At 43.4% G+C, this 257,505-nt stretch overlaps 9 protein-coding genes, 1 long non-coding RNA gene and 1 pseudogene across 31 annotated transcripts; 6 read left to right on the plus strand and 5 right to left on the minus strand.

The window, feature by feature from the left end:
- The first annotated feature begins 8,491 nt into the window (after positions 1–8,491).
- On the plus strand, positions 8,492–21,594 carry LOC110503139 (annotated as a pseudogene).
- Positions 21,595–33,086: 11,492 nt separating this feature from the next.
- On the minus strand, positions 33,087–46,149 carry rsph10b (radial spoke head 10 homolog B). 5 transcript variants are annotated; one of them, XM_021581264.2, is made up of 19 exons: positions 45,442–46,148; positions 45,200–45,275; positions 45,011–45,079; positions 44,741–44,914; positions 44,555–44,640; positions 44,311–44,431; positions 44,001–44,177; positions 43,765–43,909; positions 43,498–43,631; positions 43,117–43,306; positions 42,816–42,924; positions 42,614–42,693; positions 42,379–42,527; positions 42,119–42,226; positions 36,125–36,379; positions 35,919–36,018; positions 35,696–35,815; positions 34,358–34,571; positions 33,087–34,166 (listed from the first exon to the last, which is right to left on the minus strand). In XM_021581264.2, the coding sequence occupies exons 1-19, from the start codon at positions 45,684–45,686 to the stop codon at positions 33,971–33,973; spliced, it is 2,748 nt and encodes a 915-aa protein (XP_021436939.2). In that variant the 5' UTR covers positions 45,687–46,148; the 3' UTR covers positions 33,087–33,970. The 5 variants fall into 5 exon arrangements, with proteins under 5 accessions (XP_021436939.2, XP_021436938.2, XP_021436942.2 ...); XM_021581263.2 differs by having other exon boundaries at positions 42,816–42,927; XM_021581267.2 differs by lacking the exon at positions 44,741–44,914 and having other exon boundaries at positions 42,816–42,927; positions 45,442–46,149.
- Positions 46,150–48,354: 2,205 nt separating this feature from the next.
- Positions 48,355–52,288, minus strand: LOC110502922. Of its 4 annotated transcripts, none has more exons than XR_005039233.1 (4): positions 52,076–52,288; positions 50,734–51,039; positions 49,432–50,272; positions 48,355–49,051 (listed from the first exon to the last, which is right to left on the minus strand). It is a non-coding gene; the product is annotated as an uncharacterized LOC110502922 (long non-coding RNA). The 4 variants fall into 4 exon arrangements; XR_002470394.2 differs by having other exon boundaries at positions 49,432–50,113; positions 52,076–52,231; XR_002470395.2 differs by having other exon boundaries at positions 49,472–50,113; positions 52,076–52,230.
- On the plus strand, positions 51,413–75,576 carry LOC110502921 (eukaryotic translation initiation factor 2-alpha kinase 1). 4 transcript variants are annotated; one of them, XM_036960695.1, is made up of 15 exons: positions 51,417–51,955; positions 63,418–63,585; positions 63,787–63,923; positions 64,036–64,079; positions 64,315–64,414; positions 64,510–64,590; positions 64,749–64,875; positions 64,960–65,008; positions 65,102–65,474; positions 67,140–67,236; positions 67,368–67,474; positions 71,297–71,417; positions 71,834–71,913; positions 74,777–75,010; positions 75,297–75,576. In XM_036960695.1, exons 1-15 carry the CDS (start codon positions 51,808–51,810, stop codon positions 75,420–75,422), a joined length of 1,992 nt encoding a protein of 663 aa, XP_036816590.1. In that variant the 5' UTR covers positions 51,417–51,807; the 3' UTR covers positions 75,423–75,576. The 4 variants fall into 4 exon arrangements, with proteins under 4 accessions (XP_036816593.1, XP_036816590.1, XP_036816591.1 ...); XM_036960696.1 differs by having other exon boundaries at positions 51,419–51,955; positions 64,749–64,845; XM_036960697.1 differs by lacking the exon at positions 51,417–51,955 and adding an exon at positions 62,993–63,153.
- A 298-nt stretch (positions 75,577–75,874) lies between these two features.
- Positions 75,875–100,564, plus strand: LOC110502920 (ubiquitin carboxyl-terminal hydrolase 42). 4 transcript variants are annotated; one of them, XM_036960694.1, is made up of 18 exons: positions 75,875–76,084; positions 85,170–85,416; positions 86,953–87,162; positions 89,634–89,744; positions 90,006–90,105; positions 90,514–90,581; positions 92,225–92,295; positions 92,401–92,483; positions 92,931–93,042; positions 93,158–93,298; positions 95,951–96,051; positions 96,220–96,385; positions 96,491–97,075; positions 97,160–97,242; positions 97,333–98,082; positions 98,116–98,763; positions 98,867–99,216; positions 99,311–100,564. In XM_036960694.1, exons 2-18 carry the CDS (start codon positions 85,179–85,181, stop codon positions 99,385–99,387), a joined length of 3,894 nt encoding a protein of 1,297 aa, XP_036816589.1. In that variant the 5' UTR covers positions 75,875–76,084; positions 85,170–85,178; the 3' UTR covers positions 99,388–100,564. The 4 variants fall into 4 exon arrangements, with proteins under 4 accessions (XP_036816589.1, XP_036816588.1, XP_036816586.1 ...); XM_036960693.1 differs by having other exon boundaries at positions 75,903–76,084; positions 97,333–98,763; positions 99,311–99,420; positions 99,580–100,564; XM_036960691.1 differs by having other exon boundaries at positions 75,903–76,084; positions 97,333–98,763.
- LOC110503140 (cytohesin-3) lies at positions 100,299–150,638 on the minus strand. 4 transcript variants are annotated; one of them, XM_036960699.1, is made up of 13 exons: positions 150,286–150,638; positions 137,408–137,490; positions 137,136–137,200; positions 135,112–135,178; positions 134,676–134,794; positions 123,317–123,397; positions 123,035–123,147; positions 114,684–114,832; positions 114,490–114,601; positions 106,763–106,839; positions 106,151–106,222; positions 104,814–104,968; positions 100,299–102,247 (listed from the first exon to the last, which is right to left on the minus strand). In XM_036960699.1, the coding sequence occupies exons 1-13, from the start codon at positions 150,302–150,304 to the stop codon at positions 102,175–102,177; spliced, it is 1,185 nt and encodes a 394-aa protein (XP_036816594.1). In that variant the 5' UTR covers positions 150,305–150,638; the 3' UTR covers positions 100,299–102,174. The 4 variants fall into 4 exon arrangements, with proteins under 4 accessions (XP_036816594.1, XP_036816596.1, XP_036816595.1 ...); XM_036960701.1 differs by lacking the exon at positions 150,286–150,638 and adding an exon at positions 149,682–149,794; XM_036960700.1 differs by lacking the exon at positions 150,286–150,638 and adding an exon at positions 148,643–149,147.
- A 25,577-nt stretch (positions 150,639–176,215) lies between these two features.
- Positions 176,216–182,866, plus strand: LOC110502935 (ras-related C3 botulinum toxin substrate 1). 2 transcript variants are annotated; one of them, XR_005039234.1, is made up of 7 exons: positions 176,216–176,572; positions 179,754–179,825; positions 180,159–180,276; positions 181,087–181,149; positions 181,343–181,502; positions 182,138–182,320; positions 182,486–182,866. XR_005039234.1 is itself a non-coding variant. In XM_036960723.1 (6 exons), the coding sequence occupies exons 1-6, from the start codon at positions 176,538–176,540 to the stop codon at positions 182,266–182,268; spliced, it is 579 nt and encodes a 192-aa protein (XP_036816618.1). In that variant the 5' UTR covers positions 176,217–176,537; the 3' UTR covers positions 182,269–182,866. The 2 variants fall into 2 exon arrangements, 1 of the variants encoding a protein (XP_036816618.1); XM_036960723.1 differs by having other exon boundaries at positions 176,217–176,572; positions 182,138–182,866.
- Positions 182,867–186,592: 3,726 nt separating this feature from the next.
- On the minus strand, positions 186,593–197,139 carry LOC110502939 (NHP2-like protein 1). Its single transcript, XM_021581286.2, has 3 exons — positions 196,865–197,139; positions 196,589–196,709; positions 186,593–187,025 (listed from the first exon to the last, which is right to left on the minus strand). Exons 1-3 carry the CDS (start codon positions 196,865–196,867, stop codon positions 186,763–186,765), a joined length of 387 nt encoding a protein of 128 aa, XP_021436961.1. The 5' UTR covers positions 196,868–197,139; the 3' UTR covers positions 186,593–186,762.
- A 118-nt stretch (positions 197,140–197,257) lies between these two features.
- On the plus strand, positions 197,258–205,586 carry LOC110502927 (cytochrome b-c1 complex subunit 2, mitochondrial). 4 transcript variants are annotated; one of them, XR_002470396.2, is made up of 14 exons: positions 197,258–197,492; positions 198,474–198,575; positions 198,935–199,084; positions 199,196–199,260; positions 199,428–199,484; positions 201,232–201,356; positions 201,508–201,605; positions 201,780–201,837; positions 201,958–202,053; positions 202,198–202,397; positions 202,554–202,638; positions 202,887–202,960; positions 203,080–203,233; positions 205,190–205,586. XR_002470396.2 is itself a non-coding variant. In XM_021581277.2 (14 exons), the coding sequence occupies exons 1-14, from the start codon at positions 197,460–197,462 to the stop codon at positions 205,271–205,273; spliced, it is 1,356 nt and encodes a 451-aa protein (XP_021436952.1). In that variant the 5' UTR covers positions 197,258–197,459; the 3' UTR covers positions 205,274–205,586. The 4 variants fall into 4 exon arrangements, 3 of the variants coding, with proteins under 3 accessions (XP_021436952.1, XP_021436951.1, XP_036816613.1); XM_021581277.2 differs by lacking the exon at positions 198,474–198,575 and adding an exon at positions 198,357–198,437 and having other exon boundaries at positions 202,554–202,634; XM_021581276.2 differs by having other exon boundaries at positions 202,554–202,634.
- Positions 205,587–225,614: 20,028 nt separating this feature from the next.
- Positions 225,615–235,845, plus strand: LOC110502936 (uncharacterized protein C16orf52 homolog B). Of its 2 annotated transcripts, none has more exons than XM_021581284.2 (3): positions 225,615–226,458; positions 233,042–233,254; positions 234,223–235,845. In XM_021581284.2, exons 1-3 carry the CDS (start codon positions 226,344–226,346, stop codon positions 234,405–234,407), a joined length of 513 nt encoding a protein of 170 aa, XP_021436959.1. In that variant the 5' UTR covers positions 225,615–226,343; the 3' UTR covers positions 234,408–235,845. The 2 variants fall into 2 exon arrangements, with proteins under 2 accessions (XP_021436959.1, XP_021436960.1); XM_021581285.2 differs by having other exon boundaries at positions 225,615–226,449.
- Positions 235,846–243,317: 7,472 nt separating this feature from the next.
- On the minus strand, positions 243,318–257,161 carry LOC118943894 (transmembrane protein 235-like). Its single transcript, XM_036960727.1, has 4 exons — positions 256,394–257,161; positions 256,086–256,149; positions 255,787–255,924; positions 243,318–243,677 (listed from the first exon to the last, which is right to left on the minus strand). Exons 1-4 carry the CDS (start codon positions 256,451–256,453, stop codon positions 243,445–243,447), a joined length of 495 nt encoding a protein of 164 aa, XP_036816622.1. The 5' UTR covers positions 256,454–257,161; the 3' UTR covers positions 243,318–243,444.
- Between the last annotated feature and the right edge of the window lie 344 nt (positions 257,162–257,505).

Genomic DNA, 257,505 nt, shown 5'->3' on the forward strand with positions numbered 1-257,505 from the left:
GCCTCTCTATGTCTCAGTGGAAAAACTACCCCTCTTAGGTTTCTGTTGAATGAATTCAACTTAAACTGAAGAGACAGAAACATGTCCAGTTCCATAGAAATAGGAATTAGAATACTAGAATGTCCATGAACCTGGTCTAAAGGTCAGCCCTTTTTGTCAGGGAGTTAGTTGGTCAACCATGGTTTGCCAGCACTAGGATAAGATATTGTGTAAAATAATTAATTTGAAAAATATCTATACTGTATGTTTGTTAGCTAGCCAGCCCATTTTAGAGGAACGATTCCATACATTTTTCAAGTTAACTACCAATATGGCAACATTCCAACAATGCACTCAATCCAAAGCCATTCTGTACACAGGCCAAATCAGTTGATGATAGGACTTAGACACATTTTTAAAGTACTCATATTGTTTAATACAATAGCACTCACAGCTTTCCAAGAAAACAAAAATTGAGACATTTATGGTCTGTTTACATATAGAGGCAATATATACAGAAATTTGGTATAAAACCCATATAAACTGTATTTATATGACAATATTTTAGGTTGACAATAATTTGATTACACAATTTCTGATATCACATGCCTTACTTTTATTCTCTTACATAAGTAAAATCAGGATTATGCATCTATTGCCATTCATTTCAATTAGACTGGTTCGGATTTCTCCCTGACTAATATGGCTGCCATTTTCGTCCCCACTTGTAATTTAATAGGATCTCTATGGCAAGTTCGCATATTACATTATTACTGATAATTTATCCAAACTGTAGTATCAACATCATACAATAATGACATGATTGAATTTGAAAGTTGTCAATTGCCTGTCACTTGTTTAATTGTTCCATCAACCATTTTTAATAAACAAAGACCAATCCATGATCATCAAGACCAATTAATGTTCTTAATGTTCTCCTTCAACATTGTATGCACAGCCTGGAAAGGCAAGGGCATCACAGGAACTTTTGTTGTGGAACCAAGGTAAGTCGCTTCGTTGTGTTAAATTGTCAAATTCATCTGTGTTCCAGAATTAGTTTCCCCAGATCGCTGCGAAAACAACTACAGTGTAGCGGATTGTTGGCGCTGCTGCAGTGCAACCAGCATACAAATTGACCACCTAACTGCTTTCTAAATTTAACAATTTAGCTTTTTAAATGTATAAACTTAGCTAGTTCGATTGCTTTGTATCACGTGTCTTGTCAGATGGCAAAATATTCCCCGTTGTGCTCACCTGGCTAGGCCGATGTGGAATCCCTAGCCCTTGATCAAGGCTCTCCAGTTCCATTACACAAAAGAGTGATTGGATGAAGGCTTCTTCTGTACAGGGTGTTTTGTTAAGAACACCGACGCTCATTCTGAACATTAACACAGAAGCTAAGCATTTTAGAGACAGATTGACATTTACTGGGGGAGGGGCAGTGGTGTAAAGTACTTAAGTAGAAATACTTCAATATTACTGAAGTAGTTTTTTGGGGGTATCTGTACTTTAATCAATCAAATGTATTTATAAAGCCCTTTTTACATCAGCCAATGTCATTAAGAAACCCAGCCTAAAACCCCAAACAGCAAGCAATGCAGATGTAGAAGCATGGTGGCTAGGAAAAACTCCCTAGAAAGGCAGGAACCTAGGAAGAAACCAGGCTCTGAGGTGTGGCCAGTCCTCTTCTGGCTGTGTCGGGTTGAGGTTATAACAGTAAATGGCCAAGATGTTCAAACGTTCATAGATGACCAGCAGGGTCAAATAATAATCACAGTGGTTGTAGAGGGTGCAACAGGTCAGCACCTCATGAGTAAATGTCAGTTGGCTTTTCATAGCCAAGCATTCAGAGTTAGGGACAGCAGATGCGGTAGAGAGAGAGTCAAAAACAGCAGGTCTGGGACAAGGTAGCACTTCCAGTGAACAGGTTAGGGTTCCAAAGGTGCAGGCAGAACAGTTGAAACTAGAACAGTAGCACAACCAGGTGGACTGGGGACAGCAAGGAGTCATCAGGCCAGGTAGTCCTAAGGCATGGTCCCAGGGCTCAGGTCCTCTGGGAGGGAGAGAGAGAATTAGAGGGAGCATACTTCAATTCACCCAGGACACCGGATAAGACAGGAGAAATACTCCAGATATAACAGATTGACCCTAGCCCCCCAACACAAACTATTGCATCATAAATACTGGAGGCTGAGACAGGAGGGGTCGGGAGACACTGTGACCCTGTCCGATGATACCCCTGGACAGGGCCAAACAGGCAGGATATAACCCCACCCACTTTGCCAAAGCACAGCCCCCACACCACTAGAGGGATATCTTCAACCACCAACTTACTACCCTGAGACAAGGCAGAGTACAACCCACAAAGACCTCCCCCACGGCATGAACCCGAGGGCGCCAAACCCGACAGGAAGATCACGTCAGTGACTCAACCCACTCAAGTAATGCACCCCTCCTAGGGACGGGGTACTATTTATGGTTTTGACAACTTTTACTCCATACATTCCTGAAGAAAATGATGTACTTTTTTACTCCATACATTTTCCCTGACACCCAAAAGTACTCACTACATTTTGTTTTGAATGCTTAGCAGGACAGGAAAATCGTCCAATTCACACACTTATCAAGAGAACATCCCTGGTCATCCCTACTGCATCTGATCTGGCGGACTCACTAAACACGAATGCATAATTTGAAAATGATGTCTGACTTTTGTAGAGTGCCCCTGGCAAAAATAATTTTCACATGACCCTCCCATTGTACTGTAAAATAAATTGAACACCCTCCCCCCTCATAGAATGAACTCAAAATAATGTTTACAACCACAAAGAACAATAACTGTAGTGACCCTGTGTTCATAAACATGGATGTCGACTTTGCCACTTCAACATGCTTTTATGGCACAGTCGATGCCACGGACGAGCTAACTCTCCATGTTTGTTTCATTACGCTATGATCATAGTCGGCTGCAGACAATGATCAGCTTGGGGAAATCTGATTTTCAACATTTTGATGCCCTATTTATAATTATATAAAATATATGCAACAGATTTTCCAACAACAGGATTCTGTGCCAATGCACCACACAACCAATAAACAAAGCATACAGACTTCGGGCACTTCAATATCATGGTTTTCAACACCACAATAAATAGACTGTCTATCTCGACAAACAGAAAATGCATCCCTCCTGACCTTGTATCGAAATATTGGCAATCTCTGAATGCCGTTAAAACTTTTTGGCGTTTTGTAACCCATCTCTTTCCCTTCATCATTTGGTCGCGGCACAGTTTGGATTGATTGATTGACTGATTTTATTTGTCAGTTAAATAAACACAAGTATACACAAAAACAAGTGACCTGGGATTGCACATTAAAGTCAGAGACTTATTTCCATTGTGGTCCCCATTTTTTCCCTACATAAATACATATACAATTACATAGATAAAGACACATTGGGGCTACAAAGATGGAAAAATGCTCAACCTCCAGATCAGTATGAGGGGGGAGTTTAAGTCAAATTCTTACAAGCTTGTTTGGCTGGTAGCTTATACTTTAGATGATTGGGGTTGTTGGTAAACCATGTGGAGGCATAATCAAACTGACACCTATAGCTAGGTTTCCATCCAGTTTGCAACAAATTTTCATGTGAATATTCTAAAATCTTCGTAAAAACAACATGCCATTTCAGAGTTTAATTTAGGAAAATTTGGCACCAGACAAAATAACAGGGAAGATTATAATTTACCAAACATTTGAGACATTTTATGGACATCCATATGCATTCACATCCAACCTGTCGCAGGCATTGCCATCAAACGAGGGATGTTGGCCAAATTAGCCTAATTTACGTGTTCTTAAAAACAGCTTATAACAAATTTCAAAAACACAATTTCTTGTGTTTCGATGTGTAGCATATACAGTGCCTTGCAAAAGTATTCGGCCCCCTTGAACTTTGCGACCTTTTGCCACATTTCAGGCTTCAAACATAAAGATATAAAACTGTATTTTTTTGTGAAGAATCAACAACAAGTGGGACACAATCATGAAGTGGAACGACATTTATTGGATATTTCAAAAATTTTTAAAAATATTAAAAAACTGAAAAATTGGGCGTGCAAAATTATTCAGCTCCCTTAAGTTAATACTTTGTAGCGCCACCTTTTGCTGCGATTACAGCTGTAAGTCGCTTGGGGTATGTCTCTATCAGTTTTGCACATCGAGAGACTACAATTTTTTCCCATTCGTCCTTGCAAAACAGCTCGAGCTCAGTGAGGTTGGATGGAGAGCATTTGTGAACAGCAGTTTTCAGTTCTTTCCACAGATTCTCGATTGGATTCAGGTCTGGACTTTGACTTGGCCATTCTAACACCTGGATATGTTTATTTTTGAACCATTCCATTGTAGATTTTGCTTTATGTTTTGGATCATTGTCTTGTTGGAAGACAAATCTCCGTCCCAGTCTCAGGTCTTTTGCAGACTCCATCAGGTTTTCCTCCAGAATGGTCCTGTATTTGGCTCCATCCATCTTCCCATCAATTTTAACCATCTTCCCTGTCCCTGCTGAAGAAAAGCAGGCCCAAACCATGATGCTGCCACTACCATGTTTGACAGTGGAGATGGTGTGTTCAGGGTGATTAAACTTCTTCACAACAGTATCTCAGGCCTGCCTGGTGTGTTCCTTGTTCTTCATGATGCTCTCTGCGCTTTTAACGGACCTCTGAGACTATCACAGTGCAGGTGCATTTATACAGAGACTTGATTACACACAGGTGGATTGTATTTATCATCATTAGTCATTTAGGTCAACATTGGATCATTCAGAGATCCTCACTGAACTTCTGGAGAGAGTTTGCTGCACTGAAAGTAAAGGGGCTGAATAATTTTGCGCGCCCAATTTTTCAGTTTTTGATTTGTTAAAAAAGTTTGAAATATCCAATAAATGTCGTTCCACTTCATGATTGTGTCCCACTTGTTGTTGATTCTTCACAAAAAAATACAGTTTTATATCTTTATGTTTGAAGCCTGAAATGTGGCAAAAGGTCGCAAAGTTCAAGGGGGCCGAATACTTTCGCAAGGCACTGTACAAAACTTTATAGCCTGTTTTAAGCTACTATGTGGCTCAGTTGGTAGAGCATGGTGCTTACAACGCCAGGGTTGTGGGACCAGTATGAAAATGTATGCACTCACTAATTTAAGTCACTCTACATAAGATCATCTGCTAAATTACACAAATGTTAATGTAATTACTATCCTAAAACAATAATTGCCCACCTCATGGTTCAGCTGTCAGTCATTTGAGCACTAAATGTATCAGTGCATTGCATGCAAATGCCTATAGGCTTAGGTGTCCACTGTATAATATTCATGTATTAACAAAAGTATGCATGTATTGAAAGCACAGAATTGTCTAGAATGTCATTGTATGCTGTAGCGTTAAGATTTCCCTTCACTGAAACTAAGGGGCCTGGCCCCAGACCATTATTGCTCCTCCACCAAACTTTACAGTTGGAACTATGCATTGGGGCAGGTAGCGTTCTCCTGCCATCCACCAAACCCAGTTTCGTCCGTTGGAGTGCCAGATGGTGAAGTGTGAGAACGCGTCTCCAGAGAACACGTTTCCACTGCTCCAGAGTCCAATGGCGGCGAACTTTACACCACTCCAGCCGGCGCTTGGCATTGCACATGGTGATCTTAGACTTGTGTGCGGCTGCTCGGCCATGGAAACCCATTTCATGAATCTTTCATGAATCAGTTTTTGGGCTGACGTTGCTTCCAGAGGCAGTTTGAAACTCGGTAGTGAGTGTTACAACTGAGGATTTTTACGTGCTAGGCGCTTCAGCACTCGGCGGTCCTGTTTTGTGAGCTTGTGTGGTCTACCACTTTGCGGCTGAGCCGTTGTTGCTCCGATGTGTTTCCACTTCACAATAACAGCACTTACAGTTGACCGGGGGCAGCTCTAGCAGGGCAGAAATTTGACAAATTGACTTGTTGGAAAGGTGGCATCCTATGACAGAGCCACGTTCAAAGTCACTGAGCTCTTCAGTAAGGCCATTCTACTGCCAATGTTTGTCTATGAAGATTGCATGGCCGTGTGCTTGATTTTATACACTTGTCAGCAACGGGTGTGGTTGAAATAGACAAATCCACTACTTTGAAGGGGTGTCCATATACTTTTGTATATGTAGCCTATATAAAGGAATAGAAACTTAGGCCTAACCCCAGAGACACCGACATGCATTTCTTTATGTAAGAATACTACTGCGTCTGCTATACAGATGTACAGAAGGAGGGTAATTTGTAAAATCTGAATATTTTGTTAAAGATAAGCATTATATTGTTAGATTATAGGAGAACTCTGGTAGGCCTGAAACAGTCTTCCTCACCTCAAGTTCAACGGTCAGATTCAGTTGGAGTGCCTCCCTACCTTCATATCATAGGTCTGCTGTAGCTAAAGCTTAATAATAGCCACACCATATCAAACCTTTGCAAACGTTTCTAAACTTAATTAGGGTAATATCAAAAGTCCAGCCATTGTTTATTGGGAAAATACGAGCAGAAGAGCGAACGTAAATCAGGGGAAAAATGCACTACCTTCCCATGTGCCGTCCCCCCCAAAAAATAAAGTTTGACAACCCTCTCCTATTTTGGACCACCCCTCCCCCCAGTACATTTAGATCTGTCCCTTATCTTTCATATTAGCTAGAACTAATATTATTATTAATAATACAAAGGTTACATTGATACACACCTTGATAAAGTTGGAGTTACTTTTCCAACACGGCCATATCTCCACGTTACAGCACTTGTTTGCCGAAGACAGACTGAAGACAAGAGGCGAACACCTGTGTGTAAACTTAACTCGGGAAGTGTAGTTTCATCGGATGGAGACACCCACAGTTGTATGGATTTGTGCAAAACTGCTACAGTAAGTGTATATTTTTTTATATTGGAAGGATTCTTTCTTGTTAATGAAAGATATGGGCTGTATGTTTTGAAAGCTGTACAGCAAGCGATTATTGACATTTATAAACATTAAAATGCAACGTCTGGATTGTAGTTCACATGAGCCAGTCGTGGGCGAAGTTAATGACTGAGAACTGTAGGGAGAAGGCAGAATGTCGCCTAGAGGTTGAGCGCTAGGGACTCCCTAAAAACACGGCACCTAAATACGAGTGACTTTTGTAGCAGGTTAGGAGAGCATTTTCGCTAACCCTAGCCATAATTGTTTTCCGACCCTACGCTTGCTTACAGCTGCACTGGGGTCGAACAGTGTTCCTGTTTACATTAAGACACCATGGAACCGCCGTGAGATATGGCTCAGTAAACGTACCTCAATCCAGGAATGAGAAATGCGTTGTTCCCCGAATTGCTCCATTATCCCAACTGTTTGACCGAGAAGATTGAACTTCTGTTATAATCTCAACCCGGCACAGCCAGAAGAGGACTGGCCACCCCTCAGAGCCACTTAATTTGAGATTTCTAACCCAGTGCAAGGTGTGCAGATTGGAAATGCATAGCTATCTTTCAGCCCTGGGTCAAGAGATCGAGATTGAGATTTTGATGCAATTTACTGTCTAAAGTAAACTGACCAAATTAACTGACACACTCACTGATTCTCTGAATCTGAAATGATGTGTAGAGTTTAAAGCTGATATTATTTTTGTCTGCAGCCACAAGGCTCAATTCACTCTAGAACAGAGGAAGTCAAGACACAAACCAAACTAATGCTGATGATGAGGTAAAACCAGGGTCTCATTGTGATAACAAGTGATACATCTTTCAATCTGTTCAGTCACAGAGAGTTGATCAGCATCTTCCTCTGTTGCAGTCCAAGAATGACTTTGCGAATGCAAGAGAAACGGTACACTTCATCTCTACTCAGTTTTTTCATCTATAATCCTTCATTTTGGCCATGGGAGGGAGAGGTGAGCTCCACTTGGTGGTTTTGATTTCCTGTGTGTGTTTCACATGTTTTCACTATGAACTTCAAACACAGTTAGCTGCTATAAATGATACAATGTGAATATCTGCCAACTTTGTTGTCTCCATTTAAATACTGTGCCTCATGGAAACTGTCTCCTTGTATGCATTATAGGAGAAGAAGATTTTATTCTACCATCCCAGTGAGGTCGAGAAGAATGAGAAGATCCGTAATGTTGGCCATTGTACAGTTTACCAGGTACACAAGAACTACAAACAAATCGATAATCTGGAAATACAACATCTCACATCTATGTTAGTTGTGTGTATTGTCTTCCTGACCACCATCATTGCTATATTCCAGAACCTTCTGTCAAACAAAAGCTGCTTAATCCCTCCACTCACAGTTTCTGGATCGTCATGGTAAGCTGGTGTTCCAGCTCCTTTACACATATTATAAACTGAGCGTAGAAAACATTACCCCCCCCCCCCCCCCCTTTTGACCTCAGAACAACCTCAATTCGTCAAGGCATGAACTCTACAAGGTGTCGAAAGCGTTCCACAGGGATGCTGGCCCATGTTGACTCCAATGCTTCCCACAGTTGTCAACTTGCCTGGAAGTCCTTTGGGTGGTGGACCGTTCTTGGAGGAGGAAATACTTGTAGGTCTTATTTTGTTGTGTCTTTTATTCATGTTTATTGATCTTTGTCCATTTATGAGCAAATTCAACTCTTCTATGCAGAACTTTTATTTCTTATTCAGATGTTTATTCTCTTTTTCCTGTAGGACACAGTTTATGGCGCAGTACTACGGGAATGCTACAGTATGTACAAGGTGAGCACCTGGTTGGGACTCAAGTCATACTGGCTCACATTCTTTAGTAAAGATCCTTACATCTAGTAAGGATGTGGTTAGCTGATGGTTCTTTAAAATGCTCTTTTCTCCAGCTCTTCAATGGCACATTTGGCAGAGCAATGGAAGCAGGTGGGGTGGAGCTGCTCATGCAGAAGCTCGAAACGTTCTTCTACAGGGTAAACAATAAACACAACATAGTAAATGATTCTCTGCATCTACAGTACCAGTCAAAGGTTTGGACACATCTACTCATTGAAGGGTTTTTCTATATTTGTTATATTTTCTACATTGTAGAAAAGTGTGCAAAGCTTTCATCAAGGTGGCTACTTTGAAGAATCTCAAATATAAAATCTATTTTGATTTTGTTACACTTTTTTGGTTACTACATGATTCCATATGTGCTATTTCATAGTTTTGATGTCTTCACTGTTATTGTACAGTGTAGAAAATAGTCATATAATGTAAAACCCTTGAATGAGTAGGTGTGTCCAAACGTTTGACTGGTAACTGTATATGCATAGTAATGGAGGGCACTAGGTGGAGGTGATTTGTCATGTCTTATTGGATGCAGAACATTTGTTTTACAAGTGTGATTATATACTTTGAGAATTGTAGCTTGATTGCATGGTTCAACTGAAATAGTCCAAGCATGTGTTTTCTCAATTGTTTTGCTAGGAGCAGGGCACTGCTATTTCAATGCCGGATTCTTTATTATCTTTGTAATTATAACATATTTGACACACATTGACTCATACTTAGTAAGTCCTACCTTTTATGCTGCGTTTTAGACAAGGGACGTAAAACCGTCATACCAGTTAGCATAGCGGGACAAGAAAGCAAGAAAGAGGGTGACTGCAAAACCAAGCCAGCACGACGGAATGCGTTGCTGTGATGATTTCAGTAAACAAACAGTGCAAATCAACATCCGGTAGAAAACAACGTTACGGCAAAAGTCAAAATATTTTAACTCTTTACCAATGGACTATGTACAGCTGCAGCGATTGGTTAGCTGCTCAGATAGCAGATGTTTGAAGTTGGTGAGGGAGATAAAAGTCTCCAACTTCAGCGATTTTTGCAATTCGTTCCAGTCACAGGCAGCAGAGAACTGGAAGGAAAGGCCGCCAAATGAGGTGTTGGCTTTAGGGATGATCAGTGAGATACACCTGCAAGAGCGCGTGCTACGGGTGGGTGTTGACATCGTGACCAGTGAACTGAGATAAGGCGGAGCTTTACCTATCATGGACTTGTAGATGACCTGGAGCCAGTGGGTCTGGCGACGAACATGTAGCGAGGGCCAACCGACTAGAGCATACAGGTCGCAGTGGTGGGTGGTATAAGGTGCTTTAGTAACAAAACGGATGGCACTGTGATAAACTGCATCCAGTTTGACTGTGAAAACATTAGCATCCGGTGTTGTAAGCTACAATGCGTAAATACTATCCACTTTGCTAACAGTCTGATGGTGGTGTCCAGGCCAGGCTGCCTGCTTGACAGACAGGGTGCTTCTAGCCGTCACCAGAAGGGTTGATCTTGTATTGCGTTTCCAGTGACTAAATGCAGGATCAGATGACAGTCTTCAAATATGGCCTCCCCCACTAATTAGCCCTGCTCAGAAATAGTGCCTTCCTCAAGGAGAGCTGGTCAAAGCTTCTGCCATACTACAGGCCCAGCCCATTTATTTCCATGACCTGTCAACATTATTCATACCTAGCCAATCAGAGGAAACCCCCAACTCTCCCTAATTGTATGAAGGGCTTCCCCTTCCATTATGTAACCTAAAGACACAGAAGGCATGTGGTGTCTGTATTGTATCCCAGGTTGAATGTCACTGTTCTAGCCATTTGAGATGGCGTCCTCTTGTCTTTGGGAACAGCAATGTATGCACTATGCAGGTAAACTAATATCTCCAGCTTTGACCTAACAGGGACCCACCTTGGACAGAAAAATTGTTGCTGCTGAAGCTGGAAATGGGAGCATTGTATTGTCCAGCACACAGTTTGCAGGCCTTTTGTGTTTCTCAATGAGGTTTCTCAGATCTGAAATCTGAGCACAATGGGATGTGTGTATAATGTTGCTTTCTAAGCTAATACCTCACCTTCCCCAAGTATCCCTAAATTAAATTAACCAAAGTGATACATGTCTTTCTATTCACCTTCCATTGTCCACTCAGACTGCGTGTATAACTGTCCTCTATCCCTGGTCTCCTCCAGTACCTGCAGACGCTGCACCTGCAGTCCTGTGACCTGCTGGACGTCTTCGGGGAGAATCACCTTTTCCCACCTGGACAAGATGACCTACCTGAAGATCCAGTCATTTGTCAACAGAGTGGAGGAGTGCCTCAGGCTGATCAAATGCTCAGCTTTCCTCTACAACGACCAGCTCATATGGTACAGTTGGGGGAACCAGATCGTGTGTAGGATGTGTGGGGGTGGTCTGCTGTACTTTGGTCTTAAACACCTGCCCACATGTAGAAACCAAATTTAGCCTACAATTTGCAAATGCATGGGTAGGAATAAAGCTAACAGAGCTGGTTGGAAAAACATAAGCTCTGAATTGTATTCTCCCATGATCTTGAGACACAGGCTGCTCCACCATTCCAATGGCCAGGCTCTGTATCTAGTAGGCTCTTTTTCAGGCCTCCCCACCATGCCAAAGCCAGGGAGGGGAGGAGAGAGCTTATTGGGCTTCCCCTCCTGGTGTGCGTGCTAGAGCCCTGATCTAGCCCTTGGTGCCTCCAGGCAGCCCTTTACCACTGTAAGGTGTGGGGGAGCCTGGCAGCAGTGCCAGGCATCCCTCCAACTCTCCTCATCCCATTAGAGTTGGGGCTGGGAGGCACAGAGACTTTAAATACATACCTTAATCTGATTACAGTAACCCTGTAATCCCAACATGTCTCTCACTTTTAACTCAGTCTGACCTGATATCTAATCAGGTGATTATGTGAACGATAATATAATTATCGTAATGATTTGATTGATTGCTAATCAAAGAATTTGAGCAGTTTTATAGCATTGGGCCTGGAGATGATGGGCTTAGTTTATCAATACTCCTGAACAGACTGTGAACCGGAACAGGACATGTTTGATGCTAACTAAGGTGTGTCCCCTTTCTTTGTTGTCCCCATTCAGAAGTTGTCTGGAGCAGGATGACATGCGGATCCTGTACAAGTACTTGACGACGTCACTGTTCCCCAGACACTCCGAACCAGAGGTGTGTGTGTGTGTGTGTGAGAGAGAGGGTCTCTCAGAGCATACACAGTCAGCCCACTGACACCCCTATCAGATCACAGCAAAATCACATTCTACTTCAACAGAGCAATACTCAATCATGAGGCATCAGAGCCAAAGGAACTGCATAATATTAAGAAATGCTATTGATGGAAGGAAAGTAGTGTAGAAATCTACCAAAAACAATTAGGCAACAAGAAATTAAATCCCTTTTAGACAACTTCCGGGGCAATACATTTCACAGTAATAGTGAAGGTGTAAACTTGGCAGTTGAAAACCTAGACAGTATACAGTGGGGAAAAAAGTATTTAGTCAGCCACCAATTGTGCAAGTTCTCCCACTTAAAAAGATGAGAGAGGCCTGTAATTTTCATCATAGGTACACTTAATCTATGACAGACAAAATGAGAAGAAAAAAATCCAGAAAATCACATTGTAGGATTTTTTTATGAATTTCTTTGCATATTATGGTGGAAAATAAGTATTTGGTCACCTACAAACAAGCAAGATTTCTGGCTCTCACAGACCTGTAACTTCTTCTTTAAGAGGCTCCTCTGTCCTTCACTCGTTACCTGTATTAATGGCACCTGTTTGAACTTGTTATCAGTATAAAAGACACCTGTCCACAATCTCAAACAGTCACACTCCAAACTCCACTATGGCCAAGACCAAAGAGCTGTCAAAGGACACCAGGAACAAAATTGTAGACCTGCACCAGGCTGGGAAGACTGAATCTGCAATAGGTAAGCAGCTTGGTTTGAAGAAATCAATTGTGGGAGCAATTATTAGGAAATGGAAGACATACAAGACCACTGATAATCTCCCTCGATCTGGGGCTCCACGCAAGATCTCACCCCGTGGGGTCAAAATGATCACAAGAACGGTGAGAAAAAATCCCCGAACCACACGGGGGGACCTAGTGAATGACCTGCAGAGAGCTGGGACCAAAGTAACAAAGCCTACCATCAGTAACACACTACGCCGCCAGGGACTCAAATCCTGCAGTGCCAGACGTGTCCCCCTGCTTAAGCCAGTACATGTCCAGGCCCGTCTGAAGTTTGCTAGAGAGCATTTGGATGATCCAGAAGAAGATTGGGAGAATGTCATATGGTCAGATGAAACCAAAATATAACTTTTTGGTAAAAACTCAACTCGTTGTGTTTGGAGTACAAAGAATGCTGAGTTGCATCCAAAGAACACCATACCTACTGTGAAGCATGGGGGTGGAAACATCATGCTTTGGGGCTGTTTTTCTGCAAAGGGACCAGGACTACTGATCCGTGTAAAGGAAAGAATGAATGGGGCCATGTATCGTGAGATTTTGAGTGAAAACCTCCTTCCATCAGCAAGGGCATTGAAGAGAAAACGTGGCTGGGTCTTTCAGCATGACAATGATCCCAAACACACCGACCGGGCAACGAAGGAGTGGCTTCGTAAGAAGCATTTCAAGGTCCTGGAGTGGCCTAGCCAGTCTCCAGATCTCAGCCCCATAGAAAATCTTTGGAGGGAGTTGAAAGTCCATGTTGCCCAGCAACAGCCCCAAAACATCACTGCTCTAGAGGAGATCTGCATGGAGTAATGGGCCAAAATACCAGCAACAGTGTGTGAAAACCTTGTGAAGACTTACAGAAAACGTTTGACCTCTGTCATTGCCAACAAAGGGTATATAACAACGTATTGAGATAAACTTTTGTTATTGACCAAATACTTATTTTCCACCATAATTTGCAAATAAATTCATTGAAAGTCCTACAATGTGATTTTCTAGATTTTTTTTTCTCATTTTGTCTCTCATAGTTGAAGTATACCTATGATGAAAATTACATTCCTGTCTCATCTTTTTAAGTTGGAGAACTTGCACAATTGGTGGCTGACTAAATACTTCTTTGCCCCACTGTATTTGACCCGAAGAATGTATTATAACAGGCACAGTTAGTTGAACACCCATTGTTACCCCACAGGCTCCAGACAATGTTGATAATGATTTGTTAAGTTCTATTAAAGCAGGTTTTCGCTTTCTCTCCACCATCTCTCTTCTCCACCCACTCTCCCTCTCTTCCCCTCCCTCCCTTTCTCTCTCCAGCTGGCTGGTAGGGACTCTCCCCTAAGACCTGAGGTGGCAAGAAATCTGCTTCACTATGGGAGGTAAGTCCTTAAACACCCTCTCTGGTCCCCTGCCTCCCTCCCTCCCTTTATCGTGTTCATTCAGGATGGGTTTTAGTGGATATATTGTTAGGTCAACGTAGTGATGGAATAACTATATTGTTAGGTCAACGTAGTGATGGAAGAACTATATTGTTAGGTAAATGTAATGATGGAAGAACTATATTGTTATGTCAACGTAGTGATGGAAGAACTATATTGTTAGGTAAATGTAATGATGGAAGAACTATATTGTTATGTCAACGTAGTGATGGAAGAACTATATTGTTAGGTCAACTTAGTGATGGAAGAACTATATTGTTAGGTCAACGTAGTGATGGAAGAACTATATTGTTAGGTCAACGTAGTGATGGAAGAACTATATTGTTAGGTCAACTTAGTGATGGAAGAACTACAGTTGAAGTCGGGAGTTTACATACACTTATGTTGGAGTCATTAAAACTCGTTTTTTCAACCACTCCACAAATTTCTTGTTAACAAACTATAGTCTTGGCAAGTCGGTTAGGACATCTACTTTGTGCATTACACAAGTAATCTTTCCAACAATTGTTTACAGACAGATTGTTTCACTTATAATTCACTGTATCACAATTCCAGTAGGTCAGAAGTTTACATACACTAAGCTGACTGTGCCTTTAACCCTGCTTGGAAAATTCCAGAAAATGATGTCATGGCTTTAGAAGCTTCTGATAGGCTGATTGACATAATTTGAGTCAATTGGAGGTGTACCTGTGGATATATTTCAAGGCCTACCTTCAAACTTCAAAGTGCCTCTTTGCTTGACATCATTGGAAAGTCAAAAGAAATCAGCCAAGACCTCATTAAAAAATTGGAGACCTTCACAAGTCTGGTTCATCCTTGGGAGAAATGTCCAAATGCCTGAAAGTACCAGGTTCATCTGTACAAACAATAGTACGCAAGTATAAACACCATGGGACCACGCAGCCGTCATAATGCTCAGGAAGGAGATGCGTTCTGTCTCCTAAGAGATGAACATATTTGGTGTGAAAAGTGCAAATCAATCCCAGAACAACAACCTTGTGAAGATGCTGGAGGAATATATCGACATAATCTGACAGGCCGCTCAGCAAGGAAGAAGCCCATGCTCCAGAACCGCCATTAAAAAAGCCAGACTATGGTTTGCAACTGCACATGGGGACAACGTCGTACTTTTTGGAGAAATGTCCTCTGGTCTGATGAAACAAAAATAGAACTGTTTGGCCATAACGACCATCGTTATGTTTGGAGGAAAAAGTGGGAGGCTTGCAAGCCGAAGAACATCATCCCAACCGCGAAGCACGGGGTTGGCAGCATCATGTTGTGGGGATGCTTTGCTGCAGGAGGGACTGGTGCACTTCACAAAATAGATGGCATCATGAGGGAGGAAAATTATGTGTATATATTGAAGCAGCATCTCAAGACATCAGTCAGGAAGTTAAAGCTTGGTCGCAAATGGGTCTTCCAAATGGACAATGACCCCAAGCATACTTCCAAAGTTATGGCAAAATGGCTTAAGCACAACAAAGTCAAGGTATTGGAGTGGCCATCACAACGACCTCAAACCTATAGAAAATATGTGAGCAGAACTGAAAAAGCGTGTGCGGGCAAGGAGGCCTACAAACTTGACTCGGTTACACCAGCTCTGTCAGGAGGAATGGTCCAAAATTCACCCAACTTATTGTGGGAAGCTCGTGGAAGGCTACCCAAAACCTTTGACCCAAGTTAAACAATTTAAAGGCAATGCTACCAAATACTAATTGAGTGTATGTAAACTTCTGTATATGTGAAGTAAAGTATATGTGGACACCTGCTTGTTGAACATCTCATGCCAAAATCATGGGCATTAATATGGAGTTGGTCCCCCCCTTTGCTGCTATAAGAGCCTCCACTCTTCTGGGAAGGCTTTCCACTAGATGTGGGGACTTTCTTCCATTCAGCCACGAGCATTAGTGAGGTCGGCACTGACGTTGGGCGATTAGGCCTAGTTCGCAGTCGGTGTTCCAATTCATCCCAAAGGTGTTCATGTGTTCGATGGGGTTGAGGTCAGGACTCTGTGCAGGCCATTCAAGTTATTCCACAACAATCTCGACAAAACATTTCTGTATGGACCTCGCTTTGTGCACATTGTCATGCTGAAACAGGAAAGGGCCTTCCCCATAATGTTGCCACAAAGTTGGTAGTACAGAATCATTGTCTAGAATGTCATTGTATGCTGTAGCATTAAGATTCCCCTTCACTAGAACCAAGAGGCCTAGCCCGAACCATGAAAAACAGCTCCAGACCATTATTCCTCCTGCACCAAACTTTACAGTTGGCACTATGCATTCGGGCAGGTAGCGTCCTCCTGGCATCCGCCAAACCCAGATTGGTCTGTTGGACTGCCAGATGGTGAAGCGTGATTCATCACTACAAAGAACGCGTTTCCACTGCTCCAGAGTCCAATGGTCGTGAGTTTTACACCACTCCAGCCGACGTTTGGCATTGCACATGGTGATCAAAGGCTTGTGTGCAGCTGCTCGGCCATGGAAACCCATTTCATGAAGCTCCTGACAAACAGTTGTGCTGACGTTGCTCCCAGAGGCAGTTTGGAACTCGGTAGTGAGTGTTGCAACTGAGGACAGATGATTTTTATGCGCTACGTGCTTTAGCACTCGGCGGTCCTGTTCTGTGAGCTTGTGTGGCCTACCACTTCGAGGCTGAACCAGTTGACTGGGAGCAGCTCTAGCAGGGCAGAAATTTGATGAACTTGTGTTGGACAGGTGGCATCCTATGACAGTGCCACGTTGAAAGTCACTGAGCTCTTCAGTAAGGCCATTCTACTGCCAATGTTTGTCTATGGAGATTGCATGGCTGTGTGCTCAATTTTATACACTTGTCAGCAACGGTTATGACTGAAATAGCCTAATCCACTATTTTGACAGGGTGTCCACATACTTTTGTGTATATATAGTGTAATTTGCAGAGGCGCTCCTCAGTTTAGCCCAAGTCCCAGAGGTGGGCCTGTTGTACAGCTGTGTCTGAGAAAAGCCCTGGGCTCTGTATGAATACTGTAAAAGTGCACCCTTCCTGCGTCCCTTCCAATCACTGATTCAACACAGCTGTATAGATGAAAGAATGGGTTCCACTATACTGATTCAGCTTTAGCTGTATAGATGAAAGAATGGGTCCCACTATACTGATTCAACACAGCTGTATAGATGAAAGAATGGGTCCCACTATACTGATTCAACACAGTTGTATAGATGAAAGAATGGGTCCCACTATACTGATTCAACACAACTGTATAGATGAAAGAATGGGTCCCACTATACTGATTCAACACAGTTGTATAGATGAAAGAATGGGTTCCACAACATGGCTTTCACCTATCCTGTCTGGTCAGATCAGCGATTACCTCATAGAAGGGAAGAGAATGAATGATCTCAAAGAATAGGTAGAATTAAGAGGTTATCCCTTTAGGGCAAGTAGCTTGGCAGAAAGTAGTCAAACACACACAGACAACATTTTATGTAGATCTAAGTAGAGGCACAGAGAAGACAATACAAGCACTTCATATAAATGCATTTTCAAAGCATTGAAATAGAGCCGTTGTTAGAGGAGGAGGTGGGGGGAGGTGACCCCTAAGAGTGTACTGCTGTCGGTGTGACTCGTGACTGCGAGGGGAATTGGATACGCCAAGCTCAGGCTGACTCCTGGGATACAGAGAGAGAGAGAGAGAGAGGATCATTTAACAAGGAGATTATCCAGCAAAAGCCCCAAGGGCAGGGGAGAACTGTTAAAGTGTAAATGATGGAAGGGTCGCACGCACGTACAGTACGTACGTACGCACACACACAGTATGCAAACCCCACAGTCATACAGTATGCAAACCCCACAGTCATACAGTATGCAAACCCACACAGTCATACAGTATGCAAACCACACAGTCATACAGTATGCAAACCACAGTCATACAGTATGCAAACCCCACAGTCATACAGTATGCAAACCCACACAGTCATACAGTATGCAAACCCACAGTCATACAGTATGCAAACCCACACAGTCATACAGTATGCAAACCCCACAGTCATACAGTATGCAAACCCCACAGACATACAGTATGCAAACCCACACAGTCACACAGTATGCAAACCCACACAGTCACACAGTATGCAAACCCACACAGTCACACAGTATGCAAAACCACACAGTCATACAGTATGCAAACCCACACAGTCATACAGTATGCAAACCCTACAGTCATACAGTATGCAAACCCACACAGTCATACAGTATGCAAACCCACACAGTCATACAGTATGCAAACCCACACAGTCATACAGTATGCAAACCACAGTCATACAGTATGCAAACCCCACAGTCATACAGTATGCAAACCCACACAGTCATACAGTATGCAAACCCTACAGTCATACAGTATGCAAACCCACACAGTCATACAGTATGCAAACCCACACAGTCATACAGTATGCAAACCCACACAGTCATACAGTATGCAAACCCACACAGTCATACAGTATGCAAACCCACACAGTCATACAGTATGCAAAGGACCTGGTAACCTCAAAGACCCAGAGGCCAAATTCCGCTTCCCCAGAATATTCGTCAACACAGAGGACAATTATGAGGAGCTGCATCTGATTGTTTATAAGGTGAGGAGCTGCATCTGATTGTTTATAAGGTGAGGAGCTGCATCTGATTGTTTATAAGGTGAGGAGCTGCATCTGATTGTTTATAAGGTGAGGAGCTGCATCTGATTGTTTATAAGGTGAGGAGATGCATCTGATTGTTTATAAGGTGAGGAGCTGCATCTGATTGTTTATAAGGTGAGGAGATGTCTGCGTCCCAAATGGCAACATATTCCCTATATAATGCACTACTTTTAACCAGGGCCCATAGGGCTCTAGTCAAAAGTAGTGGAAGGCTCTGGTCAAAAGTAGGACACTATATAGGGAAAAGGGGGGGTTATTTGGGATGCAACTAAGGAGAAGGGAACTGTGGTCTTGAGTCCCGCTGGTTATTAGGAACTCGGTAGCATTAATTATGGAAATCACCCAAAGAGGCTTTTTTTTTATGTTTTAAAGAGAGCGAGATTGGTAGTACTCCCAACCCATTATTTGTTTGGCAGACAATTTGGTAATCTGGTATTATTTCATAACTGAAGGACAGAGGGAGGGTTTGACCCAAGTTGACCTCTTGTTGGGAATAGACAGATTTGTTCTCTGGTCTCTCAAATGGCTTCTAAATTCAATATATTTGGTAAGTTCTAAATGATAGTATTCCTTTCTCTAGACCCATTATATTCAAACGGCACATTGCTTTATTTCAGGCAATGAGTGCAGCGGTTTGTTTTATGATCAGTGGCGAGTATCTTCTCATATCATATGGTCAAACTCGCCCCTTCTAAACATCTGGGCTGATGCTTATTACATTTTCTTAGTCTGCTGTTCTTGCGAATATAGCAATGGCAAATTATTGGCAAAATATTATGTGGACTGTGAAAAGAAAAAAACCTAAAGTTCCTAAATCCATTCTACTAATTCTAACTGTATGGTCATATTCTCTCCCAGTGTCGGTGGAGCTGACGAGGGAGTTCTGTGAGCAGCTGGATGGCCTGGTGGGTCCTCAGCTCACCCTGCTGGCCTCAGACGTATGTGAACAGTACAACGTCAACCGCAGGATATCAAGGTCAGTACTGTCACTTTAATCCGCAAAGCCTCTAACCTCCACTCCAATTCCTCGGCCTGTGTTGCTTCAACATGCAATGATGGAGATTACGGTCCGAAATATTGGAAGAGGTATATAGTCGAACGACCCCTCATTAAACTTAGCATCCGGAACCAAATCTCACATGTGCGCTTGCCAACTTCGTCTGTCACAAGAGACTTACCCCTTATAAATACAACAGCTAGAGACTATTGTCACAGCATGCACTGAAGTGGAGCTTGCCCTTATCTGGAGCAAATGAATGTAATTGAATTTGGACTGGAAGATTGTTCAGCAGCCAAACAGTTTTATTTTAGCTGTTTTAACACAAGCCATTTCTCTGTTGTCAGGATGGGTACCACCAGCCTATTTCCGCAACATTTAAGAGCGTTGAAGCACGAGATTAACCTTCTCTACCGTTGTTGTCTTGTAGCTACCCAGTGTAGCAATGTGAAGCGCACCTGCGCAGATACTCTGTGTGACTCTGAGAGCAAAGTCTTGCATCGTGCTCATCTCAATATCTGCGGTGCTGCGTCTACCCTTAACATAACATGTTGTGCTGGCAAGGATATTTTATTTTCATATTGGCCTTTCCAGTACGGTTCCAGCAACTCCGTTGAATGAGCAAGCAGGCTAGCACAGTACAGTTCTGCTTGGCTCTGCTCATCTTGACTCAGTAGTGTGAAAAGGTCATTTGACTCTCCTCTCATCCTTGTAATTATCGTCATCCTCTCCCTCTGTGTTGCTGCAGACCGGACAAGGAGCCCCAGTTCAAGTTCATCTACTTCAACCACATGAACCTGGCAGAGAAGAGCACCATCCACATGAGGAAGACTCCCAGCGTGTTTCTGACCTCTGTCCACGCAGACATTAAGATTCTGGGAGACATCAACTGTGACTTTGCCCGGTAAGCACTAAGTACAACAACAATGTATCACAACAAAACTACAACCCTATTAGGGTTAGCTCTCTGAGGCTTAGTTTTGACAGCTCTCTGTGAGTAGAGTATATTATAGTGTCCTTTTGTTCATGTTCTTTTTGTATGTTGCCTCAGGGTTGATGAAGATCAAGAGATCATTGTGAAGGCAATGACAGACTACTGGGTGGTCGGCCAGAAGTCGGACCAGAGAGAGCTGTACGTCATCTTGAACCAGAAGAATGTCCATTTGTTTGAAGTTAATGGTAGGTCCAACATAGATAGATGGAAGAATTAAGGATTTTTTGGAGCTCATCTCACGTTTTCTTGGTATGCTATGCTTCTTGGTATGCTTATCCCAACAGAAGAAGTGAAAAGGCTCTGTGCGACACAGTTCAACAACATTTTCTTCTTGGACTGAAGGAAGGAAGGAAAGAAAGAACTGCTCAAAGAAGAACAAGAACGAGAGACCGAGAGAGAAATGGACTGTTTCACCACATTGCAGGGTAGTATGACAGTATCAGTGTAATGCAATAATTGCGTAGATTATGTAAGGGTTCGACCAAACCATGAAAATGCCACGCACACGTCCCTCCGTGGGGTTAGGTCCAGAATCTATTTAGTAACCACATTATAGGCCTGTTAGAACACACACTTCTTGCACAGTCTTCACATTTTGCTGCCTTAAAATGAAATATAAAAAGGGAGTAAGTAGTTTGGTTTCTTACAGATCTACGCAACTCTACATTTTCAAAGAGAAAAAGTTATTGACAATTTTCAAATTAATACAAATATGAAGGTGTCTTTATTGTGTATATCTTCACATCCCAGAGTTAATACTTGGTGGAAACACTGTTGGCAGCCATTACAGCTGTGAATAATTTGGAATAAGATTCTACCAACTTTGCACAACTCTTAGGGCAACATATGTCCATTGTTTTTGTCAAAATGTCTCAAGCTCAGTAAATTTGGACAGCTCAGTAATAATGGACAGCAATATTCAAACCTTGTGTCTGATTTTCAAGCACATTTAAGTCAGGACTGAGACTAGACCACTCAGGTGCACTCAACACCTATTGTAAAGCCACTGTGGTGTGTTTTCTGGGGCGGGTTTTCCTTTATATTTTTCCCTGGCTTTGCCCCCTTCATATTTATTTTGCTCCTGACAAACTCCCCAGTCCCTGCCGGTGACAAGCAGACCCATAACATGATGCTGCCACCCCAATGCATCACAGCTATAGAGTTTTCTTTTTCTGCAGGACAATTACACAAATTATAATGCCAAATACACCAGAATGGCTTCCCAAAGGTGTTGAGTGTTCCAGATTGGTCCAGTTAAATCTGCTTTAAAAAAATCTGAGACAAGATTTGAATATTGCTGTCAATCAATGATTCCCAACAAAATTTGCTGAGCTTGAGAAATTTTTACAAAAACAATGGATATATGTATTTTGAACATTTTATTAGGATCCCCATTAGCTGTTGCAAAAGCAGCAGCTACTCTTCCTGTGGCCCACACAAAGCATGAAACATGACAGAATATTTAATAGACAAGAACAGCTCAAGGACAGAACTACATCAATTTAATATGTTGCCCTAAGTGTTGTGCAAGGTTGGTAGAATCTTATTCAAAATTATTCACAGCTGTGATGGCGGCCAAAAGGTGCTTCCACCAAGTATAAATTCTGGAGTGCGAAGACCTATTCAAATGCATCCTCATTTTTTTTCTATTTCTTAGTCATTAGGAAAATGTTCTAGAATTTTTCTTTAACTTTGAAAACATGGAGTAGGTTGTGTAGATCGAAAAAATTTTTTTTTTATGTTATCCCTTTTTAGATGTAATCTTAAGGCAGCAAAATGTGAAGACCGTCCAAAGGGGTGTGTAGACTTTCACTAGCAACTGTACATTATGAAGGATTTGACAAATACTCACTTTTTTGTATCAGCTTTTCTGAATGGGTGCCTATGGTTGCATGGCCATCGGTGTTCCATTGATCTCTTACTGTATGTATAGTAAAAAATTAAATAAAGAAGCTTTTCACATCATGTCATTTTCATTCTTGTAATTAAGAGTAAAATGATCAGAATTGTTTAGAAGCTTGCCCTAATGTGGATTGTAAAATACAACCCAAACATTATATAAATTAAGAAATTATAATTTTTCTCCCACGTAGCCCATTTCAATTACAGCCTAAAAATATATGTTCTGTTTGACAAGGGAATGCTCTCCTTACTGTAACGTCAAAACATGCTAAAAAGGTTTTTTGCTAACATAGATAGTGTTCCCCCAACTAATGGAAAACTGGACACTCATAAATTAGGGGAACATTACAGATAACATTACAAAAATGTTCTCTCTCTCCCTAGAATTGTTATCTAGGTAACCATAACAACAAACATTGATCAGCTGCTTCTGAACGTTTTGTACTTTCCTAAATTGACCCTGTAGGGACTGATAAAGCCACATTATAACCAATGGTTCAGACTGCTCTGGGGGGAAGTTTCCCCCAGGTGCAGATCTATACTGAACAAAAATATAAACGCAACATGTAAAGTGTTGGTCCCATGTTTCATGAGATGAAATAAAAGATTCCAGAAATGTTCCATATGCATAAAAAGCTTATTTCTTTCAAATGTTGTGCACAAATTTGTTTACATCAATGTTAGTAACAATTTCTCCTTTGCCAAGATATGCCACACCTGTCAGGTGGATGAATTATCAAGAAGTTGATTAAACAGCATGATCATTATACAGATGCACCTTGTGCTGGGGACAATAAAAGGCAACTCTAAAATGTGCAGTTTTGTCACACAACACAATGCCACAGATGTATTGTGTTTTAAGGGAGCGTGCAATTGGCACGCTGACTGCAGGAATGTCCACCAGAGCTGAATGTTCATTGAATGTTAATTTCTCTACCATAAGCCGCCTCCAATGTCATTTTAGAGAATTTGGCAGTGCTTCCAACAGGCCTCGCAACCGCAGACCAAGTGTAACCTCCACATCCAGCTTTTTCACCTACGGGATCATCTGAGATCAGCCACAGCTGATGAAACTGTGGATTTGCACAACCAAATAATTTCTGCACAAACTGTCAGAAACGTCTCAGGGAAGCTTATCTGCGTTCTCGTTGTCCTCACCAGAGTCATGACCTGACTGCAGTTTGGCGTCGTAGTCGACTTCAGTGAGCAAATACTCACCTTCGCTGGTCACTGGCACGCTGGAGAAATGTGCTGAATCCCGGTTTCAACTGTACCGGGCAGATGGCAGACAGTGTGTATAGTGTCTGGTGGGCAAGCGGATTGCGGATGTCGACATTGTGAACAGTGCCCCATGGTGGCGGTGGGGTTATGGTATGGGCAGGCATAAGCTACGGACCACGGAAAACAATTGCATTTTATCAATGGCAATTTGAATGTACAGAGATATCATGACGAGATCCTGAGTCCCATTGTCGTACCATTAATCTGCCGAAATCACCTCATGTTTCAGCATAATAATGCACGGCCCCATGTCGCAAGGATCTGTACACAATTCCTGGAAGCTGAAAATGTCCCAGTTCTTCCATGGCTTGCATACTCAACAGACATGTCAACCATTGAGCATGTTTGGAATGCTCTGGATCGACATGTACGACAGCATGTTCCAGTGGGATAACCTTCCACAGGCCAAAATTAACAGTCTGATCAACTCTATGCAAAGATACTGACTGGTTTTCTGACACATTCCCTTACCTTTATTAAGGTATCTGTGACCAACAGATGCATATCTGTATTCCTAGTCATGTGAAAGCCATATATTAGAGCCTCATTTATTTTAATTGACTGATCTCCTTATATGAACTGTAACTCAGTAAAATCTGTTAAATTGTTGCATGTTGCGTTTATATTAACCTCCACCATTGGTGAAGAAAATGATACATTGACCCAAGATCAGCATCTGTGGGCAACTTCACTCTACTCTGTCCGGCCAAGATCTTACCACAAGTAGGTCCCTAACTGATACAGGGTCAAATATTTTTTCAACGCCCCACTGGTTGAGGTTATGATTGCGAGTAAGATGATCTGGCCCTGGTGCAACTTCTACTGTTAAAGCCACCTGGCTCAGATACATGAAGTAATTTCCACCTGGGAGTTACTGTCTGTCTGTCTGCCTCATGGTTGTGCTGCTGACAACACTGTGACCGCCCTTTTGTGGTGTGTTGAAAGTACACACAAGGTGAAATTTGAAACGATAAAATTGGAGAGATGATGAGAGTGGGAAACGGTTACATTCCATAGGACAGGACATAGAATAATCTTTATGTTTAATAGGTCTACATTAAATGAGAATAATGCCAGGGACACAGGCGCACACACACACACACAAATGGGTGCCAGACTTTGAAAGTTAGGGTGCTAAAACATACCTTTACACTGATATTTCGAAAGTGGGGGTGCAGCTACCATGTTTTGCTAGATTGCTCAAGCGCCGATGCACCCACACAGAGATAAAAAAAAATAGAGGGGAGTTTACATCCTTGTTAGTGTGCATTTTTCCTTGCCACAATAATCCGTCCACCTGACAGGTGTGGCATATCAAGAAGCTGATTAAACAGCATTGTCATTACCCCTATGTGAAAAAGTTGCGCCACATTTAGCGACAATGACTCCAACCAAACACTTGCTGTAGTTGTTGATCAGTCTCTCACGTCTCTTCTCTGATACAGAGCAGAATTAATGGCCGTCATTGTAAATAAGAATTTGTTCTTAACTGACTTGCCTAGTTAATTAAAGGTTAAATAACGTTTATTAAATTTTTATTACACAGGTGCACCTTGTGCTGAGGGATAATAAAAGGTCACCAAAATGTGCAGTTTTGTCACAAAACAATGCTACAGATGTCTCAAGTTTTGAGGTAACGTGCAATTGTCATGCTGACTGCATGAATGTCCACCAGAGCTGTTGCCAGATAATTTAATGTTAATTTCTCTACAATAAGCTGCCTAAACTGATGTTTTAGAGAATTTGGCAGTACGTCCAACAACCGCAAACCACGTATACCAAGCCAAGACCTCTAAATCCGGCTTCTTCACCTGCTGAATCGATACTAGCCACCCGTACTGCTGATGTGCAAACCCACAGTTTCAATCTAAGACTTTCTGCTCAAACTGTCAAAAATCGTCTCAGGGAAGCTCATCTCCGTACTCGTCACCAAGGTCTTGACCTGACTGCAGTTTGGCGTCATAATCAACTTCAATGGGCAAATGCGCACCTTCGATGGCCGCTGGCACGCAGGAGAAGTGTGCTCTTCACTGATGAAGCCCGGTTTCAACTTTACCGGGCAGGTAATGGGAGCCATCGGCATGTTTGGTTTTCACCAGGCATAATGGGGAACTATCTCATCCAAAAAGTTGACTTAAGTTTGCCAAGAAGCACCTGGATGATTAAGACTCTTGGAAGAATGTTCTATGGACAGATGAGTCAAAAGTATAACATTTTGAATGACATGGGTCCCATTATGTCTGGCGAAAACCAAACACTGCATTCCACAGTAAGAACCTCAGACCAACCGTCAAGCATGATGGTGATAGGGGATGGTTTGCTGCCTCAGGACCTGGACGACTTGCGTTAATAGAAGGAACCATTAAATCTGCTCTGTATCAGAGAAGAGACGTGAGAGACTGATCAACAACTACAGGAAGTGTTTGGTTGGAGTCACAACCAGTTATTGAGTGTAAGGGGGGAAATTACTTTTTCACACGGGCAGAATTATGTTATTGTTATTTGTTCACTCAGGATCCCTTTAACTGATATTAGGTTTTGGTTGAAGATCTGATAATATTCAAAAGTAGAGTAAATTAGAAGGGTGCAAATGCTTTTTAACTGCACTATACATATATTTATTTATTATTTTGTGGGGACCCCCGCACCCCCCCCCCCCCCCCCCCCTCCCGCCTACTGACCCAAGGGGTGTGCTCCCCAAAGTTTGGGAACCACTGCTCTAAGTAATGTTACTGGCTACAATATTTTATTCTCTGAAACTGTGGAGTATGTCTAAAAAATGAGCCTGAGCCAACTTCACCCTCATGCCTCTTCATCCTCCACTCCCACTAACATTATGTAATCCCACACTGATCTATTTTCTCTCCAACTCCCTCCTTCTTTTTTCTCAGACGCTGCAGGAGCGAATGAAAAAGCTTGCCTGCTACAAAGAGAAGAAGGAGCTTGTGAAGGAGAAAGAAAAGAGGGCAAGGGAGAAGAAGGGGGTGTTCAAGGTTGGGCTGTACCGGCCAGAGGCTCAGCCCCTGGTCCCTCTGCCGCAGGCCCCAGCTGCCACAATCAAAGCCAGGGTGAGAGGGCACAGCTTAAGACTGACTCAGTATACTGCTGACATGTCTATAGATGTTATATCCATCGTTCTTGGGAGTCACTGTTCAATCATTGATTTGATGAAAATGTAATTGACTCATCACCGGAGGATCAACTTCGATGTGCCCAAAATTCATTAGCATATAAGAACAGAAGAACTGGTGTTCTTAGTGGTTGTTACATGGCCATAACTAGGCTTTTCCCCCCAACCAGGCAACAACGCCAGTGGTCCAGCCCCAATCCACCAGAGTGACTCGCTCCACCATGAGGCAGCGGGCCCCCAAGGTGACTTTTTCCCTGCCAAGTCTACATTTGTTCTGCACATGTCTTTATGTAAGATTTTCTGTTACATCAAGAACTACGATAGCTGCTTTTTTGAATAACCATATAAGTTACAATATGCAGTTTTTTTCTCTGTTCCATTGACCTTGGCAACACATCCTATTGACACTCTCCCTGTTTCAAGAAAAGGTTGGTGTTTCTTTACCCCCACTTTACCTCTAAAACAATTAGTCCAGCCTATATCATCTTTAAATTGTTTGCATGATTCAACACTTGCTGACCCTTGACCTCTACCTGGTTTTGGCTTAGTTGAACCAGCTGTGGTCAAGTCAGCCAGAAGGACCAGGATTGCTATTGGTAACACTCCAAACCATGACAACAATCTGTCAACTGTACTACACACAGCTATTCTTTACGTTACTCTCCACGCCTTTTGTTTTGCCAATTATTTGACCCTGATAAACATATCCTTGACTCGTAACTCATGACTGTCATTTTTCCAATTTCCTGCAGTTGAACCAGTAGTTAGAGCCCCATCCACAAGTTCAGCTAATAGGCCTCGGGTCTCTGTGGCCCCTGTGGCAAAGGACAAACCTGCTCCAGCTTCCAAGACCAGATCAATTGCCAAGCAGTCTGCAGCACCACCTGTTGGCAGAGGGAGGAACACCAGGGGTGAGCATTGGCAGCTCACGTCCCAACCTTGTTATGCACCATTCTTTAACAACATTTTGTGTGCTTTTCGACATGTTATTTCTATATTCAAAAATTATGATTTGGCCTTCTCTTTAGGAAATGCTATGAGCAATAAGCAGGCTGCTGTGAAAGTGGACAAGCCATTAGAGGAGCCTAGGGCTGCCAGCCCCACACCCCCTAGTGCAGAGGAGCAGAAGGATGTGAAGATGGTTAGAAGACCTTGTTCATCCAGGTCCAGAACCTGTCTCAGCCCAGGCCGACTGCATCCCCCCTTCAGCCCGCACCTTGTCCTCATTTGCCCCCCAGGGCTTTGTGTTCCAGGCCCCAGCAGCCCTGTCCTCCTTCAACCCCAAACCTCTCACTCCCGCTCTGCAGACTCCTTTTTCAAACCCAGGTTGATGGTTGGAACCCCCAAGCTGACTAGGTGTAAAATCTGTCCATGTGCCCTAATTGCTTCTGTAAGTTGCGCTGCGTAAGAGCATCTGCTAAATTACTCAAATGTAAATATTTCTTCACTCTTTTCTGATCCGTCTATATCCCTCTAACATATTAACGCTCTCTATTCCCTTTCAATAAATGAATATTTACTAGGTTTAGTCAGATTCATTTCTTCAGAGAATGAAAACCTGGTTGATATACCATTACTACTTATTAAAATATGACCGGCTGTCATTTTTTAGCTTTGTGTATGTATTCAACTTTTTTCATCCTCTCCAGTGTCTCAGTTCTACACCTTGTTCCACTCTGGCCCTCTGATATCCTGGTGCCCAAAATGGAGCTCAGTGTTCTCTCTCCTGCCAAGTCCCCTGCTCACTCCCCACCTCGCCCTTCTCTTACTCTGGCCCCTCGGTGTCTTCCGAGTCCCAAGGAACCAGAGCATGATGTGCCCTACTTCAGGTGAGGGTTAATATGTGAAACCAAGTCAACAGCTGTGTTCCTAACTCAGACTAGTATTGGTGTGTCATGTGAATGTCTGTCCGTGTGTCTGTCAGGTCAGTGGTAGTCAGTGAGACAGAGAGGCTGACAGAATTTTGTCAGCAGTGGGAGCCCAGGGTGGATGATGCCTCTGTCCCTGAAGAGAGTGAGTGACTCATGTGTTTTAACCATTATATGCTGTGGATTCTGATTTCTATAACCAAAAATCCATCACACCACATTTCCTCAATGTATCCTTCTCTGTCAATACCTTTTCTATCTGTGTTGACCTCCATCCCTGTGAAGTGCGGGACCGTATGCGTACGGCGGTGGGCCAGGCCAGGCTGCTGATGAAGGAGAGGTTTGATCAGTTCTCTGGCCTGGTGGATGACTGAGCTGGGCAGAGGAAAGAAGATCACCACCTGCACCGACCTGCAAGGCTTCTGGGACATGGTGTACTACCAAGTGGGTTAGTGACTAGGAGGACATGATCTCCTACGATGTGGGTTAATGAGGACATGGTCTACTGTGTGTGTGTAGAATTAGATGAACAAACAGTCAGACACTGGTGGTTAAACTCTGTTTGTGCCTGTCTGTTAACACTACAGCTAAACTACACTAGCTACCTCTAGGAAGAATTACCACCTAGATTGGTAGAGCATCCTGAAAGGTTGAAAATGTGGATGCAAGCTTTCTAAAAAGGACAACCACTCTTCTCTCTCTCTCTCTCCACTTGTTTGGCTCTTCCACTTTCAGGTAGAGGACGTGAACAAGATGTTTGGTGCTCTGAAGGAGGTAGAGTCTAAAGGTTGGCAGGAGGAAAGCAAACCCCCACCACGACAGAGGAAGGTAGTCAAGAAGCTGCCCTCTGCTCTGGTGGCTAAGCCTACCAGTGGTGCTGTCACCAAGTCTTGTCTGGCTGCAATAAAGGCCAACAGCAGGCTGCAAAGGCAGCGCAGGCCGCAGTGCCAGGCAGTGCTGTGGACGACCCTGCTCCAGCTCCTGAGGACCCCCAGGCGGAGACCCAGGCCCCAGAACCACTGGTGGTGGTGTTCCAGGTGGAGAGTCCTGCCAAACTCACAGGTGAGACTCGTACCTCCACCGTTCTTCCCCCAAGCTTCCCCTCAACTGCTGTGATGCTCAGAGATATGGAGGCAGATGAAGATGCGTAGAATGGCAGGCAGAAAGGATGGCGGGTTTGCTCGAACCTGGAAGACCCCTGACCTCTCCCTCTGTCAGTGTTTGAGGTACCTGGTAAAGCTGTATAGAGCTCGTTAGTTGGGCATGGACTGATTGCTGTATGGGCTGTCTCTTTCCAGGCTCTGTGAGGAGATCCACCCATGTATCTGCCATGCCTCAGGCCTGTTCAGTCACCAAATTCTCCACCCCCGGCAGAACTCGCCACTCCATCACTGCTGCAGCTGCACACACCTCCCCTCTCCCCCACTTCACCCATACCACTACCTGCTCCACCCTCACCCTTGCTCACCCCACCCTCACCACTGCCTGCTACACCCTCACCTGTTCCACCCTCACCCCTGCCTGCTCCACCCTCACCACTGCCTACTCCACCCTCACCCCTGCCTCCTCACCCCTGCCTACCTGTTTAATGCCACCCCACTCCGTACCCCTCACCCTGATCCTCAGTTCTACACCCCGGCCCCCACCCAAAGTAGCCCCACCAGAGTCTCTCTCTGCATCTCAACAGTCAAAGAAGCTCTGGACACCCAGTCAGAGGTAGTCCCCAGCAACCAACCAGAGCTAGCCTCCATGCAAAATGTCACTCCTGACCAACCAGAGCCCGAGAGCATGCAGGAAGATGTAGCTTGTGACCAATCTGAGGTTGTTTCAGAGCCTGTTTGCCCTGAGGAGCACTCTGAGAGCTGTGAATCACCATCCATCCAACACACAACAGCTGACCAATGACGAACAGCATCGAGAAGCCTTCAGCCAATCGGTGTTGGCCACAGAAGAGCCCAACCAATTAGAGCTCCAGGACAGAAAAGAGGCTTTAGAGGCCTACGATACCAGCCTACCCATCTCATCATGGCTCACAGTCTCCTCAAGGCTTCCTCTCTCACCCTCACTGCTCCACTACCATGGAGCAGAGTCCTATCCAGTCAGGAGCCCTGATTTCAGCTTCACCCTCTCCCCCACCCCAGCCAGGCCAAGATTTACTGAGGCCAGCCAATCTCCCCACCCCCTCCCCCTGCTTGGTGCCCCCCTCCTCTCCTCCTGCTGTCCAGGTCTCCCTCAGCTCAGTGACTCCAGACACTTCCATCACAGAGGTCAGTGTTTTGTTAAAGAAGATGTCTCATCTTAATGTATTACTAAATTACTGGCAAGAGTTCATCTGGGTTTACTTCTCAAAATACACAAGGGTCTTCCGGGGTTGGACTTTGAGCGCAACCTCCAACCTGCAGTGAGGTGTAGCCTGTCACCACGGGAGCCAGCTGTTGCAGAGATGCTGTCGCCCATGGTGATAGACGTAGAAATGGAGAAGTCCGTTGGCTCCGTCTGAAGAGACCCCTCAGAGGAAGTGTCGACTCCCACAGGTACTGTGTGTGTGCTTGGATATGGTTAGTCTTAGATATTTGTATTCCTTATGGTTTTAATTTTCCCGACTTCTCACTCCCATCGCAGCATCTCCCAGTTTCACACAAATGTTCATCCCACGGCTCACACAGGTTAACTTCCTTGTTTTACCCTCATCTTTCTCTCATGTGTGTGTGTGTGTGTGTGTGTGTGTGTGTGTGTGTGTGTGTGTGTAATATATATATTTATATTAGAACCAGTCAAAAGTTTGGACACACCTACTCATTCAAGGTTTTTTCTTTATTTTTACTATTTTCTACATTGTAGACTAATAGTGAAGACATCAAAAAAAACAAAAAAGTGTTAAACAAATCAAAATATGTTTGAGATTCTTCAAAGTAGCCACCTTTGCCTTGATGATAGCTTTACACACTCTTGGCATTCTCTTAACCATGAGGAATGCTTTTCCAAGTCTTGAAGGAGTTCCCACATATGCTGAGCACTTGTTGGCTGCTTTTCCTTCACCCTGCGGTCCAACTCATCCCAAACTATCTCAATTGAGTTGTGGTCGGGTGATTGTGGAGGCCAGGTCATCTGATGCAGCACTCCATCACTCTCCTTCTTGGTAAAATAGCCCTTACATGGCGTGATGGGTCATTGTTAAAGGACAAATGATAGTCCCACTAAGCGTAAACCAGATGGGATGGCGTATTGCTGCAGAATGCTGTGGTAGCCATGCTGGTTAAGTGTGTCTTGAATTCTAAATAAATCATTGAGTGTCACCAGCAAATCACCATCATACCTCCTCCATGCTTCACGGTGGGAACCACATGAGATCATCCGTTCACCTACTCTGCATTTCACAAAGACATGGTGGTTGGAACCAAAAATCTAAAATTTGGACTCCTCAGACCAAAGGACAGATTTCCACCAGTCTAATGTCCATTGCTCGTGTTTCTTGGCCCAATCAAGTCTCTTCTTATTATTGATGTCCTTTAGTAGTGGTTTCTTTGCAGCAATTCAACCATGAAGTCCTGATTCACTCAGTCTCCTCTGAACAGTTGATGTTGAGATGTGTCTGTTACTTGAAATCTGTGACGCATTTATTTGGGATGCAATCTGAGGTGCAGTTAACTAATGAACTTATCCTCTGCAGCAGACTCTGGGTCTTCCTTTCCTGTGGTGGTCCTCATCAGAGCCAGTTTCATCATATTGCTTGATGGTTTTTGTGACTGCAATTAAAGAAACGTTCAAAGCTCTTGAAATTTTCCGGATTGACTGACGTTCATGTCTTAAAGTAATGATTGGCTATCTTCTGTATACCACCCCTACCTTGTCACAACACAACTGATTTGGTTACCTCATGATTCCATATGTGTTAATTCATAGTTTTGAGGTCTTCACTATTCTACAATGTAGAAAATAGTAAAAATAAAGAAAAACCCTCGAATGAGTGTGTCCAAACTTGACTGGTACTGTACATATACTGAATATACAAAACATTTTGACACTGACCAGGTGAAAGCTATGATCCCTTATTGATGTCACTTGTTAAATCCACTGTAATCAGTTTAGATGAAGGGGAGAAGACTGGTTAAAGAAGGGTTTTTAAACCTAGTGTCAATTGAGACATGGATTGACACAACTCAATATTCGGAAGGTGTTCTTAATGTTTTGCACACCCATTGTATGTGTGTATGATTTCATTTGGTGTTGAATGACTTTCTCACTTTGGTGCTCTGAAATACGTTTTTTTTTTGTTTATTTCTTATTTTACAATTAGGTATGCATTCCTCAACTGACCCATGCTGTCCCCATTTCCTCTCCAGCCAGTTGAGTCAGACCCGTTGCTGTTCACCCTTGATCAGATGGACAGAGTGACAGTCAATGTGCACCAGTGACCTCATGTTGTTCACACCTCCCTCTGACAGAACGAGCAACTGATGAGACTGATTTGCATAACTGCTGTTGTATATTTTGCTACACTAGTTTCAAAAATATCTATTTTTTTATATGCATTGTTTTATTTTAAACTTATAATTGTCAGAATAGTTTTTTGTAACTTTCCTTACACTGTTTTGTGCTATCTGTACTATTGTATTATTTAATACCAAAAAGGCACCAGGTAGTGTTAACTATTAACCACATTCTATATGGAGCCCAGGTGTTCTATACAAAATCAACTTTGTTGCTATATTGAATATACTTGAGTAAATAAAATGTAGATTCTTCAAATTTGCTACCAACAGATAAAACATGTTTTGCCTCTTCTTCTACAACGACCAAACAATGACTGAATCACAAAACACTTGTCCCACTCCTGGAACTAAGTGTGAAATGCATGTTATTGACATCATAGAGGGCTGTTATGACTGCTCTGAGGAATAGGTTTAATCTGCCCATACAGTTGGTGGTCTAAGAGTCTATTTCCTCTTCTTCTTGACTGCGGTGGCAGGCGACTGTTTGGTGATGACCACAGAGGTGGTGGAGGCCACAGGCGTCTGAGCCGCTGGAGACGGGTTAAGATCATCCTCTGGCCCTTCTACTCGCTCTGCCTCCTCATCCTCTTCTTCTTCCCTCCGTCTCTCCTCCTCCTCTGCCTCCCACTGTTCCCTCAACCTGGAACATTTTTCATAATTGCTTTATTTGTTGTGGAGTTAACATGTAGAGCTTGTGTGGTGCTCACATCAAGGGCAGATTTCTTGGACTAAAAATATCACTTCCAATGGAGATTCTCTGGGGCATCATCTGGATACATTTTGAATACAAACTGGATCAAGGGGCCTCATGTTGTCTCAGTAGCTGCCTACCTTGCGTCTTCCTTGGCCTTAGCCAGAGCAATGCGGGCTAGTGCCGCCTGCCTCAGCCTCTCTTCCTGCACCTCCCTCCTCAGCTCCAGGCTGTACTCGTATGCTGGGAAGAACCTCTGGGTAAAGAACTGGTGGGTCCTCTGGACCCAGCTGTCCAGTTCAGTCTCAGCAGGGCAGGAAGTCATACCTGCTCCACTCCTGTCTTCAACAGGCTCTGGTTAGGAGACACGGCAGGTGTAAGATTGGCATGGCAATTAAACATGTCAATGATAAGATATGTACGTAATATCGTTACTGATTTTCTGAGGTCAAATTCTTCCAAATTAGTGTAGTATACACTGAACAAATATAAGTGCAACAGGGGAGAAGCTCCAGGTGGTATCTGATTTTATCTGACAGGTGTGGCATATCAAGAAGCTTATTAAACAGCATGATCATTACACAGGTGCACCTTATGCTTGGGACAATAAAAGGCCACTAAATTTTAGAATATTTGGCAGTACATCCAACAGGCATCGCAACCGCAGACCACATGTAACCACGCCAGCCCAGGACCTCCACATCCGGCTTCATCATCTGCGGGGTCATCTAAGACCAGCCACCCAGACAGCTGATAAAACTGGGTTTGCACAACCAAAGAATTTCTGCACAAACTGTCAGAAACCGTCTCAGGGAAGGTCATACGCGTGCTCATCCTCACCAGGGTCTTGACCTGACTGCAGTTCAGCGTTGTAACCAACTTCAGTGGGCAAATGCTCACCTTCGATGGCCATTGCCATGCTAGAGAAGTTGTATTCTTCATGGCTTAATTCCGGTTTGAACTGTACCGGGTAGAGCGCAGACGGCGTCGTGTGGCGAGCGGTTTGCTGATGTCAATGTTGTGAACAGAGTGCCCCATGTCACAAGGATCTGTACACAATTTATAGGAGCTGAAAATGTCCCAATTCTTACATGGCCTGCATACTCACCAGACATGTCACCCATTGAGCCCGTTTGGGATGCTCTGGATCAACGTGTACTACAGCGTGTTCCAGTTCCCGCCAATATCCAGCAACTTCCCACAACCATTGAAGAGGACAAAATTCCACAGGCCACAATCAACAGCCTGATCAACTCTATGTGAAGGAGATGCGTCATGCTGCATGAGGCAAATGGTCACACTAGATACTGACTGTTTTTCTGATCCACGCCCCTAACTTAAAAAAAATATATATATATGTAATCAACTTATGCATATTTCCCAGTCGTGAAATCCATAGATTAGGGTCTAATGAATTTATTTCAATTGACTGATTTCCTTATATGAAATCTGTTCAGTGTACTTATTGTGTAATCTACCTGTGCTGGGGGGATGATCATGGAGAGGGTGGTTTGACACTTTGGCCTCCACTGCTGATCTAGCGCCACCTGAGCCCTCTCTCCTCTCAGTGTCTGACGAGTGGGTTGCTGACCCACCACCTGACTCAAACACACGCATACACCTTCAACAATGCCGCAAAGATGTGACCAGTCAGACTATACGGATATGTGAGTAGAGGAAAGATATGTGAGGAGAACACACCCCCAGTCTGTGATGTGAGGTTGCCTGCTGTGTTGGGACTCTGTCTGGGCTCCATCTCTTCAGGTGTAGACAGCTGGAGAATCTCCTTGGATTTTCCCATCTGGGTAGAAAAATATTGAATGAACTAATTTAGACAAGGAATGGTCTCAATTTCCAGACCGCCATGTTAGATTATGTATAGATTTGACAGAGCTGATCAAACCAACCTCCAGTGATTTGACACTACCCACATCAGGAGAGATGTTGGGGTTTGATGACTTTGCAGTAGGTCCAGTCAGAGGGGAATGCTGCTGTGAGGACCTCTGTAGAGGGCTGTCTCTGGCCCTCTCCCCAGGGGAAACCCTCCTGGTGTCAGCCAGAGGGCAGCTTTCCATCTGGCTGTCTGAGGATGTTTGACCATCCCTCTGATCGCTAACCTCTGCACAGCCCAGCAACGCCTCAAAGAACTCCAGGAACGTCATCTAGAATCAGGTTCACCATCAAACTTCCAATTATTTGTATTTTTTTAAAGCATCTGAGATTCTTAATGTAATGAAAATGGCTATATAATCGTATTATTATTAATCCTAAACAGCTTCTATCCCCTGGCCTGTTAAACTACTGCTCAAAAACTACTGCTTTCCCTCATACCTATGATGCAGCTAAAATCATTATTGATTAGATTTATAACTGCCACTACACTGCTGTTCATTTATTATTGATTGCCATTAGTATCTATTTATCCTGCTACTGGTCACTATTACTCCTGTTTACAGCCAAATACAGTTTTTCACAATTCCTGACATTTAATCCTAGTAAAAATCATCTGTTTAGGTCAGTGAGGATCGCCACTTTATTTTCAGAATGTGAAATGTCAGAATAATAGTGGAGAGAATTATTTATTTCATCTTTTATTTCTTTCATCACATTCCCAGTGGTTCAGAAGTTTACATACTCAATTAGTATTTGGTAGCATTGCCTTTAAATTGTTTAACTTGGGTCAAATGTTTTGGGTAGCCTTCCACAAGCTTCCCACAATAAGTTGGGTGAATTTTGTCCCATTCCTCCTAACAGAGCTGGTGTAACTGAGTCAGGTTTGTAGGCCTCCTTGCTTACACATGCTTTTTTCAGTTCTGCCCACAAATGTTATATCGGATTAAGGTCAGGGTTTTGTGATGGCCACTCCAATACCTTGACTTTGTTGTATGCTTGGGATCATTCTCCATTTGGAAGACCCATTTGCGACCAAGCTGTAACTTCCTGAATGTTGTCTTGAGATGTTGCTTCAATATAACCACATGGTATCATGAGGCAGGACAACTATCTATTTTGTGAAGTGCACCAGTCCCTCCTGCAGCAAAGCACCCCCACAACATGATGCTGCCACCCCCGTGCTTTACGGTTGGGATGGTGTTCTTCGGCTTGCAAGCCTCCCCGTTTCCTCCAAAACATAACGATGGTCATTATGGCCAAACAGTTATATTTTTGTTTCATCATACCAGAGGACATTTCTCCAAAAAGTATAATCTTTGTCCACATGTGCAGTTGCAAACCGTAGTCTGGCTTTTTTATGGCGGTTTTGGAGCAGTGGCTTCTTCCTTGCTGAGCGGCCTGTCAGGTTATGTCGATATAGGACTTGTTTCATTGTGGATATAGATACTTTCATACCTGTCTCCTCCAGCATCTTCACAAGGTCTTTTGCTGTTGTTCTGGAATTTGATTTCCTTCCTGAGCGGTATGATGGCTGCGTGGTCCCATGGTGTTTATACTTGCGTACTATTGTTTGCACAGATGAACATGGTACCTTCAGGCATTTGGTAATTGCTCCCAAGAATGAACCAGACTTGTGGAGGTCTACCATTTTTTTCTGAGGTCTTGGCTGATTTTCCTATGATGTCAAGCAAAGAGGCACTGACCTTGAAGGTAGGCTTTGAAATACATCCACAGGTATACCTCCAATTGACTCAAATTATGTCAATTAGCCAATCAGAAGCTTCTAAAGCCATGACATCCTTTTCTGGAATTGTCCAAGCTGCTTAAAGGCACAGTCAACTTAGTGTATGTAAAATTCTGTCCCACTGGAATTGTGATATAGTGAATTAAAAGTGAAATACTCAAGTCTGTAAACAATTGTTGGAAAAATTACTTGTGTCATGCACAAAGTAGATGTCCTAACCGACTTTCCAAAACGATAGTTTATTAACAAGAAATTTGTGGAGTGGTTGAAAAACAAGTTTTAATGACTCCAACATACAGTGCCTTGCGAAAGTATTCGGCCCCCTTGAACTTTGCGACCTTTTGCCACATTTCAGGCTTCAAACATAAAGATATAAAACTGTATTTTTTTGTGAAGAATCAACAACAAGTGGGACACAATCATGAAGTGGAACGACATTTATTGGATATTTCAAACTTTTTTAACAAATCAACAACTGAAAAATTGGGCGTGCAAAATTATTCAGCCCATTTACTTTCAGTGCAGCAAACTCTCTCCAGAAGTTCAGTGAGGATCTCTGAATGATCCAATGTTGACCTAAATGACTAATGATGATAAATACAATCCACCTGTGTATAATCAAGTCTCTGTATAAATGCACCTGCACTGTGATAGTCTCAGAGGTCCGTTAAAAGCGCAGAGAGCATCATGAAGAACAAGGAACACACCAGGCAGGTCCGAGATACTGTTGTGAAGAAGTTTAAAGCCGGATTTGGATACAAAAAGATTTCCCAAGCTTTAAACATCCCAAGGAGCACTGTGCAAGCGATAATATTGACATGGAAGGAGTATCAGACCACTGCAAATCTACCAAGACCTGGCCGTCCCTCTAAACTTTCAGCTCATACAAGGAGAAGACTGATCAGAGATGCAGCCAAGAGGCCCATGATCACTCTGGATGAACTGCAGAGATCTACAGCTGAGGTGGGAGACTCTGTCCATAGGACAACAACCAGTCGTATATTGCACAAATCTGGCCTTTATGGAAGAGTGGCAAGAAGAAAGCCATTTCTTAAAGATATCCATAAAAAGTGTTGTTTAAAGTTTGCCACAAGCCACCTGGGAGACACACCAAACATGTGGAAGAAGGTGCTCTGGTCAGATGAAACCAAAATTGAACTTTTTGGCAACAATGCAAAACGTTATGTTTGGCGTAAAAGCAACACAGCTGAACACACCATCCCCACTGTCAAACATGGTGGTGGCAGCATCATGGTTTGGGCCTGCTTTTCTTCAGCAGGGACAGGGAAGATGGTTAAAATGGATGGGAAGATGGATGGAGCCAAATACAGGACCATTCTGGAAGAAAACCTGATGGAGTCTGCAAAAGACCTGAGACTGGGACGGAGATTTGTCTTCCAACAAGACAATGATCCAAAACATAAAGCAAAATCTACAATGGAATGGTTCAAAAATAAACATATCCAGGTGTTAGAATGGCCAAGTCAAAGTCCAGACCTGAATCCAATCGAGAATCTGTGGAAAGAACTGAAAACTGCTGTTCACAAATGCTCTCCATCCAACCTCACTGAGCTTGAGCTGTTTTGCAAGGAGGAATGGGAAAAAATTTCAGTCTCTCGATGTGCAAAACTGATAGAGACATACCCCAAGCGACTTACAGCTGTAATTGCAGCAAAAGGTGGCGCTACAAAGTATTAACTTAAGGGGGCTGAATAATTTTGCACGGCCAATTTTTCAGTTTTTGATTTGTTAAAAAAGTTTGAAATATCCAATAAATGTCGTTCCACTTCATGATTGTGTCCCACTTGTTGTTGATTCTTCACAAAAAAATACAGTTTTATATCTTTATGTTTGTAGCCTGAAATGTGGCAAAAGGTCGCAAAGTTCAAGGGGGCCGAATACTTTCGCAAGGCACTGTAAGTGTATGTAAACTTCCGACTTTAACTGTATATATTACCATTAGTACGCTGAGTATATCAAACATTAAGAACACCTTCCTAATATTGAGTTGCAACCCCTTTTGCCTTCAAGAACAGCCTCAATTCGTCAGGGCATGGACTCTACAAGGTGTTGAAAGTGTTCCACAGGGATGCTGGCCCATGTTGACATCAATGCCTCCCACAGTTGTGTCAAGTTGGCTGGATGTCCTTTGGGTGGTGGGCCATTCTTGATACACACAGGAAACTGTTGAGTATGAAAAACCCAGCAGTGTAGGAGTTCTTGACACAAACCGGTGTGCCTGGCACCTACTACCATACCCTGTTCAAAGGCACAATTTCTGTTGTGCCCATTCACCCTCTGAATGGCACACATGCACAATCCATGTCTCAAGGCCTAAAAATCCTTCTTTAATCTGTCTCCTTCCCTTCATTTAAAATGATTGAAGTGGATTTAACAAGTGACATCAATAAGGGATCATAGCTTTAACTTGGATTACACCTGTTCAGTCTGTCATGGGAAGAGCAGGTGTTCTTAATGTTTTGTACACTCAGTGTATATTACCATTAGTATTGATATATTCCTAACACCAGTCACTTTCCAGTTCTGTTTACATATCCCATCCATCGACCACTTATGCTGCTGCCATACTGTTTATTATTATAATTATTATTTATCCTGCTACTTGTTACTGTCTCCTAATCCCTGTCTACATATGCATATCTCCCTAAATACTCCAGTATCCCTACACATCATCAATATGGTACTGGCACTGACACTGTATATAGCTTCCTCTCTTATTTGTGTTTCCTTTATTATATATGGTATTAGTCAACAGTTTGGACACACCTACTCATTCACGGGTTTTTCTTTATTTGTACTATTTTCTACATTGTAGAATAATAGTGAGGACATCAAAACTATGAAATAACACATATGGAATCATGTAGTAACCAAAAAAGTGTTAAACAAATAAAAACATATTTTATATTTGAGATTCTTCAAAGTAGCCACCCTTTGCCTTGATGACAGCTTTGCACACTCTTGGCATTCTCTCAACCAGCTTCATGAGGTAGTCACCTGGAATTCATTTCAATTAACAGGTGTGCCTTGTTAAAAGTTAATTTGTGGAATTTCTTTCCTTCTTAATGTGTTTGAGACAATCAGTTGTGTTTTGACAAGGTAGGGGTGGTATATAGAAGATAGCCCTATTTGGTAAAAGACCAAGTCCATATTATGGCAAGAACAGCTCAAATAAGCAAAGAGAAATGACAGTCCATAATTACTTTAAGACATGAAGAATCAGTCAATACAGAAAATGTGAAGAACTTTGAAATTTACTTCAAGTGCAGTCGCAAAAACCATCAAGCGCTATGATGAAACTGGCTCTCATGAGGACTGCCACAGGAAAGGAAGACCCAGTTACCTCTGCTGCAGAGGACAAGTTCATTAGAGTTAACTGCACCTCAGATTGCAGCCCAAATAAATGCTTCACAGAGTTCAAGTAACAGAACATTTTAACAACTGTTTAGAGACTGTGTGAATCAAGCCTTCATGGTCAAATTGCTGCAAAGAAACCCCTACTAAAGGACACCAATAAGAAGGCGAGAATTGATTGGGCAAAGAAACACGAGCAATGGACATTAGACCGTTGGAAATCTGTCCTTTGGTCTGATTAGTCCAAATTTGAGGTTTTTGGTTCCAACCGCCATGTCTTTATGAGAAGCAGAGTATGTGAACAGATGATCTCTGCATGTGTGGTTCCCACCGCGAAGCTTGGAGGTGGTGGTGTGATAGCACTTTGCTGGTGACAGTCAGTGATTTATTTAGAATTCAAGGCACACTTAACCAGCATGGCTAACACAGCATTCTGCAGTGATACGCCATCCCATCTGGTTTGCGCTTAGTGGGACTGTCATTTGTTGTTCAACAGGACAATGACCCAACATACCTCCAGGTTACTATATTATTTCATAGTTTTGATGTCTTCACTATTATTCTACAATGTAGAAAATAGTAAACATAAAGAAAAACCCTTAAATGGTACCCTTGACTGGTACTGTATATATATTTATTTATTTTATTAGTGTTACTATTTTGATATTGTTTACTGCACTTTAGGGTAGAGCTTGTTCAGCATTTCAATGTACTTGTGCATGTGACAATACAACGTGAATAAAACAAACTATTATTAGAAAGTTAGAGTCCCTTAATGCTGGTGAACCTGTTCCACCACCTATTTAGCACATTTGGGGAGTTGCAGCGACAAGATTGAAAATTGGGGAGAAAAAAATAAAATGATCAATTATTGAAGCGTTTAGCTGACCTCTAGGTCTAGGTTGCAGTAGTAGCGGTCGCAAGCAGCTGGGTTCTCTACAGAGAGGATCTCTAGGAGTTTCCCTGTGGTCAGCTCAGCATCAAACAGGCTAAGGTCCTGTTGGTGGGACAGAACCAAGTTTCATCAATGAACTTACATCATGTAATGTTAGGGTTGTGATGGTCAGGAAAAACTCAGGGCTCTAAATATGAGCACCCATCACCACACATCATCGGTGTGTGGTCACATTAGTTGAACGTCACAAGTACCTTAAACATCCATATGAAGTGCCTGACAGTCATGGTTTGGTCAGCTAGGGGGGTTGGGTTGGCTCTGCAGAAGGCCTTGTAGATCTCCCAGCACCTCCCAATGTAGTTGACAGCAATCACAGCATGCATGGGGTTGGGGAACAACAGCCCTGCATTCAGTTCACAACAAGGAGAGCATGAATGTGGGTTACACTTGATAAAGAGTAAACAATGGTGTATGCATGCATACCTGTACCTTTTACATTCTTGGCATTAGGGATGATGTTCTCCCTCATCAGCTTGGACAAACATGCAACCAGTATGGTATCAGAGGCCCTGGGAAGGAGAGGAGAGGCTCAGGAGTAGAGTACATGGTGTTGATACAAGGTTGTTACTACGGTAATTACAGTGTTACTGCACAGGAGTAGGAGAGTAAGGGATAGCAATGTTGTCCTTACTCTATGTCCTTATGGTAGGTGTTGTAGGCCAGAACCACAACACAGCTGAGGAACCTTCTGAGCAGCATGGTGCTGAAGGGAGAGTGGATCTCCTCGGAAGGGACATCCTCTGCTTTGAAATTAGTTCACAAAACAAGAAAATGTAACATTGTAGACTCAAGTTCTGCTCAGGCTACCCCTGAGTCTCTATAATGTTAAGTTATGTTGTGATGAGACTGAAACAAATTAACAAAGCAGGATGAATTGGCCAAACATGAAGGGAGAAACGGGAAATTAGGTGGTTATTTCTCCCTGGCCTTACCACAGATGTAGCGGTCGACCTGGGCCAGGGTGATGCCTTGCTGGTGGATGCTGCAGTCCTTGAGGAGTCTCCAAAGCTGCAGGCGGGACAGCAAGAAGGTATTGTCTGGGGACTGATCATGGCCCAGACTGCTGTAGAAGCTATAGATGGCCCTCAGCTCCGCTATGTGTCTCAGCACCACAAATTCCACCTGGCACACAGCGAGAGGGACAAATGGAGGCGCAAAAAACACCACCTGTGTGTCAACTCAGCGCAGGGTTGGGTTTGAAGCTATCATAACTTAGTTCAAGGATTGTTATAATATATGGAATCTAATTTGACAACTGAATTGACACAAATTGAAATTGATTTTCATATGCTGTTGTGGTCAGTCCCACTGACCTGTTTGAGCTGCAGGTCTCTCTGGTTCTCTGGGAGGTTCTCCAGCAGAGCAGTGATGTCCAGAGCCATGTCAGGCCCAAGCAGGGCTGGACCACTGCCCGAGTCTCCTCCTGGTGCTCTTCTGGGGGATTCACCTGAAACACAGGACTTACTTTTACTATACTGGATAACCACATGAAAAATACAGGACCATTCCAGGGGGTTGATGTCAGATGAGTAATTTTATCAGACAGACATACATTTTTCAGAGGGGCTTGGTGTACTTACCGTCCTCAGGATGGGGAGTGTGTGTTCTAATCCCACTCAGATCAGGGGTGTTTGAACCATCCAGGCAGAACGCTGGGAACTCTGCCATGTGGTCATCCACAAACTCCCCTTCAAATATGCGTCCATTTTTAAAAATGAACTTTCCCTAGAATGTTTAACAAGATCTTATTATTTACACTCCATATTGACATCTATTCAATTAGAATGATTACTCTATGGACATGTTCCCCCTTCACCTGTCCATGTTTTTTGTTGTCCTTCCACTCTCCTTTGTAAAGAGCCCCGCTTGCGTAGTAGAAGCTGCCCTGGCCATGCCTCAGCCCCTGGACAAAGTCCCCAGTGTACTCATTCCTTAGGGGATACTGAGAGCCTGTCACTCTCCTCAGGAACCATGTGTGGGTCCCTTGTCCATGCTGAAAGACAGAGGATGATTGATCAGTTATTTATGTGAAGTTACTCTAACCACGTTTTCTTTATCAAAAGCCAAATAATGGGTTTATTAATATATTATGTCATGGGGGATGAGGGAGATATGGTTTGACCTACCTGGACCCCATTCTCCCATATCCCGCTATACTGCTGACCCAGCTGCAGCCACCTCATCCTGCCCTCTCCATGCCTCACGTTGTTCCTCCACTGGCCCTCATACAGGTTTCCAGAGGGGTAACTTTGGCACAGCAGAGAGAACACATGCAAGGTGTATGACACTGATATAATTTAAGCATAAGAACACATTTGATGGGAGAACATTCACATGTGTAACACACTGTTTAAACACAAGTTCACCTACCATCGGACTCCCCATCCCTCTCTGTTATTGTTTACCAATTCTCCTTCATACCAGGACGTCGCTTCCTGGTTATAGTATATTGTACCCTAATAAAACAAACAAACAACAACCCCACATTAAATAAACCTGCGGGCAAGATGCAGGATTATCTGACTTAAATTGCTCACAACTGCAACAGGATCATACCTTTCCATGCCTTTTGCTGTGATGCCACTGCCCTCTGTATATCACAGAGGAATTGGCACACCTATATGTCCCCACACCATGACGGATTCCACTGCACACCTCTCCCTCATAACAGCTACCATCCAACCAGGTGTATGTCCCATGGCCCATGGGCACATTGAATGCAAACTCACCCTGTCATTATGGGAATCAAATGGTTCACAGATCGCATCTGCAGTATAAGATGAACTAAGAAATAATACATCTTGTAAAGGTGGTGGACCAAAATACCTCATATTTCACGCCATCTGCCCATGTGTACAGACCATGTCCATGCATGACTCCTACTGAAAACATACCCTTGAAGAAAAACAAAGCTTATTGATTTGATGTCATGTTTGCTGGTTCATTTTAGTCATCATGTAATGCATGCTATACAATGTGATATACACACCATATGGCAATGGCATAATGCAATACCTTGTAGACATGTCCTCCCTGAAAATATGCCACACCTTCTCCATGGAACTGCTCTAGATGCTTTTCACCCTCGTACCTGAGTGAGCACAGATTGCTTTTCATTGTTAATGTAACAGTAGCTAGCTAACGTTAGCAGGCTTAGCTGTGTATGCCTAAGTTATTATGGAAAATAAACCCAACAACATGATATGAGGCATTATTTCATGTTCATAGAAAGAGGCGAGTGATAAGCACTGGTTTACCTCTGGACAATAATATTAGGAAGAACAGGGACCTCATGAAATGCATCATCACTTCTCTCAAGTTGTTTGTCGGCGAGTGGTGGTTGTGAAGAAAAGGAGGCAGTCATTACATCATGTCCCGACTCTTCATCTAACACATGTGGTTCTGATACAACACCAGCGTGGGAGTCATTTGACAAAAATGTACTTAATGATTGTTCGGGAGTCGTTTTCTCTGTTTTTTTCTTTTTATCCCCTTTCGCCATTTCACCTGTTCATCCAGACGATGCAATTCCATAAACATACCATGCATCGCAACCGAGGCACCTGTTGCTAAGGAGCTCGGTACGGAATCCTCCGTACGGAATCCTCAGTATGTCAAAAAGCCAAGTCTTTACAAACTCACAAAGATGAATTGTTCTAATTAAAGTAGGTTTATGTACTGAACTGATCATGTGAGAGCATTTGTGTTTTGATTAGTTTACCTAAAATAGACAATCGAAAATAAATGTTTAGAAATACAAAAACTTTTTTTGAGTCAACATTTGAAAAAATATATATACTGTATGTAACAGTGATTGATTTTACATAATGAGAGTTATACTTTTTTTGTTGTTGCTGAAATGCAACCTTAGTGTCTTTTCAGAGATATAGGAGCAGGCCAAAACTGTTGAGAGGTATTCAGTTGAACCGGTCCAACTGGGTTGATCAGTCTTATGAGATGAAGTTCAAGTTAGCAAGGTGTCTCATAGTGGGTCTGCCATGTGGGCAGTTCCATGGCTGCTCTATCTCCCCCATATGACCACCAGCTTCTTCATCTCACTGGTGCTCAAAGCTGTACCAATCATCACCTTACGTGGGAGGAAGAGTACATAAACATCATGGGGACCAGAGCTAAAATGAAAATTCTAAAGGAAACATATAATTTTTGTATAGCTGGAAAACTTGTGCAAAAGCACCAAACAAACATGTACACTTCAATCATTGCCTAACACACATTATAACTGGTGCATTTCTACTAGCACTTCTTATTATCCAATTGATATTAGATATATTTAATGTGCAACCTAGCTAGATAAAGGGCTCTCTAGTTAATAGCCCATATGTGACATGAGATGGACTTTTACAGAATGTTCATTAGGACTATAACTTTTCCCAAAGTTGGTTTAAAATCCCTTTTTAATGATGCAATGTTACCAAATGAAAAGAAAGTTTGGGTGCCTTCTGCTCTGATGAAGGTTGGCTGGTCTTCTCCGGGTACCCTTGTTGTTCAAGACAGTTACAGTCACTCACACTCATTCAATTCTTATTGGAATCACTTACACTCTTAGCGAAAAGGGTTCCAAAAGTGTCCTTCTGCATTCCCCATAGGATAACCCTTTTTGGTTTCAGGTCTGGACCCCTTTGGGGAAAAGGTTATACATGGAACCGAATAAGGTTCTACTTGGAACCAAAAGGGTACTAACTAGAACCAAAAAGGGCTTTTTTTCTCCTATGGGGACAGCCGGAGAACCCTTTTAGGTTCTAGATAACACCTTTTTTTCTAAGAGTAGAGTTGGCCTGGGCTACAGTTTATTGATATAGTCATAGACTGAATTGTACTGTTTCAAGGCATTGTTAATGATGGTTGATGAGTATTACAATATAATTAGTAGAGCATAATAAACTGTCATGAGGTGCCTGTCCCCAAGGAGGAAGACTGGAGGGCCATTGCTGCCGAGTTCCTAGAGAGGTGGAATTTCCCCAACTGTCTTGGCTCCATTGACGGGAAACATGTAGTAATCCAGGTTCCACCGTGCTCGGGTTCGCAATTCTACAACTACAATGGTACATATTCAGTTGTACACTTGGCTGTTGAAGATGTCTTCTACTGTTTCCGTGTCATTGATGCTGGTGCTTACGGCAAGGGAAGAGATGGCGGGACAGTCCCAAATGGCTTATGCCACAGAGGGGACAATGCCTGCCACCGTGGACCATCCAACTAGGAAGCTGAATCCAATGGTCCTGTAGGAGTCCCCTGTCGCCAAGAATCCTTCGGCCAGGCACTTCAGAATGGCACATTGGAGATTCCACCACCTGCATCAATCCCTGGGGTTGAAGACCTGGGACCCGTTCTTCACGTCTTCGTCAGCGACGAGGCCTTCCTTTGAGACCCAACCTCATGAGGCCCTACGCTGGACGCCAGCTGCCATTGCCAAAGCCTGTAAGGCTCTTTAGCAAATGACTATCCAGGGCAAAGTTGGTTGTTGAATGCGCCTTTGGGATTCTGGCAGCTGGTAGAGAATGTATCAGAGTGTGCTTGGAATCAGCCCTCAAATGTCAATGCCTGCATGAAGGCCAAATATGTTCTCCACAACTACCTGCAGGGCAGGTGCCAACAACGCCCCCAGACAGGCACTCCAGGTGAGGGAGAAGCTGACCATCTACTTCTCACCGCCAGAAGGTGAAGTCCCATGGCAGTATGCCGTGGAGTGAAACGTCTCTTTTAAAGCCCCCCCACCAAGGTTATTTTAAGAACCATCTACATTTGTCCATAAAATATAATTTCCCCCCCAGATTTTATGTCTCCTTGTCTCTCTTCAATTGGAAGTTATATTTAAGTGAAATTTGGGAGTAAAGACCCCACCTTAACCCCTAACCCTCTCCCATTAACATCAGTATTATACACACCTGGCATGGTACATCAGGTGAGCAGGACCTCTTAGGTTATACGACATACAGTTAGTATGATAACAATGGGAAAAGGTAACCTAGGGTCCATACAAATAGTATAGTTTTCCACCATCTTCACTGGTCTGACAAAATGCAGGTGGAAAAAAAAATATTAGGAAGAGAATGTGTTTTTACTTTCAGATTGTCTTAGATCTGCAAAGGTGTTGGGAAGAAATAAGCAGATTAAGTCTAAATGAGATATTAATAAACAAATGAAACAACTGACGATGAAAACATAATTTAATAAGTATTCAAGTACAGGAAAGAACATGACAGGTATGTGTTGTAAAAACATTACAAAAAATTAAAACTATTGAGAGGTGTGTGTGTACTGTATGTGCCTGTAAAAATATAAAAATGAATGTGTAATCTGTAAGAGAACAACAAGAGCATGTATTTTTGGCATAACTGCAGACAGATACAGGGACTACTAATAAAGCCTAGACATAGTAGGGGAACTTCAGACATGGCCATAAAGAGAGATTGCAGGGCACTGGAGATCTGAGGTACATAGAGGAGTGGAGGATGTGTGTGTGTCTGAAAACTAAAAGTGAATGTGGAGCCACAATACAGGTAAACACATTTCACCTTTAGTCTTGTAAAAGAACAACAAGAGCATCTGAATTCTCTGGTGTGTCAGTTTCAAGTCAGTCAATTTTCATGCAATCTATGTACAACTAATAATGAATGCTATCCTAAGTATTGAGAAACTACTTACAAGGACATAGTAAGCACAATAAGAACAGTTACAACATCTCAGTTGAGGACAGTGGGAAAATCTCAGTTGCAGTTCCTTGATTCCTTGTGTCCTTTCCTTACCTCCCGCTCAAAACCCATGGAGGAGAAGGTCAAAACAACAACCAGACAATCTCCTCTTCTTGTCCTTCCTATGAGCTGGTCTGCTAAATTGACTCCATCTCTGGAAGGGATGAGGAAAACAACACTTACAAGCATTACATAATATAACACCATAAAAGGTGAGATATATGTTAATTAAATACTGCTTGTATAGTGTAGTTAGTGGCATAAATATTTGAACAGTGTTGTAAAGTTGGTAATACTTGCTGTTTACTCATGGAATTTCTATTTCAGATCAAAAGATGAATATGACAGGCAAATATTTAGACAGCAAACTATTTTAGGATATTTTCTAACGTAGAAACAACAGCTATACATTTGCCTCATATTAATCTGAAATACCAATTAGCCTACATGAGTATACTGTAAAAATGACCAACTTCACTGTCACAATACTTATGACACCACCTGTGTTGTGGAGAAGAAGAAAAAAAAACACACCATTGAACTTGGCATAGAAAAGCAACTGATGAATTTTAACCTTGAATGCTGCTTTTCTTTGCTGAGGCAGCCTCTTCAGGGTTAACACCAGGCTCATGGCAAAGAAGGTTTCTTCATCCTCCTTCCTGTGAGCATCAGGTTGGGCTGCATCCCTCTCGATGGCTTGGAGGAGCCTCTGCTGAAATTAGTTGAGTGGATCTGGGGGCTGGTACCGCCGATGGCGCCTGGTGTGACGTTGGTCCTCTTGGTTTCTCTCCACGGCCACATCCTGTTCAACAAGGTCCTCAGTGGTCACTTCCCGTGAGGGTCTTAATAATCTCAGGTGGTCCTAGATCCAGAGGTGCTTCCTCCATTTCATCATCTTCCATGGCTGCACCGGTGGTGGTCATATTTGTGGATGACATAGAGGGTCTCGCTTCACCGGTGGAGACTGGTCTCACTTGTTAATGACGTAGAGAGTCTTGATGCACCGGTGGAGACTGGTCTCACTTGTTAATGACGTAGAGAGTCTTGATGCACCGGTGGAGACTGGTCTCACTTGTTAATGACGTAGAGAGTCTTGATGCACCGGTGGAGACTGGTCTCACTTGTTAATGACGTAGAGAGTCTTGATGCACCGGTGGCGCCCACACTTGTGGATGACGTAGTAGAGGGTCTGGCTGTAAAATTGCCACTTGTTGCCCTAGGTACAATAAATGGATCCAGAAAAGAAAGAATGTGGAAGAAGTGCCAAGGCTGCTGGCCTGAAGCTGCTGACCCAGACCTCTTCTCTTTCTCTGCCCTTCTCTCTCTCTCTGATACCTGTCCCTGAGTCCTCTCCACTTCCTCCTACAGTCTTCTTCTACATAGACATGAACATGATAAGCCAAACCATCACCTAGCATAACTATAGTTATTAGATAACTATCATTGACATGTCACCTACTATACACACACGGTTATCTGACCAAATTATTAGGGGTACAGTAGTATCTACCATTTCTATTTATCTGACATACACACTCACACTCTTTCAAGCATGATTATTTTGGCAAGTTATCAGGGGTAGTAACCAGCATATTTTATTACTATTTCTTTGTCACACACACACACACACACACACACACACACACACACACACACACACACACACACACACACACACACACACACACACACACACACACACACACACACACACACACACACACACACACACACACACACACACACACACACACACACACACACACACACAAAATTGGCTAGGGTCGCTAGCTAGCTAACTAGCCACATATAGCACAAGCTCACTACTAAACTGACCGGGCAATGGTACTATCGTGGACTCCAAGCAGCATGTTTTGTGGTTATGTCCCTGTAGCTGTCAGCAGTTGTGTCAAAAAGACACGGTTTTGAGGATACTGAACAGGATTCTCTCCTCCATGTGTCCAACCGCATGCGACCGTCTGCAAAAGATACCTGCATCAGTATAGTTGCATAGCCGCTGTGTTCGAAGCGTTAAAGTAGTCCCTCCTCCTCATTTTGACGCATGCGTCTCTCCGGCCTCGCGCGTTTGTTGAGATTGGTCGCGAGTGATTCTGTGTAGAGAGCGCAAGTCTGCCACTCACCCTTGAAAAGGAAAGCCCGTGTCAGTCAGTGATGGGCTACGATGACGATATATTATCAAAATGGTGTATATTCAAGACAATAACATTTACACATTTATTTTTGACACCACACATCAGAAAGAATACGCATTTTAGAGATGGGCTCAAACGAAAAAGTACTGACTTTTTCAATGATTCACCCCAAAGTCATATATTTAGTCTATATTGTATTGCTTCTGGTTCACCCTATTTAAAAATATATACATATCTCAAGTTTGTAATTGTATGTCACCAATAAACATTTGTAGCGTTTTATCGTCATCATTTGCAAGGATCACATGATAAGGAACGAAGTGAGATGAAATGCTACATACAGGGACTATCTGACGTGTCCCACAAAATAATAAAACGAACAAGATCGAGTTAAATGTATTGCATAAATGGATAGAGTTACTAAATGTGATACAATCTCATCAATATATGATGATACAAAAGAAATCAGACTTAATTCGTAAGCTTCTCACAGTGGACATGAAATGATTCAACTGAATTTATGTTCAGCTCGTGGTGTTTTAAGACAAGACTTCACTCCCTTCATGGGTGTATTGTTCGGCAATGCTGAAACTAGGCGGTATGGGACTCTTCTGGCGAGCTTTTGACGTGATTCTTTTAGAATAACGTCTACCTTAACTAGTTATGATTCATGCGGAATTGAAAATATTAACGCCTAAGTATTCTAAAAGTTAGGTCATATTTAATAGGTTAACAAGCTGAATCTTCATAAATCGCCATGTTTAGCTCTCTGAACGGGCAACGAGGGGTAAGTTCAAATAGCAGCAGCGTGATCAACCGAAATCTAACCACCACCACAACCGGACATGAGTGCAGTGTGTTTAATTTGACCAACAGTGAAGATGACGACGAGGTTATATTTGACAGTAAGTTGACAGACACCAGACACTGTACAAATATGTTCATGCTAACTAGCTAGGCAGAATTGAGAAATCATGTGTGGGGCTGTGGGCACAGTCTTCCTGTCAGCAATCCTCTCAACCTACCTGGACAGTTTTGGGGGCTGCTTTTGATCCACACCACCATCACATCACCACGGGGCAGATAGATAGCTAGTACATCACAGCTGTGGCTACATCCCTCCTCACATTTTTGACAAATAACTAATTTAGCTATGACCAATCAGCTAAGTGAGAGATTTTTATATAATGTTGTTTATAGCCATGTCTTTCCTTCGCTCCTATTGGATGGTTGGCTTCATGACCAATTCTGCAGCCCTAAAAATATAACCTTCTGAGTCATAACCCTCTAGTGATGCAACCAGGTGCTAAAGGAGCATCTTAAACTTGACCCTAAAAAAACATCTGAGTCAGACGGTTTACACCCTTTCTTCTTTATAATTGCCAAGCCTATCTCTGACCTTTTTAACCTCTCTCTCCTCTCTGGGGAGGTTCCCATTGCTTGAAAGGCACGACCGGTTCATCCTTTATTTAAAGGGGGAGATCAAGCTGATCCTAACTGTTATAGGTCTATTTCTATTTTGCCCTATTTATCAAAAGTGTTGGAAAAACTTGTCAATAATCAACTGGCTGGCTTTCTTGGTGTTTATAGTGTTCTCTCTGGTATGCAATCTGGTTTCCACTCAGGTTATGGATGTGTCACTGCGACCTTAAAGGTCCTCAATGATGTCACCATTGCCCTTGATTCTAAGCAATATTGTGCTGCTATTGTTATTGACTTGGCCAAAGCTTTTGATACGGTAGACTATTCCATTCTTGTGGGCCGGCTAAGGAGCATTGGTGTCTCTGATGGGTCTTTGGCCTGGTTTGCTAACTACCTCTCTTAGAGTGCAGTGTATAAAGTCAGAATATCTGCTGCCACTGCCTGTCACCAAGGGACTAGCCCAAGGCTCGATCCTAGGCCGAACGCCCTTCTCAATTTACATCAACAACATAGCTCAGGCAGTAGGAAGCTCTCATCCATTTATACACAGATGATCGTTTTATACTCAGCTGGCCCTTCTCTAGATGTTGTGTTAAACGCTCTACAACGAAGCTTTCTTAGTGTCCAACAAGCTTCCTCTGCCCTTAACCTTGTTCTGAACACCTCCAAAGCAAAGGTCATGTGGTTTGGTAAGAAGAATGCCCCTCTCCCCACAGGTGTGATTACTACCTCAGAGGGTTTAGAGATTGAGGTAGTCACCTCATACATGTACTTGGGAGTATGTCTAGACGGTACACTGTTTTTCTCTCAGCACATATCAAAGCTGCAGGCTAAAGTTAAATCGAGACTTGGTTTCCTCAATCGTAATCACTCCTCTTTCACCCCAGCTACCAAACTAACCCTGATTCAGATGATCATCCTACCCATGCGGATACCCAATTATGGAGACGTAATTTATAGATCGGCAGGAAAGGGTGCTCTCGAGCGGCTAGATTTTCTTTACCATTCGACCATCAGATTTGCCACTAATGCTCCTTATAGGACACATAACTGCACTCTACACTCTTCTGTAAACTGGTCGTCTCTGTATGCCTTCGCAAGACCCACCGGTTGATTGCTTATTTATAAAAGCTTCTTAGGCCTCATTCCCCCCCTCCCCCTATCTGAGATACCTGCTGCAGCCCTCATCCTCCACATACAGTGGGGAGAACAAGTATTTGATACACTGCCGATTTTGCAGGTTTTCCTACTTACAAAGCATGTAGAGGTCTGTAATTTTTATCACAGGTACACTTCAACTGTGAGACAGAATCTAAAACAATCCAGAAAATCACATTGAATGATTTTTAAGTAATTAATTTGCATTTTATTGCATGACATAAGTATTTGATCACCTACCAACCAGTAAGAATTCCAGCTCTCACAGACCTGTTAGTTTTTCTTTAAGAAGCCTCCTGTTCTCCACTCATTACCTGTATTAACTGCACCTGTTTGAACTCGTTACCTGTATAAAAGACACCTGTCCACACACTCAATCAAACAGACTCCAACCTCTCCACAATGGCCAAGACCAGAGAGCTGCGTAAGGACATCAGGGATAAAATTGTAGACCTGCACAAAGCTGGGATGGGCTACAAGACAATATGCAAGCAGCTTGGTGAGAAGGCAACAACTGTTGGCGCAATTATTAGAAAATGGAAGAAGTTCAAGATGACGGTCAATCACCCTCGGTCTGGGGCTCCATGTAAGATCTCGTGGGGCATCAATGATCATGAGGATGGTGAGGGGTCAGCCCAGAACTACAACTTTCTGTACCAAATATTAGGTTGTGCTTTTCTGATGTATCATATTTATGTCATGCAATAAAATGCAAATGAATTACTTAAAAATCATACAATGTGATTTTCTGGATTTTTGTTTTAGATTCCGTCTCTCACAGTTGAATGATAAAAATTACAGACCTCTACATGCTTTGTAAGTAGGAAACACTGCCGATTTTGCAGGTTATCAAATACTTGTTCTCCCTACTGTACAACACCCGTTCTGCCAGTCACATTCTGTTAAAGGTCCCCAAAGCGCACACATCCCTGGGTTGCTCGTCTTTTCAGTTCGCTGCAGCTAGCGACTGGAACGAGCTGCAACAAACACTCAAACTGGACAGTTTTATCTCAATCTCTTCATTCAAAGAACCAATCATGCACACTCTTACTGACAGTTGTGGCTGCTTTGCATGATGTATTGTTATCTCTACCTTCTTGCCCTTTGTGCTGTTGTCTGTGCCCAATAATGTGATATCAGATTTTATTTGTCACATACACATGGTTAGCAGATGTTAATGCGAGTGTAGCGAAATGCTTCTGGTTCTGACATATCATATATATGAGTAAGGTATGTAAACACTCTTAAAGTGGCATTGTTTAAAGTGACTAGTGATCCATTTGTTAAAGTGGCCAGTGATTGGGTCTCCATGTAGGGACCAGCCTCTCTGACACAACACCCCGAGTAGCCTACAGGGAGGAGGTGAGGATGTCTATCGTTGTTGGTAATCAAGCCCATTACTGTTGTGTCGTCTGCAAACTTGTTGATTGAGCTGAAGGCGTGCATGGCCACACAGTCGCAGGTGAACAGGTTGTACAGTAGGGGGCTGAGCACGCACCCTTGTGGGGTGTTAAGGGTCAGCGAGGTGGAGATGTTGTTTCCTACCTTCTCCACCTGGTGGCGGCCCGTCAAAGTTCAGGACCCAATTGCACAGGGCGAGGTACTATGGTGTTGAATGCTGAGCTGTAGTCAGGTATTCCTTTTGTCCAGATGTGATTGTGCAGTGTCATGCCTATTGCATCATCTGTGGACCTGTTAGGGTGGTATGCAAACTGAAGTGGGTCTAGGGTGGCTGGTAAGGTGGAGGTAATATGATCCTTGACTAGTCTGTCAAAGCACTTCATGATGACAGAAGTGAGTGCTACGGGGTGGTAGTCATTTTAGTTAATCTCTTTGCCTTCTTGGGTACAAGAACAATGGTGGCCATCTTGAAGCATGTGGTGACAGCAGACTGGGATAAGGAGAGATTGAATATGTCCGTAAACACACCAGCCAGCTGGTCTGCACATGCTCTGAGGACACGGCTAGGGATGCTCTCTGGGCCAACAGCCTTGCGAGGGTTAACTCGTTTAAAGGTTTTACTCACATCGGCCTCGGAGAAGGGGGGGCGCAGTTCTTGTTAGCGGGCCGCGATGGTGGCACTGTATTATCCTCAAAGCAATCAAAGAAGGTGTTTAGTTTGTCTGGAAGTGTGATGTCTGTGACGTGGCTGGTTTTCTTTTTGTAGTCCGTGATTTCTTGTAGACCCTACCACATACGTCTCGTGTCTGAGCCTTTGAATTGCGACTCCACTTTGTCCCTGTACTGACATTTCACTTGTTTGATTGCCTTGCGGAGGGAATAACTACACTGTTTATATTCAGCCATATTCCCAGACCTGTTTCCATGGTTAAATGCGGTGGTTCACGCTTTCAGTTTTGAGCGAATGCCACCATCCATCAACAGGTTTTGGTTAGGGTAGGTTTTAATAGTCACAGTGGGTACAACATCTCCAATGCACTTCCATATAAATTCACTCAGTCAGCGTATAGGTCAATGTTATTCTGTGAGGCTGACCGGAACATATCCCAGTCCGCGTGATCAAAACAATCTTGAAGCGTGGATTCCGATTGGTCAGACCAGCGTTGAATGGTTCTACTCACTTTTATTTAATTAATGTATTTATTTAACCTTTATTTAACTAGGAAGGGCTCATTGAGATTAAAATCTCTTTTTCAAGAGCGCCCTGGCCAAGATAGGCAGCACCAAGTCATTACAAAATAATTACAGACAGACATGAAAAACTACAAATAATCTAGTAAAAACCATTGAATTCACAAGAGTATAAAACAGCAAATTAAAAACATTGACAGGTCAGGGAATCAACCTCAAAATCCTTCATCAGTGATTTAAAAACACCAATCCGGACAAGTTCTTCCAGTTTAAAAGTATTTTGTAAGGTGTTCCAAGACGATGGCGCAGAGTACATAATAGCCTTTACCAAATTCAGTTTGGGCATTAGCAGGTTAAAGTCCAGCGAATGAAGAGAGTACCCACCACATTTCTGAACAATAAAAATGCACAAATAAAAAGGTAGTAAACCCAAAATGGCTTTGTAAATAAAAGTATACCAGTGACTGAGCCTACGAGTGACTAGAGAAGGCCAGCCAACCCTGGTATACAAAGTGCAGTGGTGCATAAGAGTTTTGCAGTTTAAAATAAATCTCAAAGTGCCATGGTAAAGAGTGTCAATTGATCTCAAACACTGAGCGGAAGCATTCATATATAAAATATCCCCATAGTCTGGTAAAGGCATAAATGTAGCTGATACTAGCCTCCTGGCTTCAAAAGAAAAACAGGCCTTATTCCTAAAATAAAATCCCAATTTCAGCTTCAAATTTTTTTGTAAGTTGTTGAATATGTAATTTAAAAGTGAGGCCGTCATCAATTAAAATTCCACAATATTTATATGAGGTTATTACCTCAATCTCCTTGCCCTGACAGGTAGTAATAGGTGAAAGGTTCAGAGGGTGTTTTCTAATGCAAGAAATACACATTAGTTTAGTTTTGTCAGTATTGAGGATAAGCTTCAATTGACACAAGGTATGTTGAACAGTATAAAAAGCAGTTTGCATGTTCTGGAAAGCTTTTGTAAGAGACGAGGCACAACAGTAAATAACAGTATGATCAGCATAAAAATGAAGTTGTGCATTTTGGACATTTTTGTCTAAATCATTTATATAAATAGTGAATAAGAGAGGACCAAGTACAGAGCCTTGGGGCACACCATTCAAGACAGACAATTTAACAGACATAAGCCCATCAAATTGAGTGCACTGAGTTCTATCAGACCGATAGTTAGCAAACCATGCAACTGCATGCTCCGAAAGACCTACACTCGACAATCTCTGCCTTAGTATAGCATGATCAACTGTATCAAAAGCCTTAGAGAGATCAATAAAAAGTGAGACACAGTGCTGCTTTTTGTCAATGGCTTCAGTGATATAATTTAAAACCTTCATGGCTGCTGTAATTGTGCTATGCTTCTTCCTGAAGCCCGATTGGTACATTGATCAAATAGAGTTCGTAAATAACTCTTAGCTGTTCACTTACAAGGGTTTCAAGTATTTTCACCAGGGGTGACATCTTTGAGATTGGCCTATAATTATTTAAAAGAGTTGGATCTCCCCCTTTTAAAGTGGTAGGACAAATGCTGATTTTCAGATCTTTGGAATTTCATTACATTCCAGGGTTAGAATGAACAGAGATGTAAGTGGTTCAGCTATGAAATCAGCTGCCAGATTTAAAAAGCAGGGATCCAAAAGATCAGGACCTGCAGGCTTTCTCTGATCTAAGGATTTCAGGGCTTTATGTACCACCTGCACTGAGAATGGCAAAAAGCTAAAAGTTTGGCCAGCTCTCACTGGTTCATCCACACAGGGTTGTACAGAGACGGAGGACATTGAGTCAAACAGCCTACCAGATGATAAAGTGCTCATTGAAACAATTCAGCATTTCAGTTTTGTCATATATAGCAAAACTGAAATGCAGAATTGTTTCAATGAGTCACTGGCCATCCTGTTTGAGTTTCTGCCTATCGTGGCAGACCAAGGGGTTTGGTCAAGACGTTTACACAGATCAGACATGGACAGAGTAGGATTAGCTCGGTTTCAAGGGTGTTTATTTAAATAATAAATCAAAAGAAAAGGATAGGTCTCCCCCATGAGACCCTCTCCGGGATACCGTCTTCTGGGCTCTGGGTCTTGCTGTAATCATGTCGGGCACAAAAACTGAACTCCCTCCTTTTAGCTCGGGAACCGTCTCCAACTATACGGAAGTCACCTTTCTTCCCTCAGTCCCTCTCCTTGTGTGCTGCCCTTCTGTCAGCTTTATGGGACTCATACAGCTGGTGAGCAATCAGCCCTTGATTACCCACCAACCACAATCAGCCTCAATTAGTCCTGACCGGAGAGCACGTTGAGACCTGGCACATCCAGCAGAGGGAGCCATCGCCTCGTGATGTCGGCTCCGTCTGCCACCAGGCCTCGGCGAGTCTCCCCCTGGTGGCTGACCTGCTGTACGCCACACAATACATTAAGATGGTAGGAGCAAGATGGCATCGTTGTCGGATTTTCTCAAGGGTTGGCGGGGGAGGGCTTTGTATGCTAAAAAAAGTTAGAGTAGCAGTGGTCGAGTGTATTACCCCTACGCGTAGGGTAATGTATCAAAATACATTTTATATTTGAGATTCTTCAAAGTAGCCACCCTTTGCCTTGATGACAGCGTTGCACACTCTTGGCATTCTCTCAACCAGCTTCACCTGGAATGCTTTTCCAACAGTCTTGAAGGAGTTCCCACAAATGCGGAGCACTTGTTGGCTGCTTTTCTTTCTCTTTGCGGTCCAACTAATCCCAAACCATCTCAATTGGGTTGAGGTCTTGTGATTGTGGAGGCCAGGTCATCTGATACATCACTCCATCACTCTCCTTGGTCAAATAGCCCATACACATCCTGGAGGTGTGTTGGGTCATTGTCTTGTTGAAAAACAAATGATAGTCCCACTAAGCGCAATTCAGATGGGATGGCGTATCGCTGCAGAATGCTGTAGTAGTTATGCTGGTTAAGTGTGCCTTGAATTTTAAATAAATCACAGACAGTGTCACCAGTAAAGCACCATTACACCACCTCGTCCATGCTTCATGGTGGGAGCCACACATGCGGAGATCATCCGTTCACCTACTCTGCATTTCACAAGACACGGAGGTTGAAACCAAACATCTCAAATTTGGACTCATCAGACCAAAGGACAGATTTCCACCGGTCTAATGTCCATTGCTTGTGTTTCTTGGCCCAAGCAAGTCTCTTCTTCTTATTGGTGTCCTTTAGTAGGGGTTTCTTTGCAGCAATTTGACCATGAAGGCTTGATTCACACAGTCTCCTCTAAACAGTTGATGTTGTCTGTGACTTGAACTCTGTGAAGCATTTATTTGGGCTGCAATCTGAGGTGCAGTCAACTTATCCTCTGCAGAGGTAACTCTGGGTCTTGTTTTCCTGTGGTGGTCTTCATGAGAGCCAGTTTCATCATAGCGCTTGTTGGTTTTAGCGACTGGACTTGAAAGCTCTTGAATTTTCCGGATTGACTGACCTTCATGTCTTAAAGCACATATGTCAGAGTCAAGGCCCGCGGGCCACATCCGGCCCGCAAGAAGGTTTTTTACGGCCCCTGGGATGATCTTGATTTATTATTAGAACCGGCCCGCAGCAAGCCGGCAGCCCGCAGATCTTTTACACGCACCAATACTACATTTCCCACAATGCAAAGGTGACGCACCGAGCAGTAGGCTGCTTCATTTCAATATTTATTGGCACAGCAGTCGTCAGCATCACAGTAAAATTAACTTTCAGATACCCATCAAAAATGGCAAAACGGAAGGTGGATACTGAGAACCGGGGGTTTCAAACAAGGTGGGAGTCGGAGTATATGTTCACGAAGGTAGCTGGAAAACCTGTGTGTCTTCTGTGTGGAGAAAGTGTGGCGGTACTGAAAGAGTATAATCTGAGACGACATTATGAAACGAAACACGCGGACAAAAACAAGAATATGGACATGGAACAAAGGCTACAAAAGGCAGAGGAATTAAAACGAGGCCTCAAATCTCGACAGGCTCTGTTCAAAAAAGCCAAATCACAAGGCCAGGCTGCTGTCAAGGCCAGTTTTATTTTGGCAGAAGAGATCGCTAAATCAGCCCGGCCATTTACGGAGGGGGATTTCATCAAAAACTGCATGATTAAAGTTTGTGACGAAGTTTGCCCAGAAAAAAGGCAACTCTTTTTAAATGTGAGTCTGAGCAGAAACACCATTGCCGAGAGAGTAGACCAGTTGTCCATCAATCTAAAAGAGCAGCTTGTGAAAAAGGGAAAAGATTTTATTGCATATTCCTTGGCTGTGGATGAGAGCACCGACATTTCTGACATTGCCCAGTTGTCAATTTTCATCCGCGGAGTGGACTCCAACCTAAGCGTGACAGAGGAGTTTTTGGCTTTACGTCCTATGCATGGCACAACTACGGGGCATGATTTGTATGAAGAGGTGTCAAGATGTGTAAATGAGATGGAGCTGCCTTGGGAAAAACTTGTGGGTTTGACAACCGACGGAGCACCTGCGATGTGTGGACACAGGAGCGGACTGGTGGCGAAGATACGGGAAAAGATGCAAGAGGAAAACGCGACAGGTGAGCTGACAGCTTATCATTGTATCATACACCAGGAAGCGTTGTGCGGTAAAGCCTTGAAAATGGAGCATGTAATGAGCATCATCACGCGCACAGTTAACTTTATCAGAGCCAAAGGTTTGAATCACCGCCAGTTCAAGGCATTTCTGACGGAGTTAGAAACGGAGCATGGTGATTTGCCTTATCACACAGAGGTGCGATGGCTAAGCCAGGGAAAGGTGCTTCAAAGATGTTTCGAGCTTCGTGAGGAGATTTGTCTGTTCTTGGACAGCAAAGGGAAAGACACAACACAACTCCGAGACGAAATGTTTCTGTGTGAAATGGCTTTTCTGTGTGACATTACGAGTCATCTGAATGCAATAAACTTGCAGCTGCAGGGTCGGGATCGTGTCATCTCTGATATGTACAGTACAGTGAAGGCATTTAAAACCAAACTGACTCTGTGGGAGACGCAGATGCGGAAAGAAAATTTGAGCCACTTTCCCAGCTGCCAGACCATGAAAGAGAAGCTCTCTACCAGTGCGTTCCCGAGCACACAGTTGGCTGATAAAATAGGTATGCTTGCCGCTGACTTTCGACGCCGATTTGCTGACTTTGAAGCACAAAAAAGCAGGTTGGAACTGCTCGGTAACCCATTTGCTGTTGACGTGGAAAGCTCACCACCAAACCTCCAAATGGAGTTGATTGACCTCCAATGCAATGATGCACTGAGGGCAAAATATGCGGCAGTGGGTGCTGCGGAGTTCGCCCGTTTCCTCCCCGGCACAATGCCCCAGCTGCGCATCCAGGCTGCTCAAACGTTGTCTATGTTTGGCAGCACATACCTGTGTGAACAACTGTTTTCTTTGATGAACCTGAACAAAACATCACACAGAAGTCGACTTACTGCTGAACACCTCCACTCAATTCTGAGGATTTCTTCAGCTCAGAGCCTTACCCCGAACATTGATGAACTTGTGGAAAAGATGGGACACCACCAAGTATCACCCTCAACCTCAAACAAGTGAACATTACTGTGCAATCACATATTTAGAGTTTTTACTCAGTTCAAGTTTAAAAGTTAAAATTTAATATTTGTTTTCACTGCATGTTACTTCTCCTTAAACAAAGTGTTGTTTTTGATTAATAGATTTTTGCACTTTATTTTTTTGTATTTCAATCCAATTATATTTTAAAAATATTTCAGTTGAGTGGATGATAGAAAATTGCTATTATTGTTTTTTCTTTGAAGTAAATTTAGCCCACTTTTGCTAAAATAGAAAATATAGTCTACTGATGGTGCCTTGAATACCGGTTTCTTTCATTTAATGTTCATGTTATGGGGATATTTATATAAAGGAAATTTGTCTTTTGTGTCTGTTGAAAATTAAAGATTACTGACAGAGCCATAAGAAAATATTGCTTTATTTATCTGATCATATTGTAATATATTTGTTAGGTTTTCAGTAGGTTCAATTAGGTTCACTAGACTATATGCGTCATTTAAAATTTTTTCAATGAACATTCGAACAGTCCGGCCCTCGTCTTGTAGCTGATTTTTTTATTTGGCCCTCCGTCCATTTGACTTTGACACCCCTGTCTTAAAGTAATGATGGACTATCTTGGTCTTTTAACAAATAGAGCTGTCTTCTGTATACCACCCCTACCTTGTCACAACACAACTGATTGGCTCACATGCATTAAGAAGGAAAGAAATTCCACAAATTCACTTTTAACAAGGCACACCTGTTAATTGAAATGCATTCCAGGTGACTACCTCATGAAGTTGTTTTAGAGAATGTCAAGAGTGTGCAGAGCTGTCATCAAGGCAAAGGGTGGCTACTTTGAAGAATCTCAAATCTAAAATATATTTTGATTTGTTTAACACTTTTCTGGTTACTACATGATTCCATATGTGTTATTTTATAGTTTTAATGTCTTCACTATTATTCTACAATGTAGAAAACAGTAAAATAAAGAAAAACCCTTGATTGTGTAGGTGTGTCCAAACTTTTGACTGGTACTGTACATAAATTGTTGCCAAATCCAATGAGTACAGTATAAACCAAAAGTCAGCATACACAAATATGAGAGTACATTACATACCGTTTTTGGCATGTTTCTCACACCTCTTCTTCCCTTATATTTTCCTCCGCGTTAGCGACCTTGGGTGGAGGGTCCTGTGTGTACTGTTGTAGACAGATAAGCCCTACTACTGAGCACACCCCAGTATGCATAAACATGATGGGCTGGCTGACTTTGAAGTGGTTAGGTTAATCTTGCATTAGTGTTGGAAGTGTTTCATATTGAGCTAATATCACACATACCGTTAGACAAAATGGACCTAGGGGAGAAAGAAATTGCAGCGCTAATTGCCAAAGTTATTGCCGAAGGTAAGATACATTTGCTCTTTCAACTGTTAACTATAAATCTTATTTTCTTCATAAAAGCGGTTCTAAAGTAATCACACACATGTTGGTGATTTATTTGTTATGCAATGTTGGCCATCTGGCTACAGGAAGTTTTGGAGGGGGCTGTTCGCCATTGAGACACACAACTTAGCTTTTTCCCATTTATTACATAATCAATAATCTTGTTACAAACACTTACCACTCACTTCTCTGTCCTGTTTCTCATTCTCCTCTATGTAAACACAGCGTCCGACTTGGATAACAACTGTGAGGTTCTGATAGCTGGCAAGCAGTACCTGTCCACACAGGAGTTTGCCTCCGCCATCCCCAACCACCTTCTGCTTGGGTCCCTGCTAGAACACCTGTGCTTTGTCTACGAGAGCGACCCGACCCGCTCACGTATGCTGTTCAAAGGTAAAGATGATCTACTAAACTATATCTCGGTCAATAGAATATTAACATTCTCTGGTTGTTGTGTAGAGGGAGGTTAGGATATGATTTTTTTTAAACATCACTGAATTCTGTAAAAAAAATATTTTGTTGTGTGAAAAATCATGAGAATAAAAAATGAACTTGTGAACAACAAACACTACAGTGAATAACTGCCCTCTTCAGTCATTGGTCAGCGTTTAGCAGCGATGAACCTCCTCTCCCCATTGGCCATCAGTGAGGAGTTCAGTTCAGTCAGACTCCAGCACAACAGAGCCTTCATTGAACTACTGGATGCTGCCAGCACCTCCCTGTTCCCACAGGTAACACTTGATGTGGCCATTTAGTGATAATGTAATGTGGGACATGCATAGTCAAGTTTCTTGTTTATCATTGATATTCACTCACTGACAGTTTCTTTTCCTGCCATTTCAGGGTCAAAGATTATGTAATACAGACAGCCAGAGCCTTACGCTAAGGTAAGATTAGTACAGAAAAAAATGTCACTTGTCTTTTTCTACTAGTGTTGACTTGTCTCACCTAGCTAGGTGAGACAACACTAGTAGCTATCTTAAGATAAATGCACTAATTGTAAGTTTCTCTGGATAAGAGCGTCTGCTAATGTCAAAATAAATGAAATGTACTGCTGTGTACGTTGCGTTGTGAGAGGATCTTGAGGATCTGTCTCTTTGCTTATTATCCTCCTCACCGTAGACCAACCGAAGGTCTGTTCCAGGCACAGGCGTCGCGCTACCTCAGCGAGTTTGAAGAGCTCTCTAGACTTGGAAAAGGATCCTATGGCAAAGTCTTTAAGGTACCGTCTAGTCAAAATAAAAATGATACCAGTGCATTAATATAACCTACAGTGGAATAATTTCCCCCTCTTCGTTTTGGTCATGTGCTTTCCAGGTAACAAACAAGCTGGATGGCCAGAAGTATGCTGTGAAGAAAATTCTCATCAAGAATGTTTCACGAGAAGACTGCATGAAGGTATGTTTTTTATATATATATATATATATATATACACACACAATTCATTTAAAATGTATTGTGTTTTAATGATCCAAAAATGCAGTATACTTCAGTGCACTATTCGATAACGGACACAAGTGAGTTTGTCATTGAGTATTTTCCTGTCTTTGTTTCAGGTTCTCAGAGAAGTTAAAGTGTTATCCAGTCTTCAGCACATCAACGTAGTGGGCTACCACACTGCCTGGATGGAGCATGTCTCACCTGCTTTTATCAGTGACTTCCGTTACTTCTCTCCTCTGACGTGTTCGAAATTCAAGTGATTTCATTTATTCATAGCTAACCTCTCTTCATTATTGTTGTTTTTTCATTTACATTTCTCTATTTCAGACCCTGCATCAATACTCCCAGCACTGGAAACACCTGCGCTGCCAGAACGGTACCATTATTATCTCATATAACTGAATTACAAGACCAGTTATGATTGAATATCATATTAGATTCTGAAACATGTATTTTCCCACTCTCACAGCACTGAGGAGAGTACCGGCAGTAGCAACAGCTCCTCAATAGTCTTTGAGAGCTCAGGTCACTCGAAGGAGCCAGTGGCCATTGCAAAAGTACCAGAGATCCTCCGGGTGAAAGCCCTGGCCCCTAAAGAGGAGAAGAGCACACAGGCGGTGTGTCCTAAAACCATGCGCCACACCCGTGTCTCAGAGAACTTTGTCCCCTGTGTGTTCCTGGGACGGCGTGGCCTGACACCGGATGGTTGCCCTGTGGTCAGCTGGGATGGCTCGGCCCTGTCAGAGGAGGCCTCAGGAACCAGGAACAAGATGGAGCTGAACAACAACTCCTACATCGACGTGGGGAGCGAGGAATGGGACACGAAATGCCCCACCAAGGAGGTATTGATACTGTGTAACCTGTATAATGTAGCTCAGTAGGGCCTCTTATCCTGTTGTTTTAACACAATCATCTAACCTTCTAACACTGACATCTACAAATGTCCCCTGTATATACACTACCAGTCAAAAGTTTTAGAACACCTACTCATTCAAGGGTTTTTCTTTATTTTTACTATTTTCTACATTGTAGAATAATAGTGAAGACATCAAAGCTATGAAATAACACATAGGGAATCATGTAGTAACCAGAAAAGTATTAAACAAATCAAAATATATTTTATATTTGAGATTCTTCAAAGTAGCCACCCTTTGCCTTGATGACAGCTTTGCACACTCTTGGCATTCTCTCAACCAGCTTCAACTGGAATGCTTTTCCAACAGTCTTGAAGGACTTCCCACATATGCAGAGCATAACATATCACACTGCGGTCCGACTCATCCCAAACCATCTCAATTGGGTTGAGGTCTGATCATCTGATGCAGCACTCCATCACTCTCCTTCTTGGTAAAATATCCCTTATACACCCTGGAGGTGTTTTGGGTCATTGTCCTGTTGAAAAACAAATGATAGTCCCACTAAGCCGAAACCAGATGGGATGGCGTATCGCTGCAGAATTCTGTGGTAGCCATGCTGGTTAAGTGTGCCTTGAGTTCTAAATAAATCACAGACAGTGTCACCAGCAAAGCACCCCCACACCACCACCCCTCCTACATGCTTTATGGTGGAAAATACACATGCAGAGATCATCCGTTCACCCACACCGTGTCTCACAAAGATCCAAAAATCTCAAATTTGGACTCATCAGACCAAAGGACAAATTTCTAACGGTCTAATGTCCATTGCTCGTGTTTCTTGGCCCAAGCAAGTCTTCTTCTCATTGGTGTCCTTTTAGTAGTTTTTTTTGCAGCAATTCGACCATGAAGGCCTGATTCACACAGTCTCCTCTGAACAGTTGATGTTGAGATGTGCCTGTTACTTGAACTCTGAAGCATTTATTTGCGTTGCAATTTCTGAGGCTGGCAACTCTAATGAACTTATCCTCTGCAGCAGAGGTAACTGGGTCTTCCATTCTTGGGAGAGACAGTTTCATTATAGCGCTTGAGGGTTTTTGCGACTGCACTTTCTTGAAATGTTCCATATTGACAGACCTTCATGTCTTAAAGTATGATGTACTGCTGTTTCTCTTTGCTAATTTGAGCTGTTCTTGCCATAATATGGGCTTGGTGTTTTACCAAATAGGGCTTTCTTCTGTATACTAACCATACCTTGTCACAACACAACTGATTGGCTCAAACACATTAAGAAGGAAAGAAATTCCACAAATGAACTTTTAACAAGGCACACCTGTTAATTGAAATGGATTCCAGGTGACTATCTCATGAAGCTGGTTGAGAGAATGCCAAGAGTGTGCAAAGCTGTCATTAAGGCTAAGGGCTATTTGAAGAATCTCAAATGTATAATTTTTTGGGGGGGTTACTACGTGATTCCAATGTGTTATTTCCTAGTTTTGTTGTCTTCACTATTATTCTACAATGTAGGAAATAATACAAAATAAAGAAAAACCCTTGAATGAGTAGGTGTTCTAAAACTTTTGCTTAGTAGTTTATAGATTCTCTTTTTGTCAAACTCTGATTTTACTGGACACTATTCTATGGCTACCTCAGGTGCAGTTCCACCTCATGCTGTATATTCAGATGCAGTTGTGTGAACGTTCACTCAAAGACTGGATCTCAGAGAGAACCACCGAACACATCTCACAAAGTGAGCATATATAACTTGCACAATAAGATGCACCCCTTTGTTGCTTTCACTCTTCATTCAACATTATCAATGTTTTGATTCCGTTTCTATTATGCAGAATTTGTTAGTATGTTTTGGCTTTTGTTTTACAGATCCTTATGGGTCTGTGGACATCAAACAAACCCTTAGCATTCTACATAAAATACTTGAAGGAGTGGAATACATTCACTCTAGAAGTATCATGCACAGAGACCTGAAGGTATGTTCTTTACAAGTGTAAATTATTTAATTTCACAAGAATAGAAGTGCACAATCAAAGGAGGTTTTGCCTCAGGTAGATCACATGAGGTAGTGTGTGTTAAAATGTAAAAGTAACATGCTTTCACCTTAATGGACAGGGGGAGTTAGACTCTTTGAGGCATTGTGAAGTCCTCCATATTGGGAAAGCGGGGGAACCGAGGTGGGACTTCATTACCCTCCTTAACAAACGTGACATAGCTGGTCCTTCTGGTCGAAGTAGAATTTGCTGTAGAGCACCTTGAGGCACTTTACAAACCATAATATAACTGCCTCAATGGGCACTTTGGAAATCAAGTTAACTAAGTAACGTGGCTATTATGCATCAGTTACAGTGGCTTGCGAAAGTATTCACCCCCTTGGCATTTTTACTATTTTGTTGCCTTATAACCTGGAATTAAAATGGATCTTTGGGGGGGTTGTATCATTTGATTTACACAACATGCTTACCACTTTGAAGATGCAAAATATTTTTTATTGTGAAACAAACCACAATAACACAAAAAACTAAACTTGAGCATGCATAACTATTCCCCCCCCCCCCCAAAAAAAAAAGTCAATAGTTTGTAGAGTCACCTTTTGCAGCAATTACAGCTGCAAGTCTCTTGGGGTATGTCTCTAAGCTTGGCACATCTAGCAACTGGGATTTTTGCCCATTCTTCAAGGCAAAACTGCTCCAGCTCCTTCAAGATGGATGGGTTCTGCTGGTGTACAGCAATCTTTAAGTCATAGCACAGATTCTCAATTGGATTGAGGCCTGGGCTTTGACTAGGCCATTCCAAGACATTTAAATGTTTCCCCTAAAACCACACATGTTTTGCTTTAGCAGTATGCTTAGGGACATTGTCCTGCTGGAAGGTGAACCTCTGTCCCAGTCTCAAATCTCTGGAAGACTGAAACAGGTTTCCCTCAAGAATTTCCCTGCATTTAGTGCCATCCATCATTCCTTCCATTCTGACCAGTTTCTCAGTCCCTGACGATGGAATAACATCCCCACAGCATGATACTGCCACCACCACTGTAGGGATGGGGTGATGAGAGGTGTTGGGTTTGGACCGGACATAGCGTTTTCCTTGATGGCCAAAAAGCTCAATTTTAGTCTCATCTGACCAGAGTACCTTCTTCCATATGTTTGGGGGAGTCTCCCACATGCCTTTTGACGAACACCAAATGTGTTTGCTTATTTTTTTTCTTTAAGCAATGGCTTTTTTCTGGCCAATCTTCCGTAAAGCCCAGCTCTGTGGAACGTACGGCTTAAAGTGGTCCTATGGACAGATACTCTAATCTCTGGTGTGGTGCTTTGTAGTTCCTTCAGGGTCATCTTTGGTCTCTTTGTTGCCTCTCTGATTAATGCCCTCCTTGACTGGTCCGTGAGTTTTGGTGGGCGGCCCTCTTTTGGCAGGTTTGTTGTGATGCCATATTCTTGAAATTTTGAAAATAATGGATTTAATGGTGCTCTGTGGGATGTTCAAAGATTCTGATATTTTTTTGTAACCCAACCCTGATCTGTACTTCTCCACAACTCTGTCCCTGACCTATTTGGAGAGCTTCTTGGTCTTCATAGTGCCGCTTGCTTGGTGGTACCCCTTACTTAGTTGTGTTAATGATTCTGTGGCCTTTCAGAACAGGTGTATATATACTGAGATCATGTGACACTTAGATTGCATAGAGGTGGACTTTATTTAACTAATTATGTGACTTCTAAAGGTAATTGGTTGCACCAGATCTTATTTAGGGGCTGCATAGCAAAGGGGGTGAATACAAACCATTTTTTTTTTTCTCAATTCACTTCACCAATTTGGACTATTTTGTGTATGAAATCCAAATAAAAATTTATTTAAATTACAGGTTGAATGCAATGGCAAAATGGCAAGCCTCACGCAATGGCAAAATGTCGGATTCTGCAGTTTAATCTTTGCTATGCTGTAATAAAGGCTTTACTATTTTTTTTGTCGTTAGAACAGGCTGGTATTACTTAATTACAGTTGTTTACAACTGTTCCAAACAGGCAGATAAATAATATTGTAATCTAACAGCACCTGTTTGTCACACATAATATGCACGCATCTCTCGTTCCTATACACTCCTTTTTCATGATCTCCTTCTGATTACAATTATTATTATAATCATCACTATAACAATAAGTCATGTTTTCATTAGTAGGCTTAATATAGCAGCCTTGTATAACCACCATCAAGCTGTAGGCCAAAGAGTACATCCTGTTTAGTCTTAATACCGTAACTTACTTAGGCCTGTATTTCAATACTTTATATAGGCTACTGTATCATTTATTCATTCATGTCATCACACAGCATACGAAACATTCATGCTTTGAAATGCAATCAAGCATTTTAGTTTTAAAATTAAATAAGAAAAAGTGAGCTTTGAATAATTAGCCGAAACAATAAATAAACCACAATTCATGAATGCATGCAACTGTTTTTAGTCTGCTGTAATAAAGGCTTTATATTATATTTTCTCCTCGTTAGAACAGACTCTCTGGTACACTCATTTCCAAATCATAATATTGTAATCTAACCGCAACTGTTTGGCACACACAATACTTATGTAACACTTACTCCTTTACCCTCCTTTTTCTTGATTTCCAATAGTTTCCACAACTAAGTGAAATTTCTTCCAAAGATCTAACTTCCCCTATCCCTCCTGAACAACCTGTAAACATTGTCCCGTTTCGAGTTTCTTTTTCATATCCTCTGCATCCATTTTGCCATTGACATTACTTCTTTCGGAGTTTGTTATAACCAATTTATTGATGTAATTACGATAATCTATAGGTCAGGCCCTATTGGTCATATGCATGTGTCACGTAAAGAGAGAAAGGGTTGAGGGAAGAAGGAATCTTTTTCCTAAACAAATGAGGGATATCGATAACAAAAATGTTCAGTCAGAAACAAGTAAGAAACTAAATGGCTGAAATGTTGCTGCTTCAGCACGGACAGCGCAATAAACACTTGCTGTGCTGTGGTGCCTTTTCGCTGCAGTAGGTAGGAGAGTGAGACAACGTGCGCCAGTCACACAGGCACTCACTGTCTTTTTTTTTAACACAATGTGACCATTGTGCTCTTTCTTGAGTCATTTGTGTGTCTTAATTATTTAATCAAAGGTGTGCTTAAAGCATCAAACAAGCTCAGTTTATATGTAGTTGGTTTTATTCAAACACACAGGTTGTGTCTGTCCTATATATGGAAAAATAAGTTTAAACATTTCGAACAATCGATCGGTTGACCAATATTTTTTGTTGTCAGGGACAGCCCTAATAAATTCAGCATCTGAAACATTTACGTTCGTTTCGAAGAAGTTCCCACTAAAGCATTTGTCGCTTTGCTTTACAAATCAGTGTTTTACAAACTAGGGGACGATTTTAAAATGGGGTCCCGAGAGGAGAAAATCCTAAAAATAATAATAAAAAAATTGCGCTTGGTTCATAGTTCCCAGGGTTATGTCAGTAACCTCCGGTAACCGCTAGATGCGGTTGTAATAAACAGAACGTTTTGTTTTGTACACTCCGTGTACAACGCATGCATTAGGGGTTAAGACATGGTTTGTTACTAATATTACCCATTTAAAATTACATTAAAACAAAAAATTAAAAGTTGAACAATATACTAAAGCATTAATGTGGCCTAGTGGTAATGACAAAATAGAATTGTGCATTTTAGAGTAGAATCCTTCTTTTAGAATCTCCTATAGCATTATGACCTCACACTCACCATACAAATATGATATATAAATGTTTTACATTTTGTATGCTTTTGTTTTATAGCCCAGGAATATTTTCCTGCATGGACTTGACTGCCATGTGAGGATTGGAGACTTTGGACTGGCTTGCAGGGATATAATAATGGATGATGAGGCAAAGCCAACCTCCACCTCACAGAACACCTGTGAGAAACAGATTTAATCAATTTTTCTAATGTGTCTATCACCACAAGCTCAGTTGTTGTAACAGTTGTTACAATATATATATATATATATATATATATGTATGTATGTATGTATGTATGTATGTATGTATGTATGTATGTATGTATGTATGTATGTATGTATGTATGTATGTATGTATGTATGTATGTATGTATGTATGTATGTGTGTGTGTGTGTGTGTGTGTAAACATTCAACATCTCAAAGATGTATACAGTGTATCAAATCAAAGTGGACACTTGTATGTATAGGTGTAATTCCTGAAATCGCCAGTAGATGGGGCTATGGCTCTGCATCCAAATCCCTTTCTATGACAACATTTTCCCTGGTTGGTTCTGGTACTGTATATTTTTGACACTGCTTGAAATCTTTCTGCAGGTTCCTCACACACCACTGGAGTTGGGACATTTGTTTATGCTGCACCTGAACAACTGGAGGGCTCCCACTATGATTCAAAGGTAAATCATCTCCATCATTTCAGAAATATTTGACATACCAAAATTACTTGGCACAATTATTTATTTAACCAGGTAGGCAAGTTGAGAACAAGTTCTCATTTACAATTGCGACCTGGCCAAGATAAAGCAAAGCAGTTCGACACATACAACGACACAGAGTTACACATGGAGTAAAACAAACATACAGTCAATAATACAGTAGAAAAATACATCTATATGCAATATGAGCAAATGGGGTGAGAAGGGGGGTAAAGGCAAGAAGGGAAAAAAGGCCATGGTGGCGAAGTAAATACAAATGGGGTGAGAAGGGGGGTAAAGGCAAGAAGGGAAAAAAGGCCATGGTGGCGAAGTAAATACAAATGGGGTGAGAAGGGGGGTAAAGGCAAGAAGGGAAAAAAGGCCATGGTGGCGAAGTAAATACAAATGGGGTGAGAAGGGGGGTAAAGGCAAGAAGGGAAAAAAGGCCATGGTGGCGAAGTAAATACAAATGGGGTGAGAAGGGGGGTAAAGGCAAGAAGGGGAAAAAAGGCCATGGTGGCGAAGTAAATACAAATGGGGTGAGAAGGGGGGTAAAGGCAAGAAGGAAAAAAAGGCCATGGTGGCGAAGTAAATACAATATAGCAAGTAAAACACTGGAATGGTAGATTTGCAGTGGAAGAATGTGCAAAGTAGAGATAGAAATAATGGGGTGCAAAGGAGCAAAATAAATAAATACAGTAGGGGGAGAAGTAGTTGTTTGGGCTAAATTATAGATGAGCTATGTACAGGTGCAGTAATCTGTGAGCTGCTCTGACAGCTGGTGCTTAAAGCTAGTGAGGGAGATAAGTGTTTCCAGTTTCAGAGATTTTTGTAGTTTGTTCCAGTCATTGGCAGCAGAGAACAGGAAGGAGAGGCGGCCAAAGGAAGAATTGGTTTTGACCAGAGAGATATACCTGCTGGAGCGCTGCTATGGTGACCAGCGAGCTGAGATAAGGGGGGACTTTACCTGCCAGGTTCTTGTAGATGACATGTAGCCAGTGGGTTTGGCGACAAGTATGAAGCGAGGGCCAGCCAACGAGAGCGTACAGGTCTCAGTGGTGGGTAGTATATGGGGCTTTGGTGACAAAATGGATGGCACTGTGATAGACTGCATTAAATTTATTGAGTAGGGTATTGGAGGCTATTTTGTAAATGACATCGCCGAGGACGAGGATCGGTAGGATGGTCAGTTTTACAAAGGTATGTTTGGCAGCATGAGTGAAGGATGCTTTGTTGCGAACTAGGAAGCCAATTCTAGATTTAACTTTGGATTGGAGATGTTTGATGTGGGTCTGGAAGGAGAGTTTACAGTCTAACCAGACACCTAGGTATTTGTAGTTGTCCACATATTCTAAGTCAGAGCCGTCCAGAGTAGTGATGGCGTGCAGGTGCAGGCAGCGATCGGTTGAAGAACATGCATTTAGTTTTACTTGTATTTAAGAGCAATTGGAGGCCACGGAAGGAGAGTTGTATGGCATTGAAGCTCGCCTGGAGGGTTGTTAACAGTGTCGAAAGAAGGGCCAGATGTATACAGAATGGTGTCGTCTGTGTAGAGGTGGATCAGAGACTCACCAGCAGCAAGAGCGACATCATTGATGTATACAGAGAAGAGAGTCGGTCCAAGAATTTAACCCTGTGGCGCCCCATAGAGACTGCCAGAGGCCTGGACAACAGGCCCTCCGATTTAACACACTGAACTCTATCAGATAAGTAGTTTGTGAACCAGGCGAGGCAATCATTTGAGAAACCAAGGCTATCGAGTCTGCCGATGAGGATGTGGTGATTGACAGAGTCAAAAGCCTTGGCCAGGTCAATGAATACGGCTGCACAGTATTGTTTCTTATCGATGGCAATTAAGATATCGTTTAGGACCTTGAGCGTGACTGAGGTGCACCCATGACCAGCTCTGAAACCAGATTGCATAGCGGAGAAGGTATGGTGGGATTCGAAATGGTCGGTAATCTGTTTGTTTACTTGGCTTTCGAAGACCTTAGAAAGGCAGGGTAGGATAGATATAGGTCTGTAGCAGTTTGGGTCAAGAATGTCCCCCCTTTGAAAAGGGGGATGACCGCAGCTGCTTTACAATCTTTGGGAATCTCAGACGACACGAGAGGTTGAACAGGCTAGTAATAGGGGTTGCAACAATTTCGGCAGATAATTTTAGAAAGAAAGGGTCCAAATTTTGTAGGGGTCCAGATTTTTCAGCTCTTTCAGAACATCAGCTGAATTAGTGTGAGTTGTCTACTTAAAACAAATGTATATAGAATTATAATAAGGATAATATAACATTTGTATTTATAAACCAATTGATACACAGTATATCAATACATAAAACATATTTACACATCAAGGACAACAACCACCCGAGCCACTGCCTGTTCACCCCACTATCATCCAGAAGGCGAGGTCAGTACAGGTGCCACAAATCTGGAACAGAAGCTGTTTTTCAGTCTCTCGATCTCAAGGCCATCAGACTGTTAAATAGCCATCACTAGCACATAGAGGCTGCTGCCTATATACATAGACTTGAAGTCACTGGCCACTAATAAATGGAACACTAGTCACTTTAATAATGTCTACATATCTTGCATTACTCATCTCATATGTATATACTGTATCCTATACTATTCTACTGTATCTTATTCTATGCCGCGCTGACATTTCTCGTCCATATATGTTTATATTCTTAATTCCATTAATTTACTTAGATTTGTGTGTATTGGGTATATGTTGTGTAATTGTTAGATATTACTGCACATTACTACACATTTTGCAATAACATCTGCTAAACACATGTATGTGCTGATTTGATTTGGATCACTATGCCTTTTCTTCTGGCCTGCAGTCAGACATGTACAGTGTAGGAGTGGTGGCCCTGGAGCTGTTCCAGCCCTTTGGGACAGAGATGGAGCGCGTGCGTACACTAGGAGACCTCCGTGAGGGGAAGGTCCCAGACGCCTTCTCCCAGTGCTGGCCTGTCCTGGCCAAGTACATTACACTGCTGACCAGCAGAGACCCCTCTCTACGACCCAGCGCCACACAGCTGCTGCAGAGCGAGCTGTTCAGCAGCAAAGACATGGTATGGATGAACAGGCTGGCTGGGAACGAGACTACCAATTTGATAGATATGTGCTTGATGTACTTGTTGAATTTCAGCTTGCCATATTTACGCTGCTATTGATCAAGTTCAAACAGACATGAGCCAAATGCTAGTAGCATTGCTTGGCTATAAATATTTGCCCTAGGTCACTTTGACACTGCAACCAGGTTCAATCTGGTGCCAAACTACTAAAAGTAAATATCAGGAGAAGAGTTAAACATTTATCACAGATCAAACATCTCCAATGGCCCTCTTCTCTTTCCAGGTTATCCATGGCTTGCAGAGAAGGGTTGAAGAGCAGGAAGAGGAGATAGTTCGACTCAGGAGACAGATCAGTCAGCTACAGACTCAGAGCACGCAACAGGCATCCCATCCAACCGACAAGACGTGACATCAACCACCTCTGCCCATCTTCAAACCCAATATATTCAAACTCTTTACCTTACCACATGAATAATTTGGTGCACATGGTTGAATGTGTGTGTGGATCTAACACTGACATTTTAACGTTTTAAAACGGTACAATAAATCTTATTTAATTTACACCTCTGTCTCATTTTAGACAATGTTTTATTTGGTCAAGATTAATTTACATAATTTGTGATTGCGACTAATATACTCATATGATGAAGGTAATCAAGCCAACAAGGCTTGTATTTGTTTGACCACTTGAATTCCAGGAAATGAATTAGACACACTCACTCCCGTTAATTGTTGTTATGCATGCCTCAAACAGTCACGAATCGTCTGGGAGTACAGTTGTTGTATAAGCTTTGCTTAAGAACGATCCAAATCCAATATAATGCATAAAAACGATCCTTTAACGGTTTACCCGTTGCATCTCATCATAAAGGTCAAGGCGTGTAAGTGCTTTCTACGACTCCTGTGAACACGTTTCACACTGAGCCTCAGCGAATCAAGAGTTCCTTTCATCCGTAGTACCCGGATTTACCCGTAGGGAAATTAGCTACGTCATTGTTCACGGATTGACTACAGCTGGAAATAATACATGGACATGCACGTATAATAATATATTTATTAAAAAAAATACAGGTAAGAGCATTTATGTTGTATTAAATACTGAGCATTGTATTAGTCTAGTTGGAGAAGTCCAACTGATTTAACCCATTGGGTTTTTCTGTAGTTAGCCTATACCGGGCGGCTCACTGAGTGTCATGTCGGTGGCGAGCGCTCAACCACCGGTGAATTTTAAATCTTGAGCCCCTCTTTAGAACGTAGTTAGCCTAGCAGCTAGCTAGCCATCTTTCCCATAGATAAACCTGTGAATGCTAAAATGGTTCGGCGTTAAAGTCTCAGGTTTATCAAGGAACCATACATAAACACCACATGTATTGTTTTTACCACCGAAAAGGCCAGCTACCTTGCATTGTACCAATGATTGCTAACCAACGTAGTTCGTTATTGTTGCACAATGACAATGCTCAGCCCATTTGGGCAGTATTGTTAGCTACGTTTTGCCGTTACCATGGCGTTTGTGGTTACCATACATACACACCTCAGAATAAGACATTCTGGACGTGTTCATAAGAAATACGACATTATTTACTTTCCTAACATTTATTTCAAAAACAGGGTAAGAAAGTTTGAAATTATATTTTCTGATCTTTTGAATTACGTGTTAGAGGCCTATCGCGTTCGCTAAAGCCTCAGCCAGCCAGACTGCCAGGCAGTGGGACTTGGGAGGAACAGTTGTCGTAAACGTGCGTGTAAAAAGTCAATCTTAATGGTTAACATTATTTGTTTGAAACGATTGTCGCTTGAAAGTCCTAGGAATACTACCTTGATTTATTGAGAACTTAAAATCCATGTAGCTAATTTTGTTTTTGATTTGTAATCATTAGCTAGTTTGCTACCGCAATTTGGGAATTTGCGTCTCTGCTAGGTAAAAATAGGGAAATAGCGTCCCTGCTAGGTACTGTACTAACGTTAGAACGCTTTCAACTAACGTTAGCTAGCATTTTTTAGCACATAGCTACTAACTAAGCCAGCTTCTTGCACAGACAGCAGAGCGGTACAGTATATTAGAAAGCAGGATCAGTTACATTTGCTAAACAACAGATTATTTTCTGTTTCATTAAGAAAGCAAAACATATGTTTGGTTGTTGAGTCAATTAGACCATGCCCATTTCATGTTTTTTTTTTTCTTTCAAAAAACTAAAATGCCTCATGAGCTTAGTTTAACTGTCATGCTCCATCAGAACCCAAACTATAAGCATGTTTTACTCCAATGTTTGTAAACAAACACTATATAGCCTCAATTGTTGAAACTATAATTGTGATATCATGGATGGTCTGGTCTTGCATTCATAGCGCTGTCCATACATTTCTTCAGCCCCATCCCTCAGCTTTTTACCGAAACAGGGTCGGGGTTTTTGTTATTGTTTCGAATGCTGATTGCCCCTTTAAGATCAAAGCTTCCCTATTCTGATTTCGGAGAAAGATGGTTTCTTTCCCTGGAAATCTTTCACCAAAGATGGTGCATAAATTAAGATGTCTTACTCAGGTCTTTTACCATTGAAATAATTCTCTGTTTTGGTCTGCTTAGTTATATGACTATATGAACCAGAAAAAATGAGGGAGTGAGATGTCTCGCTTCCTCATCCGTCTCTGGTTTCACTTTAGTGTTTGTTCCTGTATGTCACGTGTCATTACTGCTAGCTACAATGTTGTCCATACCCTGCTCTATCCCTATTTGTAACTGATCAAACCAGCAAGGATATCAACAAAACTTTCCTAGACTTTATATGGAAAAATAAACGACACGCATGTAAGAAGTCTGTAATATCAAACCAAAGAGCTGATGGTGGGCTTGAAGTACTAGATTTCTTTGATATAAACAATACCTTTTAAAGTGAACTTGATAAAAAGATTTATGAAGTACCATATTCCGATTAGCTCGGAATCTATATGGTACTTCATTCCCTGTCATATTTTATTGTGGGGTCTTCAGTTTTTGTGGAAGTGCAATTATTCTCCAGCAGAATTACCCATCAAACTGTCCAAATTTCATGAACATGCCCTTTTAGCCTGGAAACTGTCATGTCCTCCCCACACCAGGCACTTCTGTAGAACAACAAAGATATTGTTGTTAAAAACAAGTCTTTGTTCTTTCCTAAGTGGGTTGAAATAAATATTATATTTGTGCTTGATTTATTTGATAAAGAAGAAAATATACTCTCTTATAGAAAGTTCTTAGAAACATAACTTCCCAATACATTATAAATAATTGTATTCTATATGCAAAGCAATACCTGCAGGATTGATTCAATTAATGAAATCTCATTTGTGTTTTGGTAAACATGTCATGATAGATGCACAATTTAGGTTAGGTTTCCCCCTGCTGGATAAGAAATGTAATACATTCATAAATAACTTTTTCACTCCAAGAACAAGATCTCTCCTAGAGGGATATTCTTCTGGAACGCACATAGTACTGAAATTGAATGGAAGAAAGCTTGGTTGCTTCCTCACAAATGTTGTATATCAAATAAAGTAAAATAAATTAACTTTAAAATCTTGCACAAACTATATCCTTGCAATAACCTGTCTAAATTAATTGTTTTAGAGGACATATGTCTTTTTATTTGATAAAGAAGGAGAAACTATAATACACATTTTGACTCTGTGAAGTAATTTTGGAGCGAGTTAAGTATTTACATTTTTAATTTCATCAATAAGACCCATGTATTTACAATGAAAGATGTAATATGTTATTATTCAAATGAAAACAAAACCACTGAATTAGTAGTTAATTACTTCGGTAAATTTTATATACACAAACTAATATTTGAAATCTGTCTCTAAATCCAATATCTAATAAAATCCCTAGAATTAGTCAATAACAACAAAAACAAACTTTTTACAGCTCTATCATATATACAACTGAAACCCCTGGTTTTGTTATCCTTTTTTTTAGGAACTTAAACTTTTGAAAGTCAATCCTTGTGATTTTTGTTTATTCAAAAAAAATATACATGTAGAGATGTCGTATGTTTGTATTGTAATTTGAAATGTTATATAAAAAATAAAATGTTGTCCATGTGACTTCAGTAGTAGATAACTACACTGAACAAAACTAAACGCTACATGCAACAATTTCAAAAATTCTACTAAGTTTATATAAGGAAATCAGTCAATTGAAATAAATTCATTAGGCCATAATCTATGAATTTTTCATGACTGGGAATACAGATATGCATCGGTTGGTCACAGATACCTTAAAAAAATGTAGGGGCGTGGATCAGAAAACCAGTTAGTATCTGGTGTTACCACAATTTACATCATGCAGCGTGACATCTCCTTCGCATACAGTTGATCAGGATGTTGATTGTGACCTGTGGAATGTTGTCCCACTCCTCCAATGATTGTGTGAAGCTGCGGGAATTGGTGGAAACTGGAACACGCTGTTGTACACGTCGATCCAGAGCATCCCAAACATGCTCAATGGATGACGTCTGGTGGCTATGCAGGCCATGGAAGAACTGGGACATTTTCACCTTCCGGTATCTCTGTGTATTAAAATGTAATTGATCTAAAATGAAATTGTGTTCATTGCCCGCCTGGTGGACATACCTGCTAATTGCACACGCCCTCAAAACTTGAGACATCTGTGGCATTGTGTGACAAAACTGCACATTTTAGCGTGTCCTTTTATTGTCCCCAGCACAAGGTGTACCTGTGTAATGATCATGCTGTTTAATCAGCTTCTTGATATGCCACACCTGTCAGGTGGTACGGATATCTTGGCAAAGGAGAAATGCTCACTAACAGGGATATAAACAAATTTGTGCACAACATTTTAGAAATATGTTTTTTGAGATGTTATTTCAGATCAGGAAAAATGGGACTAACACTTGTTGCATTTATATTTTTGTTCAGTATAATAACATTATACAGTGCTAGCTGTGCCACCAGAGACTCTGGGCTCGAGCGGCGCACAACTGGCCTAGCGTCGTCCGGGTTAGGGAGGGTTTGGCCGGCAGGGATATCCTTGTCTCATCATGCACTAGCGACTCCTGTGGCGGGCCGGGCGTAGTGCACCCTGACCAGGTCGCTAGTTGTACGGTGTTTCCTCCGAAACATTGATGCGGCTGGCTTCCGGGTTGGATGCGTGTTGTGTTAAGAAGCAGTGCGTCTTGGTTGGGTTGTGTTTCGGAGGACGCAATAGATCTCGACCTTCGCCTCTCCCGAGTCTGTGCGGGAGTTGTAGCGATGAGACAAGACACTAACTACTAACAATTGGATACCACAAAATTGGGGGGAAAAAGGGGGTTAAAAAAATAATAATAATTTAGACTACTGACCTGTAGTGATAATGTGATCTAATTTGGCGGCGTTTTAGTAAAGTTGTGTGTGTGTGTGTGTGTGTGTCTCAGAAACGCATTTACTATATATGCAACCCAGATGCCAGGTGTCGAAGATGCAACTCAAACGCTGAACCAAAGACCCCTAGACTCACTCGGGTAGGAAGCTAGATTCAGCCGCGGGCCGATTTTAGTTGGAGTGGATGGTCGAAGCATATTAATTTACACTGCAAATTGACCACAACTAAGCCAAAAAATAGATGTTTTTTTTTTAAATACAATAATTTCATACCTAGATTACCTTGAAACATGATCACATACTTTTGTATATATAGTGTATGTTGACACCCCTTCAAATTAGTGTATTCGGCTATTTCAGCCACATCCGTTGCTGACAGGTGTATAACATCGAGCACACAGCTATGCAATTTCCATAGACAAACATTGGCAGTAGAATGGCCTTACTAAAGAACTCAGTGACTTTCAATGTGGCACCATCATAGGATGCCACCTTTCCAACAAGTCTGTCACATTCCTGCCCTGCTAAAGCTGCCCTGGTCATCTGTAAGTGCTGTTATTGCTTAAAAATCGTCTGTCCTCAGTTGCAACACTCACTACCGAATTCCAAACTGCCTCTGGAAGCAACGTCAGCACAAGAACTCTTCGTCAGGAGCTTCATGAAATGGGTTTCCATGACCGAGTAGCCGCACCCAAGCCTAAGATCACCATGTTCAATGCCAAACGTCGGCTGGAGTGGTGTAAAGCTCGCCGCCATTGGACATTGACGGATTAATCAGGGTTTGGCTGATGCCCGAATGCATATTACCAACTGTGAAGTTCTTTGGAGGAGAAATAATGGTCTGGGGCTGTTTTTCATGGTTTGAGCTAGGCCCCTCAGTTCCAGTGAAGGGAAATCTTAACGCTATAGCATAAAATGACATTCTAGATGAATCTGTGCTTCCAACTTTGTGGCCACTGTTTAGGGAATGCTCTTTCCTGTTTCTGCATGACAATGCCCCTGTGCACAAAGTAAGGTCCATACAGAACTGGTTTGTCGATCAGTGTCGAAGAACTTGACTGTTCTGCACAGAGCCCTGACCTCAATCCCACCGAACACCTTTGGGGTGAATTAGAACGGCGACTGCTATCCAGGCCTAATTGCCCAACATCAGTACCTGACCTCACTAATGCTCGTGGCTAAATGGAATAAGGTCCCCCCTGCAATGTTACATTGCCTTCCCAGAAGAGTGTAGGCTGTAATTACAGCCCATGATTTTGGAATGAGATGTTCGACGAGCATGTGTCCACATACTTTTGCTCATCTACTGTATGTCATTTTTATTTTTGCGAACACTTAAACATATTTCCTAAATCATGTTTTTTTGTTTGTTGCTGAATTCATGGATTTTAGTCTTGACTAAGGCAAAAATCATACATTTCCTGTCAAATTCTTTCAGATATCCACTGGGGCATAGGATCCATTTAGGATTGCTGTTCACTTTGTTGTAATGTTCTTCTATAACTTGCAGTCACTAAACGTATCACTAAACTAAACTTCAAAGCTTTGTCTCTATGTTGCATGTAAATTCAATGCAAAACCTAAGCAGAGCATGCCTTTGGGGCTTCTACTCTGTCTGCAGAACTCGTTTTCTCACTCTGAGAAATACTTTTGCTTTTAAATCCATGGGATTGTCTGCATGACTTTTATATGACCCATTTACACCACCAGACAGACCACCTGCTGGTAATTGAGCAGGTCAATCCTGGTTGATGCTCTGTGTGATTGAGGCTACTTACATACTGAAATCCTACCCAGGATAACAATCACTGAAAATGTTAGTCACATTGTGACACTCAGAACATACATGTTTATGACAATCATAATCTTAACTGTTGCTGTGTAAGATAGGTTCTAGGAATACATTTAATTTTTGTACAGTGCACTGAATTTGCCACAATCTGCATCTTCAAAGTGGATGGTAGCACTTAGAGGTCGACCGATTAATCGGAATGGCCGATTAATTAGGGCCAATTTCAAGTTTATTTTTTATTTTGATTAATTTCACCTTTATCTAACCAGGTAGGCAAGTTCTCATTTACAATTGCGATCTGGCCAAGATAAAGCAAAGCAGTTCGACACATACAACGACACAGAGTTACACATGGAGTAAAACAAACATACAGTCAATAATACAGTATAAACAAGTCTATATACGATGTGAGCAAATGAGGTGAGATAAGGGAGGTAAAGGCAAAAAAAGGCCATGGTGGCAAAGTAAATAGAATATAGCAAGTAAAACACTGGAATGGTAGATTTGCAGTGGAAGAATGTGCAAAGTAGAAATAAAAATAATGGGGTGCAAAATAAATAAATAAATACAATAAATACAGTAGGGAAAGAGGTAGTTGTTTGGGCTAAATTATAGGTGGGCTATGTACAGGTGCAGTAATCTGTGAGCTGCTCTGACAGTTGGTGCTTAAAGCTAGTGAGGGAGATAAGTGTTTCCAGTTTCAGAGATTTTTGTAGTTCGTTCCAGTCATTGGCAGCAGAGAACTGGAAGGAGAGGCAGCCAAAGAAAGAATTGGTTTTGGGGGTGACCAGCGAGATATACCTGCTGGAGCGCGTGCTACAGGTGGGTGATGCTATGGTGACCAGCGAGCTGAGATAAGGGGGGACTTTACCTAGCAGGGTCTTGTAGATGACATGTAGCCAGTGGGTTTGGCGACGAGTATGAAGCGAGGGCCAGCCAACGAGAGCGTACAGGTCGCAATGGTGGGTAGTATATGGGGCTTTGGTGACAAAACGGATGGCACTGTGATAGACTGCATCCAATTTGTTGAGTAGGGTATTGGAGGCTATTTTGTAAATGACATCGCCGAAGTCGAGGATTGGTAGAATGGTCAGTTTTACAAGGGTATGTTTGGCAGCATGAGTGAAGGATGCTTTGTTGCGAAATAGGAACCCAATTCTAGATTTAACTTTGGATTGAAGATGTTTGATGTGGGTCTGGAAGGAGAGTTTACAGTCTAACCAGACACCTAGGTATTTGTAGTTGTCCACATATTCTAAGTCAGAGCCGTCCAGAGTAGTGATGGCGTGCAGGTGCAGGCAGCGATCGGTTGAAGAGCATGCATTTAGTTTTACTTGTATTTAAGAGCAATTGGAGGCCACGGAAGGAGAGTTGTATGGCATTGAAGCTTGCCAGGAGGGTTGTTAACACAGTGTCCAAAGAAGGGCCAGAAGTATACAGAGTATACAGTATTCATAACAATCGGAAATTGGTATTTTTGGGCGCCGATTTGCCGATTTAAAAAAAATATATATAAAAAAAAAAATAGGCAAGTCAGTTAAGAACACATTCCTATTTTCAATGACGGCCTAGGAACGGTGGGTTAACTGCCTCGTTCAGGGGCAGAACGACAGATTTTCACCTTGTCAGCTCGGGGGGATCCAATCTTGCAACCTTACAGTTAACTAGTCCAACGCAATAACGACCTGCCTCTCTCTGGTTGCACTCCACAAGGAGACTGTTACGCGAATGCAGTAAGCCAAGGTAAGTTGCTAGCTGGCATGAAACTTTTCTTAGAAAAAACAATCAATCATAATCACTAGTTAACTACACATGATTGATGATATTACTAGATATTATCTAGCGTGTCCTGCGTTGCATATAATCTGACTGAGCGTACAAGTATCTAAGTATCTGACTGAGCGATGGGAGGCAGAAGCAGGCGCGTAAACTTTCATTCAAACAGCACTTTCGTGCGTTTTGCCAGCAGCTCTTCATTGTGAGTCAAGCATTGCGCTGTTTATGACTTCAAGCCTATCAACTCCCAAGATGAGGCTGGTGTAACCGAAGTGAAATAGCTAGCTAGTTAGCGCGCGCTAATAGTGTTTCAAACGTCACTCGCTCTGAGCCTTCTAGTAGTTGTTCCCCTTGCTCTGCATGGGTAACGCTGTTTTGATGGTGGCTGTTGTCGTTGTGTTGCTGGTTCGAGCCCAGGGAGGAGCGAGGAGAGGGACGGAAGCTATACTGTTACACTGGCAATACTAAAGTGCCTATAAGAACATCCAATAGTCAAAGGTTAATGAAATACAAATGGTATAGAGAGAAATAGTCCCATAATTCCTATAATAACTACAACCTAAAACTTCTTACCTGGGAATATTGAAGATTTATGTTAAAAGGAACCACCAGCTTTCATATGTTCTCATGTTCTGAGCAAGGAACTGAAACGTTAGCTTTCTTTCATTAGCACATAATGCACTTTTACTTTCTTCTCCAACACTTTGTTTTTGCATTATTTAAACCAAATTGAACATGTTTCATTATTTACTTGAGGCTAAATTGATTTTATTGATGTATTATATTCAGTTAAAATAAGTATTCATTCAGTATTGTTGTAATTGTCATTATTACAAATAAATAAATAAAAATCGGCCGATTAATCGGCATCGGCTTTTTTGGTCCTCCAATAATCGGTATCGGCGTTGAAAAATCATAATCGGTCAACCTCCAGTAGCACTGACCCATTCGAGTTCCAGGAAATAATGTGAGTTTGAAATGGAAAGTAGGATGCTTTTGGGTGGTTTATGGGCGGTTACAGATTCTGTAAAGCTCTTTCATCCTCTTCTAGAGCTACAGAGCTAGTCTTGTTCAAAATGTTTACTTTTATATTCCTAGGTGTTACTTCATGTGTTCTACCTCCAGGATGATTTTAGACAGGTCAGTACTCCCAACTAGGCCTAGGGTAGTATCTAAAGAAACATTGCCTAACATCACCCTCTCTATTTGTGTTTTTTTGTCCAACAGCAATGAACAATGACCATAGTTGACAGATCTTCAGAGAAATCTGACCTAGAGTCAGTCGGGTGCAAGCGCTCAGGATCGCTGAACTTTCCCGGCGGTGACGGGAACGGGATGGACAGTGGCTGCTCCAGCTGGGGGGCGGGGGGCCCCTCGTCCTCCGACACCCCCAGGGTGAAGACAGGGGGCTGCATGGGTCCCACCCCTGGAGCCACAGTCAACAGCAGCAGTGCAGACAGGCCCAAGGAGCAAGGTGAGGAGGGTTGGTGTGCTCAACTCAAATCTCATAACAGATATAGTAGGTACAGACAAGGTATCTTTGGTTGCCTCCTCCCTGTAGGCCGTCTCGTCGTTGTTGGTAATCAAGCCTACCACTGTTGTGTCGTCTGCAAACTTGATGATTGAGTTGGAGGCGTGCGTGGCCACACAGTCATGGGTGAACAGGGTGTACAGGAGAGGGCTGAGAAAGCACCCTTGTGGGACCCCAGTGTTGAGGATCAGCGGGGTGGAGATGTTGTTTCCTACTCTCACCACCTGGGGGCGGCTCGCCAGAAAGCCCAGGACTCAGTTGCACGGGGCGGGGTCGAGATCTATGGTCTCGAGCTTAATGACAAGTTTGGAGGGTACTATGGTGTTAAATCCTGAGCTGTAGTCGATGAACAGCATTCTTACATAGGTATTCCTCTTCAGATGGGTTAGGGTAGTGTGCAGTGTGATTGCGATTGCATCGTCTGTGGACCTATTGGGGCGGTAAGCAAATTGGAGTGGGTCTAGGGTGTCGGGTAGGGTGGAGGTGATATGATCCTTGACTAGACTCTCAAAGCACTTCCAGAAGGACAACCATCTCTGCAGCACTCCACCAATCAGGCCTTTATGGTAGCTTGGCCAGACGGAACCACTCCTCAGTAAAAGGCACATGACAGCCTGCTTGGAGTTTGCCAAAGGGTACCTAAAGGACTCTGACCATGAGAATCAAGATTCTCTGTTCTGATGAAACCAGGATTGAACTATTTAGCCTGAATGCCAAGCGTCACGTCTGTAGGAAACCTGTCACCATTCCTACGGTGAAGCATGTGGGTGGCAGCATCGTGTTGTGGGGGTGTTTTTCAGCAGCAGGGAATGGGAGACTAGTCAGGATTGAGGCAAAGATGAATGGCACAAAGTACAGGGAGATCCTTGATGAAAACCTGCTCAGGACCTCAGACTGGGCCAACGGTTCACCTTCTAACAGGACAACGGCCTTAAACACACAACCAAGACAACGCAGTAGTGGCTTCAGGACAAGTCTCTGAATATCTTTGAGTGGCCCAGCCAGAGCCCGGGCTTGAACCGGATCGAACATCTCTGGTGCGACCTGAAAATAGCTGTGCAGCGACGCTCCCCATCCAACCTGACAGAGCTTGAGAGGATCTGCAGAGAAGAATGGGAGCAACTCTCCGAATACAGGTGTGCCAAGCTTGTAGCATAATATCCAAGAAGACTCGAGGCTGTAATCGCTGCCAAATGTACCCTGAACCATAGATCCTGTGGCACCACATGTTATGTCAGTAAACAAGAAACACAGGATTTTCCTGCCTTCCCCCACCCATCAAATATGCCCTAGCTTTGAATTGAAGTCTTTTCAGACTCTCTCAAAAATTGTCAATTTCATCGTGCCTTGAAGTTGGACGCAGTCAAAAACAAACTTTTCCTTAGATGACCTTCAGAGATTTATTCCCACTGGGTTATCTACCAGGCAACACTCCTTTTGTCATGTATTTTACCATTTATTTCCCCTTCCCCTTTGCAGTGGTGCTGACCAGTGGGGACGGCATCGCCCTGCCCCAGAAGGTGCTGTTCCCAGCCGAGCGGCTCAGCCTGAAGTGGAACCAGGTCCACCGCATCGGATCAGGTCTCCAGAACCTGGGAAACACCTGCTTCCTCAACTCGACTCTGCAGTGTCTCACCTATACCGCTCCCCTCACTAACTACATGCTGTCCCGGGAGCACTCTAAAACATGTATGTGGGTAATAGAACCAGGGGCTCTGTTACATTTTCATAGCAGGAGAAGGTTAGAAAGAGAAAGAAAATAAGTTATATTCATCAAACTGAGACTTCAGAAAGTATTCATACCACTTGATTTATTCCACGTTGTGTTACAGCCTGAATTCAAAATGGATTCATACATAAGGTACCACAGTTAACATGCATGTCAGAGCAGAAACTATACCATTAAGTCCAAGGAACTGTCTGCGCTTGATGGCTTTTGCGACTGCATTTTGACTGACCTTAAAGTAATGTAATGATGGACTGTCATTTCTCTTTGCTTATTTGAGCTGTTCTTGCCATAATATGGGCTTGGTCTTTTACCAAATATGGCTTTCTTCTGTATACTAACCCTACCTTGTCACACCACAACTGACTCAAATGTATTAAGAAGGAAAGAAATTCCACAAATTAACTTTTAACAAGGCACACCTGTTAATTGAAATGCATTCCAGGTGACTACCTCGTGAAGCTGGTTGAGAGAATGCCAAGAGTGTGCAAAGCTGTCATTAAGGCTAAGGGTGGCTATTTGAATAATCTCAAATGTATCATATTTTATTTGATTTGTTTAACACTTTTTTGGTTACGACATGATTCCATATGTGTTATTTCATAGTTGAGGTCTTCACTATTATTCTACAATGTAAAGAAAGAAAAACCCTTGAATGAGCAGGTGTGTCCAAACTTTTGACGGGTACTATATATCTGGGGAAGGGTATAAAACAATTTCTTGAGTGTTGAATGTTTGGAACTATACAGACTCTGCCTAGAGCTGGCCGTCCGGCCGAACTGAGCAACCGGGCAAGAAGGACCTTGTTCAGGGAGGTGACCAAGAACCCAATGACCACTCTGACAGAACTACACAGTTCCTTGGCTGAGATGGGAGAACCTGCCAGAAGGACAACAGTCTCTACATGACAACACACCTAGAGTGTGAAACCGAGATCATAAGGCAAAAGATTCTGTGGTCTGATGAGACAAAAATTGAACTATTTGGCCTGAATACAAAGCGCTATGTCTGGAGAAAACCAGGCACAGCTCATCACCCGTCTAACACCATCCCTACTGTGAAGCATGGTGGTGGCAGCATCATGCTATGGTGATGCTATTCAGTGACTGGGAGACTGGTAAGGATAGCGGGAACAATGAATGGCGCCAAATACAGGCAAATCCTTTACCGAGAACCTGCTTCAGAGTGCAAACGACCTCAGACTGGGGGCGAAGATTTCCATTCCAACAGGACAGCCAAAGCAATGCTGGAATGGTTTCAGAACAAGAGTTTGAAAATCATTGATTGGCCCAGCCAAAGCCTAGACTTGAATCCTATTAAAAATCTGTGGAAAGACTTGAGGGTTGCCGTTCCCCATCTAATTTAACATAGCTTGAGAACATTTGCGAGAAAATCCCAAAAGTTGATCGACATATTCAAGATGACTCAAAGCTGTAATCGCCGCCAAAGGTGCTTCTCCAAAGTATTGACTCAGGGGTGCGAAGATTTATGTGAATTAAAAAATATATATATTTCATTTTCAATACATTTGCTACAAATTCAAAAACCATGTTAACTTTTTATTATGGGGTATTGTGTGTAGATAAGTGAGAGAAATCAAATTAATACATTTTGAATTCGGGCTGTAACATAATGTGGAATAAGTCAAGGGGTGTGAATACTTTCTGTGCACTGTATGTTGGTTGTTTGCTTAAAGGGATACTTGGGGTTTTGGCAATTTGTGATGGGGTAAAAAAAAATATATATATTACATATCGGGATATTATTTTGACGATATATTTTACATTATTTTTTCGCTAGTTGGATGTACCTGCACCAAGACTCTTTGGTATAAACTTTAATTGCGCTAATGATAGTTAGCATCGGCTCACAAAACTACTTCTAACTTCCTTCATGCCGTTCATCTGACTCCGGGGAAATAGATAAAAGGGCTTCATTGCCAAAATCCCAAAGTATCCCTTTAAAGGCCAAGTGCAGTCAACTAGATTTTCATGTGTTTTATATACATTTCCACCCTAAAATTTGGAATAATACTGTGAAAATTATGATATTTCCCTTTAAGTGTAAGAGCTGTTTGAAAAGACTGCCTGAAATTTCAGCCTGTTTTGGTGGGATGGAGTTTTGGCCTGCCTGGTGACAACACCAGGTGGTAAATTAGTTAATCGACCAATAAGAAAGAGTTCCAAACCTCTTTGCCAGTAATAGCTAGTTTTTCCCTCCCCACTCAGATCAATCCTAGCAAAATTCTTGCTTGAGAAATCGATTTTTGTTAAGCTATTTTGATTGTTTTCAATTAAACTGGTAAAAAAAAAATCACATTAAGGTACTTAATTGTTACCCAGAAATGATAAAGGATTTAATATTGAGACCTTTAAATGCATTGTACCTTTTAATACCTATTACCTGATTGACCGTCATCTGTGTTGATGTTCAGGTCATGAGCCTGGGTTCTGTATGATGTGCACAATGCAGAATCACATCACCCAGGTCTTCGCCAACTCTGGGAATGTCATCAAGCCCATCGGAGTCCTCAACGAGCTCAAACGTAAGTAGTGTTTACTTGGAATCAGAGGGGGAAACCCTTTAGCACAAAGTTGATAGGAAAGTCTTTGTTCAGGCGTGTTGAAAGCCATTACAACTAAATAACATGTCCAAAAATGGAAGGAGAGTTGGGGCTGTATCACAGGTGCAAAATTCTGGGAAACCTAGTCGGCAAAATAGTTTTCCCTCCAAAAAAAATAGTTGATGCTGGGTTAAAGTCTATTTATTGAGTCTTCCTCCCCACCTCTGTATAACACCTGTGCAGGGATTGCAAAGCATTTCCGTTTTGGCAGCCAAGAGGACGCCCATGAGTTCCTGCGGTACACAGTGGACGCTATGCAAAAGTCCTGCCTGCCTCTAAACAAGTAGGTGTTACACTGAAATCAGTGTTCAGCCACTAGGAAGCACTGTTCTGGACTTGCATCTCATCTGACCCACATTCACATATAGCACAGAGCGAGACATGATTAATATATCATGTTTTAGTGACCATCTCCTATACACCAGGGGCCCTTAACTGACTTTAGGATCCCCCTCCCGTGTAGTGGAAGGCTATTCTGCCCCCCAACAGGTTGCCTCTACTCTCATTAATTACCTTTGCTCTATTTCCTCAGCTGTCTGTTGCTCCTCAAAGGGCTGTCCCAATGACAAATTAAATGAAGGCTATCTTGAGTTATATGATCCTGTGTATACACATAAAGGCAATTTCCCTTAAGGCTATTGGGAGTCACTGATAAGCGTCTTTAACGATTTGATGTTTACTTTTACAACAGATTGGACAGGCAAACGCAAGCAACCAGTTTCATCCATCAAGTCTTTGGAGGGTATCTACGGTCCAGAGGTAGGCTTATTAGTGTAATCTTTAAATGTCTCACTTACTGAAGCCGATATGAGAGTTGCTTGCCCTTTGGGGTATTAGACTAGGTTCAGTTGAAGTCAGAGGTTTACATACACCTTAGCCAAATACATTTAAACTCACATTTTCACAATTCCTGACATTTAATCCTTGTAAAAGATTCCCTGTCTTAGGATCACCACTTTATTTTAAGAATGTGAAATGTCAGAATAATAGTAGTGATTTATTTGAGCTTTTATTTATTTCATCACATTCCCAGTGGGTCAGAAGTTTACATACTCAATTAGTATTTGGTAGCATTGCCTTTAAATTGTTGAACTTGGGTCAAATGTTTTGGGTAGCCTTCCACAAGCTTCCCACAATAAGTTGGGTGAATTTTGACTCATTCCTCCTGACAGAGCTGGTGTAACTGAGTCAGGTTTGTAAGGCCTCCTTGCTCACACACGCAGTTCTGCCCACATATCTTCTATAGGCTTGAGGTCAGGGCTTTGTTATGGCCACTCCAATACCTTGACTTTGTTGTCCTTAAGCCATCTTTCCACTACTTTAAAAGTTTTCTTGGGGTCATTTTCCATTTGTAAGACCCATTTGCGACCAAGCTTTAACTTCCTGACTGATGTCTTGAGATGTTGCTTCAATATATTCACATAATTTTCCTTCCTCATGATGGCATTTATTTTGTGAAGTGCACCAGTCCCTCCTGCAGCAAAGCACCCCCACAACATGATACTGCCACCCCCGTGCTTCACGGTTGGGATGGTGTTCTTCAGCTTGCAACTGTCCCCCTTTTCCCTTGTTTTACTGTGGATATAGATACTTTTGTACCCGTTTCCTCCAGAATCTTCACAAGGTCCTTTGCTGTTGTTCTGGGATTGATTTGCACTTTTCGCACCAAAGTACGTTCATCTCTAGGAGACCGAACACATCTCCTTCCTGAGCGGTATGACGGCTGCGGTGTCCCATGGTGTTTATACTTGCGTACTATTGTTTGTACAGATGAACGTGGTACCTTCAGGCATTTGGAAATTGCTCCCAAGGATGAACCAGACTTGTGGAGGTCTACAATTTTCTTTCTGAGGTCTTGGCTGATTTATTTCGATTTTCCCATGATGTCAAGCAAAAAGGTGCTGCGTTTGAAGGTAGGCCTTGAAATACATCCACAGGTACACCTCCAATTGACTCAATTGATGTCAATTAGCCTATCAGAAGCCTCTATATCCATGATATAATTTTATGGAATTTTCCAAGCTGTTTAAAGGCACAGTCAACTTAGTGTATGTAAACTTCTGACCCACTAGAATTGTGATACAGTGAATTATAAGTGAAATAATCTGTCTGTACACAATTGTTGGAAAAATGACTTGTGTCATGCACAAAGTAGATGTCCAACCAACTTGCCAAACTATAGTTTGTTATGAAGAAATTTGTGGAGTGGTTGAAAAACGAGTTTTAATGACTCCAACCTAAGTGTATGTAAACTTCAACTGTATCTGTAAAGCACTGTGACAACTGCTGAATAAGTTTGATTGATTTCTATACTTTCTCGCTGTGTCTTGTACACCATTAGAACATTAGATGACTCATTTGTTAATAGGTAAGATGATCTAATTGTGTCTGTCTTTTTACAGTAAAATGTTTCAACTGCAAAGCGGTCTCTGACACGTTTGACCCTTATTTGGATGTTGCTTTGGAAATAAAGGTAACGGTGAACTGCCTTTCATGCTGCACAAAGGGGGAACCTGTCAAACCATTGTGTCTTGCTAAGAATGCATCATTGACACGTGTCACCCGTGTTACCTTTCAGACTGCTCCCAGTATCACAAAGGCTCTGGAACAGTTTGTTAAGCCTGAGCAGCTAGATGGAGAGAATGCCTACAGATGCGCTAAGTGAGTAGATCTGGATTAATTTATTGTTCTTCTCAGCAAAACGTTGCCTAAACCAGTATTATTATTGTTCATCTCAGCAAAATGCTGCCTAAACCAGTGTTATTGTTGTTCATCTCAGTATAGAGCTGCCTAAACCAGTGTTATTGTTGTTCATCTCAGTATAGAGCTGCCTAAACCAGTGTTATTGTTGTTCATCTCAGTATAGAGCTGCCTAAACCAGTATTATTATTGTTCATCTCAGCAAAATTCTGCCTAAACCAGTGTTATTGTTGTTCATCTCAGTATAGAGCTGCCTAAACCAGTGTTAATGTTGTTCATCTCAGTATAGAGCTGCCTAAACCAGTGTTATTGTTGTTCATCTCAGTATAGAGCTGCCTAAACCAGTGTTATTGCGACCCAATTCTGCATGTTTTGTTTTTGGTATTTCTAACTGATCTGTCTGTGCAGGTGTAAGAAGATGGTTCCAGCCTCTAAGAGATTCACCATCCACCGCAGCGCTAATGTGCTCACCATCTCACTGAAGCGATTTGCCAACTACAACGGGGGCAAGATCGCTAAGGTAAGACATCAGGAAACATGGTCAGTGACAGCAAAATGTACATGGAAATCAGTTTGTTTTTTTAAACAGATCTTTATCTAGATTTCCACTGCCATTGCCTGTTTCTCTCCTTTAGGATGTAAGGTATGCTGAGTGCCTAGACCTGCGTCCCTTCATGTCTCAATCCCACGGCGAGCCCCAGGTCTACGTGCTCTATGCTGTCCTGGTGCACTCTGGCTTCAGCTGCCACGCTGGACACTACTACTGCTACGTCAAAGTAAGCACTAATATACGGTGCATTCAGAAAGTATTCAGACCCCTGGACTTTTTCCACATTTTATTACGTTACAGCCCTTTTCCAAAATAGATTTTTATTCCATCTACATACAATAATGACAAAGCGAAAAATATGTTTTTATCTACATAATTATTCAGACCCTTTGCTATGAGACTCGAAGTTGAGCTCTGGTGCATCCTGTTTCCATTGATCAAAAAAACTGAAACCATATCATGACCAATACTTGGCATCTATAAGGTCTTATTTATGCATACATGTAAGCAATGACAGTTCGCGTTCGACTTCTTCTTTTCTCCCTTCCTCTCGGCACGTATCGACGCGTGACAGGACGAGAAAGGAGAGAGATGGTGTGACGGGACGAGAAAGGAGAGAGATGTTGTGACGGGGTGAAAAATACAAAGAGGAATAGATGGATAGAAGGATTTCAATTCAGTACAACTTTATTTTTGTCCTGGAATGTTTTAATGTGTACAATAGTATTCCCCTGATATCGGGGAATTTGTGCCATTCTGAAAAAATCAAACAAAAACCTTCAACAAAGTAACTTGGTCTCTCCCCACATTTTTGTTTTGTAACGCTTTGGCAGAATTTACAATTACCTGTCTTTTCCATTTGAATCTGTCTCAATCTGTTTATCGTTCTCTCTCTTAAGTAGAAGTAGTAATTTTTTTAAAGTCTTGTTACAACTTTTACTTCCTCTAGATAGTCAAGTTTGATCGTCTTCTCGGCATCTGGCAAATGTTTAACAACCATACCTGGTGCGAAAAGACTCCTTTATTATTAAGACACTATTCACAGTAGTCTTAATTCACATTCTTTTCAAACCAATCTTACAAATACAATCTTCGGCAAAATCATTCGCAAGGAGATTCCTGCAAAAATATTATTTGAAGATGAAGCAATACAAGACCATCGCTTAATGAGAGGTCGACACGTCTGGTTAGCAGATATCACTGAATTTGTTCAGGAAATGTGTCATTCTAATGTTTACATCTAGGGAGTTTTTCTTAGCCACCGTGCTTCTACACCTGCATTGCTTGCTGTTTGGGGTTTTAGGCTGGGTTTCTGTACAGCACTTTGAGATATCAGCTGATGTACGAAGGGCTATATCAATACATTTGATTTGATTTGATCATTTTATTTTATCTTTATTTAACTAGGCAAGTCATTAAGAACACATTCTTATTTAAAATGACGGCCTACAACGGCCAAAGACGCTGGGCCAATTGTGCGCTGCCCTATAGGACCCCCAATCACGGCTGGTTGTGATACAACCTGGATTTGAACCAGTGTAGTTACACCTCTAGCCTTTAGACCACTGCGCCACTCGGAGCCCCATCATCCTTGATGTTTCTACAACTTCGTTGGAGCCCACCTGGGGTAAGTTCAATTGATTGGACATGATTTGGAAAGGCACACACCTGTCTATATAAGGTCCCACATTTGACAGTGCACGTCAGAGCAAAAACCAAGGCATGAGGTCGAAGGATTTGTCCGTATAGATCTGAGACAGGATTGTGTCGAGGCACAGATCTGGGAAAGGTTACCAAAAACTTTCTGCAGCATTGAAGGTCACCAAGAACACAGAGGCCTCATCATTCTTAGATGGAAAAGGTTTGTAACCACCAAGACTCTTTCTAGAGCTGGCCGCCCGGCCAAACTGCGCAATCGGGGGAGAAGGGACTTGGTCAGGGGAGGTGACCAAGAACCCGATGGTCACTCTGTGAAGATAGGGGAACCTTCCCGATGGACAACCATCTCTGCAGCACTCCACCAATCAGGCCTTTATGGTAGAGTGGCCAGATGGAAGCCACTCCTCATTAAAGGGCACATGACAGCCTGTTTGGAGTTTGCCAAAAGGCACCTAAAAGACTCTCAGACAATGAGAAACAAGATTCTCTGGTCTGATGAAACCAAGATTGAACTCTTTGGCCTAAATGCCAAGCGTCACATCTGGAGGAAACCTGGCACCATCCCTATGGTGAAGCATGGTGGTGGCAGCATCATGCTGTGGGGATGTTTTTCAGCAGCAGGGACTGGGAGACTAGTCAGGATCAAGGGAAAGATGAACAGAGCAAAGTACAGAACGATCCTTGATGAAAACCTGCTATAGAGCGCTCAGGACCTCAGACTGGGGCGATGGTTCACCTTCGAACAAGACAACGACCCTAAGCACACAGACAAGACGATGCAGGAATGACGAAGTCTCTGAATGTCCTTGAGTGGCCCAGCCAGAACCCGGATCGGACATCTCTGGAGAGGCCTGAAAATAGAATAAGGCTGTAACGTAACAAAGTGGAAAAAGGGAATCGGTTTGAATACTTTCCCGAATGCACTGTATTTTAGGGCTTCCTAAAATACACCATGTTGGGGTAAGCCCTAACATCTAACCTAATATATTACTACTGCTACTTCAAGGTAAGCTCCAATATTGACAGAAGTCATTAGTAGGAATGGTTCTCAAACAATCAATGAAAGAGAAAGCTTAACGACGACAACCCAAACCCCCATGTGAATAATCCTCTCACCCTTTCTATGTAAGCCAAATGTTTGATTAGTCTTCTATAAAGGATTATGTTCATACTTACGTATGTCAGTGTGATGCATGTTTTATAAATCTCTCTCTTTCAGGCTAGCAATGGCCAGTGGTACCAGTTGAATGACTCCTCTGTGTTGGTCAGTGACATCAGGTCAGTCCTCAACCAGCAGGCGTACGTCCTCTTCTACATCAGGTGAGTAGCTCCCATTCATGTCAACCAAGGGGAGCCTTGTTTGAATGGTGTAAAATATTGGCATGTTAAAGCATTGTGTTGGACCACGCAACAGTTCTGTGCAGGTTGTTTTCCCTTTGTGGTTGAGGTTTTTGATCTGTGATGGGTGCTGCCTGTTCTGGCCACCAGGTCACCTGATCTGAAGAATGGAGGGGACTACAATCACACGTGCCGGACCCCGGGGCCCCTCAGCCAGTTGTCCCCCCGCCCCATCCTCACACCCCGGGTCAACATTGGGCCACGACACACCAGCACTGGCTTCATAGGGCCACAGCTGCCCCCACACATGGCCAAGGTACAGCCTAAACACACCAGCTTTTGCACAATCATCTGTTCAGAGGCAAGATGTTTAGTAAGAGCCTGTAACCAATGCGTGCCCCCTCTCCCTCCCCCCTCCCAGAACATCTTTCACGTCAATGGGAACGGCTTGCTAAGGGACTACCCCTCTGGCTCTAAGCCCAGCACCAGCAGTGACGACAGCATGGGCAAGACTAGCTACAGCCCGCTCGCCACCTCTTCCTCCCATCCTCTCAACCGTCCCACAGGCATCCCTGACCCTGCCAAGCGCCAGAAGCTCTCCTTCTTCATTGGTCAGGGCAAACAGATCCGCCCCTCATCATCCTCTTATGCCCAGCTGTCCTCTTCGTCACAGTCTACATCAGACATGTCTACGCCCCAGGATCCTCGCATTAACGGCACTGCCTCCGTTAACAGAAACGGTCACGGGGCGTCGTTCCTGGTGCCGTACGGCCAGGAGTCGTCTGAGGAGTCGGACCAGGAGGGAGGCAGTGGTCTGGGGAACGGCACGGCTAAGCCTCACGTTAACGGGAGGAAGGGAGAGACCGTCTACGGCCCCGTCCCCAGAGTGCTGACCCTCAAGACCAACGGCATCGGTAATGGCAAGGCTACCATGCACCGTAACGGGACCAACAGCTTCTCCAAACTCAGTCAGAACGGACACCACAACATCAAACACCCTGAGAAGGTCGACACACATTTTAAATACTTTACTGAACTCCACAAATCACATCAACACGTGTACTCATTATGTGTGTCTGTTGTTGTGCAGATCCATGGTAGCGGTCATGCGATGTCGCCCGGTTTGGGTTCCAGCATGCCTAATGGGGCGGAGGCTCACCCCAGTGGCCCAAGGTGAGCGTGATCAAATTCTCTTCTTTTGATCCACGTTGCTTGATGATTTGAAGATCCAGTAATTCATGAAAATGTTGTATTTTTCTACAGCAAAGAGGTGTATTGCACCACCCCCAGCCAGGCCAGCACCTCTCAAGGCCTGCACAGTGCCGACATCGACAGCCGCCTCTCCCTCACCCCAGAGAAAAGGGCTAAAACTCACTCTGGCCCCCTCCCTCACCACGCACCATCAACCGCTGCTAAACCTCCATCCTCATTGGCTGATGTTGGAGCTAAACCACTTACCGACACCTTGAGGGAATCCAGCTCCAACCCTGGGGTCTTATTCCTCCAGCCCACCCCCCGCTCCCTCAGTACCCCAGTCGCCCCAGTCCTCTCCGGGCCAGGCCTGGGAGCCACGAAAGATCTTGGAGCCCCACACAGGGGATCTGGGGAGGACATCAGGGAGACCCAGAACAGCCCAGCTGTAGGGCTGGATGGAAAGCCCAGCTCCAGAGATGGAAGAGACCAGATGTACTCTTCCGATCGGGAGGAGAAAGGCGGGTTGAACTCTTCCGTTCGGGAGGAGAAAAGCGGGTTGAACTGTTCCGTTCGGGAGGAGAAAAGCGGGTTGAACTCTTCCGATCGGGAGGAGAAAGGCGGGTTGAACTCTTCCGATCGGGAGCAGAAAAGCGGGTTGAACTCTTCCGATCGGGAGGAGAAAGGCGGGTTGAACTCTTCCGATCGGGAGGAGAAAGGCGGGTTGAACTCTTCCGATCGGGAGCAGAAAAGCGGGTTGAACTCTTCCGATCGGGAGGAGAAAGGCGGGTTGAACTCTTCCGATCGGGAGGAGAAAAGCGTGTTGAACTCTTCCGATCGGGGGCAGAAAAGCGGGTTGAACTCTTCCGATCGGGATAAGGAGAAAGGCCGACTACATTCTTCGGACTGCGATAGGGATCGAGACCGGCTGTACTCTTCTGACCGGGATAAAGACAGAGAAGGGGATAGGTACCACCGGGACAGGAGCCGTGAACGCAACTGGGACCATGACTCAGACCACTACCGGCACCGGCGAGACCACCGAGACAGAGACCACCACCGGTCGTACCGGGACCGCTCGCTCAGCCGGGACAGACACCGGAACTGGGAGTCTGAGGCATTCCTCTCACAGCGACGCTATCACCCCAGAGAGAGGGACAGGGACCGCTGTCACCACCATTACCACCACAGAACGAGTAAGGACAGGAATAGGGACAGGAGGGAGCACAGCCACCACAACCTCCCACACAGAGAGGAGCCTCATGGACGCTCAAGGTGGAGGGATGAAGGTAAAGAGAGGTGTTACTACCCTTCACAGGAGACCCCTCTGCCCACCCCACTGAGCTCCAGCACCAAGCCCAGTCAGTCCCTCCCAGCCCTGGTGAAACGACCCGAGCCTCACAGAGAGGAGAGAAAGGACAGCTCTGAGGAGTGTCGGGCCAAGAAACCCAAGAAGAGCAAGAAGAAGAAGTCCAAGGACAGAGAGAGGCACCGAGAGAATAGGTAAGGCAGTCTTTCTTCTTTCTTAAGCCTCCACAATGAGACACTGTCAGATAAAGTAACAACTGATCTATATTAGCTCTGACCTGGGTGTTCTATCTTCCAGGACCTTTGACGTGAATTCCTCTGACAGGGCAGCCGACGGCAGCAGTTCCTCCAAACACAACAAAAGTAGGAGGTACGACACTGACACGGAGGATAAGTCAGGGGGTGAGATCCACTCTACCCAGAGTCCCGAGGTGCACCGTGACCCCAATGCCCCCCGGGAGGGTCGCAGGGCAAGCAGCAGCGACGATGAGAGGGCGAGCAAGAAGCAACGTTACCAGGACGATGGCTATGACAACAGCTACCCTAAGAAACGCCATCGCGCCGATGACAACGACCGCTCCTTCTCCTCTCGTGATGGATCACCAACAGCAGCTCCTCAAAACGCATCGCACTTCAACGAACACACAGGTAATAAAACAAGCAGATGTGGTTTCTATAGGTGGTTGTTTCTCAGTTTGTCACTGTGTTAATCTATCATTTTGACCATAATGTTTTGTTGTAGGTAATGGCTTAGGTCAACCCAATGGAAACTCCCACGAATGTTCTACCAATGGACTGTACAATGACCTTAGACAGTAGATTTTCTCTGTTTGACCAGACACACAGAACAATGTAAGTATCTTTCCTTTGCCTCTGTCTTACTCTCAGAATCTCTATGCTGGACTGTGCATGGTTATGAGTGGAAAACCAGGAGCCGGTTTCAACTCATCTTGATTGTGTAAAGACTGATGGGACTGTCTGCAAACCTGACATCTTTCCCTCTCAATGCAGACTTGGAATACTTTACTTTAAATATCAACCTTTATATAAAAGTGAAATTCAACAGCAACAGGAATGTCATCCCTAATATTTGAACGTGGTGCTGTATTATTGGGAATATACTGTATTTTTACCACATGAGAAATTAACATTCTACTAGATTCTTTTTTTAAATAGATTTTTTTAAACTTCACTCGTCACTCAATATACATTTATGATAAATAATTAACAAATGAATAAGCTGCACAGTGGAAGACTCAGGACTTTGTTCCTCCTCGGAGAACTGATCAACTGGGAAAATAATCCAAAAAGAAGACGAATAGTTTTCTTGCCTAGGAGATGACCTGTTTGGTATGACATCAGTTGGCTGCAAGTTTGTCACCATTATCCACATATCTGTATAGGTGGAGGTATAAAACCTCTCTCTGATGGAGGGAAATGTTATTGAGTGAGTAGTGTCTGAAGGAGCTGGCCTGGTGTGACTATGTGTGTACGTAACACAACTCCACCTACCCTGGAGAGACTTCAGGACAGCTCTTTGTTACTTTCGAAAGCCTAAGATCGTCTCCCTCCCTCTGCATCTTGCTCTCACTGAGATGTCCAATTCTTTTAACTTGTTATTCAAGCATTAAAAAAAAAGCTGAACAATAATCATGTTATCTCTTATGGCTTTGGACCTGTGTTTCTGCTTTTTAAAAATGTTTTCTAGCGTCCATAAGAAATACTGTGAATTAAATTTCGAACTGTACTATCAGTTTATTCATAAGTCCTGTATCAGGAATAGTTTTGTTTTAGAGAATTACCACGATGTAATTTAGACCTTGTTCTAAATTGACACAAGTCAGTGAAATAGGTAGAATGGTTTGCTTGTTTTTTTTTTCTACCTAAAAAGACATGGTCATGTTAACACATTTTTTGTTCTACAATAGCATGTCAAATGTATACATTGTACAAGGTATATAAAAAGGCGTAAATACATTTGCTAATGTCAAAGTAACTCATCTTTGTTTACACACATTGTTTGTTGGAGTGAAAGCTGTTGATTAACTGGGCATGTACACACCGATGGGAATAGTGTCTGCCTTTGTATTGGACGGATGAAGTCCGTTCTCTGAATTTTGGTAAAAGATTTTGCATATCAGCGATTGTTTAATTGATTGCTTTTAAGATCGTCAGATAAGACTGTTGAAACACTCTGGATTCAAGGCTAACAGTCGTAAGGTCATTTTTCATATTGTTTCCAGGTTACACAATGACAGTGAGGGAGTTCAAACCAGGACCTGGGTACTCAGTTCATAGTCACATGTCAGTGACACAGGAGAATATCTGAACATTCTATTTTATTCAAAATCCTCAACAGTTCAAAGGCTCCTGCAACGCTGAGAATCATGTGAACCTTTACACTTGGACCTGTAGAAAGTTCACTGATCTGTCAGTCTCACCCTGGGGCGTTGTAGATCCAAACCTTGAGGCGCTCTTCAGTCTGGATCCCCGAAGTGTTACAGATTGCAGGAACGTTGCCTTTTAATTCAGCGTCATGATTTAAATTTGAGTCAGAGCCCCTAGTGAGGAGTTGTTTCACCTTGTCACCTTCCCATGTGAAACCCAGCTGGCTTGGCTGTTACGTCATTATCTGTTTACCTTAGAAATATGAAGACTATTTTTTTCCCCTCCATTTGCTCTGAGAAGTTGGAGTTCAGGGTTTCTTCCACTGCAGTATGTACTCTTAATGCTCAACTTTAAGTGGGTATATAGGCTAGCCATACATAACTTTTACATGCTACAGAAACACAAATTATAAACATGTAAAGTGTATACACAGATATACACACACACAATGTAAACATGAAAAAATCATTTTTGTAATTAGAGAAAATATGAAGAAAAAAAAGATTTATAGCGGTGGACTTTGAATCAATACATAAACTAGCTTTAGATAACTGTCCCACAAACATGACAATGTATTATAGCTCTAAGACAAAATGGCATCCTTCTCCAAGTCACATCTCCTTCACCATAGAGATCTCTCTCTGGCATGGGCATCTCATTGTTACACAGAAATTGAAAAAAATAAAACCCCATCCCTATTGTATTAGTGTCAATCATTTCAGGGGTGGAAAATCAGACCAGCTGATTCATAAATGTAGGGTCTTCTGACATTGAAATCATACTCAACTCACCCACTAGAGGGCAACAATATCCATGTTTCTTTGAGCAGGCTTATATCGCTGACGAAAGCTCAGTCTGTGTGGGACATTGGGTAAGCACAGACCATACAGTTTCTCATTGTGTCCTCAATACTGTACATTCACACTTCATAGAATTTACAGTTGTGTGAATTGTATTCACACATACATCTGAAAAGAAACTGATGACAACTATCAAATGCCCTTCCCCATCTTGTCCTTTATCCATGCTGATGAAGTGGAGCATCCAAAGTCAATTCCCCACGACATCTGGATCCCCTTACCCTGGTCTCTGCTGTGGCCACGCAGCCATGTATCCTGACCCTGGGCTGAGTGAAAGAGACCCCCCTGGTCTCCTGGACAGACCGGGATCTATGCTGGTGTCACTGATGATGGGGAGGGTGTGGCCAGGCGCTCCTCCTCACTTCTTATTGGCTATTCTCCGCTTCCTGGTTGCCAGCATGTCATAGAAAGGATCCCTGCTGATGCTTGCTCTGTAGAAAGAAGAGATTGGTTATGAAAAATAGACAATGGTTGTGTATTACAGTAGCCTATGTACGTCTTCATGAGCAGGCGGGGGAATAGTTTCCCCAGCTTTACCCTTCATGAGCAGGCGGGGGAATAGTTTCCCCAGCTTTACTACATTCAGTATCAGCACAGTACACATTTTAACCTACATTATAGCATTCTGCTCTGACAGAGGACCTCAAAAGAGCTGTAACACAATCAAGTGGTTTCTTATTTGTATTTATTATGGATCCCCATTAGTTCCTGCCAAGACAGCAGCTACTATTCTTGGAGTCCATCAAAATGAAAGCAGTTATACATTCACAACACACTAAGTGTGTGCCCTCATGCCCCTACTTTACTACCACATATCTACAAAATCCATGGGTACGTGTATAGTGCGTATGTTATCGTGTGATGGTATGCATGCGTCTATGTTTGTGTTGCTTCACAGTTCCCGCTGTTCCAAAAGGTGTATTTTTATCTGTTATTTTTTTAAATCTAATTTTACTGCTTGCATGAGTTACTTGACGTGGAATAGAGTTCCATGTAGTCATGGCTCTATGTAGTACTCTGCACCTCCCAAATTCGGTTCTGGACTTGGGGACTGTGAAGGGACCTCTGGTGGCATGTCTTGTGGGGTATGCATGGGTGTCCGAGCTGTGTGCCAGTAGTTCAAACAGACACCTCGGTGCATTCAACATGACAATACCTCCCCTAAATACAAGTTAATTCAATCTCTCTTCCACTTTGAGCCAAGAGAGATTGACATGCATATTATTAATGTTAGCTCTCTGCCAGCCGTGCTGCCCCGTTCTGAGCCAATTGACATTTTCCCAAGTCTCTCTTTGTGGCACCTGACCACAAGACTGAACAGTTGTCACAAAACCACGGCCTGAAGGACCTGCCTTGTTGATAGTACTGTTAAGAAGGTAGAGTAGTGCTTTATTATGGACAGACTGCTCCCTATCTTAGCTACTGTTGTAGCAATATGTTTTGACTATGACAGTTTACCATCCAGGGTTACTCCAAGCAGTTTAGTCATCTCAACTTGCTCAATCACCACATTATTCATTACAAGATTTAGGGTTAGTGAATGATTTGTCACAAATATAAAGCTTTTAGTTTTTGAAATGAGTAGGAGTAACTTATTCTTTGTCACCCATTCTGAAACTAACTGCAGCTCTTTGTTAAGTGTGGCAGTGATTTCAGTCGCTGTAGTAGCTGACGTATAGTGTTGAGTCATCCGCATACATAGACACACTCAAAGCCAGTGGCATGTCATTAGTACAAATTGAAAAAAGTTGACAGGGCAACAGGTGTGTTCTTTGGTACATTAGTGCAGACTGTCTAGACTATAATACACTCATATTTTCCCTTGGAGGCTGCAGAGGGGAAAACCCATAAAGGTCCAAGCCTTGCATCCAATGGGACTGTAATAGGGCTAAGTAATTCACTGCTTTCCTGGCAGTAGGAACACAGGACATGCTGGGATGGTCGTTCGGTGTGTGTATCATGCTGACCACAGGGGAGACTGAAGCGGACTCAGAGTACAGAAAGGGTGTATGTATGTGAGGTAAAGCAACCCAGATCTGGCCTCTTCTGCACAGTCTGACAGCTACAACACAATGAAGAGGCCTATAAAGTTGACCTACGGCTGAGATTTCATACAGGGCTGGTATGGACTAGGATTGGCACTGGTTTCCCAATTCTCCCACTGTAAACTCATTTTCCAACACCCCATCTAAAGTTATGATAATTGCACAACTAAAGTTGACATACTCATCATGTTCCCCTGTGTATTGCATCCACTTCATCCAAACAAGCTTGCCAGTAAGGTTGTGGCACGAGCAGAAAAATCTATTCTGTTGGTTCTAATGGAAACCCAGCGTTCAATCCTAATGGTGTTTCTATATCTTCATGCCTGATGAGAGCATCATATAATATGATTTCACAGCAGATATTGATCATTGGAAAGCACAGCTGAGAGGAGCAATGATCAATCACCCTCTGGGTCCAATTTAACAGAGCACTTTCATCATTCCTTCTCTCCTTAACTAAACAGCAGTGGTGCCTGATAAATAGTGTGGATTTTGCGAAAACACGAAGAGGAACAAATTGAGACTGAATGCTAGAAAGAGAGAGTGTAGCATGTGTGTTCTAGCGCTCCTGCCTACAGGACACTCTACAGAGCTTTATCAAACAGAAACCCATTTAACCTCCAGAGAGCTCAGATCAACTCTGAGCCCAGTCTTGTCTACCGCAAACTGAGAAAGTGAGCCTCTCAGCCATATGGGTTAGTCTGTCACACAGTTACATCAAAGAGTTCACACATGGTCATGGTGCTTTGTGTGAAGACCAACCCATCTTCAAAGAAGTGTCAGTGGATACATACATACTGGTTTAATCCTAGCTTTGCCATTGAATCGTTGAGATTCATTGGTGTCTCCTAGCAGATGACTATGGGCTTTGGACCCTGGTGAGTAATATATGTTGTGTTTACATGGGGGTAAAACTCCCAAAACCTTAGGTGGGTTATAGACAAAAACATACTTGATGGATTTGATCCACTCCTCCTTCTCCTCTGTGGTGGGCGCTGATATCCTGTACACTGTGTGGTTGCCCTCGACGACCCGGCCGTCCGCCTCAGTCTTACACGCCTTGATCAACGAACCCTTGTGGTTGGGGTTGTAGAGCTCGAAACAGTTCTGATTGGACGACAGTGAGAGTGAGATGCGAGTACAGAACTAGTTACAGTGAAGACAAATAATTAGTTATGTTGAAGAGGGACAGTTAGTCATGTTGACGAGTGTTACAGTGAAGAGGGACAGTTAGTCCTGTTGAAGAGTGTTACAGTGAAGAGGGACAGTTAGTCCCGGTGAAGAGGGACAGTTAGTCCCGGTGAAGAGTGTTACAGTGAAGAGGGACAGTTAGTCCCGGTGAAGAGGGACAGTTAGTCCTGTTGAAGAGTGTTACAGTGAAGAGGGACAGTTAGTCCCGTTGAAGAGTGTTACAGTGAAGAGGGACAGTTAGTCCTGTTGAAGAGTGTTACAGTGAAGAGGGACAGTTAGTCCTGTTGAAGAGTGTTACAGTGAAGAGGGACAGTTAGTCCCGGTGAAGAGGGACAGTTAGTCCCGGTGAAGAGTGTTACAGTGAAGAGGGACAGTTAGTCCCGGTGAAGAGGGACAGTTAGTCCTGTTGAAGAGTGTTACAGTGAAGAGGGACAGTTAGTCCCGGTGAAGAGTGTTACAGTGAAGAGGGACAGTTAGTCCTGTTGAAGAGTGTTACAGTGAAGAGGGACAGTTAGTCCCGTTGAAGAGTGTTACAGTGAAGAGGGACAGTTAGTCCCGTTGAAGAGTGTTACAGTGAAGAGGGACAGTTAGTCCTGTTGAAGAGTGTTACAGTGAAGAGGGACAGTTAGTCCCGGTGAAGAGGGACAGTTAGTCCTGTTGAAGAGTGTTACAGTGAAGAGGGACAGTTAATCCCGTTGAAGAGTGTTACAGTGAAGAGGGACAGTTAGTCCTGTTGAAGAGTGTTACAGTGAAGAGGGACAGTTAGTCCTGTTGAAGAGTGTTACAGTGAAGAGGGACAGTTAGTCCCGGTGAAGAGGGACAGTTAGTCCCGGTGAAGAGTGTTACAGTGAAGAGGGACAGTTAGTCCCGGTGAAGAGGGACAGTTAGTCCTGTTGAAGGGTGTTACAGTGAAGAGGGACAGTTAGTCCCGTTGAAGAGTGTTACAGTGAAGAGGGACAGTTAGTCCCGTTGAAGAGTGTTACAGTGAAGAGGGACAGTTAGTCCCGTTGAAGAGTGTTACAGTGAAGAGGGACTAGAAGTGTTCAGTGCTTTTAGTCCTTTCTTAGAAAGTGTTTCAGTATATTTTGAGGAACTTACAGGTTTCCTGGGCTCATCCACTTCTCTTATACTGAGGTTCTCCAAAGGAATGATCCCACGAGGTTCCTTGTCCTGCAGACGTGAAGAACACATTCATTTATTTAATATGTAGCCACACAGCATATACTTACAGGCCAATTGTTTTGTGCTGCTGGTTCAATAACAAAAAATTATTAATGTGTGTTTTATTCACATAAGTGTGTATAAATCAGCAATTTTCGGACAATATTCTATTGTACGAGGAAGTTACTTAAGGGAGTAACCCAATCCTACAGTGGGTTTCTATTGTGTCTGGGGGCAGAGGAGACCTTGAGGAACAGAACAGCCCGGTCTTTCTCTTAATGAGAGAACACAGCAGGGAGGGGACGTCCAGGGACTGGACTCAATCCTGGTAGTGGGCTCTAAGCTGTGGTGTGTTGGGGCTGTACTGTCATCAGTGTGTATAGGATAATGGGGGGGGGGGGGGGGGGGTCTGGCTAGGCCAGATGTGCAGCAGACCTCCCAGATGGTTCCATACATCGTGTTAATTGCTGGACCTTGGTGCATTTAGATCAAAGGGCCGGGCTGCATCTGCTACAGAGGTCTCTCATTGATAAAACCACACTAACTTACCGTTGTGTATTCAAAGTAGTACAGGCAGTTGTCAGTCAGAATGAACCACCGTCTCTTCCAGGTCTTCACTCTTCCACCTGTAGAGTAACAAGAGTTACATCCTCAAAGAGAGACATGTTGTGTAACAAACCACAGACAGAGAAGAGCCAATGGCCATGCAGAGATGCAGTGCTGTCGGCTACACAGCCAATGAGGTGATGAATTTCTATCTGCAATTCTAACCGTAATGTATAGAGTTGACCTGATTCTCTATATTCTACATGCCATTGATATCTGTTCTAGGCAATCTATTTCTCCCTCCTGAATAGACCCTAGCATGGCATGTGGATGCTAAAGTCTTGGGCCTATACAATATTATGGGAAAGGGTTTTAGATGGAGGCTGCTTATTGTCAACCTTTCAGCAACCAGCAGTCTTTCTCATAGACTCATTTCAGTGCAAACTGCAACAGCAATTATGAACATTTCCTTTGAGACTCAATGTTGAGACAGACAGACTAGCCTATAGTCCAGCCCTCAGACCTTAGGGTACTCTTCCTATCTGATTGGCAGTCTGTCCATTAGGCTGATTTAATCAGGGGCCCAATATCCCCCCTCCCGCCCCTCAGCCTCCCTAGAGGTCCCAAAGCAGTGCAGGTATTGCTTGTGAAAACAGTCAAAATGTGGGTTCAATTTGGGGAGAAATCCCAGAAATGAGGCCGGAGCTGGGGAGCGTGGTTCATTGGTCAGGAGTGGCAATGCATTCAGACTGACATCACTGTATACCCAGCCCACTGCATAATAAAGACATTTGCCTCTTAAAAGTGATACATCTTAATTTTATTTCATTATTTTGCAGATATAAAGTGAAAAGAGAGGGACAATTACTCATTCTGCATTTCTGTAACAATACACTAAGCGAGTTTACTGCAATGAGTTTACTTGTTTAAATTCCTGTTCAAGTACAAACAATCAATACAAAATGGGGATGTGGACCCACTTCATGGAAGCATTCATCATAGTCTTAACTCAGTTCTTTTCACTTGGCCAAATCCCTCTCTGTACCGGGAAGCCAGTCTGTCCGACCAACCAGGGAGTGTGAGGAACAAAATGAGTAACAAGATACAATTCTCAGACGCTGCATTTTTTTCAGGAAGAATATCTCCTCACGATATGGAGTTAGCATTAACTCTTCTCTCCTTGAGTCAAGCCTTTGTCAGCAGATAAATGCAGATAATTCTCTACAGTTGTCCAGATTAAGGATTATGAGTTTGTTAAACCAAAATGATGCAAGCAGTCAATAATCCATGTAATTGTAAGTAATATTATTATGATTACTATTGTATTACTATACTTTAGGGAGTAGATCAGGGCCAAGAAACACGAGCAATGGAAATTAGACCGGTGGGAACCTGTCCTTTGGTCTGATGAGTCCAAATTTGAGATTTTTTTGGACCGCCGTGTCTTTGAAATGCAGAGTAGGTGAACAGATGATCTCCACATGTATGGCTCCAACTGTGAAGTATGGAGGTGGTGGTGTGATAGTGCTTTGCTGGTGACACGGTCTGTGATTTATTTAGAATTCAAGGCACACTTAACCAGCATGACTACCACAGCATTCTGCAGAGATACACCATCCCTTCTGGTTTGCGCTTAGTGGGACCATCATTTATTTTTCAACAGGCCAATGACCCCAAAAACACCTCCAGGCTGTGTAAGGGCTATTTGACCAAGAGGGAGAGTGATGGAGTGCTGTATCAGATGACCTGGCCTCCACAATCACCCGACATCATCCTAAACCATCTCAAATTGGGTTGAATTGGACTGCAGACTGAAGGAAAAGCAACCAACAACTGCTCAGCATGTGGGAACTCCTTCAAAACTGTTGGAAAAGCATTCCTCATGAAGCTGGTTGATAGAATGCCATGAGTGTGCAAAGATGTCAAGGCAAAGGGTGGCTACTTCGAAAAACAAATCTAAATATATTTTAGATTGAACAATTCTTTAGTTACATGATTCCATGTGTTATTTCATTGTTTTGACATCTTCACTATTATTCTACAATGTAGAAAATAGTAAAAATAAAGAAAAACCCTTGAATGAGTAGGTGTCCAAACTTTTGACTGGTACTGTATATACAGTGCCTTTGGTAAGTATTCAGACCCCTTGACTTTTTCCACATTTTATGTTACAGCCTTATCCTAATTAGATTAAGTTTAAAAAAATCCTCAGCAATCTACACATAATACCTCATAATGACAAAGCGAAAACAGGTTAAGAAAATTTGCTAATTTATTTACATAAGTATTTCAGACCCTTCGTTATGAGACTCGAAATTGAGCTCAGGTGCATCCTGTTTCCATTGATCATCCTTGAGATGTTTCTACAACTTCATTGGAGTCCACCTGTGGTACATTCAATTGATTGGACATGATTTGGAAAGGAAAACACCTGTCTATATAAGGTGCCACAGTTGCCAGTGCATGTCAGAGCAAAAACCAAGTCATGAGGTCGAAGGAATTGTCTGTGGAGTTCTGAGACGGGATTGTGTCGAGGCACAGATCTGGGGAAGGATACCAAAACATTTCTGCAGCATTAAAGGTCCCCAAGAACACAGTGGCCTCGTCATTCTTAAATGCAAGAAGTTTGGAACCATCAACTCTTCCTAGAGCTGGCCGCCCGGCAAAACTGAGCAATCGGGGTAGAAGGGCCTTGGTCAGGGAGGTGAAGAACCCGATGGTCACTCTGACAGAGCTCCAAAGTTCCTCTGTGGAGATGGGAGAACCTTCCAGAAGGACAACCATCTCTGCAACACTCCGCCAATCAGGCCTTTATGGTAGAGTGGCCAGACGGAAGACACTCCTCAGGAAAAAGCACATGACAGCCAGCTTGGAGTTTGCCAAAAGGCACCTAAAGACTCAGGCCATGAGAAACAAGAATCTCTGGTCTGATGAAACCAAGATTGAACTCTTTGGCCTGAATGCCAAGCGTCACGTATGTAGGAAACCTGGCACCATCCCTACGGTGAAGCATGGTGGTGGCAGCATCATGCTGTGGGGATGTTTTTCAGCAGCAGGGACTGGGAGACTAGTCAGGATTGTGGGAAAAATGAACAGAGCAAAAGCACAGAAAGATCCTTGATGAAAACCTGAGCGCTCAGGGCCTCAGACTGGGGTGAAGGTTCAGCTTCCACCAACAGGACAACAACCCTAAGCACACAGCCAAGACAATGCAGGAGTGCCTTCAGGACAAGTCTCAATGTCCTTGAATGGCCCAGCCAGAGCCCGGACTTAAACCTGATCGAACATCTCTGGATAGACCTGAAAATAGCTGTGCAGCGACGCTCCCCATCCAACCTGACAGAACTGCAGAGAAGAATGGGAGAAATTCCCCAAATACAGGTGTGTCAAGCTTGTAGCGTCATACCCAAGAAGACTTGAGGCTGTAATTGCTGCCAGAGGTACTTCAACAAAGTACTGAGTAAAGGGTCTGAATAATTATGTAAATGTGATATCAGTTTACACATTTATGAATTAGCACAAATTTCTAAAACAACCTGGTTTTGCTTTGTCATTATTAAATGAGCAAAAAAAAACAATCAATTTTAGAATAATAATAATAACTTAACAATGTGAAAAAATTCAAGGGGTCTGAACACTTTCCGAAGGCACTGTAACTACCTGACAGGCTGCAGTAATGACCCATGTAACTACCTGACAGGCTGCAGTAATGACCCATGTAACTACCTGACAGGCTGCAGTAATGACCCATGTAACTACCTGACAGGCTGCAGTAATGACCCATTTAACTACCTGACAGGCTGCAGTAATGACCCATGTAACTACCTGACAGGCTGCAGTAATGACCCATTTAACTACCTGACAGGCTGCAGTAATGACCCATGTAACTACCTGACAGGCTGCAGTAATGACCCATTTAACTACCTGACAGGCTGCAGTAATGACCCATGTAACTACCTGACAGGCTGCAGTAATGACCCATGTAACTACCTGACAGGCTGCAGTAATGACCCATTTAACTACCTGACAGGCTGCAGTAATGACCCATTTAACTACCTGACAGGCTGCAGTAATGACCCATGTAACTACCTGACAGGCTGCAGTAATGACCCATTTAACTACCTGACAGGCTGCAGTAATGACCCATGTAACTACCTGACAGGCTGCAGTAATGACCCATTTAACTACCTGACAGGCTGCAGTAATGACCCATGTAACTACCTGACAGGCTGCAGTAATGACCCATGTAACTACCTGACAGGCTGCAGTAATGACCCATTTAACTACCTGACAGGCTGCAGTAATGACCCATTTAACTACCTGACAGGCTGCAGTAATGACCCATGTAACTACCTGACAGGCTGCAGTAATGACCCATTTAACTACCTGACAGGCTGCAGTAATGACCCATTTAACTACCTGACAGGCTGCAGTAATGACCCATGTAACTACCTGACAGGCTGCAGTAATGACCCATTTAACTACCTGACAGGCTGCAGTAATGACCCATTTAACTACCTGACAGGCTGCAGTAATGACCCATGTAACTACCTGACAGGCTGCAGTAATGACCCATTTAACTACCTGACAGGCTGCAGTAATGACCCATTTAACTACCTGACAGGCTGCAGTAATGACCCATGTAACTACCTGACAGGCTGCAGTAATGACCCATTTAACTACCTGACAGGCTGCAGTAATGACCCATTTAACTACCTGACAGGCTGCAGTAATGACCCATGTAACTACCTGACAGGCTGCAGTAATGACCCATGTAACTACCTGACAGGCTGCAGTAATGACCCATTTAACTACCTGACAGGCTGCAGTAATGATCCATTTAACTACCTGACAGGCTGCAGTAATGACCCATGTAACTACCTGACAGGCTGCAGTAATGACCCATTTAACTACCTGACAGGCTGCAGTAATGACCCATTTAACTACCTGACAGGCTGCAGTAATGACCCATGTAACTACCTGACAGGCTGCAGTAATGACCCATTTAACTACCTGACAGGCTGCAGTAATGACCCATTTAACTACCTGACAGGCTGCAGTAATGACCCATTTAACTACCTGACAGGCTGCAGTAATGACCCATTTAACTACCTGACAGGCTGCAGTAATGACCCATGTAACTACCTGACAGGCTGCAGTAATGACCCATTTAACTACCTGACAGGCTGCAGTAATGACCCATTTAACTACCTGACAGGCTGCAGTAATGATCCATTTAACTACCTGACAGGCTGCAGTAATGACCCATGTAACTACCTGACAGGCTGCAGTAATGATCCATTTAACTACCTGACAGGCTGCAGTAATGACCCATGTAACTACCTGACAGGCTGCAGTAATGACCCATTTAACTACCTGACAGGCTGCAGTAATGACCCATGTAACTACCTGACAGGCTGCAGTAATGACCCATGTAACTACCTGACAGGCTGCAGTAATGACCCATTTAACTACCTGACAGGCTGCAGCAATGACCCATTTAACTACCTGACAGGCTGCAGTAATGACCCATGTAACTACCTGACAGGCTGCAGTAATGACCCATTTAACTACCTGACAGGCTGCAGTAATGACCCATGTAACTACCTGACAGGCTGCAGTAATGACCCATTTAACTACCTGACAGGCTGCAGCAATGACCCATTTAACTACCTGACAGGCTGCAGTAATGACCCATGTAACTACCTGACAGGCTACAGCTCCTTCTAAAAGGATGCTAAAATGAGCATACAGATGTAATGCATGCAACTCTGAGTGGAAAACAAACTCAAATTATCTGGCAAGCGCAGCCGGTGGGATGGAAAGAGGGGGATCCCAATGGATAGATAGAGGTTTCATCCCAAATGGCACTCTGTTCTCTACAATATAGTGCACTATTTTCACCAGTAGTGCACTATATAGGAGGCCATTTGAGACGCACCCAGATAGGAGGAAGTAGGAAGCAGCAGGATGCGTTTCAGGCCTGGAGGGCAGCAGCAGTATGTGTTTGAGACCTGGAGGGCAGCAGCAGCAGCAGTATGTGTTTGAGGCCTGGAGGGCAGCAGTAGCAGTACGTGTTTGAGGCCTGGAGGGCAGCAGCAGCAGCAGTATGTGTTTGAGACCTGGAGGGCAGCAGCAGCAGCAGTATGTGTTTGAGGCCTGGAGGGCAGCAGTAGCAGTACGTGTTTGAGGCCTGGAGGGCAGCAGCAGCAGCATATGTGTTTCAGGCCTGGAGGGCAGCAGCAGCAGCAGTATGTGTTTGAGACCTGGAGGGCAGCAGTAGCAGTACGTGTTTGAGGCCTGGAGGGCAGCAGCAGCAGCATATGTGTTTCAGGCCTGGAGGGCAGCAGCAGCATATGTGTTTCAGGCCTGGAGGGCAGCAGCAGCAGCATATGTGTTTCAGGCCTGGAGGGCAGCAGCAGCAGCATATGTGTTTCAGTCCTGGAAGGCAGCAGCAGTAGTATGTGTTTGAGGCCTGGAGGGCAGCAGCAGCATATGTGTTTCAGTCCTGGAAGGCAGCAGCAGCAGTATTTGTTTGAGACCTGGAGGGCAGCAGTAGTATGTGTTTGAGGCCTGGAGGGCAGCAGTAGCAGTATGTGTTTGAGGCCTGGAGGGCAGCAGTAGCAGTATGTGTTTGAGGCCTGGAGGGCAGCAGCAGCAGCATATGTGTTTCAGGCCTGGAGGGCAGCAGTAGCAGTACGTGTTTGAGGCCTGGAGGGCAGCAGCAGCAGCATATGTGTTTCAGGCCTGGGGGGCAGCAGCAGCAGCATATGCGTTTCAGGCCTGGGGGGCAGCAGCAGCAGTAGCAGTATGTGTTTGAGGCCTGTAGGGCAGCAGCAGCAGCAGGATATGTTTCAGGCCTGGAGGGCAGCAGCAGCAGTATGTGTTAGAGGCCTGGAGGGCAGCAGCAGCATAAGTGTTTCAGGCCTGGAGGGCAGCAGCAGCATAAGTGTTTCAGGCCTGGAGGGCAGCAGCAGGAGGAACTCAGAACACCACAAGATCAGCACATACTGTAGCATACAGAACTTTCTCCAAGTGCAAACCCATGACCAAAATTAAATAAATGCACCCCTTCCTTGGGCCTTATTTAATCAGATGCTATAATAACTAGGGCCCTGAGTTTTTCCTGGTCAGGTCACATGGGCTGGAAAAACAAACAAACAGACTAACAAGCTAGCAGCTAATACATCTGTTGACTAAGAAGATTAACCGCTTGGTCTACATGTTAGCATGGGTTCTCAGGATGAGAAGGTTGGGAGAAGATGTTGTCCCTAACCACAGATCTAGGATCAGTTTACGTCCACCCTCAATCCTAACCATAACCAATATATTTGACCTTGGATCAGTAGTTAGGGGCAACTTCTACTGGGATCGAGGAGGGGTACCTACCTCCTAGTGCAGAGTAAGAAGAAACAGCCAGTCACAGAACAGAAAGGTGACAAGTTAAAGGGTGTGAGTGAAAACAAGAGGGCACATTTAACAGTAAGGGCATAAACCAAGGACTGAGAGAGAAACAGCTGAATCACACAGACCATGTTTGGAGTGAGAGGGAAAAGACAGGTTGAGACAGTAGTGCAGAAATAATACGAGTTGTTTTTCACATTGCTAACATTAGATCATATCCTGAGATCATAGCCATCTGCACAAAAATGTAGTGAAAAAGGATAGGATATAGAATACTTGGAGTTATGTTGGTGAACCAAGATGTGGATTCTTTGGTCGTCACTCGCCTAATTTCAGTAGCCATCCCTCTCTGTCAGGGTTGAAGAATGTATGTGTCAGATCGTTGCCATCGTCCTCTGGGATTTTGAAGGGCTCATTTTTTATGCTGTCAAATAAATTCTGTCAAATAGAATACAAAAATGTTGAGTAATGGAAAAAACATTTGCTCTATACACGCACGCAAACACACGCACACTCTCACCCTGAGTAGTTCCTCTGGCAGGTCTCCTCCCTCATTGATACCTCTGTTCATGGAGATGAATCTCTCTACAGGGGGCTTGTCTCTGACATTGGGGTTGTGCAGGCTGGTGTTCAACATAATGATGGCAAATGACAGCACATAACAGGTGTCTACAAGAGGGAGAGAAGTAATGAATATTTAGTACTGATACACACCTCAGTGAAAGGCAGAGAGATGTCTGAGGTTAACCAAGGACGCCATACACCAGTCAATTCATGAGTTTTGGGAAGAATTTTGTGGTTAATATCAATTATATATGAATATTGATCTAATCACAATAAACAACTTTTCTTCTCCTCTGCCCCCCTGCATGCATGACACTACTACAAGTAGTCTACTGTTACTACTAGTAGAGACTCAATACAGTAGATCAACCTGGTGGCCCAGCAGGGAGTAGTCTACTGTTATTACTAGTAGAGACTCAATACAGTAGATCAACCTGGTGGCCCAGCAGGGAGTAGTCTACTGTTATTACTAGTAGAGACTCAATACAGGAGATCAACCTGGTGACCCAGCAGGGAGTAGTCTACTGTTATTACTAGTAGAGACTCAATACAGTAGATCAACCTGGTGGCCCAGCAGGGAGTAGTCTACTGTTACTACTAGTAGAGACTCAATACAGTAGGTCAACCTGGTGGCCCAGCAGGGAGTAGTCTACTGTTACTAGTAGAGACTCAATACAGTAGGTCAACCTGGTGGCCCAGCAGGGAGTAGTCTACTGTTATTACTAGTAGAGACTCAATACAGTAGGTCAACCTGGTGGCCCAGCAGGGAGTAGTCTACTGTTATTACTAGTAGAGACTCAATACAGTAGGTCAACCTGGTGGCCCAGCAGGGAGTAGTCTACTGTTATTACTAGTAGAGACTCAATACAGTAGGTCAACCTGGTGGCCCAGCAGGGAGTAGTCTACTGTTATTACTAGTAGAGACTCAATACAGTAGGTCAACCTGGTGGCCCAGCAGGGAATAGTCTACTGTTACTACTAGTAGAGACTCGATATCTTTAAGTAATATATCCCCATAGAGTCAATTGACACACCGTAAAAAAAAAAAAAAAAGAAATCCCCATGAAAATCTGTCAATTTTAGCTCAAGATTTTTTCTCTAAGACCCCCACAAGTGTCACGGCGCCTCGTCTGAAGGTAACTGGTACTGGTTTAAAAAAAGTATGAAGGTAGTTTTTACCCCATAAAAGGGTTAAATATGTATAAAAATAAAGATATATTTCATGAGCTTTCTTGTCTCCTAGATTTAGGACGAACACTTGAAAAACGTTTTTCTTTTTTGACTGTGTTTTGCTACTTGAATGTGTTATTCAATGTGTTTCTATGGGCTATAGTAGTAAAGGCCAAAATCGGTGTACTATGAGTTCTGGTACTGTTGTTCTGCTCTGTACATGACAGACTGCCTGTTCAACTCAGAGCAGAGATGTGTCCATTGTGAACAGAGCACAGATAAACGGCACAGTCCAGCCCCTCTGAATGAGCCCATGACTAGCATAGAAAATTAACTATTTACTACCTATTGTGGAAATAACATCCTTTCTCTGGCTCTTTATCGTAAATAATTCCAGATTGGTTGGGGAAAAGAAGTTGTGTCGAAATCCTGCACGGCGCCTTCACCGTACGCTGCCACTAAGAGCGCACCAGCTGTCAGGAAGCAGGATGTAGATATGACTCTTCTGTCCCTCTTTGTGAGAGAGGTCGGGCAGCAGTTCATGTGTGTGCCATTCATTACAGAAGCCTTGGTCATTTTCTATGTGCTTAGATTATAAAAGTTATAAATTAGCCTGTTTTTTCGTTCTACTCCCAATGTGTTTGGAACAGGTTGGGGCCGTTCAAACTTAGGCTCTTATGATTTACTAGAAACATTGTGGAGGACCGAGCACACCCCATTCTTATTGACGGGGCTGTAGTGGAGCAAGTTGAGAGCTTCAAGTTCCTTGGTGTCCACATCAACAACAAACTAGAATGGTCCAAACACACCAAGACAGTCGTGAAGAGGGCACGACAAAGCCTCTTCCCCCTCAGGAAACTATAACGATTTGGCATGGGTCCTGAGATCATCAAAAGTTTCTACAGCTGCAACATCGAGAGCATCTTGACTGGTTGCATCACTGCCTGGTACAGCAATTGTTCAGCCTCAGACCGCAAGGCACTACAGAGGGTAGTGCGTACGGCCCAGTACGTACATCACTGGGGCTAAGCTGCCTGCCATCCAGGACCTCTACACCAGGCGGTGTCAGAGGAAGGCCCTAAAAATTGTCAAAGACCCCAGCCACCCCAGTCATAGACTGTTCTCTCTACTTCCGCATGGCAAGCGGTACCGGAGTGCCAAGTCTAGGACAAAAAGGCTTCTCAACAGCTTTTACCCCCAAGCCATAAGACTCCTGAACAGGTAATCAAATGGCTACCCGGACTATTTGTATTCTGATACTACCTCAGGCTGAGGAGCCCTACATTACCAAACCTGATACTACCTCAGGCTGAGGAGCCCTACATTACCAAACCTGATACTACCTCAGGCTGAGGAGCCCTACATTAACAAACCTGATACTACCCCAGGCTGAGGAACCCTACATTAACAAACCTGATACTACCTCAGGCTGAGGAGCCCTACATTACCAAACCTGATACTACCTCAGGCTGAGGAGCCCTACATTAACAAACCTGATACTACCTCAGGCTGAGGAGCCCTACATTAACAAACCTGATACTACCTCAGGCTGAGGAGCCCTACATTAACAAACCTGATACTACCTCAGGCTGAGGAGCCCTACATTAACAAACCTGACACTACCTCAGGCTGAGGAGCCCTACATTACCAAACCTGATACTACCTCAGGCTGAGGAGCCCTACATTAACAAACCTGATACTACCTCAGGCTGAGGAGCCCTACATTACCAAACCTGATACTACCTCAGGCTGAGGAGCCCTACATTAACAAACCTGATACTACCTCAGGCTGAGGAGCCCTACATTAACAAACCTGATACTACCTCAGGCTGAGGTGCCCTACATTAACAAACCTGATACTACCTCAGGCTGAGGAGCCCTACATTAACAAACCTGATACTACCTCAGGCTGAGGAGCCCTACATTAACAAACCTGATACTACCCCAGGCTGAGGAGCCCTACATTAACAAACCTGATACTACCTCAGGCTGAGGAGCCCTACATTAACAACATTTAATGAGTCCAAGCCCAAATGATTGTGCCGTTATCCAATACATATATGATATAGGCTACTGCACATTACGCACGACAGAAAAACAAAAACCCATTAGATATAGCTAACTATATGCTCTGTTGCGTAAATAAATTAAACTACCTCCAGTTGGCTAATCTTTGAGTGTGACCTGTATTATATGGACTGGAATTACACACATCAATTCCAATCATGATAAAGCAGAAGAGAACGTGATTTTGGTGCAGCACATGCGGCCTACAAAGTTACAAGTATAGGCTAGCGGATTTGATTTCAATTTTGAAATATAATAGTGCCCATTTGTATAAATAGTAGACTGATGCATATAAACTCAGCAAAAAAAAAGAAACTCCCCTTTTTTAGGAACCTGTCTTCCAAAGATAATCTAAATAACTTCACAGATCTTCATTGTAAAGGGTTTAAACGCTGTTTCCCATGCTTGTTCAATGAACCATAAACAATTAATGAAAATGCACCTGTGGAACGGTCTTTAAGACACTAACAGCTTACAGATGGTAGGCAATTAAAGTCACAGTAAGGGCAATAAAGAGGCCTTTCTACAGACTCTGGAAAACACCAAAAGATAGCTGCCCATGGTCCCTGCTCATCTGCGTGAACATGCCTTAGGCATGCTGCAAGGAAGCATGAAGACTGCAGCTGTGGCCAGGGAAATAAATTGCAATGTCCGTACTGTGAGATGCCCAAGACAGCGTTACAGGGTGACAGGACGGACAGCTGATCATCCTCGCAGTGGCAGACCACGTGTAACAACACCTGCACAGGATCGATACAGCCGAACATCACACCTGCGGGACAGGTACAGGATGGCAACAACAACTGCCCGAGTTACACCAGGAATGCACAATCCCTCCATCAGTGCTCAGACTGTCTGGAAATAGTCTGAGAGAGGCTGGACTAAGGGCTTGTAGGCTTGTTGTCAGGCAGGTCCTCACCAGACATCACCGGCAACAAACCCACCATCGCTGGACCGTGGACAAGACTCTTCTCTGTGCTCTTCACTGACAAGTCGTGGTTTTGTCTCACCAGGAGTCGGATTCGCGTTTATCGTCGAAGGAATGAGCATTACACTAAGGACTGTACTCTGGAGCGGGATCGATTTGGAGGTGGAGGGTCCGTCATGGTCTGGGGCGGTGTGTCACAGCATCATCGGACTGAGCTTGTTGTCATTGCAGGCAATCTCAACGATGTGCGTTACAGGGAAGACAACCTCCTCCCTCATGTGGTACCCTTCCTGCAGGCTCACCCTGACATGACACTCCAGCATGACAATGCTACCAGCCATACTGCTCGTTCTGTGCGTGATTTCCTGCAAGACAGGAATGTCAGTGTTCTGCCATGATCAGCGAGGGCTACGGCCATTCCCCCAGAAATGTCCGGGAACTTGCAGGTGCCTTGGTGGAAGAGTGGGGTAACAACGCCACTATTCCACCACACAGGTGCATGTTCATTAATTGTTTATGGTTCATTGAACATGCATGGGAAACAGTGTTCAAACCCTTTACAATGAAGATCTGTGAAGTTACTTGGATTTTTACAAATTATCTTTCAAAGACAGGGTCCTGAAAAAGGGACGTTTCTTTTTTGCTGAGTTTGTGAACCAGACTTGTGGAGGTCTACCATTTTCAGTCTTGGCTGATTTCTTTAGATTTTCCCATGATGTCAAGCAAAGAGGTGCTGCGTTTGAAGGTAGGCCTTGAAATACACCCACAGGTACACCTCCAATTGACTCAAATAAGGTCAATTAGCCCATCAGAAACTTCTAAAGCCATGACATTTTCTGGAATTTTCCAAGCTGTTTAAAGGCACAGTCAACTTAGTGTATCTAAACTTCTGACCCACTGGAATTGTGATACAGTGAATTATAAGTGAAATAATCTGTCTGTAAACAATTGTTGGAAAAAATGCCTTGTCATGCACAAAGTAGATGTCCTAACCAACTTGCCAAGACTATAGTTTGTTAAAACATTTGTGGGGTGGTTGAAAAACAAGTTAATGACTCCAACCTAAGTGCATGTAAACTTCCGACTTCAACTTTGTGTGTGTGTGTGTGTAATATATATATATATATATATGACACACACACACACTTCATAATATTTCCCCAAATGTTATTAGCCTACCTCTCTATAGTTGCTTCATTCCATCCAACAGTTAAATTAAATGTTTCGTTGTCCTTAACTTCCTCATTCTAAATGTCATCCTTGAATAAAATAGAAATAGAATGAGATGCTTAAACTTCTCTTCAAAGATTGAATGGTTATGGGTCTGAATAAATAAATGCTATAAACCTACCACCATCGCGAGTTAGCTCCTCTTTCAAACTACCTGTGAGTTCTCCCTGACGAAGACCATGCAGCCGAAACGCGTCAGTTATTCATCTTTGTTTACATTGAACATGCCATACAAATAAAGAGTTTTTAATTGATTATATGAAGAGTGCCTTGGTCCTCCTTTTTGATGACCCGTGAGTTATTGGCTGCTGCACTTAACAATCAGAAAAAAAGGAACTTGCGTCCCTCTATTTTTGCCCTTCCTTCAAGGCAAAACTGCTCCAGCGCCTTCAAATTGGATGGGGTCCGCTGGTGTACAGCAATCTTTAAGTCATAGCACAGATTCTCAATTGGATTGAGGTCTGGGCTTTGACTAGGCCATTCCAAGACATTTCAATGTTATCCCTTAAACCACTTGAGTGTTGCATTAGCAGTATGCTTAGAGTCATTGTCCTGAAGGAAGGTGAACCTCTGTCCCAGTCTCAAATCTCTAGAAGACTGAAACAGGTTTCCCTCAAGAATTTCCCTGTATTTAGCACCATCCATCATTCTGACCAGTTTCCCCCAGTCCCTGCCGATGAAAAACATCCTCACAGCATAATGCTGCCGCCAACATGCTTCACTGTGGGGATGGGTGTTCTCTGTGTGATGAGAGGTGTTGGGTTTACGCCAGACATAGCATTTTCCTTGATGGCCAAAAAGCTCAATTATAGTCTCATCTGACCAGAGTACCTAATTCCATATGTTTGGGGGAGTCTCCCACATGCCTTTTGGCGAACACCAAACGTGTCTGCTTATTTTTTTCTTTAAGCAATGGCTTGTTTTTGTGGCCAATCTTCCGTAAAGCCCAGGTCTGTGGAGTGTACGGCTTAAAGTGGTTCTATGGACAGATACTCCAATCTCCGCTGGGGAGCTTGCAGCTCCTTTAGTCATCTTTGGTCTCTTTGTTGCCTCTGATTAATGCCCTCCTTGCCTGATCCGTGAGTTTTGGTGGGCGGCCCTCTCTTGGCAGGTTTGTTGTGGTGCCATATTATTTCCATATTTTTTAAAATAATGTATTTAATGGTGCTCTGTGGGATGTTCAAAGTTTCTGATATTTTCTTTTTATAACCCAACCCTGATCTGTACTTCTCTACAACTTTGTCCCTGACCTGTTTGGAGAGCTCCTTGGTCTTCATGGTGGTGCCCCTTGCTTAGTGGTGTTGCAGACTCTGGGGTCTTTCAGAACAGATGTGTATTTATACACTGAGATCATGTGACACTTAAATAAAGTCCACCTGTGTGCAATCTAACTAACTATATGACATCTGAAGGTAATTGGTTGCACCAGATCTTATTTAGGGGCTTTATAGCAAAAGGGGGTGAATACATACGCACGCACCACTTTTCAGTTTTTTTTTTAAATAAGTTATTTTTCATTTCACTTCAACAATTTGGACTATTTTGTGTGTGTCCATTACATGAAATCCAAATAAACATCCACTTAAATTACAGGTTGTAATGCAACAAAATAGGACAAATGCCAAGGGGGATGAATACTTTTGCAAGGCACCGTAATAAGGCTAATACTGCATTGAATGTATTACCTGAAAGAGGTAGGCTAGGAAATCTAGAGTTGATGGTGAGAGAGAGAGAGAGAGAGACTGCTCACACATGCACCACTTTAAAGCAACGATATTCAAGCGATAGGTTATTGTTGTTTTTTAACTCTGCAGAGGCAATAAAAAAAGCCAGATGGAGATGGGTAAATTAGACACGCATTGGGGCTTTATATTACTGTAGCATAGGCTATGCTGTAACAAATGTAGGCCTTCATGTCACAAGAAAAAAAGTAACCATGATGAGATGATAGCTCTACATGCATGGTGAACTGTGCTCCATACTGAGATGGGTCTGTCCCCACCCTGAGCGTTGATTCATCATGCAGAGGCTGTAGAGGAGTCAGATTTAGACATTGCATAGGCTATAATTGAAAACGGTTCTAATTCAAGCCATACTGTTCATATAAATCATTTATTATAATTTACAGGTTTCTCGCAGTTATCCCAGGGAAAGGTAGTGGTTTTGGGCAGTAAATCTCAGTAACCAGATTCCTGCTACTCAACACACACACCCACTCCACACACACACACACACACCCCCCCCCCCCCCCTCCCCCCTCCACACACACACACCCTCCACACACACACACCCCCCCTCCACACCCTCCACACACACACACCCTCCACACACACACACACCCCCTCTGGGAATGAATACATATATTGCAAATCTAATAATGTTGATGACGGGGTTCTTTAAAATCTGTTGCCTCTAATTGCTGTAATCATTATTATTGGTTGGGTTACCCGTGCTGTGACTAGTGGTTATATGGTGTGTCTTATCCTTCCTCTCCACTGACCAACAGACTACACTCTAGGCAGTCTCTTCTGCTGCTGTGTGTTTGGTAACAGTACTCTCTCCTACTCCTTTCATATCAGCAGTGTAAATACCTGCCTGGCGCCACAACAAAAGTCTTTCCCCCTCTCTAACAGCGCTACAGTAGTCTCATCCAATGTATTTCATACATCTATTTGCTTACATGGCCGCCTGGACGGATGTTCTGGTGGCTAAATACTTGTTGTTCAGTCCCCATGTGAACTTTTGACCCAGGACAGATGACCCACAGCAGTCAAAACGCTGCTACATTAAAACACATATGAACTATCTGTAAGTCCCAAATGGCACCCTATTCCCTATATAGTATACGACTATGGGCCCTGGTCAAAAGTACCATTTGGGAGGTAGACAGTGTTGAATGCTGAGGATCAGACCTGTTGACTGGAACACCCCAGGGTTACAGCCGCAGTACCGTGAGGCAAACGCCTCCATCATCCGATCAATTTTCTGAGCCTCACCAGGTAGACGAAAACTCCACAGGAACTGCCTGCAACAGACAGAGCAGAAACATTGACACTTCGCACCTCATTGAACACAATTTTCAATATCAGTATTGTGTGTGTACCATATAGAAGTATAAACGTCTCCATCAGTTCCTTATAAAGCCAGTTTTGTGCAGTTTGTTCCCTGTTAGATGAGAGAAACACATAGCTCACCTTAAGGCCTGGACGAGGTTGAGGTCAGCAAACTCATGAAGCTCTACGAACGCCTGTAGTACGTCGAGGTTAAACTCATCTCTGGGGACACAAGGACATGTAATCCCATCAGGAAATGCTTTTTCCTCAAGGCATTTTTCCAGAGCAAGGAATGGGAATATTATCAAGGGAATATAAAAAGTGTCCTGGAGAAGAGATGGAATAGTTGCACACACAGGTTGAGCCCAGAAGGGGAAAACAATATTTCCACTGTGAATGTTCTTTTGCCCAAGCAGATGCTTTTTCCTTTGAATTCCAGACATATGTCTGCCTTCATTGACATACAAAGCAGCGCTGCAAGAGTCTGGAAGCAATCTAATAGCTGGCCTACTGAAATGGATCCCAATACCTCGAGGAGCTGGCCTACTGAAATGGATCCCAAAACCTCGAGGAGCTGGCCTACTGAAATGGATCCCAAAACCTTGAGGAGCTGGCCTACTGAAATGGATCCCAATACCTCGAGGAGCTGGCCTACTGAAATGGATCCCAATACCTCGAGGAGCTGGCCTACGGAAATGGATCCCAATACCTCGAGGAGCTGGCCTACTGAAATGGATCCCAATACCTCTAGGGGCTGGCCTACTGAAATGGATCCCAATACCTCGAGGTGCTGGCCTACATCAATGCGAGCTGTGGCAAGAAGGTTTGCTGTGTCTGTCAGCGTAGTGTCCAGAGCATGGAGGCGCTACCAGGAGACAGGCCAGTACATCAGGAGATGTGGAGGAGGCCGTAGGAGGGCAACAACCCAGCAGCAGGACCGCTACCTCCGCCTTTGTGCAAGGAGGAGCAGGAGGAGCACTGCCAGAGCCCTGCAAATTGACCTCCAGCAGGCCACAAATGTGCATGTGTCTGCTCAAGTGGTCAGAAACAGACTCTATGAGGATGGTATGAGGGCCCGACGTCCACAGGTGGGGGTTGTGCTTACAGCCCAACACCGTGCAGGACGTTTGGCAAATTCGCCACTGGCGCCCTGTGCTCTTCACAGATGAAAGCAGGTTCGCACTGAGCACGTGACAGAGTCTGGAGACGCCGTGGAGAACGTTCTACTGCCTGCAACATCCTCCAGCATGACCGGTTTGGCGGTGGGTCAGTCATGGTGTGGGGTGGCATTTCTTTGGGGGGCCGCACAGCCCTCCATGTACTCGCCAGAGGTAGCCTGACTGCCATTAGGTACAGAGATGAGCTCCTCAGACCCCTTGTCAGACCATATGCTGGTGCGGTTGGCCCTGGGTTCCTCCTAATGAAAGACAATGCTAGACCTCATGTGACTTGAGTGTGTCAGCAGTTCCTGCAAGAGGAAGGCATTGATGCTATGGACTGGCCCGCCCGTTCCCCAGACCTGAATCCAATTGAGCACATCTGGGACATCATGTCTCGCTCCATACACCAACGCCACGTTGCACCACAGACTGTCCAGGAGTTGGCGGATGCTTTAGTCCAGGTCTGGGAGGAGATCCCTCAGGAGACCATCCGCCACCTCATCAGGAGCATGCCCAGGCGTTGTAGGGAGGTCATGCAGGCACGTGGAGGCCACACACACTACAGAGCCTCATTTTGACGTGTTTTAAAGACATTACATAAAAGTTGGATCAGCCTGTAGTGTGGTTTTCCACTTTAATTTTGAGTGTGACTCCAAATCCAGACCTCCATGAGTTGATACATTTGATTTCCATTGATCATTTTTGTGTGATTTTGTTGTCAGCACATTCAACTATGTAAGGAAAAAGTATTTTATAAGAATATTTCATTCATTCAGATCTAGGATGTGTTATTTTAGTGTTCCCTTTATTTTTTTTGATAAGCGTATATATAAATAAATAAAATCACTCAAACTTCAGAAGGCAACCAAACAAAGTTAAGTAAATAGAGAAATATCTAAGAAATAATCTCTTCTAAAGAACCAATCATACTAATAAAAACAGTTGTATTATTGATGTACTACAGCATTTTGTCAATATCTCACTTAAAACATTCATCTGAGAAAATCTAAACTTGTATTGTATCAACAGGAGTTAAGAAAAGCGTGGAAATCAGGATCAAGATTACTAAAACATTGACCCCATCTGATTGTGTCATTCAAGACAGACTCGCCCACTCCCTTACGGAAAAAATCATTTGAAATTCACGTGTTTCACATGACAACATGCAAAACCAACTCCATCACCCTCATCCTACTCCTCCTCTGTTCCTTCGGGTGATGTGGAGGTAAACCCAGCCCCTGCATGTCCCCAGGCACCCTCATTTGTTGACTTCTGTGATCGAAAAAGCCTTGGTTTCATGCATGTCAACATCAGAAGCCTCCTCCCTAAGTTTGTTTTACTCACTGCTTTAGCACACTCTGCCAACCCTGATGTCCTTGCCGTGTCTGAATCCTGGCCTAGGAAGGCCACCAAAAATTCTGAGATTTCCATACCCAACTATAACACTATCCGTCAAGATAGAACTGCCAAAGGGGGAGGAGTTTTTGTTTTTTTACATGTTATTTCTTACATTGGTACCCCAGGTCATCTTAGGTTTCATTACATACAGTCGAGAAGAACTACTGAATATAAGAGCAGCGTCAACTCACCATCAGTACGACCAAGAATATGACTTTCGCGAAGCGGATCCTGTGTTCTGCCTTTCACCCAGGACAATGGAATGGATCCCAGCCGGCGACCCAAAAAAACGACTTCGGAAAAGGGGGAAACGAAGCGGTCGTGCATGATGTGCCCGTCTCACGACTCCCTAGCATTCTTCTCGCCAATGTCCAGTCTCTTGACAACAAGGTTGATGAAATCCGAGCAAGGGTAGCATTCCAGAGGGACATAAGAGACTGTAACGTTCTTTGCTTCACGGAAACATGGCTCACTGGAGAGACGCTATCGGAGTCGGTGCAGCCAGCTGGTTTCTCCACGCATCGCGCCGACAGAAACAAAAATGTTTCTGGTAAGAAGAGGGGCGGGGGCGTATGCTTCATGGTAAACGAGATGTGGTGTGGCCACAACAACATACAGGAACTCAAGTCCTTCTGCTCACCTGATTTAGAATTCCTCACAATCAAATGTCGACCGCATTATCTACCAAGGGAATTCTCTTCGATTATAATCACAGCCGTATATATTCCCCCCCAAGCAGACACATCGATGGCTCTGAACAAACTTTATTTGACTCTTTGCAAACTGGAATCCATATATCCATATCCATATATATTCATTGTAGCTGGGGATTTTAACAAGGCTAATCTGAAAACAAGACTCCCTAAATTGTATCAGCATATCGATTGCGCAACCAGGGCTGGAAAAACCTTGGATCATTGCTATTCTAACTTCCGCGACGCATATAAGGCCCTGCCCCGCTCTCCTTTCGGAAAAGCTGACCACGACTCCATTTTGTTGATCCCTGCCTACAGACAGAAACTAAAACAAGAAGCTCCCGCGCTGAGGTCTGTTCAACGCTGGTCCGACCAATCTGATTCCACACTCCAAGACTGCTTCCATCACGTGGACTGGGATATGTTTCGTATTGCGTCAGACAACAACATTGACGAATACGCTGATTCGGTGAGTGAGTTCATTAGAACGTGCGTTGAAGATGTCGTTCCCATAGCAACGATTAAAACATTCCCAAACCAGAAACCGTGGATTGATGGCAGCATTCGCGTGAAACTGAAAGCGCGAACCACTGCTTTTAATCAGGGCAAGGTGACCGGAAATATGACCGAATACAAACAGTGTAAGTATTCCCTCCGCAAGGCAATCAAACAAGCTAAGCGTCAGTATAGAGACAAAGTAGAATCTCAATTCAACGGCTCAGACACAAGAGGTATGTGGCAGGGTCTACAGTCAATCACGGATTACAAAAAGAAAACCAGCCCCGTCACGGACCAGGATGTCTTGCTCCCAGGCAGACTAAATAACTTTTTTGCCCGCTTTGAGGACAATACAGTGCCACTGACACGGCCCGCAACCAAAACATGCGGACTCTCCTTCACTGCAGCCGACGTGAGGAAAACCTTTAAACGTGTCAACCCTCGCAAGGCTGCAGGCCCAGACGGCATCCCCAGCCGCGCCCTCAGAGCATGCGCAGACCAGCTGGCTGGTGTGTTGACGGACATATTCAATCAATCCCTATCCCAGTCTGTTGTTCCCACATGCTTCAAGAGGGCCACCATTGTTCCTGTTCCCAAGAAAGCTAAGGTAACTGAGCTAAACGACTACCGCCCCGTAGCACTCACTTCCGTCATCATGAAGTGCTTTGAGAGACTAGTCAAGGACCATATCACCTCCACCCTACCTGACACCCTAGACCCACTCCAATTTGCTTACCGCCCAAATAGGTCCACAGACGATGCAATCTCAACCACACTGCACACTGCCCTAACCCATCTGGACAAGAGGAATACCTATGTGAGAATGCTGTTCATCGACTACAGCTCGGCATTTAACACCATAGTGCCCTCCAAGCTCGTCATCAAGCTCGAGACCCTGGGTCTCGACCCCGCCCTGTGCAACTGGGTACTAGACTTCCTGACGGGCCTCCCCCAGGTGGTGAGGGTAGGCAACAACATCTCCACCCCGCTGATCCTCAACACAGGGGGCCCACAAGGGTGCGTTCTCAGCCCTCTCCTGTACTCCCGGTTCACCCACGACTGTGTGGCCACGCACGCCTCCAACTCAATCATCAAGTTTGCGGACGACACAACAGTGGTAGGCTTGATTACCAACAACGACGAGACGGCCTACAGGGAGGAGGTGAGGGCCCTTGGAGTGCGGTGTCAGGAAAATAACCTCACACTCAACGTCAACAAAACTAAGGAGATGATTGTGGACTTCAGGAAACAGCAGAGGGAACACCCCCCTATCCACATCGATGGAACAGTAGTGGAGAGGGTAGTAAGTTTTAAGTTCCTCGGCGTACACATCACAGACAAACTGAATTGGTCCACCCACACAGACAGCATCGTGAAGAAGGCGCAGCAGCGACTCTTCAACCTCAGGAGGCTGAAGAAATTTGCCTTGTCACCAAAAACACTCAAAACTTTTACAGATGCACAATCGAGAGCATCCTGTCGGGCTGTATCACCGCCTGGTACGGCAACTGCTACGCCCACAACCGTAAGGCTCTCCAGAGGGTAGTGAGGTCTGCACAACGCATCACCAGGGGCAAACTACCTGCCCTCCAGGACACCTACACCAACCGATGTCACAGGAAGGCCATAAAGATCATCAAGGACAACAACCACCCGAGCCACTGCCTGTTCACCCCGCTATCATCCAGAAGGCGAGTTCAGTACAGGTGCATCAAAGCTGGAACCGAGAGACTGAAAAACAGCTTCTATCTCAAAGCCATCAGACTGTTAAACAGCCACCACTAACATTGAGTGGCTGCTGCCAACACACTGACTCAACTCCAGCCACTTTAATAATAGGAATTGATGGGAAATTATGTTAAATATATCACTAGCCACTTTAAACAATGCTACCAAATATAATGTTTACATACCCTACATTATTCATCTCATATGTATATATATACTGTACTCTATCATCTACTGCATCTTTATGTAATACATGTATCACTAGCCACTTTAACTATGCCACTTTGTTTACATACTCATCTCATATGTATATACTGCACTCAATACCATCTACTGTATCTTGACTATGCCGCTCTGTACCATCACTCATTCATATATCTTATGTACATATTCTTTATCCCCTTACACTTGTGTCTATAAGGTAGTAGTTTTGGAATTGTTAGCTAGATTACTTGGTTGGTTATTACTGCATTGTCGGAACTAGAAGCACAAGCATTTCGCTACACTCGCATTAACATCTGCTAACCATGTGTATGTGACAAATAAAATTTGATTTGATTTGAGTTGCAATCTACTGCAGAGATAGCCTGCAAAGTTCTGTCATACTTTCCAGGTCTATGCCCAAACAGTTCGATCTTCTAATTTAAAAAATGAATCTCTCCAGAAATAAGTCTCTCACTGTTGCTGCCTGCTACCGACCCAGCTGTGCCCTGGACACCATCTGTGAATTGATCGCCCCCATCTAGCTTCAGAGTTTGTTCAGTTAGGTGACCTAAACTGGGATATGCTTAACACCCCGGCAGTCCTACAATCTAAGCTAGATGCCCTCAAACTAGATGCCCTCAAAAACAAATCATCAAGGAACCCACCAGGTACAACCCTAAATCCGTAAACATGGGCACCCTAATTTACATTATCCTGACCAACTTGCCATCCAAATACACCTCTGCTGTCTTCAATCAGGATCTCAGCGATCACTGCCTCATTGCCTGTATCCGCTACGGGTCCGCGGTCAAACGACCACCCCTCATCACTGTCAAACGCTCCCTAAAACACTTCTGCAAACAGGCCTTTCTAATCGACCTGGCCCGGGTATCCTGGAAGAATATTGACCTCATCCCGTCAGTTGAGGATTTAAAAGTAACTTCCTCACCATCTTAGACAAGCATGCTCCGGTCAAAAAATGGAGAACTAAGAACAGATATAGCCCTTGGTTCACTCCAGACCTGACTGCCCTCGATCAGCACAAAAACATCCTGTGGCGGACAGCAATAGTATCGAATAATCCCCACGATATGCTACTGTTCAGGGAAGTCAGGAACCAATACACGCAGTCAGTCAGGAAAGCAAAGGCCAGCTTTTTCAAGCAGAAATTTGCATCCTGTAGCTCTAACTCCAAAAAGTTCTGGGACACTGTAAAGTCCATGGACCTCCTCCCAGCTGCCCACTGCACTGAGGCTAGGTAACACAGTCACCACCGATAAATCCGGCTGGACATGCCTTCCTCCTGGCTACTCAAACCTTGGCCAACAGCTCCGCTCCGCCCATACCTCCCCAGCTTCTCCTTTACCCAAATCCAGATAGCAGATGTTCTGAAAGAGCTGCAAAACCTGGACCCATACAAATCAGCTGGGCTTGACAATCTGGACCCTCTATTTCTGAAACTGTCCGCCGCCATTATCGCAACCCCTATTACCAGCCTGTTCAACCTCTCCTTCGTATCATCTGAGATCCCCTAGGAATGGAAAGCTGCCGTGGTCATCCCCCTCTTTAAAGGGGGAGACACCCTGTACCCAAACTGTTACAGACCTATATCCATCCTGCCCTGCCTATCTAATGTCTTCGAAAGCCAAGTCAACAAACAGATCACTAACCATCTCGAATCCCACATCTCCGCTGTGCAATCCGGTTTCCGAGCCGGTCACGGGTGCACCTCAGCCACGCTCAAGGTACTAAACGATATCATAACCGCCATCGATAAAAGACAGTACTGTGCAGCCGTCTTCATTGACCTGGCCAAGGCTTTCGACTCTGTCAATCACCATATTCTTATCGACAGACTCAGTAGACCTCAGTTTTTCTAATGACTGCCTTGCCTGGTTCACAAACTACTTTGCAGACAGAGTTCAGTGTGTCAAATCGGAGGGCATGTTGTCCGGTCCTCTAGCAGTCTCTATGGGGGTACCACAGGGTTCAATTCTCAGGCCGACTCTTTTCTCTGTATATATCAATGCTGTTGCTCTTGCAGCGGTCAATTCCCTGATCCACCTCTACGCAGACGACACTATTCTGTATACTTCTTGCCCTTCCTTAGACACTGTGCTATCTAACCTCCAAACGAGCTTCAATGCCATACAACACTCCTTCCGTGGCCTCCAACTGCTCTTAAACGCTAGTAAAACCAAATGCATGCTTTTCAACCGTTCGCTGCCTGCACACGCATGCCCGACTAGCATCACCGCCCTGGATGGTTCCGACCTAGAATATGTGGACATCTATAAGTACCTAGGTGTCTGGCTAGACTGCAAACTCTACTTCTAGACTCATATCAAACATCTCCAATCCAAAATCAAATCTAGAGTTGGCTTTCTATTTCGCAACAAAGCCCCCTTCACTCACGTCGCAAAACTTACCCTAGTAAAACTGACTATCCTACCGATCCTCAATTTATTTAGTGCCTACCTCATGCCTTTTGCACACAATGTACACTGCTCAAAAAAATAAAGGGAACACTAAAATAACACATCCTAGATCTGAATGAATGAAATATTCTTATTAAATACTTTTTTCTTTATATAGTTGAATGTGCTGACAACAAAATCACACAAAAAATATAAATGGAAAACAAATTATCAACCCATGGAGGTCTGGATTTGGAGTCACACTCAAAATTAAAGTGGAAAACCACACTACCGACTGATCCAACTTGGATGTAATGTCCTTAAAACAAGTCAAAATGAGGCTCAGTAGTGTGTGTGTGGCCTCCATGTGCCTGTATGACCTCCCTACAATGCTTGGGCATGCTCTTGATGAGGTGGCAGATGGTCTCCTGAGGGATCTCCTCCCAGACTTGGACTAAAGCATCCGCCAACTCCTGGACAGTCTGTGGTGCAACGCGGCGTTGGTGGATGGAGCGAGACATGATGTCCCAGATGTGCTCAATTGGATTCAGGTCTGGGGAACAAGCGGGCCAGTCCAGAGCATCAATGCCTTCCTCTTGCAGGAACTGCTGACACACTCCAGCCACATGAGGTCTAGCATTGTCTTTCATTAGGAGGAACCCAGGGCCAACCGCACCAGCATATGGTCTGACAAGGGGTCTGAGGATCTCATCTCTGTACCTAATGGCAGTCAGGCTACCCACACCATGACTGACCCACCGCCAAACCGGTCATGCTGGAGGATGTTGGTGGCAGCAGAACGTTCTCCACGGCGTCTCCAGACTGTCACATGTGCTCAGTGTGAACCTGCTTTCATCTGTGAAGAGCACAGGGCGCCAGTGGCGAATTTGCCAATCTTGGTGTTCTCTGGCAAATGCCAAACATCCTGCACGGTGTTGGGCTGTAAGCACAACCCCCACCTGTGGACGTTGGGCCCTCAAACCACCCTCATGGAGTCTTTTTCTGACCGTTTGAGCAGACACATGCACATTTGTGGCCTGCTGGAGGTCATTTTGCAGGGCTCTGGCAGTGCTCCTCCTGCTCCTCCTTGCGCAAAGGCGGAGGTAGCGGTCCTGCTGCTGGGTTGTTGCCCTCCTACGGCCTCCTCCACGTCTCCTGATGTACTGGCCTGTCTCCTGGTAGCGACTCCATGCTCTGGACACTAGGCTAACAGACACAGCAAACCTTCTTGTCACAGCTCGCATTGATGTGCCATCCTGGATGAGCTGCACTACCTGAGCCACTTGTGTGGGTTGTAGACTGGGGGTGTCTTGCTATTTGCCTATCATTTCCACCTGTTGTCTATTCCATTTGCACAACAGCATGTGAAATGTATTGTCAATCAGTGTTGCTTCCTAAGTGGACAGTTTGATTTCACAGAAGTGTGATTGACTTGGAGTTACATTGTGTTGTTTAAGTGTTCCCTTTATTTGTTGAGCAGTGTATATAGATTATTTTTCCCCCTACTATGTTATTGACTTGTTTATTGTTTACTCCATATGTAACTCTGTGTTGTTGTCTGTTCACACTGCTATGCTTTATCTTGGCCAGGTCGCAGTTGCAAATGAGAACTTGTTCTCAACTAGTTAAATAAAGGTGAAATAAAATTTAAAAAAATGATTGGGAAAGAATGGACTAATCAAGAGGTGGACATAAATCTGCAGCACGGGTTTATAAGTATGACAGGGAGGGAAAACAGTATCTCTACTAGGCAGATACAGTGCCTTGCAAAAGTATTCACCCCCTTGTGTTTTTCCTATTTTGTTGCCTTACCAGTTGTAATTCAAATAGATTTTTATTTGGATTTCATGTAATGGACATACACAAAATAGTTCAAATTGATGAAGTGAAAATAAATGACATTTTTTATTTATTTTTTGAAACAAAAAACTGAAAAGTGGTGCGTGCATTTGTATTCACCCCTTTGCTATGAAGCCCCTAAATAAGATCTGGTGCAACCAATTACCTTCAGAAGTCACATAATTAGTTCAAAAAACAGTCCACCTGTGTGCAATCTAAGTGCCACGTGATCTGTCACATGATCTCAGTATATATATATATATATATACACACACACTCCTGTTCTGAAAGGCTCCAGAGTTTGTAACACCACTAAGCAAGGGGCACTATGAAGACCAAGGAGCTCTCCAAACAGGTCAAGGACAAAGTTGTGAAGTACAGATCAGGGTTGGGTTATAAAATAAATATCCGAAACTTTGGATATCCCACGGAGCACCATTAAATCCATTATTCAAAAATGTAAAGAATATGGCACCACAACAAACCTGCCAAGAGAGGGCCGCCCACCAAAACTCACAGACCAGGCAAGGAGGGCATTTATCAGAGAGGCAACAAAGAGACCAAAGATGACCCTGAAGGAGCTGCAAAGCGCCACAGCAGAGATTGGAGTATCTGTCCATAGCACCACTTTAAGGCATACACTCCACAGAGCTGGGATTTATGGAAGAGTGGCCACAAAAAAAGCCATTGCTTAAAGAAACAAACACATTTAGTGTTCGTCAAAAGGCATGTGGGAGACTCCCCAAACATATGGAATTGAGACTAAAATCAGATCAGATGAGACTAAAATTGAGCTTCTTGGCCATCAAGGAAAACACCTAACACCTCATCACCCTGAGAACACCATCCCCACAGTGAAGCATGGTGGTGACAGCATCATGCTGTGGGGATGTTTTTCATCAGCAGGGACTGGAGAAACTGGTCAGAATGGAAGGAATGATGGATGGTGCTAAATACAGGGAAATTCTTGAGGGAAACCTGTTTCAGTCTTCCAGAGATTTGAGACTGGGACAGAGGTTCACCTTCCTTCAGGACAATGACCCTAAGCATACTGCTAAAGCAACACTCGAGTGGTCTAAGGGAAAACATTTAAATGTCTTGGAATGGCCTAGTCAAAGCCCAGGTCTCAATCCAATTGAGAATCTGTGCTATGACTTAAAGATTGCTGTACACCAGCAGAACCCATCCAACTTGAAGGAGCTGGAGCAGTTTTGCCTTGAAGAATGGGCAAAAATCCCAGTGGCTAGATGTGCCAAGCTTAGAGACATACCCCAAGAGACTTGCAGCTGTAATTGCTGCAAAAGTTGGCTCTACAACTCTACAACAGCTTTGGGGGGGGGGGGGGGGGGAAATAGTTAAGCACGCTCTAATTCAGTTTTTTTTTTGTTTTTATTTCTTGTTTGTTTCACAATAGAAAAATATTTTGTGTGGCATGTTGTGTAAATCAAATGATACAAACCCCCTAAAAATCTATTTTAATTCCAGGTTGTGAGGCAACATAATGGGAAAAATGCCTAGCAGGTGAATAATTGCACAAACCACTGTAGATGGGATGGCTTACCGCTCCCCTAAGTAATCTCCGATGACAGTCTTGTTCAGGCCCTCACCCTTGTAGAGGAACTGAGAGATGTCTTCTGGGGTGTGCTGCAGAAGGTTGTTTTCCAGGAGAAACTGGATCCCCTGGAACACAAGATGGACGACAGACAGTGGACTGTTTAGCTCAATCATTGGTGAATGATTCTATCAGAGCAGCAGTATATGACTGGGGTCCATTACTAGACAACACCCAGAAAAGCCATTCCAGGACTGAAATAAAAGAGGCCACCAAAGAAGCCTGGGCCATACGTACAAACGTTAACCTAGCTTTTTATATCACTTGGGTACATTACTGGACACAACCCCGCCAAAAGCTATCCCAGAGCTGAAATAAAAGACTGAAGATGTGGCCATCCCTGAACCCTGAGGCTCTGGTCATAAACATTTCAACCTGAAAATACCTTCTTAGGATCCATGTTGAATTTCTTCCTCCCCATGGCAATCTGTTTGTTCCTCTGTGTCATTTTGCTGTGAGACATGACATGGAAGAAAACCCATGAATAACCTTCTATTACAACCAACCAACTTAAAAAAACAGCAACTTTACATGTAAAAAAGGTACCTTTTCAACCTTAAGCTGTTCAGACAGACCCATTAGTGCTGTATACATTGAGCCAGATTGAATCAACTAATGATAGGAAACTGAGCAGGCTGATAGATGACATTATAAAATACACTGCTCAAAAAAATAAAGGGAACACTTAAACAACACAATGTAGCTCCACACTTCTGTGAAATCAAACTGTCCACTTAGGAAGCAACACTGATTGACACTACATTTCACATGCTGTTGTGCAAATGGAATAGACAACAGGTGGAAATTATAGGCAATTAGCAAGACTCCCCAATAAAGGAGTGGTTCTGCAGGTGGTGACCACAGACCACTTCTTAGTTCCTATGCTTCCTGGCTGATGTTTTGGCCACTTTTGAATGCTGGCGGTGCTTTCACTCTAGTGGTAGCATGAGACGGAGTCTACAACCCACACAAGTGGCTCAGGTAGTGCAGCTCATCCAGGATGGCACATCAATGCGAGCTGTGCAAAGGTTTGCTGTGTCTGTCAGCCTAGTGTCCAGAGCATGGAGGCGCTACCAGGAGACAGGCCAGTACATCAGGAGACGCGGAGGAGGCCGTAGGAGGGCAACAACCCAGCAGCAGGACCGCTACCTCCGCCTTTGTGCAAGGAGGAGCAGGAGGAGCACTGCCAGAGCCCTGCAAAATGACCTCCAGCAGGCCACAAATGTGCATGTGTCTGCTCAAACGGTCAGAAAGAGACTCGATGAGGGTGGTATGAGGGCCCAACGTCCACAGGTGGGGGTTGTGCTTACAGCCCAACACCGTGCAGGACGTTTGGCATTTGTCAGAGAACACCAAGATTGGCAAATTCGCCACTGGCGCCCTGTGCTCTTCACAGATGAAAGCAGGTTCGCACTGAGCACGTGACAGACGTCACAGAGTCTGGAGACGCCGTGGAGAACGTTCTGCTGGATGCAACATCTTCCAGCATTACCGGTTTGGCGGTGGGTCAGTCATGGTGTGGGGTGGCATTTCTTTGGGGGGCCTCCATGTGCTCGCCAGAGGTAGCCCGACTGCCATTAGGTACCGAGATGAGATCCTCAAACCCCTTGTGAGACCATATGCTGGTGCGGTTGGCCCTGGGTTCCTCCTAATGCAAGACAATGCTAGACCTCATGTGGCTGGAGTGTGTCAGCAGTTCCTGCAAGAGGAAGGCATTGATGCTATGGACTGGCCCGCTTGTTCCCCAGACCTGAATCCAATTGAGCACATCTGGGACATCATGTCTCGCTCCATCCACCAACCAATCCACGTTGCACCACAGACTGTCCAGGAGTTGGCGGATGCTTTAGTCCAAGTCTGGGAGGAGATCCCTCAGGAGACCATCCGCCACCTCATCAGGAGCATGCCCAGGCATTGTAGGGAGGTCATACAGGCACGTGGAGGCCACACACACACTACTGAGCCTCATTTTGACTTGTTTTAAGGACATTACATCAAAGTTGGATCAGCCTGTAGTGTGGTTTTCCACTTTAATTTTTGAGTATGACTCCAAATCCAGACCTCCATGGGTTGATAAATTTGATTTCCATTGATAATTTTTGTGTGATTTTGTTGTCAGCACATTCAACTATGTAAAGAAAAAAGTATTTAATAATAATATTTAATTCATTCAGATCTAGGATGTGTTATTTTAGTGTTCCCTTTATTTTTTTGAGCAGTGTAGTTCAGTCACATTTTGGGTAAGGACATTAGATATGGTACACCTGCTAAGACTGATTGAAATCACTGCATCAGCACAGATCACCTGATTGAAAGCACTGCACACCACATACTTGTTCAGTCTTGCAGTTAGAACAGTGAAAAGCAAATGCGAGCACCAGTGAATGAGACCATGGGCTGTTCACCCACCTCTCTCCTACACACGTTAGTTGCTCGATCTCAGTCATGACTTCAGCTATCTCAAACTTCAAGCGCTGAGAGGGGAAGAAAAGGAAATATAATTGGTATCTTGGAATAAGCTCATTCAGAGAAAATTATTCAACCTAATGAACAGAGACAGACAGGGATTAGACATTCTGAGAAAATGATACAAGCTACAAGAGCATATCAGAAAAACAACACTCTTCCTTAAAGCTTTGCCAGCTACTAAGCCGAGCAACAGCAACTTCAAGGCTACCCACCTCAATATCATCCAGCAGCTCTCTCTTCCTCCGCCGGATGTTTGACAGCTCATCCCTCTCTTCCAGTGAGAGATCCTCAGGTACTGAAGAGAGATCACAGAGAGAGAAACCTTCTTAGTCTTACTGCTGATACATCTTCTTACACTGCATGACACCACACACTAACTAAGCCTGCTGCAGTACCGATGACCGTCACACTATCCAACTAAGCCTGCTGCAGTACCGATGACCGTCACACTATCCAACTAAGCCTGCTGCAGTACCGATGACCGTCACACTATCCAACTAAGCCTGCTGCAGTACCGATGACCGTCACACTATCCAACTAAGCCTGCTGCAGTACCGATGACCGTCACACTATCCAACTAAGCCTGCTGCAGTACCGATGACCGTCACACTATCCAACTAAGCCTGCTGCAGTACCGATGACCGTCACACTATCCAACTAAGCCTGCTGCAGTACCGATGACCGTCACACTATCCAACTAAGCCTGCTGCAGTACCGATGACCGTCACACTATCCAACTAAGCCTGCTGCAGTACCGATGACCGTCACACTATCCAACTAAGCCTGCTGCAGTACCGATGACCGTCACACTATCCAACTAAGCCTGCTGCAGTACCGATGACCGTCACACTATCTAACTAAGCCTGCTACAGTACCGATGACCGTCACACTATCCAACTAAGCCTGCTACAGTACCGATGACCGTCACACTATCCAACTAAGCCTGCTGCAGTACCGATGACCGTCACACTATCCAACTAAGCCTGCTGCAGTACCGATGACCGTCACACTATCCAACTAAGCCTGCTGCAGTAACATAACCGTCACACTATCTAACTAAGCCTGCTGCAGTAACATAACCGTCACACTATCCAACTAAGCCTGCTGCAGTACCGATGACCGTCACACTATCCAACTAAGCCTGCTGCAGTACCGATGACCGTCACACTATCCAACTAAGCCTGCTGCAGTACCGATGACCGTCACACTATCTAACTAAGCCTGCTGCAGTAACATAACCGTCACACTATCTAACTAAGCCTGCTGCAGTAACATAACCGTCACACTATCCAACTAAGCCTGCTGCAGTACCGATGACCGTCACACTATCCAACTAAGCCTGCTGCAGTACCGATGACCGTCACACTATCCAACTAAGCCTGCTGCAGTACCGATGACCGTCACACTATCCAACTAAGCCTGCTGCAGTACCGATGACCGTCACACTATCCAACTAAGCCTGCTGCAGTAACATAACCGTCACACTATCTAACTAAGCCTGCTGCAGTAACATAACCGTCACACTATCCAACTAAGCCTGCTGCAGTACCGATGACCGTCACACTATCCAACTAAGCCTGCTGCAGTACCGATGACCGTCACACTATCCAACTAAGCCTGCTGCAGTAACATAACCGTCACACTATCTAACTAAGCCTGCTGCAGTACCGATGACCGTCACACTATCCAACTAAGCCTGCTGCAGTAACATAACCGTCACACTATCCAACTAAGCCTGCTGCAGTAACATAACCGTCACACTAACTAAGCCTGCTACAGTAACATAACCGCTATACTAACTAATTAACTAAGCCTGCTACAGTAACAGCCGTTATACTAACTAAGCCTGCTACAGTAACATAACCGTTATACTAACTAATTAACTAAGCCTGCTACAGTAACATAACCGCTATACTAACTAAGCCTGCTACACTACGATGACCGTTACACTAACTAATTAAGCCTGCTATAGTAACATATCCGCTATACTAACTAATTAAGCCTGCTACAGTAACATAACCGTTATACTAACTAATTAAGCCTTCTACAGTAACATAACCGTTATACTAACTAATTAAGCCTGCTATAGTAACATAACCGCTATACTAACTAATTAAGCCTGCTATAGTAACATCACCGCTATACTAATTAACTAAGCCTGCTACAGTAACATAACCGTTATACTAACTAATTAACTAAGCCTGCTACAGTAACATAACCGATATACTAACTAAGCCTGCTACAGTACGATGACCGTTACACTAACTAATTAAGCCTGCTATAGTAACATAACCGCTATACTAACTAAGCCTGCTACACTACGATGACCGTTACACTAACTAATTAAGCCTGCTATAGTAACATAACCGCTATACTAACTAAGCCTGCTACAGTACGATGACCGTTACACTAACTAATTAAGCCTGCTACAGTAACATAACCGTTACACTAACTAATTAAGCCTGCTACAGTAACATGAGCGTTACACTAACTAATTAAGCCTGCTACAGTAACATAACCGTTACACTAACTAATTAAGCCTGCTACAGTAACATAACCGTTACACTAACTAATTAAGCCTGCTACAGTAACATGACCATTTCACAAACTATCAACCGTTACAGTACGATGACTGTTACACTAACTAACTCTGCTACAGTAACATAACCGCTATACTAACTAATTAAGCCTGCTACAGTACGATGACTGTTACACTAACTAACTCTGCTACAGTACTATAACCGTTTCACTCAGTTTATCAGTCACACGGATCAAAGCAGATACAAGTTTACAGTTTTATTAGTCGTATATACAGGATACACATGGTATTCACCATCCAACGAAATGCTTACTGGCAGTTTCCTTATGGACAATGCAACAATATGAAATAATAAAATCTAATACGTCTTAATTAGTGGGAAAAAAGGCTAACGGTCTTAAGTATTCCACATTAAAGTGTTTTCCAACCCTTTATAAATGCGCGGGGTATATTCTATTAATAAAACCAATCCAGATTAATTTCTTGCATTGAAAGTTAATTTTTTTCATTAACGCAACTTTCGCCCTGAACTCTACCCGCCCAGGGGCTTAGAGCTGGAGTGAAGCATATCTCACTGTGTGTGTAACCACCAGAGAGGGGTCTCTGTGATCCGACTTCATTAACCCAGCTGAGAGGCAGATATTTAGTGTGCGTGTAGCCTCTTCATAAAGCAGGAACATGACAAGCCTGATATCACAGCTAAGCCTCTGCATATACGAGCGGTGGAAACATACAGTCTTTACTTCAGAGCTTCCCTTTATACAGAATTTAAGCAATGTCTTGCCATTTAAAAGTGAACCAGGAAGCCTAGCTCAAGAGAGGCCTCGAACTCATTTGGCACGAGGTTGTACATGGCTAAGGGGTCCAAACAGTGATTGCAGCCACGATGTTAATAACAATAACACAAAAGCCTGTGAAACGTCAAAATGACTGTTCCTAACTAGCATACAGTGCCTTGCGAAAGTATTCGGCCCCCTTGAACTTTGCAACCTTTTGCCACATTTCAGGCTTCAAACAAAGATATAAAACTGTATTTTTTTGTGAAGAATCAACAACAAGTGGGACACAATCATGAAGTGGAACGACATTTATTGGATATTTCAAACTTTTTTAACAAATCAAAAACTGAAAAATTGGGCGTGCAAAATTATTCAGCCCCCCTTAAGTTAATACTTTGTAGCGCCACCTTTTGCTGCGATTACAGCTGTAAGTCGCTTGGGGTATGTCTCTATCAGTTTTGCACATCGAGAGACTGACATTTTTTCCCATTCCTCCTTGCAAAACAGCTCGAGCTCAGTGAGGTTGGATGGAGAGCATTTGTGAACAGCAGTTTTCAGTTCTTTCCACAGATTCTCGATTGGATTCAGGTCTGGACTTTGACTTGGCCATTCTAACACCTGGATATGTTTATTTTTGAACCATTCCATTGTAGATTTTGCTTTATGTTTTGGATCATTGTCTTGTTGGAAGACAAATCTCCGTCCCAGTCTCAGGTCTTTTGCAGACTCCATCAGGTTCTTCCAGAATGGTCCTGTATTTGGCTCCATCCATCTTCCCATCAATTTTAACCATCTTCCATGTCCCTGTTGAAGAAAAGCAGGCCCAAACCATGATGCTGCCACCACCATGTTTGACAGTGGGGATGGGTGTGTTCAGGGTGATGAGCTGTGTTGCTTTTTCGCCAAACATAACGTCTTGCATTGTTGCCAAAAAGTTAAATTTTGGTTTCATCTGACCAGAGCACCTTCTTCCACATGTTTGGTGTGTCTCCCAGGTGGCTTGTGGCAAACTTTAAACGACACTTTTTATGGATATCTTTAAGAAATGGCTTTCTTCTTGCCACTCTTCCATAAAGGCCAGATTTGTGCAATATACGACTGATTGTTGTCCTATGGACAGACTCTCCCACCTCAGCTGTAGATCTCTGCAGTTCATCCAGAGTGATCATGGGCCTCTTGGCTGCATCTCTGATCAGTCTTCTCCTTGTATGAGCTGAAAGTTTAGAGGGACGGCCAGGTCTTGGTAGATTTGCAGTGGTCTGATACTCCTTCCATTTCAATATTATTGCTTGCACAGTGCTCCTTGGGATGTTTAAAGCTTGGGAAATCTTTTTGTATCCAAATCCAGCTTTAAACTTCTTCACAACAGTATCTCGGACCTGCCTGGTGTGTTCCTTGTTCTTCATGATGCTCTCTGCGCTTTTAACGGACCTCTGAGACTATCACAGTGCAGGTGCATTTATACGGAGACTTGATTACACACAGGTGGATTGTATTTATCATCATTAGTCATTTAGGTCAACATTGGATCATTCAGAGATCCTCACTGAACTTCTGGAGAGAGTTTGCTGCACTGAAAGTAAAGGGGCTGAATAATATCCAATAAATGTCGTTCCACTTCATGATTGTGTCCCACTTGTTGTTGATTCTTCACAAAAAAATACAGTTTTATATCTTTATGTTTGAAGCCTGAAATGTGGCAAAAGGTCGCAAAGTTCAAGGGGTCCGAATACTTTCGCAATGCACTGTAAATAACTCTATTAGTAGTGCAAGTTCTACATGGCCTTATCTCATAGGTCCTAGAAGTCTGAGGGAATACTAAGTTAGAACATCCTTTTATGAATGCCTCTTCTCTCTCTGACCACATCTGATTTAACCAATATGTTTGATAGATTTCTTGATCATTTATAGGTGATAAGGGTGGATTCTGGAAGTCAGAGGAGTCTGAGGATAGTATACATGTCAGTGTTAACTGACAATAGACCTGATGTCATTACGGCCATCATTGAAAGTAAGTATATAGTTTACAGATAAGTTTTTGTTGAAATTTAAGTAACTGGCCTCTGTCTTGAGGCTTTTTCGGAGGAGAGGGTGATGACTATCAGCTGTCAGTATACATTTTATATCTGTAGGTTTTCCGTAAACTGTAGTACTATAGAAAAGTAGAACCCAGTCACCCCACTGGCCCCAACAGGGAAATGGGATGAGATACAGGCCAGGCAGGCTGTCACAGAGCAGGGCGATGGGATGAGATTACAGGCCAGGCAGGCTGTCACAGAGCAGGGATATGGGATGAGATACAGGCCAGGCAGGCTGTCACAGAGCAGGGTGATGGGATGAGATTACAGGCCAGGCAGGCTGTCACAGAGCAGGGATATGGGATGAGATACAGGCCAGGCAGGCTATCACAGAGCAGGGATATGGGATGAGATACAGGCCAGGCAGGCTGTCACAGAGCAGAGATATTGGATGAGATACAGGCCAGGCAGGCTGTCACAGAGCAGGGATATGGGATGAGAGACAGGCCAGGCAGGCTGTCACAGAGCAGGACGATGGGATGAGAGACAGGCCAGGCAGGCTGTCACAGAGCAGGGATATGGGATGAGATACAGGCCAGGCAGGCGGTCACAGAGCAGGGATATGGGATGAGATACAGGCCAGGCAGGCGGTCACAGAGCAGGGATATGGGATGAGATAGACAGGCAGGCTGTCAGTGTGGCCCCTGGCACAAACCCCTAATCTGAAGCCTGCTGTCACCAATCCCTTTAACTTTATACCCCTTGGGCTCCCCTCACTGGCCTCACATGCGCACACGCATGCAGGGACAAACACACATCATGCACACACGCAGATGCAGGCATGCATACAGACACATGCACACTGGTGCTGCCAGCTGGCTTTAACCCCCACAGCTCTTAATCCCAATCTGACCATGGGGCTGAAGACCACAGTGGAAGTGTGATATATACACACAGAGGGGTTGATGGCAGTGATAACATGGACACAGTAACAAACATCTGTAGTCTTGTTTAGCGGTCCGGTGATGTGACCTGGCAGTATGTCAAGGCACCAGAATGTGGGGCATGATTAGTACAGAACAAGCCAAGGGGTTATGATGAGTGTCTGTATGTTAGTCAGTGCAGCTAATTTAAAGGGGTTTCTTTTCATGATCGTAAGATCTGGCATCTGTATGAACTTTTCAATAGTTGGGAATGTTGCGCCTCACTGCTTTGTGGATCCAGATAAAGTGAATTGTGACTGTGTGATCCCTATACCATTATTTTCCAGTAATAGCTCACATCATTGCGTGAGAGGACAACAAAGATTTTGGGGGGTAATATCTTGGGGTTTAGCTCAGAAGAGATCTAGGATCTAGTACTGAGGGGTTAAACTAAACTGTCATCCACTGATTACATTGTTTTAATCTGCTGTTTTCGGGAGCGGACCCCTACTAGGGGGTGATGCATCCGTCTGGGTGGTCCCTCTGTCCTGGTCTGTCCGGACATCATGTCCCCTTATATCCAACATCTGCTCAGGGTCAACTCTATGATGCAAGTATTGGATTTGATGTGCTGGGGGTCTTATCTCCACGACCATAAGCCTGCTGCCAGAGCATTCATAATGGTGCCGTTTCTGGCACCCACTTCTAATCAGAGGGCTGGATGGGGGTTGAGTGACTGAGAAGACCAAATACAAACCCCTGGCTGGCGATTGTTGCCTGGAGGTCCAGGATGTTGTTGCTTGTCTCGTCTTACCAGGCAGAGTAACATGGTCTTTGGCTGACCTGCTGCAGGCTTAAAAGACTAGACACACAGGCCACTTCAAAATAACAGTCACCGAACACCTACAACGACGTCTGTGTTATATGTTGTGTAGTTAGGGTGGATGTTTGTAAAAATCTATACATAACCTGTACATAGTGTAGTTAGTAGCTAAAAGCACACCTTTTAGAACCCTGAAAATACAAGCACAGCACACCTCCTCCTTTTAGAAGGCCTGTGAATTCCATTCTTGTCTTCTCAGGGTTGAGGGCTCCAGAGAGCAGCACTTACCTAGCCTGGCCAAGAAACACAAACCCTGTAGCCTCCAGCATCTATGTAGCCGCTCGCCATCTCCTTAATACTGGATCTGCTTCCATTTAGTTCCCCTACCAGTAGTGAAATAAGATGCATATTACTCAAGGAAAGTGTGGTCTCCCTCTCTTTTGATATTTCTCCTTCCCTCTTTTCCTTCTACAGCATCCCGGAGTCGCCTCTTCACTGTAGACGTTGAGACTGGTGTTTGCTGGTACTATTTAATGAAGCTGCCAGTTGAGGACTTGTGAGGTGTATGTTTTTCAAACTAGACACTAATGTACTTGTCCTCTTGCTCAGTTGTGCACCGGGGCCCCCCACTCCTCTTTCTATTCTGGTTAGAGCCAGTTTGCGCTGTTCTGTGAAGGGAGTAGTACACAGCGTTGTATGAGATCTTCAGTTTCTTGGCAATTCCTAGCATGGAATAGCCTTCATTTCTCAGAACAAGAATAGACTGACGAGTTTCAGAAGAAAGTTATTCGTTTCTGGCCATTTTGAGCCTGTAATCGAACCCACAAATGCTGATGCTCCAGATACTCAACTAGCTGAATTAAGGCCAGTTGTATTGCTTCTTTAAGCAGGACAACAGTTTTCAGCTGTGCTAACACAATTGCAAAAGGGTTTTCTAATGATCAATTAGCCTTTTAACATTATAAACTTGGATTAGCTAACACAACGTGTCATTGGAACGCAGGAGTGATGGTTGTATATACTGTACTCGATACCATCTATTGCATCTTGCCTATGCCGTTCTGTACCATCACTCATTCACATATCTTTATGTACATATTCTTTATCCCTTTACACTTGTGTGTATAAGGTAGTAGTTTTGGAATTGTTAGTTAGATTACTCGTTGGTTATTACTGCATTGTCGGAATTAGAAGCACAAGCATTTCGCTACCCTCGCATTAACATCTGCTAACCATGTGTATGTGACAAATAAAAATTTGATTTGATTTGCTGATAATGGGCCTCTGTACACCTACAGTACGTAGATATTTCTTTTTTTTTTTAAGAAAAAAAATTATAGTCATTAAAATCAGCCATTTCCAGCTACTATAGTCATTTACAAATGTCTACATTGTATTTCTGATCAATTTGATGTTATTTTAAATGGACAACAACTTTTCTTTCAAAAAGCAGAACATTTCAAAGTGACCCCAAACTTTTGGACGGTAGTGTATTTTCTACTCTACTCCATCCCGGTCTCGTTCTCCTCATTTTATAACTCAAACAGTCGGGGCAATATACTGCACCCAAACAAAAATTCTGTGGTACATGCCAACCCTTCCAGACAGTTGTACGCGCTAGTCTACCCTCTCTTCCATTTCAATGAAACAGTATTTCCCATAATCAATTCCATACATGGTGTTTCTCTTCAGATGAGGCAGCAGTACTGGGACACTTTATGAGACCCTCTCAATCCCTCCTTAAGCCAAGTCTGCAGTGCCATTGATTACTCACCCCTTAAGGGGAGTGTGTGTCTACTGTCTAGCCAAATCCTTCAATGTGGTCCCACAATACAATAAAACTCCATATTAAATGGTCCAAATTAGCATAATACTGTTTCTACATCTCCTGTTAAGCTGTTGAATAAGGCAACATGGTGGGAGGACCTGAAAAGGCTATTTTAAGGAGGAAAAAAAACAGTTATTCTCATTTTGGTAATCTCAAAATAATCAAATCAACACCTTCTTTGTGGCTTTAAATATAAAATGTATCAGTTGGCCCGCAAAGAAATGTTTGTCTTCTTAAAGATACAGTGTGGAAGGAAGACCGTAAGACACAGGATGGTAAAGAAAACAGGACTTACTCTAACGAACCACAAGGGCAGAGAGTGAGAGAGAAACAACTGAGTAGATGGGCTAGTTAGCTGACTGGCTGTATCCGTTGTAGCCATTTAGCCTATGGCTGTAGCAACCAGATACTTTGTGCCAGCCAGAAGGTCCTCCAGGCAGGGTTAAAGCTACAGACCAGCCGCCCACAGCATGGCAATAATGACTTCCATTAGGAAGTCCTCCCACACCACTCACCCTACCGCCACAACAAAGACTGATGGCCAAGTCTGTTCTGTAGACTCAGGGCAGGAAACCACTAATGTCGGGATTCATATGAAACTTCATCACCTCAAAGACTCAAGCAGTTTGTATTGATGTTCTTCTCAAAGAACATGTATGTTTCCTTGCCCAGAGGGTGAGATTGATAAATGGCCATGAATTCAACATAAAGGGGTAAAGTAATAATTTACTAAACTAATCGCACCCGGCAGTTCTGTAACGTTGCCAATTTCTGATAAGAAAAGCCTTTTGACAGTTTCAACTGCCCCTCAACACCTCAAACTATCCCCCAAAGAATAAACACATACATTTTCAGGCCATAGAGCATGGAAGAAAAGCAGTTTCCCATTTAGTGTTTCTCACAGTCAGTTAGGGAAAAGCGTGTTGAGAGAGAGGGTCACTAAAGTTATCAGGATCCTGACAGAAAATACTGTCAAGACACACAGCACTTAGTAAAAACGCCATTCAAACAGAGCACTTTCCTTCTATCCCCCTGATAAAGGCAAAGCTGAAAGTGTCCCTGCAGAGGAACTAGAGGCTCAAAAAATAAATAAAACAGCATCAAGCGAGTGCTGGCCAATTTGTAGCTCTAGATTGTAGTGGGTTCTCGTCTTTCCACTTCTGCTTTAACTCTACTAGCCTAACTACACGTCTATAAATAGACTTGGTGCCATAAAACACTTGGGATTTAGGGTCTGTGTCACATGAGAGCAGACATCTGTCTTATGGCATGTAAACAGAACAGAGGATTGCACCAAGTGTAAAGAAGTAGGAGTAAACACGCAGTAATTAATTCCATATTCTACTCTGCTCACTGCCATAGTTTCTCTGTGTGTGTGTGTTCTATGCATGAGGCAGTATGCATGCCCATTATCAGCCCATATAATGGCCTAATCCTACACAATGGCACCCCTCCCCCCTCCTAGTTAGCAGCCAGGCAGTCAACTGATGGAAAACGAATTATGCCCCAACTTTGACCATATGCTGCACAGTGCAGCTACATGACATTACACTCTGCACTGCACTAATTTCAGTTGAAGGGGTTTGGCTTGAATTTAAAAAGCATTTTAACCAGCGCTGTTGTACGTGATTAGCTGGGGTAAATTTAGCATGCCAGCATAAATGCATTGACTTTGTGTGTCTGTGTACAATGTGCGTGTGTTACATCTATACTGTTTTAATTCATGCAGTATAACATGTAATCGTTTCCATGCACTTATCTTCCAAGTGTGATCACAGGACCTCAAGCCTCTTTGTTCTGCTACCCCTGTCGCCATGCCGCTACACCCGTCGCCATGCCGCTACCCCCGTCGCCATGCCGCTACCCCCGTCATCCAGTGTCTTCCTATGTCCAAAGACTACTCTGTGCTTTACAGATATTCCCTTTATCTATGAAAACATTTGAATAAATGAATTTGACTACTGCCGCATAGGCAAAGTGTGAGCTTAGTTATTTAAGCATGATCGTGCATAAATTATAAATAAATATAAAGCTGTAAAACCTATAAACCCAGAGGGAACAATGGAAATGACTGGCGTTGGCAATGTCCTTATATGATGCTGTGACAAAGGCTTGTATTGTACATGTAGATACTGCTTCCCTGAAGACCAAGTTTTACGTTAACAAGCCATTGTTACACAGCCCTTTCAATCTTTCCTCTTCTGTCCATTGAATTTGAGTGTATACACACATACAGACCAATAGGAATCAAATCTATGGCGAGTAATACTAATGGTGAATGAGCCGTTGAACAGCACTCCAATTCACTGAAGGGCAGAAACATAACCTTGAAGAACAATTGTGAAATGTCCCTTTATATTCATCATCTCCAGCACCACCTCAACATATGTGAAAATGGCACGTTTCTATGTTCTGCAGTAAAAAAAAAGAGAGGAAGATAAGTGTTTCCAATGATCTCAACCAATTAGTAGGCAATGCCTACTCATAATTGGTTAACAATCACGATACACACCAATGATATCATTGGAAACACTCACCTTCCGCCATTTTCACATTCAGTAGGTTGATGTTGGGCCGGTCCAGGAGATGATTAATATGAAGTTGAAAAATAGTGAAACTTGACTTTAATTTAAATAGGCAAATAGGTTTCGACAAGGGTTATGTAGAGCGTGAAAAGGGTTAACGCTACAGCAACAGGAAGGACCAGTGAGACATGTAGAGGAGAGGGTCTGCTAAACTCTCCCAGTTTAACCCCAACAGATATCCTGCTTTTCTTCTCAAGACAAATGTTTACAATATACATGGCCTTCGCCCCCTGCCATGGGTTGTCTCTTCTTTCGCATCGTGCAAGCAGTATTGACTACTGTCATTTGAATCAATCCATTCGGAACAGGTGCCACTGAAGGTTCTAATGAATGAGCCTGTTTTGAAAGCCTTCCAGCCGAAAAAGTCGACTTTCCTGTTGAAAAATACGTTTATCTGATATTTTTTCACCCGTCCAGGGCATTGAGCAGACGTTTCAATAGAACTGCTTTGCAATGGAAAGATTAGCCTAGTTTAAAGCTCCGGCACGAACTTCAAAGCAAGTCAGCGCAACAGACATATTGACGACGAAGCACATTGCTGCATGCGTTTTTACGCATTCACCACACGGAGTTCAATTAATATGCTGAGTATAGCAAACTTAACACCTTCCTAATAGAGTTGCGCACCCCCCCCCCCCCCTTACAAGTGATAGCTTTCACCTGGTCAGTCTTATGAAAATAGCAGGTGTTCTTAATGTTCTGTATACTCAATGTATATGCCCTCCTATTTAATGGATACATATCATTTGTTGTCCCACTTGATGATTAAGAAATGTGTTCAGTAACCATCCTCCACTAGAGCTCTTTATACCCTAGCTCTCAAACTCCAGGCAGCATACTGCCTTCTCCCTTCAGTTTTCCGCCATTAGCTTCGCTCACGACTGCCTCCTGTGATCTACAATCCCGATGCTGCGTTAACGTTTACAAAAACGTCAATAATCGCTTTCAACCGCGAGAAGAATCATTACAATAAAAATATATATACACTTACTATAGCAGTTTTGCACAGATCCATACAACTGTGGGTGTCTCCATCCGATGAAACTACACTTCCCGAGTTAAGTTTACACACAGGTGTTCGCCTCTTGTCTTCAGCAAACAAGCACTGTAACGTGGAGATATGGCCTTGTGGGAACACTAACCGTACAAAGGTGTGTATCAATTTACCTTTTTTTTAATGATTTCTCGCTGATATGAAAGGTCCTTATGCTTCCAAAACCGTACTGCAAGCAATGCATGTTAAATGTTCAGAGTCTGGGATCATAATTAACTAAATGCCCCACTTCAGAAGCCGCATTCGCCCAATGACTTAATAAGTGTAATGGAATAGAACGGAGTCATGATCAAATGCTATTTTTACCCTACCTATATTTACACCCATTTATGACAACAGTTGACAAAATACCATTGCATTTCTTAATACCTTACTGTTAGAGGGAAACAAATACATTTCTGATTAAATGCATGCAGTGGTTACAACTATTCATTGACTCATGCTTTACGGCGCATAACCTACATCAGTCCATCCACACACCAAAGCAAATGACCATGGAACAGAGAAAGAGAGACGGTGAGTGAATCATCGTGAGTCTTACTTTGATTTTCTTCGTCCATCTCTTGGATGCAGTGATGAGAGTCCAGAAATCAGATCGGTGGGTCAAGGAAGATGTGTTTTAGTACTGGCTATAAACTGTAGATACTGTAATGACAGACCGACGGCTCACACAGAGAGCTGAGCTGTGCAGAAATGCAACAGCGGCATGTGTCAATAACAAAATCCCTACATGAGAAATATATGCTGCCACCAAATAAACATCTATGTATTATGTGTAATAAAAATGTCAAAGAATTGTATGTATTTAATCCAATGAGAATAGCTATCCTGCCACTACAGAACCCTCTCGATCCTGGTTACTCCAAAGCGATGCAAAGGATAGCGGATTCTTTACTCTGCGATGGCAACGTTTCCATACGTCATCCCTTCGCTCCGCCTTGGTAGTGACAGACAACCCCTCCCTTCATACAAATGTTTCATTAATTCCAAGTAGCCTGCACATATACAGTGAATTCGGAAATTATTCAGACCCCTTGACTTTTTCCACATTTTGTTACGTTACAGCCTTGTTCTAAAATTGATTACATCGTTTCCCCCTCAATCTACACAATAGCCCATAATGACAAAGCAAAAACAAGTTTTTAGAAATGTTTCCAAATTTGTAAAAAATAAAAAATAAAATAAAAAAATGAAATAAAATATCACATTTACATAAGTATTCAGACCCTGTACTCAGTACTTTGTTGAAGAACCTTCGGCAGCGATTACAGCCTTGAGTCTTCTTGGGTATGATGCTACAAGCTTGGCACACTTGTATTTGGGGAGTTTCTCCAATTCCTCTCTACAGATCTTCTCAAGCTCTGTCAGGTTGGATGGGGAGCATTGCTGCACAGCTATTTTCAGATGTTAGATTGGGTTCAAGTCCGGGCTCTCGCTGGGCCACTCAAGAACATTCAGAGACTTGTCCCAAAGGGTTGTGTGCTTAGGGTCATTGTCCTGTTGGAAGGTGAAGCTTCGCCCCAGTCTGAGGTCCTGAGCTTTCTGGAGCAGATTTTCATCAAGGATCTCTCTGTACTTTGCTCCGTTCATCTTTGCCTCGATCCTGCTTCGACCCCGCAGCATGATGCTGCCATCCATGCTGCTGAAAAACATCCCCACAGCATGATGCTGCCACCACCATGCTTCACCATGGGGATGGTGCCAGGTTTCCTCCAGACTGGATGCTTTGCAGTCAGGCTAAATAATTCAATATTGGTTTCATTAGACCAGAGAATCTTGTTTCTCATGGTCTGAGAGTCTTTAGGTGCCTTAGGGCAAACTCCAAGCGGGCTGTCATGCGCCTTTTTACTGCGGAGTGGCTTCTGTCTGACCACTCTACCATAAAGGCCTGATTGGTGGAGTGCTGCAGAGATGGTTGTCCTTCTGGAAGGTTCTCCCATCTCCACAGAGGAACTTTGGAGCTCTGTCAGAGTGACCATCGGGTTCTTGGTCACCTCCCTGACCAAGGCCCTTCTCCCCTGATTGCGCAGTTTGGATGGGCTGCCAGCTCTAGGAAGAGTCTTGGTGGTTCCAAACTTCTTCCATTTAAGAATGACGAGACCACTGTGTTCTTGGGGACCTTCAATGCTGCAGAAAGTTTTTGGTACTCTTCCCCAGATCTGTGCCTCGACACAATCCTGACTCGGAGTTCTACGGACAATTCCTTCAACCTCGTAGATTGTTTTTTCCTCTGACATGCACTGTCAACTGTGGGACCTTATATACAGTGCCTTGCGAAAGTATTCGGCCCCCTTGAACTTTGCGACCTTTTGCCACATTTCAGGCTTCAAACATAAAGATATAAAACTGTATTTTTTTGAATCAACAACAAGTGGGACACAATCATGAAGTGGAACGACATTTATTGGATATTTCAAACTTTTTTAACAAATCAAAAACTGAAAAATTGGGCGTGCAAAATTATTCAGCCCCCTTAAGTTAATACTTTGTAGCGCCACCTTTTGCTGCGATTACAGCTGTAAGTCGCTTGGGGTATGTCTCTATCAGTTTTGCACATCGAGAGACTGACATTTTTTCCCATTCCTCCTTGCAAAACAGCTCGAGCTCAGTGAGGTTGGATGGAGAGCATTTGTGAACAGCAGTTTTCAGTTCTTTCCACAGATTCTCGATTGGATTCAGGTCTGGACTTTGACTTGGCCATTCTAACACCTGGATATGTTTATTTCTGAACCATTCCATTGTAGATTTTGCTTTATGTTTTGGATCATTGTCTTGTTGGAAGACAAATCTCCATCCCAGTCTCAGGTCTTTTGCAGACTCCATCAGGTTTTCTTCCAGAATGGTCCTGTATTTGGCTCCATCCATCTTCCCATCAATTTTAACCATCTTCCCTGTCCCTGCTGAAGAAAAGCAGGCCCAAACCATGATGCTGCCACCACCATGTTTGACAGTGGGGATGGTGTGTTCAGCTGTGTTGCTTTTACGCCAAACATAACGTTTTGCATTGTTGCCAAAAAGTTCAATTTTGGTTTCATCTGACCAGAGCACCTTCTTCCACATGTTTGGTGTGTCTCCCAGGTGGTTGTGGCAAACTTTAAACAACACTTTTTATGGATATCTTTAAGAAATGGCTTTCTTCTTGCCACTCTTCCATAAAGGCCAGATTTGTGCAATATACAACTGATTGTTGTCCTATGGACAGAGTCTCCCACCTCAGCTGTAGATCTCTGCAGTTCATCCAGAGTGATCATGGGCCTCTTGGCTGCATCTCTGATCAGTCTTCTCCTTGTATGTGCTGAAAGTTTAGAGGGACGGCCAGGTCTTGGTAGATTTGCAGTGGTCTGATACTCCTTCCATTTCAATATTATCGCTTGCACAGTGCTCCTTGGGATGTTTAAATCTTGGGAAATCTTTTTGTATCCAAATCCGGCTTTAAACTTCTTCACAACAGTATCTCGGACCTGCCTGGTGTGTTCCTTGTTCTTCATGATGCTCTCTGCGCTTTTAACGGACCTCTGAGACTATCACAGTGCAGGTGCATTTATACGGAGACTTGATTACACACAGGTGGATTGTATTTATCATCATTAGTCATTTAGGTCAACATTGGATCATTCAGAGATCCTCACTGAACTTCTGGAGAGAGTTTGCTGCACTGAAAGTAAAGGGGCTGAATAATTTTGCACGCCCAATTTTTCAGTTTTTGATTTGTTAAAAAAGTTTGAAATATCCAATAAATGTCGTTCCACTTCATGATTGTGTCCCACTTGTTGTTGATTCTTCACAAAAAAATACAGTTTTATATCTTTATGTTTGAAGCCTGAAATGTGGCAAAAGGTCGCAAAGTTCAAGGGAGCCGAATACTTTCGCAAGGCACTGTAGATAGGTGTGTGCCTTTCCAAACCATGTCCAATCAATTGAATTTACCACAGGTGGAATCAAATTAAGTTGTAGAAACATCTCAAGGATGATCAATGGAAACAGGATGCACCTGTTCAATTTCGTGTCTCATAGCAAAGTCACATAATAAATAAGCTATTTCTGTTTTTTATTGTAATACATTTGCAAACATTTCTAAAAGCCTGTTTTCACTTTGTCATTATGGGTTATCGTGTGTAGATTGCTGAGGAACACGTTTTATGTAATCCCTTTTAGAATAAGGCTGTAACATAACAAAATGTGGAAAAAGTCAAGGGGTCTGAATACTTTCCGAGGGGACTGTATATATAAAAATGTAGCCTATACTATCCTGTATAAAACATATAGAATTTTACTCCATCTATTCCAAAACTTCAGAAAAAATTCACGGATGTAAGATAAAGAGTCTCTGTTTTGTGCAACAAGCTTAAACTGTCATTTAATGGTGATAATGACATTAATATGAATCTGTCTGGAGGAATATAATTTAAATTTGCCAATCGCATAATGAAATGGCATTCTGTATGACATTATTATTGAATTGCTCTTAGTGTTGGATATCAGGATCAAACTGTTCTTTCCCATTTCTATGGAGAATGTTAGGTTCCTCCATTTCTCTGGGGAATGTTAGGGGAATAGGTTCCTCCATTTCTCTGGAGAATGTTAGGGGAATAGATTCCTCAATTTCTCTGGGTAATAGGTTCCTCCATTTCTCTGGAGAATGTTAGGGGAATAGGTTCCTCCATTTCTCTGGAGAATGTGGAGAATGTTAGGGGAATAGGTCCCTCCATTTCTCTTGGGAATAGGTTCCTCCATTTCTCTTGGGAATAGGTTCCTCCATTTCTCTGGAGAATGTTAGGGGAATAGATTCCTCCATTTCTCTGGGTAATAGGTTCCTCCATTTCTCTGGAGAATGTTAGGGGAATAGGTTCCTCCATTTCTCTGGAGAATGTGGAGAATGTTAGGGGAATATGTCCCTCCATTTCTCTGGGGAATGTTAGGGGAATAGGTCCCTCCATTTCTCTGGGGAATAGGTTCCTCCATTTCTCTGGGGAATGTTAGGGGAATTATGTCCCTTCATTTCAGCTTGGCTGTCGAAACGTTGGTATTAAATTTTGTGTGCGGCTCTCTTTTATTTTCAGGGGAACAGGTTCCTCCATTTCTCTGGAGAATATTAGGGGAATAGGTTCCTCCATTTCTCTGGGGAATGTTAGGGGAATAGGTCCCTCCATTTCTCTGGGGAATAGGTGCCTCCATTTCTCTGGAGAATGTTAGGGGAATAGGTTCCTCCATTTCTCTGGGGAATGTTAGGGGAATAGGTTCCTCCATTTCTCTGGGGAATGTTAGGGGAATAGGTCCCTCCATTTCTCTGGGGAATAGGTGCCTCCATTTCTCTGGAGAATGTTAGGGGAATAGGTTCCTCCATTTTTCTTGAGAATGTTAGGGGAATAGGTCCCTCCATTTCTCTGGGGAATAGGTTCCTCCATTTCTCTGGGGAATGTTAGGGGAATTATGTCCCTTCATTTCAGCTTGGCTGTCGAAACGTTGGTATTAAATTTTGTGTGCGGCTCTCTTTTATTTTCAGGGGAACAGGTTCCTCCATTTCTCTGGAGAATATTAGGGGAATAGGTTCCTCCATTTCTCTGGGGAATGTTAGGGGAATAGGTCCCTCCATTTCTCTGGGGAATAGGTGCCTCCATTTCTCTGGAGAATGTTAGGGGAATAGGTTCCTCCATTTCTCTGGGGAATGTTAGGGGAATAGGTTCCTCCATTTCTCTGGGGAATGTTAGGGGAATAGGTCCCTCCATTTCTCTGGGGAATAGGTGCCTCCATTTCTCTGGAGAATGTTAGGGGAATAGGTTCCTCCATTTTTCTTGAGAATGTTAGGGGAATAGGTCCCTCCATTTCTCTGGGGAATAGGTTCCTCCATTTCTCTGGGGAATAGGTTCCTCCATTTCTCTGGGGAATGTTAGGGGAATAGGTCCCTCCATTTCTCTGGGGAATAGGTGCCTCCATTTCTCTGGAGAATGTTAGGGGAATAGGTTCCTCCATTTCTCTGGGGAATGTTAGGGGAATAGGTTCCTCCATTTCTCTGGGGAATGTTAGGGGAATAGGTCCCTCCATTTCTCTGGGGAATAGGTGCCTCCATTTCTCTGGAGAATGTTAGGGGAATAGGTTCCTCCATTTTTCTTGAGAATGTTAGGGGAATAGGTCCCTCCATTTCTCTGGGGAATAGGTTCCTCCATTTCTCTGGGGAATGTTAGGGGAATTATGTCCCTTCATTTCAGCTTGGCTGTCGAAACGTTGGTATTAAATTTTGTGTGCGGCTCTCTTTTATTTTCAGGGGAACAGGTTCCTCCATTTCTCTGGAGAATATTAGGGGAATAGGTTCCTCCATTTCTCTGGGGAATGTTAGTGGAATAGGTCCCTCCATTTCTCTGGGGAATAGGTGCCTCCATTTCTCTGGAGAATGTTAGGGGAATAGGTTCCTCCATTTCTCTGGGGAATGTTAGGGGAATAGGTTCCTCCATTTCTCTGGGGAATGTTAGGGGAATAGGTCCCTCCATTTCTCTGGGGAATAGGTGCCTCCATTTCTCTGGAGAATGTTAGGGGAATAGGTTCCTCCATTTTTCTTGAGAATGTTAGGGGAATAGGTCCCTCAATTTCTCTTGGGGATGTTATGGTAGTAGGTTCTTCCCAATGGTGACATCACAGATTAAACCAATAGTTAAGCATAGCAAATTATGACATACAGTATTCAGCATGTTACAGGAACTCCAGTCAGTTCCTTCCTGTCAATCCCAACCCAGTCATTACTCAACATAGTAGTGATTTAGTGACTTCAGTGCATCCGACCTACATGGGGGAGTGTAACTAACTCACAGGAGTACAGGCACAGTCCACCCACAGGTCCTCCCACAGGGCCACTCACAGGTGCACCTACAGTTGCAAAGGACTCATGTCATGGCACAATGGCAGTTGAGGGCAAGAGCCATTGTACAGCAGGGAAGGGGGAGTGGAGGATGCTCTGTTGTCATGTTAAAGGAAATAGTTTGCTAATGTTCCTCTCTGTGTCCATTCACTCAGTTTTACATGAGTGAACCCCTGACTCCCTATAGCGAGGTGTTGGGGTATAGACCTACTGCTTGAACCCCTGACTCCCAACAGTGTGGTATTGGGGTATAGCCCTACTGCTTGAACCCCTGACTCCCTATAGCGAGCGGTGTGTTGGGGTATAGCCCTACTGCTTGAACCCCTGACTCCCTATAGCGGTGTGTTGGGGTATAGCCCTACTGCTTGAACCCCTGACTCCCTATAGCGGTGTGTTGGGGTATAGGCCTACTGCTTGAACCCCTGACTCCCTATAGCGGTGTGTTGGGGTATAGCCCTACTGCTTGAACCCCTGACTCCCTATAGCGGTGTGTTGGGGTATAGCCCTACTGCTTGAACCCCTGACTCCCTATAGCGGTGTGTTGGGGTATAGCCCTACTGCTTGAACCCCTGACTCCCTATAGCGGTGTGTTGGGGTATAGGCCTACTGCTTGAACCCCTGACTCCCTATAGCGGTGTGTTGGGGTATAGCCCTACTGCTTGAACCCCTGACTCCCTATAGCGGTGTGTTGGGGTATAGCCCTACTGCTTGAACCCCTGACTCCCTATAGCGGTGTGTTGGGGTATAGCCCTACTGCTTGAACCCCTGACTCCCTATAGCGGTGTGTTGGGGTATAGGCCTACTGCTTGAACCCCTGACTCCCTATAGCGGTGTGTTGGGGTATAGCCCTACTGCTTGAACCCCTGACTCCCTATAGCGAGGTGTTGGGGTATAGACCTACTGCTTGAACCCCTGACTCCATATAGCGAGGTGTTGGGGTATAGCCCTACTGCTTGAACCCCTGACTCCATATAGCGAGGTGTTGGGGTATAGCCCTACTGCTTGAACCCCTGACTCCCTATAGTGGTGTGTTGGGGTATAGCCCTACTGCTTGAACCCCTGACTCCCTATAGTGGTATGTTGGGGTATAGCCCTACTGCTTGAACCCCTGACTCCCTATAGCGGTGTGTTGGGGTATAGACCTACTGCTTGAACCCCTGACTCCCTATAGCGAGGTGTTGGGGTATAGCCCTACTGCTTGAACCTCTGACTGACTCCCTGTTGGGGTGTAGACCTACTGCTTGAACCCCTGACTCCCAACAGTGGGGTGTTGGGGTGTAGCCCTACTGCTTGAACCTCTGACTGACTCCCTGTTGGGGTGTAGCCCTACTGCTTGAACCTCTGACTGACTCCCTGTTGGGGTGTAGCCCTACTGCTTGAACCTCTGACTGACTCCCTGTTGGGGTGTAGCCCTACTGCTTTGAACCTCTGACTGACTCCCCGTTGGGGTGTATCCCTACTACTTGAACCTCTGACTGACTCCCTGTTGGGGTGTAGCCCTACTGCTTGAACCTCTGACTCCCTGTTGGGGTGTAGCCCTACTACTTGAACCTCTGACTGACTCCCTGTTGGGGTGTAGCCCTACTACTTGAACCTCTGACTCCCTGTTGGGGTGTAGGCCGGCTGCTTCAGGGTTTGGAGGAAGAGTAGACAGGATGAGAGAAAGCATACAGAGTTAAATGGATTTCTCAAGTGGGACAGATCCACCCCTTAATTCCAATTTGGTCCCATACTGTTGGCTTACACTATTACTTGCATTTTCCCCTCTCTCCTTAGTTACTGAGAAGTAACTGTTGTTACATGAACCACACTGTGAGGATTGGAATACATTGGATTCTTCCGTTTCATGGATGGCCAAAGGATGGAGTCACAATTATGGGAAGCTGACCTCACTTCACCACACCCTTTTTACATAGTTTCCATGTTTTAAACAGACGCTTGTTAACAGTAGAACAGCCATGACCTAACTATTACAGGAAGTCAAAGGGTATTGATTGATCCTTTACCTTGGATGACCTTTCTTTTACAGTTCCCTTACACAGTTTTCTCTTTCTCATATCATGATATCAGGCTAAGCGTAGGTAAACAAATGTACATGACATGGATCATGATATCCACACAGTTGAATATAGGATCATTCAGATTATGATGTTCACATGCATTTATGCAATCACTGACACAGAAGCCAACCAAGAGATTTTTATCTGACCAGAATAATGATGCAGCTGCTGTGTGTAATGAACATGCGACAACCGTTTCCTGGAATAGAAGATAAATGGTTCTCTCACAAAGGCTGCAGGGGTAAACAAATGAAGAATCCTCACAGCTAATTCACAGAAAGACCCTAGTTAAGAGTCCAAGTTATATGCGGAGACCTCGATTAGCTAGAAGCACAAAGCAGTTCATATTACAAAGAAACTTGAAGAAAAGTCGAGTGGAATTCTGAATATTTTTTCTCTCTATTAAACTTTTTTGTGACAGTTGAGAATCTGCAAGGAGTTTAGAGGTTATCTCCTTTGGGCAACTCCTACAGTATATGATGTGTTGGAGACAGATGTTTTGGGAGTTTATGATGTTTGTATCTGAGCAGAGGTTAGGCCGATGTACAACAACCCCGTCCTCCATTACACACTAAATCAAATTTCCAGATTACCCTCGACAATCCTCCTCTTTCTCTCTCCCACTCCTTCTCTCCTCCTGTCTCTCACCCTCTTTCTCTCTCTATCTCTCTCTCACTCTCTCTCTCTCCCCCACCTCTCTCGCTCTCTCTATCCCTCTTCCACTGTGACCTCTGTTTTATCTCAGCTACAACAAAAGATGTGATGCAGAGAGTAACGCTAGCTGGTTATAATGATGCACTGAGGACCACTCATCAAGGGAGTAGACAGGGAATAGATCTAAAGTTCAATCCAACAACACAGAGACAGACGAGTACACACAGAGATAGAATCCCCATACTTTAATGATGACAGCTTCTCCATCCTAGAGGGAGAGATCAACCATTTCCAGGCCCAGGGACATGTACTAGTCTGTGGCGACCCAAATGCCAGAACTGGACAACAACCTGACACCCTCAGCACAAAGAGAGACAAACATCTACCTTGAGGTGACAGTATTCCCTCCCAAATATGACACCCTAGACCAGGCCTGGGCAACTCCAGTCCTCGGGGCCTGATTGGTGTCACACTTTTGCCCCAGTCCCATCGAACACACCTGTCTCCAATAATCACCTAATCATGATCTTTAGTTTAGAATGCAATTTGATTAATCAGCTGTATTTGGTAGGGATGGAGAAAAAGTGTGACACCAATCAGGCTCTGATTTTGTCGGGAGTGTGTGTGTGTGTGTTGTTTTCTACTTGACTTACATTGTCTCTAAGAGATCAATACATGTGGTCACAGAAAAATATGGTGTATCTATGCATCTATACAATGAACTTACTAAGCATTCGTGTAGGTCGTATAGGATTTCTGATGTATTTTCACATGCGTATGTTTGAGTCATCCATTATAAATGTACATTTACTGGTGTACTGTATGATTCATAACCTAACCAAAGGTTATTACTGGTCAGTCCATGAGTCTGTCAAGCTAAGCCACCCTCTTAAGCAGAACACACACACGCTTCCTCTATACCATTGCTGCCCCCTGGAAAGTTGTATACATCTGTTTCAACACTTTGAAGCTCAAAAGGGCTGTAAATCTGCACCGGAAATATTGTCTTTGAATCGTAAATTAACTTCTCTTCCTCTAACAAACTTTTCTTCCTCTAACAAATCCCCTCTAGGTATCCATCCCCATCCCTGGTTAGTTCATCATGCCATTATAGTCATAAACCATATCTGGCTCTTCTCTGATGGTGTCAGAAAAGCTTCCCTAATGTGTATGTAAGCCAGATGCTCTTGCTGTGAGGCTTCCTGCATGAAAATAGACCTACGAATGAAAGTACATGATTATAAGGCTGTTTGTGTGAGAAGCTTCCTTTGTAATGAGTTGTATGAAGAATGAAAGCACATTCATTCATCAACCAGCAGCACTATTCTTTGTTGTTGCATTATATAATCAGCAACCAGGAAACTTTCAGTGAGAAGAAATTACACCATAAACATTTACCATAGTGTTCAGTGATGCATCCTGCTCCACTGTGCTACGCATCTCAACACATCTCCACTGTGTTACGTATCAACACATCTCCACTGTGTTACGCATCTCAACACATCTCCACTGTGCTACGCATCTCAACACATCTCCACTGTGTTACACATCTCAACACATCTCCACTGTGCTACGTATCAACACATCTCCACTGTGCTACGTATCAACACATCTCCACTGTGCTACGTATCAACACATCTCCACTGTGCTACGCATCTCAACACATCTCCACTGTGCTACGTATCAACACATCTCCACTGTGTTACGCATCTCAACACACCTCCACTGTGCTACGTATCAACACATCTCCACTGTGCTACGTATCAACACATCTCCACTGTGCTACGTATCAACACATCTCCACTGTGCTACGTATCAACACATCTCCACTGTGCTACGTATCAACACATCTCCACTGTGCTACGCATCTCAACACATCTCCACTGTGCTACGTATCAACACATCTCCACTGTGTTACGCATCTCAACACATCTCCACTGTGTTACGCATCTCAACACATCTCCACTGTGCTACGTATCAACACATCTCCACTGTGTTACGTATCTCAACACATCTCCACTGTGCTACGTATCAACACATCTCCACTGTGTTACGTATCTCAACACATCTCCACTGTGTTACGTATCAACACATCTCCACTGTGCTACGTATCAACACATCTCCACTGTGCTACGTATCAACACATCTCCACTGTGTTACGCATCTCAACACATCTCCACTGCGCTACGTATCAACACATCTCCACTGTGTTACGTATCTCAACACATCTCCACTGTGTTACGTATCAACACATCTCCACTGTGCTACGTATCAACACATCTCCACTGTGCTACGTATCAACACATCTCCACTGTGTTGCGCATCTCAACACATCTCCACTGTGCTACGTATCAACACATCTCCACTGTGTTACGCATCTCAACACATCTCCACTGTGCTACGCATCTCAACACATCTCCACTGTGCTACGCATCTCAACACATCTCCACTGTGCTACGTATCAACACATCTCCACTGTGCTACGCATCTCAACACATCTCCACTGTGCTACGTATCAACACATCTCCACTGTGTTACGTATCAACACATCTCCACTGTGCTACGTATCAACACATCTCCACTGTGCTACGTATCAACACATCTCCACTGTGCTACGTATCAACACATCTCCACTGTGCTACGTATCAACACATCTCCACTGTGCTACGTATCAACACATCTCCACTGTGCTACGCATCTCAACACATCTCCACTGTGCTACGTATCAACACATCTCCACTGTGTTACGTATCAACACATCTCCACTGTGCTACGTATCAACACATCTCCACTGTGTTACGTATCAACACATCTCCACTGTGTTACGCATCTCAACACATCTCCACTGTGCTACGCATCTCAACACATCTCCACTGTGCTACGTATCAACACATCTCCACTGTGCTACGTATCAACACATCTCCACTGTGCTACGTATCAACACATCTCCACTGTGCTACGCATCTCAACACATCTCCACTGTGTTACGTATCAACACATCTCCACTGTGCTACGCATCTCAACACATCTCCACTGTGCTACGCATCTCAACACATCTCCACTGTGTTACGTATCAACACATCTCCACTGTGCTACGTATCAACACATCTCCACTGTGCTACGTATCAACACATCTCCACTGTGTTACGTATCAACACATCTCCACTGTGCTACGTATCAACACATCTCCACTGTGCTACGCATCTCAACACATCTCCACTGTGCTACGCATCTCAACACATCTCCACTGTGCTACGTATCAACACATCTCCACTGTGTTGCGTATCAACACATCTCCACTGTGTTACGCAACTGAACACATCTCCACTGTGCTACGTATCAACACATCTCCACTCTGTTACGCATCTCAACACATCTCCACTGTGCTACGCATCTCAACACATCTCCACTGTGCTACGTATCAACACATCTCCACTGTGTTACGTATCTCAACACATCTCCACTGTGCTACGTATCAACACATCTCCACTGTGCTACGCATCTCAACACATCTCCACTGTGCTACGTATCAACACATCTCCACTGTGCTACGTATCAACACCTCTCCACTGTGCTACGTATCAACACATCTCCACTGTGTTACGCATCACCACATCTCCACTGTGCTACGTATCAACACATCTCCACTGTGCTACGCATCTCAACACATCTCCACTGTGCTACGTATCAACACATCTCCACTGTGCTACGTATCAACACATCTCCACTGTGTTACGCATCTCAACACATCTCCACTGTGCTACGTATCAACACATCTCCACTGTGCTACGTATCAACACATCTCCACTGTGTTACGCATCTCAACACATCTCCACTGTGCTACGTATCAACACATCTCCACTGTGTTACGCATCTCAACACATCTCCACTGTGCTACGTATCAACACATCTCCACTGTGCTACGCATCTCAACACATCTCCACTGTGCTACGTATCAACACATCTCCACTGTGCTACGTATCAACACCTCTCCACTGTGCTACGTATCAACACATCTCCACTGTGTTACGCATCACCACATCTCCACTGTGCTACGTATCAACACATCTCCACTGTGCTACGCATCTCAACACATCTCCACTGTGCTACGTATCAACACATCTCCACTGTGCTACGTATCAACACATCTCCACTGTGCTACGCATCTCAACACATCTCCACTGTGCTACGTATCAACACATCTCCACTGTGTTACGTATCAACACATCTCCACTGTGTTACGCATCTCAACACATCTCCACTGTGCTACGTATCAACACATCTCCACTGTGTTACGCATCTCAACACATCTCCACTGTGCTACGCATCTCAACACATCTCCACTGTGTTACACATCTCAACACATCTCCACTGTGCTACGTATCAACACATCTCCACTGTGCTACGTATCAACACATCTCCACTGTGCTACGTATCAACACATCTCCACTGTGCTACGCATCTCAACACATCTCCACTGTGCTACGTATCAACACATCTCCACTGTGTTACGCATCTCAACACACCTCCACTGTGCTACGTATCAACACATCTCCACTGTGCTACGTATCAACACATCTCCACTGTGCTACGTATCAACACATCTCCACTGTGCTACGTATCAACACATCTCCACTGTGCTACGCATCTCAACACATCTCCACTGTGTTACGTATCAACACATCTCCACTGTGCTACGTATCAACACATCTCCACTGTGCTACGCATCTCAACACATCTCCACTGTGCTACGCATCTCAACACATCTCCACTGTGCTACGTATCAACACATCTCCACTGTGTTGCGTATCAACACATCTCCACTGTGTTACGCAACTGAACACATCTCCACTGTGCTACGTATCAACACATCTCCACTGTGTTACGCATCTCAACACATCTCCACTGTGCTACGCATCTCAACACATCTCCACTGTGCTACGTATCAACACATCTCCACTGTGTTACGTATCTCAACACATCTCCACTGTGCTACGTATCAACACATCTCCACTGTGCTACGCATCTCAACACATCTCCACTGTGCTACGTATCAACACATCTCCACTGTGCTACGTATCAACACCTCTCCACTGTGCTACGTATCAACACATCTCCACTGTGTTACGCATCACCACATCTCCACTGTGCTACGTATCAACACATCTCCACTGTGCTACGCATCTCAACACATCTCCACTGTGCTACGTATCAACACCTCTCCACTGTGCTACGTATCAACACATCTCCACTGTGTTACGCATCACCACATCTCCACTGTGCTACGTATCAACACATCTCCACTGTGCTACGCATCTCAACACATCTCCACTGTGCTACGTATCAACACATCTCCACTGTGCTACGTATCAACACATCTCCACTGTGCTACGCATCTCAACACATCTCCACTGTGCTACGTATCAACACATCTCCACTGTGTTACGTATCAACACATCTCCACTGTGTTACGCATCTCAACACATCTCCACTGTGCTACGTATCAACACATCTCCACTGTGTTACGCATCTCAACACATCTCCACTGTGCTACGCATCTCAACACATCTCCACTGTGTTACACATCTCAACACATCTCCACTGTGCTACGTATCAACACATCTCCACTGTGCTACGTATCAACACATCTCCACTGTGCTACGTATCAACACATCTCCACTGTGCTACGCATCTCAACACATCTCCACTGTGCTACGTATCAACACATCTCCACTGTGTTACGCATCTCAACACACCTCCACTGTGCTACGTATCAACACATCTCCACTGTGCTACGTATCAACACATCTCCACTGTGCTACGTATCAACACATCTCCACTGTGCTACGTATCAACACATCTCCACTGTGCTACGTATCAACACATCTCCACTGTGCTACGCATCTCAACACATCTCCACTGTGCTACGCATCTCAACACATCTCCACTGTGTTACGCATCTCAACACATCTCCACTGTGTTACGTATCTCAACACATCTCCACTGTGTTACGTATCAACACATCTCCACTGTGCTACGTATCAACACATCTCCACTGTGCTACGTATCAACACATCTCCACTGTGTTACGCATCTCAACATATCTCCACTGCGCTACGTATCAACACATCTCCACTGTGTTACGTATCTCAACACATCTCCACTGTGTTACGTATCAACACATCTCCACTGTGCTACGTATCAACACATCTCCACTGTGCTACGTATCAACACATCTCCACTGTGTTACGCATCTCAACACATCTCCACTGTGCTACGTATCAACACATCTCCACTGTGTTACGCATCTCAACACATCTCCACTGTGCTACGCATCTCAACACATCTCCACTGTGCTACGCATCTCAACACATCTCCACTGTGCTACGTATCAACACATCTCCACTGTGCTACGCATCTCAACACATCTCCACTGTGCTACGTATCAACACATCTCCACTGTGCTACGTATCAACACATCTCCACTGTGCTACGTATCAACACATCTCCACTGTGCTACGTATCAACACATCTCCACTGTGCTACGCATCTCAACACATCTCCACTGTGCTACGTATCAACACATCTCCACTGTGCTACGTATCAACACATCTCCACTGTGCTTCGTATCAACACATCTCCACTGTGTTACGCATCAACACATCTCCACTGTGCTACGTATCAACACATCTCATCTGTGCTACGCATCTCAACACATCTCCACTGTGCTACGTATCAACACATCTCCACTGTGTTACGCATCTCAACACATCTCCACTGTGCTACGTATCAACACATCTCCACTGTGCTACGCATCTCAACACATCTCCACTGTGTTACGTATCAACACATCTCCACTGTGCTACGTATCAACACATCTCCACTGTGCTACGCATCTCAACACATCTCCACTGTGCTACGCATCTCAACACATCTCCACTGTGCTACGTATCAACACATCTCCACTGTGTTACGTATCAACACATCTCCACTGTGTTACGCAACTGAACACATCTCCACTGTGCTACGTATCAACACATCTCCACTGTGTTACGCATCTCAACACATCTCCACTGTGCTACGCATCTCAACACATCTCCACTGTGCTACGTATCAACACATCTCCACTGTGTTACGTATCTCAACACATCTCCACTGTGCTACGTATCAACACATCTCCACTGTGCTACGCATCTCAACACATCTCCACTGTGCTACGTATCAACACATCTCCACTGTGCTACGTATCAACACCTCTCCACTGTGCTACGTATCAACACATCTCCACTGTGTTACGCATCACCACATCTCCACTGTGCTACGTATCAACACATCTCCACTGTGCTACGCATCTCAACACATCTCCACTGTGCTACGTATCAACACATCTCCACTGTGCTACGTATCAACACATCTCCACTGTGTTACGTATCTCAACACATCTCCACTGTGCTACGTATCAACACATCTCCACTGTGCTACGTATCAACACATCTCCACTGTGTTACGCATCTCAACACATCTCCACTGTGCTACGTATCAACACATCTCCACTGTGTTACGCATCTCAACACATCTCCACTGTGCTACGTATCAACACATCTCCACTGTGCTACGCATCTCAACACATCTCCACTGTGCTACGTATCAACACATCTCCACTGTGCTACGTATCAACACCTCTCCACTGTGCTACGTATCAACACATCTCCACTGTGTTACGCATCACCACATCTCCACTGTGCTACGTATCAACACATCTCCACTGTGCTACGCATCTCAACACATCTCCACTGTGCTACGTATCAACACATCTCCACTGTGCTACGTATCAACACATCTCCACTGTGCTACGCATCTCAACACATCTCCACTGTGCTACGTATCAACACATCTCCACTGTGTTACGTATCAACACATCTCCACTGTGTTACGCATCTCAACACATCTCCACTGTGCTACGTATCAACACATCTCCACTGTGTTACGCATCTCAACACATCTCCACTGTGCTACGTATCAACACATCTCCACTGTGTTACGTATCAACACATCTCCACTGTGTTACGTATCTCAACACATCTCCACTGTGCTACGTATCTCAACACATCTCCACTGTGCTACGCATCTCAACACATCTCCACTGTGCTACGCATCTCAACACATCTCCACTGTGCTACGTATCTCAACACATCTCCACTGTGCTACGTATCAACACATCTCCACTGTGCTACGTATCAACACATCTCCACTGTTACGCATCTCAACACATCTCCACTGTGCTACGTATCAACACATCTCCACTGTGCTACGTATCAACACATCTCCACTGTGTTACGTATCAACACATCTCCACTGTGCTACGTATCAACACATCTCCACTGTGCTACGTATCAACACATCTCCACTGTGTTACGCATCTCAACACATCTCCACTGTGTTACGCGTATAAACACATCTCCACTGTGCTACGCATCTCAACACATCTCCACTGTGCTACGTATCAACACATCTCCACTGTGCTACGCATCTCAACACATCTCCACTGTGCTACGTATCAACACATCTCCACTGTGCTACGTATCAACACATCTCCACTGTGTTACGTATCAACACATCTCCACTGTGCTACGTATCAACACATCTCCACTGTGCTACGTATCAACACATCTCCACTGTGTTACGCATCTCAACACATCTCCACTGTGTTACGCGTATCAACACATCTCCACTGTGCTACGCATCTCAACACATCTCCACTGTGCTACGCATCAACACATCTCCACTGTGCTACGCATCAACACATCTCCACTGTGCTACGCATCTCAACACATCTCCACTGTGCTACGTATCAACACATCTCCACTGTGCTACGCATCTCAACCCATCTCCACTGTGCTACGCATCTCAACACATCTCCACTGTGCTACGTATCAACACATCTCCACTGTGCTACGTATCAACACATCTCCACTGTGCTACGTATCAACACATCTCCACTGTGCTACGTATCAACACATCTCCACTGTGTTACGCATCTCAACACATCTCCACTGTGTTACGCGTATCAACACATCTCCACTATGCTACGCATCTCAACACATCTCCACTGTGTTACGCGTATCAACACATCTCCACTATGCTACGCATCTCAACACATCTCCACTGTGCTACGTATCAACACATCTCCACTGTGCTACGCATCAACACATCTCCACTGTGCTACGCATCTCAACACATCTCCACTGTGTTACGCATCTCAACACATCTCCACTGTGTTACGCATATCAACACATCTCCACTGTGCTACGCATCTCAACACATCTCCACTGTGTTACGCATCTCAACACATCTCCACTGTGCTACGTATCAACACATCTCCACTGTGCTACGCATCTCAACACATCTCCACTGTGCTACGTATCAACACATCTCCACTGTGTTACGCATCTCAACACATCTCCACTGTGCTACGTATCAACACATCTCCACTGTGCTACGTATCTCAACACATCTCCACTGTGCTACGTATCAACACATCTCCACTGTGCTACGTATCAACACATCTCCACTGTGTTACGTATCAACACATCTCCACTGTGCTACGCATCTCAACACATCTCCACTGTGCTACGTATCAACACATCTCCACTGTGCTACGTATCTCAACACATCTCCACTGTGCTACGCATCTCAACACATCTCCACTGTGCTACGCATCTCAACACATCTCCACTGTGCTACGTATCAACACATCTCCACTGTGTTACGTATCAACACATCTCCACTGTGTTACGCAACTGAACACATCTCCACTGTGCTACGTATCAACACATCTCCACTGTGTTACGCATTTCAACACATCTCCACTGTGCTACGCATCTCAACACATCTCCACTGTGCTACGTATCAACACATCTCCACTGTGTTACGTATCTCAACACATCTCCACTGTGCTACGTATCAACACATCTCCACTGTGCTACGCATCTCAACACATCTCCACTGTGCTACGTATCAACACATCTCCACTGTGCTACGTATCAACACCTCTCCACTGTGCTACGTATCAACACATCTCCACTGTGTTACGCATCACCACATCTCCACTGTGCTACGTATCAACACATCTCCACTGTGCTACGCATCTCAACACATCTCCACTGTGCTACGTATCAACACATCTCCACTGTGCTACGTATCAACACATCTCCACTGTGTTACGCATCTCAACACATCTCCACTGTGCTACGTATCAACACATCTCCACTGTGCTACGTATCAACACATCTCCACTGTGTTACGCATCTCAACACATCTCCACTGTGCTACGTATCAACACATCTCCACTGTGTTACGCATCTCAACACATCTCCACTGTGCTACGTATCAACACATCTCCACTGTGCTACGCATCTCAACACATCTCCACTGTGCTACGTATCAACACATCTCCACTGTGCTACGTATCAACACCTCTCCACTGTGCTACGTATCAACACATCTCCACTGTGTTACGCATCACCACATCTCCACTGTGCTACGTATCAACACATCTCCACTGTGCTACGCATCTCAACACATCTCCACTGTGCTACGTATCAACACATCTCCACTGTGCTACGTATCAACACATCTCCACTGTGCTACGCATCTCAACACATCTCCACTGTGCTACGTATCAACACATCTCCACTGTGTTACGTATCAACACATCTCCACTGTGTTACGCATCTCAACACATCTCCACTGTGCTACGTATCAACACATCTCCACTGTGTTACGCATCTCAACACATCTCCACTGTGCTACGTATCAACACATCTCCACTGTGTTACGTATCAACACATCTCCACTGTGTTACGTATCTCAACACATCTCCACTGTGCTACGTATCTCAACACATCTCCACTGTGCTACGCATCTCAACACATCTCCACTGTGCTACGCATCTCAACACATCTCCACTGTGCTACGTATCTCAACACATCTCCACTGTGCTACGTATCAACACATCTCCACTGTGCTACGTATCAACACATCTCCACTGTTACGCATCTCAACACATCTCCACTGTGCTACGTATCAACACATCTCCACTGTGCTACGTATCAACACATCTCCACTGTGTTACGTATCAACACATCTCCACTGTGCTACGTATCAACACATCTCCACTGTGCTACGTATCAACACATCTCCACTGTGTTACGCATCTCAACACATCTCCACTGTGTTACGCGTATAAACACATCTCCACTGTGCTACGCATCTCAACACATCTCCACTGTGCTACGTATCAACACATCTCCACTGTGCTACGCATCTCAACACTTCTCCACTGTGCTACGTATCAACACATCTCCACTGTGCTACGTATCAACACATCTCCACTGTGTTACGTATCAACACATCTCCACTGTGCTACGTATCAACACATCTCCACTGTGCTACGTATCAACACATCTCCACTGTGTTACGCATCTCAACACATCTCCACTGTGTTACGCGTATCAACACATCTCCACTGTGCTACGCATCTCAACACATCTCCACTGTGCTACGCATCAACACATCTCCACTGTGCTACGCATCAACACATCTCCACTGTGCTACGCATCTCAACACATCTCCACTGTGCTACGTATCAACACATCTCCACTGTGCTACGCATCTCAACCCATCTCCACTGTGCTACGCATCTCAACACATCTCCACTGTGCTACGTATCAACACATCTCCACTGTGCTACGTATCAACACATCTCCACTGTGCTACGTATCAACACATCTCCACTGTGCTACGTATCAACACATCTCCACTGTGTTACGCATCTCAACACATCTCCACTGTGTTACGCGTATCAACACATCTCCACTATGCTACGCATCTCAACACATCTCCACTGTGTTACGCGTATCAACACATCTCCACTATGCTACGCATCTCAACACATCTCCACTGTGCTACGTATCAACACATCTCCACTGTGCTACGCATCAACACATCTCCACTGTGCTACGCATCTCAACACATCTCCACTGTGTTACGCATCTCAACACATCTCCACTGTGTTACGCATATCAACACATCTCCACTGTGCTACGCATCTCAACACATCTCCACTGTGTTACGCATCTCAACACATCTCCACTGTGCTACGTATCAACACATCTCCACTGTGCTACGCATCTCAACACATCTCCACTGTGCTACGTATCAACACATCTCCACTGTGTTACGCATCTCAACACATCTCCACTGTGCTACGTATCAACACATCTCCACTGTGCTACGTATCTCAACACATCTCCACTGTGCTACGTATCAACACATCTCCACTGTGCTACGTATCAACACATCTCCACTGTGTTACGTATCAACACATCTCCACTGTGCTACGCATCTCAACACATCTCCACTGTGTTACGCATCTCAACACATCTCCACTGTGCTACGTATCAACACATCTCCACTGTGCTACGTATCAACACATCTCCACTGTGCTACGTATCTCAACACATCTCCACTGTGCTACGCATCTCAACACATCTCCACTGTGCTACGTATCAACACATCTCCACTGTGCTACGTATCTCAACACATCTCCACTGTGCTACGCATCTCAACACATCTCAACACATCTCCACTATGCTACGTATCAACACATCTCCACTGTGCTACGTATCAACACATCTCCACTGTGCTACGTATCTCAACACATCTCCACTGTGCTACGCATCTCAACACATCTCAACACATCTCCACTGTGCTACGTATCAACACATCTCCACTGTGTTACGCATCAACACATCTCCACTGTGCTACGTATCAACACATCTCCACTGTGCTACGTATCAACACATCTCCACTGTGTTACGTATCAACACATCTCCACTGTGTTACGTATCTCAACACATCTCAAATACAAATCAGATCAGAATTCAATTGTACAGTAGAATGAATGATCCTGTATGGCAATGTATGGGAGGTGTCCTGACCAGCAGCCTTGCTCTATAATCAGGTCTAAGGTCATCATATTAAATCAGTCATTGTGAGAAGGAAGGATGTCCCCCACATTTCCCTTTCCCTCCAGCTCTGTGTCCCACTCCCTCGTCTGACCGCTTTACCCTCTCCCTCCCTCTGTGAGAAAGGAGGCTTATCACATTCACTTCACTGTGTTCAAGCTGCACGCACACACATTCACTTCACTGCAGTAGTTCTTGGAGAGTAGATGGGCATGCTTTTTCCCATGTCTGAGCTATGAGCAGTTTACCTGAATGTTGTGACAAGAGACACAGTGGTCAGTGTAAAAATACACTGATTTGATCTGGTGTGGATGTGGATGGCTGAAACAAGATAGGCGGTTCATCCCTAAACTCAGCTGACTCAGTGACTCATCACATTCCTTGGAAATGTATCAACATTCGCCGCCCTGCCGAGAATCACTGCCAAGGGTTTCAATCTGATTTCTCTGTCAATGAATCGATTCTCACAACTATTCAACCGCTGTTGTTGAGTCTGCCGCCAGTCATGGGCATGTGTAACCGCTGTCCAGTGAAGACAAGAAGACTGTTCTGGGCACCAGTGGAACAGATGTGATCTTACTTTGTTAATCTTGGGTTGTGTTTTTAAAGAAAGGACTGTCCCAGCCAGTGAGCCCAGTTGATTGGTGTTTATTCTGACGATAGACACAAGGAAGCACATTAGATGTGCAGGACAACAGGATGTTGATGGCTGTAGATTGGTAATTTGTCTGTTAGAATGGAAATAACTGTGAATAAACAGGAAGCTAATGTGACCATTACAATTAGTGCATGCTAGCTCTCGCTCTCACAGCAATAATATACAAAAGAATATCCCAGGATTCCCATGTGCGCCGCCCTATGGGACTTCCAATCACAGCTGGATGTGATACAGCCTGGATTCGAACCAGGGACTGTAGTGACGCCTCTTGCACTGAGATGCAGTGCCTTAGACCGCTGCGCCACTCGGGAGCCCTGTTGTTTAGGCCGAGGTATGTATCGTTTTTTGTGTGCTCTAGGGCAACGGTGTCTAGACTGAATTTGTATTTGCGGTCAAATAGTCAAATAAAACATTCAGTGGTACTGAACTGGTATCATATGAACACACACAACCTACAGTAAGTAAGCTGGTATCATATGAACACACACAACCTACAGTAAGTAAGCTGGTATCATATGAACACACACAACCTACAATAAGTAAGCTGGTATCATATGAACACACACAACCTACAGTAAGTAAGCTGGTATCATATGAACACACACACAACCTACAATAAGTAAGCTGGTATCATATGAACACACACAACCTACAGTAAGTAAGCTGGTATCATATGAACACACACAACCTACAGTAAGTAAGCTGGTATCATATGAACACACACAACCTACAGTAAGTAAGCTGGTATCATATGAACACACACAACCTACAGTAAGTAAGCTGGTATCATATGAACACACACAACCTACAATAAGTAAGCTGGTATCATATGAACACACACAACCTACAGTAAGTAAGCTGGTATCATATGAACACACACAACCTACAGTAAGTAAGCTGGTATCATATGAACACACACAACCTACAGTAAGTAAGCTGGTATCATATGAACACACACAACCTACAGTAAGTAAGCTGGTATCATAAGAACGCACACAACCTACAGTAAGCTGGTATCATATGAACGCACACAACCTACAGTAAGCTGGTATCATATGAACACACACAACCTACAGTAAGCTGGTATCATATGAACACACACAACCTACAGTAAGCTGGTATCATATGAACACACACAACCTACAGTAAGCTGGTATCATATGAACACACACAACCTACAGTAAGTAAGCTGGTATCATAGGAACGCACACAACCTACAGTAAGCTGGTATCATATGAACGCACACAACCTACAGTAAGCTGGTATCATAGGAGCGCACACAACCTACAGTAAGCTGGTATCATATGAACGCACATAACCTACAGTAAGCTGGTATCATAGGAACGCACACAACCTACAGTAAGCTGGTATCATATGAACGCACATAACCTACAGTAAGCTGGTATCATATGAACGCACACAACCTACAGTAAACTGGTATTATAGGAACGCACATAACCTACAGTAAACTGGTATCATAGGAACGCACATAACCTACAGTAAGTCATGGCAAAATTTGTGGATTTTTAGGAAATTAGCTTTAAAACTGGGGGTGTGAACAGTTTGGGGTCGCATAGGTTACAAGGTGGGAGTTTGTTACTACACAGATAAATGTTTCTGACCGGACCTTCTCAAATAGTACATGAGTAGTCCTGCTCCACAGTGTATTCTGAAAGTATTCAGACGCATTCCCCTTTTCCACATTTTAATGTTACAACCTTATTCTAAAATGGATAAAATAAATGAATATTTTATCCATCTACACACAGTTGTCAGTGCATGTCAGAGCAAAAACCAAGCCACAAAGTAGAAGGAAATGTCTGTAGAGATCTGAGAGGCACAGATCTGGGGAAGGGTACCAACAAAAATGTCTGCAGGATTGAAAGTCCCCAAGAACACAGTGGCCTCGTCATTCTTAAATGGAAGCAGTTTAGAACCACCAGGACTCTTCCTAGAGCTGGCCGCCTGGCCAAACTGAGCAATCGGTGGAGAAGGGCCTTGGTCAGGGAGGTGACCAAGAACCCGATGGTCACCCTGACAGAGCTCCAGAGTTCCTCTGTGGAGATGGGAGAACCTTCCAGAAGGACAACCATCTCTGCAGCACTCCACCAATCAGGCCTTTATGGTAGAGTGGCCAGACAGAAGCAACTCCTCAGTGAAAGGCTTGGAGTTTGCCAAAAGGCACCTAAAGACTGTCTGAGAAACAGGCTTAAATGGTCTGATGAAACCAAGATTGAACTCTTTTGCCTGAATGCCAAGTGTCATATCTGTAGGAAACCTTCCACCATCCCTACGGTGAAGCATGGTGTTGGCAGCATCATGCTGTGGGGATGTTTTTCAGCGGCAGGGACTGGGAATCTAGTCATGATCGAGGGAAAGATGAACGGAGCAAAGTAAAGAAAGATCCTTGACGAAAACCTGCTCCAGAGCGCTCAGGACCTTAAACTGGGGGCGAAGCTTCACCTTTCAACGGGACAACGACCCTAAGCACATAGCCAAGACAACACAGGATTGGCTTCGGGACAAGTCTCTGAATGTCCTTGAGTAGAACAGCCAGAGACACTGATTAATTAACAATGAAGACACTAATGGTTTTGCTGATGAATTGAGAATGGGGAGGAGGATGAAGGAAGAGAGAAGGGGAAAGAGAGCGAGAACTCAAAATGACATCTTAACTGGTTTTATTCTGTTTTTATTCAGATGTTTTGGATCTGCAGTCAACAGACAATCTGTGTCGTACGGGGAGCAGGTAGCCTAACAAGTAGCCTTGCTGGTTAAGAACATTGGGCCAGTAACCAAAAGGTCAGTGGTTTGAATCTACAAGTGAAATGGGTGAAAAATCTGTCTGTCTACTATTGAGCAAGGCACTTAACCCTAAGTCACTCTGGATAAGATCATCTGTCAAATGCCAATTTAGATAAGATGCTGTAATGTGGATAAACACATACTTTTTTAAAAGGATAAAACACAGGACAACCATGACAAAGTTCCCGGATGAATGAAATCATAAGACCCTAAGTATTGACTGACTGTCTTGTCTCATGACGCCTGCCACTCTGAAATGGTGCACCACCTTGGAGCGACTTTACAATATTCAGCTGATGAGGGAATACTGCCCTCTAATGTTCAGAAACTGAAAGTGGCTGTAGAAATGTTCTACTTACCGCTAGGTGGCGTCGCTTGACAGCCCTTTGAAAATTCCTTTATCCAATCTACGGTAAACGGAAATTACTTGTTTGGAATGGGAGCTACAGCTTCCGCTGTCTGAGGGCGTTTTTTCAAGCTTAGCACCAGAGATTTTTGGGGTGGTGGCTGCTTGGTTTATAAGTTTGGAGCTCCACCAAGTTATTTGAGGACACTGATTTGAAGGAATTCTCCTCATTTCTAACCTATCGCAATTTGGGCTCTCCAATCCAGGCTTCAAACCTTGTTTTTCTCCTTTTTGGGAAAACAAGTTCACGCATCAAAAGAGTGGTTTACCAGCTGACCAATAAGCTACAATTTGAGCTAGCTACTGTAGCTTGATAGCTGAGAGAGGCGTCGATGCAGGCCATCAAGTGTGTTGTAGTGGGGGACGGGTAAGTTAAACCTACATTTATGTAGCTAGTTAGGTATGTTTATAAAATGACGTCTTACAATATAAGTTATGATCTAGAATACATTGTCAAAGTGAATTGTTTCTAGTAGCCCACAGTTTGAGCGTTGGCTTACTAATTGGTGACAACTGTCAGTTTCCAACACTAACGTTAGCTAATTAGCGTCAGCTAAGTTAGCTTGCTAACATCAGACTGCAAACTTGTTGTGGCATACTAACTAATTGTTACTTGACGGTAACTGTTATGCATTCTCGTTTGCTGTTAGGACCACACGTTTCTTGTTAGGTTAGAGTAGTGGCTAGCGAGTGAGACAAAGCCCGCTGTATGCACTGTTATGAGAAATGATCCATTCCCAGCAACCCTTTAGTGTCCGTCCTATCATTCCACTTACTTCTTGTTACCGCCTTGTATTATGATAAGTGACATAATTTGCTACACCATTGGGTTTTAGATCATTTTTATTTTTTTTATCTTTATTGAGAACTTATTATAAACACTTGAGAAGATGACCCACTATCTAGCAGATATTTATCAGAACTCCACCATCAACATTATTTAGAACATAGGGACATAGTGCCATTCTTTGTCAATGCTGGTACCATGTCCTAAATAAGGTTGATGGTGGAGTTCATTAACAATAGGCAGTTAAACTACTATTTTCCAGACATATTTAAATTAAAGGGCTATAGTAAGTAGTGTATGAAGCTTTCTAAAGAAACTAAGAAGTTCTGATAAATATCTGCTAGATAGTGGGTCATCTTCTCAAGTCTTCATAATATGTCCCTATTGTAGAGCGAAACCCCAACATTGGATCACTATGGGATAACAGGGATGCACAAATTATCGGTGAACATATCGGAATCGGACGATATAAGCTAAAAATGGCAACATCGGTATCGGCCGACGTCTAGTTTAACGCCGAGGTGCAAAACCGATGTCAAAGCTGACGTGCATACCAATAACGTAGGTACATGACGTAATGACGCCACATACAATTTTGCGCTATACGTGCAACAAAGTATTCCGAAACTAGCCTACAATGTCTGCTGTGTGGATCGAGTAGTCAACAAGTCAAGCAGTCATTTGAGAGTAACACAATTTCAGCGAGACAACTCAAAGGCGAAATCCATTAAAGCCAAGATAATGGAATTCATTGCCCTTGACAATCAACCGTTCTCTGTCGTGGGTGATGTTGACTTTCGCCGACTGGTTGAGCACCGGTACACACTACCAAGTGTGCTATTTTTCAGATGTTGCCCTACTGGAGTTACAGTAATAGCGTCACTGCGATTAGCTTCACAACATACATACTATGAAATGTCATTTGGGTCTTTGCGTGTCAAAAAAGATACAGTATCATTGTCAAAGCTGTACAAAAAAGTCTTCAAACACCGGCCATGAACGATGTGTTTACAATACTGAGTTGGTAGTGTTTACAATACTGAGTTGGTAATAAAGCATCATTTGTTCGACCGCAACTTCTGGGGTAGCTAGCTTTAGTTTGGTACCTAGCTAGCACCAATACAACCAGCCTGAAAACAATGACCAGTAGAAACTGCAGTCATTTTCATTTTTAGTAATGATTAAGGAATCCTTGTAAGTATTAGCTAGGTTGCCTCTTGTTGTTCGCCTATTGAAATTGAACTTCAGTTCATGAAAATAAATAGCTAGCCAGCTACTTAACCCTGTTGCCCAAAGCTAACGTTATAAGCAGCCAGCTAGCTTCATCTGGCTCGTGATGCTCGACCAGACCACAATAAGGATTAGGCACAATGGTGGAATTTGCAGGTTGCCTTAAATAGAAGTCTGTAATTGACAGTGATGCAAATTAATACAAATCGTAGAATTATGCCATACTTTTATTTTTAAGGCTAACCGTGAAGTCCACTGTTGTGGCTAGCTTCACATATATGGGTCAGACCATTAATCAAATAAGAACTGTCTTATAAATAATTGTTATTTCAGATGACACCTAGCTATATAGTTAGCAAACTATAGCTACTGAAACAGATTATGTCGTTTTGCTATGTTTTTGGGGAAGAACATGGTTTGCGTCCATGAGCTAGCCGGCTTTTTTTTTAATGACCAGCACTGTAGGTGCGTGAGACAAATTTACCAGAATCATAGCATACATGAGTGAGTGTAATCAATGTGTAAACGTAATGAACGTGTTAAATGTATTATGTGACGTGCAGTCATATTCAAGTCCTGATTGGTCAACAAGCTTATTTCAAATCAAATAAGTTTATTTGTCACGTGCGCCGAATACAGCAGGTGTAGACCTTACAGCGAAATGCTTACTTACAAGCTCTAACCAATAGTGCAAAAAAATGTATTAGGTGAACAATGGGTAGGTAAAGAAATAAAACAACAGTAAAAAGACAGGCTATATACAGTAGCGAGGCTATAAAAGTAGAGGCTACATACAGACACCGGTTAGTCAGGCTGATTGAGGTAGTATGTACATGTAGATATGGTTAAAGTGACTATGCATATATGATGAACAGAGAGTAGCAGTGGCGTTGACACGTTAAATAGTATATTTTTTTGACACGCAAAGACCCAAACAACGTTCTGTAGAAATCCTGTTTGAGAATGAAACGACTGAACAAATGAACAACGAAACGGCACAGCAAGTAAGTGAAATAGGTTTTGATTGTTTTACTGGTAATGGGGGACATATATGCGAGCAAAATAACTTTTTGGTCAGTGTGTGTGTAACCTAAATTAGGCAAGTCAGTTAAGAACAAATTCTTATTTACAATGACAGCCTACCCCGGCCAAACCCAGGCGCTGCCTGGCCAATTATGCGCCGCCCTATGGGACTCCCAATCACGGCCGGGTGTGATACAGCCTGGATTCGACTAGGGACTGTAGTGACACCTCTTGCACTGAAATGCAGTGCCATAGACCACTGCGCGTGTGTGTGATAACTATTCCTTGCTTGTTTTTTTTTGGCAAGGAAAATATCGGTTTCTGCCAAAAATGTCATATCGGTGCATCACTACTTGATAATGCAGACATTTATTCATAGTTTAACTCATTGTCTCAAGTTGGCCAGTTAAACCCCTCCAAGTTCTCCTTTCAGTTTTGAAATTGACAAACAAAACTAAAGTTGTTTATTTCTCCTCCTTATCCCTCCATCTCTCGTTTTCTCCTCCAGAGCTGTGGGTAAAACATGCCTGCTCATCAGCTACACCACCAATGCGTTCCCCGGGGAATATATACCCACAGTGTAAGTGCTCACTCTCTCTCTCTCTCTCACTCCGCAGCAGGTCTTACAAATGGCATGGAGTTTTGTCAGCAAAATAAATGCTGTGCCAGGGTCTAAGTTATAATGCTTAGCCCTTCTCCCCTACACTAGAAACATAGTGCTGCATGTTCATGTTAGCATTCTATGTTTACATTTTATAAGAGGTGTGGTTTTAAGTTTTTCCTGCTGAATCAGGAAATTATATATTTAGCCTGTAGAATCATTGACATTTACTGGTTGCCATTATTTCCTGGTTGTGTGCTAATCACTTCCCTGATGTCATTGTGGCGTAACAATATGCATCTCTCCCTGCAGCTTTGACAACTACTCTGCCAATGTCATGGTCGATGGGAAACCAGTGAATCTGGGTCTATGGGATACAGCAGGACAGGAAGACTACGACAGACTCCGACCACTGTCCTATCCACAGACGGTAAAACAACAGGAGAAATGTACTGTTGTCACTAGTGTCATAATTAGGGACTATCTTCATTTCTATCAGTGCGTTGCTGTCAGCGGGGCGTAAAGCATCAATTCATACAACGGGTAGGCAACTAGATTCAGGCACGGGTTGATTTCTGTCGCAGTGGATGGTCGGGGAGTTCATAAACTCTGTCTGTGTGGTTAATTTGTACCATTAATTATAGTAATTTCTACACTGAAAATTGACCAATGCTAAGCCCAAAAAGAGTGTGTTTGAAAATAACAATTTCATACCTTGATTTACATTGAGACACAATCACTTCTTTTATTTGTGGGAGTACTTGGGAACAGACTGCCTAAATTTGACGTTTTTAGCTGAATTCCTGGTGTTAGCTGAATATCCCCCTCAAAAACCATGTTTGCGTTCCGGTTTTGACAACATTGTGAACAATATAACGCAAGTTATTCAGGGCGTTAGGGAAAGGCATATTGCATTGTTGCCAACATTGAGCATTTATTATGTCAGTATGCATGTATGGGGATGAGAGTACAGTCCACTGCCCATAGTACCTAAACAATGTCTGGAGCAGGCATTAAGTGAAAGAGTGCTCTGTCTGCCCCTTTGTCTGCCCTCATTCTGGGCTCTGACTCCTACCATCAATTGACAGTGGTCAGTGTTCAGGGAAACTTTGTCCTAGATTGAGGACTGGTTCATAAACTGTCTGTGGTTAATTTGTACCATTCATAATCTCCATGAATTGCAATTCAGTTTTTCATGGTGGATCTTGTATAAATTATGCTGTTTGTTTCCTCTCAACAGGATGTGTTCTTGATTTGCTTCTCTCTCGTGAGTCCTGCCTCCTTTGAAAACGTCCGTGCCAAGGTGAGCCATAGCCTTGGCTTTGTTTCTACCTAGTTCTGTGATAACTTAATGCTTTGTCATCAAGGTCATTGCTTGAAAGGGTGGATTTTATCCACATACTCAAAACAACTGATGTATAGACCTAATAGGTAGGCCTCTAGTTTACAGTAATATCCTGATCCTATCCTGACTGACTTGTCCATGTCCTCCGTAGTGGTACCCAGAGGTAAGACACCACTGCCCCAACACCCCCATCATCCTGGTGGGCACCAAGCTGGATCTGAGAGACGACAAGGACACCATCGAGAAGCTGAAGGAGAAGAAACTCACCCCCATCACCTACCCCCAGGGCCTGGCCATGGCCAAAGAGATTGGTTAGTTTACTAATGGTACTTAGTCTTGTCCAGGGGGTCTATTGGTACATCAAGGTACCTCAGTACAGAAACAGGAGATGGGCTAGTGTCCTGTCCAGGGGGGGTACTGTACATCAAGGTGCCTCAGTACAGAAACAGGAGATGGGCTAGTGTCCTGTCCGGGGGGGGGGGGGGGGTACTGTACATTAAGGTGCCTCACTACAGAAACAGGAGAGGGGCTAGTGTCCTGTCCAGGGGGGTACTGTACATCAAGGTGCCTCAGTACAGAAACAGGAGAGGGGCTAGTGTCCTGTCCAGGGGGGTACTGTACATCAAGGTGCCTCAGTACAGAAACAGGAGAGGGGCTAGTGTCCTGTCCGGGGGGGGGTACTGTACATCAAGGTGCCTCAGTACAGAAACAGGAGATGGGCTGTTCTGGCTCGGACAAGGCTTACTTAGTTCTTAGTAGTACTTTAGGGGCCAGTTTCCCGGACGTAGATTAAGCCTATTACTGGACTCTACACAGCAATGTCAATGCAGTTTCCTTATAGCTTAACCTGGCTCCGCTCAGGGTAGTCATAGCTATTAGTCTATTTAGGATTTTAATGAATTAAATCCCTATTTGCTGTTATGTTGACTGTCCTGTCTCTCTACAGGAGCAGTAAAGTACCTGGAATGCTCAGCCTTGACACAGCGTGGCCTTAAGACAGTATTTGACGAAGCCATCCGGGCGGTCCTGTGTCCCCCACCCGTCAAGAAGAGGAAGAGGAAGTGCTCACTACTCTAAATTCCGCAGACAGGAAGTAGGAAGTCACGCTGCAGTCTGAGCTCACCTATTGGTAATGAATAAGAGGGCGGGGGAGTGTCTTAGGAGGAAGGGGGAGGATTCTACAAAAACCATATGTATCCAGATATAATTTTTTTCTCTTTCGTATTGTAATTGGTACATACTACTTAAAATGATTGATTTAATTATACGAAGCTTACAATGAACTCTTCTTCAGCTCTAGGAAGAAGGGGGTTGGACAAGCCCTACATGTTTCCCCTACACTAAGAAATTCCTGCTGCCTTCAAAAATGTTCCCTTTTTTTATGTTCCTGGAAGGTAATACTAATTGCGCTTTTCAATTTCGGTCTCTTTCCACTCTTCGAGTCCATATTGTTTGTTTACAGACTTCAATGAATTGAGGTGTTGCCAAAATTCCTACTTCATATAACGGTCATCACTTTCTAGGAGCTCCGTGTACACTAAATGTCATGATTTCTTGTTTTTTCTCTTCTGTACAATGTTTGCGACCATAATTTGCTTAATCTTGACAAAACGGTTTATAGCTCAAGAGAAATCTAAATAAACAAATTCTAAGCGTTGTACTAGCTGTTAAGTTCTATAATCATACTCTTATGTAGATTTTGATCAATCATTTCTCCTCAGGTGAATTTTATCCACCTTGGAATACATTGTCAAAACAACTGATGTCAGACATGGAAATAGCTATCACGTTATACCTAGGTGGATGTAAATGCATATTAGATCAATCTAAATCTCTACTTATTGTACTTGGTGCTCCCCCTTGGTCTGAGAAAAGATCCAGTATTTTACATTCTTAAGGTGTCTAGACTAAGAATGCACCTGACCAGGTGTATAGGTGAACCTATTGGTCAGAAAGAGGATGGAGAATGGTTATTTTTATCAGACCAATTTAGATGGATCCCTCTTGTTGGATTAAACAACAGTTTCAAACCATGAGTGTTACTGTACATGAATACATCCATTGTATTAGTGTTACTGTACATGAATACATCCATTGTATTAGTGTTACTGTACATGAATACATCCATTGTATTAGTGTTACTGTACATGAATACATCCATTGTATTAGTGTTACTGTACATGAATACATCCATTGTATTAGTGTTACTGTACATGAATACATCCATTGTATTAGTGTTACTGTACATGAATACATCCATTGTATTAGTGTTACTGTACATGAATACATCCATTGTATTAGTGTTACTGTACATGAATACATCCATTGTATGAGTGTAGTCCGCCAGCTTTACACTCCAGACACCTGGTGCATCATGACCTTTTTCTTATAGGCCTTGTTTGTTTTTATGGTAGAATCTAGGCCTGTATTTGACGTTATTCCCTTTTAACAGGTTCTGTCAGCAGTTGCCATCTGTCCAGTCCTTTAAAAAAAGTATAGTACAAGTGTGAAGAATCTGGAGTTTGTTTGCTACTCGAAAGGATGTCATTGACATGATGCTATGTAAACATTACTATTACTGTATCACTAAACTATTTTAATAGCGTTCAGAAGAAGACTGACCACCTCTTTGGTTTACAGTAGCTTCTAATGGCTGTATTTACAATATACAGTGGTTCAGTGCTCTTTATTTTTGACTGAGTGAGAGGCTGTTGCTCTGAGGTATTACCAGTGTACTAATGAATGGCACATTGAAAGAGAATTCGATTTTTGTTCTGCTTTTATTTGGACATGATAGTGGTTACTCTGCTGAATTTTCTTTTAAAGCAAATAAATTCATTTAAAATCTCTGCCTGTTGTCAGCTTTAAGTTCTGTAGGAATGTAAACATTTTCCACCCACTCCCTTAACAGAACAGAAGGGTATACTACAAAACAAGATCAAGTACTTAGCCAGCTAACTTAACTAAATATTCTGAAATCACTTTTTTTAGTTGAGTTTAAAATGGGCATGGTCTACTTAACTCCATAACTAAAAACATATCTATGTTTAGCTTTCTTTATGAACCAGAAAATAAACTATTTCTGATTGTTTATCAAGGTTAGCTGGCTAACTGATCCTGCTTTGTAGTAAACCCCCTATTCAGATCCCTTGACTTTTTCCACATTTTGTTTCGTTACAGCCTTAATCTAAAATGAATTAAATTAGTTTTTAAATTGTAGCCAATAAAGTAAAATTAATACCTTATTTACATAACTAAATGAGACTTAAAATTGAGCTCAGGTGCATCCTGTTTCAATTGATCATGTTTCTACAACTTGATTGGAGTTCAACTGATTGGCCATAATTTGGAAAGGCATGCAATACAGTTAACAGTGCATGTCAGAGCAAAAACCTATCTGAGGTTGAAGGATTTGTCTGTAGAGCATGAGACAGGAGTGAGTCACGGCACAGATCTGGGGAAAAGTACCAACAAAAATTATTCAGTATTGAAGGTCCCCAAGAACACAGTGGCGTCATTCTTAAATGGAAGAAGTTTGGAACCACCAAGACTCTTCCTAGGAGCTTTGGTCAGGGCGGTGCTAAAGAACCCGATGGCCACAAAGTTCCTCTGTGGTGATGGGAGACTCTTACAAAATGACAACCATCTCTGGTGGATTGCTGCAATCAGGCCTTTATTGTAGTGGCCAGATGGAAGCCACTCCTCAGTAAAAGGTACATGACAGCCCTCTTGGACTTTGCCTAAAGGACTCTGACCATGAGAGAAAGGATTCTCTTGTCTGATGAAACCAATATTGAACTCCTTGGCCTGAATGCCAAGCGTCACAGGAAACCTGGCACCATCCCTACGGTGAGGCATGGTGGTGGCAGCATCATGCTGTTGGGATCTTTTTCAGCAGCAGGGACTGGGATACTAGTCAGGATCGAGGGAAAGATGTACAGAGATCTTTGATAACCTGCTCCAGGGCACTCAGGACCTCAGACTGGAGCGAAGGTTCACTTTCCAACAGGACAATGACCCTAAGCACACAGCCAAGACAACGCAAGAATGGCTTCATGACAAGTCTCTGAATGTTGAGTGGCCCAGCCTGAGCCTGGACTTGAACATCTCTGGATAGCTCTGAAAATGCTGTGCAGCGACACTCTCCATCCAAACTGACAGAGAATGTCAGAAACTCCCCAAATACAGGTGTGCCAAACTTGTAGTGTCATTGTCTCTACCTTGCCCTTTGTGCTGTTGTCTGTGCCCAGTAGTATTTGTAGCGCTGCAGTGTTGTCCTATTTTTAATCCCCTGACACCGCAGAAGGCTTTTTTGCCTTTTGGGAAACTGTCATTGTAATAAGAATTTAACGGACTTGCCTTGTTAAATAAAATTACCCAAAATGAGGCTGTAATCGCTGCCAAAGGTGCTGCAAAGTACTGAGTAAAGGGTCAGAATACATATTTCAATGTTTAATTTTTTTAATTAGCAAATATTTCTAAAAACCTGTTTTTGCTTTGACATTATGGGTTGTCTATTTTCTGGGATCCTTTATTTCAGCTCATGAAATCAACACTTGACATGTTGCGTTTTATATTTTCACACATTGATATCTTAAGTCGTGGCATAGTACTGTTTTCAGTCAGGAGTCTCCTCACCTGCCTTTACCCACTGGTTCACTGACCTGTCAGACTGGCATCTGCCCCCCTTCACTAACTGACACTGTAACAGGACCTTGGGCGGACTGGGTAGAACTCTTTCCTCCTGCTCCACACACATCTGTAGGAGATGCACAAATCCAATGTGATCCCTCTGGCCTTCCATATTGTCTCATGATCCAGAACTCATTATGTCTGGAGGTAGGTACATAGCTACAATACCAGTGGGTCTCTAAACATTCCAACGTTAGAACAAAAAGTTGACATAGCAAGTAAGTGTTTGCATGCACTCTGCGGCTGGAACAGGAATGTTATTTTTAACAGGACCTTACTACAAACGGGCTGGATCACTTCTGCGCTGTCCCATTTGGAAAACTTCCCATGCTACTTCAAAGCAATGTAACAATCCTTAAACCTCCGTGCTGTATAATGAGTGGCTCAGCCACGGTGGCCAAAACATTTGCTCAACAAGGGTGCAGACAGTTTACATTTAGCTTTTGGATTCTCACCTCAGTGATAATCTCACTGTAAACTGATTCCTGCTTCGAGGCTGCGTTCAAGACATCAAATGGTTGCGTAAAAACGCTCTACAGGACTTCAATGCGCACATTTAAATGCTGCCAAGACAGTTTGAGGACCCCCTAAAAACAAAAAAATCCTCTAGTTGGTTCATCCCTCCATCTCAGGTTCTCAACCATTCTCTTGCATACAGTATTATACTGTACTAGTCTGACAATGGAAGAACACATTAAGCAAAATAAACTCATGTTTATGTTTTATCACAAAACGAATGACATAGCACATGGACATTAATAATTTTATTTGCATGTCCCTGACAAAAGTAAAATAGATACATGTACACAAAATATAATCCATCTCCCTGATATAGTCTCTCAGACTATCCAATACAAACAGAGCAGATAAGTAACCAGATCAGACCAGCAGTCTCTCAATGGCCATCTGGGTAGACTGGATCTGGGGCTTCAGCTGAGAACCCTCCTTGATGGTGACCGAGGTGGCGATGACCGGGCGGGAGACCCCACAGGCGCGCCCCAGGGCCTGCTTGGATCGCACAAACACGTAGGGGACATTCTTGTCCTCGCAGAGCAGCGGCAGGTGGAGGATGATCTCCAGTGGCTCAGCATCAGCAGCCATCACAATGAACTCAGAGATACCACGGTTCAATGTCTTGGTGGCTGGAAGAGGGAAGACAAGATTCAAGGATTAATGACATGTCTTTGATAGATTAATAGTGCAGAATGAGACTCCCATAGATAACGTGTAGTGATTACGGTCGTAATCGGAGCAGGATTTGAAACATCTATTCAGTGGTCTGAGACCAAGCACACAACCTCCATTCAGGGGTAGACGTAACATGGTAAACAAATCTGGGACACTTAAATGAGTTTGATATGTTACATTGGTATCGTATGTATTCATTTGTGGATGTCCATCCATTTCATACGATATATTAAGAATTTGCAATGCACATGTTACAAATTCCAATTAATTGTGGCTAACATTAGCCAGGCTAAGGGTAAATGTTATGGTTAAGGCTAGGGGTTAACCCAGTATTGGACTAAAGGAGAGCACGGTACTCCTTAAGGCCTTCCCATCTGAAACAGTTCAGTTTGTGCATATATGACAATATTTCCTAACATTTGTTTGTTTCTTTAGGCTTCCAGCAAGCAGTTTGGAATTCTATACCCAGTCGTCGGTGACTGGTCAACAGTAGGGATTCGTCAATGAAGTGCTGTTATTTAGCGATATAAAAGTAGCATATAAACAAGTCTAGCTTGAGAAATACTGCACCAAACACCTTAGTTTGATGTAAAATTACATGACCAAGATCTCTGCAAAAAAAAAATCAAAATGAATGAAATATTTGAGTTGGATTAATTCCATTTTGAGGAAGTGTATACTGGCTAAGACATCTTGAGATGGACAAACAGTACCATTGTCACTCAGTTTAAGCGAAAGTTGAATAAATGCAAGCACACTCGTTCGGTTCACATAACAGAGTTGGCCTAGGTGCCAGCCGAACCGAAGCATGCGGAAGCTTTTAGTCCAAGGATCTTACATTTTCAGTTTAAAGGGTGAATTGGCTCTGGAAGCCAAAACAGACAAATACTCCATCTAAACGTTAATCTGTTCTCAATTACTGTACGGTTCTAGAAATATACATCCCTCTTTCATATCACACCAAAATAATTTCACAAATGCTAAATACATAATTACTGTACACTGTTAACAGTTGCAGCCGACAGTATTTTTCAGTGACAACATGTTTGTGTTGTTGTCCCCCCCCAAAAAAGTTGTCCATCTTCCATTTACACTGGTGTTCGGAGACACAGATAGCTAATTAGCCTAGGTAGTCGACTAGGTGCTGTCCGTTTTCCGTAAACAAGTGCTGCAACATAGCCTAGTGGCGGCAGGTAGCCTAGTGGTTAGAGCATTGGGCCAGTAACCAAAATGTTGCTAGATCGAATCCCCGAGCTGAACAAGGCAGTAAACCACTGTTCCTAGGCCGTCAATTTAAATAAGAATTTGTTCTTAACTGACTTGCCTAATTAAAAGGTTAAATAAAATAAATACAATTGAAATATGGCAGAGGGGGAACTCTAACCCTATAAAAAGGTGTGCATTAATTTATTTTACCTTTATTTAACCAGGTAGGCAAGTTGAGAACAAGTTCTCATTTACAATTGTGACCTGGCCAAGATAAAGCAAAGCAGTTTGACACGTACAACAACACAGAGTTACACATGGAGTAGAACAAACAAACATACAGAAAAATAAGTCTATATACAATGTGAGAAAATTAGGTGAGATAAGGGAGGTAAAGGCAAAAAAGAAAAAGGCCATGGTGGCGAAGTAAATACAATATAGCAAGTAAAACACTGGAATGGTAGATTTGGAGTGGAAGAATGTGCAAAGTAGAGAGGGGAATAATGGGGTGCAAAGGAGCAAAATAACTAAATACAGTAGGGGGAGAAGTAGTTGTTTGGGCTAAATTATAGATGGGCTATGTACAGGTGCAGTAATCTGTGAGCTGCTCTGACAGCTGGTGCTTAAAGCTAGTGAGGGAGATGAGTGTTTCCAGTTTCAGAGATTTTTGTGGTTCGTTCCAGTCATTGGCAGCAGAGAACTGGAAGGAGAGGCGGCCAAAGGAAGAATTGGTTTTGGGGGTGACCAGAGAGATATACCTGCTGGAGTGCGTGCTACAGGTGGGTGCTGCTATGGTGACCAGCGAGCTGAGATAAGGGGGGACTTTACCTAGCAGGGACTTGTAGATGACCTGGAGCCAGTGGGTTTGGCGACGAGTATGAAGCGAGGGCCAGCCAACGACAGCGTACAGGTCGCAGTGGTGGGTAGTATGTGGGGCTTTGGTGACAAAACGGATGGCACTGTGATAGACTGCATCCAATTTATTGAGTAGGGTATTGGAGGCTATTTTGTAAATGTCATCGCCGAAGTCGAGGATCGGTAGGATGGTCAGTTTTACAAGGGTATGTTTGGCAGCATGAGTGAAGGATGCTTTGTTGCAAAATAGGAAGCCAATTCTAGATTTAACTTTGGCTTGGTGATGTGAGTCTAGAATGAGCGTTAACAGTCTAACCAGACACCTAGGTATTTGTAGTTGTCAGAACCGTCCAGAGTAGTGATGCTGGGCGGGCAGGTGCAGGCAGCGATCGGTTTTAGAGCATGCATTTGGTTTTACTTGTATTTAAGAGCAGTTGGAGGCCATGGAAGGAGTTGTATGGCATTGAAGCTCATCTGGAGGTTAGTTAACACAGTGTCCAAAGAAGGGCCAGAATTATACAGAATGGTGTCGTCTGTGTAGAGGTGGATCAGAGACTCACCAGCAGCAAGAGCGACATCATTGATGTATACAGAGAAGAGAGTCGGCCCAAGAATTGAATCCTGTGGCACCCCCATAGAGATTGCCAGAGGCCCGGACAACAGGCCCTCTGATTTGACACACTGAACTCTATCAGAGAAGTAGTTGGTGAACCAGGCGAGGCAATCATTTGAGAAACCAAGACTATCGAGTCTGCCGATGAGGATGTGGTGATTGACAGAGTCAAAAGCCTTGGCCAGGTCAATGAATACGGCTGCACAGTATTGTTTCTTATCAATGGTGGTTAAGATATCGTTTAGGACCTTGAGCGTGGCTGAGGTACACCCATGACCAGCTCTGAAACCAGATTGCATAGTGGAGAAGGTGCGGTGGGATTCGAAATGGCCGATAATCTGTTTGTTGACTTGGCTTTCGAAGACCTTAGAAAGACAGGGTAGGATAGATATACAGTGCCTTGCGAAAGTATTCGGCCCCCTTGAACTTTGCGACCTTTTGCCACATTTCAGGCTTCAAACATAAAGATATAAAACTGTATTTTTTTGTGAAGAATCAACAACAAGTGGGACACAATCATGAAGTGGAACGACATTTATTGGATATTTCAAACTTTTTTAACAAATCAAAAAGTGAAAAATTGGGCGTGCAAAATTATTCAGCCCCTTTACTTTCAGTGCAGCAAACGCTCTCCAGAAGTTCAGTGAGGATCTCTGAATGATCCAATGTTGACCTAAATGACTAATGATGATAAATACAATCCACCTGTGTGTAATCAAGTCTCCGTATAACTGCACCTGCACTGTGATAGTCTCAGAGGTCCGTTAAAAGCGCAGAGAGCATCGTGAAGAACAAGGAACACACCAGGCAGGTCTGAGATGCTGTTGTGAAGAAGTTTAAAGGCCGGATTTGGATACAAAAAGATTTCCCAAGCTTTTAACATCCCAAGGAGCACTGTGCAAGCGATAATATTGAAATGGAAGGAGTATCAGACCACTGCAAATCTACCAAGACCTGGCCGTCCCTCTAAACTTTCAGCTCATACAAGGAGAAGACTGATCAGAGATGCAGCCAAGAGGCCCAAGATCACTCTGGATGAACTGCAGAGATCTAGAGCTGAGGTGGGAGACTCTGTCCATAGGACAACAATCACTCGTATATTGCACAAATCTGGCCTTTATGGAAGAGTTGCAAGAAGAAAGCCATTTCTTAAAGATATCCATAAAAAGTGTTGTTTAAAGTTTGCCACAAGCCACCTGGGAGACACACCAAACATGTGGAAGAAGGTGCTCTGGTCAGATGAAACCAAAATTGAACTTTTTGGCAACAATGCAAAACGTTATGTTTGGCGTAAAAGCAACACAGCTCATCACCCTGAGCACACCATGCCCACTCTCAAACATGGTGGTGGCAGCATCATGGTTTGGGCCTGCTTTTCTTCAGCAGGGACAGGGAAGATGGTTAAAATTGATGGGAAGATGGATGGAGCCAAATACAGGACCATTCTGGAAGAAAACCTGATGGAGTCTGCAAAAGACCTGAGACTGGGACGGAGATTTGTCTTCCAACAAGACAATGATCCAAAACATAAAGCAAAATCTACAATGGAATGGTTCAAAAATAAACATATCCAGGTGTTAGAATGGCCAAGTCAAAGTCCAGACCTGAATCCAATCGAATCTATGGAAAGAACTGAAAACTGCTGTTCACAAATGCTCTCCATCCAACCTCACTGAGCTCGAGCTGTTTTGCAAGGAGGAATGGGAAAAAATGTCAGTCTCTCGATGTGCAAAACTGATAGAGACATACCCCAAGCGACTTACAGCTGTAATCGCAGCAAAAGGTGGCGCTACAAAGTATTAACTTAAGGGGGCTGAATAATTTTGCACGCCCAATTTTTCAGTTTTTGATTTGTTAAAAAAGTTTGAAATATCCAATAAATGTTGTTCCACTTCATGATTGTGTCCCACTTGTTGTTGATTCTTCACAAAAAATACAGTTTTATATCTTTATGTTTGAAGCCTGAAATGCGGCAAAAGGTTGCAAAGTTCAAGGGGGCCGAATACTTTCGCAAGGCACTGTAGGTCTGTAGCAGTTTGGGTCAAGAATGTCCCCCCTTTGAAAAGGGGGATGACCGCAGCTGCTTTCCAATCTTTGTGAATCTCAGACGACACAAAAGAGAGGCTGAACAGGCTAGTAATAGGGGTTGCAACAATTTCGGCAGATCATTTTAGAAAGAAAGGGTCCAGATTGTCTAGCCCGGCTAATTTGTAGGGGTGCAGATTTTGCAGCACTTTTAGAACATCAGCTGACTGGATTTGGGAGAAGGAGAATGGGGAAGGCTTGGGCTAGTAGCTGTGGGTGGGTACAGTGCTGTTGACCGGGGTAGGGGTAGCCAGGTGGAAAGCATAGCGAGCCGTAGAAAAATGCTTCTTGAAATTCTCAATTATAGTGGATTTATCGGTGGTGACAAGAGTTTCCTATCCTCAGTGCAGTGGGCAACTGGGAGGTGTTCTTATTCTCCATGGACTTTACAATGTCCCAGAACTGTTTGAGTTTGTGTTGCAGGAAGCAAATTTCTGATTGAAAAAGCTAGCCTTGGCTTTTCTAACTGCCTGTGTATATTGGTTTTAACTTCCCCCGTGATATGCAACTTTTCAGGGCTGTTTGATGCTAATGCAGAACGCCATAGGATGTTTTTGTGTTGGTTAAGGGCAGTCATGTCTGGATAGAACCAAGGGCCATATCTGTTCCTGGTTATACATTTATTGAATGGGGCTTATTTAAGATGGTGAGGAAGGCATTTAAGAAAATAACCAGGCATCCTCTACTGACAGGATGAGGTCAATATCCTTCCAGGATACCCGGGCCAGGACGATTAGAAAGGCCTGCTCACTGAAGTATTTCATGGAGCGTTTGACAGTGATGAGTGGAGGTCGTTTGACCGCTGACCTATTACGGATGCAGGCAATGAGGCAGTCATCGCTGAGATCTTGGTTGAAAACAGCAAAGGTGTATTCAGAGGGCAAGTTGGTTAGGATGATATCTATGAGGGTGCCCATGTTTAAGGCTTTGGCGTGGTACCTGGTAGGTTCATTGATAATTTGTGTGAGATTGAGGGCATCAAGCTTAGATTGTAGGGTGGCTGGGGTGTTGAGCATGTTCCAGTTTAGGTCAACTAGCAGCACGAGCTCTGAAGATGGATGGGGGACAATCAGTTCACATATGGTGTCCAGAGCACAGCTGGGGGCAGAGGGTGGTCTATAGTAGGCGGCAACGGTGAGAGACTTGTTTTTATAGAGTTGGATTTTTAAAAGTAGAAGTTCAAATTGTTTGGGTACAGACCTGGATAGTAGGACAGAACTCTGCAGGCTAACACCGCCTCCTTTGGCTGTTCTATCTTGTCTGAAAATGTTGTAATTAGGGATGGAGATTTCAGTGTTTGGTGGTCTTCCTAAGCCAGGATTCAGACGCAGCTAGGACATCCGGGTTGGCAGTGTGCTAAAGCAGTGAATAAAACAAACTTAGGGAGGAGGCTTCTAATGTTAACATGCATGAAGCCAAGGCTATTACAGTTACAGAAGTCATTAAAAGAGAGCGCTTGGAGAATAGTGGAGTGGAGCTAGGCACTGCAGGGCCTGGATTCACCTCTACATCACCAGAGGAGTAGGATAAGGGTACGGCTAAAAGCTATGAGAATTGGTCGTCGAGGATGTCAGGAACAGAGAGTAAAAGGAGGTTTCTGGGGGCGATAAAATAGCTTCAAGGTATAATGTACAGACAAAGGTATGGTATGATGTAAATACAGTGGAGGTAAACCTAGGCATTGAGTGATGATGAGAGAGATAGTCTCTAGAAACATCATTGAAGCCAGATGATGTCATCGCATGTGTGGGTGGTGGAACTGAAAGGTTGGATAATGTATAATGAGCAGGGCTAGAGGCTCTACAGTGAAATAAGCCAATAAACACTAACCAGAACAGCAATGGACAAGGCATATTGACATTAAGGAGAGGCATGCATAGCCGAGTGATCATAAGGGTCCAGTGAGTAGTGAGGTTGGTTGGGGTCATGGCGATTCAGACAGCTAGCCGGGCCATCGGTAGCAAGCTGGCAGAGGATGGAGGTCTGTTTTTAGCCACCTCGTGCGTTTCTGTGGGTAGATTAGTGGGGTTCTGTGTGGTAGAGGGGACCTGCAAGCTGCAAGATCCAGGTGTAAATGTCCAGAGCTTGCAGTAGAAATCCGGGGATATGGAGAGAAAATAGGTCCGGTAGGCTTTGGTTTGAGTCGCGTTGTACAAAACTGGCGAAAGCTTTTTGAGCTAAAGGATAGCTAATGACCATGAACAGTGGTTAGCTGAATACTAAGGTTAGCCAGTAAACTGGCCAACTTCTATTGTGGATTTCAGATTTGAGGTGAATAATACTTGTTTGTTTTTTTTAAATTGGTGAGTGTTGGAGTGTTTTGAAGTTGAGATTTAAAATTTTTTTTTTTTTAAGTCTAAAAAAGATATCCGAATAAAATATGTAAATACAGTGCCTTGCGAAAGTATTCGGCCCCCTTGAACTTTGCGACCTTTTGCCACATTTCGGGCTTCAAACATAAAGATATAAAACTGTATTTTTTTGTGAAGAATCAACAACAAGTGGGACACAATCATGAAGTGGAACGACATTTATTGGATATTTCAAACTTTTTTAACAAATCAAAAACTGAAAAATTGGGCGTGCAAAATTATTCAGCCCCCTTAAGTTAATACTTTGTAGCGCCACCTTTTGCTGCGATTACAGCTGTAAGTCGCTTGGGGTATGTCTCTATCAGTTTTGCACATCGAGAGACTGACATTTTTTCCCATTCCTCCTTGCAAAACAGCTCGAGCTCAGTGAGGTTGGATGGAGAGCATTTGTGAACAGCAGTTTTCAGTTCTTTCCACAGATTCTCGATTGGATTCAGGTCTGGACTTTGACTTGGCCATTCTAACACCTGGATATGTTTATTTTTGAACCATTCCATTGTAGATTTTGCTTTATGTTTTGGATCATTGTCTTGTTGGAAGACAAATCTCCGTCCCAGTCGCAGGTCTTTTGCAGACTCCATCAGGTTTTCTTCCAGAATGGTCCTGTATTTGGCTCCATCCATCTTCCCATCAATTTTAACCATCTTCCCTGTCCCTGCTGAAGAAAAGCAGGCCCAAACCATGATGCTGCCACCACCATGTTTGACAGTGGGGATGGTGTGTTCAGTGTGATGAGCTGTGTTGCTTTTACGCCAAACATAACGTTTTGCATTGTTGCCAAATTTTGGTTTCATCTGACCAGAGCACCTTCTTCCACATGTTTGGTGTGTCTCCCAGGTGGCTTGTGGCAAACTTTAAACAACACTTTTTATGGATATCTTTAAGAAATGGCTTTCTTCTTGCCACTCTTCCAGATTTGTGTAATATACGACTGATTGTTGTCCTATGGACAGAGTCTCCCACCTCAGCTGTAGATCTCTGCAGTTCATCCAGAGTGATCATGGGCCTCTTGGCTGCATCTCTGATCAGTCTTCTCCTTGTATGAGCTGAAAGTTTAGAGGGACGGCCAGGTCTTGGTAGATTTGCAGTGGTCTGATACTCCTTCCATTTCAATATTATCGCTTGCACAGTGCTCCTTGGGATGTTTAAAGCTTGGGAAATCTTTTTGTATCCAAATCCGGCTTTAAACTTCTTTACAACAGTATCTCGGACCTGCCTGGTGTGTTCCTTGTTCTTCATGATGCTCTCTGCGCTTTTAATGGACCTCTGAGACTATCACAGTGCAGGTGCATTTATACGGAGACTTGATTACACACAGGTGGATTGTATTTATCATCATTAGTCATTTAGGTCAACATTGGATCATTCAGAGATCCTCACTGAACTTCTGGAGAGAGTTTGCTGCACTGAAAGTAAAGGGGCTGAATAATTTTGTTATAGTTAGTTTTTGATTTAGTAAAAAAGTTGAAATATCCAATAGATGTCGTTCCACTTGTCCCACTTGTTGTTGATTCTTCACAAAAAAATACAGTTTTATATATCTTTATATTTGAAGCCTGAAATGTCGCAAAGTTCAAGGGGGCCGAATACTTTCGCAAGGCAATGTGTATGTATGTATGTGTGTGTGTGTGTGTGTGTGTGTGTGTGTGTGTGTGTGTGTATATATATATATATATATATATATATGGGACAAGACAAGACGAGGACGTCTGACTGCTATGCCATCTTGGGAAAATATTATAATTTTATTTTTCAGCCAATATGAAAGATAAGGTCCTTAAGCTTCCAAAATCATCCCACAAGTGATGCGTGTTAATGTTCAGACCTGAGCGTCACGGCTATTAACAAAACTCTCCCCTAGAGTCATGATCAAGGGCTAGGTTTGGGGTAGCCATCAAGCTAAGTAGTTGCAAAGGTCTAAATGGTAGTAAGTAGTTGCCAAGCAGCTACAAAGTTGTTACTAAATACCTAAAGTTGTCAGTGATGCAATTCAAACGCACAACCTTTGGGTTGTTTCAAATGTCACATGTACAAGTACAGTGGCATGCCTTTCATGCAAGTTCTAAACACAACAATGCAGTAATCAATAACAATGTAAAACTCCAAATAACGTAAGGTAAAACAAGATGGACTTTCATGTTGTGCCCAACCATCCACCCTCCTTTCAAATGTTGCCTTAAGTAACGGGTCTTACATAACCGTACTAGACGTAACATATACATATTTTCGTGTACTGTGTTACGTCCAGTCTATGAGACCAGCTTGCTTGTACCATATAGACAGATGTCTTGGACGCTAGTGTAATGCTTCTCGCAGAAATGATAGGGTACATTTATTATCGATATATTACCAATTTGCTATTACTCATTGTGTCATATTCCCTTACCCTCATTGGCCCCTTTCCTCAACTGTTTGTAGTTGGAGGCTTGCTGAACGAGGTCCAGGATGGTTTTGGACAGTGTGGCGTCGGCCAGGGGGTAGGCCTTGGGATTCACTTCAGCTTCAGTCTGAAAAGAAACACAAAACAGTTAGATGTGGAAACTGACTGGCAGAGAACGAAACAACGCTATCCTTATCAATTAACTAGCTACGATATTAGCGGTATCCAGCTACCGTTAGTTAGCTAGCAAATCTAACCGAAGCAGTTTATTCAAACACTCACCATGATTACTTGTGTTAATTTCTGATATTTGTCCTCTCGGCGAACGCTTCACGGAGGACTATATCGCCTGCGATTAAGGTTTCGGTAAATCCCAAAATAATTATTTCTGTTGATACGACCGTTTGTGTTCTCAAAAGCTCGAGGAACTTCTACATGCAACTACTTTGTAACAATAATAGCACAACGGTAACATCACGTGTGTGAGATTGAGTGTGGAACGCATTCGTATACGAGGGCTCTGCTCGCTGAACTGGACAGGAAGTGCGTTGTTTGAGCCCAAATTGTCCCGCCCATGTTCTTCTTTTTGCTTTGGTTTCCGCAGCCAGTAGTCACAGTTATTTTTAATGTAATTAAATTTGCATGTTGTACATTTTCACGAAATGTGGAAAAAAAATTGTAGAACCCTGCAGAACAGATAAAAAGTTGTTTACTATATTTTAAACGGTGTCCCCTTGGACGGTAGGTGGTGACGTGCATCAACAGCATTCGTTAGTGCACAAAAAAAATCGAGGAAAAATGTGGCGCGCTGGGAACTCTGGGTAGGACTTCCTAGGTCAGCCATATTTTATCGTCCTGGCTGAAGGATAGAGGGGCGATGAAGGGGATTCAGGGAATAAGTAAGCTGTCGGTAAGAAATCTGAATAGTTGACTATTCAGGAGACGGATTTTGGTTTCCGATAGTACTAAGAGATTGTATGGCTTGTTTGGCGAGAAAGGTGCCTGTTCTACAAGCTGTGTAATGATGGCACTAGCTAGCATGCTTGCGCGGTCGCCAGCTAACATTAGCACGACCCGTTAGATACATGGCCTGCTGATGTTGGATGAACCCAACCTCAACGTTTGGCAGTGGGTTAAAAGTTGTGGTTCTATATTAGAAGAAGAAGACATCTACTCTATCCCCGCTGTCAAAGTGTTGTCAAATTCGTCTATCGGTCTGACCAATCAAAAGCTCAGATCATGCAGAGGATAACGGACGTTGGATGTGTCGACAAGCCTTTTGATTCTCCATCTAAAGTCAAATGTAGTTCATAGACGATGGTCATGTGCCCTCGACCTTGCACTATAATGCAAATAGCTGGCACGCACTGTCTTGGGTTAATTCATCAGGACATAACGTTACAACCTCACAGCCAAGTTTATCCTTGCTCAAGCTTCATCCTGCTCCAACATGGTGCATAATTCTATTCTTTGATTTAGCACTTGCCATGACCCTCCTCCTCAGTCCTCCAAAACAAATGAGTGGCAGGGCTGCACCTTTGAATGGAAACATAACCTACAGAATGTGCCTTCTTATTCAACATTACAACATTTTAATATTATTATGCAGGTGTGCCCCCCATAAGGTCCATCCACGTCTGTCCAGCCAGCATTCAACCATCGTTCTCTGTCTATGATTCTTAATAATCTCATAGGTTCTCTCTATCCAGAGTCCAGACCCACCATAACACCCTAGTAGGATATGAAGTCACCTTGTATCTTTTCTGCATTACAGACAAGGCTTTACGCAGCCCAGGTGGCCCGTAAATTGGATGTCTCCGCGGAGCACGTAAAGTTTCAGCCGCAGGAGGTGCAGGTCAGTGGGTGTTGACATGTCTCTCTCTCCTCACAGAGACGCTTCTATGCAGCCACCCGAACAGAGCAGCCCTTGACTCAGCCTCTGTCGGGTATCAGGGTCTCCACAGGGGCTGCCCATTCATACCAGGATGTCCATGTATGTGGTGATTTAGGGGGTGGAGATTGTTTCCTCTGCCCAGCTCTATCTCCTGTGTGTTTACATAGACCTTTGTTCCTTTGAGATATTATATTCCACATAAAATATCTCTAGTGTTACAACCCCCCAGTCAAATTTCATGCTGATTACATTTTTAATAGTTGAAGTAAAACTAAGTAAAAAGGTTTTTGGGATTTGATGCTTTGCTTCCCACCCATTTGTTGCCTTGTATGTGGACATGCTATAACAGAAGTTGGAGCTAAAATATGTTATACTACACTGCTCTGTTAACATTTTCTGACATCTTAAATGCATAAAACACCACCAAGGTGTGATGCTAACTGATATTTCTCTTGCAGGTGACCAAACTGCCCAGCGGTCTGATGATAGCCTCGTTGGACAACTACTCCCCAGGTTCCAGGATCGGTGTGTTTGTGAAGGCTGGCTGTCGCTATGAGTCCCCAGAGAACCAGGGAGTCACCCACCTGCTCCGTCTGGCTGCCAACCTGGTACGCCTGGTTCTGGTTCATCAACATGATGTAGACAGGAGCTTCAATGTACTCAATACTGTGTAGGAACTAGTGATGTGGTTAATCCCAATCTCTGTTTCTCTTTTCTAGACTACCAAAGGTGCTTCAGCCTTCAGGATCTGTCGTGGTGTGGAGGCAGTGGGAGGCAGTCTAGGGTCAGTAGTCTTCAGAGCCTGTGAATGAGTGTTTACATCCTCATGAGCCAAAAGACAACTAGACATATCTTTGTTTTCTATTGTTTGGGATACTTAACATATTTTCTGACTGACTGTACCACTGCCATGGATGACATAGTGTTTATCTTTGTGTGTTTTCTATGCAGCGTGACGTCATCCAGAGAGAACATGATCTACTCGTTTGACTGTCTCAGAGACCACATGTAAGTGATGCTTGCTTAAAGCGTACCTCGGTATTATGGCTGGGACCATACTAGAGGTCGACCGATTATGATTTTTCAATACTGATTTATTGGAGGACCAAAAAGGCAGATGCAGAATAATCTGCCATTTTTTACATTTTTTTAATTATTATTATTATTTTTTTATATATTTGTAATAATGACAATTACAACAATACTGAATGAACACTTATTTTAACTTAATATAATACATCAATAAAATCAATTTAGCCTCAAGTAAATAATGAAACATGTTCAATTTGGTTTAAATAATGCAAAAACAAAGTGTTGGAGAAGAAAGTAAAAGTGCAATATGTGCTATGTAAGAAAGCTAATGTTTCAGTTCCTTGCTCAGAACATGAGAACATATGAAAGCTGGTGGTTTCTTTTAACATGAGTCTTCAATATTCCCAGGTAAGAAGTTTTAGGTTGTAGTTATTCTAGGAATTATAGGACTATTTCCCTCTATACCATTTGTATTTCATGAACCTTTGACTATTGGATGTTCTTATAGGCACTTTAATATTGCCAGTGTAACAGTATAGCTTCCATCCCTCTCCTCGCTCCTCCCTGGGCTCGAACCAGTAACACAACGACAACAGCCACCATCGAAGCAGCGTTGCCCATGCAGAGCAAGGGGAATAACTACTAGAAGACTCAGAGCGAGTGACGTTTGAAACCCTATTAGCGCGCACTAACTAGCTAGCCATTTCACTTCGGTTACACCAGCCTCATCTCGGGAGTTGATAGGCTTGAAGTCATAAACAGCGCAATGCTTGACGCACAACGAAGAGCTGCTGGCAAAATGCATGAAAGTGCTGTTTGAATGAATGTTTACGCGCCTGCTTCTGCCTACCACCGCTCAGTCAGATACTTAGATACTTGTATGCTCAGTCAGATTATATGCAACGCAGGACACGCTAGATAATATCTAGTAATATCATCAATCATGTGTAGTTAACTAGTGATTATGATTGATTGTTTTTTCTAAGAAAAGTTTCATGCCAGCTAGCAACTTACCTTGGCTTACTGCATTCGCGTAACAGTCTCCTTGTGGAGTGCAACCAGAGAGAGGCAGGTCATTATTGCGTTGGACTAGTTAACTGTAAGGTTGCAAGATTGGATCCCCCCGAGCTGACAAGGTGAAAATCTGTCGTTCTGCCCCTGAACAAGGCAGTTAACCCACCGTTCCTAGGCCATCATTGAAAATAAGAATGTGTTCTTAACTGACTTGCATAGTTAAATAAAGGTATTTAAAAAATCGGCGCCCAAAAATACCGATTTCCGATTGTTATGAAAACTTGAAATCGGCCCTAATTAATCGATCATTCCGATGAATCGGTCGACCTCGAGACTATACCAGTATCATGATACTCCCTAGTGTCGTGGCAGGGAAACAAAACACAGTGGATTTAACTTTTTTATGAAAACAGACCTAATGTTGGGAACAAATATCATTGTTGTCATCCAGAGTCACATGTATTTACTTTCCCAGCTATATCACATACAGCAGTTTTTTTTAACGACCAAAAAGTGTTTTTGTTCTTTTATATTCCGATACTGATATTGTCACAGCCCTACTATGCGTACACAAAGAATGACAGCAATTGATTCACCATATTCAGATCTATGTTTGTGTTCGCATAGTAGGGCTGTGACAATACCAGTATCGCAATATAAAATACCAAATAAATTGCTATCATTGTAATTTCTGCGTTGTCTAATGCAGTGACACGGTGATGGAGTATCTGATCAATGTGACCACAGCCCCAGAGTTCAGGCCGTGGGAGGTGTCGGACCTCACCCCCAGGGTCAAGATGGACAAGGCCCTAGCTGCGCAGACCCCCCAGATGGGTGAGAACACACACACTGGTTGTTTCAGTTTGATTATTTGAATGCGCTTTCTGTTAATATCGCTGGATAATAGTATAATGCTACATGTTAAAAGATTGCAAATTGTCACCATCACACTGCAGCTGAAGCATATTGTGGATCTGTTCCTCAGGTGTGATTGAGGGTCTACATGGAGCTGCTTACAAGAACGCCCTGTCCAACTCCCTCTACTGCCCAGACTACATGGTTAGCCAGGTCGATTCTGACCATGTAAGACACTCAACATCCTGGTCCTAGCATGTTCTACTGTACAGCACTATTAATTCGTTTGGGCTAATGCTATGGGTGTTCATCTTCCTCTCCAGATGAACATGCAGGGTTGTACTACTTCAGGAAGTGCTGCACTACGGTTGAATTTTTCATTAACCCTCTGTTTCTCTGCAGATGCACAATTTTATCCAGAACAATTTCACAAGTGCAAGAATGGCTCTGGTTGGGCTTGGTAAGTTTTTAATGTGTATTTCTAATAAAACACATTTTTAATCAAATGACTTGATGGCCATGTGTGTTAAGATCATTTTGAAAAGGAAATTGTGTTTTCATGTACATTCTATCTGTTCAGGTGTGGACCACAATGTTCTGAAGCAGGTGGGAGAGCAGTTCCTCAACATCCGCAGTGGGATGGGCACTGCTGGGACAAAGGCTCAGTACCGCGGTGGTAAGACCCTTATTCCAGAGGGGCTGAGATGACCACTATCTGCAAGAAGAGGGTTGGCTCCCCATGCATTAAATGTCATTTTCCTGGGAAATTTCCTGAATTCTAATGAGGTTTCTCCCTGCTTCCTTTCTTTTTTCTCTCTAGGCGAGGTGCGGGTGCAGAACGGGTCCAGCCTGGTGCACTCTGTGGTGGTGTCTGAGGGGGCAGCGGTGGGCACAGACGAGGCTATGGCCTTCTCTGTACTACAGCACGTCCTGGGGGCGGGGCCACACATCAAGAGAGGCTCTAACCCCACCTCCAAACTCTTCCAGGGCGTCGCTAAGGCTACTGCAGACCCCTTCGACGTGGGTGACATAATCAGCAGATCAGATTGTGTTTTTATAGCTGGGCATTCTACAAGAGGGGAATGCAGTATGTGGAGAAGTCTTTGGGTAGAAGAGTTTTGTGCAGAATAGATTTCTGTCATGCAGTCATTCTCCTCTGGTGTCCCCTCCTTTTAGGCCTCTGCTTTCAATTCCAACTACTCTGACTCTGGCCTGTTTGGAGTCTACACCATCTCCCAGTCTGCAGCAGCTGGTGACGTGAGTATGTTGTCTCTTACATTTCCACTGATAAGGTACATTGTATAAGAATTGATGAAGATTAATTGATCCTCTTCACAACAGCTTTTTGAAGCCGTTACTAATTAGTCCTATGCACCCTGTGAGGGATAGTTGCTTTTACATAGAATGGAATGGAAGATCATTAATTTAGGATGAGGAAAGATCATAATGAAGATGAACTTTGACCTCCCATTGATTAATCGATTGACTTATCCCTGTCCTCCTATCCAGGTGATCAAGGCAGCTATTAGCCAGGTGAAGGCTGTTACAGGAGGAGTCTCAGAAGCTGACCTGACCCGCGCCAAGTAAGCTAACACACAGACTTAGAAACTTGAATATAGAATTTGAGTAGATAAAATCAAGAAAAGTATTGCAATGGAAGGGACTTTGAAGAGGTTGACTTAAGGTGTATCTGTTTTTGTAGGACCCAGCTGAAGGCTGAGTACCTGATGTCGTTGGAGAGCTCAGAGGGTTTGTTAGACGCCATGGGTTCACAGGCTCTGTCCGGAGGCGTCTACCACTCCCCCGAGGCCATCGCACAGAAGATCGACTCCGTCTCCGCAACTGATGTCGCCAACGTAAGTTTATTCACTTTGGGGCGAATATTATCTTCCGCTGAAGTTGAATTTTCACTTACTCATGTATTGATGTCAATTGAAGACTAAGTGAAAATTCAAGTGGAAGTTCATATACACTGCTCAAAAAAATAAAGGGAACACTAAAATAACACATCCTAGATCTGAATGAATGAAATATTCTTATTGAAAACTTTTTTCTTTACATAGTTGAATGTGCTGACAACAAAATCACACAAATTATCAATGGAAATCAAATGTATCAACCCATGGAGATCTGAATTTGAAGTCACACTCAAAGTTAAAGTGGAAAATCACACTACAGGCTGATCCAACTTTGATGTAATGTCCTTAAAACAAGTCAAAATGAGGCTCAGTAGTGTGTGTGTGTGTGTGTGTGTGTGTGGCCTCCACATGCCTGTATGACCTCCCCTACAACGCCTGGGCATGCTCCTGATGAGGTGGCGGATGGTCTCCTGGGGGGTCTCCTCCCAGACCTGGACTAAAGCATCCGCCAACTCCTGGACAGTCTGTGGTGCAACTTGGCGTTGGTGGATGGAGCGAGACATGATGTCCCAGATGTGCTCAATTGGATTCAGGTCTGGGGAACGGGCGGGCCAGTCCATAGCATCAATGCCTTCCTCTTGCATGAACTTCTGACACACTCCAGCCACATGAGGTCTAGCGTTGTCTTGCATTAGGAGGAACACAGGGCCAACCGCACTAGCATATGGTCTCACAAGGGATCTGAGGATCTCATCTCGGTACCTAATGGCAGTCAGGCTACCTCTGGCGAGTACATGGAGGGCTGTGCGGCCCCCCAAAGAAATGCCACCCCACACCATGACTGACCCACCGCCAAACCGGTCATGCTGGAGGATGTTGCAGGCAGCAGAACGTTCTCCACGGCGTCTCCAGACTCTGTCATGTCTGTCACATGTGCTCAGTGCGAACCTGCTTTCATCTGTGAAGAGCACAGGGCGCCAGTGGCGAATTTGCCAATCTTGGTGTTCTCTGGCAAATGCCAAACGTCCTGCACGGTGTTGAGCTGTAAGCACATCCACCACCTGTGGACGTCGGGCCCTCATACCACCCTCATGGAGCCTTTCTGACTGTTTGAGCAGACACATGCACATTTGTGGCCTGCTGGAGGTCATTTTGCAGGGCTCTGGCAGTGCTCCTCCTGCTCCTCCTTGCACAAAGGCGGAGGTAGCGGTCCTGCTGCTGGGTTGTTGCCCTCCTACGGCCTCCTCCACGTCTCCTGATGTACTGGCCTGTCTCCTGGTAGCGCCTCCATGCTCTGGACACTACGCTGACAGACACAGCAAACCTTCTTGCCACAGCTCGCATTGATGTGCCATCCTGGATGAGCTGCACTACCTGAGCCACTTGTGTGGGTTGTAGACTCCGTCTCATGCTACCACTAGAGTGAAAGCACCGCCAGCATTCAAAAGTGACCAAAACATCAGCCAGGAAGGATAGGAACTGAGAAGTGGTCTGTGGTCACCACCTGCAGAACCACTCCTTTATTTGGGGTGTCTTGCTAATTGCCTATAATTTCCACCTGTTGTCTATTCCATTTGCACAACAGCATGTGAAATGTATTGTCAGTGTTGCTTCCTAAGTGGACAGTTTGATTTCACAGAAGTGTGATTGACTTGGAGTTACATTGTGTTGTTTAAGTGTTCTCTTTATTTATTTGAGCAGTGTATTTCTATATTAGTCTTTGCTGCAGCTCACTCTTGACGTGTACAGCACATTAGGAGTGTTTTCCTTGTTTGTTAGTTTTTCTGGTTAGATGGTCCCGTGTGGCTCAGTTGATAGAGCATGGTGCTTGCAACACCAAGGTTCTTGGTTTGATTTCCAAGGGGGACCAGTACAGAAAAAGTATGAAAAATGTATAAGTCGCTGTGGATAAGAATGTCTACTAAATGTAATGTGTTTTCCTTGTTCTCTCAGGCTGCAAATAAGTTTGTTTCAGGCAAGAAGTCCATGGCTTCCAGTGGAAACCTCATCAAGACGCCCTTCGTTGACGAGATCTAAAGCCTTTCAACTGTATTTCACATGTGATATTAACTCCCAACAAAGCCCTCTGTCCATTCAAAACAAACAAACTGAAACAGTCATTATCCTAATTGTGTCATTGTTCTTTTGAGGAAGTTATGTTGTAATCACACCAACTGCCAATATTTATAGTTGTTGCCATTTTTACGTGGATCTTGAACTGTATAGCTCATGTAAATTAATGAATAAAGAATATCTACCGTAAAGGTGGAATAAGTAGTTTTTTACTCTTGTAAATAGACCTAATGTCTTACCAGGTGATAATAAATTAAACCTTTTGATCCATGAAAAAGTTTGGTACATTGTCCAATAGTGTGAAATTATATTTCTCCTAATCTGTTCATGTCGCTTTCATGAAAAAGTGTTTGATTACATCTGACCATGTTGAACAAAATAACATAGTTGATACGTTATTTGTTCCCGTAAATACAAGTGAATTGTAGCCAGTTGGCTAATGTATGTTTTCCAATGAGAAAAGATACTTTTAGTCATGATGTGGACACCTGCTCGTCGAACATCTCATTCCAAAACCATGGGCAATAATATGGAGTTGCGCCCCCCCCCCCCCCCCCCCCCCCCCCCATAACAACCTCCACTCTTCTGGGAAAGCTTTCCATTAGATGTTGGAACAATGCTACGGTGATTTTCTTCCATTCAGCCACACGAGCATTAGTAAGGTTGAGCACTGATGTTGGGCAATTAGGCCTGTCTCGAAGTCGGCGTTCCAATTCATCCCAAAAGGTGTAAGATGGGGTTGAGGTCAGGGCTCTGCATGCTAGTCAGGTTCTTCCACACCGATCTCAACAAACCATTTCTGTATGGACCTCGCTTTGTGCACAGGGGCTTTGTCATGCTGAAACAGGAAAGTGCCTTCTTTGAACTGATGGTGAAGCATGATTCATCACTCCAGAAAACGTGTTTCCACTGCTCCAAAGTCCAATGGCGGCAAGCTTTATACCACTCCAGGTATGCTTGTGCGGTTGCTTGGCCATGGAAACCCATTTCAAGAATCTCCCAACGAACAGTTATTGTGCCAACGTTGCTTCCAGAGGCAGTTTTGAACTCTAGTGAGTGTTACAACCGAGGACAGACACTTTTTACATGCTACGTGGTCCTGTTCTTTGAGCTTGTGTGGCTTACCACTGCGGCTGAGCCATTGTTGCTCCTAGACGTTTCCACTTCACAATAACAGCAGTTGACCGGGACAACTCTAGCAGAGCAGGGCAGAAATTTGAAGAACTGATTTGTTAGAAAGGTGGCATCCTATGATGGTGCCATGTTGAAAATCACTGAGCTCCTCAGTATGGCCATTCTACTGCCAATGTTTGTCTATGGCGATTACATGGCTGTGTGCTCCATTTTATACACCTGTCAGCAACGGGTGTGGCAGGAATAGCTGAATCCACTCATTTGAAGGAGTGTCCACATACTTTTGGAGGACAATACAGTGGCTCTATGTTAATGTATATATTTAATCATACCAGATTATTTTTTCAGTAGATTGAAGTTAATTTGGGTTATGGGTATACTTTATCAAGATGATCTTACAGATGATTTTACCATGACTATTAGCCTTTACATATGCTTAAATCAGTGATTTTGACTAAAACATTTCATTTGGTTATTTCAGAGGGAATTGGCAATGTATAGACCTTTAAACTCAATTAGTGTAATAACGTATATACTTAATGTCAGTCGTTTTGTTCAGTGTCTCTTGCACAAGTGTAGCCCTGGTTTATGTGAGTTTTACTAAATAGTTACAAGGGCAGAGCTGTTTTTATCAACGCATTGTACATAGCCACAGGTGTAAACCAGGTTCGCATGGGTATATTACGGCAGAAGTGCAGGTTTGTAGGCCTGGTTTGTATGAATGTTGCGACTTGAACACGAGGGTAAACCTGTTTTATGAGTTAAGCTTTATACCCATGAATTTACCTGCTTTATTTGAGTAATAAGATGTACCAGGCTAATACAAGTAATGGGTCTGAATGGATGTCAATTGTTCCATCAAATCCTTTCTGGCAGTGATGTGGTCAATGCACTAAACCCAGGTCCAGGTTGAGTCCCAAGTCACTTGGCAGTGCTAAAAGCTGTGGCCCAATAATCTTTGAAGCTATATTTAGTAAGGTAGAAAGCTAAGTAAGGCTAGACTGCTAATACAGCAGCTATGTAACATTTGCTCTTGTAGCTAGCATATTGAATCTTGCATGAGAGAAAGACTGTTGAGTCAGAGTCGAGTCACAAAAACCGTAACTTGAATAAGAGTTGTTACGAACCGGCTCATAGCCCGTAACAAAGAGGGAGACAACGCAAAGATAAAGAAATCAAACATATTTATTAAAGTAAACTATATCCAAGTAGAAATGTTGTGTGTAGTCAGCAGTGTAAGTGAGTGGATGCGTGCATAGATGGTGATAATGAGGGGTGTTGAGAGGTGCCAAAACAAACACAAAGAAGCCCCAAAATGCCACAACCAAAAACAGGAGTGTGTCTGCGTGGAGAGAGTCTCCTCAATGTATGGGGGAAAGGTGTATTTATCCCCGGGACACACCCAAGCCCAGGTTTGTCACATTTCACTGACCCTCCCGGCTACGCCTACCGACATCCTATTAAGGAAAACAAGAGCAAAGATAAATAATTTGGCAGACAGAGTGGGAGGGTCGTCACAGTGAAGTCCGAGTCCCTGACTCGAGTACTACAACACTGCTTTCTGGTAACAAGTTTGTGGTAGAAAAAAAGTGAATGAGCCTGAGGCAAATGAGTGATAGCACTGTTCCATGATTTGATCTGTGAATTGGTTAAGGCACACAGGTCAGATGTCACAGGACTAAGACATGCAACTAACAAGGTTGGGTGTGCAAGGGATAGTTGGATATAGGTAAATGTTGGTGGCTTGGCAGAATACAGGCTTTGAAAAACTGGGTAACGGCTGAGATAGAACTGGAGTCTATGGGTAACAAATAGGGCTTTATAGGGCTAGGGTATGGGTGTAGTGGGACATTAGGGCTAGGATGTGGGTGTATTGGGACATTAGGGCTTGGATATGGGTGTATCAGGACTTGATTGTATCAATATTAGGGTATTGGAATGTGGGTGTTGGGGGTTAGGGCATTGGACTGGGGTGTGTGGGTAATTGGGTTTAGGTGTGTTGGTAAGTGGGCTGAGGTACATACACTACCTGTCAAAGTTTTAGAGCACCTACTCATTCAAGGGTTGTTCTTTATTTTTACTATTTTCTACATTGTAGAATAATAGTAAAGACATCAAAACTTTGAAATAACACATATGGAATCATGCAGTAACCAAAAAAGTGTTAATCAAATCAAAATATATTTTATATTTGAGATTCTTCAAATAGCCACCCTTTGCCTTGATGACAGCTTTGCACACTCTTGGCATTCTTTCAACCAGCTTCACCTGAAATGCTTTTCCAACAGTCTCGAAGGAGTTCCCACATTTGATGAGCACTTGTTGACTGCTTTTCCTTCACTCTGCGGTCCGACTCATCCCAAACCATCTCAAGTTTGTTGAGGTCGGGGGATTGTGGAGGTCAGGTCATCTGACGCAGCACTCCATCACTCTCCTTCTTTGTAAAATAGCCCTTGCACTGCCTGGATGTGTGTTAGGTCATTGTCCTAAATGATAGTCCCACTAAGCGCAAACCAGATGGGATGGTGTATCGCTGCAGAATGCTGGGGTAGCCATGCTGGTTAAGCTTGCCTTGAATTCTAAATCAATCACAGACAGTGTCACCAGCAAAGCACCCTGACACCATAACACCTCCTCCTCCATGCTTTACGGTGGGCAAAACACATGTGGAGATAATCTGTTCATCACACCACTTCTCACAAAGACACGGCGGTTGGAACCAAAAATCTCAAATTTGGACTCCAGACCAAAGGTCTAATTTCCATTGCTCGTGTTTCTTGGCCCAAGCAAGTCTCTTCATCTTATTGGTGTCCTTTAGTAGTGGTTTCTTTGCAGCAATTTGACCATGAAGGCCTGATTCAAGCAGTATCCTCTGAACAGTAGATGTTGAGATGTGTCTGTTACTTGAACTCTGTGAAGCATTTATTTGGGCTGCAATGTCTGTGGCTGGTAACTCTAATGAACTTATCCTTTGCAGCAGAGGTAACTCTGGGTCTTCGATTCCTGTGGCGGTCCTCATGAGAGCCAGTTTCATCATAGCGCTTTATGGTTTTTGCGACTGCACTTGAAGAAACTGTCAAAGTTCTTCACATTTTCTTTATTGACTGACCTTCATGTCTTAAAGTAATGATGGACTGTCATTTCTCTTTGCTTATTTGAGCTGTTCTTGCCATAATATGGACTTGGTATTTTACCAAATAGGGCTATCTTCTGTATACCCCCCTACCAGACACAACTGATTGGCTCAAACACATTAAGAAGGAAAGAAAATCCATTAATTAACTTTTAAGTAGGCACACCTGTAAATTGAAATGCATTCCAGGTGACTACCTCATGAAGCTGGTTGAGAGAATGCCAAGAGTGTGCAAAGCTGTCATCAAGGCAAAGGGTGGCTATTTGAAGAATCTCAAATATAAAATATATTTAGATTTGTTTAACACTTTTTTGGTTACTACATGATACCATATTTGTTATTTCATAGTTCTTATTTCAATGTAGAAAATAGTACAAATAAAGAAAACCCTTGAATGACTAGTGTTCTAAAACTTTTGACCGGTAGTGTACACTACATGATGTGGACACCTGCTCATTCCAAAATCCTTAACATTAATATGGAGTTGGTACCCCTTTGCTGCTATAACAGCCTCCACTCTCCTGGGAAGGCTTTCCACTAGATGTTGGAACATTAATGAGGGGACTTACTCCCATTCAGCCACAAGAGCATTAGTGAGGTCGGACACTGATGTTGGGCAATAAGGCCTGGCTCGCAGTCTGTGTTCCAATTCATCCCAAACGTGTTCAATGGGGTTGAGGTCAGGGATGTGTGCAGGCCAGTCATGTTCTTCCGCACCGATCTCCACAAACCATTTCTGTTTGGACCTCGCTTTGTGGACAAGGGTATTGTCATGCTGAAACAGTAAAGGGCCTTCCCTAAACTGTTGCCAGAAAGTTGGAACAGTGTCACAATACCAGTGCTTACAGTTGACCGAGGCAGCACTAGCAGGGCAAAAATTTGACGAACTGACTTGTTTGAAAGGTGGAATCCTATGACGGTGCCACGTTGAAAGTCACTGAGCTTTTCAGTAAGGCCATTCTATTGCCAATGTTTGTCTATGAAGATTGCATGGCTGTGTGCTCAATTTTATACACTTGTCAGCAACGGGTGTGGCTGAAATAGCCAAATCCACTAATTTGAAAGAGTGTCCACATACTTTTGTATATACAGTTGAAGTCAGAAGTTTACATACCCCTTAGTCAGTTAGGATCACCAGTTTATTTTAAGAATGCAAAATGTCAGAGTAATAGTAGAGAGATTGATTTATTTCACCTTTAATTTCTTTAAATTGTTTAACTTGGGTCAAACGTTTCAGGTAGCCTTCCACAATAAATTGGGTGAATTTTGGCCCATTCCTCCTGACAGAGCTGGTGTAACTGAGTCAGGTGTGTAGGCCTCCTTGCTCACACACGCATTTTCAGTTCTGCCCACAAATTTACAAATGGTATTGAGGTTAGAGCTTTGTGATGGCCACTTCAATACCTTGACTTTGTTGTCCTTAAGCCATTTTGCCACAAATTTGTAAGTATGTTTGGGGTCATTGTCCACTTGGAAGACCCATTTGCGACCAAGCTTTAACTGATGTCTTGAGATGCTGCTTCAATAAATCCACATAATTGTCCTTCCTCATGAAGCCATCTATTTTGTGAAGTGCACCAGTCCCTCCTGCAGCAAAGCACCCCCACAACATGATGCTGCCATCATCCCTGTGCTTCATGGTTGGGATGGTGTTCTTCAGCTTGCAAGCATCCCCCTTGTTCCTCCAAACATAACAATGGTCATTATGGTCAAACAGTTCTATTTTTGTTTCATCAGACCAGAGGACATTTCTCCAAAAAGTACAATCTTTGTCCCCATGTGCAGTTGCAAACTGTAGTCTGGCTTTTTTATGGCGGTTTTGGAGTAGTGGCTTCTTCCTTGCTGAGCGGCCTTTCAGGTTATGTCAATATAGGACTCGTTTTACTGTTTGAAATAGATACTTTCGTACCCGTTTCCTTCATTGCTGTTGTTCTGGGATTGATTTGCACTTTTCTCACCAAAGTGAGTTTATCTCTAGGAGACAGAACGCGCCTCCTTCCTGAGCGGTATGACGGCTGCGTGGTCCCATGGTGTTTATACTTGCATACTATTGTTTGTACAGATGAACGTGGTAATTTCAGGCGTCTGGAAATTGCTCCCAATGATGAACCAGCCTTGTGGAGGTCTACAAATTATTTTCTGAGGTCTTGTCTGATTTCTTTTGATTTTCCCATGATGTCAAGCAAAGAGGCACTGAGTTTGAAGGTAGGCCTTGAAATACATCCACAGGTACACCTCCAATTGACTCAAATTATGTCAATTAGCCTATCAGAAGCTTCTAAATCCGTGGCATCCTTTTCTGGAATTTTCCAAGCTGTTTAAAGGCACAGTCAACTTAGTGTATGTAAAATTCTGACTCACTGGAATTGTGATACAGTGAATTATAAGTGAAATAATCTGTCTGTAAACAATTGTTGAACAAATTACTTGTGTCATGCACAAAGTAGATGTACTAACCGACTTCCCAAAACTATAGTTTGTTAACAAGAAATTTGTGGAGTGGTTGAAAAACGAGTTTTAATGACTCCAACCTAAGTGTTTGTAAACTTCTGACTTCAACTGTATAGTGTACATACTGAGGCTGGGGAATAGGGGTAAATGATTGTTAATTGTATTACAGGCAGAGCAATGCTTGTTCCCATATGCCACAATTGTGACTGAAAATAAAACATACTTTTTTACATTCTGCTCACTCAAAAGGTTTGTTTCTTTAAATAATATGGATTACATGTAAGAGTCACTAATTGCAAATCATTTGCATAGTGGCATGTCTGGGAAAAAAGTCCATAGAGAATAAGAGCACCTCCTCCCAGCTGCCTACTGCACTGAGGCTAGGAAACACTGTCGCCATCGATAAATCCATGATAATCAAGAATTTCAATAAGCATTTCTCTACGGCTGGCCATGCTTTCATCCTGGTTACCCCAACCCCGTTCAACAGCTCTGCACTCCCCGCAGCTACTTCCCCAAGCCTCCCCAGCTTCTGCTTCACCCAAATCCAGATAGCAGATGTTCTGAAAGAACAACTAGCATCACTACAACTACAAATACCTAGGTGTCTGGTTAGACTGTAAGTTCTCATTCCAGACTCATATTAAGCATCTCCAATCCAAATATAAATCTAGAATCGGCTTCCTATTTCACAACAATGCCTCCTTCACTCACGCTGCCAAACATGCCCTCGTAAAACTGACTATGCTACCGATTCTTGACTTCGGCGAGGTAATTTACAAAATAGCCTCCAACACTCTACTCAGCAAACTGGATGTAGTCTATCACAGTGTCATCTGTTTTGTCACCAAAGTCCAATATACCACCCTCGCTACATATTCGTCGCCAGACCCACTGGCTCCAGGTCATCTATAAGTCTTTGCTAGGTAAAGCTCCGCCTTTTCTCAGCTCACTGGTCACCATAACAACACCCACCCGTAGCACGCAGTCCAGCAGGTGCATCTCAATGGTCATCCCCAAAGCCAACACCTACTTTGGCCGCCTTTCCTTCCAGTTCTCTGCTGCCAATCACTGGAACGAATTGCAAAAATCGCTGAAGTTTGAGACTTATTTCTCCCTCACTAACTTTAAGCATCAGCTATCTGAGCAGCTTACCGATAACTGCAGCTGTACACAGCCCATCTGTAAATAGCCCATCCAACTACCTACCTCATCCACATATTGTTTTTATTTACTTTTTTTGCACACCAGTATTTCTACTTGCACATCATCATCTGCACATCTATTCCTCCAGGGTTAATTTGCTAAATTGTAATTACTTCGCTACTATGGCCTAACCTCCTTACTCCATTAGCACACATTGCATATTGAGTTTTTGTGCTATTGTGTTATAGACTGTATTTTTGTTTATCCCATGTGTAATTCTGTTTTGTTGTTTACTGTCGCACTGCTTTGCTTTATCTTGGCCAGGTCGCAGTTGTAAATGAGAACTTGTTCTCAACTGGCCTACCTGGTTAAATAATGGTGAAATATACAGTGCCTTGCGAAAGTATTCGGCCCCCTTGAACTTTGCGACCTTTTGCCACATTTCAGGCTTCAAACATAAAGATATAAAACTGTATTTTTTTGTGAAGAATCAACAACAGGTGGGACACAATCATGAACTGGAACGACATTTATTGGATATTTCAAACTTTGTTAACAATTCAAAAAATTATTCAGCCCCTTTACTTTCAGTGCAGCAAACTCTCTCCAGAAGTTCAGTGAGGATCTCTGAATGATCCAATGTTGACCTAAATGACTAATGATGATAAATACAATCCACCTGTGTGTAATCAAGTCTCCGTATGAATGCACCTGCACTGTGATAGTCTCAGAGGTCCGTCAAAAGCGCAGAGAGCATCATGAAGAACAAGGAACACACCAGGCAGGTCCGAGATACTGTTGTGAAGACGTTTAAAGCCGGATTTGGATACAAAAAGATTTCCCAAGCTTTATACATCCCAAGGAGCACTGTGCAAACGATAATATTGAAATGGAAGGAGTATCAGACCACTGCAAATCTACCAAGACCTGGCCGTCCCTCTAAACTTTCAGCTCATACAAGGAGAAGACTGATCAGAGATGCAGCCAAGAGGCCCATGATCACTCTGGATGAACTGCAGAGATCTACAGCTGAGGTGGGAGACTCTGTCCATAGGACAACAATCAGTCGTATATTGCACAAATCTGGCCTTTATGGAAGAGTGGCAAGAAGAAAGCCATTTCTTAAAGATATCCATAAAAAGTGTCGTTTAAAGTTTGCCACAAGCCACCTGGGAGACACACCAAACATGTGGAAGAAGGTGCTCTGGTCAGATGAAACCAAAATTGAACTTTTTGGCAACAATGCAAAACGTTATGTTTGGCGTAAAAGCAACACAGCTCATCACCCTGAACACACCATGCCCACTGTCAAACATGGTGGTGGCAGCATCATGGTTTGGGCCTGCTTTTCTTCAGCAGGGACAGGGAAGATGGTTAAAATTGATGGGAAGATGGATGGAGCCAAATACAGGACCATTCTGGAAGAAAACCTGATGGAGTCTGCAAAAGACCTGAGACTGGGACCGAGATTTGTCTTCCAACAAGACAATGATCCAAAACATAAAGCAAAATCTACAATGGAATGGTTCAAAAATAAACATATCCAGGTGTTAGAATGGCCAAGTCAAAGTCCAGACCTGAATCCAATCGAGAATCTGTGGAAAGAACTGAAAACTGCTGTTCACAAATGCTCTCCATCCAACCTCACTGAGCTCGAGCTGTTTTGCAAGGAGGAATGGGAAAAAATGTCAGTCTCTCGATGTGCAAAACTGATAGAGACATACCCCAAGCGACTTACAGCTGTAATCGCAGCAAAAGGTGGCGCTACAAAGTATTAACTTAAGGGGGCTGAATAATTTTGCACGCCCAATTTTTCAGTTTTTGATTTGTTAAAAAAGTTTGAAATATCCAATAAATGTCGTTCCACTTCATGATTGTGTCCCACTCGTTGTTGATTCTTCACAAAAAAATACAGTTTTATATCTTTATGTTTGAAGCCTGAAATGTGGCAAAAGGTCGCAAAGTTCAAGGGGGCCGAATACTTTTGCAAGGCACTGTATATTTATTTTTTTAAACGCCAAATCCTGACTCTGCTATCAGCATGACTAGTGGCAATTTTAGCGTGTAATCTTGGTGGGTTGAAAATTGGTTGGATGCATGCCAGAAAACTACACAACACTAAACAATACATTAATTGCACTATAACGGTGACAAATGGTGCCCACAAACGGCCTACATAAAGCTGTCCCAAACATCTTACAACTGCTACACCTGGCTACCAGCGGAGCTTTGTCTGGCAGCGAAACAGTTCATTCAGCCTCATTTATTACCTTAAAAAACATAGCTGATATGGCTGACTTGCTTAAATAAATGGCGTTTCTAATGACATTTGAGATGTACAAACTATAGCATAAGGGGAAGACAAGCGGATAAGAGGCAATCCGTAATTTTATTAAGACATTAATGAGCGAGCTAATAGTCAATATAACTTTGTATAGTGAATATAATATATAGTCAATAGTCAATATAATAATTTGTTTAGCACTTTTGAAATATACAGCAACAGAATTCAGAACATGGGCCTTTCTTACAGTGTTCTCCCTGTACACCAAGTCAGAACCATAGGATAAATAAAGGGAGCATATAAGCAGACAATGAAAGCTCTTACAATATTCGATGATTACATTTCTCAAAAACAGGTTATAGGCTACATGTGCACCACCAAGTCAGAACAGTAGGTGAAATTTAGAGGGGTAAATAGACCAAATTATTAGGGTGAGGCACATGGGCTACTAACAGATTACTACAGAACATACACTTAGTATTACTTTCTTAGCTACAGTATTCATATCTCCCTGGCATATTACATAATTTATGCAGCAGCATACAATACATTTTTGGACCCACCTTGTTGTGCTATGCTCACTTGAACAGGAAGGTGGCTTGGCGGTCCTTCGTGGGCAAATTCTGTCATCAAAGTCTGGCATTCTCTGGATTTATGATGCTTTCAAAACAACTGGGAACAATGAAAAAAACAAGGTTGAATCATAATAATGTCATTGATCTTCAGGTCGTAGCTCTAGAAAGTAGCCGGAATTACAATTCCGAGTTGGAGGACCGTTCAAAATATATTTTCCTAGTCGTAGCTCGTTTATTCCCAACTTCCCAGTTGTCTTGAACTCACTGAAGTCAAGTTTTCACAGTTCCGAGTTAACAGTTGTTGTGACAGAGGCACAAATCATGCTTCATTGACAGCATGGCCAATGTTGAATGTTTATCATTTTAAACTTGGAAAAGAGCCCCTTAATCACAGATTTGGGACCACACAGCCACTCCACTGAATAGCAGGATAGTGATTGCTTTGCAATGCTTGCAGTTAGCCACTGTCACTGATTCCTTCCAAACCACTTGTCATGAAAGGGGAAAGGGGATACCTAGCCATGACTCTCCTGGTCGAGGATCCAAAACTATATCGTCCAAAAAAGTGAATATTGGAACAATATTTCTAAGATAGGAATGAGAAGAATGGTCAGTGGGGATCTAAAAAATAGTTATGTCATATTGCATTTCATTTTGTGATATTATTAAAAACTGTATTAACCAAATACTGTAACTTAGGAAGGAAACCCCCTTTGGCTGTTAAGTTTCCATCTAATATGATGTTAATACAATATGAAGAACGATTAAACTATTTTTATTAAGATAGGAATGTGATTTTAGTGTTCTAACGAGATCATAGTTTTCATGTCCCTTGCACATTAACTAAGCCACGCCCCGAATGAGGTTAGAAGAGCGTGTCATTGTGATGGAACCGCCCTTTCCGACCATTGCTTAAAAGGACTCACTAAGAGTTAACATTCAGACCAGCAGACGTGAAGCCGTGGCTACACGTTGAGTTGTTGGAAACTCTGAAACTCAACACGATGTGAAGAAAAACTCACTAGAGCAAAACATTGACAGTCTGCAGCTGTGCATGTAAACGGATCTAGATCATTGACTAAATACACAAGGTGGGGAGGAAGGAAATCCCATCTCAGACAATCACTGAGTATCTGTTCAATTTGACCAAAACTACGAAGAAGGACATTGTGAACTCTGGTGGACAACCAGAACCTTACACCCATCGAGCCATTCCCCATAGAAAGTTTGATTGGTTTCAACAGAGAGAGAACAGATAAAAACATCTACACATAAATACATTGCATTTCTTACCAAAATGGGCGGCGGCATGTGTGCAAAGTATATGGTTACTGTGAGCGTAGTTACTAAATGAACGATAAATGTTCCTTTCTCCCTATCTCTCTATTTTCCCCACCCCTTTCTCCATCTCTGTGTAATAAGCCGTCATATCTTGTCAGTCCACTAGGGACTTTTCTTTCAAGTAAATGTGTATGTGTAGTCTGTGTTATTATTTAGTTAGTTAGTAAATAAATAATTAAATAAATTTGTGTAGAACTGACTAATCAGAAAAGGCTGGGGTTCTTGCAGATTCAAGAAGTCTGTGACGTTCAGTATGAGACTGATATGAGGTAATGATTAATAAATTACTGTTATCAATATTCTTTTACATATCATCTTGAGTTTAGTTCGGGGGATAGTAACTCGTTAAACAACTTCTTCCGTGGTGCCACAAATTCAGAATGAGTTAATTGTTACATGATTAATTCAATCGAGTCACGTCACGACACACTCATTGTTGAATTTGCAACTTGTGTAATGTTTATGTCCAATGGCCGATGAGCACTGATATGTTTTTCATTATTTATCTTCATATGACACGGATTAAAAAGGATTTGCCAGTGGATGATGACTGCTAGCTCCGATTTTGAAAGTATGATGTTGACATGATCAGTTCAATCAAAGCTACTGTACATATAACGTGATTCAACGTAATTTTATCTGTGGCCAATGACCTTGAGCCTTTGTGGATGGGCACCTCTAATGTAATTCTATGGCAGCACCTTAGGGTGCTAGAATTTTCTAGCTCTCTCCTTAGACTTGGCGGTGACGTAGAGTCCCCATGAGTTGCGGAACACTGAACCAATCACTGTGCAACACTCGTATTTTCTGTTAGCTTGCCCCACCACCACAGAAAGCACTGAGCTAGGCTGAAACACCTGCATTTTGGCGCTGCCTTATTCAAGAAAACAAAAAAGAGACCATGTTTTTATGCAGCTTTATTAACTCTGTCGTGTCTTTGGCTATGCCGGATTAAGTTATATGACATGCTATTCTATCAAATAATTAACCTGATTAAGCTAATCATGTAAATGTAATTACCTAGAAAGTCAGGGCACCACGAAATAATGTTTATAGAGCAGTTATCTTCCGAATAAACTCTTAAAGACCTGGTAATATTTTACCCCAATAGCAGTCAATATTTAATTGTCACCTTATTCAGTCTCATCTGAAAGTTGTAAATTCTTGATTATCTTCACGAACCCTGGCTAACAAGTTGAATCAGCAATACAAAATGTGGTTTAATTATTTATTTACTAAAACCTACATAAATCACACAGAATTACATCTACACAGAATGGATCATACATTGACTACAAATTATGTCATAAAGGAAAATGTCCCTAGCGGACGGAACAGATATGTCGGCTGATTAAACAAGAAAGGGGGTTGGGTTTTGAATGAAAGAGCCAGAAGACTGAGAAACAAAGAGATTTTGTATCTCTATCGGGCCGTAGGCAGCTATGCTTTCGCAAATACAGTATCTTATGCATTCTAAATAACACATTTGGAAAAGGAAAATGCAATAAATATTTACTCTGAGCTGCGCTTCTGTAGATTGGTCGTAGATAGAAGGCCGGGTTGTCCAGCATGGATCTCTTGTCCTCTGAAGAATGTCTACTGGTGAACTGGAGCATGGTAGAATGGATACTCTGTCCGTCCTCTCCTAACCCACGTTTACAGTTGCTGCGGCTAACTCAATCGGCTAGGAAGTATCACTTCTTTAGTGAATAAGAATTCAAAGTTCATACCAGGTTGCCATGCTATATGCTCATGCTATATTCTGGCTGGTATAGTCGAAATTCATCCTTCCGGCGTGTAGATCGTCACCTTCATGTTGAGATTCGATGCTAATTCCGAATCTAAGCTGAGGTTGGCTTAGTTCTGTAGGTGATCTTGCCCTTTTAACACAGGGACCACAAGTCCTCACGTCCTTGGAACAGGAAGTATGATTTTCGTCAACGGGTTTATATAGTGGTGAAGAGGAGTGCGTGTTTCATAGTATACAACCAATGTCTGTTCACTGGGGCGGGGCCTCTGAGTGAGCAGAGTTTACTCTATGACAACCAATTCTCTCCTTTAGATGCTAAAATTACATTTAATCTTTTCACAAATAGTTTCATATTTAAACATTTACATTGCACAACAATTCCATGTGAATCTGATAACTAGAATGTGTAGACTTTCCAAGATACAGTTTATGTCGTCCTATCATCACTAATAATGTCTCAGACGCCAACTGATCTGACATCATATTCATTAAGTACCCACGCATATATTCAACTGGTTGGATTACCGAAATATGGTTCTGTTTCCCACCTTTTGATGTTACCAGACTCTCTATGTTAACAAAGGGATTTTCAAAAGTCACATCAGTAGAGTAGAGAGAGGAAAAAGGGGAAAGGTATTTATGGGGGTCATAAACCTTCCCCAACAGGCCAACGTCATGACAACTCAATGATATACACTACCGTTCAAAGGTTTGGGGTCACTTAGAAATGTCCTTGTTTTTGAAAGAAAAGCAAATATTTTTTTCCATTAAAATAACATCAAATTGATCAGAAATACAGTGTAGACATTGTTAATGTTGTAAATAACTATTGTAGCTGGAAACGGCTGATTTTTTATGGAATATCGACATAGGCGTACAGAGGCCCATTATTGGCAACCATCACTCCTGTGTACCAACGGCACGTTGTGTTAGCTGATCCAAGTTTATCATTTTAAAAGGCTAATTGATCATTAGAAAACCCTTTTGCAATTATGCTAGCACAGCTGAAAACTGTTGTCCTGATTAAAGAAGCAACAAAACTGACCTTCTTTAGACAAGTTGACTATCTGGAGTATCAGCAATTGTGGGTTCAATTACAGGCTCAAAATGGCCAGAAACAAAGACCTTTCTTCTGAAACTCATCAGTCAATTCTTGTTCTGAGAAATGAAGGATTTTCCACGCAAGAAATTGCCAAGAAACTGAAGATCTCGTAGAATAATGTGTACTACTCCCTTCACAGAACAACGCAAACTAGCTCTAACCAGAATAGAAAGAGGAGTGGAAGGCCCCGGTGCACAACTGAGCAAGAGGACAACTACATTAGAGTGTCTAGTTTGAGAAACAGACGCCTCACAAGTCCTCAACTGGCAGCTTCATTAAATAGTACCTGCAAAACACCCGTCTCAATGTCAACAGTGAAGAGGCGACTCCGGGATGCAGAGTTCTAGGCAAAGAAAAAGCCATATCTCAGACTGGCCAATAAAAATAAAAGATTAAGATGGGCAAAAGAACACAAACACTGAACAGAGGAACTCTGCCAGGCCAGCATCCCGGAGTCGCCTCTTCCTTGTTGAAGTTGAGATTGGTGTTTTGTGGGTACTATTTAATGATGCTTCCAGTTGAGGGCTTGTGGGCTGACCGGGCTCTCCTCCAGGTACAACGACAGCGGCGGACAAACATCTGGGCAGAAGGTATGCCGACCTCCTCTTCTTGCTCGGGAAAGAGCGGGACCTGATACCCCAGGGAACACTCAGATGGCGATAGGCCTGTGGCAGAGCAGGGAAGGGTGTTGCGGGCGTATTCCACACACACAAGCTGCTGGCTCCAGGTGGTGGGGTTGGCAGAGACCAGGCAGCGTAGAGTAGTCTCGAGGTCCCGGTTGGCTTGCTCCGACTGGCCGTTGGACAGGGGGTGGAACCCAGAGTCAGGCTGGGCGACGACCCAATGAGGGTGCAGAACGCCTTCCAGAACCGGGACGAGAACTGAGGATCCCGGTCGGAGACCATGTCCACGGGTAGTCCATGGATCCGGAAGACGTGCTGCAACATGAGCTGGGCCGTCTTCTTGGCCGAGGGTAGTTTGGAGAGAGGAATGAAGTGGGTGGCTTTGGAAAACTGGTCGATCGCAGTCAGGACGGCAGTGCTTCCCTCAGACGGGGGAGACCCGTGACAAAATCCAGGGATATGTGGGACCAGGGACGGTGAGGGACAGGCAGTGGTTGAAAAAGAGGAGTCTTGTTCTGAGCACAGACCGTGCAGACTGCGAAAAACTCCTCAGGACTTTAAATGGCCCCACAAACCGCGGACCGAGCTTCCGGCAGGGCAGGCGAAGGGGCAGGTGTCGGGTCGAGAGCCAGACCCGATCAACCTGGTGCAAACACCGGGGCCGCACTGCGGTGACGGTCTGCACCAACTTTCTGGCGCAGCACAGCGCGCTGAAGATGGACATTAGCAGCGTCTCATGTCTCCTCCTCACGCCAGAACCAGTCGTCCACCACAGGAGCCTCGGGCTGACTCTGATGCCAAGGAACCAGAACCGACTGATACCCCAATACACACTGGAAGGGGGTGAGGTTTGTGGAGGAGTGGCGGAGCAAGTTCTGGGCCATCTCTGCCCAGGGCATGAACGCTGCCCACTCCCCCGGCCAGTACTAGCAATAAGACCTCAGAAACCCACCCACATCCTGGTTAACTCTCTCCACCTGCCCATTACTCTCGGGGTGAAAACCTGAGGTAAGGCTAACTGAGATCCCCAGACGCTCCATGAACGCCTTCCAGACCCTTGAAGTGAACTGGGGAGACCTCGATCAGACACTATATCCTCAGGCACCCTGTAGTGCCGGAAGACGTGTGTAAACAAGGCCTCCGCAGTCTGTAGGGCCATAGGGAGACCAGGCAGAGGGAGGAGACGGCAGGATTTAGAGAAACGATCCACAACGACCAGGATAGTGGTGTTTCCCTGTGAAGGAGGAAGATCAGTCAGGAATTCCACTGACAGGTGCGACCATGGCCGTTGTGGAACGGGTAAGGCTTGTAACTTACTTCTGGGCAGGTGTCTAGGAGCCTTGCACTGGGCGCACACCGAGCAGGAGGTAACATAAACCCTCATATCCTTAGCTAAAGTGGGCCACCAGTACCTCTCACTAAGACAGAGCACCGTCCGACCGATACCAGGATGACCAGAGCAGGGTGAAGTATGGGCCCAATAGATTAGCTGGTCGAGGGCAGCAGATGGAACGTACAGACGCCCAGCCGGACATTGAAGGGGAGCGGGCTCTGTACGCAACGCCTGCTCAATGTCTGCATCCAGCTCCCACACTACCGGTGCCACCAGGCAAGAGGCCGGGAGTATGGGAGTGGGATTAATGGGCCGCTCCTCCGTGTCATACAGCCGGGACAATGCGTCTGCCTTAATGTTCTGAGAGCCTGGTCTGTATGAAAGGGTAAATATAAAACGGGTGAAAAACATGGCCCACCTTGCCTGGCGAGGGTTCAGTCTCCTCGCCACCCGGATGTACTCCAGATTAGGGTGGTCAGTCCAGATGAGAAAGGGGTGTTTAGCCCACTCAAGCCAATGTCTCCACGCCTTCAAGGCCTTGACGACAGCCAACATCTCCCGGTCACCCACATCATAGTTTCGCTCTGCCGGGCTGAGCTTCTTTGAGAAGAAGGCACAGGGGTGGAGCTTCGGTGGCATACCCAGCGCTGAGAGAGCACTGCTCCTATCCCAGCCTCGGACGCATCCACCTCCACTATGAACGCCAAAGAGGGATCCGGATGGGACAGCATGGGAGCTCAGATGACTAAAAGCCCTGTCCGCCTCATCTGACCACTGCAAGCGCACCGGGCGAGGGGGGGCCCGACCAAAACCCAGGATAAACCCAGGATAAAACCTCTCCCGGTGATGTTCGAGACGAGGTCAGACACCCTCTCACGATCCGATGGAGTCGGGTGGACGGTGTCCAGATAAAGGTTTAATTGCAGTAAAAACCCCTGGCAGGTCGAAGCCCTCCTATCATACTCCTGGGCCAAGGAGAGACGGATCCCACTGGGTTCAGGTGGGAAAGAGGCACTCAAGAGAGAGCCCGGTTGTGCTGGTGGAGGCGCTGGAAGAACTCCCTCTCTCCCAGCGGTCCATCGTCTGGACAACGCGATCCATGGCAACGCCAAGATGGTGAAGCATAACTGCATGCTCCTGGATGCGCTCTTCCACGTCAATGGCCGGGGTACCCTCTCCTGCTGACTTCATAGTGTGGTCAGAGATTCTGTAATGTGGTGCGTGCTGGTGGCAGGGAAGTCAGGCGCAGGAGAATGAACTTGGAAAAAACGGAGCTGTTTAATAAACATCAAAACCTCCAAAAACCAAAGTATACAAAATAACAAATAGAGGGTGCAAAACCCATCGCACACCAGAATTAATAATAAACACCTACAATAAACACCTACACAACAATCTCCGACAAGGACATGAGGGGAAACAGAGGGTTACACAAGATGTAATACACAAGATGTAATTGATGGGATTGGAACCAGGTGTGTAGGAAGACAAGACAAATCAAAAATGAAAAATGTATCAATGATGGCTAGAAGGTCGGTGACACCGACCACCGAACACTCGTGTGACACATTTCCTAGCATCAAAATTGGAATCCATGACATCCATGTGCTCCACTGCCACTTTTCATATCTATGGTAACCATGTACACAAACTTTTGAAAAAAGGTTATTATCATGTAATTTGCTTGTCATGGTGGTAATGACAAAATAATTAGAGATGACTGTATTTTGGGTTAAAAAAAAGTATAAAATGGTTTATGCACATCTAATATGTATATAGTTTCCATTTATTTGACTCTTTTTTAAAACAGGTGCATTAAATATTTTGTAATTAAGACTCAAGACTTTTGTAAGTGTAATACATTTTTAAAAAAAATTTAAAGTCTGGGTGTGAGACAGGACAAAAACATTGCAAAACGGTGACATCCAGACATGAAACGCTTTAGAAAAAAAAAGAATGTTTTTTTGAAAGCTGAAAATGAGAGTTTAACGTTATTTTAGTAAATAATTAATGGATGTGAAATAAACAAATCTAAATTAACATTTTATCTTAAAAATCGAACCCCGAGACACATGTTTTACAAACATACATTGTCGAAGTGTGCTTTGTTGTCGGTGGCTAGGTTTCAATCCAATTGGCAACAGGTTTTCATGCGAATATGCGCATTTTCCCACCAGAGATGTTTCTATCAAATGTACTTGTTGCAGATACAATAATGTGTGCGATGACATAGTGTACATAAAATAAATGTTGTGGTTAAATACCCAATGCACCGAATAAAATATACAAGTTAAATTGGTTTCCATCATATTTTCAACTCTACTGATGGTGGTTCCCACCCCAAAAATATTGCTTTATATAGAAAATGTGCCCACTCTGGTATTGGCATGTGTGCTCTAGCAAACAGCTCGTAAATACAGTGAGGGCAGGCCAGCCTACATTAGGAGATTATTATAGACAAAAGAGTGAGATCATTTTTATTTGTCAAAGAGCAGCCACCAGAATAAGACCCTCGATATTTATTGGAAAGAAGCATCAAGCTCATCACTTTGCACTTTCACCATCCTCTGAAGCCATCATAATGCATTTAATCTGTATCCTAATAAACAGCATGCTTTCCCGATGAGTTGTTGTGGGGTGACTGCATAAAATGTTATCATGTGAACAAATGTACTTCTATATGATGGTTATTATATCAATATTTCTGTGCACGACATTTCTCGCATAATTAATTTTACCTACACAAAAAGATCCCACATTGTCTAGCGTATTTTGATTTGTCGTAATTTGAACAGTTTACCGAAAAATGTTCTGTTTCCATCAGGCCTGTCATGACATGTTTTATCCGACATGTAGGCTACTTCACGCGCATGAAAAGGTTGGAAACCTGGTTAGTATAGCAGAAATATGAGGCAGAGATTTAGGGCGCGTTCGAGCAGATCACTTTTGTCAATTTGCATTATATAAAACATTTCGACTGTAAGTTTCTGCAATTGCTCTTTACAAACTTCATCCTGCACCCATCTCCTGCATTGTGGGAGGCTCTATTGTCAACCAATCATTTTGAGTGTTTTTGTTTGGCCCAAAGACGTGACTGAAACAGTGACCAACTTTACCACAAATCATGTCCAGCCTACAGTGAATTAATCAATGTGATTGAGGCTCTGTCTCACTAATTAATTGTATATTGTACACAGATATAATTTCAGTTTGTGAGTAGGTGTTGGAGACACGTTTTTTTTCCTCGAAATTATAAATAAAACCTTGGCAACACTGCCATGCTGATCTGAGCCTTGTTGTTGGAAAACCACATTAGTGTCCCCCTACGTCCCTCCTCGACTTTCGCCGACAATCAGTTGCTTTAGCCTTACTACTCAAACGCGCCCAAAAACTTGGTTCTCTGTTTGACAGAGTTGAACAGAATCTCGCGAGAGTTAACGTCTACTAAAAATACTTGAGAGAACAACGATTTTTTTAACCACTGATTCCTACCTCGAATGCATTCATCTGACGGGCATTTCACGAAGGATAAATAACGCTATTTCTATTGAAGGGAATATTGGCATATTACATGAAATTAGACAATTGCGCTCAAGATATGTATTTTATGAAATTTGTTTGCAGCTAATAAATCTCAGATGGAGAAGAGAAAGGAACACAGGAAATAAGCGGTACAGTGTGCACGCTTGCAATAATATATTTAATGTCCTAATAACGGCGAAATAGTCGCAAAACTTTTGAATTTTCCTTCCATTACTCTTTCAAATATATTTTTCCTCCTACACCATAAGCTACCAGGTTGCAATACTGGGCGAATATGGGTGGAACAGCGGGCGTTCATAGCCAGGGCCATGGTCGATATTTATAAGTCAATGGGAAGGCAGTTTGCAAAGGCAACTTTTCACATAACGGAAACGGCTTTGCATAACTCCTACACCAGGACTGCTGCGTACGCGCCGTAAAGATGAGAGGCTTTGCCCTTCTCCCCCAAGAGGACTACGACAATGCTTCCACTGGGCAAGACCAAAACATTGATATTGGACGTTGAAATCCATGCCTGAGTCTCTTCAGACCTATTTTCCTTTTGTAGGGCGAGATAAAGGAGACTTTCCTCATTGACTCATTGTAAAGGAGAAGAGAAGAGAGCATCCACGTCTGAGAAATGGATAAACTCACCGTCATATCAGGATGCCTCTTTCTAGCAGCAGATATCTTTGCCATCGCCAGTATTGCTAATCCAGACTGGATCAACACCGGAGATGCAACTGGTAAGTTAGGTGAGGGCATTTAACTTAATTAATATATTTCCACACGTTATCTGTCTAGTGTCTATCATCTGGCTGTAGACTGCTACAGCTGGCTGTCACCCTGTGTGGCCCCTAAGGGGCTTTGTTGACAATGATCAATAATGTGCATTATAAACCGGGTGGTTCATCACAGAATGCTGATTGACTGACAGCTGTGGTATATCAGACCTCATACCACGGGTATGACAAAACATTTATTTTTACTGCTCTAATGACATTGGCAACCAGTTTATAATAGCAATAAGGTACCTTGGGGGTTTGTGTTAAATGGCCAATATACCATGGCTAAGGCCTGTATCCAGGCACTCTGCAATGCGTAGCCATAGTATATTGGCCATATACCACATCCCCTCAGGCCTTATTGCTTAATTAACCCCTTTGACACTATTCTTCTAGGATTTCAGTTCACGTAACCCAACGTTTTTGAATCATTCTCTTTCCACTCTACTGCATCAGCCACACAACACCACCACCCTCTTCCAAATATAACACTTTGGCATTCTGGTGACCTTTCTCTTGAGCTTCAGAATCTTATAATGTGGCATCATCAAAGACCTTCTACATTATCTGTTACACTTTATACAAGCAGTCCTGCCCTCTTTCTCCCCACATCCACCCTCTCCCCACATCCACCCCATCCCTCCAAAATACAGTGAGCTACTTTGGCATTCTCTCTTGCTCTCGTCCTCTCGGGGCTTGGCCTCTTGGGGCTTGTCCTCAAACCACCAATCATCATCCTCCACAGCTGGTGATAATTGAACTGCCCTCTACTGTTTCACCCCAACATCCCCTGATACCCCATGTCCCTTCAAGGCATATAAACTACCCTGTACAAGATACTAACTCACCTCCCTGATCCCTATGTCCCTTCAAGGCATATAAGCTACCCTGTACCAGCTACCAACTCACCTCCCTGATACCCCATGTCCCTTCAAGGCATATAAGCTACCCTGTACTAGCTATCAACTCACCTCCCGAGTGGCGCAGTGGTCTAAGAGCAGGGTGACTGTTGACAAATAGTGTGTCAGACTCAGTGGTGAAGTGAGGGCCACATATCCGGCTATGCGCTTGCAGGTCTGTTCAGCTTTGCACTCACTCTCTGTATGTTTTATGCATCTGACACAGACAGACTGGGGCATTTGTATTTAATCTACAATATTCAGCCTGAGGACATGGTCGAATTAAGTGCAACAGTCAAGGCTACGACTAAACGATAGGTCACTTAGAATGAGCTAATGCCTTTTAGATACATCTGTAGCCAGCAGATTGTAGTTCCATGCTGTGGCCTACTGCATAAACAACCGGGATAGGTGACATTTTCCCCTTGTCATTGTGAGGTAGGAGCCAGGATGGAAAAGCAAACTTTTGAGTCCTATGTTTAGATTTTAATGGTCTCATTTGTGATAATTCTTTTTTATACAAAGAATGAAAACATAGGAGAGACCAAACCAGACATGACATCCCACTTTCCTCCCACAAGTCCTCCCTAGCCCCTGGCTACCAACATCACAGACTAACCCCTGGCCACCAACGTCACACACTAACCCCTGGCCACCAACGTCACACACTAACCCCTGGCCACCAACGTCACACACTAATCCCTGGCCACCAACGTCACACACTAAACCCTGGCCTCCAACGTCACACACTAACCCCTGGCCACCAACGTCACACACTAACCCCTGGCCACCAACGTCACACACTAACCCCTGGCCACCAACGTCACACACTAACCCCTGGCCACCAACGTCACACACTAACCCCTGGCCACCAACGTCACACACTAACCCCTGGCCACCAACGTCACAGACTAACCCCTGGCCACCAACGTCACACACTAATCCCTGGCCACCAACGTCACACACTAACCCCTGGCCTCCAACGTCACACACTAACCCCTGGCCACCAACGTCACACACTAACCCCTGGCCACCAACGTCACAGACTAACCCCTGGCCACCAACATCACAGACTAACCCCTGGCCACCAACATCACAGACTAACCCCTGGCCACCAACATCACAGACTAACCCCTGGCCAACAACATCACACACTAACCCCTGGCCAACAACATCACACACTAACCTCTGGCCAACAACATCACTTAATAAATCTAAGGTGACATGGTTCTAATCATGTTATAACTCTTATTATATGCTCAGCACTTTGAGAATTAATGGGAACCTGAAAATGTACATATTAATGACAATTTATAGCCTCCATTACACTGTTACAGCACAGTCCAGGAGCGTTCAGGTAGAACATATCATACAAAGAAGGAACAGAAACAGGCTTGAGGTCCACCCATATTGTGTTTTCAGTCATTACTAGCCAGACTTCCCTTGTGAGACTTCCCCTCATCCCATACAGAGAAGGTATGAAATCAAGCAGGGTTTAAAAGCCTTTTGTTCCAACCTAATAGTAATTACCAGGTGGAGAGAAGCAGTGTTTGTAAATGGTAATGTGTGGAGTCTTTCCTGATGAGGTCTGCTGGGAGGGAGAATTCTTTCAGATGAAGCACTCACAGCTTAATTATCAAGGAAATTGCCTTGACTGGAAGGCCCTGTGTGTGTATGAAGTCCAACATATTGTTTTGTCCAGGTGAAATAGATAAATGCTTAGACCTACACTCTTAGAAAAAAAGGTTTCCAAAAATATTATTTGTCCGTCCCGATAGGTTCCAGGTAGAAACCTTTTGGGTTCTGTGTATAACCCTCTATGTAAAGGGTTCCACATAGAACTCAAAAGGTTTCTACCTGGAACCAAAAATGGGTTCTTCAAACGGTTGTCCTATGGGGACAACTGAAGAACCATTTTAGGTTCTAGAATGGCACCTTTTTTTTCCTACAAGTGTAGTTATTCCTGCAAATGAAGTTAACTTGCAGGTCTAACTTATGGTCTTTCCTATGGTATCAGTATTTTGGCAGCACCAGATGATGCTTATTGCTTACAGATAAACAGATGTTGACAATGACTCCATCAGATTGGCAGATGTTGTTATAAACACAAATGTCTCTTTCACCACCTGAAGTTTAGCCTGGAAAGGAATCATTATGGTTTATTTGTTTACAGCAAACCTCTCTGTAGTTATCCAGGATGTGAAGCTTTATAAAAGTTTATAGAGGTGTGTGTGTCTTAGACTAGCTAATTTCCTGCTTGTTACGCAGGTATTCTGTAGTCGGAAGCAGCAGGGGACTGACTGGGGCTACATGGGGAAGTGTTTACTAACTACAGACATTGGCCCACAATCTCTCTCTCTCACACACACACACACACACACACACACACACACACACACACACACACCCCTCCCTCTGTCTCAACACCCTGGCTATTAGACAAGCTTGATGTCTGATGTGTTACACACTTAAAACAGCTGCTGAACAGTCCCACGAATAAGAAATGTCCCCCAAGAGTCCCATAGAACAAAAAGTACAATTTACACCAATGACGAGCTATGGAATGGGTGTGTAAGCTTGCTTAATAAGAGAGGGAAATATTGTGTTATGATAGGATATACTATGTCACTGTTTTAACGTTTTATCAGTATCTTTGATTCTTTGACAGTGGAATATGTGATACTATGCTTCTGAGGCAGGACCTTTTCACTAAGGATATGAAGCCGGTTGGGATGTGAAGTCCTGGTAGCTTACGCCTATTTCTGTTGTGCTCTTCACTTAGATAAAATAATGTATAGCGAATGAACAGGATATCCTGTGTAGAAAATGGAGGGGCTCAGAGATCATGGAATCAACATAGTACATCCTGCTCTCTCGCTGCAGACTCATACAACCATTCATAGGTATGCTACCTCATAGTTGACACATCTATCCTACTGTATATCTATCTAAACTGTTGAAGGGGTATAACCTCAAAATAATCAGCTGAAGTAAGTAAACCCTATTGAAGGGATGTTTTCTACTCAGATCTGTCTGGTACTATAATATGATGTGTATCAGAGTTGGTAGCATAACTTTCTACCATTAATTTGTGATTCTGATAATTGGGAAGCAAATTTGATCACTATAATGGATGAGGAAACAGGACACAGCAGTTTGGTTTTGTTATGAGTATTATATTAGGGTGCCATGTCAATAGTCACGACATAACAGCTGTGATCAGCATTAGATCCACATACAGTAGGTCTACATGTGTCTTTAAATCAAAGGAATCCTGAGTGGCGCAGCGGTCTAAGTCAGTGCTAGAGGCGTACCTACAGACCCGGGTGTGATCCCGGGCAAGATCGGGTTTCCATAGGGCAGCGCACAATTGGCCCAGCGTTATCCGGGTTAAGGGAGGGTTTGGCAGGGGTAGGCCGTCATTGTAAATAAGAATTTGTTCTTAGCTGAGAGATGAGATCAGCCATCCACATAAAGAGATGAGATCAGCCATCCACATAAAGAGATGAGATCAGCCATCCACATAAAGAGATGAGATCAGCCATCCACATAAAGAGATGAGCTCAGCCATCCACATAAAGAGATGAGCTCAGCCATCCACATAAAGAGATGAGCTCAGCCATCCACATAAAGAGATGAGCTTAGAGCTTAGCCATCCACATAAAGAGATGAGCTTAGAGCTCAGCCATCCACATAAAGAGATGAGCTTAGAGCTCAGCCATCCACATAAAGAGATGAGCTCAGCCATCCACATAAAGAGATGAGCTTAGAGCTCAGCCATCCACATAAAGAGAGGCTTGTGCATTTATTGAACTGGGAATATTTTCACACTGGGAGAAATTTTACAACAATCAGAACGATTGGGAACTATTTCACACTGGGAATATTTTTACATGACCACAGTCAGTATGTCCTTCAACTTTTGAGGGAGCAGGGCTCATCATATTGGCCCATACTCCTTCCCCCCCTCCCACCTCAGTGATGTATGTTCTTGTCTCAGAACCATGATGGGGTATTTGTAAATCTCCGTCCATCTCTCTAATCCAATAGACTAAATATGGTTGTGTCTTGCTTAGGGTTGGGTGGTATCCAGATGTTCATACCGTTTGTATACCATACCGGGGTATACGGTATTACCGAATGTGCACACAAGGGCCGCGGACGTACAAAACACTTGAGGCAACAGGGATCTGTAGCCACATGTAGCCACTTAGCTAGCAAGTTAGCAAACCAAATTCATAGCTGGATATAATTTATTTGACTGATCTTACATTTCTTATAGTTATACTTAACTTATAGTTATGAGCAGTGTGATAGCACTGGTGCCCCCAACCCTAACAAATTAAAACAGTATTGAAAATCATAACATCGGTATTTTGAAATACTCAGTACACAGTATATCTCACAAGCCTTGCCCACTGTTCGTCTCTCCTCTCTGTCTCCAGCCTCTGGAAGACACAACGTGCTGGCTCAGGGATAACTCATCTCCTGAGAGAGAAGGAGAAGAAAGGGGTCGGAGGATTTAATTTCACATTTCTCTCATTCAAATCTATACCGATGAATTGTCCTTTGTAGCTGTATGGACGAGGGGGTTGAGTGTTGCTGAGTTGGCACGTTCTGTGTTGGGTTAGGGAGGATGGGGTTCATATATGCTCTTATTGTTGTTGGAAGAGTTATGTGTTCAGCAGGCCTAGCTTGCTGACTTAATTGGACCCACCAGGCTTTGGGGCAGGAGAGGAGAGGCTCTTTGACAGTGAGTGACTTTCTGATGTGAATTCTTATCTTCTCCCTCTCCTTTTTCCTCTTTCCTTTATCTCATCTCTCTCTGTGTTTTCAGAGGCTCTGGGTCCCCCCTCTGCTTTCGTTATCCTTCCATCCCCCTCTCTCTCTCCCCCTCTTCCCTCCAGCTCTCTTCCTCTCTCTGGTGTCAGGGGCTCTGCTCCTGAGCCATCCAAGTCTTACGTCATTGATTGATTCCTCAGGGACCCCTGCCATTGGTCCAGGGCCTAAGAGTCCCACTCTTCAGCCTTGTTACCATACCAACCTTCCTTGAGCTCTACTTTGTGTGGTCACAGGGCACTGGAAGTGGAATCCAGTGTCACCAGGGAGGTCATTAGTCCAGATGTGATGTAATGCCTCATACAGATCTTAGCTTTTCTAATGGTGATACCGTCACAAGTTGAGGGATATTTTAGAACTGATGCAATCTACTGCTCTGGGTTAAGTTTCTTCTAATAAAACAAGGTGTACAGAAAATGAAAAGATTCTGCTGAAAAGTGACACATGTTGTTGTGGTGTGTGAGAGCACAGTTGACCTGAAAAGCGAGAGTATGCTCTGTGTGATGAAAGATATTCTTCCTACGTGGGTGTATGTGATCAAGCACTCTGTCTGTAGCAGTGCAGGCTGCTGAGGGGAGGACGGTCATAATGATGGCAGGAACGGAGCGAAAGGAATGGCATCAAACACATGGAAACCATGGAAACCATGTGTTTAATGTATTTGATAATATTCTACCTATTCCACTCCAACCATCCCCAATTAAGGTGCCACCAACCTCCTGTGTTCTGTAGATGCTCTGACAGTGGGACTGCTGCTGTGTGGGATCTAACCCTGACTGATCTATCTCTTCTCTCTCCTTCTCCTGTCTCTCTAGGTTCCCTGACGGTAGGCCTGGTGCGGCAGTGCCAGACCATCCACGGTCGTGAATGGACCTGTATCCCCCCGCGGCTGCCCCCTGAGTGGGTCACCACCCTCTTCTTCATTATCCTGGGCATCATCTCCCTCACAGTGACCTGCGGCCTGTTGGTGGCATCACACTGGCACCGCGAGGCCACCCGTTACGCCCGCTGGATCGCCTTCACTGGGAGTACGTTTCATTTTGACTTATGTAACGGTTATTTAACCAGACAGGTCAATGGGGAACCAGTTCTCGTTTACAGTGACGGCCTGGCCAAGAGACTGCAATACCATCAATACAGAAACATGGCCAACACTGTCACCATTTAAGTCATGAGTGGGGCCAGACAGACTCCTGTTAATCCCCTATTCTGGTTAAAGTAGTACAGTAGACTAGGGAATAGGCTGTGATTTGAGGGAAAGCCATTAGTTACAGCTTTGAAGCACCTTGAGATTCTTGTTATGTCACTAATGGATGTTAGCAAATTGATTTGAGTAAGCCAAGATGAATGTCACTTTGGTTTCATTTTAGTAAAAGCTTTTGTGTGGTAACTGTGTGGGCGGCAGGTAGCCTAGCGGTTAAGAGTGTTGGCCAGTAACGGAAACGTCGCTCGTTTCACATCTCCAAGCCGAATAGGTGAAAAATCTGTTGATGTGCCATTGAGCAAGGCACTTAACCCTAATTGCTCCTGTAAGTCACTCTGGATTAGAGCGTCTGCTAAATGGCCTAAATGTTCAAATGGAACTGTGCTGAGTGGCTCCTTGAACACCTAGAGTAAATGGGGTTGCTATGAGCGGAGCTAAAGCCAGGAGGAGGGATTTTTAGTGGTCCAAGGGATATGACGGAATAACATTTATTATTATTATTATTATAATTCCAGAGGTCATTTTATCCTAATCATTATCGGGCTAGAATTACCTATTGAGGTATAATAATAACCAAGTAATGACAATTTAATATGACAATGTAAATTGATTTTTTTTCAGCTCTGTCAGGTTTCCACGACGATGAAAACGCAAATATAGAATTTAGCCTGAGATCATGTTGCTGCCTACTCTTTAAATGTTGTAAGAGATATTGCTCCCTAAATATGTTGTACTGTGAATAGTGTTTTTAAGAAGACTGTTTCTAAACTTTGTTTCCTCTCTCCTCCATAGTGATCCTGCTCTGTATGGCAGCTCTTATATTTCCTATAGGATTTTACATCGATGAGGTCGGGGGACAGCCTTATAAACTACCCAACAACACAGTGGTGGGGTCCTCATATGTACTCTTTGTCCTATCTATATTTTTCACTATAGTGGGACTACTGTTTGCAGGGAAGGTCTGCTTGCCTGGGTGACATATCGGGCACTTTGGTTTTTGTAAACATTCTTGCGCTTAGAGAAATGCCTTTGTAGAAGCATTTGCTAGGCCTGACATTTGAAATTGCCCAGCTGGAAGGGAAGAAGACGAACTGTGAGTGCCACTCTTTCTCTCTGACGTACCTTAGGATGACAGGAATCTACGGCACCTAGCCCTGGGTCAATAGGACAGGTAGTAGGCACTAGTCTGTCTGTGTTCATAGATCTTGGAGGAATGGACACCTATCCAGCCCCCTCACAGATCAGTGAACACAGAAGTGTCCTTCCACAAATAGAGTGCCTTTCTGGGTAGTGTAACTTTCTTATTTCACCAAATTTGAACATTCTGTCAAAGAGCACATGTTTAACTTCATAACAAACATGATTTCCCCATCTCCTTTTGATATTTTCTTTTTATTTCAGGAATAGTTTAACCATATTAAAACGAGAGTTCAGTTCACGTAACTGGTTGACATGAGAGGCAAATGTAAATGAATCACTAATCACATGAGATCAATAATCATTTCCAGAAATGATGTTGTCAAGGCAACAAATGATATTACAATGATGGTGAAAACTTGGAAATTTGACGCGTAAGTCGGTTAAAATCTTCAAGTTGGACAAACATGACGTGGGACATGCCAAAATTGGCATTTTCAGAGAAAATGTAAAACACACTACTACTACTAAATGTAAAACACACTACTATTGGATTTTTTAAATGTTTAGTTAGAGTGTAGATTTGTGACCCAATTGTTAAATTGAGTGTTTTATCAAAATGTGCACACAATGTCACCAGGACATAAAAGGCACTTTCTTCATGGATCGACCCAGAAGGGGGAGTGGCTAGAGCCTTAAACTGACATGAATCATCAGGACAGGGAAGACTGTCACCCATGGCCATGACAACAGGAAGTCAAGTCACTCCGCCCCATAAGAAGCACAGTGGTAGAAAGGCTGAAGCCGGCAATAAGAATGATGAAGCCATCATTTTGTAGATTATGCATATATGGTTGGAAGTTGAGTTAGACCTCAGAGCTATTGTCTTGGGTCCTATGAGTGGAGCTGGACTCTAGATTCATGATGAAACTATGAAAAGCAGGAAGTCTGTTGGATCACATGATGATGGAAAACAATTAGAACTAATTCAATACAATTGTAAAGTATTTCATGAAAGAGTAAAAGTATTTATTTGTTTTCATGAATGCATTATTTTCCCAAGATGGAGCATTTATAGTAATTTTTTATGGTCAATGCACTGTATCATGGAATTCCTACATGTCTGTTTTCTTCGCTTTTACGTCTGTCAATTTGTTCTCATGACTGGCTGACTTGCTCATGTAGGCTACATAGACAGCATGGCTGTTGTTTGAGGAAGCACTGTGATATACATGAACTACTCTGGAAAACCATCTCATTAAAAGTTACACAACATGACAAATGATCTAATCTATTACTTTAGACTGGGGAGAACATTCTGTATCATATAAGCAACTACAGAGAACAAAAATCTAAACGCAACATGCAACAATATCATGCAGCGCCACTCATCTCCTTTGCATAGAGTTGGCTGTTCAGGCTGTTGATTGTGGGCTGTGGAATGTTGTCCCACGCCTCTTCAATGGCTGCACGAAGTTGCTGGATATTAGCAGGAACTGGAACGCGCTGTCGTACATGTCGATCCAGAGCATTCCACACATGCTCAATGGGTGACATGTCTGGTGAGTATGCAGGCCATGGAAGAACTGGGACATTTTCAGCTTCCAGGAATTGTGTACAGATCCTTGCGACATGGAGCCGTGCATTACCATGCTGAAACATAAGGTAACAAGCAGGGAGCAGGTTTTGAACCCTCAACATTCTAGCCCGAAGTTTAGCATGCTATCGACCTTGCCCAAATGTATTAATTGGGGTTGGGGCCGATTGTGACGAAAAACACTTTATCTATTGGAATCTTTAACATGTGGAAAGGGGAAAAAGTATTATTATTAGTTTTTCACAAGTGTAGCAGGATGGGCTATTAGCTGAACAATAGACTATTCAACCTTTACTAAAGAATTGTCTAATAGCCGAGCTAGGTGTGAACCTCCCCAACTTGCAACAAATCATTTGTATCTATCTTTCCACATCTACCTACACACGGTTAATGTTATAAAAAATATATCTATATATATTGGTCATGGCTCCCGAGTGGCGCAGCGGTCTAAGGCACTGCATCTCGGTGCAAGAGGCTTTACTACAGTCCCTGGTTCGAATTCGGGCTGTATCAGTGCCATAGGGCTGTGCACAGTTGGCCCAGCACCATCCGGGTTTGGCCGGGGTAGGCCTTCATTGTAAATAAGAATTTGTTCTTACCTGACTTGCCAAGTCAAATAAAGGTTCAATTTAAAAGACAACTAGCGGCAACCACAGCTAAATAGCCCAGTACTGTACTACCGACCGTCCATTCCATCCTAATGGAAACCCAGAGGGTTTTTCTTGGAATAGAACAAACATAATATTGATCAAATGAATTAAGCAAGTACCAGTCAAATTTTGGACGCACCTACTCATTCCAGGATTTTTCTTTATTTTTACTACTTCTACATTGTAGAATAATAGTGAAGACATCACAACTATGAAATAACACAGGTTTCCCGCGTGTCCTGCATTCTGTAGTACAGACATGGCCTGCTCTCCCTTATGTAAGGAATTAGGCACTTTCCCATGTCTACTACAGTATAGATTGTAGCCTGCACAGTAGCCTAATAAACAAATAAACACATTTCATTAATAAAATAATGATAAAAAATACTCTTTCAAAATGCAGATGTAGATTTAGTTATGGACTCATAACGAATTACTGTGGGAATAAATATCACTGATTTATAGAAATATTGGAACAAAGTTGTCTAATGAGGGCAAACCATTTAGAATCCTCCAATCCTGTAGCGTACTCCCGACCGTCACGTTGTACAGCGCCATATTTTCCATTCCATCCTAATGGAAACTCTGGGGGTTTAGTTTTTTGTTTATAGAATAGAAACACAATAATATTAATCAACTTAATTAAGCCAAATTTCTTAAAATCAATCCCATATTCTGTGTTATTACAACAAAAAAAAAAATTCTCTGGTAATGCCAATACGGAATACAATCAAATGCTTCTCAAAGATGCCCTCTGGTGGTCAAACTAGCAATTACTTGCAGTAACAGAAAAAATGGCTGACAATGAAATTACTTGTCACAGTATGCTGCGGCAGCACGCAAGGTGTGCCGCAGTAGGACACAATTTTTAAAGGAGGAACCACTGTATCTCTGCATTGAAATTGCCATCGCCAGTAACCGAAAGGTTGCTAGATCGAATCCCTGAGCTGACCAGGTAAAAATCAGTCGTTCTGCCTCTGAATAAGGCAGTTAACCCACTGTTCCTAGGCCGTCATTGTAAATAAGAATTTGTTCTTAACTGACTTGCCTAGTTAAATAAAAAAATGCAATTTTGTTCGTTGTCGGTAGCTTATGCTTGCCCATATCATAACCCCACCGCCACCAAAGGGGACTCTGTTCACAATGTTGACATGCCCGGTACAGTTGAAACCGGGATTTATCTGTGATGAGCACACTTCTCCACCGTGCCAGTGGCCATCGAAGGTGGGTGTTTACCCACTTAAGTCAGTTACAACCAATGTTCCGTCAAATTCTTTGGGGCACTGAGCTCATTTTAGGTCTTCCGAGTGGTAACTTGAACCTTGTGAGAATTTTATGCAACTTCCGGCTGAGGCTGTACTCATACAGATTTAGACAGTAGCCAATAGGCTATTGTGGCTATTTTAGAATAGTGTAGGCCTACCAACAAAACCAATGTAGCAAATCCCATAACATTTTCACATGGAAATAGCTTTTGATTTCTATACTATAGCCTACAGTAGCCAGGCATACATTACATGACACTTTTAATAAAGTTTTTACATGATGACATTAATGAATGATTCATCTACTTGGTCTGTAACACCAGGGGTGTTACTGTAAATTGCATTGTATTGTGTTGTATGATGCAAGAAACCACTTTACAAAATAAAAGTCATTATTATTACCATATAAAAAAATAGACAATATAGGCTACCCCTCTGCCTATTGGCTTATTTGCACATTCAAGCTTGTCTCAAAATACAACACTGACACTTTTAATTAAGACAAGCTTTTTACCGGACTGTCTTTTCAAAGCCCATTTGAAATGTAGCCTACACTTCTTTGTGCTCTTGTAGGAAGCAGTAACTCTCCATTGCTGACCTATACTTATCTAAAACTGGGCTAATAACTCGCTAACTAGCAAAGAATATCAACAAATGTGCACAGGCTCGGCACTGATCTGAAAGAGGCATTCACTCGCGGGTGATTGAAAGACAACTAGTAAACTGGGTTGAAAATCGACCAACCTCAGATTTCTCACTTCCTGTTTGGATTTCTTCTCAGGTTTTTGCCTGCCATATGAGTTCTGTTATACTCACAGACATCATTCAAACAGTTTTAGAAACTTCAGAGTGTTTTCTATCCAATACTAATAATAATGGGCGAATGTTAGCAACTGAGACTGAGGAGCAGGCCATTTACTCTGGGCACCTTTCATCCAAGCTACTCAATACTGCCCCTGCAGCCATGTTTTCAGTTTATTGATATGCCACACTTGTCAGGTAGATGGATTATCTTGGCAAAGGAGAAATGCACAAATTTGTGCCAACATGTTGTGTTTTATTACAAAGTAAAAAGTAGGCTATGCTCTGTTGTTTTGGATATTATTTACCAAAAAGGTGGCAAAAAACCCTGGACAACTTCCATGTTACCATGGATACCAGAAAGAAAATGGATTTGTTGTGTGTTTTTTTTATTTTGGTACCACACAGCATGTTGAGCAGCAAATCACAGCTCACAGCCAGCAACTGGCAGGCAGGGACACAGTTGGGCTGCTGACAGGTCATCTCTCTCTCCCACTGGCCCATTGTTGATAAAGGTCAAGCAGCAGTCATTATAAAGCCTTGCTGCTCTGACCCCCCCCCTCCCTCCCACACACACACACACACTTCAACCACTGCGATTGCCAGTCCTGTGGAACAACCACTGCTATTGTCAGCCCTGTGAAACAACCACTTCTATTGTCAGTCCTGTGGAACACCCACTGCTATTGTCAGCCCTGTGGAACAACCACTTCTATTGTCAGCCCTGTGGAACAACCACTGCTATTGTCAGCCCTGTGGAACAACCACTGCTATTGTCAGCCCTGTGGAACAACCACTGCTATTGTCAGCCCTGTGGAACAACCACTGCTATTGTCAGCCCTGTGGAACAACCACTGCTATTGTCAGCCCTGTGAAACAACCACTGCTATCGTCAGCCCTGTGGAACAACCACTGCTGTTGTCAGTCCTGTGGAACAACCACTGCTATTGTCAGTCCTGTGGAACAACCACTGCTATTGTCAGTCCTGTGGAACAACCACTGCTATGGCCAGTCCTGTGGAACAACCACTGCTATTGTCAGTCCTGTGGAACAACCACTGCTATTGTCAGTCCTGTGGAACAACCACTGCTATTGTCAGCCGTGTGAAACAACCACTGCTATTGTCAGCCCTGTGGAACAACCACTGCTATTGTCAGTCCTGTGGAACAACCACTGCTATTGCCAGTCCTGTGGAACAACCACTGCTATTGTCAGTTCTGTGGAACAACCACTGCTATTGTCTGCCCTGTGGAACAACCACTGCTATTGTCAGCCGTGTGAAACAACCACTGCTATTGTCAGCCCTGTGGAACAACCACTGCTATTGTCAGTCCTGTGGAACAACCACTGCTATTGCCAGTCCTGTGGAACAACCACTGCTATTGTCAGTTCTGTGGAACAACCACTGCTATTGTCTGCCCTGTGGAACAACCACTGCTATTGTCAGTCCTGTGGAACAACCACTGCTATTGTCAGTCCTGTGAAACAACCATTGCTATTGCCAGCCCTGTGGAACAACCACTGCTATTGTCAGTCCTGTGGAACAACCACTGCTATTGTCATCCCTGTGGAACACTTAAAGCTTGTGTATGTAGGCTGCTGTGTCCTTGCCCAAGTTTCAATCTGATTGCTGTTTGTCAGCTATGCATCTTTAAAAAAAAAAAATTGAAACATTTTTATTTTATTTATTTTTTACCCCGTTTTCTCCCCAATTTCGTGGTATCCAATTGTTTAGTAGCTACTATCTTGTCTCATTGCTACAACTCCCGTACGGGCTCGGGAGAGACGAAGGCTGAATGTCATGCGTCCTCCGATACACAACCCAACCAGCCGTACTGCTTCTTAACACAGTGCGCCTCCAACCCGGAAGCCAGCCGCACCAATGTGTCGGAGGCTACACCGTGCACCTGGCAACCTTGGCTAGCGCGCACTGCGCCCGGCCCGCCACAGGAGTCGCTGGTGCGCGATGAGACAAGGAGATCCCTACCGACCAATCCCTCCCTAACCCGTGCGTCGCCCCACGGACCTCCCGTTCGCGGCCGGTTACGACAGAGCCCAGGGACTCTGATGGCACAGCTGGCGCTGCAGTACTGCGCCCTTAACCACTGCGCCACCCGGGAGGCCAGCTATGCATCTTTTTAAAAGCAATTTTATTTCAGATTCCGCGGAGACCACATTCATGGTAAACGTGGCATGTCTGTTCAATGAGAAATTACCTTTTAAATGTCAAGTATGCTATAACGCAGATATACACTACCTTTTAAAAGTTTGAGGTCACTTAGAAATGATCATGTTTTCCATGAAAACAGACATGAAATTAGCTGCAAAATGAATAGGAAATATATTCAAGACGTTGACAAGGTTATAAATAATGATTTTTAATTGAAATAATAATTGTGTCCTTTGCCTTCGTCAAAGAATTCTCAATTTGCAGCAATTACACCCTTGCAGACCTTTGGCATTCTAGTTGTCAATTTGTTGAGATAATCTGAAGAGATTTCACCCCATGCTTCCCGAAGCACCTCCCACAAGTTGGATTGGCTTGATGGGTACTTCTTATTTACCATAAGGTCAAGCTGCTCCCACAACAGCTCAATAGGGTTGAGATCCGGTGACTGTGCTGGCCACTCATTATAGAGAGAATACCAGCTGACTGCTTCTTCCTAAATAGTTATTGCATAGTTTGGAGCTGTGCTTTGGGTCATTGGCCTGTTGTAGGAGGAAATTGGCTCCAATTAAGTGCAGTCCACAGGGTATGGCATGGCGTTGCAAAATGGAGTGATAGCCTTCCTTCTTCAATATCCCTTTACCCTGTACAAATCTCCCACTTCACCACCACCAAAGCACCCCCAGACCATCAGATTTCCTCCACCATGCTTGACAGATGGTGTCAAGCACTCCTCCAGCGTAATGTCATTTGTTCTGCGTCTCACAAATGTTCTTCTTTGTGATCCGAACTCCTCAAACTTAGATTCATCTGTCCATAACACTTTTTTTCCAATCTTCCTCTGTCCAGTGTCTGTGTTCTTTTGCCCATATTAATATTTTATTTTTATTGGCCAGTCTGAGATATGGCTTTTTCTTTGCAACTCTGCCTAGAAGACCAACATCCCGGAGTCGCTTCTTTACTGTTGATGTTGAGATTGGTGATTTGCGGGTACTATTTAATGAAGCTGCCAGTTGAGGACTGGTGAGGCGTCTGTTTCTCAAACTAGACACTCTAATGTACTTGTCCTCTTGCTCAGTTGTGCACCGGGGCCTCTCACTCCTCTTTCTATTCTGTTTAGACAGTTTGCACTGTTCTGTGAAGGGAGTAATACACAGCGTTGTATGAGATTTTCAGTTTCGTGGCAAATACAAACAGTGTAATTTTTAAGAAAAAAATAGGTAGTAGGTAAACAATAGATAAGCAAATAAATAATTAACATGGAAATGTGGACAACAAGAATAGACTAATACGTTTCAGAAGAAAGTTATTTGTTTCTGGACATTTTGAGCCTGTAATCGAACCCACAAATGCTGATGCTCCAGATACTCAACTACTCAAAAGGCCAGTATTATTGCTTCTTTAATTAGCACAACAGTTTTCATCTGTGCTAACATAATTGCAAAATAGTTTTCTAATAATCAATTAGCCTTTTAAAATGATAAACCTGGATTAGCTAACACAACATGCCACTGGAACACAGGAGTGATGGTTGCTGATAATGGACCTCTGTACACCTATGTAGATATTCCATAAAAAAATGTGCCGTTTCCAGCTACAATAGTCATTTAAAACATTAACGATGTCTACACTGTATTTCTGATTTGATGTTATTTTACTGGACAATTGTTTTTCCTTTTCTTTCAAAAACAAGGACAAGTGACCTCAAACGTTTGAACGGTAGTGTACTGCTGATTGGATTGAATCCAGTATATTCTCTTATGCGGGTGGATGTTGTGGTTTCCACAGCAATAACTGACCGTGACAAAGTAACATAAAGGGTCTTTAGTTCTTGCCTCTTCAATCATTAGGTGAACACTAACGTCCACTGACATGTCCACTTCATTGCTCTCAGCTACTTTCAATGTGCAGATCAGTGCAGATGAAGGACAGGGAGCCTCTTCAGACTATTGAGATGCACCTTCAGTCTGCTCTGGGCATTTCTACTATGGCTTTAGCTTTGAGGACATCTATTCATATAGCCCTTCACTTGCCAATGTTCTAAAATGCAACCCTGTGACAGCTAACAGCCATTCAGACTGATGTGGTTGAGGCCAGTAATTCTGGTGTTTCATTTCTCATCCTACATTATAGGACCACAATAAGCAATTTCATATTTGAGGGCCTTTGCCAATTGAAATGTAGTAACTTATCAGACCACAAGATGGCATTAAATGACAGCTGTTTTACCCACAGACTATAAACCACATACTGCATTTAGGATGAATAAATATGTAATAAAGAACTTTATTTCTCCAGAGGGAAATTCATTTGTGGTGCCAGAGACGAGCATATAAAAATAATTTAAAAATTGAAAGTACAGTTCTTGTGACACTTCTGTAGGGCCTGGCTCTTGGGTTAGGACAGAGGGCATGCCGTGGCCCGGTGAGCTGCTCTGGAGGGTGGGGTGGGCAGCCAGCAGCAGGCCAGTGAGGACCTCCAGGCAGAAGGACAGCCAGGCCCAGGGACCAGCTCGAATGAGGTGCTGACCACCTGGGCCAGACGCTCAGCCCCCACCAGACTCTCGGTCTCTGCCAGTGCCTGCTCGGAGTTGCTGATGTACAGGCTGACACCGGAGAGGGTCAGGACACCTGAGGAAACACACACACCATAAATAAACACACACACCAGCTGGGAGTAATTGATGTAGCTGGGGCTCACTTTGAAGCGTGTCAGCAACACCAGCTGGGAGTAGTTGATGCTCACTTTGAAGCTTTTCAGCAACACCAGCTGGGAGTAAGTTGACTGAGAACACATTCTCATTTACAGCAACAACCTGGGGAATAGTTACAGGGGAGAGAAGATGAATGAGCCAATTGGGGATGATTAGGTGGCCATGATGGTATGAAGGCCAGATTGGGAATTTAGCCAGGACACCAGGGTTAACACCCCTACTGTTACAATAAGTTCCATGGGATCTTTAGTAACCACAGAGTTATTTAACCCGTTGAACATCCCAGCCGAAAGACAGCGCCCTACACAGGGTAATGTCCCCAATCACTACCCTGGGGAATTGAGATATTTTTTTTAGACCAGAGGAAAGGGTGCCTCCTACTGGCCCTCCAACACCACTTCCAGCAGCATCTGGCCTCCCATCCAGGGACTGACCAGGACCAACCCTGCTTCGCTTCAGAAGCAAAGCCAGCAGTGGGATGCAGGGTGGTATGCTGCTGACAACATGTCAGCAAGCTCTTTGTTAAGTGTTGCAGTGATTTCACTTGATGTAGTAACATGTGTATAGTGTTGAGTCATTACTTAACTTCTCTAGGGTAGGGGGCAGCATTTGGAATTTTGGATGAAAAGCATGCCCAAATTAAACTGCCTGCTACTCGGGCCCAGAAGATATGATATGCATATAATTGGTAGATTTGGATAGAAAACACTCTAAAGTTTCCAATACTGTTAAAATAGTATCTGTGAGTATAACAGAATCCATTCAGGGAGTAGGATTTTGTTTTGTTTTTGTAGTTTTCTATTCAATGCCATTACAGTATCCATTGACTTAGGAATCAAATTGCAGTTCCTATGCCTTCCACTAGATGTCAACAGTCTTTAGAAATTGTTTCAGGCTTGTATTCTGAAAAATGAGGGAGTAAGGACAGTCTGAATGAGTGGACCCTGCCGTGTCACAGAGCTTCTTCATGCGCGCGACCGAGAGAGTGCCTTTCTTGTTTACCTTTTATATTGATGACGTTATTGTCCGGTTGAAATATTATCGATTATTTAGGCTAAAAACAACCTGATGATTGAATATAAACATCGTTTGACATGTTTCTGTGAACTTTACGGATACAATTTTGATTTTTTTGTCTGCCTGTTGTAACTGCGTTTGAGCCTGTGGATTACTGAAGAAAATGCGCAAACAAAACTGAGGTTTTTGGATATAAAGAGAGACTTTATCGAACAAAAGGAACATTTATTGAGTAAATGAATGTCTTCTGAGTGCAACCATATGAAGATCATCAAAGGTAAGTGATTAATTTTATCTCTATTTCTGACTTGTGCAACTCTTCTACTTGGCTGGTTACTGTTTGTAATGATTTGTCTGCTGGGCGATGTTCTCAAACAATCTTAAATTATGCTTTCGCCGTAAAGTATTTTAAAAATCTTACACCGTGGTTGGATTCACAAGAAGTTAATATTTAAACCTATGTCAAATACTTGTATGTTTTCTGAATTTTTATAATGAGTATTTCTGTATTTGAATTTGGCGCTCTGCAATCTCATTGGATATTGGCCAGGTGGGATGCTAGCGTCCCACATACCCTAGTGAGGTTAAAGCCAGAGGCATGTCATTAGTAAAGATTGAAAAAAGTAAGGGGCCTAGACAGCTGCCCTGTAGAATTCCTGATTCTACCCTCTGTGTTCTGTTAGACAGGTAACTCTTTATCCATAATATAGCAGGATTGGTGTGTAAAGCCAAAACACATTTTTTTCCATCAGCAGACTATGATCGATTTTGTCAAAAGCAGCACTGAAGTCTAACAAAACAGCTCCCACAATCTTTTTATCATACATTTCTCTAAGCCAATCATCAGTCATTTGTGTAAGTGAAGTGCTTGTTGATAGTCCTTCCCTATAAGCCTACTGAAAGTCTGTTAGGATTTTATCTGGTTAAACACCATTTTTTCCCAAAGGTTTACTAAGGGTTGGTAACAGACTGATTTGTCTGATATTTGAGCCATTAAAGGGGGCTTTAATATTCTTGGGTATCAGCATGACTTTTTTTCCCCTCCAGGCCTGAGGGCACACACACACATTCTATTAGGCTTAGATTGAAGACATGGCAAATAGGAGTGGCAATATTGTCCACTATTATCTTCAGTAATTTTCCATCCAAGTTGTCAGACCCCGGTGGCCTGTCATTGTTGATAGACAACAATACTTTTTTCACCTCTTCCACAATGCTCGTCATTCATAATTCGATCAGTTATACTTAGATGTGTAGTGTCAGCATTTGTTGCTGGCATGTCATGCCTATGTTTGCTAACCTTGCCAATGAAAACATAATTCAAGTAATTGTCAATATCAGTGGGTTTTGTGATGAATGAGCTATTTATTCAATGACTGATGGAGCGGAGTTTGTCTTTTTACCATTTTACATTTAAAGCTTTTTACTATTGGTATTTTGGTATGTGTATTTTATTAGGATCCCCATTAGCTGTTGCAAAAGCAGCAGCTACTCTTCCTGGAGTCCACACAAAACATACAACCTAATACAGAATGACATAATACAGAACATCAATAGAGAAGAACAGCTCAAAGACAAAACTACATAAAACAATATAAAGGCACAAACTATCTAGGTCAAATAGGGGAGAGGCGTTGTGCCGCGAGGTGTTGCTTTATCTGTTTTTTTAAACCAGGTTTGCTGTTTATTTTAGCAATATGAGATGGAAGGAAGTTCCATGCAATTATAGCTCTATATAATACTGTGCGTTTTCTTGAATTTGTTCTGAAATTGGGGACTGACACCCCTGGTGTCATGTCTGCTGGGATTGGTGTGTGAATTGACTATGCAAACAATTTGGGATTAACAACACATTGTTTCTTATAAAAAGAAGAAGTGATGCAGTCAGTCTCTCCTCAACTCTTAGCCTAGAGAGACTGGCATGCATAGTACTTATATCAGCCCTCTGATTACTCTCATTCTTTATGTCAATTATCTTTGTTTCATAGTATAGTTTCTTATTTTAATTCTTATGATTTCTCAATTTGCAATAAATTTGCCAATTGGTTGTGCAGCCAGGCTTATTTGCCATTCCTTTTTTCTCATTTCTCATGCAGCATCTGGCTGCTCCTCATTACACACCACAGAACAACACATATTTAAATCAACAACACAGGAATCACCACAACACTTTTTGTATGACCTCCTATACACTATATTAGGCCCAGCCTTTAGAACTTTTCTTGAGTGGGCAGCTTGATGATAGCCAGTCAATATTGAAATCACCCACAAAATATACCTCTGTTGATATCACATACGTTATCAAGCATTTCACACGTTATCCAGATACTGACAGTTAGTACTTGGTGGTCTATAGCAGCTTCCCACCAGAATGGGCTTTAGGTGAGGCAGATGAACCTGCAGCCATATTACTTCAACAGTATTTAAAGAGATCCTCTCTAATCTGTACAGGAATGTGGTCTTGAATATAAACAGCAACAGCTCCACCATTGCCATTTCTGTATTTTCTGTAGATGTTATAATCAGTACAAGAGCATCATAGCAAAAACTGAGACTGGCCAATATCTTCTACCCACAGACCATCAGGCTGCTAAATAGCCACCACTAGTCAGTTATGCGCTCCTCCCCCCACTACTCCCCCTATGAACATTCCCCCCCGCACCCTCAACGGTCACTACCTTACCTGCTTCTCCCCCTATGGACATTCCCCCCTGCAACCTCAATGGTCACTACCTTACCTGTTTCTCCCCCTATGGACATTCCCCCCCGCACCCTCAACGGTCACTACCTTACCTGCTTCTCCCCCTATGGACATTACCCCCCGCACCCTCAACGGTCAAGCCTTACCTGCTTCTCCCCCTATGGACATTCCCCCCCGCACCATCAACGGTCAAACCTTACCTGCTTCTCCCCCTATGGACATTCCCCCCCGCACCATCAACGGTCAAACCTTACCTGCTTCTCCCCCTATGGACATTCCCCCCAGCACCCTCAACGGTCAAACCTTACCTGCTTCTCCCCCTATGGACATTCCCCCCCGCACCATCAACGGTCAAACCTTACCTGCTTCTCCCCCTATGGATATTCTCTCTCTTGCTGCCCTCCGTAACAGACCTTTACTCTGCCCCCCACTCCAACAACATTCATCACTGTTGCAGTTCTTAATATGTATATTACTTTATTAAGATTTTGTTTTATTGGACTTGGTCCCCACACCCCCCTCAATGGTCATGCTGCTCCCCCTATGGTCATTACCCCACCCCCTCAATCAATCAATCAATCAATACAGTTTATTTATAGAGCCCTTTTACAACAGCAGTTGTCACAAAGTGCTTATACAGAAACTGAGCCTAAAACCCCAAAGAGCAAGCAATGCAGATGTAGAGGCATAGTGGATAGGAACAACTCCCTGGAAAGGTAGGAACCTAGGAAGAAACCTGGAGAGCAACCAGGCTCTAAGGGGTGGCCAGTCCTCTTCTGGCTATGTCAGGTGAAGATTATAAGAGTACACAGATCTTAAGGCCAGATTGTTCTTCAGGATATCCATAGAAGACCAGCAGGGTCAACTAATAATCACAGTGGTTGTAGAGTCAAATCAAATGTATTTATATAGCCTTTTGTACATCAGCTGATATCTCAAAGTGCTGTACAGAAACCCAGCCTAAAACCCCAAACAGCAAGCAATGCAGGTGTTGAAGCACGTTGGCTAGGAAAAACTCCCTAGAAAGGCCAAAAACCTAGAGAGGAACCAGGCTATGAGGGGTGGCCAGTCCTCTTCTGGCTGTGCAGGGTGGAGATTATAACAGAACATGGCCAAGATGTTCAAATGTTCATAAATGACAAGCATGGTCAAATAATAGGTCTGGGACAGGTAGCACATCCGGTGAACAGGTCAGGATTCCATAGCCGCAGGCAGAACAGTTGAAACTGGAGCAGCAGCACAGCCAGGTGGACTGGGGACAACAAGGAGTCATCATGCCAGGTAGTCCTGAGGCATGGTCCTACGGTAGAGGGCGATTTTGATTAGGCTTTTCATAGCTGAGCATTCAGAGGTCGAGACAGCATGCGTGGGGGAGGGTCCAGTGAACAGGTCAAGATTCCACGGCCGCAGGCAGAACAGCAGAAACTGGGTCAGCAGCACGACCAGGTGGACTAGGGACCGCGAGGGGTCATCAGGCCAGGTAGTCCTGAGGCAACAGTCTTTACTCTACCTACACCCCAAAGGACAGTACTTTATTAATTACTGCTACAGTTGTGTATAGTGCCATTTCTATAGTTTTGTTTATTATTTCACTAGTCCTGCATGTTGGAGCTCGAAGCCTAAGGTTTCACTGTACCCTGCAATCACAACTGCAACCCTGTACATATGACTATTAAACACTGAATCTGGCACACACTAACAGTAAGGCATTGCTAATATACCAAATGTGCACACAAGGAGTTGGAGAGGGAGATGAAACATTCTGGTTCACATAAGCACAAAGTATGTACAGGCTCTTATGCCGTACACCTGGCTTGGAGAGCACTTTACAGGATCCCCTCAATGAAGGATAAAGATGCCACAGCCACTTAGACAGCATCTTACACATAAAAGCTTAGGCTCAAAAAATACAGCCAGGGAAAGAGGAGCCTTTTGATGTTGCATTGTGTTTAATCTTTAATGGACTCTAGGCAGACTAGACATGAATACAACAGCAAAACTATAAAACCCACATATCAGAATGAGAGAATGGGAGAAACAAGACGTAGACTGACGCAGGCACCATCGGATGACATCAAAGTTTAAGAGCTCTCAGAGTCCCATTATGTTGCCATGGACAAACTGGTCTTTGGTTCCGGCTGAGAGGACTAGGCAAAGTCAATAAACTAGAAAATGTTTGTATCCGGCTCCCTGCACCAAGCAGCCCAAATCTCCACATATTGCTGGCAGGGGGGCTAGGTGGGGGTTGTTTTTCTTTATCCCTATAATCACCCAAGGGTGTCATGAGCAGAGAGACAGGAGGAGTGGAAGGGGTGTGCGCATGTAATTACACAGATGGTTTATTCACACAGGACTGAAATATTAAAGTGATCAGAATTACTACCCAAGAGGAGAAATACCCAGACAGCACCACAGGGAATACAATCAACTGCTTATCAGCCTGTCCAATGATTGGTGGAGATGATTTTGGGCTGAGATGTTAGAGACAACGATGTTCGTTAGCAGAAATAAACAGGACATTCAAATAAACAAGTACTGGATATTCCCTGTTGACAATGAAACTGAATGACAGAGACTCATCTCATAGGAGTTCTTGATTACTGATGAGGTGGTCGCTCAGGCGTTTATACCTACCGAAGCATCACCCAGGTGGGTGCTACACTTTTAGTGGTGGATGTTCCAGTCTACCTAGCTGTGCACTTCAGAGACAGCCTGACGAAGAGCTCCGGGCAGGCCTGTCTGACTGATGCTTCTCCCTACCTGGCTAGACCATCAACGCCACCTCCACTCAAGCTCCTCCTGTCCTGAACTACATCAGCATCTAGCTGTGGAAGTCTATCTCATCAAATGCCAACTCCCTGAATTTATTTTTGTTTGTTTTTTAAAGCGATTGAGATTCTGTAGCGCAATTTAAAATAAACCTATTATTACCACACTGCTGTAAAAGTACTTTGGCTCTGTCTGGCCCTGAGCCCCTCTCGGAGCCCCTCTCTGACTCTTCCTGAGGGGATTGAAAAGACCTTTGTGTCATGTGGCACTCGCCCTCTTAGCCCTAATTTGATGTGATGTATTTAACCAGGCAAGTCAGTTAATAACAAACTCTTATTTACAATGATGGCCTACCAAAAGGCAGAAGGCTGTGTGGACTGAGATTGGGATTAAAAATTAAAAATAAATATAGGACAAAACACACATCACAACAAGAGAGACAACACAACACTACATAAAGAGAGACCTAAGACAACAACATAACAAGGCAGCAACACATGACAACACACCCTGGTAGCAACACAAAACATGGTACAAACATTATTGGGCACAGACAACAGCACAAAGGTAGAGACAACAATACATCACACAAAGCAGCCCCAACTGTCAGTAAGAGTGTCCACGATTGAGTCTTTGAATGAAGAGATTGAGATAAAACTGTCCAGTTTGAGTGTTTGCTGCAGCTCATTCCAGTCGCTAGCTGCTGCAGTGAACTGAGAAGTGGAGCGACCCAGGGATGTGTGTGCTTTTGGGACTTAAGCTCTAAGCTCACACTAAGGGTTGTGTTTATTTCTGGTTTTTATTAAGCCCAAGGAATTTGTTAAATTGAGCATTAGGCAGATGATACAACACCCTCACACATACGCAAAGAGACAAGTTTTCCAGTAAATTGAAATTTACAAGAAAACATGCTTGATTGAGGAATTGAAGATCAAATCAAAGATGAGAATGACAGGGAGAAAGACAGAAGAGCGATAAAGAGAGCAAGAAGACAGAAGAGCGATATAAAGAGAGAAGACAAAGAGCGATAAAGAGAGAAGACAGAAGAGCGATATAAAGAGAGAAGACAAAAGAGCGATATAAAGAGAGCAAGAAGACAGCAAGGAGACAGAAGAGCGATATAACAAATAATTTGTTATTTTTATTGAACTAGGCAAGTCAGTTAAGAACAAATTCTTATTTACAATGACGGCCTACCCCTGCCAAACCCTTCCCTAACCCAGACGACGCTGGGCCAATTGTGCACAGCCCAATGTGAATGCCGAAAACAGCCGGTTGTGATACCGCCCGGGATCGAACATGGGTCTGTAGTGACGTCTCTAGCACTGTGATGCAGTGCCTTAGACCAATGCGCCACTCGGTCCCTAAAACAGAAGAGCGATATGAAGCAAGTGAGAGAGGAGACAGAACAGTGGTACGAAGCGAGCGAGAGAGAAGACAGAAGAGAGGTACGAAGCGAGCGAGAGAGAAGACAGAAGAGAGGTACGAAGCGAGCGAGAGAGAAGAGAGAAGACAGAAGAGCGATATGAAGCGAGCGAGAGAGAAGACAGAAGAGCGATATGAAGCGAGCAAGAGAAGACAGAAAAGCGAGAAAAGCGATATAAAGCGAGAGAGAGAAGACAGAAAAGCGATATAAAACGAGCGAGAGAAAGACAGAAGAGCGATATGAAGCGAGCGAGAGGACAGAAGAGCGATATAAAGCATGCAAGAGAGAAGACAGAAAAGTGATATAAAGCGGGCGAGAGAAAGACAGAAGAGCGATATGAAGCGAGCGAGAGAGAAGACAGAAGAGTGATATGAAGCGAGAGAAGACAGAAAAGCGATATAAAGCGTGCGAGAAGACAGAAGAGCAATATGAAGCGAGCGAGAAGACAGAAGAGCAATATGAAGCAAGCGAGAGAGAAGACAGAAGAGCAATATGAAGCGAGCGAGAGAGAAGACAGAAGAGCAATATGAAGCAAGCGAGAAGACAGAAAAGCGATATAAAGCGAGCGAGAGAGAAGACAGAAGAGCAATATGAAGCGAGCGAGAGAGAAGACAGAAGAGTGATATAAAGCATGCAAGAGAGAAGACAGAAAAGCGATACAAAGCGGGCGAGAGAAAGACAGAAGAGCGATATGAAGCGAGCGAAAGAGAAGACTGAAAAGTGATATGAAGCGAGCGAGAGAGAAGACAGAAAAGTGATATAAAGCGAGCGAGAGAGAAGACAGAAAAGTGATATAAAGCGAGAGAGAGAGAAGACAGAAAAGTGATATAAAGCGTGCGAGAAGACAGAAGAGCGAAATTAAGCGAGAGAAGGATGAGAGAAGGCCCCACACAATAGTGTAACACGGAGAGTGACCACAGCTGAGAAAGAAAGACACACGGCACAAAGACAAACCAAATTCACAGAGATAGAAAGTCAAATCAAATTCCAGCCTTGATCCCATTTCCCACTTTGCCATGTGCTGTTGATTAGGGCTAAAGGCATGAAGATTTCGTTAACTCTGTTCTCTTGCATCACAAGGCTTTCTTTATCAGGGTTATTCCAGGCCTGACTGGGAGGGTCACAGGGTGAGAAGGGCAGCAGTAGGGAGGGACACGTCATAGAGTTAGAATTAGTAGAATCTAGAATGTCCCGTCCACTAATTCTAAGGCGACGCACATTGGTCAGGAGCTGAGCATTAGACGGGCTGTAGCCGCTGCATTGGTCACTCTTAATTGGATAAAAACAGTACACAACGCTCTACCTCAAGTCACTATTCTTTTAAAGATAAGGAATCCTTGTAATACAGTCCATCAACAATGAATAGGACATTTTACAGAGTGATGTCCAATTAATTTATGTTCAACTCAGGTTGTATTTACACAGGCAGCTCAATCTGATCTTTTGCCCGATGACTGGTCAAAGACCAGATCTGATTGGCCAAAAGATCAGATCTGGTTGGTCAAAAAAACAATTAGTGGTAAAAGTGAAGGTCACCAACTACTTCTCAGATAGAGTTCAGTGATTGGGGGGGGACTGTTGTCCGGATCTCAGGCAGTCTCTATGGGGGTGCCACAGGGATCAATTCTCTGGCCGACTCTTTTCTCTGTATATATCAATGATGTCGCTCTTGCTGCTAGTGATTCTCTGGTCCACCTCTACGCAGACGACACCATTCTGTATACATCTGGCCCTTCTTTGGACACTGTGTTAACAAACCTCCAAACAAGCTTCTATGCCATACAATACTCCTTCCGTGGTCTCCAACTGCTCTTAAATGCTAGTAAAACTAAATGCACGCTCTTCAACCGATCCCTGCCCGCACCGCCTGCCCGACTACCATCACTACTCTGGACGGTTCTGACTTAGAATATGTGGACTATTAATACCTAGGTGTCTGGCGAGACTATAAACTCTCCTTCCAGACTCACATTAAGCATCTCCAATTCAAAATTAAATCTAGAATTGGCTTCCTATTTCGCAACAAAGCCTCCTTCACTCATGCTGACAAACATACCCTCGTAAAACTGACTATCCTACCGATCCTTGACTTCGGCGAAGTCATTTACAAAATAGCATCCAACACTTTACTCAGCAACTTGGATGCAGTCTATCACAGTGTTCGTATAATTTAATTATTCCAATATGTTTTCATTAATTGAATTCACTTAGTCTATCTTATGAGAATGTGTAAGATTCTTATTTGCATAAAATAGACAGAGACCAGTCTTATCAAAAATAGATAATAGTATTTATTCTCGGAGCTCGCTGTCATGTAACCACGAACAACAGTTTATATACAAAATATGTCGTCACAGGTCATAAAATAGTATTTCTCCCAACAGTTCAAAAGTTCATTCGAGATAACTTCAGAAAGTTTTTCATCCATCACCCTTCAGCAGACAGTTCCAGCTAATGGAAAACCTAAGAAAACACACAATGTCTTATCTAAACATTCCAGTGCTAAGTTGAGTCGGTTCAACCATAGGTTAATTACCCTTTCTGCTTATTTAAAAAAAAAAAAAAAACACTTCCAATCTTCTCCAACCTGGCTGGAATGGTATTTATTTAATTACCCCCTGTTTCAGGCTCCACAATCCCTCACTTATGAATTCATATTGTTAATCAGATATGATAAAACAGAGTATAAATTTACTTAGTTACGATTCTATTTGAAATGGGGATATTGTTTAGTCATTTATTCATAAAATTCCTAACACACAGTGCCATCCATTTTGTCACCAAATCCCCATTTACCTCACACCACTGCGACCTGTATGCTCTCGTTGACTGGTCCTCGCTGCATATTCGTCGCCAACCCACTGGCTCCAGGTCATCTAAAACTCTGCCTTATCTCAGCTCACCATAGCAACACCTACCCGTAGCATGCGCTCCAGCAGGAATATTTCACTGGTCAGTCCCAAAGCCAATACCTTTTTTGGCCGCCTTTCCTTCCAGTTCTTTGTTGCCAATGACTGGAACGAATTGCAAAAATCACTAAAGTTGGAGACTTATCTCTCTCTCACTAACTTTAAGCATCAGCTATCAGAGCAGCTTACCGATCGCTGCAGCTGTACACAGCCCATCTGTAAGTAGCCCATCCAACCAACTACCTCATCCCCATATTTATGTTTGTTTTTCTGCACACCAGCATTTTTTTTCTCTGCACACCACTTTTGCACACCAGTATTTCTACTTGCACTTCCTCATCTGCACATCTATCACTCCAGTGTTAATTGCTAAACTGTAATTACTTTGCCACTATGGCCTATTTATTGCCTTACCTCATTTGCACACACTGTACAGAGATTTTTATATTGTGTTATTGACTGTACATGTGTTTATCCCATGTGTAGCTCTGTTGTTGTTGTTTATGTCTCACTGTCACACTTGGCCAGGTCGCAGTTGTAAATGAGAACTTCTCAACTGGCATACCTGGTTAAATAAAGGTGAAATAAAATAAAATCTCATCTCTCCAACTCTCTCTGTCTATATACCCTCATCTCTCAATTCTCTCTCTTGCTCCCTCTCTCACCAGGGTTACTGAAGTTGGCCTACAAGGGGAGACTGGAGTTGAGCTATTGGAGGAAGTGGGGGACAGGAGTTGGGCTACCGCAGGTACTGGAGTGGGGCTACCGGGGGTAGTGAGGGACTGGAGTTGGGTACTGGAGGGGGGCTACCAGGGGGTAGTGGGGGACTAGAGTGGGGTACTGGAGGGGGGCTACCGGGGGTAGTGGGGGACTGGAGTGGGGTACTGGAGGGGGGCTACCGGGGGTAGTGGGGGACTGGAGTTGGGCTGTTGGGAGTAGTGGAGGACTGGAGTTGGTTAACGCTGCTTTAAAAGGCTATATGGATGGTAGTATGCTGCATAGTAGTGAATTTTGGACTTGGGCCTGTAGGTGTTAGGTAGCCTTCCCTTTATCCCTTATCTACTTGTGTGCCATAATGTCAACTTCTTGTAATGCCAAACATGACAATGAGTAACAAGGAGTTGGCATGGCAGAAGCAGAACTAAGACTTGGTGTTTGGGCCCTAAGACCGAGAGATAATGATGATGATGGAGGCCACACTTACTGCAGAAGAAGAGATAGGAGACAGTGCTAGTGAGGAGGGCGGGGCCCCAGGGCTGGGAACTGATCAAGCCACAGATTCCTCCAAACAGTAGAAGGACCAGGCTAAGAGGGAGCAAGACCACACTCACACTGTGCATGTCTGGTGAAACAGACACACAACATTCCAACTATAGGAGCATACTTGACACACAGATAGAGGATTCATCAATAACATAATCTATTCAAAATGTCCCAAAATAACAATAGCTGTTAGTGTTTTATTTTACAATGGTTAAGGTGATAATGGACAGGTAAACTCACTCAACATGTGCATCGCAGGTTCAGAGTAGCTGGAGGAGTTAAATGTGAAAGAACACCTTTTGACCTGGAAAGATGGATAATTCATTATTCCGTTTTCATTGTGACCATAAAACTGTCTTGCTACAGTAAAGATGTCGGATAACAAATAGGCCTAGCCTACCTTATACTATAAAGTAATCCATCTAAGCAAGGCATTGGTTTCAAATGACAAAATATACACGCATCGGTATACACATAACTTCGTAAATTAACAATAGTCTGAAATTGGAATCCAAAACCTCTGTATTGGTCTGGTTGGTTCTGTTCACCTTAATAATGTACCAGTAGTCGCTCCCAATCGCTGCCGTCTGGAACGCAAAACTGAGCATACCGAAGATGCCCGCAGTGATCACCAGAGAACAGCTTCATCTCGCCTGATTGATGTAAGGTATTTGCTCCGAGATAAAAACACGTGCGCCGCTATTCAACTCCCCACGGATATAGGGACAGGTAACGCCCTATTTCTACACTATTTATGTTGTTGACTAGAGAGGTGAATGCCAGTAAAAGACTAAAGTAATTCAGATTATAGTGAAGTTAGTTGTAAAATATCACAACTAATCAAAATCTCCGCTGGAAATCTTCATTCCCATATCTCCAGGATATACACTCTTTCACGGTGTATCTTGTTCACCGCTCAAGAGCTTTAACAACGTTACGAGGATGAGACGTGAAGCAGAATTGTCTCTCCCTTTTGTGGGATTCTGTGTTTTACATTATAGCCATTACCATATATATGATTAAATATTATCTGATGTTGGTTGTGTGAGGTATCTGCATTTGTGCACTGGAGCATCATTATGAGATTAAACAACTGCTTGCTACTTGCCTGTTTGTGTGTGTGACAAGAACTGAGTAACATGGTGTGACCTGCATGTTGCAAAACTGTAGATAACAGCCCAGCAGATGCTTTGTCCTTGTGTTTGTATATAACAATATTGAGCACATGGTGTGACTTGCTGTATCTTACAAAGTTGTGATAGGGGTGGTAATCACGAGGTTTAACTGAGATGGAAAAATACTGAACACCACAATAGCAGGAACTGAGCAACTGTTATAACTAGGCTGCGATACCAGAACAGTAAGAATCTATACATCGACGGAGGGAGGACTCCAAGAAGCGCCAAGAGGCGGGGACCCGCCTGAGCGCGTGCAATAGGCTGAGCAAGTTTAAACCACGCCCAGCCTCTGTGATAGACCAACAGACAGGTTGGAACTATGCCCATCACAGTATAAGAATACTGTTTACATACATCCTGTCAGTTCTCTGTTCTGCCCTGCGTGGTATTACAGTGAACCCGTATATACGAAAGTTGCATTTGCCATTTATTTCTTAGCTAATAAAAAACATAGTATACAATCGGTGACTCATTGTTATATT

Source organism: Oncorhynchus mykiss, chromosome 23, assembly GCF_013265735.2.
Source record: "Oncorhynchus mykiss isolate Arlee chromosome 23, USDA_OmykA_1.1, whole genome shotgun sequence".
NCBI classification, from domain to species: Eukaryota; Metazoa; Chordata; class Actinopteri; order Salmoniformes; family Salmonidae; genus Oncorhynchus; species Oncorhynchus mykiss.

Coding starts and splice junctions, on each gene's coding strand:
- LOC118943894 (XM_036960727.1), bottom strand. CDS start 256,453: ATGCTCAGTTTTGCGTTCCAGACGGCAGCGATTGGGAGCGACTACTGG. Junction 256,150..256,393: donor ACTACTGGTACATTATTAAG/GTGAACAGAACC, acceptor CCATCTTTCCAG/GTCAAAAGGTGTTCTTTCAC. Junction 243,678..255,786: donor CTCCTATCTCTTCTTCTGCA/GTAAGTGTGGCC, acceptor GTGTTTCCTCAG/GTGTCCTGACCCTCTCCGGT.
- LOC110502939 (XM_021581286.2), bottom strand. Junction 187,026..196,588: donor GAGGAAAGGGGCCAATGAGG/GTAAGGGAATAT, acceptor TCCCTCTTCCAG/CCACCAAGACATTGAACCGT.
- LOC110502927 (XM_021581276.2), top strand. CDS start 197,460: ATGAAGGGGATTCAGGGAATAAGTAAGCTGTCG. Junction 202,635..202,886: donor AGTCTGCAGCAGCTGGTGAC/GTGAGTATGTTG, acceptor CCTCCTATCCAG/GTGATCAAGGCAGCTATTAG. Junction 202,961..203,079: donor GCTGACCTGACCCGCGCCAA/GTAAGCTAACAC, acceptor CTGTTTTTGTAG/GACCCAGCTGAAGGCTGAGT.
- rsph10b (XM_021581263.2), bottom strand. CDS start 45,686: ATGGCGAAAGGGGATAAAAAGAAAAAAACAGAGAAAACGACTCCCGAA. Junction 42,928..43,116: donor GGTCGACCGCTACATCTGTG/GTAAGGCCAGGG, acceptor CTAATTTCAAAG/CAGAGGATGTCCCTTCCGAG. Junction 42,694..42,815: donor ACCTACCATAAGGACATAGA/GTAAGGACAACA, acceptor TCTCCTTCCCAG/GGCCTCTGATACCATACTGG.
- LOC110502936 (XM_021581284.2), top strand. CDS start 226,344: ATGGATAAACTCACCGTCATATCAGGATGCCTCTTTCTAGCAGCAGAT. Junction 226,459..233,041: donor AGATGCAACTGGTAAGTTAG/GTGAGGGCATTT, acceptor CTGTCTCTCTAG/GTTCCCTGACGGTAGGCCTG. Junction 233,255..234,222: donor CTGGATCGCCTTCACTGGGA/GTACGTTTCATT, acceptor TCTCCTCCATAG/TGATCCTGCTCTGTATGGCA.
- LOC110502935 (XM_036960723.1), top strand. CDS start 176,538: ATGCAGGCCATCAAGTGTGTTGTAGTGGGGGACGG. Junction 180,277..181,086: donor CACTGTCCTATCCACAGACG/GTAAAACAACAG, acceptor TCCTCTCAACAG/GATGTGTTCTTGATTTGCTT. Junction 181,503..182,137: donor GGCCATGGCCAAAGAGATTG/GTTAGTTTACTA, acceptor GTCTCTCTACAG/GAGCAGTAAAGTACCTGGAA.
- LOC110503140 (XM_036960699.1), bottom strand. Junction 134,795..135,111: donor TCAACATGGATCCTAAGAAG/GTATTTTCAGGT, acceptor CTTGTGTTCCAG/GGGATCCAGTTTCTCCTGGA. Junction 114,833..123,034: donor TGGGGTGTTCCAGTCAACAG/GTCTGATCCTCA, acceptor TCCCTCTTGTAG/ACACCTGTTATGTGCTGTCA.
- LOC110502921 (XM_036960695.1), top strand. CDS start 51,808: ATGTTTAGCTCTCTGAACGGGCAACGAGGGGTAAGTTCAAATAGCAGC. Junction 67,237..67,367: donor CACCGAACACATCTCACAAA/GTGAGCATATAT, acceptor TTTGTTTTACAG/ATCCTTATGGGTCTGTGGAC. Junction 75,011..75,296: donor TGTTCAGCAGCAAAGACATG/GTATGGATGAAC, acceptor TTCTCTTTCCAG/GTTATCCATGGCTTGCAGAG.
- LOC110502920 (XM_036960691.1), top strand. CDS start 85,179: ATGACCATAGTTGACAGATCTTCAGAGAAATCTGACCTAGAGTCAGTC. Junction 85,417..86,952: donor AGACAGGCCCAAGGAGCAAG/GTGAGGAGGGTT, acceptor TCCCCTTTGCAG/TGGTGCTGACCAGTGGGGAC. Junction 87,163..89,633: donor CCGGGAGCACTCTAAAACAT/GTATGTGGGTAA, acceptor GTTGATGTTCAG/GTCATGAGCCTGGGTTCTGT.